General features: G+C 45.9%; 7 protein-coding genes, 1 long non-coding RNA gene and 1 pseudogene across 23 annotated transcripts; 4 read left to right on the plus strand and 5 right to left on the minus strand.

Annotated features, from left to right (window-relative positions):
* Positions 1-9026: 9026 nt before the first annotated feature.
* On the plus strand, positions 9027-61963 carry CCDC13 (coiled-coil domain containing 13). Of its 4 annotated transcripts, none has more exons than XM_045529849.1 (16): positions 9027-9116; positions 21250-21476; positions 23364-23512; positions 27686-27828; positions 28373-28462; positions 32387-32503; positions 34034-34138; positions 36279-36437; positions 39081-39257; positions 40700-40906; positions 42820-42959; positions 43494-43577; positions 45246-45368; positions 57782-57936; positions 60612-60723; positions 61263-61963. In XM_045529849.1, the coding sequence occupies exons 2-16, from the start codon at positions 21256-21258 to the stop codon at positions 61420-61422; spliced, it is 2142 nt and encodes a 713-aa protein (XP_045385805.1). In that variant the 5' UTR covers positions 9027-9116; positions 21250-21255; the 3' UTR covers positions 61423-61963. The 4 variants fall into 4 exon arrangements, with proteins under 4 accessions (XP_045385805.1, XP_045385806.1, XP_045385808.1 ...); XM_045529850.1 differs by having other exon boundaries at positions 9051-9116; positions 34133-34138; XM_045529852.1 differs by lacking the exons at positions 57782-57936; positions 60612-60723; positions 61263-61963 and adding an exon at positions 50774-50920 and having other exon boundaries at positions 9051-9116.
* Positions 61964-67502: 5539 nt separating this feature from the next.
* On the plus strand, positions 67503-76964 carry HHATL (hedgehog acyltransferase like). The gene is made up of 12 exons (XM_045529854.1): positions 67503-67751; positions 69438-69556; positions 69929-69996; positions 70500-70613; positions 70740-70934; positions 71280-71489; positions 71906-72077; positions 72543-72687; positions 72804-72839; positions 75803-76004; positions 76384-76525; positions 76728-76964. Exons 2-12 carry the CDS (start codon positions 69451-69453, stop codon positions 76850-76852), a joined length of 1515 nt encoding a protein of 504 aa, XP_045385810.1. The 5' UTR covers positions 67503-67751; positions 69438-69450; the 3' UTR covers positions 76853-76964.
* KLHL40 (kelch like family member 40) lies at positions 76467-84050 on the minus strand. Its single transcript, XM_045529853.1, has 6 exons — positions 82736-84050; positions 81243-81403; positions 80896-81003; positions 80568-80753; positions 78548-78694; positions 76467-77705 (listed from the first exon to the last, which is right to left on the minus strand). Exons 1-6 carry the CDS (start codon positions 83879-83881, stop codon positions 77594-77596), a joined length of 1860 nt encoding a protein of 619 aa, XP_045385809.1. The 5' UTR covers positions 83882-84050; the 3' UTR covers positions 76467-77593.
* A 14373-nt stretch (positions 84051-98423) lies between these two features.
* On the minus strand, positions 98424-110157 carry ZBTB47 (zinc finger and BTB domain containing 47). 6 transcript variants are annotated; one of them, XM_045529864.1, is made up of 6 exons: positions 109846-110157; positions 104041-105585; positions 102174-102321; positions 100683-100798; positions 100129-100273; positions 98424-99831 (listed from the first exon to the last, which is right to left on the minus strand). In XM_045529864.1, the coding sequence occupies exons 2-6, from the start codon at positions 105502-105504 to the stop codon at positions 99488-99490; spliced, it is 2217 nt and encodes a 738-aa protein (XP_045385820.1). In that variant the 5' UTR covers positions 105505-105585; positions 109846-110157; the 3' UTR covers positions 98424-99487. The 6 variants fall into 6 exon arrangements, with proteins under 6 accessions (XP_045385820.1, XP_045385818.1, XP_045385819.1 ...); XM_045529862.1 differs by lacking the exon at positions 109846-110157 and adding an exon at positions 109052-109162; XM_045529863.1 differs by lacking the exon at positions 109846-110157 and adding an exon at positions 105762-108363.
* Positions 109372-121256, plus strand: LOC123623115. The gene is made up of 4 exons (XR_006729797.1): positions 109372-109732; positions 114207-114396; positions 119376-119443; positions 119799-121256. It is a non-coding gene; the product is annotated as an uncharacterized LOC123623115 (long non-coding RNA).
* Positions 114491-171409, minus strand: NKTR (natural killer cell triggering receptor). 6 transcript variants are annotated; one of them, XR_006729796.1, is made up of 18 exons: positions 171294-171404; positions 171030-171110; positions 146007-146081; positions 145278-145385; positions 144403-144447; positions 142572-142659; positions 133222-133251; positions 132485-132630; positions 131257-131479; positions 130429-130584; positions 127741-127828; positions 127095-127240; positions 122943-125834; positions 120574-120669; positions 119824-119880; positions 119488-119518; positions 119208-119312; positions 117196-117356 (listed from the first exon to the last, which is right to left on the minus strand). XR_006729796.1 is itself a non-coding variant. In XM_045529858.1 (17 exons), the coding sequence occupies exons 2-17, from the start codon at positions 171085-171087 to the stop codon at positions 117269-117271; spliced, it is 4401 nt and encodes a 1466-aa protein (XP_045385814.1). In that variant the 5' UTR covers positions 171088-171110; positions 171294-171409; the 3' UTR covers positions 114491-117268. The 6 variants fall into 6 exon arrangements, 5 of the variants coding, with proteins under 5 accessions (XP_045385814.1, XP_045385812.1, XP_045385813.1 ...); XM_045529858.1 differs by lacking the exon at positions 119488-119518 and having other exon boundaries at positions 114491-117356; positions 171294-171409; XM_045529856.1 differs by lacking the exon at positions 119488-119518 and having other exon boundaries at positions 114491-117356; positions 119208-119309.
* Positions 171410-175522: 4113 nt separating this feature from the next.
* On the minus strand, positions 175523-183291 carry LOC123623116 (annotated as a pseudogene).
* Positions 177966-183700, minus strand: SS18L2 (SS18 like 2). The gene is made up of 3 exons (XM_045529868.1): positions 183523-183700; positions 183215-183291; positions 177966-180645 (listed from the first exon to the last, which is right to left on the minus strand). Exons 1-3 carry the CDS (start codon positions 183589-183591, stop codon positions 180558-180560), a joined length of 234 nt encoding a protein of 77 aa, XP_045385824.1. The 5' UTR covers positions 183592-183700; the 3' UTR covers positions 177966-180557.
* Positions 183701-189322: 5622 nt separating this feature from the next.
* On the plus strand, positions 189323-219069 carry SEC22C (SEC22 homolog C, vesicle trafficking protein). Of its 3 annotated transcripts, XR_006729798.1 has the most exons (8): positions 189323-189409; positions 202100-202308; positions 205727-205890; positions 208123-208302; positions 210675-210793; positions 212381-212446; positions 214389-214640; positions 217787-217869. XR_006729798.1 is itself a non-coding variant. In XM_045529870.1 (7 exons), exons 2-7 carry the CDS (start codon positions 202127-202129, stop codon positions 217859-217861), a joined length of 786 nt encoding a protein of 261 aa, XP_045385826.1. In that variant the 5' UTR covers positions 189323-189409; positions 202100-202126; the 3' UTR covers positions 217862-219069. The 3 variants fall into 3 exon arrangements, 2 of the variants coding, with proteins under 2 accessions (XP_045385826.1, XP_045385825.1); XM_045529870.1 differs by lacking the exon at positions 214389-214640 and having other exon boundaries at positions 217787-219069; XM_045529869.1 differs by lacking the exon at positions 217787-217869 and having other exon boundaries at positions 214389-214945.
* Positions 219070-219731: the final 662 nt, after the last annotated feature.

The raw sequence follows: 219731 nt of genomic DNA on the forward strand, positions 1-219731 counted from the left end.
GTGAACACATCAAATGTCTTGTATTTATTTCAGTTTGGAAAAATAAATCATTCCTCAAATTAGCACAAAAAGTAAGTTCCAAGAAAAAAGATAAAACGTTTTGTATCTTTGGTAGGAGCCACAATGTCATTTAAGCTTCCTAACAAGCGGTAGCAACTATGATCCTCATTTCACAGATGAGAAGACTGAGGCATGAACCACTTACGTAATTTTCCCAAGTTAACATAGATAGAGAAGGTTGTAGGTTTGGCACTGGAACCTAGGCTGTCTAGCTTAATAGCTTATATTCCATTATGCTGTCCTGCCTGTAGAACTGATTGCATGGTTATGCATTTTTCTGGTTTAGATCACATGAAATTGTCCTTTAAGGACAGCAATCTACTCTTTTGAAGTGGTAGATGCTAACAGGTGTTACAGTCTCAGAATGTTGACCTGTGTGAAATTAATGCTGGAGTGGCAGCAGTTAACATAATAAAATTAGACAAGAGGTTGTAATGTGGTCTTAACTGACCTACTGACTGTGTGACCTGGACCAAATCAGAATTTTCTCCATCTTTTCCTATCTTTGAAATGAGATAGAGCTTGGACTAGATAATTTCTATGGTCTTATCTAGCTGGTAAATCATCATATAGCACTATATGAAAGTGCTTTAAAAATATAAGGTATTAAGAACTATTTACTCAGCCTTAAATAGATAAGATATGCTTGTAGGCAGTCTTAATTATTTCATGAAGAATTTTCTGTAGAGGAATAAATTGGGGAACAAGTTTCAGAAAATTGGCTTTTGTTGTTGTTGTTCCCTACTTTAATCATGTTCTGCTTTGTGTTGTGATGATTTTAAGAATGTTTTACTATATGGTATGTTTTATATTCTTTGCTTTTTGTGGGTAATTTCTGGTCTGCTGGTTATTCATATAATTATAACACTCTTCTGTTTCTTTCCAGTCACTAATAATGCCTTATGAGCAATATTTAAACCTAGCATATTTCTTCCTCCCCTCTTCCACCATCCAGTACTAGTCAGTATGATTATACTTTATCATTTCTACACTGTGAGAACATATAATGCTTATATTCTGTCATCCTCACATTTCTTCATCCTAGTTCTACAATTTAAATATAGTCAGAACTCACAAACATTCCCAGCAATCTCTTGGCAGAAATTAGTGGTTTAATAGTTCCCTCAAGAAAGACTCATGGAACAATTCCCCTAAATTTTTATGTTTGAGTATGTTTATCTGTAGCCTTTACACAGTAAAAACAATTTGGCTAGATTTAAAATTTTTAGTTCACATTTTGCTTGAAACTATTGAAAATACTGCTGTAGAGAAGCCTAAGGTCATGTGACATTTTCCCTAAATAAGTGGTGTTGATTTTTTGCTTGGATGCTTAAAAAATTATGTCTTTATCAAGTCTAATAATTTTAATAATGTAAGGCTTGGTGTTGCCCTTTCTGGGTCAATTTTCACTACATTTTCAGAAAATTTTCATTCTAATAGATGAGTGTACTATTGATTTTGTTTAAATAAAAACTGATTTGAGAGCATGGATTTAGATAAATGGCAGAGAAGAGGGAGAGAACAGGAGTGAAGTGTTAGGATGGGAATGAGCATTATGTGTTGAAGAGAAAATGAGTGGAATTGCTTGCCTGAAGAAGAGAATGGCAAATTAGTTTGGATGGATAGGCTGGCATCAGATTATAGAAATAGTTAAAAGTGGCTCAAGCAGATATGGTGCTATTTTTTATGAATGAGACCTGCCATTCCTAGCCAAGTAGCCATGGTTTACTCATCTGTAAAACGAGGACAATGTCAGTGGCCTAGGGTTGCTGGGATTAAGCCCATTAGGGAATGTAAAGGGCTTACTTAGTGTAGCACCTGATACATTAGTAAGCTTGATGGATGGATGCTGTTGCCATTATTACTGGGTCAAGTGTAGGAATGCGGCAGCACAGGAGGCACTTGAGCCCAGCCCTCTCAGAATTTATTGTCTAGCTTGGAAGGCTGGCATCAATTAGGTGATTACAACTATAGGGGCCAAGGGAAAACTTTCCGTTTGCCCTTTGAAGGTTCATTGAAAAATCAACTGACAAAAGGCAGATTAATAAGAGAAAAGACATAAATTTATTTCAATGTACATAACATGTGGGAATCTCAGGAGAATGATTACCCAATAACCCAATGGGGTACAGATGTTTATATGCCCTTCTTTACAGGGAAGACGGAGATGGGGGAAATGAGGCAATTGGAGGGATAGTAAATGATTTTTAGGGGAAACCAATGGGCTTGGAGAACATGCAACAGCCTGGAACAAAGTCTGTTGGGTCTACAGAGCATAGTTTGTGACAAGTCTGTCCAAGTGTGTTGACAGACTTCAGTCTCTTCCTGCGATACAAGTTAAGTTAATGAAAACTCAGGGAAGGGACCAGAGGTAATTGTTTTTTTCTTTGGGGAGTTGGGACTTTAGGCAGGTAAGGGAACTTCAGGGAACATCTTCATAGAGACCAGGCAGGGAGTTGCGGGGCGGTGAGGAGTCAGTTGGTCAAAGAGACCTTGAGGCTGCTCCTTCAGTCCAGCATGTCAAAGCGCCATATTTGTGGGTATAGGATTCTGAGCCCCAACACAACAAACCATGATGAATATTAGGTAGAGGACGCAACAGGAACATCTGGCTGGGGGACCTAACCCAGAGTTGGGGTTGGAGAAAGTCTGCCAGAGAAAACAATATTCTACTTTAAGGAGGTGGTATGTTGATTTTTCATTGAGAATTAGATTCCTTGGCTTAATGTTGGACGTTATTGGAGCGTTGGTGTGTGCAATTCCTTCCATGCCTCTCTCCCCCAGTGTCATTTTGAGAGTACGATGGTCTTTTTCATCCAGATCACGTTTGTTAAATTCACTAGAATAAAAAGGTTTTGGTTTTGGGGTCAGGCATGGTGGCTCACACCTATTATCCTAGCACTTTGGGAAGCTGAGGTGGGAGGATCACTTGAGGCCAGGAGTTGGGGTTAGGTTAGGCAACATAGCAAGACCCTGTCTCTACAAAAAAAAATGTTTAAAATTAGCCGGGCATGGTGGCATGTGCCTGTCTGTAGTCTTAGCTAATCAGGTGGCTGAGCCAGTAGGATTTCTTGAGCCTAGGAGTTCGAGGTTACAATGAGCCATGATCGCCCTTGCACTCCAGCTTGGTGACAAAGCGAGACCCTGACTCTTAAAAAGAAAAAAAAAGTTTTTGTTTTTATTAATACATTCGAGATCTTACCCTGGAAAACAATTTACCTATTTCTAGTTAATGAGCAACAGTGACATCTGGTGGTGAGGGTTTGAATTTGATTCCACACTTACAAGTAAGTTCCTGTCAATCTGCTGCTGCTTTATCACAGAATCAGCATTTTGGAGTGGCTTAGGCCATTCCAAAAGAGGACTGGTCATGTAGGCCATGCCTCTTGTCTCACAGAGGAGGAACTATTGCTCAAAGAGTTTCAGGGTCTTGAAATTTAGGCTCTATCCCCATGTATATCTATAAGCCCATCACATCGTAGCTATTTAGGCCAGAACAGAGCTGAATGCACATAAAGTATTTTAAAGTTCTCATGGGCCAAATAGTAGAACTGCCAAATATTATGTATACACTTGGTCCTGCTTGAAAGCTCTTCAAATAGAATGGGGAAATTTGAGAGAGGAAACAGAACATGCCCCAGCCAGGCTGGACGGCAACTCTATCAGTGAATAATTTACTTTGTATAAATTCATGGAAGAACTAGTACTGCTCATGCAGCCTAGTTTCATTCTTAGATAAAGAGAGTCTGCTTTCCCCTTAGTCATTGAAATGAAGCAAAATAATTTGTTTTTTGCAAGACAAAAGTTAGGAAAATTTCCCTTTACATTCAGTAGTGATAAATGGGTCTAGAGTGGAGGTGAGTATCCAATTGGTCCCCTCAGAGGAACCTAGGAACAGGTCTATTAGCTCTAATTTAGTATTCTGAGCTTCTCATAATGTTGGTGCTAAGTCTTTTTCCTATCCCCAGTGTAACTCTGAAGTGTTACAGAGTGACTAAAATTTTGCCATCACACCTTTCAGTTACAGTCCTTACCTAATCTCACTTCATGGACAACCATGTCTACTGTCTTCCCCTCTGGTGCTCCTTCCCAGCTCACTCATGGGCTCAAACTCTTAAAAGTGTCCTTCCTTCCTCCTCTTCTTTTATCACTAGTAAATCAGTCACCAAGTCCTGTCAGTTTTTCACAAGCAGAGTCATCACTCAGATTTGTCCTTTTTGTTTCCCTGTTACCTCCACTACTTTAAACCTAGGCCCTTCACCTCCTGTTTCTGCTACCCAGCACTACCAGTATTTGGCCTTTATAAGAAGGGGGCTGAAATCTCCACATACCACTGTGGAGGTGGTGAATTAAATATTAGTAAGTGCACAAGGTGTTGGGGACCTAATCAGTAGGGGAGAAACTGGTAAGTTACAGAGATCAGGTGACTTTCATTCAAGTGTTTTGAAAGACTGTGATCTGAGCCAAGAATGGAGTTGAGAAATTTGGGTACAAAGTAAAAATATGTTGTTAACCTTGTGCCAAAGGCTTGGTGGAGAGCCAGGGTAGATCTCATCCATCAGAGAGGTCCCTTGGAACTAAGGGTTGATGAATCTTGGCAGAACATTGAGTTTTCTAATAAAGTCAACAATGATGAATGAGATCATGTTTGTACAAATACATCTTAGACAAAATAGCTCCATGGATAAAATAAGATTGACTGTAGCCAAAATGGTATTAAACTAAAACACAAAATGTGCTGGGGAGTCTATGGGAGGCCAGTAGCCAACAAAGAAAGTCCAAATCCGTGGCAAGTTGAAGAGGCAAAACTTCCAGCAAGAAGGGACTTGAACCTGGAGAAAGTTAACAATTTTTTTTATATATGGGCTTCCTGATTGTGAAGTGGAATAATTTAATAAGGCTTAACCCTGGGCCTAAAATATCTCAAGACAGTTTGCCTCTCTTTGCTCTGAATCTATGCTCACAATATCTTTCTGATGAGTCTTTTGGCTTCGTGGGAGTCTTGATTTTGGGAAGGGAGAGTCTCTGGATATGGGCCACAACCCTGAATATAAACTAGTGGCTTCATGTTCCTGGTTTACCTTTCACTTAACACATGACTGGTGGACGTCTGGCCCCAAGGGATATTCATGGTATAATGAACCCAAGGATTTGGGGCCTGCAAAGCCGAGATCTAGAGTGGAGAGCTCTGAAATGGAGACAGCCAGATGGGGCTGCAGCAAAACTTACTTCCACAAAACAGCTAAATCTGTAGTAATACAGATATTAATATGTACTACTACTAAAATAATAATATAGATAACTGAAGAGTACTTCACATTTTACAAAGCAATTTTATGACCTATTTGATTATCATGATAATAAGGGTACTATAGCTGTTTTATTTTTCATTTTATTTTATTTATATTTGCCAGCACCTCAATCTTGGACATATCTATTTTAAAAAGAAATTTGAAGTTTGTGACTTGAGTAATGTCAGAGAGTTAAAACTCAGACATTGCCAATTCTGACTTTTTAAAATTTAATTGTGCTTCTCACAGTAAGAGTAGAGTCACTGCATATGTTACATTTACTTATTTGTGGGAGAGAGAATTTCAGTATAGGAAAATCTAGTTGGTGACCCTATTATTAATAGGACCACTTTAAAGTTGGAACTGCATGGGACTGTGGGAAGAATCTAATTTAGGGATTAGAAAAAAAAATCAGACCCACACAGAAATATGCTCAACTGATTTAAAAATTTTTTATTGTGGTAAACACGCATATTAAATCTATCATTTTAACCATTTTTAAGTGTACAATTCAGTGGAACTAAGTATATACTCACAATGCTGTGCAACCATCACCACCATCCACCTCCAGAACCTTTTCATCATCCCAAACCAAAACTCCGAGCCCTTTAACAATAACTCTCTAATTCTCCCTACCCCAACCCCTAGTAACCTCTATTCTACTTTCTATCTCTATGAATTTGTCCATTCTGGCCGGGCGTGGTGGCTCACGCTTGTAATCCTAGCACTCTGGGAGACCAAGGCAGGTGAATGGTTTGAGCTCAGGAGTTCGAGACCAGCCTGAGCAAAAGTGAGACCCCATCTCTACTAAAAATAGAAGGAAATTAGCGGACAACTAAAAATATATAGGAAAAATGAGTCGGGCATGGTGGCGCATGCCTGTAGTCCCAGCTACTCGGGAGGCTGAGGCAATAGGGTTGCTTGAGCCCAGGAGTTTGAAGTTGCTGTGAGCTAGGCTGACGCCACAGCACTGTAGCCTGGGCGACAGAGACTCTGTCTCAAAAAAAAAAAAAAAAAAAAAGAATTTGTCCATTCTAAGTACCTAAGGTGGAATCATACAATATTTGCCCTTTTGTGTCTGGTTTATTTTGCTTAGCATAATGTTTTCAAGGTTTATCCATGTTATAGCATGTATCAGAATTTCATTCTTTTTTAAGGCTGAATAATATTCTACTGAGTGTATGTATGTACACCACATTTTGCTCACCTATTCATCTGTTGATGGACACTTGAGTTGTTTCCACTTTTTGGCAATGGTGAATAATGCTGCTGTGAACTTGGTGTACCAGTATCTGTTTGAGTCCCTGCATTTAATTCTTTTGGGTGGATACCTAGAAGTGGAATTGCGGGATCATATGGTAATTCTATGTTTAGCTTTTTGAAAAATCACCAAACTGTTGTCTACAGAGACTACACCATTTTACATTCCCACCAGCAATGCATAATGGTTCCAAATTCTCCACATCCTGGCCAACATTTGTTATTTTCCCTTTTTTGGATAATATCCATCCTAATGGGTGTGAAGTGGTATCTCATTGTGGTTTTGATTTACATTTCTCTAACGGCTAGCATCTTTTCCTGTGCTTATTGTCCATTTATGTATCTTTGTAGAAATGTATATTGAAGTCCTTTGCACATATTTCAATTGTTTTTTTGTTGTTGAGTTTGCTCAAGTGATTTTTGGAAAATATTCAAAAAACAATCCAATGGAAGAAGCATAGTCTTCCAACAAATGCTGTTGGAGCAATTAACATCGTAGGGAAAAAAGAAACTTGACCTAAACCTCACAACTCCTGGCCAATCCTAGCCAAGCTGGCTGCTCCCTTCCTTCTCCTTCTGTGCCTCAGGTGTTTACCATGACTTCTGTTGAACTCCAATGTTTTCTTCTAGATGTTCTATTTCAGGTGTGATTACCTATTTGCAATTTTGGTTATTCTTTCTGAAGAGGGCGAGTGTCCGATGTCTCTAGTCAGCCATCTTGAAAACCTGTGTTCAGTGTCTTGACTGGGGGTGTATACATGAACCTACACATTGTAAGATTGTATAGAACTACATACACAGAAAAAGATGAATATATTAAAATTGGGGAAATCTAAATAAGATCAGTGGATCGTATCAATGTCAATATCCTGGTTGTAATATTATACTATAGTTCTACAAAATGTTACCATTGGGGGAAACTGGTAAAGTGCATAAGGAGCTCTCTGTGTATTTCCTACAACTGTATGTGAATCTATAATAATCTGAATAAAATCTTCAAATGAAAAAGCAAACAAATGAAAAACAAAGAGCAGTGTCCTACAGGTACTTCTGGTTAGAGAAACAAAGTGGGCTAGAATTAACAAACATCTGTATAATCTACAAGAGGAAATACATGGTGACCCAAATTCTCCATCTTCCTGGACGGTAAAATATCAAGTTTATAAACTGCAGAAAATTCTTCAGAGACTGTACACATGGGCACAAAAAATGGCTGGAGAGCATCAGTGGTGGCAATGGAAAGGTAACAAATCTAGAGGAAAATCATCTCTGGTTTTCTAAGAATGGTTTATTGTAAGAATAATATCCTTGTCAAAAACAATCCTTGAATTGCTGGGGCAAAATGTTACCCCCCCTCTTCCCAAACTTTCTAATATGCGCCCTAGAATGTCTGTTTTGAAATTCTCCTGAATCCTTAACTTTGTCACGGCATGTTCTTCTCATCTGAATGGAAACCTGGCTTTCTGCTGGGAACAATGCTTTCCCAGGAGCCCTCTAAGCAGACGTGGCTGTTCATTACCCCATATCACTAGGATGAAAATAAACCATGTTCGTTACTTTTAAAATATTCTAAAGTACACAAGATTAAAAATCTCAAGCACATGATGCTCTCTTCCATCCATCCACTGCACCTATTTCCATAAGACCTCATGGTCTGGTGCTGCATCTTCTCATGCGTGTGTACGGGTATTCACCTTATGAAGAAAAAAAAACGGGAAAAAAGCACAACTGTTAGATAACAAGATTTCCAAATTGTAAAAGCCTAGATAAAGATTTGGAAAACTCCCTTGGATCATCTTTCCTAGAAATTTGCCTCCCATCCCGTGTAGCCCTGAAATATATTAGTGTCTTAAATTGGGAAGAGCCTTTAAAAAAAAAAAAACATATAAGTGTTTTCCTCTATGAAAATAAATCACGTTCATTATTTTTAAAATCTTCTAAAGTGCAAACATAAGAACACAGCACTGCAATTCTACCACCCGAATATAACCACTTTAAATATTTCTATTTCACTCTTGTTTTTGTGCCTAGTTTGAAAAAATACAACTTTCTTTATTTAGCATTGCTATCTTGCGTCCTGCTGTTGTCACTCACCATCGTAATATAACCATTCCTCACACTGTTTTACATTTTTCAACGTTATCTTAACGGCTACGTTAAATTTCACGGTGCGGTTGTTCACTTTTCAACTCCCCTGCAGGGTAGCGGAGTGTGCATGTCTGTGCAGAACGTTTGGTCCACAAAACTTTTTAAAACTATTCTCCACGAGATTTAAAACCTCACGCATCCGAGGCCCCCGCGCCCAGCCCACCCCGCCTCCTCCGGGCCAGCCGCGCCCCCCAGTCGGGAGTCGGGGCGCCCCGTCGGCCGGGGGGAGACGCGCAGGCGCCGCGAGAGCGGCGTGGCCGGTTTCCCTGGCGACCGTTGCCGGAGCAGCGCTCGCCGCCGGCCGGAGGCGGTGTCGGAGCCGCGGCCGTCCTGGAAGCGGAGAGCGGAGAGGCCGCCGTAAGTGCCGGGGAGGGCGCAGGGGCCCGGGCCGGAGCGGGGGGAGCCCGCAGGCCCCGGGGCGCGGACCGGACCCCGCGCGCACACGCTGCCCGGACGCCGCCTCGTGCCGGGCGCCCAGCCAGGCGGGGCTTCCCTTGGTCGGGCGAATCGTCACTCCCGCCGCTTCCAGGCAGACACCCCCTTTCCGTCAAGCGCAAGGGTTAGCGAGGCGCCCAGGGCGGGTCGCCTGCCCAGAGCCGGACAGGAGACGGCGCGGTGAGACCTCGGACTCGGGGCCGCGGGGCCCGCGCTCTCCGGGGCCTCGGACGCCGAGCCCTCTCGCACCGGCCGAGAGGCGGAACCAGAACTGCTCGACCGGCGGTGGTGCCACTCCCGTCCCCCGGGCCGCCTTCCAGGACTGGGCCCCGCGGGGCTGGGGACTCGGAAGAGGGAGTCTCGCTCAAAGCGGACTCCAGCCTGGCGCACCGCACATCGCCCCACTCGCGTCCCAAACCCACCCCTGCGTAGACGCTGGCCTGTCCGACCGGTGTTTAGGGCGCCAAGCTGGGTATTCGGGGCGTCTCCCCCACCTCCCGGACCCCAGGCTGTTGCTGGGAATACGCGAAGAGAGCATCGTAAAAAATAAATAAATAAATAAATGCAAGAAAGAGGGAGAGAGAAGGGAAAGGAAAGAAAGAAAGTGGCAGGCTGATGGGGCCAGGGAGGCGCATTCAGCAGGGGCCTCAGTCCTTCACTGGGCCCTGGCTTCTAGTCACTCGGCAGCCTGAGTGGTACCCACAGCACTCCTGAGTGGGTACCACTGTCCCCACCCCATGGCTCTACGTTCTACCTGAGCAGAGAGTTCTTTCCATGCAGCTTTAGCCTTAAACCAAAAAATATATATAATAATAATTAATTAATTAATAGAATCAAAGCAGTTTTAGATTTACAGAAGCATTGGACAGAAAATACAGAATTCTTTTATATATTCCCTATTCCCATTTCCTCTCTTATTAACGTCTTGCATTGGTGTGGTACATTTGTTATTGAAAAACCTACATTGATACGTTATTACTAACTCAAATCCATAGTTCACTTTAGGGTTCATTGTTTTATGTTTTACAGGTCTATGGGTTTTGCTAAATGCACAATGCCATGAATCCACCATTAAAGTATCATACAGAACAGTTTCATTGCCCTAAAAACCTCCTGTGCTGTCCTATTCATTCCTACCACCCCACCACCACTGATCTTTTTTACTTTTCTATTATTAATATTTTGCTTTTTCCATAATGTCATACAGTTGCAGTCATGCAGTAGGTAGCCTTTTCAGACTGGCTTCTTCTTTTAGCAATATGCAATTAAGATTCCTTCATGTCTTTTCACAGCTTGGTAGCTCATTTCTTTTTATTACTGATTAATATTCCCTATGTAAGTGTACCAGTTTATCTATTCACCTATTGCAGTACATCTTGGTAGTTTCTGAATTTTGGCAATTTTGAATAAAGCTGCTATGAACATTTCATGTGCAGGTTTTTTTTGTTGTTTTGTTTTGTTGAGACAGAGTCTCACTCTGTCGCCCTGGGTATAGTGCAGTTACCATCATCGTAGCTCACTGCAACCTGAACCACCTTGTATACCTAGAATAATTCCTACATGGTCATGACATATATTTCTTTTTACATATTGTTGGGTTCAATTTGCGAGCATTTTGTCTAGGATTTTTACATCTATGTTCATGAGAGATATTGGTCTGTAGTTCTTTTCTTATAATGTCTTTGTCTGTTTTGGGTGTTAGGGTAATGTGACCTCATCGAATGAGTTAGAAAGTCTTACCTCTGTTCTATTTTCTGGAACAGATTCTAGAGAATTGATATCCTTCGTTAAGTGTTGGGTGGAATTTACCAATGAAACCATCTAGGCCTGATGCTTTTTGTTTTGGAAAGTTATTAATTATTGATTCAATTTCTTTCATAGAGATAGGCCTATTCAGATTATCTATGTTTCTTTGTGTAAGTTTTGGCAGATTATGTCCTTCAAGAAATTGATCTATTTCATCTAGGTTAGCAAATTTGTGGCATGTAGTTGTTCTTTTATTATTATTTAAATGTCCATGGAATCAGTAGTGATGGTCCCTCTTTCATTTCTGATATTAGTGATTTGTGCTTTCTCTATATATATTCTTTATTTTTTGGTTAGCCTGGCTAGGGGTTTATCTGTTTTATTGATCTTTTCAAAGAACCAGCTTTTGATTTCGTTGGCTTTCTTTATTGTTTTCCTGTTTTCAATGTCATTGATTTCTGCTCTGATTTTTTTTCTTCTACTTACTTTGGATTCAATTTCCCCTTCTTTTTTAGTTTCCTAAGGTGGAAGCTTAGGTTATTGATTTAGATCTTGTTTCTTTTCTATTGGATGCATTCAATACGATAAATTTTCTTCTAATCACTACTTTCATGGCATTCTACAAATTTTGATAGATTGTTATTTTCATTTGATTCAAAATATTTTAAAATTTCTCTTGAGACTTCTTTGATATGTTATTTAAAAGTGAATTGTTTAATCTCCAAATATTTGGGGATTTCCATCTATTTTGCTGTTATTAATTTCAAGATAAATTCCATTTTTGTCTATGAACATACTTTGTATGATGTCTTTTTAAAAATCTTTGTTAAGATGTGTGTTATGTGTGTATCACAGAATGTGGTCTATTTTGGTGAATGTTCCATGTGAGCTTGAGAAAAATGTGTATTCTGCTGTTGCTGAATGAAGTATTCTATACATGTCAATTAGTTCCAGTTGGTTGATGGTGCTGTTCAATTCAACTGTATCTTTACTGATTTTTTGCCTGCTGCATATGTTACACATTTTAATATTGTTCCACAGTTCTTGGATATTCTCTGCTGGTTTTTTTTTGTTTGTTTGTTTTTGTTTTTCGTTCTTTTTGCCATTGCATTTCAGTTTGGGAGGTTTCTTTTGTCCTGTCTTCAAGCTCACTGATTCTTTCCTGACTGTATCCGGTCTACAGATGAGCCCATCAAAGGCATTCTTCATTTCTGTTACAGTGTTTCTGATTTCTTCCATTTCCCTTTGATTATTTCTTTCAGTTTCCATCTCTCTGCTTATATTACCCATCTGTTTTTGCATGTTTTCCACTTTTTACATTAGAGCTTTTAGCATGTTAATCATAGTTATTTTAAATTCTCAGTCTGAATAATTCCAAAATCTCTTTCATATGATTCTGGTTTTGATGCTTGCTTTGTCTTTTAAGACTGTGTTTTTTGCCTTTTATAATAGCATGCATTGTAATTTTTTTCTTTTTTGCTGAAATCCAGACATGATTTATCAGGTAATAGGACCTGAGGTACAGAGGCCTTTAGTGTGAGATTTTACTTATATCTGGCTAAGAGATAGGCTATGTTTACTATTTGCTGTAGCTCTGGTGTCAGAGGCTAAAATTTCCTATAGTGTCCTTGTTTTTTGTTTCCTCTCCTGTCTTTGGGTTTTCCTAGAGACTCCTTAAAAAGGGTCTGAGGCTTACAAGTTCTTTTAGCTGCAATCCTGCTATTATACAGGAACCCTATTGATGTGGTAGTAAAGTGTGGAGGGAGGAGAAATGCCATATGATTAGGTCTCTGTATTTTAGTGAGGCTGAGTTGGGTATTGTCTGTTAAGGTCTGTTAACTTTGGTACACCCCAGTCAGCTAGCCTCTGATAAAATAGCCTCCCTTGAGGGCAGGCCTTGTTAAAGAGTAGAGAACTTTGGGCATATTTCAAAAGGGTTACTTTTCTCCTTCCTCTGCCAGAAGCATGAGGAGATTTTTTTCCTCTGATCTTCACAGTGAGAACCTGGTAGGGCTCCTGGAAGTAAAAATTATGAAAGTGTGATGGCCCCCTAAGACTGGACGCCTTGGAGTTTTAAACTCCCAAGCTAGTCTACGCTGGAGCATCCAGCAATTCATCAATCACAGTTTAGTGTTCCTGCTGATTCTGGCTGTAGCCATAAACTGCATCATGTAAGCTGTGATTCCCCGGATTCACCTGTCTCTCTAGTTTTCAGGGCAGCAGTCTGCCCTGTATCTCAATTCTCTGATGGATCTAAGTTCCACTGATTTTCAGTTAACAATGTTCAGCTTGTTTAGCTTTTTTCTTGTCATGAGGTTGGAAGTAACAACTTCTAAACTCTTTACATGTCAGATCAGAAACCAAAAGTTCTGTTCAGCCTTAACTTCTCTGTGCCTCAGATTCTACTACTTAAGTCCAGAGGAAATAGCAAGACCTGGCCCTGCCCCAGAGCACCACAGGTAGAAGACACAAAATGTCATTAAGAATGATTTTAAAGGATTATGCTTTTTAAAGCATTTGTTACAATTACTTGTGGATAGCCTATTCACAGATATAGTAGCTGGTTACCAAGAATGGTTGACTAAAGGAAGGCCAAATTTATTCATTTATTCCAGAAATATTTATTGAGTACCTGGTATGTGCCAAGTACTGTTACAGGTGCTATAATACAACATGAAAAAAAATGATAACAATGTGTGTCCTCAGGTAGCTTACATGCCAGTGGGAGAAAACAGATAATAAATAGGTAAAATATGCTGTATGTCAGATGGCAAAAAGTGTGATGAAGAAAAATAAATCTGGGCAGGAAAGTTCAGAGGGTAGAAGCAGGGAAGGGGATGCAGCATTAAATAGGATGGCCAGGGAAGGTCTCCCAGAGAAGATGCCCTTTTAGTAGAGACCTGCCCGAGGTCAGGGAAGGAGCCATGTGAATACCTGGGGAAGAATGTTCCAGCAGAGGGAACATTCAGTGCAAAAGGCTGTCAGTTTGATGCATTCTTGAAAATGAGGGGTGGGTTGGGAGGGGAACCAGGTTACACTGGGCCCTCGTTTTGTGCTGAAGTGGGCATGGTCTGAGTTATGTGTTAGGAGATTAATGTGTAGAGAACAGACTATGGGATGAGGGCAAGGGCAGATGCAGGGACATGAATCAGGTGGTTATGGTAATGATCCAAGTAGATGATGGTTCTTGGTCCAGGGTGGTTTAGGTGGATAAGATGAGAAGTGTTCAGATTCTAGATATATTTTAAAGGTAGAATCAAGAGAATTTGCTGATGGATTGGATGTGCAAGAGGTGTAGGGGGACAGATCTTTAGTCACTGCTAGTCTTCATTTTTGCCATAGGACTGTTGTACAGCAGCTCACAAAAAGCAAGTGTAATCCTGTGTGCACCCTCTGGACTTCCCCAACACCTCAGGATAAAGTCTAGGGCTCCTTAGCTAGGCAGATCTGACCCCCCTTCCAGTGCCTCCCCAAATCTCCGCCTTGCCTTCTGGCTACCCTTAACCCTTCTCACCCACACTCATCACATTCTCTCTGCAAGTGCTCTTCTTCTGGCAGGAGAGCCCTCTGCCCTGACTCAGGCACCCTCCCTCCCCGACCCCAGGCTAATTTCTCCAGCACTCAGCTTCAAGTTGACTGAGGCACCTGCCTCTCCTGCAGCATCTGTCTCCCCAGCCAGCCTCTCAGAGCATTTACCTCCCCTTATTCTCAATCCCAGCTGAACATTAGACTCACTTGGGAAACTTTAAAAATAGATGCCCTGGCCGCAGCCCAGACCAATTAAATCCAAACCTCCACTGGCCTCAGGCGTAGCACAGAGCAGATGCTAATACGCTGGGAGCGGATGGACTACAGGTGTCCTCTTAGTGCAGGCATGATTGTCTCCGCGAGGCTTGACTGGGCCAAGGACACCACTTTCCATACAGTGAAAATGATAATCATTTCCATGTATTCTCTCACTTAATCCTCACAACCTCCCGGTGAAGTTCATAACTATCATCATCCCATTTTACCGATGAGGATACTGAAGCAAAGAGGTTAAGTAATGTTCCCAGGGTACAGTGTACATCCAAGAAGCATCAGTTCCCCAGTGACTTCAAGTGCAAGTCGAGAGTAGAAAAGGAAAAAAACTTTATGAGTTACTGTGTTCATTCATTCAATGACATTCCTACAAACATTAATTGAAGGCCTATTCTGAACAAGATGCTGAGAATTAATAAATGAATAAAACATAAGACCCCTGCCCTTAAGAGGTCTCTTTGTAAAGGGAAGGAATGTAATAAAATCATAGATCATTATAATACATTGAGATCAAGGGATGCCCTAGTGATTGTGGGGGTCCACAGACTACCCTGTGGGGAATCCTAAAGGCTAAGCGGGAGTTAGTGGGAAGGCAAAGGGCTGGGGTGGGGAGGCCTGGGGATGAAGGCATCCCAGGCTTGGAGTGGCTGAAGCCAGCCTCTGAGATACCTCCAGGTTTAATCCTTAGCCGGAGTCACAAACCCAAACATCTGCAGGGGTTTATAGGAAATGAAAGTGGGTGAATTCAGCAGGTATAAGAAAAAAAAAAAACAACACTTACATGCAATGGTAATGGGCAGCTGATGTGCCCACTGCAGCATCTGGAAGTGGCAGGGACAGGGGTTGAATGGAAAGAACGCACCCAGCCCAGAGGGGACTTCCTCTGCCCTGCAGCTGCTGTCCATGTGGGACAGTGGGCCCAGCATTGCCAGCTCTGTAAACTTTCATAAAACAGGCTGGAAATCTGTATTTAATTGAAATCTAAAAGTCTTTCAATGTTGGCAACAAATTCAAATCCTAACATAGCATTCCATGAGTCAAACAAAAATGCCTGTGGGGTGTGTTAAATTTAGCCTAAAGTTGCCTCCTTGTATATTTGAAGTTTGGCCTAACAGTTTCTCTGTACATAGTGAACTGTAGCCTAACTGGATGTGTAAACAGACTGTAACCTACTCTTGTACCGATCACAGGTGGCCAACTGTTCAAACCGTGTTCAAAGAAGGCAAGTGCTGAGTTGTAACCATCCCAGCTGTTTCTGTGCCTCACTTCAGTTTTCTGAACATCACTTTCCTTTTCCAGTCCATAAATGTTATGCGACCATGTGGCAGCCCTGGGGTCACTCTGAATCTATTCTGGTTCTGGGGGCTGCCCGATTTGCCAATCATTCTTTGCTCAATTAAACTCTGTTAAATTTAATTGGTCTAAAGTTTTTCTTCTGACAGATGGATACAGCCTTGGGCCAGCCAGAGTGCCCCCTGTGAATCCTGGCAGGGTCTTGCAGAGGCAGGAGCCACTTAGATCTGGTTTTAGAAAGGTCTCAGATGGTCACTGGGATTAGAGGGACAAAGGCGGGACCCAGGGTGCTAGGGTGGCTAGAGAGATGGAGAGGCACTGGGAGGACACCTCTGGAGCAGGCAGGGAATGGGATGCAGAGGAGGTGACCTTGTGATGTAAAGGCAGTAGGTGCAGAGGCGAGAGGCAGGTGTGTTGTGGGGCTTGGTCACTGTGGGCCCAGCAGCCAGGAAGGCTTTCTGCTGGTGTGTCACAAGCATCACTGTGAGGGACAGCAAGGAAGAGGGGGAAGGGAGTCCTCAAGGGAGACCAACAGGAAGAAAGAAAATAATTTTTGTTTCTATCAAACCATAGATGGCAAAGTATTTTCGTACTGCCCTTTGCATTTGGCATTCACAGCACATCCATGGCCTCCATGTCATCATCTCCTGCTTATTGAAGAAAGGACTGAGGCCCAGAGAGGTCTAGAAACTTTTTAGACACACACAGGTGGCAGAAAGCCAAGCCAACCCAGGTGCTATGTTGGCTCAGGCCAGGCCACCCATGCAGTAGCCCAGACCAGCAGTGCCCTACCAGTGCCGGGCTGTGCCCTACCAATGACATCAGGACCCCTGGGCATGCTGCTTGGGTGTCAGTATCTTTAGAGCTCCCCAGGTGATCCCAGTGTGACCCACTGGGACATCCAGTGAGAACTGCTTCTTTATGTGCTGGTCACAGCCTCCAGTTTGTTTTCCTGACTCGCTGTCGACCCAGAATGGTTATTAATAGCTCTTCCTTTCATTCTCCAAGGTAACCCAGTTTAGAAAGTGAAGAATATGTTTGTCCTTTTTATAATCTGCAAAAAGTAGGGAATCACAGGATAAATTTATTTTTAAACTGTATTAGTTACACTTTCAAATAATAGCCTCAATAGGGTTTTCTTCAATCTCTAGACAGCTTTTCAGGTGAAATTGCTCTAAATTGTGTTGGCACACTAATGGCCTACAGTCCAAATCCATCACATTGCCTGTTTTGGTAATAAAGTTTCATTTATTGGCTTATAAAAGTTATAAGCCAATAAATATATAACACTTATGTAAGTTATAAGTGTTAGACAGTAACAGCCACACTCATTCATGTACGTATGTCTCTGGCTACTGTCTGCTATAGCGGTAGAGTAGCAGTTATGACAGAATTCATATGGCCCAAAAGCCCAAATATCTACTGTCTGGCCCTCTACAGAAAAGGTTTGCTGACCCCTGCCTAAATTTAAAACACGGAGTCCGGTTAAGTCACATTATATCCTTGTGTATCCCGTCTTTTTGGAGACCCTGTGGTGGCTATGGCTGTTACACATTCAGCAGAAGAGTCCAGGAGTTCCTGTAGTTTGAGGGTCCCTGGGACCACTGTCAGTTTTAATGATTTGCTAGAACTCAGAAAAGCCATTGCACTCACAGTTACTGTTTATTACAATGAAATAATACAGATCAAAATTAGCGAAGAAGGGGCACACAGGGCAGGGTCCGGGAGACACCAGGCACAAGCTTCCCGTTGGCCTCTCCCCGTGGAGTCAAGCGGACAGTGCTTACTTCTCCCAGAAACAACGTGTGGCAGCACACACTGAGTGTCACCAGTGAGGGAAGCTCACCCGAGCCTTGGGGTCCAGGGCTTTTATTGGGAGATGGTCACATAGGCAGCCCCTCTAGAGGTCAAGTTGATACCACATATGGGGGTCCAAGGCCCCCAGATGTAAAAAGACAAACAGGAGGAGGAATAGTCCAAGGGCTTAGAGGTCATCGCTTAGGAACAGGTCAAGTGCCTAACCTTTCTTTGGAATGTTCAGGGTGTGGACAACCCGGACTTCCTGAGTTAATTCTTTACGGTAGAGAGAGCAGAGCTACCTGGTAAGGAGCTCCAACATAACACCAGCTGCTGCTTTTGCTTGACTTTTGTCTGACTCGTGGCTCAGTCCACAGCACATTAGAACCACCTGGGCAGCACTTAAACAGCCCCATGCCTGGTGTCCCTTTCAGACTAATTAAATTGGATTATCTAGGGGTGGGGCCTGGGCCATCAGTATTTTTAGATTGTATCCCTTGGGATTCAATATTGAGACAAGTTTTAGAGCCACTGGGTACAGGCTCTGGGACTGCCCCTGTGGTCAAGGTAGAGATAAGCACAGTGGGAAGGTCTAGATAGAGCAGTTGAGGGTGTTTGGGCCGGGACAGTATTCCTGCTGGGGGGGTCAGGAAAGGACCATGGTATTTGTGCTCGTGTGGGAGGACTGGCAAGATTTAAGTCTTGGGGGAGAGGGAGGTTTAGGGAAAGAGGAGCAAGTTGACAAAATTAGCTAGAACTCAGCATTGTGAAAGAGAAAACAGACTAGAAGGAGAGACTGAGGCCAAATCCCCCAAATCCTTTAATGCTGTTGGACTTGGTTTTGTGACTGATGGGCGTCTGCTGAACCTTTTGGCACAGGGGCCTAGCACCGTGCTTCAGAGAAACTATCCCTCAGTGAATGCAGGCTGGACCGCACATGGGGTAAGGAGGAGTGGGGGCAGCGAGGGCAGTAGGGCCCTATTTGATGAGATCTGGGGACAAAACCATCATTTGTTCACCAAGTAGTCATTTCATGTCTACAACATACCAGGCCCTGTGTTATAGGCACTGAGGATACAGCCATGAACAACACTCAGTGCCTGCCATTATGGAGCTGGTGGGGAGGGAGAGAGGCAATCGAGAAGTCAACAGATAAATATGTCACCTGTCAGGTGGCCTGCATGCTACAGAGGAAGACAAAAGAGGGAAAGGGTGTGGGGAGTGAAGGTAGGGATGCCTTTCTACAGTAGGGTGTGAGGGAGGCCTCTGATAAAGTGACATTGGAGAGGAAATGAGTGAGGTGGATGTCTGGGAGAAGACATTCCAGGGAGAGGCAACAGCAAGTGCAAATGCCCTGAGGTGGTTGTGAGCATGGTAATGAGAGCACTGTCAGTGGGAATGGAGGTATGGGGACAGATTTGAGGACAAGATTTACGATTAATCGGATGTTAGGTGGATGATGTGGCTTGAGGTTGGTTTAAGGCAGGGATGCCTAACACTGGCTACACTTTGAAATCTTGTGGGAGGCATTTAAAAATTCCAGTGTCTGTGCTCTATTATTCCATTTATGTGAAATTCAAACAGACAAAACATCAAGAATGTATAAGGGACTCTGACCACTCAGTAATAAGACAATACAATTAAAAATGGGCAAAAATGTGAATAGACACATCACAAAAGAAGATCTACAAATGGGCAGTAAGCACATGAAAAGATGCTCAACATAACTAGTCAGCAGAGAAATGCAAATTAAAACCACATTGAGGTGGGCTGTGGCGGTGAGTGCCTGTAATCCTAGCACTTTGGGAGGCTGAGGTGGTAGGACTGCTTGAGGCCAGGAGTTTGAGACCAGCCTCTACAAAGTGAGATAGTGAGACCCATCTCTACAAAAAATTAATAATTAGCCCGGCATGGTGATGTGTGCCTGTAGTCCCAGCTACTCAGGAGGCTGAGGCAGGAGGATCGCTTGAGCCCAGGAGTTTGAGGTTGCAGTGAGCTATGATTGCACCATTGTACTCTAGCTTGGACGACAGAGCAAGACCCTGTCTCAGGAAAAAAACAAAACCACATTGAGATACTATTATATACCAATGAGAGAGACTACGATTTAGACTGACCATACTAAGTGTTGGGAAGGATGGAGTAACTGAGACTCTTGGTGGGAATGTAAAATGGAACAGCCACTCTGGAAAACAGTTTAGCAATTTCTTACAAAGTTAAACGTAAATTTACATATAACTCAGCATTTTTGCTTCTAGGTATTCACGCAAGAGAAATAAGAACGTACATTTACACAAATACTTTCTTATGCATGCATGTTCATAATGACTTTATTCATAATAGCCCAAACTGGAAACAGCTCAGGTGTCCAATAGCAGGTGAATGTATAAGCAAACGGTAGTTTATCTATATGATGTAATATTCCCCAGCAATAAAAGGGAATGAACTAATGATACATGTAACAATATGGGTGAATCTCAAAAAGGAAGTGCTGAGCAAAAAAGCCAGACACAAAAGACTAACTACTGTATGATTCCAGTTATATGAAATTCTAGAAAAGGCAAAACTGTAGTGAGCAAAAACAGACCAGTTTGCCTAGCATTGGGACTGACAGGGAGACTGACTACAAAAGGTGCAAAAAGGAGCTTTTGGGGGTGATGAAAGTGTTATTTCATGATGTGGTGGTGGTTTACACAGGTGGAAATATTTATCAAAACTCATTTGTACACATAGAGAGTATTTTATTGTATATAAATTATACTTCAATAGAGCTGATTAAAAAGAAAGCAGACAAAACTCATCTTCAATGGCAGAGGTTGGAATAATGGTCACCTTGGGGGTAGTTTCCTGGAGGAGGTACAGAGTAGCCTGCTCGGGGACTGGAAGTGCCCTATGCCTTGATCTGGGAGGTCACCACAGGGCGTGTATCTGTGGGAATATTCATTGAGCTGTGTATGCCCAGGATTTGTGCACTCTACTGTATGTCAATTGTACCTCAATTTAAAAAGAAAAAGAAGTAATGATGAACAAGCTTCATTCCTAGAAAGTGGGATTTAGTTGGTCTGGGGGTGAACCCAGGCGTTACTATATTGTAGGAGTTCCTAGGGGGTTCTATGTTCAGCCACAGTTGAGAGCCACTGATGTAAGGACCAGGCAAGGCTCAGGTGTTGAGTCTGAGTGACGGAGAGTGTTCTGATGCCATATGCAGTTTAGTGGCCTGTTCAGGGCTGGGAGAGGATGCTCAGCTCAGCTTTGGCTTTCAAATGATTTGAAGTGAGGGTGGGGCTTCCGAGCCTCTGCATGGTCACAATGCAAAGCTAAGCAGTAAACTCCCGGGGTTGGGGGCTGCAGGCAGGACTGACTGTCGAGCACTCTGTGTGGAGTTTACTCTAGCTCAGGCTGCTTTTCTGACTCCTAGGGCAAGATGGCAGCTGACGAAGGCTCACAGGACACTTTGCGGCTCCAGTTCAAGGCGATGCAGGAGATGCAGCACAAAAGGTTGCAGAAGCAGATGGAGAGAAAAAAGGAAAAGGAACTGAGCCTCAAAAGCAAAGTTGATGACCAAAAAGAGCCTTTGGAGGTCTCAGATGGCCTCAGCCTTCTCCAGGCAGGGGAGCAAAACTCAATAACCAGCTTTGAGCAGAGGTAAATTCATGTTTGAACTCTTCCAGGAGCACCGCAGAAAGGTAGAGAAGCAGGGGGAGAAATGATTGGAGACATGGGTTGACTAGATGTGGGTTTATACATTGAGAGGAGTTTTGACACAAAAGTTATTGAAGACGACTCTTGCATCTTACAGATCTGTGCTCCTATAGACATAATTTGATACGTTTTTAAAAATTATTTAAAGTCAAATTGAAAAATTTAAACTCATCAAGGTATAGTTTATTTGCTTGAATTTTCTTTTGCCGTCTCTCTTTCATGAAAACTGTGTTTGGGTTTCCAAGCTGGTTGGCTCCAAATCAACAGATGATCATTAGATGATCATTGCTCCAAATCTCATGTGGGATCATTCTGCACCAATTTCCCTTTTCTGACATATAACAACACATAAACATACTCTGTCCTAAAGAAGCGCTTGGTGGATTTTTTACAGTTGGTGGAAAAATTGAAAGGAGTCCAAAATCTTCTCACTTTGTTCTAAATTCAACAATGTTACACAGATACATATGGATTTATGCTGGTTTTTAGAAGCAGGAGTCTGTATTGAAACAAAATCTTCTGCTAGTCATTTTGCTAAAAAAAAAAAAAAAAAAAAAATCACAGCATGTTTTGAACTGTCTCTTTGCTTTTGGTTTTGCCCAGAATCTATTTTCTCCATCTTCAAATTCTACTTTTTATGGTGTCTCAGTTTTCAACATGTTCTGCTTAAAATGCTAATTGGAAAAAAAGATTTCTCAATAATTGAAAAAATTTATACGACTCCTGAATATTAGCTCTAAGTTAACGCCAGACCTGTTTCCAAATGTCCTATCCCCAAATCAGAGAAACTGGAATTGGTAGAGACTTAGGCCATTGGTGAAATAATTATAACAACAATAATAATAATAACTGTTACCTAATAATTACTGTTACCTATAACTTATTTATTTCCCAAGCAGTTGTCTCCAGGGAGTCTGTTCTATGCCTAACATAGAAGTGATCACAGACCCATTGGTCATGGGTTCCTCATGTCTTAAATTTCTGAATATAGCCTCAGAAGACAACTTGTAATGTATAAAATCAACTACCTGTTCTAATGTTTTGTCAGATTTACCTACAACCTAGAGACCTAGCCTCAACTTAAGGCTTAGAAAATTCTTATTTTGTCTTTTAATACACGCACACCCCCCAGAAACTACAACAAAACTTGTAAAATGCAGCTAAAGTGATAGAAGGAAATTTATAGCCTTAATTACAGTTGCATTTCACAAGTTTTGTTATAACTTCTGTGGTCAATCAATTCTAAATGCTTTATAATGTGTATAATTTATTCCTAACCCATTAATAATTTAGGAGTGTGCGTTTTTTAGTTCCAAACATATAATGGGGGTTGAATTTTATTTCCAAACATATAATGGGGGTTGAGTTTTATTTATTTTTTGCTATTTTTAAATTACTGATTCCTAATATTAGTCAATTACCATTAGAAAATATGGTCTGTATAATATCATTATTTGCAATGTGCTAAGATTGTCTTTGTACCCTATAATAAATACATTTTTATGCATGTTCCACAGGTACTTGAAAGCAGTATGAATTCTCTGAGTGGGGGTTTTATGTAGCCCTCTGTTGAAGCCAGCTAATAAACAATGTTATTCAAACTTTCTTTCTCCTTTTATACTCACACGTTTGTGTGCTTAATCCCTCAGTTCTGAGAACAGTGTGTTAAAATCTGCATCTGTTCCCTTAACGTCTCTTTCCTTTTCTGTACAAACCAGTTCTTATCACCACCTAGTGCCCAACCCTGGTACAGCAAGGCTGGGCAGTGGCAGCTTGACCCCTGCCCGCCTGTCGCTGCGAAGGAGCAGTAATCCCGCCTTTGCCTTGTAGGGTGCTTGAAGACGAGATCGAGCAGCTTCGAGATGAGCTCAGGGAAACAGTCGATGAGAATGGGAGACTGTATAAGCTGCTGAAGGAAAGGGATTTTGAAATCAAACACCTCAAAAAGAAAATAGAAGAGGACAGATTTGCCTTCACAGGTAGCTCCACCATTGTTGAGACAGTCCTGGCCTTGCAGTCCAGGGACTTCAGGCAGGGCAGACAGCAGGTTCCAGAGGGCAGGTGCCCAGGAGAATGCCAAGGGTCAGTTGTGGTCAAGCTTGTCCAGGTGAATCCCGGCCGTGAGGGAGAAGGTAGAGGAAGCGAGCAGGCCCGGGGAGGCCAGCACACCAGGAAATGGGAGCACAGGGATCAGCAGGGACAGTAAAGGCAGCAGACAAGCATCGCAGGCAATGTTGGTGACCCAACTGGGACTCATGACAAGGGTTCTCCGTCATGCTTTCAGCACGCTCAGTGGGCTGGCAGGATCCATTTCCTTGTGGTGCTTTGGCTCAGATGTCATAGATATTAAAAAACCCCAGTAGAGGCAGATGTCAACTCTACAGCACCTGCTGTTGCTGCTCCAGAAGGGTAGAGGAAAACAGGGAAGTCACCTGTTCTAGGAGGATTTCCTGGGACCCAGCCACGCTCAGCAGGGCTTAGGTGGGACGTTGGCTCTGTTGGTGGAGACCTTGACCCCATGAGTCTGGTGAGGACTTTGGTTTTGTGAGCCTGGGGATGACCTTCGCCCTGTGGGTGTGAGCTGGACGATGACCTTAGCCCTGAGGGTGTGAGCTGGACACTGGCTCTGTGGTTATGAGTTTGACTTTGGCCCTGCGGGTCTGGTGGGGAGCGTGGCCCTGATTGTGCTCTGCTGCGTGTACCCCAGTGGAGCAGTTCCCAGGGGGCTAATAAACCGGCAAGTAGATGTCATCAACCACAGAGAGCAACAGGGCTGACCCAGCGTCTGCCAGAGTGTCCCTCCCTGAGAGCAAATGCTTTCGAGGGCAGGTACAGCCATAGGACCAAAGCTCCCACCAGTCAGTGCTGGGTTAAAACGCAAGGGGAATTTGGTATCCTAAAGGCTCTTGGTGGCCTAGTGCACCTCCGTCCATTCCTTGGCCTTTTCTAAAACAAAACCCACACTGAAGACAAGGCTTTGTGTCGTGAGCCTGGCTGAGGGTGCAGCTGTGGAAGCTGGGCAGCCTGCACGTTCGAAAGCTGCAGAGAAGCTGATGGGCTCCAGGGGGAGCCGGAGACACATCTCCGCCCCGCAGACCCGGAGCCCGACCTGGGGCTGCTCCCTCCTCCCAGCCTCGCCCCTTGTTCTCTGTCTCTTGCTGTCTCTGCTAATTTACAGACTCGTTCACGGCCTCATCTGACTGCCAGCCCTCACTCTCCCTGAAAACCGCTTAAACCCAGTCCTCGCTCTGAAGTCACCGTTTCTGATTTCCAACCTCACATTTGGAGAGAAAAGTCTGACTGGCCCATTTGTGTTTTTAAACCATGCCGCAAGTGACAGGCTACTCACACCGATGGATTGGTTTTCTTTGGCTGGATTTTTAGTGATTGCTTTAGTCTTTTATTTGTTTACCATATTTCTTTGTACAATTTTTTAGTGATTGCTCTAGTGATTACAAAATACAGACCTTTTCACAGTCTATGTGAAGTGGAATGTAGTCTGCTTCCAGTGGAACATAGAAACCTCACCACCCTTTACCTCCCCCTTATATTGCAGTTTTTATATGCATTACATCTATGTATTGAAAATCCCACCAGACAATGTTATAATTTTTGCTTTCCACCATTCTACATATTTTAAAATACTGAAAGAGACAAAAATCGTCCATTACAGTTATCCAGATATTTTGCATTTCTGTACCCGCCCCTTCACTGCTGCCTCCACTCAACACAGGGTTGCAGCTTCAAGAGTGGGGCTTGCCTGGAGACAGGGCTGGGAGGGAATAAGAAAAGAGAAAGAGGATGTCCCCCATTCTGTCTGGGACGCCCTTCCTGCTTTTTGGACCAGAGAGGCCTTCTCTTGGACCTCTTTCTGATGGCTAGTTCGAGAATCTGTGCTGTTTTTGAGTCCTGGGAGGAAATCCCAATCCAGGAAATGCACCACTGGCCCATTTGTACTTGTAGCTCTGGTTTCCTTCCCCGCTGTACTTGCTAACATTTACTTTCAGCACCCTCAGACGGCTGCTCCGCACATCCTGTCCAGGGTTTTAGGTTGCACTCAGTGAGGGAAACAGGGTGGAGTGTGTTTACTCCGCCTTAACCAGAACCAGAACCTCTGCTGAAATTGTTTCTTTAACTGCTAGCGTTGATGATTTTCCCAGTGATCCCTTAATAGCTTTCCTCCCGCGTAGCCTATTCAAGGAGCCAAGTGTGCCATCTTGGTGCTGAATGGTACCTGTCCTCTAGATGCTCCCAGTCTGTTCCGAGCCCTTTCTCTCAGGTGTCCTTGTCCTCTGCAGCAGACACGAAGCTCCCAGGGCTGCTATTCCTAGTTGCCCCACTCGCTGCCTCGCCCAGGCCAGCAGGAGCAAGCCTGGGTGGAGGTGATTGAGAAGCCATCTACTGCCTCTGTTTGCTTTCTACCAGACTAGTTGTCACCCTCCATCTTGTTCTGAGGCATGTCACAGTCATGTTAAAAAGTAGGGCTAGAGGCTGGGCATGGTGGCTCATGTCTGTAATCCTAGCACTTTGAGAGGCCAGGCAGGACGATTGCTTGAGGCCAGCAGTTCAGGACCAGCCTGAGCAAGAGCAAGACCCTATCTCTACAAAAAAATAGTCAAAATTAGCCAGACGTGGTGGCATGTGCCTGTAGTCCCAGCTACTTTGGAGGCTGAGGTAGGAGGATCCCTTAAGCCCAGGAGTTTGAGGTTGCAGTAAGCTGTGATGATGCCACTGCATTCTAACCAGGGTGACAGTGAGACTCTGTCGCAAAAAAAAAAAAAAAAGTAGGACTGCAGGTTATTCACTGCTGAAGTGTCAGAAGCATTCAGGGAACTTGCAGACCATCTTACCAAGTCTGCCATTGCACAGATGGGGGAACTCCACTCCAGAGAGGGCAGAGGACTGCCAAGGTTCCCCAGCTCGTCAGTGGCCACGCTGGGCTAGCTCCACTGCCTGCCTTGAGTACAGCCCCACCCCATGAGACTTCCCCGTTCCCAGCCCTCCAGCCACCCCTCCCACAACTGCCTTCCCTTGGTATTCCTCAGATACTCCAAGCACATTCCAACCTCTGCCTAGGACACCCTTCCTAATTCAGAACACTCTTGTTCATGGCTTGAGCCTTCACTTCATTCATTCAGGTTTCTGTTCGCACATTCCCTCCCCAGGGAAGCCTTTCCTGACCACTGCGTCTGTTATAAAGTAGCATCTGCCCCATCACTCTCATCCCCTTGCCCAGCTTCTGTTTATTTCCTGACACTTGTTCCTCCTCTAGTTCCTTGATTTTTTTTATCACCTCTCTCCACTACTAGAATGTAAACCCCAGGAGTCCTTTTTACTCCCCACTGCATCCCTGACACGGAGAGGTCCAGCACTTGGGAGAAACTCGGTAAATATTTGCTAAATGAATGTATGCATTAGTGTTGGTTCAGTGTTACCACAGAATTCTCTACAAGAAACAACCCCATAACCTCAGCAGCATTCAGCAGTAAGCATTTATTTAGCTTAAATATCTGGGGGTTGGTTGGGATTGGCTGCTCTGGGCCAGGCTTGGCTGGGGTGGTTCAGCTTTGTTCCACCCTTTAGCTCTTCTTCTTCTTCTTCTTCTTAAGAGCAGCCAGCTGACCTGGATGTGTTCTTCTTGTGGAAAGGGCATAAGCAAACACAACGAGTTGAACTGCACAGGTGCTTTTCAAGCCTCTACCTGTACCTTATCTCTCAGCATGCCATTGGCCAAAGCAAGTCACACGGCTGAGCCCAGAGTTAGGCAGGCATACAAGGATCGAGGGGACTACACCCCAGTCACTGGAGGACACAGCAAAATTGGAGGGAATAGGGCGTGGATGTGTAACCCTACCCCTGGGGATGGCGTAAAGCACTGGAGCATTAAACCTGCTTCCCACAAATCACAAGCCTGCTTTCTGGTTTTATAATTTTCTTAGAACATACTTAAACCTAGTGGCTGCATTTCCACTCATCAGAGTTGGGTCCCAGGGCTCCCAGGTGTATGGTGACCCTCCCGAGCCTCTGCCCCTTCGTGGGTGTCCACACGAAGCAGCTTTAGCTTGTAAAACCCCAGTGCTGTTGGTGGTGTGGCATGAGTTTGATGTGCAGGCCTGTGTTTTTAATTGACCTCACTGTTTCTTTCATTTTAGGGACAGCTGGTATGGCTGGCGATATCGTTGCCACCAAAATTGTCGAGCTGTCCAAAAAGAACCGGGTGCTGACGGCAGAGTCAGAGGGCGCGAAAACCAAAATGAAGCAGCTGACCAATCGCATCCAGCAGCTGGAGCGGGAAGTGAGGGCCTTGGTCATTCTTCCTGTGGAGGGGACTCCAGCACGTGGAGGAGGGAACCCGCCTAGCTTCCCCTTACATAGCTGCACGAGGAGGCCGGAAGGCTGAGGAGCTTTCTCAAGTCACACAGCATGTGGAGGTGCTGGATTTCAAATCCAGTTCTGTTGCTCTCCAATAGGCTCCAACAGTGTCTCAGACCCTGTCTCTTCATCTGTAACCTGAAATCTGTAATTCCTTTATTCTCCACCTCCTGGGCTGTCGTTGGAACTCCGGGAGACAGATGATGGCTGCAGCATTATTATTTATTAAGCTGTTAGTGAATCCTTGGGCTGCTCTCATAGTGCGATTGGGGAGTGGGGCAGACAATCACTTCAACCCTCTCCCATCCCAGAGCAGTTTATAAAGGAACATTCTTCCATTAATGATACTAAAGTACACTGAAAGGACAAACCACTGTGATAGGTAACCACACACCCAACAGCACTTCCCTTGCGCTGGTCAATTGCTGAGGAGAATTAAATATTAAGTGCAAGGTTTGCTTTTTCAGCTGCAGACATCCCTGGCCAGGCTGCCAGCCAAGGGGGCCACCGACACTGGAGCCAAGCCACCGAGGGCCCAGACGGGACACGGAGCCTTGGTATGAATTCTCTTCTGTGCTGGGAGGCAGGCACTGGCCTGGGCCTCCCCTCCGTAGTAGGAGTATAGGTACCTCCGCTCGGGGTCCACCCCACCCCATTGCTGAGTCGGGCCTGTTGTCTACTGTTGCAGCATCCTCAGAACAGGGAACAGTACCGAGTCTACGGCCTGAGCCCAGGAATGCCCTAGTGGAGGCCAGGAAGGGTCTGGCTCTGATTCAGTCCCCAGAGAGGTAAACTAGGGAAGAGCCTGAGAACCCCAGACCCTAGAACTGCAGGACCAGGAGGGAAGGCCTGGTCCAGCTGGCCTGCCCTCAGCCCAGCCGTCTCCTCCACAGCACCCTCACTGGGGAGACATCCAGCCTCCACCTTACCCCAGGGACAGGGAGCTCGCTGCTGCCCGGGCAGCACTGCCTTATGGGGCAGTTCATACTGTGAGGAGTCTTCCTTTTGTGGAGCTCCAAATCCACAGAGTAAAAGTGACTATTGGGCATGGAGACTTGTGGCCCAGATCCCATTTTACTAACGAGTGAGTAGTCCACGAAACCTGGGAGGCAGGACTGCAGCTCCATGAAAGGAAGGCAGTCTGACCCAGTGGGTTGGCTTGTCCCCAGGCCAGACAATAAACAGCATCAGAGTCTCCAGAACATTCCAGGAGGCATTGCCAGGGGTTTTCTTGTTAAGCCAAGCCAGTTGGTGACAGAAGGAGCCAAGCCCCGGGACTGCCAGTTCAGCGCTCCTTTTCCAGCCCCATCTCCCCCTTGCCTGCGCCTCAGGACCAGACCAGCCCTCGCCTGTCTTGGGGAGAACCCAGTTCTCGGTGTGCAGTGATGGGCCCCTGAGGCTCCAGAGGTGACTATGTCTCCTTAAGGCCAGTCTTGTGTGAACCTGTCTCATCGCAGGGGCTGGACCGAGTGTTCTTCAGGGCCTTTCTTGGCTCTGAGGGGCAATTGCTAAGCTGCCCCTGGTTTGTCCAGCGTGTTGAGCACCTCCATGGCCCTGACTGGAGCCACCTTGCGTGGGAAACTGCTTGTTTAGTCACTTGCTGAGCCTAAGGGGATTTTCTGAGACCTGTCACACGGGGAATCAAAAGAAGGGCTCTGTCCTTAGGGAGTCCAAGGCGGGGATGAGTAGCCATTTGAAGGAAGGATATGGACAGGGCCTTCAGAGACAGCCGCGGGGCTGAGTTCACAAAGGGAGCACACCCTCCACCCGGGGCAGCTGGTAAGTGGGTGCAGGAAGGGGTCCTCGCCGTGGGCCTTTCTGGAGCAGAAGCCGGGGAAGGGCCTTCCAGGAGGAGCAGCGCGAGCCCAGGCACAGAGGCCAGGAAGCACTAAACATCCCAATTCTGTTTGCTTAACGAGGTGGCAGCTGGGTAACATTTGGCAGCAGCCCAGAGCCCAGGGGGGAAAAAGGGAATATAAGCTGAAAGGAGTCGGGGTGGGGTCGCCCTCGGAGGGAGAGCTTAAATGGCAGCTGGGGCGGGAGTTTTGACTTTATTCTGTGGCCACAGGGAGCCTGGGAGGTTTCTGATGAGAGAGTGTGTGATGGGCTGCAAGTCTCGGTTCATCGGCACCACGTTTCCCGGGTGTCTTCTGATCAGAGCGAGAGCAAAAGCAGTGTTCCCCCTCATTAGACTGCTCAGGGTGGCCCACGCCCAAGCCACACTCCAGAGGCCTGCAGCCCCAACACCCATCCCCGCCCCAGACCTTTGAAGCACATTCCGGAGTCGAGCTGAAAGCCTCCCCTCTGCGTGGGGTTTCAGGAGGCTGTGGAATGAGTGGCATCGGCATTATCTGCTCCCCATGGGCTGCATTTCAGTTATTCCATCAAAGAAAATAGCCCGAGGGAGTGACAGGAGTGTGCCCACACCCAGGTCCTCCACAAAGCCTGTGGAACTTCACTCTGGGAAGAAAGAGCTCTGAAACAGCTGGGAGGTCTGTCTGGTGAGCCCCGCTGCCCAGGCCGGGAGGATGGGGCCTGGCCCAGGCCTCTCCAGAGCACCATCTGGCCGCAGCGCCTTTGCCACCTGTCCACCCAGGCAAGGCCCAGCCAGGGCATTGCCCTCTGCCGGAACCTGCCCCAGACAGCACGGTTTACATGCAATGTCCTGTCAACCCTCATAGGTACCCTGGAGGTTGGCATCATATACCCTCATTTTATGGATGAGAAAATGAGGCTTGGTGAGAACATCATTGCCTGGGTTCTAGATCCAGATCAAATCTGAACGCTTTTTCCATGCTCTAAGCAGACCAAAGAGATGCTGCAGGGTCACGGCAGCCACATGGGAAGCCCGTGTACTCCCACCTGAGGTGCCGACCGCTGCGGGAGTACATGAGCTGTTAGGGCCACTGGGGTTCATGGCACCAAAGGTCTGACAGGCTGGGGGGTGTTGCTCCCCGCCCCAGGGCAGATTCAAAGCCACACATTTAGCAGGAGACAAGACAGGAACCCAACAGGGAACAGGGATGGCAGACAAGAGGAAGAACACAGAAAAAAGTATGCTAATAAAAGGATGTACTTAATGCTTCATGTAAGTTCCCAGTTTGCAAATTTCGTTCACACTGGTTATTCTCTTTAGCCTGATGCCGGTGCCGTGAGGAAGCAGGACAGGGAAGTATTTTTGTACCCATTTCGTAGATGAGGGAACTAGATGAAGCCAGGGTTTTGGGACCATGTGTCCATGTCTGGTTTCTTTAACCAGTGGTTTTCAGCTGGGGTGCCCAGAGCCTCTGGGGTCCATGGAACTTCCCCCGGACCCAGTCTGCTTGGATCTCTCACCCTAGCATTCACAGGAGATTCTGTTTGTGCCTACTAGGGAAAGGTAAGAAAGCCACTGTGGTCCCAGCCCTGTGTCCTGGAAGTCCAGCCCACTTGGCCTGCTGGGCAGGAGCAGAGGGTCAGCATCATTTCCTGATGGGATGCCCAGCCCACCAGCCAGTGTTCCTGCGGCTTTGGTGCCCAGCGTAGCAGCACCTTAAATTGGGGAATCAGCCAGGGCAGGGGAGGGACCAGGGTTTAATCCCACCTATGTCACCCGCTGTGTGCCCTAAGGCAAATTACTTCCCCTCTCTGGACCTTATCTTCATCGCTGTGGGAGGGGTTTGAATGGGCTGACTTTGCAGGTCCCTTTACTGCCAGACTTCTGGGAGTCTTAGGAATGTCTGTGGAAGACAGGGAAGCAGTCAGCCCATTTAAGAAAAATTTGCATCCAGATACTTTAAATCAAAACATTATTTTTTAAAAAAGACATCGCTAAGAGTTTAAATAGGCAGTTTTCATGGTTGCTGCAATTCTTCAAGCCACAGAGACGGAGTATTTGGGGATTAAACTGGATCCTTATTTCTGTTCATCGAGCACTGGCAGGAAGGGGAACCCAAGGCCCCTCGGCTGTCAGAGACCAGGGTTCAGGCTGACAGTTCCGGCAGAGGGAGGCCCTGACTTAGGGTGGTCCTGTAGCCCTCCTGCCAAGCCAGGGCAGCCTTCCATGAATGATCTAGTTTCTTCTCTATTCTGAGTGAAGATGTATTCGCCATGATGCCGATCTCTGAGCGCAGCAGAGAGGGTCCACACCCGGGAAGTGTCTGGGGGGGGCTTCGCCCCCGTGGCCATGGCACGCATCCGCCAGTGCGTGCACAACACTCTGAGCAAAGGGCTCAGCCCCAAAGTTGAGCTGCTAGGATTCACATCCATCCTCCACCTTTACTAACCAGGTAGCCCAAGCCGAAGGGACTTACCTGCCACCAGCCTCCATTTGCATCTAGAAGGGACTGACAGTAGAACCCATGTCACAAAGGTTTGTGAGGGTTGAGTGAGTTACTCCACACCAAGCACTTAGCACAGTGCCTGGCGCATACTTGGATAAACGGGGGCTGTGATTACTATTTAGACAAGTGACCACTTTCTCTCCTGTCCTTCCCAACCAGTTGGAGACCCCGGAGGTGAAAGCCCTGCAGGACAGGCTGGCGGCCACCAACCTGAAGATGAGTGACCTCCGCAACCAGATCCAGTCTGTGAAGCAGGAGCTGCGGATGGCCCAGAAGGTCTTTCGGAGCCAGGGCTCAGGGCTTCTTGCGTGGCCGTGGCTGGGCCTGGGGAGAGCACAGCGGGCACAGTGGGTCCCATTCAGTGAGCAGAGCGAGCATGTGCTCAGCCCTGTGAACATCCTGCTGGCTCTGGGTCAGGCGCTAGATCTGGTAACTTCCTTCCACCAGCCTTTGGTACAGACCCATTTGGTGAGCAGGGTCGCTGGCTGCCTGAGGGTGCCTGCCCAGCTCTGGGCTGAGGGGACAGTGCTGTCCACCTAGGGAGTGTCCTTTAAGCCTTCCCTGCACCACCTGTGCCCCAGTAGATCCTGAGTGTCCCCCCCCCTTTTTTTTTTTGAGACAGAGTCTCACTCTGTTGCTCAGGCCAGAGTGCCGTGGCGTCAGCCTAACTCACAGCAACCTCAAACTCCTGGGCTCAAGCAATCCTCCTGCCTCAGCCTCCCAAATAGCTGGGACTACAGGCATGCACCACCATGCCCGGCTAATTTTTCTATATATTTTTAGCTGTCCAGATCATTTCTTTCTATGTTTTAGTAAAGACGGAGTCTTGCTCTTGCTCAGGCTGGTCTCGAACTCCTGACCTCGAGCGATCCTCCCACCTCATCCTCCCAGAGTGCTAGGATTACAGGCGTGAGCCACCACCCCCGGCCTGAGTGTCCCCTTAATATGCCACCTTGGACTGGGAAGCCTGCCAACACCTGTCTCCTGCCCTCTGCTATCCGTAACATTAGACAATGAATAGGTTGTGTGCTAAAGGCCCCTTTCAAAAGAAAATGCTCAGACTTGGGACACAGGCCCAGCTGGTATGTTATTTATTTTTATTTACATAGTGAATTCTCTGGCATTTGTCTTCCCTGCTGGAACCACTCAGACTGGCCAAGATTTCCAAAACAGTGTTCTATTGTGGAAACAAGCACCAGAGGCTTGGTATGCTGGATCAGGTTTCTGTGACAGGCTTCAGAGGGGCCCAAGTCACAAGCTGTCATATCTTGTTTCTGCCTCAAAGCCTTGGGGTGGGGCCTGAACATTGCACTGCCACAGCCACAAAGGTGGGCCCCTCTTGATCCACAGTGTCCCCAGTTGACATGCCACAGCTTCCTTCTTGCTGCACTCACATGGCCACTTGTTCCTGGCTTTTCACAGGGGCGTGGCCCTGTGGCAACATACTTCCTGTAGCCATCCAGAATTATGTTAGTTCCAGGTGTCCAGCGAACAGGTTAAGGAGGTGTTGGTCAGCGTAGGGGTTCACTCAGCCCAGAATATGTGAAGAGCAAGGGGCCCTACCTTGGCATTGCGGGCAGTTTCCTGGCTGCTCTAAGCATTGCCAAGGAATACCGGTGATGTGTTTGCTGCTTTCCCAGGGAGAGCTGCCCTTGGAACATGGTAAACTGATCTTTGAGGGCTGTGCCCTGAGGCAGGAGGGAGATTGTGTAGGGGAAGGCTGAGCCCTCAGGGGCCCCACGAGCAGCATTAGGAGTGGGGTGGAGCCCTCTCTCCTGGACGCACTGACGGCCCTGCCTTGTTCAGGTTTTGGCCAGTGAGGTTGGGGAAGACATCAATGTCCAGCAGCTCCTGTCTTCGCCAGGGACCTGGAGGGGTCGGGCTCAACAAATTCTCGTTTTGCAGAGCAAGGTGAGCACGTCATCAGACTTCTCCTGACCCTGAATAAAGTACTCACAATGGCCCAGAGAGACGTGCACTGCCCCACCTCAGAGACTTCAGCACACAGAACCCAAAAGAGACCATTTAGGTCCTGCAGAACACGCTTGCAGGGCTGTTGTTTTTACCTTCTCCCCAGCCAGCCTGATTTTAGTTTGTTATTTAATGAAGAAGCACTTATATAACACTTACCACATGCCAGGCTCTGCAGCTTAACAAATGCCAATGCCTTTGGTTTGATTTATTTTACTCCAGGCATATTTTTTCCCCTAGTTTCCGTAAATTTGCGTGACTGTTGTAATTGTAGGCTTTTTCCAGTTTTGTCCAGATGCTTGTAGTTTTTTGAAAGTTTCAACTACCCAACAAAAACTTAGCCTTGTCTCCGTCTTTATTTTTACGTATCTGGGAGCGGACCAAAAGAGGCTGAGAGCAGGGCCTCCAAGGCCTGGCTGCTTAGATTCAAATCCCAGCTCTCCACTCACCAGCTTGTGACCTCAGGCGAGTTCCTTCCTCTCTGTGCCTCAGACTCCTCATCTGTGTAAGGGGGATAATAACTGTACCCACCCCGCAGGCTGTGGGGAGAACTGCATGAGTCGGTATCTATAAAGCACGCAGTATGGTGTCTGGCCCGGAGGAAGCACTGGACAGAGGTTAGCTGCGATTATTTTCCCCTTTTGCCTCCAAACCGAGAAACACGTGAGGAGGTGTGTGCATATTCCACTATTCGCCAAACACATCACCTTCATCCCCAGAACTTCAAGGATCAGGGCTCCCGGGTGGCTTTTATCCTCAAGGTCTCCCGTGGGATCCTTGAAGCCAACATAAAGGGGGAAAAAAACTCCAAAAACCTGTAATTGATGATCAGTGTGTGGTCTTGGTGTTCAAGAGACCTGAGTTCGAATGTGACCACTGGTCTAGCTCTGTGGCCTCAGGCAAATCACTTCGTTTCTCTGTGCCTCCGTCTCTTCACCTGTAAAATGGAGTTAAATGAAATAACATTGGCAAAGCACCCAGAATAGTGCCTGGGCATAATAAGCACTCAACAAATCAGTTATTGCTGTAATTAAGTTGTATATTAAATGATTAAACGCAACACTGTGTTAACACTGAGATGGAATTACCACACTGTGGCACACGAGGGCGCTAAAAGTGCCTTCAAAGCAATGCTCCTGCCCTTGGCCCGTGATCCTGGTGAATTTTGCTTCCTTTCCGGCTCAGGTGTACCAACTTTGTTCTGGCACTTGGTCGAGTCAACACGGAAACCAGGGTAAGAAGGGCCCTAGCAGTTAACTGCTTAAGCCCCAGCGCGATGAAGGCATCGTTCTGTGGGATGACGTCCACCTGCCACTTACTGAGAGCCCTGTGGCCGGGCTGTGTTGGGGCTTCACGGGGACCATCTTGGGATTTCTCAAAGTTGCCTAATCCTAAAAATCATCTGTAGCGTTTGTGTAAAATTCATATTCCAAGGACCTTCCCCTGCAGCTTTGATTTGTTGGTCTGGAGTGAGCCCTAAGAGTTTTCATTCCAAGAAGAATCTTGGAAGATTCCCAGACTCAGGCAACTTCGGGACACTGAATCCTCGTAACATGATGCAGGGTGTGCTCTTAGGCCCATTTTACAGATGAGGGAACTGAGAAGTAACCTGTGTGCAGTCACACAGTCGGTGAGGCTTTGAGCCAGTCTCTCAGCTTCCAAACCCTGCCTTCCCTCGGCAGTATCCTGCAAGTGCCCGCCACCTCCTGAGGACCCACCTGGTCTTAGGTGGTCTGTCTGGTCGAGACGTCTTCCTGGTACCGAGACCTGCCGTCCTGTTCCTCTCAGGTTCCTCAGAGCACACATCCCCTTCTCGGCCTCAAATGGCCCCTCAGAGATGCACTGATTTTTTTCATTGGCCTTGGAGTGTCTTTTTTCTAAGCTAAACCTCTCTGGTGCTTCTGCTGTTTTGTTCAAGATGCCGGTTTAGATCTTCCCAGCCCAGTCCCCCGCGTATGGGGCTACCACGACCATCTGGAATGCGGGTTCAATCCTCAGTCCAGTGGGGTCTCCCACTGCACCTCCGAGTGGTAGAGCCTTTGCAGACCCATTATGGAACAACAAGTTTTACTGCCCTTAGGTGCGAGAGCTTGAGAGGCAGTTGGGCCAGACCCGGAGCCAGTCTGCAGGAACGGCCAGTGATGAGTCTGGCCATCCAGACCCAAGGAAGCTGTCAGCCCAGGAGAAAAACCTGCTGAGGATCCGCAGCCTGGAAAGGGAGAAGCAGGAAAGCTGGGAGGTAACGCGTGCCCAGTGAGGAGGGCCGCTGGGCGCGGGGGCCGAGAGAGCGTGGCTGCACCTGCAGGGCTCTGAGGCGCCTGTGGCCAGAAGTCTGAGCCATCCCTTCTAGGCAGGAGACACCTGGGGCCTTGGGTCACCTCTGTGCACATCCCTCACTTCCTTTCAGTCCAGCTTGAGCTGCCTGACTGGAGCCTCACCCTGAGCCCATGCAACGAACTTCGGGTGGCCCCTTCCTGGCTGTTGTGGAGATGCTGTACCTGAAACTGCCAGTGCGAAAGGGAGATGGGGAGGGTCACAGCCGGAGCCACGATGGGGTTGGATGGGCTGGAGGGAGGACAGCTCCTGGCTGATGGAGTGGGCAGGCTGGCCTGGGAGTGTCAGAACTCTGACGCCATCAGGTTTAGGCAACAAAGAGCACTCATTGGCCCATGTAAATGAACAGTCCAGAGGTGGCCCAGCTTCGGGTGCGGATGGATCCAGGGATTTGGGGGACTTGGTCTCAGCACCACTTTCTCTTGGGTTGGCTTTACTGTCTCCCACAGGGCCCCCCATCATCCCAGGTCTATCCTCCATCCCAGCCTCCACAGGCAAAGGCTTCTCTTTCCCAGTAGTTCCAACAAAGTCCCAGAATCGGGTGTCTTTGGTCTAGCTCGGGTCATGTGGCCATCCCTGAGCCAATCACTGTGGTGCTTTGATTGGCCAAGCTTCAGACACCTGCCCCAAGGTTTGGGGGATGAGTTAGCCTCCCCGAACTTGCACCGAGAGTGGGAGTGGGGACTACCTCCAAGGAAGCAGTGGAAGAAGCAGGAGGTGGCGCTGGCAAACCGAGCAACAGGCCAACTTCAGTGGCCCTGGCAGTGGGCTACTTAACAGTGGCCTTACCTTTTCACAGGGAGACTTCCATTTGTGAGTGCCACCTCCAGGTGAGGCCCCGTGCTGGGAATGCTGTGACCATCACCACATTGCAGCTCCCAGCATTCTAGACCATCAGGGGGACAGTGAGCCTGGAGAGGTGGGCAGGGCCAGGGCCTCCTAGACCTGTGTGCCAGCCAGGGCTGTGGGGCTGTATCTCGAAGGCTGTGGAGAACCACTGAAGGGTTTTGAGTTGTGGGGGGACACGGTCAGCTGTGCATTCTGGAAAGGTCACATGGCTGGCGGAAGAGGGGGAATGGGTTGGAAGAGGCATGGAGGCAGAACAGTAAAACAGACATGACAGGGACCTTCACCAAGACAGTAGGACTGTAGTGGGGGGCCGGACACCTGGGATGCTGAGGGCTCACTGGCTGATTGCACGTGGAAGGGAGAGGAGTAGGAAGAATCAGGAAGGACTTCTGGGGAGTATGGCGGGTGGGCAGGGGAGATAGGGAGTGGGCCCAAGGGGAGAAGGGGGCTGAGATTCGGAAGTGTTGGGTTGGAAACGCACCAAGCTTGGACTTACACATTTCCACAGAGCAGAATGTGTTGGAAGGGTTGGACTGACGTAAGCTGTAGTGGCAGGTCGAAGGAAACAATGTCCCGTGTGCATCTCCCTGCCAGGCGCCCGCTGAGCCTGGAGCGTGCGGGCAGGACAGCGGCAGGTGAACAACTGTCTCTGTGCAAAGGGCTTGTGCATTTTGCCTTTCCGTGATTCACTTCATCAAGGATCTGAAAACACTTTTCTAGCCATAACTGACCCTCAGGATCCAGTCAGATTATGTCACCCATGGCCCAGGACCCTCCTCAGTGTCTTCATCTTGGCTCTGAGGGTCTCCCTAATCTGCCCTCTGCCCCTCACTCTCTGAGCTCCAGCCGCGCTGTCCCAGCCCAGGGCCTTCGCGCTTCCGCTAGTCTCCTTCAGTCTCTGCTCAGGTGGGAGCTTTTCAGAGAGGCCTTCCCTGGCCATGCCCTGTCCCCCTGTCCCCTCCCCCCACTTTGCAGTTGGCGTTTGTCATGATTTGACGTTATCTGTCTCACCACTAGGATGGCAGCTCTTTGGGGACAAGGACTCTGTTTCGTTCTCTGCTGGATTCCCAGCGTCTGTAGTAAACTAAGCACATAGTAGGCCCTCAGGGACCATTTGGGAATGGAGGGATGAACGAATGAGAGACTCCAAAGAGGGGTGCTGCACGTGAGTTTCCGGTTTGTAGCTGGCAAAGCAAGGTGCAGTCTGGGGGTTGTGTCGGACGATTGTGGAGGATGTGAGAGGATGGAGTGGCGGGTGGGACGTCCCTTATTCTGGCCTGTGGTGGGATGAGGTGCTGCAGTTTGACCCCTAGACTCAGAACACTTCACTCAAGTATGGCTTTTCTCTTTTCCCCAGCTGGGGCCTGCCGTGCTCCCTGGAGGACACACCCAGAGCTGGCCACGTTGGGAACATGGGTTTTCTCTCATGTGTCTCGGGCTGAGGGGAGGAGTGCTGTCCCCCATTAGTGCCGTCTGTCATGTGCCAGGGCCAGGGCCAGGGCCAGAGGCTGTGGGCCTCATGACATCCCTGAGAGCCCTGGGCTGGGATTCAGGGCTGGCCCAGCTCTGCTGCCTGGCGCTGTGGCCTTCAACAAGTGCTCCCTTCCTCCCGGGCCTCACCAGTGAGCGGGAGCAGGGGACCAGATGTGGCCACGGTCCCACTCAGCACTGTTGCCACACCCTCACTTTCTAATTACAGAAGCTTGCCGGTGAGCGGGACACCCTCCAGCGGGAGCTTGAAGAACTGAAAAAGAAGTTCGAGGGCATGAAGTCTCGCAACAAGGTGCTGTCCAGTGAGGTGAAGACCCTCAGGAGTCAGCTGGGGACCCTGGTGGAGAAGGGCAGGCATGACGACGAGCTCATCGACGCCCTCATGGTACGGCCCCGCCACTCAGGCAGGGCAGCAGCCAGGCCCCTGCCCCCGAAGGACAGGCCCAACCCCAGCCGGAGTGAGCCCTCACTCACCCCACGATGCCACCTGCATAACCCGATGGGCCCAGCACCAAAGCCCCGCCCCCGCCCCAGGGACAGGACCGGCTCAGAGCCGTGGAGGGCTGTGATGTTGGCAGTGCTGGGCACGAGCCCCTGGGCCTCTGGACCCCAAAGGAGAAAGAGACATATAAGGGGGAGGACATGGGATTACACTCTGGGTTATTTTTGAGCAAGGAACGGGGGACAACTGAGGGAGTCAGTGCAAATTCTTGCCTCTGTGACGGCATGAGGCCTTCCCCTCTGGGCGCTTTATAATGGCTAGTCCCCAAGACAGCGCCTAGGGACGTATATTATAATCCCATTTCACAGATGAGGGAAGTAAGACTCAAATTGTTAGATAATTCATCTGAGATCACACAGCTGAGTTCAAATCAGGTTCATCTGACTATAAAACCTTCCTGGATTAGCCAGGCTGCTCTGCTTTCCTGACCCTATAGCCTGGGGTGTTCTCTCTGGGACCTGGGGCGGCCCAGAGTTTGGCCCCAGGGGTGACCATGCCTGGCTTGGCTGGAGCGTTTGGAGGGTGCTGGTTCAGGCAGGCACTTGCCTTAGTTCATAACCATTTCACACGGCAGGGTGGTGGGTGGGGCGCAGAAGACCTGCAGTCTAGGCCTGCCTCCCTCGGTACCTCGCTGTGTGACACTGGGCCAGGTGCATCCCCTCGCTGAGCCTCAGCAGCCAGTTTTCAAAATAAGGTGCAGGGCTGGATGTCCTCTGAGGTCCCAGCATGCCACCATCCTTTGTCAGAAGGTGGCATGATGAGAGCTGCCAACCAGCCCCGGCCCTGTGGTTCATCAGCAATATGCCCTTGGGCACTCTGGGCCTCAGTTTCCTCCGTGGGAGGTGAGGACATCAGCCCCACCTGTTCCACATCACTGACACTGTCATTTCTGCTGGCCCCAGGCAGGAGGCCTCTGCCCCGGGAGTCTCCCTGGGGGTATTTCCAGGGGATGGGGCCTTGGCCAGGTGCTCAAGGATCCCTGGTGAGGGGCCAGGTACTGTCTCCCAGCAAAGTGGGATCAGGCTTTCTTTTCCCCCTAATGTCTCCCCCACGGGCTAAGGAGCCACCATCTGAGCTGCTATATGTTGTCCCTGAGAGGCACCTGGGTGTCCTTCTCAGCCCCAAACTCAGAGAGAAGGAAGCTGAGGACAAGACAAGGGCATGGTTCCCACCTCCTGGTTTGACCTCCGCCCACGGCAGGCAAGGAAGGTGTTCCTGCTTCCCAAGGAAACAGTCACCAGTAGGTTCCTGTGTACTTTGGGGTGGGAGAGGCCATCTGCTCTTGTCCTTCCCTGCCCCACCTGCCCCCCTGCTTGGCCCCCCAGGACCAACTGAAGCAGCTGCAGGAGATTCTGGGCAGCCTGGGCCTGCAGGAGGAAAAGGCGCGGGCATCCCAGCACCGCCTGGACCAACAGCGCCACAGCGAGGCTCAGCAGAGCAGCAGCCTGGTTGCCCAGCTGCGGGCCATGGTGGCTGAGCGGGAGGCCAAGGTGCGGCAGCTGGAGTTGGAGATCGGGCAACTCGGTGTGCAGGTGAGTAGGGGGCTGGCACAGCCCCAGAATCCGTTTCCGAGGCTCAGCAAATCCATCCAGCATCCAGAGGAATCTCAGCTCCTGCCTCTTCTTTCCACCTGCCTTAGCTCAGGCCACACCACATCCTTCCTGTTTCCACTTTGGCTACCGGCTTCCATCTGGCTTCCCAACCCATTCTGTACACACCTTTCCTTTCTAAAACACAAACCTGATTGTGTCCTTGCTCTGCTTAAATCTGTCCATGGCTTCCTGTCACCCTTAACCTCACCTAGTCCTCAAGGATGTGAGCTCCCTCCAGCTCACCCTCTCCCATACTCAGCTGCAGCCCTCATCCTCATGAGCCAAGATGGTGGCTCCAGCTCCAGCCATTGCATTCAGATTCCAGGCAGTAGGATGGGAGAAGGAAAGCCACACTTCTTCACCCAGCTTCCAGGGTACCATGTGACTAGCTCTGCTGCCACCCCTCCTGCATCTTCTCTTCCCTCGTCCCTTTCCCCTCCCTCTGGTTGCACATGGCCCTGCTTGCTCCTCACTCCAGGGCTGTGCACATGCCTGAAGCACACTCCTTCCCCTTCCTCCCCCGCTGCCTCTGTCTGGCCAGCTGTCCCTTGGCCTCAGGTCTTACCTAGTCATGAGCTCCCCCCAGAAGCCCCTCCTGGGCACTCTCCTAACATCCTGTGCATCCCCAAGCCAAACTTTTCCCACCCTGGTTGGTTATTTGCCTGTTTTCTCCCCTCAAGGGGGTCAGACTATGGTGCCTCAGTGCCGGGCACTAGACCAAGCACACAGTAGATACTCAATAAATGCTTGTCTAATGAGTGAGCTCCTAAAGATACTTTGTCTTGGCAGGTGCTCTGAGGGCACAGCTTGGGGCTACCTGTGACCCCAGGTGCTGGTGCGGGGGGAGGAAGATGGTGGACTCCGGGGAGCAGGAATCCTTGACAGGCACACGGGTCTCTCCGTTGCGAAGGAGCCTCACAGCCTCTGGCACGCTGGGAGGTTGACTGGTCCAGCCAAAGGCATGTCACAGGGCAGCCCTGCCCTTTGTTTCCATGGATCCGTGATCCAGCAGAGGCATGAGCCCAGGAGCCCCTTGGCCCTAGCAGCCTCCATCCGCAGAGGCCAGGGCAGTCTGGGGCCACAGGGCTGGCTGGGGAGAGCCTGGGGGACGAGAAAGGCCTGGGAACAGAGTGTGCGTGGCAGTGAGTGGGACGCTGCTTTGCAGTCCTTGCCCTGCTCCCCACCCCAGCTCATGCAGTAGGGAAGTCTGAAGGGCCACAGTTGGCACACATTGCAAGTTTTCTCAGAATGGGTGGGGCTGGAGGACATGGCAGGTTGTTAGGGGCTCACACCTACTGTCCCCTCCTTGATGGTGGCCTGACCTCCTGCTGGAGGTCCTCTAATGCTCCTTCTTCAGCCCAGCCCACCAGGTGTCCAAAGGCAGCCTCCTCCCAAGGCTGCCAGCACTTGCTGAGGCCCTGCCAGCCTCTCTGGCTCCGGTGTCTGGAAGGTCCAGGTGTTCCAGCTGATGCAGGCAGCTGGCTTCAAGTCACACCTGGCATTCATCCACACGTGTGTGGGGCTGCCCAGAGAAGTGGGCCCACTCGGAGACGTCAGTCTCTGACCTGCCCCGCACACGCGGCCACGCACCTCCCTCTGGAACCCGAATGTAGAGCAGCTTCTGGCCCCATCACCGTCTTCTCGCCATGCAGCTCCCTTTCTGAAGAGAGGCATTATTAGATGTCATTATCATGCAAGTAGTGCCTTCCCCAAACAGGCCTCGCTTTTCACTCCTGAAAAGAAGCCTCTTTCACATCCTCTGAAAGCCCCGAAATCCAGCCAAGGCCCCTCCTGCCTTCTCCAGGCCCCTGAGCCAAAGCCCTGAGAACTGCACCGACATCTGTTCCCTACAGTATCTTCGGAATAAAGGCGTGGGTGAGGGGTCCAGTGGTCCCGAGGTCAACCCCGCCTCTACCAAGTTCCTGGAGGACCCGGGCCTGACCAAGTCCCCGGCCTCGGCAGGCAATCACGTCGGCAGGCTTGGATCTTCTCGGTAAGAAAAAAATGGGGTCGGGGGTTGGAAAGTGATTATTAATTATTCAGAAGGAAGGCTGTTTCCTGCTGCCTCTGATGGGAAAAGCCACGGGTGCAATTCCAAGATGACCGTGCCGCTCTTCTTCCACTTCGTGGGCCTCTCCGATTACACTGGCTCTGCATCTGCAGGAGCGAGCCAGTTAGGCCCAGGTTTTATCACTTCAGGAGCACGCGGGTTGCAGCTCCCTGTGACGGCCTCTCTGAGCTGGCCTCAAAACACATGTGCTCCTAGGACCCTCGAACTGACTGTACTGGATGGTTCCACACTCTGATGTCTCCTGTTTCTGTCTCGTCTTGAGCAAGCAAGAGTTCTGGAAAGACGGGCAGCAAATGCACAGGGCTGCCCAGCCAGGGCTGCCGCAAGGGCCAGTTCTGGCCACCCCTCAGGCTCACATATCCCTGCTGGCCTCCAGTCCACCTCACACACAGACGTGAGGCCCAGCGGGGCCCAGTCTGCCTTCCCGTGGTGATGGGCCCTTCTGCCTTCACACAGCTCCGTGACCAGCCTGGGCCACACGCTGGTGGAATCTGCTCTCACGAGGCCTTCCCTGCCCAGTCCCCACAGGACCTCTCCCAGGTATGAACCCAGGACCCCTGGACCCTCACAGTCCTTCTCGTTCTTGCTTGCTCAGCACTCCCATCCCATCAAACAGAGAGGAAGCTGAGGCCAGGCAAAGTCCAGGGACTCTTCTCGGGTTATATAAGGACATGGAGGCTCAGGGAAGTCAATGTCCTGTCCAGGGTGACAGGTAAGCAGCTCAGAACTAGAATCTCGGCTCCTGACTCCCAGTCCAGTGTTCCTTCCTGCGACCAGTTAACGTGAGGAATCTTGCTGGTCTGGCTTCCAGCACCTTCCCTCACCTTCCCTTGCTCGTTGAGAACCAGTCTCTAGGGGGAGAATTTCACATGATTTGGGTTCCCGCTTTAAACCACTGATATCTCCTCAGCCCTGTGGGCCCTCTTTGTTGATAGAATGAAGCCACAGGACTTAAATGGCCCCTTTGTTCTTACATCCAGCTCATAGACAAGGGTGGCTTTGTCCTGCCTCCAAGCCCTGTCCCGAACCCTGCCCACTGGAGCCATGCTCCTGCTGTCAGCACCCCCACCCCGACCCCTCAGGCAAATCAGCTCAGGTTCCAGCATGGCCTCTGAGTGGCCCCAGTGCCCCATCTGTGTGGCTCCAGGCAGATTAGTCTTCTCTCTGGGCTGCCATCTCCCCAGAAGTACCTGAGACACTTCAGCCTGACACTTGGCAGCACAGGGACCGTGGACCAAGGCCGGCTCCGCAGCTGCCCCACTCATCAGCTGGGGTCACAAGGGCACTTGGGGGACAGTGGGCTAACACTGAGCTGCAGGGCACATGCCACCCTCCTGAGGGAGGGAGGCCTTGTCCCAGCACAGGAGCACGGGCAGGCTGTCTCTCGAGGTTTTAGTCACAATGGTGGGAGCAGGCAGATGGGCAAGGTGAGCCCGCAAGGTCCCTACGCAGGGATGCAGGAGCTGATGTGCTCCTTGGCTGCCCAGACTGCTGGTTCTCAGGCTTGTTCCTTCCACAACACACAAATATTCCCTAAACCCAATCATGCGTAGGCCCTGCCCTCATGGAGCTTACAGTCCCTTCCTGCAGGTGACAAGATAGGGGTTGGAGTGGGGGCAGAGCTTACCTTCTATCCCGGCCCAGACCCAGGTAAGGGGTGGCGGGTGGGCCCGATGGTAAGGAAGGAATGAGTGATGGGTTTGTTCAGGGCTGGAGAAAACTGCCCAAGTCACAAAGCCAACTAGGCTCTAGGAAAGTGGGCTGGGCTTGGGGGCCAAGCCAGAAGATGCAGGAGGGCTGGGACAGGCTGGCAGGGACACAGAGCCTGGGCACACCTGACACTGGGCAGGGAAGCCAGGCCCCAGAGACCCCACAGGGCACCCCAGCCCCCCCAGAGCCAGCTTACGTAGCAGCCAGACTAATTTCAGGCCCCCGCAGGGACCGGGTGGACACAGGTACCAATGCAACTCTAGTCCTGGTAGGGTCCAGCTTTGGAGCCAGCTAAGTGAGAGCTGGAGACTTCAGCAGGGCCAGAAACCGGGGGCTGAGAAGAAGCCGGTGGGGAGGGTGAGGAAGGGCTGGGTTTGCTTCCCTCTCTCTGGCTGTCCCTGAGAACCCCTGAATGTCCTTTCAGCCCCGCCCACCATCACAGGGGTAAGTGTGTGTCTTCAGGCTTCAGGTGACCTCTGCCCTCTGCCCTGGTCATAGGTTCTCAGACTCCCCAGGACAAAAAGACTGGCAGGCACAAGTGACGGAGATCAAGGCCCTCTGGCAGGCTGCCGAGGTGGAACGTGACCGGCTCACCGAGTTTGTCACTGTCCTGCAGAAACGGTAACACATGGCGCCCAGGGATGCTCTCTCGTGGGCCCGCATCGGGTGGGGGCTGGGCCGGGCCTCTCCACGGCCGGTCCACCTCACCCGAGAGCTTGGCTCCCACGGTGCTGGGGTTTGTTCTGTGAAGTCTGGATTCAGTCAAAAGGCCGCACTCAAGGTTCCAGAAGGCCACATGTGGCCCTGAGGCTGCAGGTCCCCCACCCCCTCTGGGAGGCGGAGAGGGAGGCATGTGGCCCAGGGCGGTGAACCAGGAGGTATGCTTTTCTCCAGAGGGCTGTTGACAGACTTCCATTCAGATAAATCAGCGCTCCTCACTCAAGTGACTCTTCTGGCAAGAATTGCAGGCGCCCCTGCCAACACATGGCCCGACCATGTGACCTCCACACCGAAAAATATAAAGGACACCGCTGAGTTTCTGCCCCAACAGACCATATCACGTATCAGTCAGGGCCCTTTGATGACAGACAATAGAAACCAATTCTGGCTAAAGTGCAAGACACATTTTTGAAAAGTACCGGGAGACTCCGAGGCACAGAGCAGGAGAGGAGCCCAGGAAAGCGCAGGCGTCTTCCCAGTAGGGGCCCTTGGGCAGTCTCCGGGCCACCACAGTGACACAGCCAGTGGCTTTCAGTCGCTGGGCCCGCAGGTTCTGGGACAGAAGGTCTGGCTGGCCTGTGCTGGTCCCATGTCCACCCTACATGCGAGGGCGCTGCCTGGAAGTACCTCGAGGGGCTCACAGGATGCAGGAGTCCGCCCAAGGGAAAATGGGGTGCTGTTACCAAAAGAAGGAGTTAGGGGTGTGGCAAGCCCAGAGCAATGGATGCCCACTACCTAACTGGTGAGAAGTGGTCAACTTGAATTTTTTCTTTCCAAGTATACATAGAAAGGCTATGAATTTCAGACATACTCAGGTATAAGAGAAAAGGAACATAATAATTCTTTTCCTATTAATATAATTGAATTTAATGGATAGTACGAGTCCCTGGTCTATCACATGGCAGAAACATGCTCAGTTCAGGCTTTCTCCCACTTCCCTTGAGTTTCATTTGACTTTGGAGGGGTTTTGTGAATCAATGTGACTCAGCTGTCTACCGCCGTGTAACAAACCATCCCAGATTTCGTGGCGTCAAACACAATGGCTTGTGCTTTCTCGTGATTCTGTGGGCTGGCTGGTAATTCTGCTCCACAAAACCTTGGCTGGGGTCACGCATCTGGCCTCCTGCAGCCGGAAGCTCGGCACGGGGGCCTCAGTCCTGCTGCACTGGCCTCTCTCCGTGTGAGGTCGCCTCTCCGAGCCTCTCCACGCAGGGCTGGGGTTAGGCGAGGCAGGCAAGGCACCTAGGGCACAGCCACTGAGGCACTCACTCTCAGTCACATACAGCAACTCTCTGTCAGCTGATGTCCTTGCCCTCTTTGGGCCCCTGGGTTCATGCTGCTGCTCTGTGTCATTGTGGGGTGTTGGGGAGCTCGCTTAGGCTGTCCCAGGCCCGTCAGGCAAGACACACTGCCTTTTCCCCTCTGGATTATTGCTGTCTCCCTGGGCTCTAACAAGAAAAGGGGGCCCAGCCACCCTCTGCACTCAGACCCCCTCAAACCTACTTGGATTTCTCATCCCAAAGTGTAGGACCCTCCTTTCTCAGAGACCCTCAACACCTACTCCTTTCCTTATCTGCAGAGGCCGTCTCAGTCTTGCACAGGGGAGGTCTCCCTCTGCCTTTTTCTGCCCCACTCCCCGTACTCTGCCCTGCAAATTCCAGCTGCCTCAGCCCCTCTCCCCAACCCAGGCCCCCAATTTCCTGTCCTTACCCCAGCAAGACCACAGTGCTGTGCTTGGGCTCTCCCGTCCCCCATGCTGTCCCCCATGCTGCAGTCAGAAAGTGTCTCTGGCAGAAAGCGGGGGTGTTGGCAGAACTCATGTCCTTCCTTTTCCCTCTCTCAAGTCTGTGTCCGATGTCTGAAAACAAGTTATTTCTTATACTGTATCCATTTTCTAGTAATTTACAATAGGAGGGGATAGTCTGTTTGGTCTGCCATGGCAAAAGTCAGTAAACATGTCTCCTTTTAAAGAAGCATGTAGTTGGCTTTGTTTTTAGATTCAACCTGGGAATTTCTGTGTTTGAACAGTACAGTTTAGCCCATTTTCATTTTTGCAATATTTAATCACCTTACCTAATATTTTCTATTTGCCATGATTTTTCTTTGTTCCTTTTCCCGCTTTCTTCTCCCTTGTATGGGATCGATCAAGTTTTGTTTCCCTTTCTTCTATACAAGTTTGGAAGTTATACATTCTCTGTTATCTTAGTGGTTACCCTTAACTTTTAACATAAAACTCAGCAAATCTAAAGGCAATGGGTTTCATCACTTTGAGCAATAGAATTAAATTTAGGATGTTTTAACTCTGGTTTATTCACTGTGTTTTTCATGTTGCTGTTTTCTAATATTTCTCTTCCACATTCTGTTTTAAAACCTCCTGAAATTGAACTCTTCAAGTTAGTCTGGAACATTACATAGTCAGTATTCATTTCCTTTTGCCAACATGTTTATTTATATTTAGTTTATATATATTCACTTATTTATTTATTTAGAGACCGGATCTTGCTTTGTTGCCCCAGCTGGAGTGCAGTGCTGCCATCACAGCTCACTTCAACTTTGAATCCTGGGCTCAGGTGATCCTCCTGTCTCAGCCTCCCAAGTAGCTGAGACTGCAAGCATGAGCTACCATGCCCAGTTAATTGTTAAATTTTTTTATTTTAAAGATGGGGTCTCACTACGTTGCCCAGGCTAGTCTCGACCTCCTAGCCTAAAGCAATCCTCCCTCCTTAGCCTCCTAAAGTGCTGGGATTAGAGAGGTATGAGCCACTGCACTGGTCCAAACGTGTTTAAAAATATCTTCACTCATTGTTGCTTCTTGCATCTCATTCTTCCCTCTGGGTTCAGTTTCTCTCTTATTGAGGTCCATCCTTAGTTCAGTTCAGGGGGTACATCCATGTAATTAGTAAACCTGAGCCTTTATTTCCTTTTAAATATCTTTATTATGCCTTTCTCTTGAATAAGAATTGACGGGAAATTTGGGCATAGAATTCTAAACTGATGGGTATTTTTTCTCAGTACTTTGAGGCTATTCCATTGCCTTTTAGCATCTGCTGTTGCTAAGAAGAAATCTGCTATCAGTTTGATTGTCATTTGTCCTTTCTCTTTGGTTGCTTTTCAGATATTCTCTTTGTCTTTGATATTTTGAAGTTTTACTATAATATGTCTAGGGGTGTGTGTGTGTGTGTATACATATATAAATTTTTTTACTCAGGAATTAGTGTCCTTTTTCAATCCAAGGATTTTTTATTAATATATTGCCAAGGACTTCTCCCCATATGTTGCCTCTCCCCCATTCTCCCTATTCTTTTCATCTAAAATTCCTAGTCCACATATGTTAGACTTTATTATTCTTTTCTCTACAACCATTAACCCTTCTTGATATTTTAGGCTGAATTCTGGGTGGTTTCTTCAAATCTATCATCCAGCTCACTAAATCTCTTCACTGGACTTCATCTACCATGAATACAGTTATTTCAATAACTGTATTTTTGTGTGTAAAATCTCCTGTTCTCTTTCTGATAGCATTTGTTTTTTCATTAAGATTTCTTGCCATTCTCCTTTTAATTTTAAACTTAGTCCTTTAAAGTTGTTCTATCATCTTCATTGCTTAGAACCCTAAGTGATGTCTGGGGACTGTGTCCGCACGGTGAATTATTTCCTTGTGTGGTTTGCATTTTTGTTTTTGTGAGCTTATCTTCAGTGGGACTTTTTTTCTTGTGGGAGCTCTTAGGTTGTGAAAATGATCCTGTGGAGTGGTGCTGCATTTGTTTCTGTGGAGCTTTTGGGGTTTCAGCGGTCTCTGATAGGAAGTTTATGCTAATTTATTGGCTTAGGATTTCCTGAACACATGAATGCTGCCCTTGTGTTTCCATTTCTTCTGATTGGCACTTTGCCCCTTCCACTCCCCACCCACTTAAGGCCCTGATAGACTGCAAGCTTCCTTACCACTTCCCTGAACTTGGGGATGGATATTGTCGTAGTCCTCTTGTCACAAACAAGGCGCTCTTTTGAGGCTTCCAAAATTATGCAGCTCGCTGTGTTATAGAAGCCCAAGTTTATGTCTTCTGCCTTCATGTTGACATTAAAACCACCGCCTCATGCTATTATAGAATTTTGACTGCTTTCGTATCATAATGTATACTTACTCATAGCAAAAAGCTTCCTTTTCCAACCCCTAATCCCACATTCTTCATAGATAAGAACTGTTAAAGCTTCCAAAATTTTTTCTTTCCACATCCCATAATATACTTATATATGCATATATATGTGTGTATATGTATATACCTATACGTACATACATATTACATATAAAAAAGTAGACTCACACTAAACATATCCTTACATTTTTGTGGGAGTATATCTGTGTCACAAATTCCTAAAAGTGGAATGGCTGAATCAACGAATATACACATTTTAAGTGTTCACAAATTATGGCAAATTGCCCTTTTAAAATGAATTAATTTACATTCCTACCAATAATGTGAACTATTGATCCTTTCCCCATACCTTCACATTTACAAAAAGTTTGATCAATCTGTAACATTTTTGCCAAACTATAAAAGTAGTGCTAATGTCTCATTGTTGTTTTTATCTGCATTGCTATGACCGAAAGTGAGGGGGAGCATATTTTTCACACAGCTTTTACATGTTATTTTCTCTTAACTATTCATGCCATTGCACATGCTTTAGAGCTATTTATATTTTTACTTGATATTTAAGAGAGCATTTTACATATTATGTATACAGTATTATGTATATAATGTATAATATTTATGTCTTCATAAAGACCTTGTATCATTGTGAGAAATTAATTGTTGGGTGGGGGGAAGCTCCTGATCTGAATATTCTTATCAACATCCCCACAGTTACAGTCTCCATGAAAGCAACATTTTTAACATCAAAACACTCACTAATAATTTGACTACTTAATATTCTTCTCTTCACACTGGCATTGATTCCATTTGGTCAGACTCTTGGAATAGAATGAAAATCAATTATGAAGTAAAAAGGCAAGTCTTTTAAAATATTTGGAATTTCATGAGGTCAATGCACATGTTACTGGAGAACTGTTAGAAAAACGGCCAAAGCCATAGACAAAGGAGGTTCTAGCTGGGTTAGACCCAGCAGCAACTGAAGAAGAGAAAATCAGTGAGGCCAATGACTGGTCCAAAGAGAATGATCAGAAGACCAAAGGGTCTGAGAGGTCTTGAGGGCGAGCAGACACCTGTAGAGCCCAGGCAGGAGGAGCAGCCTCACACCAGGTGGGGGTGCAGGAGAGAGAAGGGAATGGCTTTGGTGTGTGTTTACAGGAACAGCTGTAGAGCCTGCTGATGGATTGGAAGCTGAAGGTGAGGAAGAAAAAGAAGGCAAGGGTGACTCCCAGGTATTTGGGCTGAGCAACTGCATGAGTAACGGTGGCATTTATCCAGATAGGAAAGGCCCATTTTGGGGGAGAAGGGGAGAAATCAAGAATTTGGTTATTCCTAGATTTTGTGGGAATTTATTATGTGCTTTACCGTCTTAGGTGGTTTTTGCTGTTGGTGTATTATTTCCCCTGTTATAAATGGAATATAAAGTTAAAACAAAATATAGACATTACTGAAATTTATAACAAAAAGTCTCTCCTTCACAGATGAGTCAATAACTACTGCATAGTCATTTATGTTTTCAGTTCATTGGCTGAATTACATTAGCCTTATATTGATTTGTTTTTAAATTTTTAATTTGTTATAAATTTTTAAATTAAATCATACATTATGCATACACTTCTGCTACCTATTTCACTTAGTAATTTATCGCAGACATTCTCTTCATGTCAATACATATTCCTTTTATGGTTACAGAATATTTTGTTGTATGAATCCACTAAAATTTATTCACCATTCCTCTATTGATGGGTTATTGGCTTCTAACTTTAAAATGTTGTGTTAAGATGTTTCCTTCTATTCTCATTTTATTAATACTTTGAGTTTTTAAAATCAGGACTACCTAATGATTTTTCCAGTGTTTCTTCAGCATCCATTGAAAGGATTACATGATTTTCTCCTTTAATCTAGTTCTGATGTTGAATCTTATAGCTCTAATGATCCTAGAACTATGCTGTGTTATTCTTGTACAATAGGATTGGATTTTGTTGTCTGTCTTTTTACCCCCCTTTTTTCCTTTTTTTTCTTTTCTTTTTTTTTTTTTTTTCTTTCTTTCCTTTTTGTTTTTTAGAAACACAGTCTCACTCTGTCACCCAGGATGGAGTGCAGTGGCACAATCATACTTCACTGCAGCCTCGAACTCCTGGGCTCAAGTGATCCTCTTGCCTCAGCCTCCCAAGTAGCAGGGACTATAGGCATACGCTACCACACCCAGCTAAGTTTTCTTATTTTTTACAAAAGGGTCTTGCTATATTGCCCAGGCTGTTCTTGAACTTCTGGGCTCAGGCAATCTTCCCGCCTAAGCCTCCCAAGTCACTAGGATTACAGGTGTGAGCCACCATACCCAGCTCTTCCTCTATTTTCACTGTGGTAGGCAGAATTCTAACATTCCTGCCCACTGGTATACATGCCTTATTTATTTCCCTCCCCTTGAGTGTGGGCAGAACCTGCAAATATGGTGGGATATCATTGTGACAATTATGTTAAGTTACATGGCAAAGGGGACTTTGCAGATAAAGTTAAGTTGCTAATTAGGTGACTTTGAGTTAATTAAAAGGGAGACCCTTTAGGTGGCTCAGACCTAATCACATGAGTGCTGTCAGTCAGAGTCTAGAGGTCAGAGGCAGAGGAAGCCAGAGAGTGGAAGCAGCAGAGACACTCTCCTTCCGGCCTGGAAGACATTTCCCTGCAACTACCAGGCTGCTGAGAAGACAGCATGGCAGGGAATTGTCGGTGGGCTCTAGGAGCTGACAACCAGCCCCAGTCAATAGCCGGCAAGAAAATGGGGACCACCGTCCTACAACAACAGGGAACTAAATCCTGCTAACAACCTGAATGAGTTTGAAAGGATCCCAAGCCTCAGATGAGATAGCAGCCTCTTCTGATACCTTGATTTCAGCCATGTAAGACCCCAAGTAGAGAAACTAGTTAAGCCAACCCTGGACTTCTGACCCACAGAAACTGTGAGATAATAAAATTGTGGCAAAGTATATACACCAAAAATTTGTCATTTTAAAGATTACAAGTGTACAATTCAGTGGCATTAATTACACTCACAATACTGTGCAACCGTTATCACTATATATTTCCAAGCTTTTTCATAACCCCATACAGAAACTCTGTAACCATTAGGTAATAAATCCCCGGGCCCCACCTCCCATACCCAGCCTCTAGTAACCTCTTTTCTACTTTCTTTCTCTATGAATTTGCCTATTCTAGATATTTTATATAAGTTTGGGTCTGGCTGATTTTACTTAGCACAATGTTTTTAAGGTTAATCCATGTTGTAGCACGTGTCAGAACTTCATTCCTCTTTCTGGCAGAATAATATTTCATTGCATGTATATACCACATTTTGTCCATCCATTCATCTCTTGATGGACACTGGGTTGTTTCCACCTTTGGGCTATTGTGAATAACGTTGCTATGAACACCGTTGTACATGTATCTGTTTGAGTCCTTGTTTTCAATTCTTTGGGATGGAATTGCTGGATCACATGGTAATTTTATGGGTAGCTTTTTGAGGAGCCAGCAAACTATTTTTCCACAGTAGCTACACCGTTTTTTAATCCCACTGGCTACTAGTATACAAGGGTTCCAATTTTTCCACATCCTCACCAACATTGATTTTCAATTGTAGCCATCTTAGTAGGTTTGAAGTGGTATTTATGGAGGTTTGGATTTGCATTTCCCTAATGACTAATGGTGTTGAACATCTTTTTGTGTTGTTATTGGCCATTATTGTATCTTCTTTGGAGATATACAAGTCTTTTGCCTACTTTTTAATTGGGTTGTTTATTTTTCTGTTGTTGAGTTGTAGGAATTCTTTATATTTTCTGGAAATTTTGTATTGTTTTAAGCCACTGTTTGTGGCAACTTGTTATGTAGCAGTAGAAAACTAATATATTTATCCTATCATTAACTGTGAAATCAAATTTTTAATAATCTTATGAGAAGCTGTTTGTTTTTTCTATATTGTGGAATAGTCAGAATAACAAGCACGATCAGTTCCTTGGAGGTTAGCTAGAACTTTCCTGGGAATCTGTCTTGGCCTGATATATTTTTTGAAGTTAGATCTTTGACAGCCTTTTTAAAAGTTTATATTTTCTGTGTCTTCTTGAAACAATATTAGTACACCCTCTTGGTTGCTGACAGAAATGAATGAAATAATGCTTATGCAGTACCTTAACATAGTACTTGGTCCATGGAAAGTACTCAAAAAAGGTGTTAGCTGTATTGTTGTTATAAGATTTTTCTCCTTATCCTGGAGTTCAGGTTATGATACTCAGCTGTGCCTAATGGTGTTTCTTAGTCCATTTTGTGTTGCTATGACAGAATACTACACTCTGAGTAATTTATAAAGAAAAGAAATTTATTTCTCACAGTTCTAGAGGTTGGGAAGTCCAATATCATGGTGCCAGCATCTGGCGAGGGCCTTCTTGCAGCATCATCCCATGGTGGAAAGTGGAAGGACAAGAGAGCATGTAAGAGAGAGAAAGAGAGAGGGGAAGTAGGTCAAACTCATGGAACGCACTCCCATGATAACTAACCCATTCCCGGGAAAATGGCATTAATGCATTCATGAGGGCAGAGCCCTCCTGACCTACCCACCTCTTAAGGGTCCCACCTCTGAACACTGTTGCATTGAGGATTAAGTTTCCAACACATGAACTTTGGGGACATTCAAACTATAACAGGGTGTGTATTTTTTGTAATTCTACCTGGTGCTCATTGAGCTCTGTTAATCTGAAAAACTCAGGTCTTTCCTTAGCTCAGGGAAATTTTATTTTCTCATTATTGCTTCTCTTCTTTCTCCTCTCTTTCTTGAATTTCTATTATTGGATATTAGATCCTCTGACCCTATTTTCCATATCTTTTACCTGTTCATTAATAGCTGCCATTTATTTAGGTTATTTTGACTCCATGTTCTGTGATAATTCCTATAGTTCACCATTAAGATCATTGTTTTGAGTTTCACCAAAGACCATTTTATTTTTCAGTGCTTCTGATGATTAAATTTGGAAATGCTCTTTTAAAAAAAATATTTCTAAGAGCTCTTCCTCACAGTTAGCTTTCTTACAGTATTTTTTTGAAATCTCTTTGGGAATTCACTAAAGTGTTTATAAGAGTTCTCTCTCCCGCCAAGTCTGTGTCAACGGGGTGACACTCTCTATGATTTTCAGCCTGGTCCCTCTATTAAGCTACTATCACCTGCTTGTCTACTCACTGCACTCCTGGATCTGCCAGTCCCAGTCACCGGTGTGGGTTCCCTATGCCCCTGGGGGTTCTGATTTCTGGAGTCATTGGTAGCAGCAGATGGCAGGTGGCAGTGACAGGCAATCTCCATTCAAAATAGCGTCACGCCCTGACTTTCCATCTCCTTCCTTTTCTGTATAGCACCTACCCCATCCTTGCATCATATACACATTTGTTTCTTGATTGTCTGTCTCTCCTGTAAGGCAGGAAGATCCATGAGGACAGGCATTAGAACAGTGCCTGGCACACGTGGGCAGTCAGTACATGTTTCATGAATGAGTGAGTGAGTGGATGAATGAATGAGGGAGTGGCGTGGCCTTCTCTCAGGATTGGAGCTCCCTGAGGAAGGGACACAGCCGAGAGGTCATTGTACACAAGAACTGTGGAGGAGGCCAGGAGTGTTTAAAGCAGGAGAGTTGTGGATAAGAAGGATTCATGCCTCCCTCCCCCAACCAGCCTCAGTAGGAAACAGGGCCAGGCAGTTGTGTAAGTCCCCCCATGTGGCAGATTTTCAGGGAGGCTGAGTGTTATAGGGCCCAGGACGTCAGCTGCAAGGGCTGTTACTGCTTAGTCACTTCGAATGGCTTCAGCCACCGTCTTCCAACAGGCCAGGCAGATCCACCTCTCACCACTCACTGGACTCCAATCGACAACTCCCAGATGGACCGTGCCTCAGTCTTATAAACTTCTGTTGATACAGACAGAGGACCAGACTTCCCTTGTTGCCACTACAAACAACAGATGGGGCTAAGTTGTGTGCCACTGCCAAGGCTGGCTCCTTACCCCCCTCCACCCTGTCACCTAGGTGCAGCCTCCTAGACCTTTGTTCGTGCATTTACAGACATGACTAGGTAGGCACGGAAATTTTATTTCATTCCTTTGTCACATAACCAGCACTGTATTGTATGTATTCTTGTGGCACTTGCTTCTTTTCACCAATCCTATGGCTTGGGGATTACCCATGTTCATACCTTCGGCTCTGCTTCATGCTTTCTCACTGCTAGAGAGGGGCCGTCCAGTAAACCTTGCTGTGACGACGGAGGTGTCCTGTATCTTTGCTGACTGATGCAGTAGCCATTAGCCACATGGGGCTTCTGAGCACTTGAAACTTGGCTAGTGGGACTGAGGAACTGAATTTTTAATGTTATTTAAGTTTCATGAACTTTAATTTTAATAGCCACGTATGGACATGAGGCTGGCAGCCACTGTGCTGGACAGCACAGCTCTGTCACACTCTATCATATTCCATAGCATGACTGTGTCACCACTTATTTGTCTTTCCCCTGTTGATGGGCCTTTAGGTTGTTTGGGGTTTTTGCTTTTGCAAATAAATTTTCAAGGAACATGCTTCAATCTGTTGTGTTAGTAGCTGCATACTATGTTAGTATGCAGTTTTGTGTTAGCAGTTGTATACTGTTCAAAATTGTTGCCATTGTGTTCCTTTTGACCCTTCACCAAGGTGGAAAGACCACTTCCTTAAACACCATCAATTTCAAGGCTGCCACTCTGATGTGCAGGTGTGCATGTGACCCTTTGTTTGTGTTAGGTCTCTGGGAGTTTCAGCCCTGCAGCTGAGCCGTTAGTATCACCCGAGTCTGGAATGCCATGCATAGCCACAGGAAGGACCTAAGCACAAGCCCCAGTGAGATTAAACAAATCCTTCATGTGAAATAACCACATAAAAAGGTCTTTAAGGCCCATGAATTTATGATGGGCATATACAAAACAAAACGATAAGCAGAAGGCAATCACTAACTCCAGGAAAAGCAAACAAATAAGAAAGGAACTGCGATCGTTAGTGTGCTGCGTGTTTTGGCTCTGAAGAATTGTCCTCATGCACTCCCTGTGGTAGACAGGATTTTGGTAGGCATGCCTTTTGCTCCCTGCTGTTATGCCTGTCAGTGCTTTATGCTACGTGGCAAAAGGGATTTTGCAGATGTAATTATTGTTATGGGCCCTGAAACAGGAAGATTATCCTGGATTATTGGATGGGCTCAACCTAATCACTTGAGCCCTTAAAAGCAGAGAAATTTCTCCACCTGGGGTGGTTCAGAGAGATGCTGTGGAGGAAGTCACAGAGGGCAGAGAGATTCAAAGCATTCTACGGGAATCGAGCTGGCTTGGAAGATGGAGGAGGCCTCTAGATGCTGAAATTGACCAACAGGCAGCAAGACACAGGGACCTCAGTCCTTCAACTATAGAACTGGATTCTGCCAACACCCTGGATGGGCCTGGAAGTGAATTCTCCCCCAGAACCTCCAGATGAGAGCCCAGGTCAGCCAGCACCTTGATTTCAGCTTGTGGAGCCTGAAGCAGAGAAACCAGCTGGGCCTGCTAGAGATCCGACTTACAGAGCTGCAAGATAATAGACTTGCATTAAGCTGCTAAATAAGAAAGGAAATGTAATTGTTAATGTGCTATGTGTTAGAGCACGCGATTTGTTACAGCTGTGACAGAAAACCGACACACTACTTAATATCAATTTGGCCAAAAACAAATGCAGAGGTGATTCTGTTTGGGAGGGCAGAGAGTACTAAAATTAACTAAATTCTCATCTTGCATGACAGGAAGTTAGAAGACTATATTTAAATCTTAAAAATAGCAGCATAAGCATCTATAGAAATATGGCAGTAAATATTAAAAGCAACAGCTAAAAGTGTTACAAGTGACTGCTTCTGGAGTGCAGGAATTAGAGTGATGGGGCTGGGAAGGGGTTGCCAGTTTTCTCATTTTAATCTTGGAGAGAACAATATGATTTTTAAATGCATGTTCCTGTCTTACTGCAATAAAAATAAAGAGGAACAAGCCCCATCACCACCAGTGTAAGTTGTGCCCACCTCCCTGAGAGCCAGAGCAGGTGGGGTGGGGGCTGCCCTGCCTGCCGGGGGTGTGGCATCCCTGCTGTCTCGTCGCCAGGGCGGAGGAGAGCAACAGCAAGCTGCTGGAGTCAGAGAGGAAGCTGCAGGAGGAGCGGCAGCGCACCGTGCTGCTGGAGCAACATCTGGAGAAGATGCGCCTGGAGCCCGGGAGGGCACCAGCCTTGCAGAGAGCGACTCCCAGGAGCAAAACAGGTAGGGGCCAGGGCAGGGGTCCCAGTGTGGGGCTGGGGGCAGCCCTGCCGAGAACGGAGGAGCCAGTCAGCTGCACTGCCCAGCACCCTCAGTGAGAGCGTGGGAGGCAGAGCCTCCATCAGGTGGGCTCTGCGTGTGCCTGCCGCTGGGTGGCCTCTTCCCCGCCAGAGCCCGGCCCCAGAGCTCCATCAGCCCACCGGCCTGCTCCGGCCACCTGTGAGCCCTTTCCGTGAAGTGGCCGTGCCTCTGCTGAATGCCCTCAGCCACCACCCCCTCTGCCTCCCCCACCCAGCCCTCCACCCTTGATCCTAAGCTGACTTGGTTCAAAGTTGGTCTGCTGGGGAGGCCATGGCGGCAGTGGCTGGAGCAGAAGAAGAGTCCTCCAGCGGCAGTCACGCTGGTGTAAGTAGGGCTGAAGCAGCCTCTCCACAGGTTCGGGACCCAAAACAAACTCCTTCTGTCTTGTGGCTCCACCACCCTCAACATGCAGCTTCCATCTCCTGGTCTGAGATGGCCCACTTGAGCTACCCACCAGCAGCAGCAAGAAGGGAAGAAGGGAAGGAGACAACTGGATGCTTACCTTTTTTTTTTTTTTGAGACAGGGTCTCGCTCTGTTGCCCAGGCTAGAGTGAGTGCCGTGGCGTCAGCCTAGCTCACAGCAACCTCAAACTCCTGGGCTCAAGCGATCCTCCTGCCTCAGCCTCCCGAGTAGCTGGGACCACAGGCATGCGCCACCATGCCCGGCTAATTTTTTCTATATATTTTTAGTTTTCCATATAATTTCTTTCTCTTTTTAGTAGAGACGGGGTCTCGCTCTTGCTCAGGCTGGTCTCGAACTCCTGACCTCGAGTGATCCACCCGCCTCGGCCTCCCAGAGTGCTAGGATTGCAGGCCCGGCTCCTTACCTTTTAAGGTTGCACACGTCACTTCTGCTCTCACCCCGCCGGGCAGGTCCTAGACACAGGAGCACACCCAGCTGCAGGGGGAAGCTGGGCAATGCTGTCCTTGACTAAAAGGTCTGTGGCTCTAACACAGTGGTTCTCAGGGTGTCGTCTCCAGACCAGCAGCGTCAGCATCCTGTGGGGCTGGGGAGAGCTGAGGGTGCAGAGTGCCATGGCCAGAAGCCGTCTCTGGGACGGCTACTCCAAGGAGGAGGAAGCTCCAGCGTGGAGGGGCCAGGCCTAGTATATCCGCCTCCCAGGCCCTCCCCGGTCAAGGGGCTGCTGCCGCTACTGCCCTGTCTCTCAGCACCCCGTACATCCCCCATCCTGCCCCGGCCAAGGATGCTCAGACCCTCCTTCTCAGTGCCCAGCCCACGTGACATCAGAATGATCCAGAAGGATGTGCCAGGACTAGGGCACACAGGGGGCGCTGGGGCCGCCTGCTCTCTCCTTTCCCACCAGCAAGGCCCAGGAGCTTCTGAGAGTCCAGGCCGAGAAGGGTCCCTGGGGAATGTGACATATTCCTTTCTGGGCCCCGAGGAACATGTCTGCTAGGAGTGTAGTGTCTCCAGGCCTTGTGCTCACCTCCTGCTGGGCAGCCAGACTTCCACCCAGTGACAGCTGAGCCACAGCAGGAAAACCACTTTGGTCCTGCTTGGACAGAGAGGGGCAACTGCCTGAGAGAAAGTGTCCATGGCCTCTGCCACCTGCTGGCCTGTGACATGGGCAAAGCACTGCCCCTCTGGGGAGCATAGCCCCACCACCTCCCACATCCCCCTGGCCAATCTGTAAAAGAAAGAGACTGGATTCTGCAGTGGCAGTTCCACTCCGTGGGGGACACAGACACCTGGGCAGAGATGCGGAAGCAGAGGGGTGTGGCACGCCGGAACCTGGAAGAAGAGCAAGTGCAAAGGCACCTTGGTGGAGGCTTAGCTGGAGGAGGAGGTGGTGAGGCGGGGGGAAGGGGCAGGGAGTGTGAGGTGAGGCGGGAGGAGCCACGGGGTGCTGAGGAAGTGGTCGGGTCACACAGGACCTTGAGGGCCAAATGTGAATTCATTGAGGCCTGACAAAGTTCTAGAGGCAAAAACTGTTATCCCCTTTTTTCAGGCGAGGAAACCAACTCAGAGAGGCCAGGGGTGAGGCCGGGTCTGCTGATGCCAGGCGATTTCCCGTGGGGCACACCACCCCCGAGGGCCTTTTCAGCACAGAGTTTTTCCCAGGCCGTGATTTTGCCCAGGTTCTCCACAAGTTGGGCTTTGTCCTCTTTTTCTGAGCATTCTGTCGCCCCTGACCCCAGCCACCACGATCCCCTGCTTCCTAGCATGGAGCTGCTGGCCTGGATGGGGACTGGCGGCGGGCCCAGTGGGGTGACAGCATCAGGTGCAGTTGTGGCCTGGACTCTGGCTTAGCCTGCAGGCCAGACCCCAGGCCCAGCTGGCTTCTCTTGTTGGAAGCAAATTACCAGAAGCTTGTAGAGTATGAAGATGGAGACGGTGAGATGAGGAACCAGCCTGGTACAAAGCAGGCCATCGGGGCTGGAGCAGAGGCCAGAACCAGGGTCGGGGAATGCAGAGCAGGCATCAGGGAGGGCTTCTGGTGGGAGGCAGCCCTTGTCCTGCACCCAGAGGAGGTGCACAAGTGGAAAAGCAGACATGGGCAACGAGGGGAGGAGAAGGAAGGTGTTAGCACGGGGCTGTGGCCTCATCACAGAAAGTGGCTGCTATTGCCCTGCAGGTCTGCCCGCCTCTAACACCAGGCACAACCCGACCGGGAGCGAGAAGGACCCATCCTTTGCCCAGCTCTCCGATGTGCCCATGGAATCCCAGATGGAGGAGCTGACTACCAGGTGCTCCCCTGCCCACCTTCCTGAAAGGGTAGAGTTGTCTGGGTAGAGGTGCCTCGATGAGAGAGGGACCATGTTCCTCCCTGGCAACTTTGACTTCTGTTTGCCCAAAAGGCTGGTCCTGCTTGGGCCTGGGTTCTAGGCCTGCAGTTCAGAGGGCAGAGGGCCCCAGCCATGACCCTGATGATCCATAGTTCCAAGAGAAATTTTATCAAGTTTGGGTTGCTGAACCCACTTTCCTTAACTCAGTTAAACCCTTCAAGATCAAATGCAGCAATGGGAAAGGAGAGAGGGTGGACCCCCACAAATTAGTACTCATCCTTGAGGCAGCTGACATTGCTGGGTGCCAGGCCCAGGGATGTGGGTGGACCCAGAGAGGAATCCCACATGGCGTCCCCCAAGGGTCTGTGGGAAGAGGGGATGGGTCGGAGAGAACCCTGAGCCTGAAGAGCAGCCATGCTGGCAGCCCTACTCCCAGGGCCTCCGTCCACGCACACATGTGCCAGCTCAGGCCACACTGAGCCCTGTCTCCTGTGGTCCAGGCTGGCCATCCAGGTGGAGGAGAATGAGATGCTAAAGGCTGCCCTGGACAGTGCCCTGCGGGGAAAGGAGGAGGACTTCCGGATGTACCACGAGACCCTGGGCCAGGTGAAAGGGGTCTTCCTGCAGGCCCTGCGGCAGCAGAAGGCAGACAAGCAATAGGATGGCAGCCCCGCGTCAGCCTGGCCAGGGAGGGCAGCCTCAGGTCTTGAGAGGATGAGGCTGTACCTGAGGACTCCATCCGCTCCAGGCAGCCAGCCCGGCCTCTTCCCCCAGAAGAGGCTCTTCAGGAGTGACCGAAGCCAACGTCTCAGGCCAGGAGGGCAAAGGAGAAGCCCCGGTGGGGGACTGCAGGGGCCCTGGGCAGGGTTGGCTATAGCAGGGGAAGAGGCCCAGCAGCCATCGGCAAGAGCTCTGGGACAGCAAGGCAGCTGTGAGCGGACAATTGGGGTCCCTTGGGCAGGTGCTCAATGCCCTTATCCTAGGGCCTAGCTGGGGGACCCTGCATGCCGGCATGGCACACGGGAGAGCCTTGGTGCTCCATGCTGGGCGCATTCCCCCGTGCCATGCAGCCCCACCCTGTGGCCACCCCCACCCTCCGCAGACTCGGGGCGCCATGCTTTCAGCCACTTTGTCAGCCCACTCCTCAGGGCTCTTCCTCAGATGCCGGCCCTCAGACTTGTAATAATAATTATTTTCATAATCACCGCAGCTCCCACTGAGTGAGCATCTACTGTGGAACCCTGACCCACCTAGTACCCTAATAACCCAGGATTGCACCCTGTTTTACAGATGAAGAAACTGAGGCTCCCAGAAAGAAGCCGAGCTAGTATTTAATGCTGACTCCAGAACCGGGGTCCTGCAGTTGAGCAGATGACTCAGGGCCAGTGTGCCCACCCACACTGGGCAGCTCTGCCCCTGGCCAGCTGCCCCAAGGGCCACCTCTGCCTGCTCCCCAGGCTGCAGCTGGCGGGTGCTGGTGGCAGAGGGCGGAGTGGGGCTCAGCCAGAGCTCTGAGCAGAAGGGTTTTGAGGCAGTGGGTCCAGGTGAAGGTACGGTGCCCCACCCTCGCCATGGTGAGCTGGGAAGGCTACTTTGGGTAGACCCCAGGACCCCCGTGCCTCTCTGTGATTGTCACAGTGTCACCCCCTCTCAGCTGCAGTTACAGCGATAGGGAAGGGTGGCCCCAAGGAGCGTCACCCGTAGCCACACACCCCAACCCAGACACCCTGGCTACACCCGTGCACCCAGGCCCACTCAGATGCAGGTGCACACGGACACCTAGCTTCAGGAGCGTGCAACTGCGTGCACACACTCACAGGCCCCTCCGTGTGTGCGCACGGGTAGACACGCACACTGGCACAGACGAGCATGCGTGTATGTGGACATGGACACACATCCCCACGTGTGAAGACACGGTCACTTGTGTGTTGCTTGTGCAGCCACACACAGATGCAGGTGCACATAGTTTGAGAACACCCCATCCCCCAGAAAGCCACCTGGGGCTTCTCAGGCCCTTCCTCAGGGACGGCCCCCACCGCAGCCCCCACTCAGGGAGCCCCCCCTCCCTGCCTGCATCAGGTAACACAGCAGGGGAAGCGAAGGTCGTCGGGATGAAGTCATGATTCTGATGGTGTCGCAAGGGTGTCTGGGAAGGAAGAGTTTTTCCCTGGCTGCCTGTCAGGGGAGATGGCCAGGCAGAGCGCCAGGAGTGAGAGGACCTGTGTTGGGAGGGGACATTGTGTGACAGCAGGAGCAGGCCAAACGCAGAGTCTGAATGCCGGACCGCGTAGTGGCACCTTCTGCGGGCAGCGGGGAGCCCCAGAGGGTGACCTGAGGGGGGGGTGCAGGCTCTGGTCCTCAGCGGAGTTCCTGCAAGAGAGAAGCAGGCACAGGACCAGCCATCCCTCCTCAAGGTCACCCAGGGCAGTGCAGGGTGGCGTGACCTACACCCTCACCTCTCCGAGTGGTTCTGCTGCCCCTCCCGGCTCAGGGACGGGGCTCAGAGAGGAGGGAGCGTCAGATCACAGACTCTGAACAGGTCGGGGTACCTGGGGCAGATTTCTTTCTCCACCTGCCAGTTGTGTGGCCCCGGGAAAGTTACTTAACCTTCCTGAGCCTCCACATTCTCAGCTATAAAATGGGGACAATAATAGAAACCTTCCTAAGGGAGCTATTCTAGGTGTCAAAGAATAACTCAAAGACATTAGGCTCATTATTAGCTTGCTGTGTATTTCTGTACAAGGAACAGGTATCCATAGATTGATTTCGTCCCACAATAATAAAAAGATTTACATAAGAGAGAGGGGACAGAAAAACAATGGCACGGTAAATCTCGTCTGGACATTTTTTAGTAAGCTGGTTAGCTGGCATCATGCTTCAGCTGACTTTGGGTATGAAGATGAGTGTTTCAGTTTACAGATTCTACAGGCAACCTTGGGAGCTTCGCTGTGGGGCCGTGGTGCTGTGTGCCAGGGGTCCCTGTCACGTCTGCCACCAGCACCCCCAGCTTGGGTAGACCGGGTCTGCTCCATTCCCTCATTAGAATCCTCTGCAGACTCACTGAGTTAGAAAGTGTCAAGTGCTTGGAGGAGGCGGCACACAGTAGGAGCTCAGCAAATGGTGGCTCTTGGTATTGCCTCCATGAGTTTGGCAGGTGCTGCTGAGCAGCTCCTCTGCCCTAGGCAGACAGTCCTCAGCTCCAGGAACTCCCAGGTCAGCTGGGGAGAGAGGCAGACTCGGCACAGGTGGGCACTCCGTGCGGCCAGTCAGTGAGTGCCAACTGCCCGCAGCCTCTCCAGGCCCAGGAGGGGCCTGGAGGTGAATCTGACTTGTTGCTTCTTTGGGCGCTCCGGGCCCAGTCAGAGGGGTGTGGGAAACAGAGCTCCATGCCAGCACTGCGGAGAGCGGGGGGGATACAGAGATGGCACCATGGGGCCTCCTGCCTGCCCCCGGCCCTGCCGTGGCTCCCAGGCTCCTTGACCAGATCTGGGTGTAGCGGGGGGCTGTCAGGGAGCTGTGTGTCCTTTACCTCTCCCTGGGGTGAAGGGACAGGGAGGGGAGAAGGCCCAGGAGACCTTGGGAGGGGTACTTTTAAGGGACGATGGGGATGCCAGTGGGGCCAAGGATTGGGGCCCTGAGGGATCTAAGCCAGGTGGGCCAGGTGGGGAGCAGCACAGCCAGGTTAGTGCCAGTGGCCCCTCCTGGGCAGCAGCACCTGTCCCTGGGACCCTGAGGATGACCACCCCATCCCTCAGGCAGGTGGGCAATGGGTGGGCCTGCTGAGAACACCAAGGTCCCTGCCCAGAGCCACAGGGTGACAGTTAAGGAGGGTGCAGGTGCCCTGGAGGGTTGAGGGGCAGGAGCAAGTACAGAGGCAGGTGGTGGAGTGACCTCGCAGGAGGACTCCCCCTGGCTGCACCCTAGGCAGGCACTACGGGTCTGGGTGCTCAGGTTCCAGCACTGACAAGTGAGACCTGGTTGGGCTGTGGATGGGGTTTGGCCACTGTCCCTGTGGGGGCATCTGGGGCAGCACAGCTGAGCTGGGCAAGATGGCAGCCTGGCTCAGGCTGACTCAAACACATTCCGCTGCCACTGGGCCCCTCTCCTGCTCCCAGGAGCCCAGGGCAGGGTGGCCTCCAGGGGGATGCTCCTCTGGGCCCCTGTATCCCGTTCCCAGAACCAGCCTCCCCTCCCTGCTCCCCACAGGCCCACAACCAGCCCTTTGCACAAGAAGTCTTTCCCCCTGCCCCCTCTGCACAGGTGTGCTTTTACCTGTGCTGTGTCTCCTACGGCCCTGAGCCGTACATACAGCACACACACACACACACACACACACACACACACAACAAACACGTCATAAACAACATACAACACAAAACAGGGCCGGGCGCAGTGGCTCGCACCTGCGATCCCAGCACTTTGGGAGGCTGAGGCAGGAGGATCGCTTGAGGCCAGGAGTCTGACGCTGCAATAAGCTCAGATCACACACACCACTGCACTTCATCCTGGGTGACAGAGACAGCCCCATCTCTAAGGGAAAAACAAAACAAACAAACAAACAAAAAACCCATAAAACATACACATGCTGACTCCACACACACACACACAGAACTGATACAAAACACAATTGCACACACAGATACAAACAAAAGCTACATTCCTACTTTCCTCACATTTTTACTTTGAGCAACAAACAACAACAAAAATGTTTGAAATTTGAAAGTGGAAAAGGGGCTCTAAGGTTTGAGAGAGTGAAGAGTAGGCCCTCTCCCCACCACATCTTTCCCAGTGGCCCTTGTGGCATTTGGGAAGCTGACCCTGGGCCCTGTGTTGGTCCTAGCCCAGTCAGCTTCCTGACCCTCGTTTGTGGGGCACACCAGGCGCCTCCCCTCCTGCCACCCTCATGCTGTCCAGCCCCAGATCCAGGGGGCTCCCTGGCACTCGACCCCACTTGCCAAACTCCCTGCAGACCTCACCTCGTGGGGTCACATGGGGAGCATCTCACTGCTGTGTGTGAGTCCTGCCTCTCTGGACCTCTGGAGTCTGGGGGTCCGTGGCTCTCTAACAGCCTCTCTTTATGGGTAATCAGTGAGCTAGACCCTTGTCCTGGAGGGAGTCACACGATCCCCCCAAGAACCCAGCGAGGCCGGGCTGCAGTGTACACACAGAGAAGTGGATCACCCCAGCTCAAGTCAGTTGGCTGAACCTGTTTTCTTAATCCTGGACCCAAACACTCTGCTTCCTGAGCCATTCTCTTTGAGTCTCTGAGGGCACCAGGAGGATGGCTGGCCTAGGCTGGTCTCAGCCACCCCCCCGGCGTGGGTGAGCAGGGTTCTCACCCCTGCAGGGCAATCAGTTCCAGAAACATATGGAGCTGACCCAAATATTTAAGCTCCTGTGCATCAGTTTCCTCTTCTGCCAACAGGGGATAATGGTAACACCTTTCCTGTGGGTTGTGGTGACATTAAAAAGTGAATCCACGTACATCCTGGCTACTGTGGTTAACTTTCTCCTAACAACTGCGTCCCCCACCAGAAAGCCCTCCTTAGCCCCTGCAGTCTGGCTCAGGAACCTTCCTTCCCTGACACCGGCCTCCTCCAGTGCCTGTTATCCAGACCCCAGCCCTCCCCCAGCCCCACACTGTGCAGTGGGCGCCTTCCTGCTTCGCGGGGTCGGGGACCACTGACCGGACCTGTGTGTGCCATCTATTGAGGTCTCCTCGCTGCCTCCTCTGGGAGGAAGCTCACTGCCCGGGCGCCTGAATGCAGCCGCTCTCCCTGCCCCAGGACTTACTCAGGCCCTAGAAGGGCCCCTGCTGGCGGGGGAGCAGCACTTCCTCTCCCACCCTTAGCTGAGCCCATGCTGGGGGCAGGGTGGGCAGGGGCTGCAGGAGCTGTCGGGTGACTGCAGTCACAAAGCTCCTTCCCCCCCAGGCCCTGCCTTGGAGCACATACATGCCGTGAACACATACAGCTCTTGCAGACTTGGTCTCATTCCAAAGAGGGATGATCAGAGGTTCCTAGCCTCTGGGGGGGGGGGGGCTTCAGGATACCCCTCCCCATCAGGTAGCCAGGGCTGAGGCCTTGGCTTCTGCTTTCCAGAGTGAGGGCCCTGCCCCCACAACGGACTCCCGTTGGTTAGGGACATTCCCATCTGCCCCCACTCCGCCATGGAGAGGACGCCGGCCATTCTTAAGTACCTACTCAAGCCTTGCCAAGTGACCCTGCTGGCACCCCTCCACCCAGACAACTCCCTGTGAGACAAGGCAGGAGTAGGGGGGCCCCTCTCAGCCCCACGTCCCATGGCAGCTCCAATCCCAGTAGGCAAGTCAGTCCTGCCTCAGGCACTGATGCCTGGCCAGCCGGGACTCTTGGCATAACGAAAAGGACCAGGGCAGGGGGCTACATGAGTCTGCCCCAGGACAGCCCTTCGGAGATCACATGCAAAGGTCGGGGCTGGAGTCCATGGAGCTGAGCCGTGACAACGTGTGCCTGTGTGTGAGTGTGTGTGGCTGTGTGGTGGGGGCAGGGCTAACAAGCCTGGAGGTGCTGGTGGGGCTGCCAGGAAGGCTTCCTGGAAGAGGAGGTTCTGGCTAGCAGTGAGAGGGAGGCTCAGGCTCTCTAGGGACCAGGGGAGGCAGGCTGCAGTGAGGCCCAGGTGTCCCCGTCGGAGCCTATGCTACTGGCCGCCCCTTTCCCCCCAACCCCCCCTAGGATCCTCCCTGCGGCTCCCTGTGGCCAGCAGCTCTGCAGCACTCGGCTCTGCTCCACTCCGCTCAGCTCCGCTCCAGGAAGGCCACCTCCTCCTCCCCCTCCTTCTCCCGCTGTCACCACTCACCACACATAGCCTCGAGGGGGTGGGGACCCCAGACCTGGACACACCCCACCGTGGCGCTGGAGCTCAGTTGGTCAGACGGATGCACGGTTGGACGCAGGACCCCGGAGCCCTGAGGTGGGCAGTGTGCCAGGGTCCCTCGCAGCCTCCTCAAGGTCAGTGCCAGCTGGGGATGCAGCTACTCTGGGGCCCATGAGACCTGCAGGGTCCACCCGGGCCCCTCCTCCCAGATCACAGGTCTCAAAGTGGGCTTTACCGCAGATGCACCTGAGGCAGGCAGGACCAGGGGCAAGGGGACACCCCTAGGTTCACAGGCCAGCCCAGGCCCGGGGGTCTATCAGGAGAGGCCCCAGGCTGGGGGCCAGCTCTTGACAGAGGTCTCGCTGGGGACACCCTGCATCGGCCATGGGGAGCTAAAATTGGAAAGTGGCGAGTGGGAGGCAGCTGACAAAGCTATTTCGCGGGCTCTGGTTTCAGGCTCCTGCTCCGGTTTCGGGCTCCTGCTCCATTAACCTGATCCCCAGGGCCTCCCTACCCCCACCCAGACGCTGAGGGGGGGCCTCAGCCCTCAGGCCGGCAGCGCAGCAGTCAGGCAGCCCCCGGCATGGGCAGGGGCAGCGAGGGTCCCCTCTGATCTGAGACTCCAGCGGGGCTCACTGAGAATACCCGGTCCTGGCGGGAGGCAGACAGAAGCCCGTCCCAGGTTCACCGTGTGACCTTGACAGGGCCCTGTGCCTTTCTGGCCCGTGACCTCCCCCCAACTGGACGATAAGGGGAGTGTCAACTGTGGAGGCCCCGGAGAGCTGGCTGCAGGGCTGGTGATGGGGATTTGGCGGCGGGGGCGGGGTCTAGGGTGGGAGCCAGGGCTACATCGGCCACCTCTTGGCCCAGCTCAGCCTGAGAAGTGCCTGGGCATGTTCCTCCCTTTAATTTGGGCCCCGAGTCTGTACTCATGGAGCCCTTGGGAAGCCCCTGGGCCAGGCTGCTGCAGTGTAGGAAGGGCACGGGTCCTAGCTGAAGCCCAGGGATGGCCCAGCAGGACTCCTGGGGACAAGCTGGGCCCCGGCAGGCTGGCCGAGTGGCTAGGCTCCTCTGGGCCTGATTCCGGGCAGCACCTTGGACAGCAGCCAGTGCCCTCCCCGGAGCCTGCCCGGCCCTGCCTGCTCCGCCAGGGCACCTCCTCAAACAGCACAGCCTCCGGCCACCACCCGGGACCTGAACATACAGAGCACTGGGAGAGTGGGGCAGTGTGGTCACGGACACAGGCAGGGGCCAGGAATGTGACAGGCTGGAGCGCACGGGCTTGGGGGCGTGGGGGTCAGTGAGAGGCTAGAGGCTGAATGAGAAGGATGGAGGCTTGGCAACAGGGGCAGGACCGGGAGGTCACGGGCTCTCAGGGAAGGAAGGACTGCGTGGGGAGGGAGGGAGTGGAGAAGGTGACTTGGAGGGGGCTGGGCCTTTGTCAGGAGCTGAGGGAAGCTCACTGAGGGACCGGGGGGCAGACACCTGATTGAGGTGACAGAGATAAGGTTTGTCCACATGGAAGGTCTGCACGGGGGGTAGGGACCGGCCCACACGCAGGCACGCAGCAGTCAGTGGAGGTGAGTAAGGCAGGCCGAGTGAGCCCCGAATGGGAGGGTGGGGACCGCAGCAGCAGCTAGGATAGGGCACCCGTGCTGGGTAGCCGGGCAGGGGGCAGGGAGAGGGATGGCCCAAGGTCCCCAGGGGGCAAGTGGGGCAGTCTCTGCAGAGTGGGTCCCCAGCACCCCAGTGGAGGACCATGAGGTGGGGCCAGGCAGGGCTGGCAGCTGCCTTTCCCTCACCCGCCCCGTGTCCCCCAGCCCTGTCCAGGCTATGGGCATCAAGACAGCGTTGCCTGCGGCTGAGCTGGGCCTCTACTCCCTGGTGCTGAGCGGGGCGCTGGCCTATGCTGGCCGGGGCCTCCTCGAGGCTTCGCAAGGTAACAGCTGGGCCCGGGGCAGGGCGTGGGGCCCTTCCTCCCCTGGGGGCCTCCGGGTTCCAACCTGCAAGGCCAGACACTCGTGGCCTCCAGACCTGGGGTACCCCCTAGGCCCTGGGGGTTGGGTGGAGCCAGGTGCCGTCGCAGGGTGGCAGAGATGCAGAGATACTGACAGAGACACTCAGACACTCAGGGACACAGTCGGACCTGGACCCAGATGCACAGCGAGGCGAGACCCAGAGAGAAGCAGAGGAAGAGCAAGAGAGACCCAGACCCACCCATGCCCCGGGGCGGGGAGCAGCCCTGTCCGTGGGGAAGCCAGGGGCAGGGACGTGAAGGGCCCTTCTCCCTGAGGCCACACTCTGTTCTCAGATGGAGCCCACAGGAAGTCCTTCCGGGAGTCCGTGCGACCCGGCTGGGAGTACATTGGCCGGAAGATGGTAGGTTCCCCACACCCTGGGGTCCCTCCTTGGGGTCCCTGCTTGGGGTCCCTGAGCCCTGCACATCTTTCCCATCCCGAGCCCTTCCCAGTCTCCACTGTTCAGATGTTCACATGCAACAGAGGGTACCTCACAGCACAAGGGTCTCCGTGCCTTCAGCTCTCCACGGGCCCCTCCCCATTAGGAAATGGGGCACATACATCTAGATGAGCTCTGGCAGGGACCTCCGGCTGTGCCCCTCCCAGCAACAAGGTGATAATGGTGGGCTGTCAGGCAACGTGCTCAGCAGAGGTGCACTTTGGGGGCAGGGCAGCCCACACAAGGCCCCCCATTCCTCTCTACCTATTCAGAGGGGAATGCAGGGACCTCAGCTGCTGCTCTCAGCGAACGCATAAGAACATGAGGGCCAGGAAGGTGCTGGGGCTCTGCCCAGCCAGGTGCCAGCCCATCCTGCCCCCTCTCCCACCCTAACCGCCCCACCTCCTCCTGCCCGGACTGCCCAGGATGTGGCTGACTTCGAGTGGGTGATGTGGTTCACCTCCTTCCGCAACATCATTGTCTTCGCCCTCTCGGGACATGTGCTGTTTGCTAAACTCTGCACGATGGTGGCCCCCCAGGTGAGCAGGACCTAGGCCACCCAGCCTCCCCCTGCCCGCTCCTCTGTAGCCACAAGGGTTGTGGGAACTCTATCCTGGGGTCACCCGCCCTTACGCAGTCAACCGAAGCCCTCTTTCTGTCCACAGCTCCGCTCCTGGGTGTATGCTGTGTACGGGGCTCTGGCCGTGGCCGGCACGATGGGCCCTTGGTACCTGCTGCTGCTGCTTGGTCACTGTGTGGGCCTCTATGTGGCCTCACTCTTGGGCCAGCCCTGGCTCTGTCTCGGCCTGGGCCTGGCCAGCCTGGCCTCCTTCAAGATGGACCCCCTCATCTCGTGGCAGGTGTGCACCAGAGTGGCGCAGGGGTGGAGGGTGCGGGGATCTGATCCCAGCCTCTCGCTCCATCCCAAGCCCTTGCCTGCCAAGTGCCCCAAGCATCTCCTTCACTTCCCCACCTGTCTTCAAGCCTCTGAGCGTGCCCTGTCCACAGGGCGATCACTTGCACCGAAGGAACACGTGCAGTTTGTCCTCTGCTCTGTCACATTACTGGGATAGAGCAGTGGCCATTGTCAACCGGCTCAGGAAGAGAGGGAGGGGTGGGACCAGGCTGGGCCCTGTGAGAAGCTGGGGGCTGTTCCCAGACGGGAGGCACCCTGGTGAGCTCATGGCCTGTTCTCTCCCCTCCAGAGCGGGTTTGTGACGGGCACTTTTGATCTACAAGAGGTGCTGTTTCAGGGGGGCAGTGGCTTCACAGTGCTGCGCTGCACCAGCTTTGCGCTGGAGAGCTGCACCCACCCCGATCGCCGCTACTCCCTAGCCGACCTGCTCAAGTACAACTTCTACCTGCCCTTCTTCTTCTTTGGGCCCATCATGACCTTTGACCGCTTCCACACCCAGGTGAGGGGACACGTGTGGGCTTCCAGAACAGGGCTGGATCTCCCTATTCAGACAGGGGCCCCCATCTCAGATAGAACCCCCCAGGCAGGATAGGCTGTCCCCATCCTCAGGCATGATTCCCGCACGAAGCCAAGTCTCCCCTCCCTCCTCAGACCCCAGGACGGGGCCACCTTTCCCCCTCCCACAGGGATCGCAGGGTGGAGACGTGCCTCCTCCCCTAGACAGGACTCGAGGCCGCGGATCTTCCCGCCCACTCAAACGGGGCTCCCAGGACAGAACCGGGTCTGCCCAGGGTGGGCTGTGTCTCCACCCTCAGGCAGGACCCCTGGATGAAGCCGTGTCTCCTCCCACGCCGCTCAGACAGGGCTCCTCCGGCAGGGCTCGCCTCTGCCCTCAGACACTTGGCATCCCCCCAGGTGAGCCACGCGGAGCCAGTGAGGCCCGAGGGCGAGCTGTGGCGCATCCGGGCCCAGGCGGGCCTCAGCGTGGTGGCCATCATGGCCGTGGACATCTTCTTTCACTTCTTCTACATCCTCACCATCCCCAGTGACCTCAAGTTCGTCAACCGCCTCCCAGACAGTGCCCTCGGTGGGTCCCCAGAGCAGGGACCAGGGCTGGGCTGCCACCCCAGGAAGACAGACCATCTGCATTCCCATAGAGTGTCACAGCTGGGGAAGCCGAGGCCCTGGGCCACAGCACCTAAGGGTGGGAGAGCAGGGACTTATCCTTTGAAACGCGTGGGACTTGGCGTTGGCTTTGTCCTGTGAGGTGGGAGCAGGGCCCCACAGAGCCTGCCCCGCTTCACTGGGCTGTGGCTGATTTCCACAGCTGTGATGGGGTCTCCGTGGGGCAGGCAGGGCCTGGTGTCTCCCCCAGGAAGTGATGGGATGGGGTCTCCGTGGGGATGGGCCCAGGAGCAAGGACCTCCCCTGGCACCTGGGAAGAGAAAGTGACCACGAGAGACGGGCGATTTCAGCACCTCCCCCAGTAATTGGGGGTCGGCAAAGGGGGGCCAACATAGGAGCCCAGGCAGTGATGGCACCCTGTCCCCAGCTGGCCTCGCCTATTCAAACCTGGTGTACGACTGGGTGAAGGCAGCCGTCCTCTTTGGCGTCGTCAACACCGTGGCACGCCTCGACCACCTGGACCCGCCCCAGCCTCCAAAGTGCATCACAGCACTCTACGTCTTTGGGGAAACGTGAGTGCCGACGGGGGAGGCAGTCCCTGGGGTCCCCACCGTCCCCCAGCCTCTTGCCCTTGCCCGGGGAGCTCTGCCCAACGGCTGAGTCACACCCATCTGCTCTCCCCGTACAGGCACTTTGACCGTGGCATCAACGACTGGCTTTGCAAGTGAGTTGGGAGTGGGGGATGCTCACAGCCATCCTGCCAGGTGTCTGGGCAGGGCAGTGCCAAGATCAGCCCATGTTTTTAAAGATCACCCCTGGGCTGGAGGAAGCGAGCAGGGCAGTGAGGAGGTCGTGGCAGAGGTCTAGGTGAAAGACACAGAGGTCTGGCCCTGGGGGAGGGCCCCGCAGGTGGAGACAGGGGTGAGAGTAGGGACACGCCACAGGGACCCTTGGCAGGACGGGGCCTGCAGTGCAGATACAGGGAAGGAGAGGGAGATGGCTCCCAAATTCCTGTCTGCAGCCTGGGAGGACGGAGGGCTGGTTTCCAGAGAGGATTCGGTGTGAGGAGTGTGTAGTCGGAACACGGGCAGCAGCCTTGTGGGGAGTCGGGGAGGTGGTGGGCCTGAGGGCCTGGGGTTCAGAGCAGCCCAGGGGCTGATGGGCTGTGAGCATCATGAGCGTGGACGCGTGGCCTTTCGGCCTTGGGAATGATCAGTCCCAAGGAGACAGAGTCGAGTGAGAAGAGGAGAGAGGGGGCGGCCAAGCCTGGGCCTGCGAGGAGGACTCTGGTTGGGGGAGGAGGAAGAGCCAGCAGAAGGGGAGGACAGGAGTGGTCAGAGGAGCAGGAGAATCAAGGCCAGGGACGCCCTGGAAGCCAAGGGAGGACCATCAGGCGTGGCGGGGCGGCTGGGGCAGGTGCTGCGCAGGCCCAAGGAAGCTGGGCACTGAGGATGAGTGTTGGTGACATGTAGCCTTGGGCTGGAGAGGCAAGGGCAGGTGGGAGTGGAGGGAAACTGAGGAACTACAGGGGTGTGCGGACGACTCCTGAAGAAGCCTGGGGCCGAAGGGGCAAGGCAGAGCAGCGGCTGGGGAGAGCGGGGTGTTTTAAAGACGGGAGATAATGGACGTGCCGAGGGGAATTACTCAACAGGGAAGACGCTGTGATGCAGGATGCGGGGGTCACTGAGGGAGCGAGGTCCCTGGGGAGGGAGGAGGCCACGGCATCCAGGTCCAGGCAGGGGCCTGGCTTTGGGAGGAGGGGGAGGAGCCAGTGTGGACACGAAGAATGGCAGGTCAGTGTAGAAAAGTAAGGGATTCCACGTGTCCTCCGTAGGCGGGGTAGAGGCGCAGAGGTAGGCGGGGCAGCCATCAGCCGAGAGCTGCGGGGCTGAGGGCAGGAAGGAGGCAGCACCTGGGCCTCCCCCGCCCCCCCGCCCCGCCCGGATCCCCCACACCCACTCCCACCTGCGGGAGGGATGAGGGCACAGCCACTGCAGGGCCCAGGAGAAGCAGCTGACTAGGGAAACTGTGGCATCGAGAGCCGGGTGCTGTCGCAGGTCGTGGGTTTACAGACTCCAGTGTGTGAAGATGCGTGATTTTCCCATCAGGGCTCACTGCGTGGGTGCAGGTGAGGAGAAAGTAGGCGACTGGGCTCTCCCGGATGAGTGAGGGCAGGAAGTGAGGGATACGGGTTTTTAGATTATTTATAATGACGACTCATTGGAGGAGCAGCTACCTGAGGTCAGCTCTTGTTAAGGAGGGTGGTGAAGACAGGAAGTCACAAGATCAGTGGGACTAAAGGACTGAAGCCGAGGGGCCAGAAGTTCAGGAGGGGCTGGGCAGAGTGGGAATTAGGAAGTAGTGAAATTTCAAGTGGTGACAGAGTTGGGGCGTGGCCATGGGCGTGGGTGGCTTGGAGGAGAAAAACACTGGAAATGAGGAGGTCAAGGAATGGAGAGGCTGGTTACTCAATGGATCTTCCACTGAATTTATTCAACAAATATTTACCGAGCACCTACTGTGTGCCAGGCACTGGGGATACAGCAGTGAACATGGCAAAGACCCTGAACTCATGGAGCTTACAGTCTAGTGGGGAGAAACAGACCATAAACAGGTAAACAAACATAAATAAGATAATTTTAGAGAGTGGTAAGTGTTATGAAGAAAACATAACGAACGTGTAAGGGGATAGAAGTTGGCAACAGGGTAGAAGCTTCTTTCGTTGGGTTCTGGGCGGGCTCCTCTGAGGAGGTGGTAAGTGAACTGAGTCCGGAGTGACACGGAGATCTGGGAAGAGAATTCCAGGCAGAGGGAACAACTGCAAAGGCCCTGAGGCACGAACCAACCGAGTGTGTCTGAAGCCAGTAAGGCCAGCGGGTAGACATAGACGGGGAGAATGCAGGCACGAGGTCAGGGAGGGGCAGAAACCGGGCTGCAGGGGCCCTCCCAGCCACAGCAAGGAGCTGGAGCTTATTCCAGTTGTGATAGGAGGCCACTGAGGGGGCTAATCATGGAGGTGACGGGACCCAAGCTACACTCTAAAGCTGCCTCTGGCTGCCGTGTGGCAAATGGGCCGTAGGGGTAAAGAGAGAAGCAGGAAGACTACCTAAGCGGCTCTTGCAATAATCAGTGTGAGAGATATGCACCCCGGCTGGTGAGTAGAGGAGCTGGTGAGCAGCGGGCAGGGCCGAGTGGAGAAACAGAACACGCTGGCTTGCTTGGAGGTGGGCCATGAGGGAAGCTGAGAGTCCAAGTGGGCGCCAGGCTTATAGCCTGAGCAATGAGCAGTGGCGCCAGTGACTGAGGGGGTGGGGAGCGGTTTGGGCAGGGAGGGGAATCATCGCCACGTGAGATGCCCATAGCGGCTGGATGCACGAGTCAGGAGAGACTGGGCTGAAGACACAGATTTGGGGTCATGAGCAAGCGTAGAGCCAGATGTGAAGTGTGGGTGTGGATGTGATCACCTGGGGAGGAAGACAGCAGAGCCCGAAAGGATTTGCTGTCCGAGGCTGAGTCCTCCACTGCGTGAAGTTGGGTAGAGGAGAAGGAGCAGCCACCTGAGATCAGGGACGTTGAATGTGCCCAGGGTGACAGTGCTGAGGAGGGCTGCCCTGTTGTGTCCTCTGCCCGTCTCATACCTGCTCTTTCCCACACCTCCCTCGGCCCCTTCTCCTGTCTCTCCTGCAGATATGTGTATGACCACATTGGTGGGGAGCACTCCCAGGTGATCCCAGAGCTAGGGGCCTCGGTGGCCACATTTGCCATCACCACTCTGTGGCTCGGGCCTTGTGACATTGTCTACCTGTGGTCATCCCTTAACTGCTTTGGCCTCAACTTTGAGCTCTGGGTGCAGAAGCTGGCAGAGTGGGGGCCCCTAGCACGAACTGAGGTGAGCAGGGAAGGTCTGGGCTGGGACTGGCTCGCTCATGGGGGAGGGTGGGGACCACTGCTTTCTGGGGTGGTCCAACCATTTGGTCTCCCAGTCCAGAACTTTCTCACCACCGGGACCCTCCTGTTGTCAGGACAATGGCTCACCTGTGGGAAACTGGCCCTCCCCACCTTCTATGGCGAACAGAGCACCCGGGCCTGGCTGTGTTGCTCAGCCCTCACCCTCTCTCTGGACCTCAGTTTCCCCATGTTTAACAATGAGGGAGACCCAAGCGTACCCCCAGGACCTGAGTAGCCATGTGGGCAAGGCCACTGACCAACCGTGTCCTCTTTCCTTTGGGCCTCTTGTCCTGCTTCCAATGCTGTCCTGGACTGGGCAGGCCTCTCTGTCGGAGCAGATGTCCCGCAGGGTCCGGGCCCTCTTTGGGGCCATGAACTTCTGGGCCATCATCATGTACAACCTTGTGAGCCTGAACAGCCTCGAGTTCACAGAGCTGGTTGCCCGGCGCCTGCTACTCACAGGTGAGGGGCAGGAGTGTGGGATACAGAACGTGCCAGGCATCAACCTCTAGGACTCTGACCTTCTGAAATGCCCCTACCCCGCCCAGCGCCCCAGGGACTCGGCAGGGAGGGCCAGTCGAGCAGCGAGAGGGATGGGAAGAGAAGAGTCACTGAGGAAGGTGTACTGCTCCGGGGCATCGACGACAGCTTCTTCCCTACACAGGGTTCCCACAGACCACGCTGGCCGTCCTGTCTGTCACCTACTGTGGTGTCCAGCTGGTGAAGGAGCGTGAGCGAACCCTGGCACTGGAGGAGGAGCAGAAGCAGGACAAAGAGAAGCCAGAGTAGGGGGGAGAGGGGGAGGGGGACAGGGACAGGCTCTGCTCAGCTATTCCTGGGCCCCAGGCCCCAGCCCGGCCAGATGCAGCCGACTGACACAATAAAAGACTTTTCTACCACAGTCTGCCATGCTCTGCCCCTTCTCCCAGCAGTCTCCTGCTCCTTGTCTGTGCTGGCTGAGGAGCGGGGGGCTCTAGGCCTCAGGGAGGGCCACACACAGAGTGTGGAGGAGACAGCACATGGAGGGCAGAGACTGCCGACCCTGGTGACCCAACTGCAGAACGCTGACGCCCCAGATCTCCAAACCACCAGGTCGCTGACTTGGCACCTGATTCCATACCTAAGCTGCTTGCTCAGAAGGCACTTTATTCTTCTCAGCAAAGGAAACTTATCCACGTTGCAAGGTCTGCTTGATGGGGACACTCCCATCTGTGGGGACTTACGTGGCACACACAGCCAGGCTGGGGCAGGGCCAGGGTGCACCTGGGATCCACCCCTGTGGTTCTGGCTCGTGGACCAAGAAGACCCGGCAGGATATGGCGACACGGGAGAAGCCTCTAGTTTCTTGGCCCTGCCCAAAAGCTAGGACGAGGCAGGCATTTCCCTTTCCTGGCTGAAGCAGCCCGGGCACCACAACTGGATCCAGGGGCGCTTCGGCCTCTCCCGGCCTCCTCCTTGGAGCCCCCAGGAGGCCAGGTCTGTGAGCACCGCAGGACGGGAGGGGCGCTTAGTTCGAGGCCTCTGAGCCGGTCACATCTTGGTCAGGCGCAGCACATTGAGCCGCACAGGTAGGAAGGAGGCACCTGCCGCGTAGGCGATCTCCCGCAGGACACCCTCCCACTTCTTCTCATCCTCGTTATACCTGGAGGTGGAGTGGGCAGCGTGGTCAGCTCAGCCTAGATGGAACTCAGCAGAGAGGGGTGGCTGAGTGCACTGGGCCAGTCTCTAGGTAAATCTGCTTCTGGAAGATTCCCCTCTTCTGGGAAAGGAGGCCCCCGCAAGACCCACCACAAAGAACACCCACCTCACACTCTAGGAAGGACCACCCTGTCGGGGAAAGGACACCTCCCAGGGATTCCCACCTTCCTCAGAGTGCACCTCCCTCCAGGAAGGTCTGCACCCACCACACACCGATTCCCTCCCCTTGAGCATTTCCATTCTCCACCTCCAAGTCCCCTCCCAGCAGCTCTGCTCCCCAGAGGCTGCCTGCAGCAGTGGGGATGACTGAAGTTCCGGGGGACACCCCAGGAGGATGAAATCCCTTTCTCCCACCCCAGGGAGGACCATCCATGGAAAGCAATGGTCCCCAGAAGCTGGGGTCCAGCTACTTCCCAGTCCTGGCCGCGGTTCTCCCTCCAGAACAAGCACCCAGAAGGCAGAGAGGGGAAAGGCCCGGATGCTCCCTGGGCCCTGTTTCCATGGGTCTGTGCCCTAAGCTTGGGGCCAGCTCCTGTCTGCAGCATTGCTGCTGCTCCACAGTGGGGCATGGTGCCCCATGTGCAAGCCCACACCTTCCCGAGCAACCTGGCGAGACCCTGAGGCCAAGCACGGTGCATCTGCTGTTCCGCCCCTACAGGGCTCCCTGGAGGACAGACCGGCTTGGCCCGCAGAGGGGCCTGCCAGGTGCCTTGGTGCGCTGCACCCTGCTATGAGGTGTCAGCCTTGCTCCTGGTTCCCCCCTCACCTTCCTGGGGCTGGGCTCACCTCCAGATGTCGTTGAGCTCTGTGGGGACCAGCTCTCCGGACTCGGTCTCCAGGGTGGCAAAGCCACCGATGGCATAGAGGGTGCCCGCCAGGCTGACCAGGCTGAGCGAGCTGCGCTCCTGCGAGAAGGCCTCAAAAGGCGCCCACCTGGGAGGGGAGTGAGGAGGTGCATCACTGGGGGCCTCGGCAAGCCGAGGGTGCTTCCTGCCACCAGCGCCCACAGTTTCTGCTGCACCCTCTGCAATCAAGTCCCAGGCTCCCGTGCTCCCAGCACAAGCTCCTGTTCTCCGACTCTGTCGGGGGCACCTACCTGGTGCCCCCGCCCCAGCCTCAGAGCGTCCCAACTGGGCTCCCCTTCCCTCTCCCTCTGATGGTCACTGCCTTCCCTAGTCTCTCGCTCCTTCCCCTTCCCTTGTCCCTTGCCCCCTTGTCATTCCATCCAAGCTGCCAAGTGAAGGCCACCATGGATCTCCCCACCGTCTCCCCTCCTCTCCTGGACTCTCACCAGCCAATTCACGACCCCAGCCCCCGGCAGGCCCCAGCCTTGCGCTAGACAAAGTCCTCTTGCTCCTGGGTGGCCGGTGACACCCATCCCCTGCCTCCTATCCACCCCTCTTCTCACATACAGCCTTCTCAAGGCATCTTCGCTCCCCTGGCTCCTGCCTTGCGCCTTCACCCCCACCCTCCAAAACTGCTCTCGCTGAGGTCTGTGGCCACCACAGGGCTTCAAAATCCAGGGCCCCCAGCACACGCCACTGCTGATGTGACTCTCACCTGCTACCTCTCCAAGCCAACCTTCTCAGACTCCTTCCTGGATAACGTACCTGTCCCCACCATCCCTCGGGGCGTGGGCCTCAGCCCCTCACCTACAGCCTCTCTCCTGGGGGAGCTCGGCCCCTCCATGTGCTGTTGACCCCAGATCTCTCCCTGCAGCTCAGCCGTCTCTCTGACCCAGTGGGCTTCTCCCGGACACCCCCAGGCACCTACCTCCCACCTGGACCCTCACTTTCCCTATCTCACCCCAATGGTTCTCCAGTAAATGGCTTCCCACCCTGGCTCAAAAGCATCTACTTCCTCCCTCACTTAACCCCACAATCCAATTGATTGCTAAGCCCTGTTCCACCCCTAAACTCTAATCAAAGTGTGGTGCATGGACCAGCTGCCTCAGCATCACCTGGGGGCTTTGTTAGAAATACAGACTCTCAGGCCCTCCCCATACCCGAGAATCTGCATTTTAATGTGATCCCTTGGGAGACTCAGGTGCACATCACAGGGTGAGAGGCCCTGGCCTAAGTCTTTCTCCAGTGCATCCACTCAGCCCCATCCCCGCTGTACCCCCAGCTCCAGGCCCCCATCACCTCTCCCTACAGCTGCACCCCTGACCTTCCTGCCCCTTGGGAAACCCCAGTCTCCTCTCTACATCAGCTGCCGTGAGGCGCTTTAGCAGAACACAGATGGGCCCTTAAAACCAGTGAAAGGCATTTCACTGCCCCTCTCCTGCTGTCCCTTCCAGCCCCAGCACCGCCATCCTACCTCCCTTCACCCCCTACCCACCATCCAGCCTGAGCCACGCCTTCCCTCCAGTGGGCCCTGCTTTCTTTCTCCTAACTGCCTTGGCACCAGGCTTCCTTTGCCCGGGGCATCCTTCGCCCACCCACCCTGGCCCCTTTTGCGGCTAAGTACAACCATCTGTCAGCTCAGTTTTCTCTTAATGTCCCAGGCAGGGGAGCGTCTGTCTTGTTCACTGCTATATGCCTTGCACCAGGCCACTGCCTGCTATGAGTCCCTGAATGAGGAAGCTGGCATCCCCTACGCCACCCTGGGAGCTCCCTCCTGCAGGCCAGGCTGGCCCTAACCCTTCCCCACTTCACTGCTGATCAGAGGAGAGGCGCTATTTCTGTGCCGCTTTCCAAACTCAACAGCGCAGACCCAACACCGGGGCTAGGACCCGGGGCCAGGGCCCACACAGGCCCAGAGCCACTCAGCTGTCCTTGCGGGGAGGAGGGAGCAAGCTGCTTACTTGTTGTCTGCGATGCTGTACACCTCGGCAGAGCTGGTCAGCCCTGTGTCGGTGACTCCAGCCGCCACAAAGATGCGGCCGTCATGGATCGTGGCACCAAAGAGTGAGCGGGCGGTCTTCATGGGTGCCAGCTCCTTCCACTCGAACTTCTTGGGGTCATAGACGCACATTTTGTTCAGGCACTTCCTGTGGGGCGGGGGACGGTGAGCGAGCGGAGAGTGGCGGGAGCAGGGCCACCCTTCCCTCCGGCTGCGTCTCCCAGGACAGCCAGGACAGACCCCTGACAGCATGCGGGAGACCCTGCTCCTGCTCGCAGCCCGGGCCTCACCTGTCGCTGCCTTTGCCGCCAATGACGTAGACAAGGTCCATGTGGGAGAGCACCGCGTGGCCATACACGGCATAAGGCAGCGGATCCGATTCGCCCCATTTGAACGACCTGGAGGGGACGGGAGTGGGGCGGGGCTCAGGTATATGCTCGGTCCTTGTCTCCGCATTCACCCGCCCTCCCAGCACACATTCGCTGTGCACCCCATTCTTTGCTGGGACTTCCCAGACCTCTCGGTCCCTCGCTCCCACGCCACTGTGCACCCGCCCCGCCGCCACCGAAGCCCACCCCCGCCCCCGGCCCCCGCCCCAGGCGCTCCCCTCCCCCACCGTCGACCCCCCCCCACTCACAGCCTGTCGTAGCACATGACCGAGTCCAGGCAGCGCTCGCCGTCCTTGACCTCTCGGCCGCCGACCACGTAGATGGAGTTGAGAGCCTCTCCCAGGCCGAAGAGGCAGCGTGGGGAGGGCAGCGGTGGCATCCCCAGCCACTCTGAGTCCAGGTGGTCGAACTGCGGGCCGGGTTTGTCAGGTTAGCTGCCGCCCCCGACTTCCCCAGCCCCAGCCCAGCCCAGCCCAGCCCAGCCCGATCACAGACGAGTCCAGGCCACCAGGTAGGACCACGCAGCCTGGAAGCAGGCCCCTCCTGCCATCAAGCTGAAAGCAGAGTGCCCCACGCCCCCACCCCCACCCCAGGTAGATGCCCAGAGACCACCTTGACAGCAGGGTGATGGGCACCACGGCACAGATGAGAGGAGGGAGCTCGGAGAAGGAGGTCCTGCTGTGGCCTTGGCGCCTCCCCAGTACAGCTGGGAACGGAGGCCTGCCTGCCCCTTGTGCTACACCCCATCCCACTGCTCACGAAACTTCCAGATATGGCTCTGCCATTCACCTCTTAAAATCTACAGCCTGCAGCCGTGTCCACCTCCACAGCCTTATAATAAAGATAATAGTGGCTCATCTTTTTGAAAAGTTTTCTAAGGGCTGAGCACTTTATAAGCATCACTTAACCTTGGAAGGACCTTACCAATCAGGAAGAACAATATTCCCACTTACAAAGGCCAGGAGAGAATCAACAGTGTACCCACCTGCTGAGCTGGTAACTGGTGGAGCTGCCGCCATACCCCCCTCCAACTGTAAGGCCTGTGAGCATAACCCTAGCACCTGCCCCTCACCCCTCTCGCTGGTCAGGCTTCACGGAGCACACCACTCACCAGGCCTGTTCCCGGTTCTGTCCTTTGCTCACCGCTCCGTGGCCAGAAACACTGCCACCCTCCCCTTCACATCTCCAAGCCCACCCAACTGACAAGGCTCAAACCTACACGGCCAATCTCCAGGAAGCTCTCTCTGCCCTTTGAGATTTCACAGCCACACCCCCAAGTTGGACTGGGCACTCCACTCTACTGATCCTGCCTGGGCCTCAGTTTCCTGATCTGAACAATGGGAGGATTAGGCAGGATGGTGCCTTTGTCTAGAGCACTCTCTGTTCTGAGCTCCAGTCCTGGCCCTCATGCAAAGGCCCTGCCCCAGATCTCTACACTGACCTTGTTTTCTCCCTCTCGCTGTGCCTGACCCCAACCACGTACAGGGCCAAGGGCCTCCAGTGTATGCCAACCTGGGGCTACCATCCCCGTTACTGAGACATCAAGGTACGCAGCTCTTTGGCAGCTGCCTGTGGCTGTTCAACCTTCAGGCAAGTGGCTGTCAGTCAACCTCCCAGTCTACATCTCACCCCAGACCCAGTGACATTCCCCTGCGTGAACACAGGCAACTCCTGGGCCCCAGGCTGCCCCCAGTGCCCAGAACCCAGCACTGGCTGGCTGCTCCCAAGATCGGCTAGGCACCTGAAGGAAGTAAGCGCTCATGGGGTCCTCTTTGTTGTCCTCGTTGTAGAAAAGGCCTCCAGCCACAAAGACCTGGTTCTCCTTGGTGACCAAGCTGACGTGATTCTTGGGGACCTGGTTGGAGAGGGAGGCACAATAGCATTCGTTGGCTGCTGGATCGTAGGCCACAGCGCCCTCCTCGCTGATCATGAAGATAAGGTCCTGCAAGAACATGCCAAAGCGCAGGGTGTCATTGAGGATCCCAGGTAAAACGCGTTCGGACTCCTCGTCCTCCTTGGCTTCGGATGTGCCTTTGGCGGCCTCCTCGGCCCCGGCGGCCTCTTTCCCCTTCTTCTTCTTGCGCAGCGTGGTGATGCGGCCCTCGTGCGCGTCCTTCACCATCTGCAGCTTGCGCAGCAACTCGGGCTGGGCACGCACGAGAGGGTGGCGCTCTACGCGGGTCTCCAGGAAGGAGCGCGGCAGCAGGCGGCAGCGCACGCTCTCGAAGACCGTGGGCAGCGCGCGCTGGCGCTCGGCCTGCGCCCCGGGGTCGCCGCCGCCCGCCCACCGCATCACCGCCTCGAACACCGCCTCCTCCTTCTCCACGTTGAGGCCGTCGCTGGAGATGACGGCGATGAGCTCGTCAGCCGAGAGTCCCAGGAAGTCGGCGTCGCGCGCCACTAGCGTGAAGTGCGCGCAGATGAAGTCGCGGGCAGCCACCGCGAGGCGCGCGCAGTCGAGCAGGAGGCCGAGGCGGAAGACGGCCAGGCAGTTGGAGAGGCACAGGCGCTTCTGCAGGAAGGACACGCAGATGGTGAAGATGGACGGGATCTGGAAGCGGTGCGCCGCGGCGAACAAATCCTGCACGCTCGCCTCGTCCAGCGAGATCTCCGACGTGTACAGGTAGTGCAGCACCTGGGCCACCACGTCCGGGGACACCTCCTCCAGGCGCAGCTCGCCCGCGCGCTCCGGCTCAGCCAGGAAGCGCGCCCGGAAGTAGGGGCTGCAGGCGGCCAGCACCAGGCGGTGGCACGGGAACTCGCGCCCGCCCGCCCGCACCACACAGTCGAGGAACTTGCCGTGGTCCAGCATGTCCTTGAGCCCGTCTTGCAGGAGCGTCTGCTGGTACAACCGCTGCTCCTCCGCCTGCTCCGAGCCCAGCGCCATGGTGGGGGCCCAGGGTGCAGCGACAGAGCCAAGGGGCTCCTCTCCACCCTTGCTTTCCTGCTGGGGTGCGCTGAAAGTGCGCAGCTGTCCTCGCCGGGCTATATATAGAGGTGGCCCCAGCCCTGTAAGGCGAGCCGCCTGGCCTCCTGCACATGACTCACAGGGGACAGCTGGGCAGAGGCCCCCCTCCCGGAGCAGCCTTGACTCAGCCCTGGGGGCTCATGGAACCTGTGTGTGTGTGTGTATCTAGGCCCTCCCCAAAAGATGAGGACCTTGCTACTTCATTTCTAAATGGAGCACAGCAAAGTTTTGACTCTGGAGTCCCTGGTCAGGAGGTGATCCTGAGAGGGCGGCCCAAGCTCTGACCGGCAGTCCAGGGAGGGGGAAGCACTGGACCCCCTCTTTCAGGGTCCCCCTTCATGCTTCCGGGCCTATCTGTCCTGTGCCTCCCTTCCTCCCATCTTCCTCACTCCAGCCACCCCTGGATACAAGTTGCTTGGGTTTCCTGCTCAGAACTTGGTCATGGCCTTCACTCTTTGGGGGCCTTCTTGCCCCATCTTTAAAATGGGAAGAGCCTTTCCTCTTCCTGCCCCAGCTCTGAGACCCTGCTTTTTGCAAGAAACCAGGAAGGTGCCTTAGTTAGGCAAACAAAGGCACCACTTTCCTGTGGGGCCTGGGGCAAGTCAGGTCTCTCTGTTAAGCCTCAGTTTCCCCTCCTACACAATGAGGAGGTGGAGAAGTTAGACTGTAACAGCCTCAGTTCAGGCGCACTGAGCTACTGTGTTGCTGAGAGTACACCATTAGAGGATTGTAACACTCTAAGGTGTCAGACGAGCTAGAAAATTAATTTCCTAGGATTCTGCTATTGTAGGTGTTTAAACTCTCAGGGTTTTAATATTCTAGGGGAGTGAATATTTTGAATTTTAGTGTTCAAAAGGTAACACTCTAAGAGTTAAAAATTCCAGGACTTTTGCTGTTTATACTCATTGCTCTTGGTCTATACTAGGCTGGGCCTAAGCGTGCCTGGCCTCAGGGCCCCTGCACCCTGTCTATGGTCTAAGGGGTCAGGGTCGTGGCCCAGGACAGCCAATCTCAATGCCCACCCTGCTTTGGGCTCCTGACCACCCTATCCCTCCCTCCCCCCACCCACACACACATCAGTTTCAGCCACCAAGATTAACTTGTTCCCAAAGTGCCAGAGGCTGCAGCTGTGGATTAAATTTAGCCCCAGGGACACGTGTATGAACTGTATGGGGCACTCCTCCATCATTCCTCTGAGTCACTTGTTTATAACCTCAGGCTTGGTGAGAGGGGGATAGGAGAGAAGACCTCAGGCTGGGCCAGGACTGAGTCACCTCCCCTTTTGTGGTTTCAGCAATGTCACTGACTGTCCCTCCTGAGCAGCGCATCTGACATCACTTGCTCACTCTACCAGCAGGTCCAGAGGGACACAGCACCTGGGCAGGCCATGGAGGTGGCTTGTCCGTCTTGCTGGAAGGCCAAGGGCTCACTCAGAGAGCCCTGGACTGCAGGCCATTTCTCACAGGCACGGCCAGCAAGGAGACAAGGCTCTGAGAGGCTCAGCAACTTGGCCGGGATTCGAAGCAGGTCTGCCCACCTCCGAAGACTGTGGAAATCCCTCCTTACCTTGCTGCTTCCCGGGAATTAGCAAAAATGTCCATTAATCGTAGTCTCATTTTCCAAAGACCAGGACAGAAAGTACTGACTGAACAATTAACTTATATTTATCAAATGACTTAATGAGATACTTTTAGACCATGATGGATCCCATAGTGCTCACTCCCTACCAGGCATTTGTGTGTGGCTCATTCATTCATCAAGAACCTACGGTGCACGGTTCTGATTGCTGAGGATGCAGCAGGGGCAAGTCAGGCAGGAATCCCTGTCTTTGTAGAGCTTATATTCATCGGGGCAAGGGCTGGCTGGGGGGAGACAGCAACAAATACATAGTCATCCAGGATGCCAGATGCTGGTGCTGGCTGTGGAGACGAGTAAGGCAGGGAGGGGACATGGGAAGTGGAGGTGGGGGTTGCAGTGATTTTAAATGGAGTAGTCCGGTGGGCTCACTGAGAGGGTCACACTTGAACAGGTTCAAACCATGGAGGATTCTGAGGAGGGGGCACAGCCCAAGCAAAGGCCCTGAGGCACCTGGCATGTTCAGGAGGAAACAAAAGAAATAATAGATGAATTGGACTACATCAAAATTAAAAACTTTCATGCATTAGAGGACACAATCCACAGAGTGAAAAGACATGAGTTTCAGGTCAGACACAAGTAAAAAAAAGGCAACCCATGGAATGGGAGAAATATTTGCAAATCATATATCTGATGAAAGTTTAATCTCCAGAATATATAAAGAACTCCTAAAACTCAAAAACAACAAAACAAACAACCCAGTGTAAAAATGAGCAAAGGACTTCACTAGACATTTTTCTGAAGAAAATATACAAATAGCCAATAAGCACATGAAAAGATGTTCAATGTCATTAATCATTAGGGAAATGCAAAACAAAATGACAATGAGATACCACCTCACTTCCATTAGAATGGCTACTATAAAAAAATTTTTTTAAAGAAAAAAGAAAAAAACAGAAAATAACAAGTGATGGGGGTGTGGAGATGTGGACCCCTGTGCACTGTTGGTGGGAATGTAAAATGGTGCAGTGGCTGTGGAAAACAGTATGGCGGATCCTCAAAAAGTTAAGAAGAATTACCATATGATCTAGCAATTCCACTTCTGGGTGTATACCCCCCAAAATTGAAAGTAGAGTCTCAAAGAGATATTTATACACCCACGTTCAAAGCAGCATTATTCACAAAGGCCAAAAGGTGGAAGCAACCCAAATGTTCATCAATGAATGAATGACTAAATAAAATGTGGTATCTACATACAAGGGCATACTATTGCACTTTAAAAAGGAAGGAAATTCTTACACATGCTACAACATTGATGAAGCTGAGGACTTTATGCTGAGTGAAAGAAGCCAGTCACAATATGACAAATACTGTATTATTTCACTTACGTGGAGTACCTAGATTCAGAGAGACAGAAAGTAGAATGGTGGTTGCTAAGTGCCAGGGGCTGGGGGAAGAAGGAATGGGGAGTTATTATTTAATAGGTACAGAGTTTCAGTTGGGAAGATGAAGAGTTCTATGAATGGATGGTAGGGATGGTTTCACAACAGTGTGAATATACTTAAGGCCACTGAACCATACACTTAAAAATGGTTGATAGCAAAATTTTATGTCATGTGTATTTTACCACGGTTTTTCAAAAAGGAACATATAAACCCTTGGCAGTCCCAGGACTGGACTTGACTCTTAGAGAGAATAAAGTAATTGAGCATCTTTTTAAAAAAAATTAGAACACAACTATACAATTTTTAGGAAAAACCCAGAAGAATATCTTCAGCAGTTAAAGCCAGGGAATGAGTTTTTATACTCAACATCAAAAGCATGATCCATAAAAGAAAAATTTGATAACCTAGACTTCATCAAAATAAAAAGTGTTTGTTCAACAAAAGTCCACAGGAAGAGGAAAAGGCAAGCTACAGACTTGGAGAAATAATCAGAATACATAGACACACAAAGAATTCTCAAAACTCTAAAAAAACAAACAATCCAATTAGAAAATAGGCAAATGTCATGAACCAATATTTCACCAAAGAGGATATACAGATGGCAAGCAATCGCATTAAAGGATGTTCAATATCATTATTTATCAGGGAAATACAAATTAAAACCCAAGTAAGATATGACTACCTACCTATCAGTGTAACTAAAATTTTAAGAAATCATGACAACACCAAAATGGTGGTGAGGATGCAGAGAAATTGGACCACTCATACGTTGCTACTGAGAATGTAAAATGGCACAGCAACTCTAGTAAATACTTTGGCAATTTCTTATAAAACTAACCATGCAACTACCATACAACCCAGCAATTGCTCTCTTGGAGATTTATCCCAGAGAAGTGAAAACTTGTGTTCACACAAAACCTGTAGCTGAATGTTCATAGCCGCTGTATTTGTAATAGCAAAAAATTGGAAACAGCCTGTTCTCCTTTCATGGGTGAATGGTTAAACCAACTGTGGTACATACCAGCCACAGAATACTATTCAGCAATAAAAAAATAATGAACTATTGATTGATATACACAATAATTTGGATCAATCTTCAGGGAATTAGACTGAGTGAAAAAAGTAAACCCCAAAATGTTACATACTGTGTGATTCCATTAATATGACATTTTCGAAATGACAGAGGTTTTAAAATGGAGAACAGATTGGTGGCTGCAGTAGTTAGGGATGCAGTACAGGTGGTGGCAGGAGGGACTGTGTATAGTTTTAAAAGGGCAACAGAGGGAGCCTTGTGGTGACAGAACTGTTCTGTATCTTGATTGTGGTTGTGAATACATGAACCTGCACATGTGATAAACTTGCATAGAACTAAACGCATGCACACACACATGAACACACACACAAATGATTGCAAGTAAAATTGGGTAAATCTGGATATCACTGGTGTATTTTGTCAACGTCAGTATTGTGGTTATGACACTGTACTAGAGTTTTGCAAGTTGTTACTACTACGGTTTGAATGTGTCCCCTCCAAAATTCAGGTGGTACAGTACAATAGTATTAGGAGGTGGGGCCTTTAAGAGGTCATTAGGTCATGAGGGCTCCTGCCCTTGTGAGTCGGATTGAGGTCCTTATAAAAGAGGCTTCACACAGGCTTCTGCTGCATAGGAACATGTCGGAAACTGGAGGAAAGGCTAGCCTTGGTAAAGAACTTGGCTGAATTATTTGTGTCCTGGTATTTTGGAAGAAGAGGAACCTTGGCAGCATCTGGGAGGTGCCATCTCCACCAGGACTCAGAGTGCATGAGATGTAAAGGCGTGGTTTCCTCCACCTGGATTTCAGAGGGTGCTCTGTAGAGACTCAGAGCCACCACGGAGGGCCCCCAGCAGGGCATTGCCCACTGAAGCTGTGGGATCTGGGGAGGGCCTTCTTGCTGTATCCTCACATGGCAGAAAGCAGAAGGGCAAGATTTCTTCTGCTAAATATCCTATTTCATTACTGCTAAGTGCCCCCTTTCATGAAACACCAACACAATTCAGCCAAGTCTTTGTCACTTTATAACAAGGATAGCTTTTCCTCCAGTTTCCAGTAACATGTTCCTCATTTCCCTCTGAGACCCCAGCAGAATGGCTTCACCATCCATATTTCTACACGTGTTCTGATCACGACCACTTAGGTAATCTCGAAGAAGACTGAGGCTTTCTTTACAGCTCTCCTCTTCTTCTGAGCCCTCACCAGATAGCCCCTTAGGGTCCCTCCATGGCAATATAGTTTTTTTTTCTAGCCTGTTCCTCCAAACTCTTTGAGCTGTGCCCATTACCCAGTTCCAAAGCTGCTTTCACATTTTTAGATATTTGTTTATAGCAACATCCCCACTTTTTGGTACCAATTTCTGTCTTAGTCTATTTGGGCTGCTATAACAAACTCCTTGGCTCCAGCGATCCTCCCACCTCAGACTCCTGAACAGTTAGGACTACAGGCGTGCACCACCACACCCAGCTAATTTATTTTTATTTTTATTTTTTGTATAGACAGGGTCCCACTATGTTGCCCAGCCTGGTCTCCAACTCCTGGACTCAAGCAATCCTCCTGCCTCAGCTTCCCAAATTGCTGGGATTACAGGTGTGAGCCACCACACCCAGCCAACAATAGAAATTTATTGCTCACAGTTCTGTAGGCTGAGGAGTCCAAGGTCAAGGTGCCAGGACATTCATTGTCTGGTGAGAGCTCTGTCAGCTGCTTCGATGGCACCTTCTATTGTCCTCACATGGCAGAAGGGGCATACACTGTGTCCTCACATGGAGGTAGGACAAGGCAGGACCCTTCAGCCTCTTTCATAAAAGGGCCACTGATCCCTCAGGACTTAATCACTTCACCAAAGGCCTCACTTCTTATTACTACTGCATTGGGTTTTAGGTTCCAACATGTGAATTCTGGGTGCACCCCAATATTCAGACCATAGCGTTAGATAAGAAAATTAGAGAAGTCCAATATCTAAATAACATGAGGTTAAGAGAAAACATAGAAAAACTTAGGAAAGGAACTGTTTACAGCCATAATTCAAGAATGTTTCCCAGACTGAAAGGGCTCACTAAGTATCCAGAACAATGGATGTGAAGAAATCTATTCCAAGTAAATCACTGTGAAGGTTTACAAAACTGGAAACAAAGACTCTGAAAGCTTCTAAGGAAAAAGAAAAAACAAAAAACCAAAAAAACAGGTCACACACCTAGGATCAAGAATCAAAATGGCATTTAGGCCTCTCAACAGAAACACTAACCTCTAAAATTCTAAGTGAAAATCATTTCCAATTAGAATTCTATACCCAGGTAAACTTACTTCTGTGCGAGGGTAGAATGAACAGTTCGGGTCTCCAGAAATTTAATTCCCTGAAGTGGTCTTGAGAAGAAGGACCACTTTAGGATCATTTTAGGCTTAGGAAAAATTAGTCCACTAAAACATAAACCTTCTAAAAGATTTCTGCAGTGAACTTAAAAGGTGCACAGTCTCAGCAAAGTGTAAGAGAGAGCGTCGGGCTAGGGGGTGTTGTTAACCAGTTTCTCAAGTCTCCAATTTTGTGCACACCAGGGTCATCTTGCCGCACTGTTCACAGGTTGTGATAATGATTACGCATCACACGTCTGGCCACTTTGTGGCCATGTGACGATGACCACTGGCTCTGCTGCCTGCTGCACCACTAGGCCTGGGAAGGACTGATCATCAGGACTGGATGTGACTTTCCTCATGGCCATAAACCCCTCCTCATGGAGAATGTTCCACCAAATCAAGGGAGCAAACCTAGATAAAGGAAGATAGAGGATTCAGAGAAACAGGAGATCCATCTAGGAAACAGACGAAGGGAACCCTCAGGAGGGTGGGCAAGGGATATCCCAGGATGAGAGCCAGAGAGATCAACCAGTTTGGACTCAAGTGAGGATGGTTCTGGAGAGGCGGTGCCAAGATGCAACTGGTGGAACGCTGCTGTTTGCACATACTGGAAAGAGAATTATATTTACAGCAGAGTTTGGGGATGCAGCAGTGATAAGCACACAGAAACCAAAGCCAGTGATGTTTAAAAAGAGACAAAGGTAAAAAGTTGTGCAAGAAAGGAAATGGAATCATATTCTAATACGTGGCTTCATTGAGAACAGAGTTTACATAGTCATAAAAATATATACAATGAATATTAATCTAACTCCAAATTATAGTACTAGGAGATAGAGGGAGGGGAAACCATGTGTGTAGTGTTTGTGTGTGTGGGACGTGAGTGCTGAAGAAATAAATTAATAGCTAATGCCTAAAACTGAAAAAGCCAGGAAGTAGTGGTGGAAGTGTGCTTTTCGTAGGCATGAACATACATACCAAAAATACCGACTGAATTGAAACTGATTGCCTATTGGGAGTTCAGAGGGAGGAGGGGTGGCAGGGAACTGCAGTTGTTTTTATTTTTATTTTTTTTAAGCTTTCTAGAAAAAATTGGCTTCTTAAACTATGTCTAAGTGAAACTTTAATTTAAAAAAAATAGATATTTTTCCAGAGATTCTGTAGAAAACAATGTTGTGGCTTTGGGCTGGAATTGAGGATGCACTGGTCTTAGCCATCACCCAGGAACAGCTGACGCTGTGGAAAGGTGGCATTGTCCATGGAAGCATCAAATATGGCACCACCCTGCAGTTTCTCTTAGGATGCCTGGGTCCCAGAACCAGGATGCAGGGTGGGGAGGGACTCTTCTCTCTCCTATAGCCTAAGGCCCACTCCAATGTTGCTTCTTGTGTTTGTGTCTTGGACTCTGCTGCCTGAGAGGTCATAGTATCCACGGAGGATTGTTTCACGGGAACTCAGTCAGGTTTCCATTAAGTTGGAAGCTGAGACTGCCACTTAACCATTTGATGTGTGACTCCATGCCCCTGGAAGAATAGGCAGAAGAGGGAGTCTTGTATAGCTTAGGGTGATTGGCCATGGCATTCAAGGAGAAATCTGGTTCCTACCATCCAGTGGAGATGGGAAGTAGCACATTTGGAACTGGGGGATCCTCTTGGATGATTTCTGTTGCCCCATATTGAGAAATAAAAGGCAATGAATGGAATATATTATTCAGCCACAAAAGGGAATGATCTTTTATTTGTCATGCTAGCTGCAGGCTTGCTGGGAGGTAGATCAGTTTGGTGAATGAGCTCCGCCATATTGGAACCTGATAGCTTATCTCTAATCCATAAGTGATCTCAGACCCTACTCTCATGATCCAACTGTCAGTCCACATAAAGCTATTTCTCCTGGGCAAAAAAAAGCAATGAAATACTAATACATGCTAAGTGAGAGAATCCAGAACAAAAGGCCACATATTACATGATGCCATTTAAATGAAATATCCAAAATGGGTAAATTCAGAGAAACAGAACATAGATTGGGAGCAACTGCTTAATGGAGATGAGGTTCCCTTTTGGAGTGATGAAAATGTTTTGGAAGTAGACAGAGGTGGTGGTTACGCGTAATGTTGTGGATGCACTAAATTTCACTGAATTGTTCACTTTAAGATGGTTAATTTTATGTGAATTTCACTTTAATAAAAAATTGAAAAAACACAAAAAAGATATGCAAGCCACTAGAGCAACCTCATGTGGAACCACCAGTGCCCATCCTTCCTGCCCCGCAAGAAAGCAGATTTGAGGTGCCCTTCCAGGTGAGTTCCCGTGGCCACCCAGGTGCTGGTGAAGGGCAGGGAACGCTAGTAGGGGAGAGTGGGAAGAAGCCGTCAGTGCCATCTTGACCTCAGACCAATGGCTGAGTAAGATTGGAGCGTCTTCCTGTCTTTTCTTCCTTGCTGGGTATGTTAGTCTGGGTTCTTCAGAGAAACAGAACCGATGGGATATAGAGAGAGATACAAGAGGCGGTTTATTGTAAGAATTGGCTCACATGATTATAGAGGACAAGAAGTCCCACAATCTGCTGTCTGCAAGTTGGAGGCCCAGGAAAGCTGGTGAGATGTTTCAGTCTGAGTCCGATGGCCTGAGAACCAGAGGAACTGATCGTGTTACTCGGAGTTCCAGGCCAAAGGCCAGGGAATCTGGAGCTCTGATGTCTGAGGGCAGGAGAAGACGGATGCCCCAGCTTCAGAAGACAGTGAGTTACCCTTCCTTTGCCTTTTTGTTCTGTCAGGGCTCTCGATAGATTGGATGGCATCCACTCATGTTGGGTGGGGGTGGATCTTCCTTACTCAGTCTATTTTTTTTAATTTTTAAATGTTTAAATTTTTTAATTTCTTTTCTCTTGACCCCTGGTTTACAATCTTTACTCAGTCTTTTGATTCAAATGCTAATCTCTTCCCAAAACACCCTCACAGATACACGCAGAAATAATGCTGTACTTGTTATCTGGGTATCCCTTAACTCAGTATAGTTGACGCCTACAATTAACCATCACGCTGAATAAGACGCATGTATGTATTTTGATTTTCTTTCCCCCTCCCATTTCATTTATCCTCCTTTATAAAGGGTCTGGTTGGCAATGGAGTCCATACATTTCACAACACCAAAACGCAACCACAGCTGAATTAGAAGAGGGGCAGCTGTCACCAGCAGATCCTGGATTGGGAGTGATATGAGAGATCACGGTGTCCCCTTTTGAGAAGAGGATGAATGTAATGTTATTTTTATGAGGAAGGTTGTTAATCAAGAGCATCTTGTTCCCACTGTGTGGAAGAGGGCAGATGCTGCTGTCGGGCTGTGAAGGACCAGATTATGGTTCTTGTGTGTTATACTCTGCGACCACCTAGCATGTTTGGACAGCCTTTTTCTGGCTGGGAATGAAGTGCCTGGTGAGTCCTACCTGCCCACAGTAGAAAACATAACTCACTTTCCCAGCCTGCCTTGCAGCTATTGCATAAACATGTAACTGGCTTCTGCCCATTAGACACACCGGTGCGAGACTGATCCAGATGAAAGGAAAGCAAGGAAGCAGGCACCACGCAGACTCCAGCGTTCTCTGAGCGTGGCAGAGGGCGTTTAGTTTTGGGGAGCAGCAGAAACAGAGTTTCTTATGTGCAGCCCTTAGTGTCATTAGTTCCCAGCTGAGGTGGCAGTCACACCTCCCCTGGGGCAAGTGGTGCAGGGTGGTTTGGGTTTGTTCTCAGCTGTGTCAGCCCAGAGCTTGAGTCTCTGGTTCTCTTGGAGATTTAATTAACAGCGTTTCATTAAATTGCTTCTGCTTAAGTTAGCTAGAGGGGCTCTGTCATTTGCAGCCAATAGCCCTGGCTCACCACCCACTGCTGTGCTCTCCTGAATGCCACTGTGCGCCCAGCTCTGTGCTGAGCAGAAGGGAAGTGGCCTTGTGCAGCGCTTAGAGAACATGGCTTTGGGATCAGATAGACCTGGGTTCACATCCTGGCTCCACCACGTTCTGGCTGCAGGCAGGTGGCTTTGCCTCTCTGAGCCTCGTTGCCTCAGGCCCTCAGCCACCTCAGTAGTTGTGGGTGAGCAGTGACGGTCAAGTGCCCACAGTACAGGAGAGCTGTGGTCTTAGGCCAAGCCTCCCAGGGTGCATGGGGACAGGTTTGGCCCCAGGGTTTTCCAGAGACCCTCTCTCCAGCGTGGGTGAGGCAGGGGTGAGGGGAAAAGAAGTTCCAGGTGGCGGCGGGAGGGGGGTTGGGGGGACTGCTGAGCTGCTTTTCCTTCCCTGGAGGTGTAGGAGGAGGATGGAGCCTGTCCTCTTCCCCACTCTCCATGGGTCCCAGTGCTGTCATCTGTGGAGATGGCGGAGGTTTGTGCTACCTCCAGCCAGGCAGAACCTTGGGAGATACTGTTCCTTTTGATCACTGACCCTGCAGAGACTTTAGAAACCAGCTCCGCAGGCTGGACATCTCGCAGCCTGGCCTGCCAAGACGCAGAGGCCCAAGTGTAGGAAAGGAAATTGCCACTCACCACTCTTTCCAGCCACATAGTAGGGCCGCATTTCCACACCCCCTTGAACATGGGCGCAGACATGGAACTTGCTTTGGATAATGAAATATAAACAGAAGTGATATGTCACTTCTGGATGGCAACACACCAAAGAGCCAAGGTGTCATTCTCCACTCCATCTCTTCCCTGGCTCTGGTCACTCTGGAGGCCCGTGTTGAAATGAAGGTGACACAGAGCCAAAGCAGCCTGGAATTCTGAGCCACCACATGGAGAATGACTGCCCTGGAGCCTCACCCAGAGCCATGGCGGTTAAGCCACCGAGGTTGGGAGGTGGCTTGTTCCTGCAGCAGAGCCCAGCCTAACCTGACTTATTTGCCAGTCCCGACTCTACAAAGCCACACAATCATGCGGAGGCCCAAGGGCACCCCGCCAAGCCAGAGGTGCCTCACTTCCTCACCTCATCGTCCCCTGCCGTGCTTTAGAAGGGAGGAAAGCCCAGCTTTCTCCAGCAGGGCAGTGCTGCTCTGGCCCGTGCTTCAGGACGTGTGGTGTTAGTAAGCAGCTTGGTCCCAAAGAACAAAACTGAGAGACAGTGAGTGCCAACCACGGCACCTGCTAGTCACAGCACGAGAGTGCCCAAGACTCTGCAGCGTCACGGTGGAAATACTGTGAGAACTTGGGGTGCAGGGCGGGGGGCTAAAGGAAAAAGAGGCATCATAAAACCTGATGGGGACCAAGAGGGAAGACAGCGGAAACAGAGAGAAGCAGAATCCACACACGGGGCAGGGGAGCAGCCAGGCCCCAGGGCTACCAGTGAGGCTTGTTTTTAGAGTGTCCTGAGTGAGCCCGTTCCCTTCAGTCAAAGTGGGACTAGGCAGAAAGGCAATGCCAACGTCCTAGAACCTGCACCTCCTCTCTGGCCAGTCAACGAGCCCGCCCAGCCCCTCCCCCAGTCCTGGGACATTCTGTCTGACCCCTCTCTGTGTATTCAGAGGTAAGTGCCACAAGAGTAGGGGCCTCAATCACCATGTGTCCCCAGGGCCTAGGATTCCACCCAGCACAAAACAAGTGTTCTGTACAATGAAATAATTCTGAGGTCCCCAGGAGAGCGCCCTGCTCCCTCCTAGGAGGCTACCACCTGTCTTCATCTGACCTTTTGTCTTCCCAGGTGCCGGTGTCAGCACCTCTGGTGTCCGGCCCCTTCAGCCACCACCGCCGAGGGAGGGACGAGTCCATCTTGCTCATCACAGCATCCCCCATGCTGAGCACATGAACGGGAGCGCCTGTGCCTACATTCTGGTGCCCACGGGAAGCCACCCCTGCACAGGCCCTGGCCTCCTGTGGGCACTGCCATCAGGGCCTCGTCCGCAGCAGCCCCAGGACCCCTCCCCTCTCAGGCTCCTGTGTCTGACCCAAGACCCAGCTCCAGTTCAGGGCCCTTCGCTGCCCTTGCCTCAGCTCCTGACTCTGGGTGTTCCCCAAAGCCCAGCCTACCCTCAGGGGAGGGAGATGGAGTCCACGGGTGCTCCAGGGCACGGACGTCCGTGGGGTCTGCATGCTGAGCTGTCGAGTTACGCACCAGCCTCGCTCTGGTTCAAGTCTTTGCAGCCAATAGTCAGGGCAGGCCAAGTGCAAAGAAGAGGCTGGGCCAAGGGACAGGAGTTGTACTGACTTTATTTCCCTTCACTCTTCTCACCCACACACCTGCTGTCCCCCACAAACTCTGGGGCTGTGGGGTGCCCATACATGACTAGACATCAAGGTCTGGGCACAGCCATTCTGCCACCACCAAGCCCCCTGTGAGGGGGCACTGTGGAGGCCATGGCAGCATGAGCCAGGGCTGGAGGCCCATGTCATCCCTTGGCCACTCACCCCAGCCAGCCAAGACCAGACAGCCGGGGGCTGCAGAGGGGGCAGGCCCAGGCTCCAGGCCTGAGTGCTGGCCAAATAGGCTGAGCAGCTCAGCTGGACAGAGGGACGTCAACAGATCTCCCGGGAGGTGATGATCCTGAGCCCGGGGCTGCAGCCTCGGGAAGTGGGTAAGATGCCCCAGTCCTCTCACTCCAACATCTGGGTGCTCATTAATTGGTTTTTCAAATAAAAAGGAGATGTAAAAGCTGGTAAAACAAGAACCCCTATCCGTACTGGCACGCTAAGGTGCCATTATTGCTTCTGGCCTTGTGGGCTGGCTGGAAAGGCGCTCCCACCAACACTGGCCCAAGGGGAAGAGAGTGTTTAGCACCAGGGACACAGGCTCCTGTCCCCAGAGGGACAGGGCCTCCCAAGAGAGAGGCTGGCTGTGCCCACCTACAGCTACAGTGACCATTTTGACCAGTACCCAGCCAGCTGTCTGGACCCCTCTCCTGCCCTGAGGGGAAGTGTGTGAGAACAGGAAACCCAAGTCCTGGGTCAGGGTTTCATACCAGTGCCCCACACCTGTCTTTGACCTCTGCTTGTCAAACTATGGCCTGCGAGAGCAGGGTCCCAGCCTGGCCAGGGCCCCAGGCCTACTCAGGCTGCAGTGGGGCCAGCAGGAAGCAAGGCCACCAGGCCCTATGGGAGACCCTGGTGCTAGTGATAAGGGCTGGAGAACCCGCAGAGGTCCCTGCCTGTGGCCCACTGGGCAAGATCAACTTTTTTGGGAAAATGTGAGCCAGCTCTGAAGAGCTGCCAGGCACTGGGACCAGAGGTTAGAAATAGCAAGGGGGAAAGAGGAGGGACCCTGAGGACATCATGGAAGCCCAGAGATCAGCGGTGCAGGGGAGGAAAAGAGCTGCAGCGACGCAGGAGCCTGGAAGCCCTGTCTTCGGGGTCGGGGAACTGCAGAGCCTGGAGCCCGGCATTCCTCCTCGGGGAAAGCAGGGGTGCCTGAGGGTGTGTCTGCGGGCTCTGGCTTGTACTGCCCCCCTGCAGCCCCAGACCCACCCGGGCCAGGGAACCTGCTGGCACTGTCCCCTCCAAGCCCAGAGAACGACCAGGGTGGTGCGGCTTGGATTATAAAACCTCACATCACTCGGGCACCTTGGGCCTGCCCACATCTGTACAGAATAAAGTGCTTCATTTATTGATGATTAAAATGTCCCCAGCCCCCTGTGCCCCAGCGCCATGGGCCTCACAAGGAGGTCAGAAGGGTTCAGCGCCCCCAACCATGCCCCTTGGGCCTGGGCCTCTTCCCACCCTGGCCATGCTGGGAAGGTGGTAGCGTGGGGGAGCAGTGGGAGTTTAAGGTGCAAAGAGTGTAACAAACAAAACTGTATAAACACAAGAGGAAAGAGCTTAACTAGGAAACATGTAGCTTATGGAACCTTCCGTGCCATCTTAAAGGCAGGAATGAAGACATTAAATGACAACAAAATAGAATTTCCTATTAGTGCCGGCCTCATGAGGGCAAGCACCGGCACAGGCTGGGGTCCCCTGTCCCCAGGGGTTCCTCTCACCAGCAGTGCTGTGAACGCCCCACCCACCTGTGCAGAGGCCCAGGAGGAGTCAGGATGCTGGAGCCAGCCAGGGACAGGTTGTGGCTGCCCTAGTGCGGGCCATAGGGGAGCAGAGACGGACACACACACACACGTCTCACGTCTCCTTCTGGTGTGAAACACATGCCAGGGTAGCTGGTGAGGGGCGGAGGTGCTCTGTGAGCGGCAGCCCTGCCCCCTGTCCCACCGATAGCACCTTGAAACCCCCAAACACTCGTCCAAGCCTCCTCCTTGGCCCCTGCCCCTGGGGTCTGGCCTGTCTGCAGGGGTTCCTTGACTCCAGCCCCTGGGAGCTGGTGCTGAGGGAGGCACCTGTCTGCCCACCTAGGGCCTGGCCCACAGCACCAAGGCCTAGCAGCTTCCGGGGACATCGCCAGGACTCAAGACCCACGGTGCAGCCTGGTGCAGGTTGGGGACCCCCGGGCCTGCCGGCAGGGATGTGGGTGGGGAAAGCAAGCCCCTGGGGTCCAGCCCCTGCCTCCCCCACACTACTTGGCGCACAGCCAGGTCTGCAGTTCCCGCTGCTCAACGCTCCCCACCCGCGCCCGCCAGCGTCCAGTCTCACGCCCTGGCGGGGTGTCCACAGCCCGCGGACTGGGTCCACAACTCTTCTACAGGGGCGGCACCCCAACTTCTCCCCAAACCCTCCAAGAAGAAGGAGCAAAGTAGGGGCACGAGCACATGGGGCTAAACCGCAGAGGCCGCTCCAGGCTGGGTCAGACCAACCCTCTCCGCCTCCGGCCTCAGCAGCGTCACCGGCCACTACACCTGTCCCCGGGCCCTCCCTCCCGCCGTACCTGCCGCCTCCAGCACCCCCCTCGCCTGGAGGGGTGCTGCAAACAGTTTCCTCTCTTTTCTTTTTCCTTCACTTGCAAAAAAAACCCCAAAACGTAAAGGCTTCAAGGAGTCGCAGAAAGGGGGGCACTTGCGAGTGAGGCGTCCTCCACCGGCTCTGGGGGCTGCCGGCCCGCGCCCCCCGGGTCGGGGTCTCAGGCGGAGCACATCCAGCCACCTCTGGAGGAGGGGGCGGCGGCCCAGGCCCGAGCTGCTGCCCCCCCAGCGAGGAGCGAGGGCAGCGGGTCCCCCCCCGGAGCGGGCCCTGGGCTCCAGGTCGCAGCAGGTGTAGCTGGGCAGCTAGTTGGTGGCGTTCATCCTGCCGCCAGCGCCGGCCGCGGTGGGGAAGAGGGGCGGCGGGGGCGGCAGGGTCGGCGGCGGCCCGGGGAGCAGGGCCAGCGCGTGCGCCTGCGGCGGGGCGGGGGGCAGGCCGGGGCCGGGGGCCGCGCCGTCGCCGGGCCCCGGGTGGCTGACGCGGAAGCATTTCTCCTTGTGGGCCTTGAGCATGTTGGAGAAGCGGAAGCGCTGGCCGCACACGTCGCAGGGGTACGGCTTCTCGCCGGTGTGCGTGCGCCGGTGCCGCTTCATGTTGGGCCGGCTGGTGAAGCTCTTGCCGCAGATCTCGCAGATGTACGGCTTCTCCCCTGGGGGACGCGGGCAGGGCGTCGCTGGAGGGTCACCGCGGCCCTGCCTCGGTGCCCCGCGGAACCACGGTAGGGTCCAGTCCTGGCACGCAGACCCCCTCCCCCGCCCCGGGCCACCTTGCGCCAGCGTGACCCAACCCTCGGAGGCAGGAAGGATGGCACCGCGCCTGAGACAAAAGGGTAAACTAAGGCCCGGAGTTGGGAAGGGGTGTGGGCAAGGCCATCCCAGGCCTCGTGAGCAGGGCCGAGAAGGGGTCCCAGGCCTGGCACGGAGCCCCTCCCACCAGGCAGCCGCACCTGTGTGGGTCTTCATGTGCTCATCAAAGTACTGCTTCATGTTGAAGTCCTTGCCACACCACTGGCACATGAACTGCTTGTGGCCAATGTGGATGCTCATGTGTGACCGCAGCTGGTACTTGTACTGGAAGCGCTCGTTGCAGTTCTGGGGGGTGGATGGGGGTGAGGCACAGGAGGCGAGGCCACCAGCACACAGGGCCCAGGCAGGGAATGGGGTCGGGAGATGGGAAGAGGCCACGCAGTGGAGGCCTGAAGACGCCTCCCCCCTTTCTCACTGGAAGCCCCCTCCCCATCGCCACCTGCAGCTCTGCTGTCTCGTCTCTGATCTCTCCCCTGAGGTACCCCCAATCCACCTCTCCAGAAAATCTGCCACGTGGCTCCAGCCCATGCAGACTTCCCACCTTGACTGTGTGGGGCCCGGGTTAGGGGTGTGGGAGGCAGAGGACCCTGCACTCCACTTCCCCACCCCTCTGGTTTTTAAGCAGCTGCTGTCCCTCATCCCTGCCCCTCCCAAGTGGCCCCTCAGACAGGCCAAAGAGGAGATGGGAGCTCACCTCACATCTGAATGGCTTCTCCCCGGAGTGCTGCAGTGAGTGCACCTTGAGGGACATGCTGCGCTTGAAGGACTTCCCGCAGGTTTCACAGGTGAAGGGCATGTCCTTGGTGTGGGCTACGGGTTGGGCACCATGGCCGTCATGTCTTGGAGTCCTGCCTGAGTACCCCTACATTGGGCCCAGACCCCACCTCCTTGAGCAGCCCTGTGCCACAACCCTCCTTGGGGACCACCTTGTACTCTGTCCCAGGACCTGGGCTGATTCCCAGGAGGGGCCGGACCCCTTCCCTCCAGGGCTGGGTCTTCCTGTCTGCACTGAAGGTCTGGCTCAGACAAGCACAGCGGCCCTTGTGGTTGGTTAGCCCCTGGCCAAGGGCAACAGCCAAGGCTTCCCTGCCCCCAAAGCTTCAAGGAGGATGGAAGGATCCTGGGGGGATGGGCCTCAGCTGGAATCCTGGCCCAACCACTGGCTTCCCGCTTCTCTGTGCCTCGCTTCCTCTTCTATAAAAATGGACTAATAGTGGCACTGAGCTCCAAGGGTGAGGGGCTTTGTAGGGGATGGCATGCATAAAGCCCCAGCTCAGTCCAGAGGAAGTTAGCAGTGCTCCCCCCAGAACCCATGGATAGGTGACAACAACAAACTCTTCAATGAATATCTGGGAGGAGGCAATTGGAGACAGAGAGAGTGCCCCTCTGAGCTCACAGACCAGTCCTGGGTTACCCAACACGCTCCTGGCCAAGTCCTAGACCCAGCGTCCCAGCTACCTGTCAGTTCACACTAGAGGGCGCCTGGCACTGTCCCACGGAGAAAGGGAGTAGGGCCTGGCCAGGGGCCCAATGTCCACCTTGACCACCCCTTCCTCGAGTCCCAGACCCAGAGTGGGCAAGGAAGGAATAGCCCTAGGGACACAAGACTTCCTGCCTGGCCCACGTAGAGGGGGTGGGCAGCCTTTTCTGAGGCAATGGGGTGGCCAACACACACTTGGGGGGGGGCTCCTTACTGTGTCCAGGCGTGACCCCTGGGGGGAGGTTGCATTCAGAGAAGTCTGAAGCCCTGTGAGGGCCAAAAGGTGAGAAAGAATCAGAGGTATAGCTGCCATCAAACTGAGACAGGGCCTGTGCCAGCCCATATGGCACTTTGTATAATTTAGGAAAAGGTACTCTTTTCCCTGGGTGGGCACAAGCTCATGCCAGGATGCACAGCCTGGTTAGCAGTGTGCCAGCTCAATTCGTTCCCACCTGCCATCTTGTTCAGGCACCCTTGTGCAGTGTGTAGCCTACCCAACCATACAAGGCAGCCCTGGCCCCAGAGCCTGCCCAGTCACACCTGCCACTGCAAACAGCCTCTCAGCTGAGAGGGGCCGTCTCACCCCTTCACATTGCCCTTGGATGTGAAGTCTTTTCTATTCACCTGGATAGAGTCCTGCCCAGTACAGCCAGCAGCTAGCCCGTCTCTGTCCTCAGGCTTCACCCCCCATTGACCCAGACTTACCAACCATGTGCTTCCGCACATGGGCCATGGTATAGAACTTCTTCTCACAGATCTCACATGAGAACTTCTTCTCTGCGTAACCATGCACAATCTTGTTGTGCTCATGGAGGGACCAGAGCTTCTTGAAAGCTTTGCCACACGTCACACACTGTAGGATGAGAAGACTTTAAGCCCTGGGCCCTGAGCCAGGATCTTGTGACCTTGGACAAGCTGCTGCCCCTCTCTGGCCTCAGCTGCAGAAGAACAGGAGGGGAGTATGGTCCCCAAGGTCCCTACCACCCTCTGTTGCCTGAAGTAGCAGGGGAAGGCGGCAGTGATAACGCCCCAACTCGGCCAGCCCCTGTTATCTTGATGTCCAAGGACCAGCTAGAACTGATGTTGTAGAGTTGGGGATGGTAACTCCCTACATACTTACCTGCCCACGTACCCAGGGCTGAGGCCTGGGGCCCTCCTTCATCCTTGGGCTTAATTAGAGTTGGGGGTCACCTCTTCCAGAAGTCCCCCCACTCTGGGCCCATTTCAACAAGGCCTTCCCAAGGCCTCACGCTCTCTCTACAGAGGGCTGTGGCTGAAGGGCCACATTGGGTGTGGACGCTATACACACAGTTCATGGAGAAGCCCCTCAGATGATCAGCAGGTTATCGCTGCAGCCTCCCCTGCGGGGACCCATGCCATGACACCATGGAGATGCCTAAGGGGATGGGCTCAAAGGGGTTGGCTGAGGAGAACTGCAGGAGGTACCAGGTCCCTTAAGGCAACGGAGGGTGGTGGGGACCTTGGGGCCTTAGACCCTTGTCCTGCCCACCTCTGCAGGACACCCCCAGAGAGCTGAAGACTAGGCCAGGGTCTGGGCAGAAATTGGGTCAGGGTGCCCAGGTCAGATGGGGCACAAGCTTCTCTGCCTTTCAGGAGGGAGGCTCAGGTATGCGGTAGGTGCAGAGTCAAAGGGCAGCCCCGCAGGCAGGCAAGTGGGAACAGGTACACCAGGGTGGAGCAGGTTACCAGGTAACTCCCAAGTAACACTTTCTCCACATGGTGATGCAATTAGCAATTAGCTCAGGCAATTAGCACCCGCCTACTCTCCACCTTTCCCCCCTTCTCCTGGGCCAGAAAAGGTACAAACCACCTGCGGGGAGCCTGGCTGGCTTTGTGCCGCCCCTACGCTGAGAAGCTAGGCTGGCACAAATGGACTCCGGCTGGCCCATGGCCTGGCAGCCAGCCTAGCTTCCTTCCTCAGCCCCAACAGCCCCTGCTCTTCCCAGAGTTCTCGTCCAGTCCCTTTCCCCCAGGGCCAGGCCAGCTGGCATCTCCCAAGAGCTGAATGCAGGGGCTGGCTCCTGCTGAGCTGCCCCCTACTCTATACAGAGCCTTTGTGGGAAGTGGAAAATAGCACCCTTCTGGGCAAACGCCTTCACCCTTCATGTGTATTTTTGTTGCAGTGCACAACCTGTGAAAGTGTACACAGTGGCCCTGCTGGCCTTCCTGCAGCTGGAGGGATTTGTTAAAACACTGTCTGACTCATCCCTCCCCAGAGCTGGCTATCCCTTGGCCTCATCTGCTCAGACAACTCAATGCTCTCATCTTCTCCGAGACCCCTTTGTTCCTTTTGCCAAGGGTACCATTTGTTCCAGTCCTCTTTGCACATCTGTCCACGTGCCAAAGCCCAGCTCTATCCACCTCTTCCAGGAAGTTCTCCTTGATGTTATCCCCTGAGCTCTCACCACCCTGATGACAGCCCGGGACTGGGCTGGCCTTACTGTCTGGGGGCTAGGTCTAGTCTCCCCAGACCGTCTGGGCAACGTGGTCAGCAAGACACTGGGTGACTGGAGCCCAGGTCGGGCCTGGCCCCGCACCCCCAAAGGCCCACCTGGATGTTGCGCTCGCAGTCCGTCTGCCGGTGCAGCAGCAGCTCACTCTCCAGCAGGAAGCGCTTGCCGCACTGGTCACAGATCTGCATGCGGCTGTGGGTCACATTCATGTGTTTCTCCAGGTACCAGCGGTTGTTGAAAACTCGTGGGCACTTCTGGCACGGGTGGTGCTGCTTCTCCTCCAGCTTCACCTTGGCCCCCAGCCCATCAGTGGCTGGAGGCCCTCGGGCTGGTGCAGAGGCCACTCTGGGGGACAGCTTGGGTCGCTTCCCACTACGTGGCCCAGCCTCCTCAGGCTCAGAGGTGCCTTGGCGCCGGGCATTCTCCCGGGACCGCGTGGCCATGCGACTGTGGGGAGGGGGGTCAGCACGGCTGCCCCGGCGCCCTGGTGGCCCCTGCATGCCGCCAGCTTCCCCCTCCTCCCCTTCCTCCTCCTCAGAGCTCTCTTGATCCTGCTCACTGGGCCCTTCCTCCTCCTCCTCTTCTTCCTCCTCCTCCTGCTCACTGTGCCCTTCCTCTTCCTCCTCTTCCTCTTCTCCCTGACTGCCACCCTCTTCCTCCTCCTCCTCCTCTCCTCCACTGCCACCACCCTCCTCTTCCTCATCCTCTTCTTCTTCCTCCTCCTCCTCCTCCTCTGAGTGTCTCTGCAGCCCATCCTCCCGGCCCAGCACCATGGTGGCCGGGCTGGTCCCAGGGCCTGGCTTCCCCTCGGGCCCCGTGGACACGTGCAGTGTCTGGTTGTTGAGGTTCACCTCCACAATGATCTGGGACTGCTCCTGGCGGCTGTAGGTGCCAGAACCCCCAAGCTCTTCCTCCAACTCCTCCCCACCCTCCAGCTTACACAAGCTGGCCGGGGGCCTGCCGGCTTCCTCCACAGCACCCTCCTTCTCCTCCTTGAAGAAGGGCTGGGCTGGCCCAATGGTGGCAGGCACTGTGCCGCCAGCGGTCCCTGCCCCGTCCTCAACGCGCACTGAGTAGGGGTCAGGGCCCTCGCGGGCATAGATCTTGGGCAGGCCTGGGGTGTCCGCCTCCTGCTTGATGTCACAGTAGTAGGGTGGTGCAGCTGGGGTGCAGCTGGCAGCCGGCTGGGCCAGGGCCACAGTGCCGGGACCCGGTGGGCCTAGGGAGCGGGCGTCCAGCAGTTCCTGGCAGGATGCGGCGATGTCGGCCATCTGCAGCAAGGAGGCGGCACTGAGCACTTCGTGGACGTTGGCTGCGTTGACCAGCAGCTTGGACGTGTAGATGAAGTTGAGGATCTGCTGCAGGCCACCAGGCGCCAGCGCCTCCAGGGACAGCTCCACACGCTGCAGCTGCTTGTTCTGGGTGAAGAGCGAGTGGAAGAACTGGCTGTAGGCAGCGAGCACGCCCTTGTGCGCCGGGAAGACGCTGCGCTGGGGCACCAGCACCAGGTCCACGTCGCACAGGTCGGGCTGGAAGAGGCGCTGCTCGTTCAGGCGGCCCATCAAGCAGGCGAAGTGCAGCGCCACGTCCTCCACCAGCGAGAACTCGGCCGCCGGTGAGTCAGTTGTCTTCTCAACCAGCAACTGTGGGGGCAGAGGGCACAGGAGGGGGTCAAGGCCGGTGGGCCCCCCTACACCCTGCAGCCCACCCGTGAGGCAGCCCCCCATCCCCCGCGCCGCTTCACAGGAAAGGAGCCGGAGCTCAGGCAAGGAAGCGGAGGGCCAGGCTCAGGTCCCAGCCAGGTGCCCGCGGGGCTCACACTCCACTCGTGAGCTTTTCAGGCTGAAGATCAGCTCCTGGGTCAGTCACTTAACTTTTCTGGGTCTCCAGCTCTTCCCCTGTAAAAAGGGAAGAGTCATCCTGGGAAGGGAAGGGGCAGGAAAAGGGACCATGGTGACCAACCATCTGGTTCACCAGGGGCCTGGGGGTTTTCAGGGTGCAGGACCAGGTGGTCACCCCAGCAGGGACACAGGCATCCCTTCAGCACTTCCTCAGCCCTAGAGATTGTCTCCCACATACTCACTCACACATACCAACAAAACAAACCTCTCTGCCCGGCCTCTGGCCACTGCAACTGGGGGGCGGGGGCAGCACCTGTGGGGACCCCTCACCTCACCAGCAGTGAGGCTGCTGCAGAAGTGGGAACTTGCGAAGAAATCCAGGCCCAGGGCCTGTAACTTCTCCCCAGCCCGGTCTGGCTGTGCCCGAGGAGGCTGGTGGGATCCAGGCAGCCCCCCATCACTTGGCTAGAGCTTGGTGGGCCAGGCTGCTCCCACCCCTGCCTGCAGCCTCAGGCTTGGCCCCCAGCCGCTCCCCCGACACAGGGCGCTGTGCGGGTGGAAGGACACAGCTGTGTTACCTGTCTACCATGCCTGCGGGCAGGAGACCCCCAGGGCCTGCCCCAGACTCTTTTTCCTCTAGACCTCCAGTCCCCAGGTCAGCAATAGTGCGGGCCCGGAGGCTCTGGGATGGCCCCGTCTTGGAGGCTATACCACCTGGGGTCCCTGGAGCCCTGGGGAGGCCCTCAAAGTCTGACAGATCAGCGTCCAGGCCTGTGGCCACATACAGCACCTGCGAATTACCCAGTTACCCAGATTAGGAGCCAACTCAGTCACCCCTGGTTCCACACAGTGGCCTCCCCAAAAGGCGGGCAGCACAGACAGGCAGCCTGCCCAGTCCCCTACATGGGGCCCAGCACACTGCACATGTGTAATTACTATCCACCGACCACCTTCCTGGCTGCACCAACCCTGCTGGTTCCAAGTTCTGGCTCTCCTCAGAGCCAGCCTGGCGGCGTCAGACTTCCTACGTTTGGGAGGTACCTTGTCTCATGGCCATAAAACCATCAGGTCCCCCGACGCCATGCTGGAGGCCCTGGGAGAACCTCGGCCCTGTCCATCACATCCTTCCATGGCCCGGGCAGCAGTGGGTGGGCCCAGACTGGGTGGCGTGGTGGTGTTTAGGCTCAACTCCGCAGTCACCTGAATGAGAACTTGCCCTGGGCCTTAGGATGAGCCTCACTGAGCCACCAGAACAACCTGCTTCTAGACCTGCCCTGGACCCTTCCCTCCACATCTCGTGGCCAGGGCAGCACACACCCTGTGCTCACCCAAATTCCCTTCCAGCCAGGTCCCTGGCCATGGATACCGTCTCCCTTGAGTCCTCCCACCACACTGCTTCCCCCAGCCAAGATGCCTCTCGTCTGTCCCTCTGTCCCGAAGCTGCTGGCCTGTCCAGGCCTGGCCAATCTAACTGGGACGTGGCACTAAGCCCCTCCCACCTCCCTCCTCTGACTCATTCTGATTCATCATTTGGGACCAACCTCTACTGCGCAGATGGAGAAACTGAGGCTCAGAATGGGAGGGTCCCCCAGTCCAGAGCCCCTGGACTCGCAGCTCTGCGAAGGCTACCCCTTCCTTGATGGACTGGACACCATTCCACATGGCTAGATTTCTTAGCCTTTAGTGACTTAACAAGGAGAAATTCTCCCACCCAGGGACCCCTGGGCTTCCGCAGGCCCCGACATTATTCCCTCTACCCGCTGCCTTCTCTCCAGAGCCACTGTACCTACAAATCAGTGAGGGGTCAGAGTACAACTTGGGTTGTAACAGGGATTCCTTAGGGCCTCCCGGGGCCACACGGTAGCAGGAGAAGTGTCCTGGATAAGGGCTTGCCAAAGCCAGGCCTTTTGGGAGCATCTACCCCAGGCCACAGGGTCTCAGACCTGTCTTCTCTCCCTTTATGGAACATGCTCCAGTGCCCACCTGTGCCCACCTGCCATGGGGAAGGGCAACCTTCTCATATGCGGTTCGGCCTGCAGGGCCTAAGTGAGGCCTCGCTTCGGCCCTCTGGCCTCAGCAGGGGAGGAAGGCAGAGCTGCCTCAGAGGCTCCGTTCCCAAGGCAGTACCCCCAAGCCACACCGGCACCATCCTTGGGCCCTCGAACCTCACGACCAGGTACCCTGACTGGACTCCCTTGACAGGGCACACAGATGCTGCCCGTGTCCATAGCTGGCAGCCCCTCAGCAGGGTACAGCTGTCCCCTTGCCCAGCCTGTCCCATGCAGTGCCCACCAGCTGTGCTGGCCTCCCCAGCCAGATGTGCCAGTTCCCTGAAGATGGGGATGACCCTCCCCATGTGGCTGTGCCAGCTGCAGCCACACACCCCATGCCCAATTCCAGGCCACCCCAGTCCCGCTAAGACGCAGGACCAGGGGGTGGTCAGGCACTCTTGTTGCCAGGGGGTTTCATGCCCTCAAACCCTGCCCTCAAGTCAGGCTGGGGACTGGCCAGGTGCCAGGCACACCTGCCAAGGTTGCTTACCCGTCAGAGCCTTCTACACCTGAGGGGTCCCTTGCCTGACTGCCACAAAGCCTCCCTGGAGGCCTCATGTTGAAACAGGGGAGGCCATCTGTGCCCCCGAGACTCCCACACCAATCTTTCCTCACTGGGCAGCAGTGGGTGGGCCGAGACTGAGCAAGGGTGCACGCGCTCATGACCTCTAGGCTCCTCCTTTTGGGGAGGGGTGTCTATGCCAGTCTCCTCTGCGCTTATAGCTCCCCTCCTTCCCTGGGGAATAGACCAAGAGACGGCAGGGGACCGGCCCAAGGTCACACAGGAGTTTGTACCGAGGCTGCAGGTGCCCCCCGGCCCTGGCCCGGGCCATCCCAAATCCCCAGGCAGGGCGGCTCCGGCGCCCACGTGGCCCAAGGCCCAGGCGGGAATTCGACCCCCCCTTCCCCCCCATCACCCAGCCCGAGGGCGGCGCCGTCCCGGGCGCAAGGGAGCGCCCCCCTCAGCCCGTGCCTAGCAAGACCTCAGCCTCTCGCGCCGGCACCCCCTCCCCAGGAATTCAACCCCCTCCCCACTGAGAGCCGCGCCGGGCGCCGCAGTCCCGGCCGGCCCCGGGGACCCCGCAGATGGGGTCGGAAGGCCGGGGGAGGGGGAAGATCCCTGCACCCCCTCCAGCCGAGCCCGTGGGCAGTGCGCTTGGAAGGGCAGAGCTGGCAGGTGGGCGGATAAGCGGGGGGACAGGCAGGGCCCCGCGTACCATGGTGCCGTGGCGCTGGGGGCTCACAGGGCCCCGCGGGATCGCGCTGCCCCCGGCGGCCGGGCCGGGGCCGCTCCATGAAGCGCCGCGCTGGGGGCCGCCCCCGCGCAGGGCCCCGCGACCATGGCCCCCGGGGGCGCGGCCGGGCGGGCGGAGGCGCAGGGCCGCGGCGAGTCCAGCGCCCAGCAGCTGCGGCCCCGGAGCCTCCGGCGCGGCGGGCGGGGGGCGCGGGGCGCCGATTGGAGCCCGCGCGTCAGCTGGGGCCGCCGTCTGGACGCTTAAAGGGCCAGGCCGCGCTGCGTGCCGGCGGGGGGCGCGGACGCGCGGGGCGTGCGCCGTCCCGGTGCGGCCCGCCCTGCCACGGCCTGCCGGGCCCCCCGGCCGGTCCTCACCGCTCCCACCCCAGCGATGGACCCCGGGCCCGGCCCCTGCGCTAAGCCGCCTTCTGCCGGGAAGTTCCTCCCGGAGTCAAACCCGGTGCCCGCCAGCTGCGCCACGGAGAGGGGGCCGGGGTAGGAGGCTGCCGGGAACTCAGGAAGCTGGGCGCGCTGGGCCCCCAACCCGATGCCGAAAAAGGCTTCCATCCGCTCCCCCGAGCAATGCCACGCTGAGGGACAGAACCCCGCACCCCAGCGACGCTCGCCAGCCCCATCCTTTGGCCTGGGCTGCTCTGACCTGGGGGTGAGTCTGGGGTCCTCAACTGGCCTGCCCCGCCCCCATCCCTACCCCAGGGCGGCTCAGGGCTCATTTTGCTGTGTGCCTCCGGGACTTGGCTCCCGTGGACTCATACCTACCTGGGGGCCTCAGGTTGCACAGGTCCGCCCAAGGCAGGAGATGTAAGACCCTGGACCACAGCTGCAGTGACCAAATCCTTTAAGGTGACTGGCCCAGGACCAGAGGAGTGGAGCCTGATGGCCCCGGCCCTGCTAGCCGTGTGCCCTGACCGCTGCTGAGTGGCCCCCTTGCTCAGCCTCTGCTGGGGAGAAGCAGCCAGGCTTGCGGAATGCTGCCCTGGCATGGACACCCGTGGGGGCAGGGGGCTGGCTGTGCTGGCAGGAGGCTGCAAAGGAACGCTGCCAGGCTAAGCAGGCAGCAGGGTGGGGACCATAGGGCACTGGGCCTGGCAGGGTCCACGCGGTGACTGGGCCACAGGAGGCCCCTGTAGGCCTCTCATGTGACCCATGTCATCATTCAGATGCCTTTTTGCGTCCCCCGCCCCTACCCCAACCTGACTGCTGCCCTATCCTGGGTCACTCTCACATTGTCCCCACCCTGATACGTCTCACACACGTGCACTTGTGTTTATCTACAAGCCCGTGCCCAGCTGCATCAGTATCACCTGGGTATGCCACCGTATTCATGAGTGGACAGGAACTCTGGGCCTTGCTCAGGGTGACTTGGTTGTGGGTTCCAGGAGAGGAAATGGAGTAAAGGCCAGTCTTAGGTACACGCCATGAAACAGCTTGATTGTCCTGTAACATTGCAAGGCCCCCTCAGAATGGGGAAGCCTTCAAGACAAGGCTATCCTAGAGCCAGGGAGAAAACATCTCAAGGCAGAGAGAGGGTGAACAGAGTGCCATGGGTACAGGGACGAATGCACATAGCCAGATGGAAAGAGAGAACCTGGTGGAAAAGAGATGGGATCAGGGAGCAAGGGGCACAGACTGGGACATGGCCCCACAGCTGGGGCACCTGGGAGGTTTCTGGCAGCTGCTGCAGACATCCTGCACCTGCGTGAGTACGTAGACAGTTGGCTCAGCTCCCAGAGGCCCCAGGCTGAGGCCATGCCAGAGCAGCTTAAGTGTCTCTGACCAGCCAGTCACCTCAGGGCTGCCTTCTGTCTTTCTCCCTCCCAACCCACTTCCTCATCTGACTCACAGAGGATCCCTGCACTGGCCTGGGAGGTTGTAAGGGAGGGGACTGCGTACCCATTGGTTGGATAGGAACGCCGAGGCCCAGCTTAACTGACTGATTTGTCCTGCACATCAACAAGGGGAGGCTGGGAGAGAGGGGCCTCGCCCATGGGCTGGAAGGAGCCTGGCAGACAGGCTGCATGGGACACGGCTGGGCCCGTTTCCAAGGCAAAGCTTCCAGAGGGTGTGGCCAGAGTGACTGAAGCAGTGATGCTGGCCCCTATGGGAATGGCCTTGGCTATGGTAGTCAAGCTGGAGGAGGGGCTGGTGGTTGGATGAAAAGGGAGGGGGTGTCGAGGGGTTCAGTCTCCTTGAAGGCCCCAGCTGCTCCCCTCTTGCTTCTCTGCTCTGGCCTGCAGCTTATATGCCTGGGAGCCCCAGGGCAGAGCCTGAGCTGTGTGAGAGGCTCTTGGCACCTGGTCGAACTGGACCTGGCAGGAAAGAGCTGTTTGAAGAGCTGAGTTTGGTGGGCCCAAACAGGCTGCTGGGAGCTGAGGCTTGAACGTTAGCATTAACCAACAGAGGGAGGAGAAGGGCTCTGCAGGCAGACCAGAGCACCTGCATGGCACTCGAGGGGATTTGTTGCAGCAGAGACAAGATGAGAGATTCTGGTGGGTGGAAGTGGCTGGATGGAGATTTGCAGAGGAAGAATTGGTCTCTTGGCCTTGGTGAGGGACATGCAGTGGGAGCGTCACCTGAGGGGAGGATTCTAGACCAGAGCTGCATGCCCCAGGGGTGAGTCAGGATTCTGTAGAGACAGCTCACTGGGCAAGGGCAGAGCTAAGTGATCCTTTAGACATTTGGGGCTGGGTGCTGGCAAGGTCAGCAAAGCCATGCCCCTGCCTCTAGAGGACAGCTCAGAGTTTTCTCACAACTTCCCTTAGTAGCTAGCCTCAAGTTTCTCATGGCAGAGAGGAGACACAGAGCAAACTGTGCTAGGGGTGTCTCCAGGCTTGGATGGGAAACCAGATTCAACCCCAAGGAACCTGGAAAAAACAGCCCAAGCCATGTGGGGTGGAGGGTGGGAAGGACAGGGGATGCAGTGCAGGGCTCAGCCTCCCTGGGGTGGGGCATGGAACCATGTGTAGCTGAGCTGGGGGAGAGCAGAGTAGGCAATGCCAGAAAACAGGGCAACTCAACTCGGGACAGCATGGGGTTGGTGGTGTAGCAGGGAAGTTCAAAGCTACACACTAGGTGCTCGCCCAGGGCTCTACAGGGTGGGGGAACACAGATCTGCGGGGTGTGGAGTTGCGCCCGAGTTCTGCCTCCACTGAGACAAGCACTAATAGGCTACAGCTGCCCAGGGGTGGGGGCCTAATGCAAACCGGCAGGTTGCCTGCGTCTCTCACAGCATAAACAACAGGGCCTTGGCGTTCCAGGATCCTCTCCTGTCCTGTTGGTTCAAGGGACTCTGGGCCTCCCGCTGGTGACGGAGCCTGACCCTCCACATGAACCCTGTGGGACCCCTGCTAGAGGCAAGGCCCAGGGCCTTGAGCCACTTTGACGTGTGCTTGGTTCTAAGCATTTAATCCACCACTGTCCTAGGAGGGAGGAGTCCCTAGATTCCCAGTTTTTCAGATGAGGAGCTGAGTTATACAGGGGTCAAGAAAATTGTGCTCCTGGTTACCCAACTGGGAAGTGGCAGAGAACTTGAACACAGGTGGTCTGGTTCTGGCCCATAGAGGTCCTCCTATTTCTTCAAAATCAAATTAGGCTGGAAGCATTGAGTTTAGGGGGGATCTTTCTCAGGCTTTCTCTGGGAAGCTGGACCGGTGGTAGATTTTAGCTGCTGGAGGCTCTGGGTGACCTGGGGCTGGTAAAGTGCCAGCCCAGCCCCCCGGTCTCTGTGGGCCAGGCCTTTTGGGAGACAGACTCTTCTGCAGCTGGTCTGGGAAGGGTTGAGTACCCTTGGTTGATTATCATGTCTGGCTGCACCAGTCATATGCACCCTCTTTCCAGGGCTTATGAGCTATCGGAGGCCAAGGGTCAGGGCTCAAAATGCAGAATGCAGGTGTTTGTCCTGAGACCTCAGGTCACTCTTTCTACCTATGTACTCATGGCTCTGGGCTGAAGAGATGCAACCCTGGTCCAGGCTAGCTTGGCTTCTGCTGCCTGTGAAGCTCAGCTCAATTAGTGGAGCTGGAGCTTGACAGGCTGATGGTGAGTGGCGGCTCTGGGGTCGCCAGGAGCAGTAGCCCCACCCAGGGCCTTCTGACTCACAGGGAAGGGGAGGCAGCAGCAAAGAACACTGCCTCTACCTTGTACTGAAACCTTGAGAGAAAGCAGACCGCTAAAGCCTCTTACCCTTGTATGTGCACAGGTGTGGCAGGCCCTCCTCGCACTGCACTCATCAGGCACTGACTGGAGCTTCTGTCTGTCCTGAGGTGAACAGGTGTTCTTTCCGGGTGCCCAGCTCCTCCCCGCAACACCTCTGGACTCTTGAGAGGCTGCAGACTTCCTTCTTCTAAAAGCCAGAGTCCTCTGGAAACGTGAACCCAGTCCCTTGCACCTTGTGAGGCCTGACTTGAGTCCCCCCACCTGGCCACACTAGTTTGCAACACTCCTTCAAGGCTGAACACTTGTTTCTGACACCAAGTAAAGCCTCCTTTCTCTTCCAGTGATAATCTAGCCAGTGTTCATGGGGGCATTTTCCTTGAGTTCTCTATCCTTCTACTGAATGCCCAGCTCACTCACAACAGTCAAGACCAAAGACCTTGACACATTTTTCCCCCAATACTGCCTAACTGATTAAGCTTACCGCTATCGAAATGTGAACAAAGATCCTGGAACTCACTAAAAAATAAGATCATGAAGTACCTCATTAGGGGGGTTTCCCCACAGCAATTTTCTTTAAATTTTAAAGCAGTACATCGAGATTTGACAGATTTTAGGAGCTGCCCAATTTAGGAGTACACTGTTAGTTAACTCAATTTAGAAAACAGTATCTGTAAGTGAGAAGTTACCTACAATGAGAAGTTACGTTGTATTCACTAAGAAAATACATTCCTTTGAGTTCTGAGGAGACAAAAGTTAATTGTACTTGCCCTGCAAATTCTCAAGTGTGTGCTAAAAATATCACCACGGATGTTTTCTCTGGGAGTGAGAGATTTGTGCAGTACTACCTGGTGAACTGCTGTCAAGGAGGGAAATGTGGAGGCTATAGGTAAATGGACTGTCCCTAGGTAGCAGCTCACAGATGGGATGGGACATATTTCTTCCTCAGCAAAAATATCTTTATGCAGGTCACTTCAGCTGGATGACAACAAAGCCTGGAGGAAATCTGGAGTTTCCAGCGGGAGGAAGACAAGCACCATTAATGCTTATCTGTGTAGGTTAACATCTCTGACATTCTGTCTACACCCACCACTAACACTCAGCTAGGAGAAGAAGAAAATGAGCTGCAAAGAGAGAGGAGGTCTCTCCACTGACTGGGTCAGTAAAGAAACTCTGTGTTTTCTTTTCCATTTCAAAAGATTATTTGAAGTCTGGGTGAGTAGAGAAAGATGAAACATGCACAGACTCAGACTTAGACTAAGTATATATTTTAATTTCTACAAGGTCCCCTTTCAAGTTTTAGGGAAACTTAATTGAAGTGTATACAAATTAGACATTGCTAATATGTACAAAAGTATTTTCTACAGTTTTTGAACAATACTAGCTATTTGCAATAAACAGGACGTTACAAAAACAGTCCAATAATGCATTTTCTATTAAGAAGCACAATACACAACTTAATTCAATTTTATTAAAAAATAACTTCAAAATACAGAACAATCCCCTTTAGGAAGAAAAGCTATTTCTGTAGTTCACTTCAGTAAACACACAAGTTGAACACTGCAGCAGAGGGCTGTCCTTTTCCACGGAGAAAAGAAATGAGGCTTCTAGGGCCTATCTTTTTAGGATAAAATTCTACCCACAGCTGAGATGGGCAAAGTTATTGCCTGTGGTAGGCAGAATTCGAAATGCCCTTCCCCCTTTCATAGGCTAATCCCCAGAACCCATGAATATGATGAGATGAGATACCACTCCTGAAATTATGTTAAGTTCTATGGCACAATTGACCTTAAAATAGATTATCTCTGTGGGCTTGATCTAATCATACGGACCCGTAAAACACAGGAAGAAGGCAGAGAGATCTGAAGCATGAGAAAGAGCAAGACTTGAAGGGTCATTGCTGGCTTGAATATGGAGGGGACCACACCAGGAGGAATGTGGGCAACCTGAAGGATCTGGGAGAGAGATAGGCCTCTGGCTGACAGCTAGCAAGGAACTGAATTCTGTCCACAACCTGAATAAACCTGGAGGCAGATTCTTCCCCAGAGCCTCCATCAAGGAATGCTGCCCTCCCAATCCTCGCTTCCAGCCTTGTGAGACCCTGAGCAGAGAATCCAGCTATACCATGCTGGACCCATGAGCTACAGAACTGTGAGCTAATAAATGGGTGTTGTTTTAAGCTGCTAAATTTGGGGTAATTTGTCACACCACAATAGAAAACTAATACACTGCCCAAGAGTAACTTTTCTTAACATAATTAGTTTTGGCAGTTTCTGTTTGGGTTCTGAATGCATTTTTTCCCCGCTGAGTAGTATTAATCTCCTTTGCAGGCAACTTTTGAAAACCCTAAATATGAATCACATATTGTTTTATGTTCACTATCAAGTACTGTTTGTTTAAGTCCCGTTTTCTAATGTACTTTTGTCTAATGACTTGGCAAACAACTGACCACCTAACCCTGTTTTCATACCTTCTATGGGTGATAGTTTTAATACATCCAAGGTCACCTCTCCATCCATTAAGGGTTGTCAGATCCCTCCAACTGAGGGCTCTTTCCCGCTTCCCAAATACACCAGGCGTGGCCTGGGGTAGGACGATGCAGAGTTCTACATCAAACATCCAATATGAATTTCCCCTGCATAACTGGATTAATCTGGCACTAAGGTGATTAAGTACACTTGGGGCAAAAACTCAAAGTAAAGATTAAAAAAATCAAACTAGTTTTTACAGGTCAAACTATTTTTGGAGGAACCACCCAAAGCCATGAAAATGTGTAATTTATGCAGTACCCTCGACCCCTCGTCCCCTGTCTCTTATCCTAGGTTTACTCAGGTCATGCAAGGCTTCATTCAATCAGTGTCGGTCACAGCAGAAACAGGAAAACATGCTGGCTAGAATCCTTCAGCTGCTGTTGTAGTCTATCCCCTTACTTGAGAGACTTAAAAGTAAAGCCCTGCAAGGCATCTCCAGGATGGTGGCAGTTAGATTTTGGTGTTACTTTTTAAGTCCATTCTTCAATTCACTCTTCCAGAGGCACACAAATACAGCAGGCATGGGTGGCCACACGCCTCCTGTTGCCAATCCTGCCTGCTGCAGGGGACTCCCCCCCAACCCCTATGTTTTCTTGAGAGAAGCCCCCTAAATATTCAAAGTGAAGACAGCTCAAAAGAAACCACTTTTGGTGCTAGTGATTTAAAAAAAATTCTTTCTTTTCTGGTATTCTAATGTATGGTGTATAAGAACAATGCTTAAAGAGGCACCAAGAAGTACCAAGCACCAAAGCATGAACTGGAATAGAATTGTTTTTTACAATTTAAACTTCCGATACTATTTATTAAAAAGAACATAAAATATTAAGTTCTTGTAGACACTGAAAGTATCTATAATTAAGGCTGATTTTTCTTCTTAACCTTGCCCACAATAATATAGACTCTGTGGGCTGTATGATGACCACTTTTCCTGATCCTCTGAAACAGCAAAGAAGGAATGAATAAAGAACTCCAGAGCCACTGCCTTATACTCCTGGCTACCAACAGTATCAGTTCTGGGTGGTTTGTTTTTCAAAGAGCACATATGTACAAGACTCTCCGTAATCGGTATATAAATATTTGGCCGCCTTTAACAGTTCTCCTTCACAGTTCTATGCTTGGCAGCATATATGCTAAAACCGGAAAGACAGGCAAAAGGAATCTGTATTCTAAGGAATACATGAAATGGAGAGAAATAGTCTTAAAATAATATTGCAAATTATACTTAGATAAATTTCACGATTTCTTGATTCAAGAAAATGAAATTCATTTCCATAGTTGCCTACTGTAAAATGTGGCATAAAATATTTTTAGGAGACATGTCTGTATTCTAAATTCTTCTGCGTACATGTAAATGAATGAGTGGTTATTAAGAAGTATCTATCTTTGAAAGTCATCTCTAATATTGAAATAGAACAACAGATTGCCATTAAGTTTCTTAAATTTTTAAGTTACCAGATATTTACAAACAAGATATAATTTGTTATCAAAAAAGAACGTTTTCAACTATATCTGCTGCTCTCACTGGGGCTCCGGTGATGAGAGTAACTTCGGTCACTTTCACTGTCAGAGCCATAAGATCTACAACTCCTGTATAACAAAACAGAACAAAATATACAAAAACCTTTTAACTATCAACCCTTTGAATTCTTCTTGTAGCTTCTTTTTTGATATAAGTTACTAGAAAACATGACTGATGCAGCATAGCACAGGGGGTGAACAAGTGGGGGATTGACTATGGCAACATTGTAGACTTTTCAAAGATGTTTTACAAACAGTAGTATCACGGTTAAGATAAAATAAACATTGTATCTTGGGAAATTTACTTAAAATCCATTCATGCAACAGAGAATAATTTTCCGTGCTACACAACATGAACATCAACATTTGATTAGATCATGTAAGGAAGTACTGAGAGAAAAGTACATGAATAGTTTCATTGAAGATATGGAAACCAAAAAGGGGGGCCATGAACAGGACCACTGGAACATTGAGTCAAGAGGATCTAGTTATGGTTACCATTTAGTTATTTTGAAAAATATTCACTGAGAGCCAGTAATTTTGCTAGATGCTAGGGCCTTCCTCAATAAAAGCAGACCAAGCATAGGTCTCTGGGGCTCCAGGCTAGTGTAGAATAACGGGTAAGACAAATAAGTTAGGGGCAATGAGAGCCCCAGGAGGAGCAAAGGCTGTCTCAGAGGCACCCTGGAGGGACTGTTTGTCAGGCTTACTAGTCAGGCAGGGCTGCCCATGGGCAGTGGGTTGCAGTGAAGACCCGAAGGGTAGGTGGGAACTGGCCATTTCAAGAAGCAAAAGGGGAGATGGTATAGAGGGTGTATGTGTTCCCAGGCAGAAGGAAAAGTTCCAGCACATCAAAGGAGGGAGGCCAGAAAGAGTCTGAGCTGGAGTTGGTAAGCAGAGGGACCTTGCATGCAATGCTAAGGAGGCTGGACCTGACTGAAGGGAATAGGGAGTCCTTGAAGAGTTTCAAGCTAGAGAGTATCCAGATTACACTGATATTTTACAAGAATCACTGTAGTTGCAATAGGTGGGGGAAGGTAAGACCAGAAGCCAGCAGAAAGTGACATTACAAAAGTCACCATGAAGACTTTTACAGTAGCCAGAATGTTATATAAAACACATGTATTACATGAAAAAAATATATCTTACTAAATAATTAACAAGATAGAAACCTCAATTCTGCTGAAGCAAATGATGACTTGTTATATATTTTTTTATTTAAAAAAAATGTCAAATTGGCTATTTATAGCAAGTAGTCTTATTTAAGCCAGTGGGCCCAGTTTGGCTGGACTACTCTCTCTCTTTATTCTTTCTAAAAGAAAGGTCTGTCCAAGTATACATGAAATTTAAAAACCCATTTTAGATTCAAACATGAGTAATAACCAACAAATAGTATCTGGCAACACTTAATATACAGGCCACTTTTAGTAGCTGCTTGTGGGTTGTTGACATTCAAGAAAAGAAAGTGGCCAGGTGTGGTGGCTCATGCCTTTAATCCTAGCACTCTGGGAGGCCGAGGCAGGCGGATCATTTGAGCTCAGGATTTCCAGACCAGCCTGAGCAAGAGCCAGACCCCGTCTCTACTAAAAATACAAAGAAATTAGCTAGACAACTAAAAATATATAGAAAAAATTAGCTGGGCATGGTGGCGCATGCCTGTAGTCCCAGCTAACTGGGAGGCTGAGGTAGAAGGATTGCTTGCGTCTAGGAGTCTGAGGTTGCTGTGAGCTAAGGTAACGCCACGGCACTCTAGCCTCGGCAACAGAGTGAGACTCTGTCTCAAAAAAAAAAGAAAAAAAAGAAAAGAAAGTATTTCTATCCTTGGAAAGTTACACTTTCTCTTCCACTAGCAGCCCATCACCTCACACACCTCACAAGTGCTCAAAGTAACCTGCAGTGCATTCAAGGAGAGAGACCCACCTGCTCCGCCGATTGTAACTTCTGCCTCGGTGGTAACTGTCACTCCTCTGGCTTCTACTTGGACTCCGACTCCTGCTATAATAGCTGTCGTAAGTGTAGGACCTGCTTTAACAGCAACAACACACATTAAATTTTCCCCAATACTCATATATTCTCATTTCTTTTTAGAATCTTAAGAAGAGTGTTCTAGTTTAGAACATGGGGACTACATGACAGTGTGAGGACACATTTCCATAGTAAGTACTGAAAACATTTAACAATTGTCCCAAATCAGACTTACCATATTAAAGAGAAAAATGCTAATTTCTTTTCTGCATTGAAAAATATCACAAAATTAATACCAAGTTAGTTTGATTGAATCTGGTGGATCTTATTAGGCAATTATATTCAATAAACACCTGTCATTACAATTTGACATTGTCATTTTTGACACTAGAATAAAATGGACTAACAGAAAAAAACTGTCAAAAAGACCTCATTTAGAAAGGATATGATTTCAGGAGACAAATATATGCATTTAAGTTATTCAATAAAATACAATGCTTTGAACTAAGAGTTTATAAAACAAGTCCTTTCGATTCTGCCCCACAGGTAGTTACCCAATCCCTGTTCGTACCTGGACCGACTGTGGGGATCATATGAGCTGCTCCTGGATCTGCTCCTGCTGGATGTCCTAATAGTAATCACACAAAGGACCATCATCCTATGGATCAGGACACGACAGGCCATACCAAAAATCTAGACATTTATTTGCCCATCAAGGTGAAAATACCGTGAAATCCTAAGCTATATTTATTTTGTTTTAATATCAAAAGTATATTGGATTTTTTAAAAGGCCTATTGGATTTCATAAGAAAGATGAAGTTTTATGCAGTTCTCTGAGATGCACATAAAGAAAGTCACTGGGAAGGCTCTAAATTAGGTGAGGAAGGGGAAAGGTCTGCTCAGGTAGGACACCTGTAAGTAAAGTAAAGCTGTAGTAGTGGAAAAAGAGGGAAAGCCGCTTAGGAGAACTAGAAATCTGCTGCCCCATCCCCATACTTCTTCTTTTTGGTGCCCTCTCTGCAATCCTATCCCAATTTCTAACCCACGTTAAGAGGTGATTACAGATGTGAACTTAGGTTAAGAAAATGTATGTGGGGGAGGGCCTTTTAAAAATATTTCTACTGTTTCTCTTGCCTCACTCTGATAAGATCCCATCCTAGGAATAGCCAGAAATAATTCCATAGCTCTTTGAAAGAAGTAGATAAGAAAATAGCCAGGCTGGTATTCAGCCATGACAAAATTCTTCTCAACAGCTGCCTATGCAGCTCTTAAAAAGTGAACACGATGGAGACCACATTGCAGGGTGAGATCACAAGCTTACCTGTGACTTTTGTAACTGCGGTAGGAACTGCTCCGGCTTCTACTTCGGCCTCTGCTGTACCAGCCTCTGCTCCGACTTCTAGAGTAGCTTCTTGAACTACAGTTAAAACAAGTGAAAAAACAAATAATTATATTAACTGCCTAGGGTGTTAAAATTAATTACTGGCAGGGCAGGAAGGGAAAACACAACAAGAGGAAAGTTCTCTCACAAAATCCTCACAGTAGCTATGACAGTGACAGCTAATGAGGCAATCCAGGAACAACAGTGGTTTAAATCAAAAAGAATAAAATAAAGAAAAACCAGAAAAGGGTGGTACAAATATGTTCATAGGAGCTCTATTTGTAGCATAAAAAAGGAAATAATCCACATCTCAATTAATGGCAAAATGGATTAAAAAGAATTAAGGCATAGACATACAATGAAACATTCTAAAGTAGGAAAATGAATGAACTACAGCTGCATGTGTATCTGCAGAACACAATGTTGAGTGAAAAAAGGCAAACACAGAACATCTATACACAGAAAAGGATTTTATTTATAAAAACATTTGTGGTAAAACTATAAAGAAAAACAACAAAATTATAACAAAAGTTTAGAATAATGGTTAACTCTAGGAGAGAGGAAAGAAAGTGGCATGGTATGTCAAAGCTCTATTTTTTTTAAGCTAGATGGCAGGTACCTGAGTATCCATTATATTTTTTTATACTTTAATTATTTATTTTTATATCTATTTAATATTTAGTAAAATAAATAAAAACTTAAGTATTACAATTTGCCCCTCTGCATTCACTTGCCCCTCCCCCCTTCTCCCTCTGCTTTAAACCTTTTACCAGGAACAGAACAATACTTCTGTGTATAGGCTACTTATGTAATACCATGACAGGTTTTATTCAGTATGCACTTATGTTTTGGAAGATATAACCTGCTTCTAGTTTATCTGCAAGAAGATGAATATATTATGTTCTAATGAGATTCTAGTCATTTATTCAACCAAAAATTATAAAGCCAGACCCTGTGAGGTGACTGACAGATGAGGAAAACACAGGCCCTGGATTCAAGGAGCTCCCAGCCTACTGAGGGGAATCAGGCCCAGGGAGGCAGGGCAGTGCCCAGGCTTATCCACCCTGTTAGCTACACAGCCCGAGAACGCATTCCTCAGCCTTTCTATGCCTCACTGTCTTCATGTATAAAATGAAACACTACCTACTCTAAAGCAGTAGTAGGAAGGTAAATGAGGAGAGAGGCCAGCATCACCAACAGCTCCGAGGTGTCTCAGGGTAAATGGTAGGCAGATCGTGAGCAGACAGCAAGCTGACGTAGCTCAATAGGCAACTGCATCTAGCAATAGGAACTCAGAGAAAAGGCCAAGAGGAGGAGGAAGAGGAGGATGGAATGGTCTGGAAGGGAGGAGCACAGGGCTTCCAGAACGGCTCAAAACATGCCCTGGCACTGGCCATGCACAAGTACCTGAAAGCCTTAGTCAATTTAGTGAGATGGGGGAGGGAGGGCATGAAAGACAGCAAGCATGCAACGGAAGGGTAAATGGGAGATAGTTATCACACATGGTAAGTGATGCCTCCTTTTTTAAGAAGTCTAGGTGAGCAAGGGAAGAAAAAGACTGATGAATAATTAGAAAGGAAAAAATACGCAAAGATTCTTAAGCTATTTTAAGTTCAAATGATGAAAGTCAAGCACAGTATAATAAGGGATATGAGCAATTAAAAGACAGCTAAAACCATAAAATATTTATAAGGAAAAAATGCAACAACTATTTATTAACTTCATACCACTATCACCAACTTTTTTTAGTTTTTAATTCTCATTCTCTGTAATATCTATTCTATGCTAATGACAAAAGTTAGATGCAACTTGAACAATAACAAATCTAATCTAAAGATGATCATTTTTACCCTTCCCCCCCCACCTAAATGAAGAGCAACTTGGGCAGGTAACTTTGCCCCTCTGCCCCTCACCTTCCACATGCGTAAAAATGGAAGGTTAGATTAATTAATCTGTAAATCTTACATATTCTAAAATTCAGGATTCCCTTCTAATGTATCACAGACTTAGCAAGGGAGCAGCCTCACACCTTTAAAGATGGAGAACTCGCCACCCATCATGGCAACTCATTTCTACTGCTAGAGAGCTTTAATTGATGGCAACAGTTTTTTACACTGAGCCCAATTTCTTCTCTGGAAATTCCCACTCCCTATGTCCTCAATCTGTTCTCCAGGTCACATGGAACAAGACCTCTTATTCCCTTCCAGATATTTGGAAACAGTGATCCTCTCCCTAATTTTGATGTTCTTCCAAGCTAAACAATAAAAGACTCTCCTTGGGAGAAAAAAAGGAAAGAAAGTATTGCTCACCGATAAGAAGATGTGGAACTTCTTGACCGACTTCTTGAGTGACTATAGGAGACAGACCTTGTTCTGTGTCTTGACTTGGTTTCCGACTGACTTCGAGATCTGCTTGGACTCCTGGACTGGCTATCACCATCCCGACTAGGCGTCTGCTCATCACTTGAACTCTCCTGATTTCTTGGTCTCCGGTTTAAGCGTGCTGTCTTTCTTACTTCATCAAAGAGAGACCCAGGCCGAACTTTATTCTTGCTTTTAATTTCTATTCTCAAGCCTTGTGGTTTTATTTCAGGCACAGTGGTCAACGCCTTAACTTCCGCAGCACTGGAGGTGATAGCAGTAGGTGCTGCTAGGTTCCCCACACCTTGGAGGGGCTTCCATTTCTTATCCGTGGGGTTGACCTGGCTCTTCTCAGCCACCTCCTTCTTCTCAGTACTTTCTCCGGCACTGGCAAAGCTGGCAGAGCTGCTCTCCTGTTTTTCTACTTCACCCAGTGCTTTGCTTTCAGACACGCTGCTTTCCTGTTTTACTACCTCTGTTTCAGGATTTTCCCTTTGCACATCCTGCTTCTGAACAACACTTCTATCCTGGGTGTCAGGCTGTGAATTTCCTAGAGGGGAAGCCCCCTCTACCTTTGGTGGGGAACTCCTATCAGGAGTGCAAATTTCCATGTTGTCATCTGTTTGAAGTACATCCTGCACTCCACTGGGGACACTTTCTTCGATATGCTGAATGCTCTGAGGAGAATTTGCTACATTTTCCTGAGTATTTAAAGCTGTGGGAGAAATGCTGAGTTTACTTTCATCTTTAGTAAGCTGATCAAGATCTGATGAAACAGTCACTGTATTATGTTTACCTGAAAGGTTGCCCTCTTCAGAGGATTTCTTGGTTTTTGGAATATTATCTTTTATGGTCTCACTGTTTTCAGAAACTTTTTTCTCTTTTGACTCCTGAGTAACTTGCTTTTCATCAATCTCCTCCTCTTCCTCTTCACCAAATTCTAGTGGAGGCTGCCAGTGAAATGCTTGTTTTCGTTTTGGAGCCTTGTGCTTTTTGTCTTTTTTCCCTTTCAATTTCTCTTTCACTTTCTTGGTGTGTTCCCTTTTAAGATTTTCCTTGGACCCATGTTTGTGCTTCTGTGGCTTTCCTCTATTGTTCTCTGAATTGGAATAGGACCCCTCGGAATCAGAAGTTGATGACCGCTGTTTGCTTGATTTCCAAGTGCCACTATCACCAGGCAGTGAAGTATTTGCTGACGATTTTGTTGTAGGTTTGGCTTTGATGTGAATTTCACTGACCTCTGATTCAGAATCTGATGTGGCCTCACCTTCCTCCTTATCAGAAGATGGCCGGGAATCATTTTTACTGTTTTTAGGTACATCTCGTTCTGAATTTGACTCAGAATCCCATTTACTCCCAGCATAATTCTTCCTTTTGGGCTTACTGCCATTTCGAAAGTGATCAGAAAGATTCTCTTTCAAAGTTCTTTTTCTTGAATGAGGGCATTCCCGTTCAGGCTTGGATTTCTCTTCATCTCTGTTTTTTTCTTGTTTATTAGTTGTTATTTCCATTTGGCCCTGCTTCTCTTTTTCCTGGGCTGACTGTGTAATCTGAACACTGGACTGTTCACTGTCTGAAGAATAATCTAAAGACGACCTGCTTTCACTATACTTTCTCTGATGGGAAGACCTGTCTCTGCCTTTGACGTATTTATTGCGAAGTGTCTTTTCAGAGCTGCTGCTGTGCCTTTTATTTGAAGTGCTATTTCTTTTCCCACTGGATCTAAGTTTCCTCTTGGCTCGTCTTCCATCATCACTGCTAACAGAAGTGTATGAAGATGATCTGCTACACTGTGAATGATCACTGTATTTATTTCGTGAATGAGATCTAGATGATGGAGACCTAGACCTTGAATGTGAACTAGCTAGACTACGTGACCTTGTGTATGATCTGGAGTAAGACCTACTCCTAGAAGACCTGCTCCTTGACCTTCCTGAACTTTCTGAACTTCTATCACTGTATCTTGAATAAGCACTCCGATCACTTTCTGAATTTTTTCCTCTTTTGTGGTAGGATGATGTACTATCAGTCTCTTTAACATTTGCTAAACTATAAGTGCTTTGGATGGGTAGCAAATGGGTTGTTTTAGCTTTCATTTCCTGAATTCGCTCATAAGAGGGCTTCCAGGGTTTCTGTCCAGGCTTCCATCTTGAAGGTGGGGGACTGTCGCTTAATGGTATTACAGGAATATTTTCCGCTACCACTGGTTGTACTACTACATTTTCATTTTGTGGCACTGTTGCTCTTAAAGGTTCTGTTTTAATTGGTTTACTTTCACTTAACTGAGAAGCTATTCTTCTTGGTGATTTTGATGTTGTCCTTTGGTGCTCGGACTTGGAACTAGATCTGGACTTCGATCTACTTCGAGAACGTGATGAGGATTTTGATGCAGTCCTTGATCTTGAGCTTCCTCTAGAATAAGACCGTGAGTGAGATTTCGATCTGTATGAGTATCTGCTGGAATGGGTTGAAGAGCTGTGAACATCTTTATCAGATTTAGACCAGTCCCTCTTTGATGAGTGATGAGATGATAATGAGGATGAACGAGATCTCCTTTCTCTATCACAAGAGGATTTCATTCGTCGAGTGGAAGATTTTGAGGATTCTATGTCAGAGGGTATAACAACCCTTCTCTTCTTAGTCTGTTTGTGTCGTCTGCAATGTTTCTGCTTTTTACCTTTCTTTTTATGCTTAACCTTTTTCTCTTTTCTGCGTTTCTTATGATGACTATCAGAGTGTCTTGCTGTACTAAGGTCTGAATAATATCCATTATAGGACCATGATCTGGATCTCTGGGACAAGCTTCTTTCATCCCATCGGCTTGAACAGGGGTCACTTAACCTACAGAAAAGGACATAATATGCATGCAGTTATTTATAAGCATGTTTTCTATGCCTTAAAACATATTTGTTTTGAATGCAAGAGCACTGACAAAGCTTTGTTAATAATAAAGTTCTTGACTCCATCCATACTTTAAGCACACGCAGGAAGCATGAATCGAAGAGTTACAGAGCTGGTCTTGACTTTATTAGAGACACACACTAACAATTACTGACAGATTCACTTGCAAAGGATTTTTTTTTTTTTAAGCTAAGCAAAGGATTTCAAATTTGATAGGACAATGTTTTTAGAAACCAAACCAACTAATCACAAGAGCACTGCTGAACTCAAAGCATAAGAGTTCTTGGCTGTAATCTGCTCACAGCCCTCACCTTTAGAAGAAATTTTTGAAGGAGAGTCAAACCAAGTTTCCAAACAATTTTGTTGATTCTCTGCAGATACAAGATAGCTACCCAATTTTTTTTTAAGAGAAGCCTCTTTTTCTTAAGAAGTTAGCATGACTGTTCTTTTCTCTCTGCCTCATGGAGGTAATCAAGACTTTTTGTAGTTAAACTACTTAAAACAGAAATCGAGGAAAAAGTACATGAAAATAGATGCAGGTTTTTCATTCTCAATGGTAATTTCAGGGTTTAAAACTGAACGTTCTCAGTACAACTATGTCTAAGCCACCTCCAAACAGTAGATGCACGCTTTTTCCTCCTCCCAATTTCAAACCTCTCTGCAGGATACCTGCAGAAAAAAAGAATTCTATCATAAAGAATTACACAAGGTCCCACTGTTGTACTTTTTACTAGCTACTGTGGGGAGAGCCCATTCCTACAACTGATCTCCACTGTGGGCTGTCACTGGGTAGGAGATGAGTACACTGCTAAAGAAGCAACAGTCCTTGAGGTCAGAAGTCATTGCACGCGCTAAGTACAAGTTTTCCTATCTACCAATCAATTCATCAGTGACTAAGAGACCTGGCTCGGAAAGATTCTACTATATAATTTTTAAGTCCTAATTATTTCTAAAATTGAAAAAGAGATCTTACAGCTTTTGTTAAGGAAAGCAGAATTTTGACTTAAAAGCCCCCCAAAGCCATTTATCCCATCTAGTTAATAGCACGACTTTCACCAAGTATTCCCAAATGTATTCCCTTTGGTCACAGTTTAATTCTGACTATGAATCTTTAATGAAAAGTCCAGAATAAAGTTTCTACCCTTTTAACATTCAAAATATAGCAATACACAGGATTGTGCTTATATTCAAAGCCCTTACTTATCTCCTTTACTCCATTTTTCTCCACTTGGTGGTCTGTATGCTCTTAATCTCTGCATTTCCTCTTTCCAGTGAGGAGGAGTTTCACTGCTGTCATCATCATCTGACTCAGAACAGGATCTTGATCTTGGAGGTGTATGATAGCGCTTTAAAAACAAAGAAGGGAATAACTATTTTAAACATGCCTATCGATGACAGTCTGCTCTAGGACAGAGTTAGGTAAAGCCCAATCTCAGATTCCATCAAAGGCAACTATTCAAATACCAAAAGAATGGTATGAAGTTATTTCAGACATAAGGCATTAAAGGAGATAGGAAAGGCTGAGATTCACCTGTAATCCAATATGAAATTTTCCTCTTCAAAGTCCTAATGGTTATACTCATTAGCCTAGATTATTCAACATACTAAGATTTCTTAGCATCGTCACTAATTGTTTCATGTGTTCATTTCATACTTAATTAAAGCCATTCAAACACAGCAGTAAACTTTGATCTAACAGCAGTACCTTCCCATAACTATGGAAAATACAACTAGTTTCTTGGACAGATTTTGTATTATACCTAAAATTATAGCTATGATTTTGCGTATAGGTAAAAAATTTTCACTCTTTAGGTAAGTAATTTGAAAAAAGTCTTAACACACATACAATTGTGCCTCTGCCTTTAATCTTCCGTCCAGACTTTGATACAGATGGTTTCTGATCACTTACGATGGGTGTAACATCAGGAATCTTCCTAGAAAAGAAGATTGTGATGAAAATTAAAAATAAGCAAATGCTAGGCATTTTTCTTGATTATGTTAAGGGCACAAATGTAAAATTTATGCCCTTATAATACTAAAATACTTCAATTATCCAATACTTTTGTAGAATGAGGTATTACACATAATCTAATTTTCTAAGGAAACCCTTATGACAAAACTTAAAAAAAAAGTAAACCCAATTGCTTAGAAACACCATACTAGTATCTATCTTTTAAAGCACAATACTACCTTTAAATAAAATCGTTTTTTTTTTTGTATGTTTCTTGTCAAAACAGTGGTGTTCTAAGGGAACACTGAAGTATTTCCTGACTCTGATGCTTAATTCGGCTTTGGTCATTTTTTAGAGTTTGTCTCTCTCACTCTACTGTAAGCTGCCTTTCCTTCAATGCTTTGAATCTGCTCCTTTATCCCATGGGTAATTCTAAGGGTATAGTTTTTGTGACACCTACAGTTCTCCTTGCATGAGAAGTCTTTTTACGCTCAGTTTATCTTGTGTCTATTACTATTAAGATAATGGCTAGCTTGTATTGGGCAATTACTATGTGTCAGGCATTATATTAATGAGTATTTTTAAAATACATGTTTAATTGTGGTGTTTCATATAAAACATAGAATTTGCCACTTTTAGCATTCTAAATGTACAGCCCAGTGGTATTAATTACATTTACAATGTTGTGCAACAATCACCACTGTCTTTCCAAAACTTTTTCATCACCCCAAATAGAAACTCTGTACTCATTAAACACTAATTCCCCATTCCTCACTCTCCCCAGCCCCTGATAACTTCTATTCTATAATACTTTCTGTATCTATGAGTTTGCCTATTCTAGGAAACTCATATAAATGGAACCATATAATGTCTTTTTGTGTCTGACCAATTTCAAAAAGAAAACAAATTTCCACAAATGCTCTGTTGACAAAATTTTAAATATAATAATAATCATCTTTTTTTGTAACACAGGTCTACTAATGCTTAATTAGGGTTCAAAGTTAGTGTTCCTTATTAAAACAGATAATGTTAATGCTGTTCATCTGGTAATGCTGATCTGTAATGAAATTTTATGTACTTCATCATTCATCTTTAAAAACATCTTTCCACACAGATGTCTGATATGTGCAGCACATGAAATATTGGCAAGCTGTAGCTATATCACTAATTTAGTGTACCTGATAGCAGTGTAAATGGATGAGAGCACCACATACAAACTCTGTAGCAATTACTCAGTTCTGCTATGGTAGCACAAAAACAGTCCAAGAAAATATGTGAACAAATGGGTGTGGTTGTGTTTTCAATAAAACATCATTTATAGATAATGAAATATACATTTCAAATAATTTTCAAGTCATGAAATATTACTATTTTTTTTATTCCCCCCCCAAACATTTAAACATATAAAACCATGTTTAGCTCATGGACCACATAAAAACAGGTAGTGGGCCAAATTTGGTCCATGAGCCATAGTTTACTGACTCCTAGCATGTAATACTGAAATTGATCTTTCATGTTTCCTACCTTCTGAAAACCAAATGGATTTATGAACTTGGTGTTTTGTATTATAAGAAACATTCTACCAAAATTTATTCACAAGCTCAATTTTTAATAATAAAAACATTATCATGTTAAGCTATTAATTCAAAGATACAAACCATTTTGTACTAGCTTTTTAAAATAAGACAATATCAGGTATAAAAATATTTAATGAACTAAATGATCACCTTATGTAGAGACCTGACTGCAAACAGGGACACAACTTCTCAGCTTTCAAGATAACTCTCCATAAGGAATTTCTCTATCACACCAGCCATTTTGGTATTTCTGTTCCTGCAACACTTTCTTTTAATAATTATGAACTTGAGTCTAATACCCAAAATACATTAAATACTATTTTTTGAGACCAAATCTACAGCCACACATTAGCTTTTGCAATACAGAGAAGTTATCTCTGACCAAGTTAACAACACTAACATATTTATGATACTAAAACTACATCTCCAATCACCATGCAATTAATTATGCACTATTCAAACTGGAACACAGTTCATCACTTGACTGGACCCAAAGGATTCAACTAACCCTCTGTACTGATAACCAAAACCTCATCCCTCTAATGATAAGCAAAGGCAGTAAGATCAGTAATGAAATCTTTCCAGACCTCCCCAATGAGAACTTTTCCCCTGACAAAAAAAAAAAGAAATGAAAGAAAGAAGAAAAGAAAGAAGAAAAGGAAAGAAAGAAGAAAAGAAAGAAGGAAAGGGAAGGAAAGGGAAGGAAAGGGAAGGAAGGAAGGAAGGAAGGAAGGAAAGAAGAAAAAAAGAACTTTTCCCCTGACCAACTCGCCCAACCTCCTTTCCCTACTAGTATAATGTGAATTCTGAGAGGTAGGGTACGTATCACTCATTAATCCGGTATCTCCCATATCTTACATATCATTCATTAATCTAATACTCCCACAGTATCTTTCAAAGTGTTTTGAACAGGGGTCTTATTCAATAAATCAGTGTGGAATTGCAATGAGCTGATGGAACTGTCTGTCAGAGAAATGAAAACATATAGCTTAGTCACCCTACTTACGGTTCAGGTTCCACAGTGACAACAGGCATATCTCTTCTCAGTAAAAATCGGTTCTCTGGCACTGGAGGAATTTCTTCTGGGCGCACCACAGGTTTTTCCCTTTTAGCATTTGAATCGGCCAACCTTTTTTCATTGGTATCACTTCTCTCAGAGTGACTAAAAAAGAACAAAGACACCAATTAAGGTGTGTAATGCTTACATTTCATAATAATAAAAGAACATAAAATTAACATATTAAAACAGCATAACTACTGACAGCTTACAAGTCTCACTCAAAAGGGTTATATAATTTTCACAGAAAATATATAAAACATCAACCCAGTGAAAAACTCAGAGTATTAAAATTTTGAAATGAAAACTGTCAAATTTTTTTCTTTTAAGAGTTTCTTGGGTTATTTTCACCTGAAAACAAACAAATCTTTGATATGAAATGCTTATGCTACCTATTCCTAGACTTGCCAGATTTCAATTTAGATGAAGTTCAAAAATGTTATTCCTTTTCAACAATAGGTAATAAAACTGAATTTATGGAATTACACATACTTTTTCCATTTCAGGGTATTTATTTGCTTTTTTTTTTTTAAAGAGACAGTGTCTCACTCTGTTGCCTGGGCTAGAGTGCAGTGGCACAATCATGGCTCACTGCAGCCTCGAACTCCTGGGCTCAAGCGATCCTCCTGCCTCAGCCTCCCGAGTAGCTGGGACTATGGGTGGGCACCACCACGCCCAGCTAATTTTTAAATTTTTTGTAGAGACGGGATCTCCCTTTGTTGACAAGGCTGGGTATTTGATTTTTTAGTTAAGACTACATTGGTGTTTTACACTCACCCTTTTGGGCTCATTACATGTTTATTCCTTGGCTCTTCTGAACTGCTTGCTTCCTTTCGTCTCTTTTTAGAACGTTTAACTTTTGGCCTCCTTTTGTGTTTCCTTCTTTTGCTTCTCTCATGTTCAATTTCACTTTCTGAAGATGATTCTGAAGAGGAAGAGGAATTGGAAGAGGAATCCGAGTCTTCTGAATGAGTTGGTTTCTTCCTTTTCTTCTCAAAAACTTTTAAGAAATATTTACAAAAAATATTAGTACTAGACTTCCATGCCTACCTTTCAGAGTAAAAAAAATGTAACTATGGAGTATCATAAAACATGCTTTATATATAGCAAACTAAAATGAAATCTAAATAAACTTTTTTTCAGTTGATAATATGATTACTGGCAAGACTTTAAGGTAACAAAGCCCTTGTCCTCATCAAGCCTATATGCCAGTCAGGTTAGGTAACAAGAAAATAAATAAATGCATAATATGACAAATAACAAATACTAAGAATTCAAAAAAAGCTGGGTAAAGGGAATAAATGGGGAGTGTGGGGAGTAGTTTATGATAACATCTGAGCAGGGACTTGAAGCAGGGGAGGGGGCCGTGCAGAAATCTTAATGAAGAGTGTTCCAGACAGAGAACAGCCAGCACAAAGTCCCTGAGTGATTGGCATGTCTAAATAAAGGTCAATGCGACTAGAAGGCAATGAATGAGGGGAAAGTGGTCAGAGAGACAGCAGAAAGCCAAACTTCTAGGACTTGATAGACCACTGTCAAGACTTTGAGAAGGGAGCCCTTGGAGGGTTCGGAGCAGGAGTGGCATGGATGCGAAGTATGGTTTGAAGGGATCACTCTGGTTGCCAGTCAGGACATACCACAGTGGGCCAAGGATATAAACAATAAGACCAGTTAGGAGGCTACTGTTGCTGAAAAAAGATTTTAGGACACAGACAAGGTAAACAGTTATGAAGCTATTGCAATAATCCAGACGCAAGATACCAGTGGTTTGGGTCAGGCTTGTAGTAAGGCAAAGTAATAAGAAGAGGTGACATTTGACAAAATTAAGATTTGCTGATGGATTAGATGTGAAGGGTGTGGTATAGAGGCATCAAGAGTTATTGCAATACCTATTAATAGAATGAATTTTTTCCACTACTGAAATCCAGGAGGTTATCTTTAAGTTATAGTCTTCAACAATGCTTTACCTGTGTCCTAGCTTCCTCCACATCAGAAAAGCTCTTACCATCTTTTGTCGATTTTGTGGCAAGTACCCCACAGTCAATAACTCGCACATCTGCATAAGGTCTGCTTGCAGCATCAGTTTTTAGATTTTCAATTTGTTCGATTACTTCAAAACCAGAAATAACCAGTCCAAAGACAACATGCACCCTGTCACAACACAAATTTTAAAAATGACTGGTTTGATAATTAAGCTATGAACAATAATCAAGACAAATGTAATAAATGACATGTCCACAGATCTGAAAATGAAACCAAAGTGTTTGATGTATGAAGCAACTAGAAGGGAATGAGAATTTGAAATCTGTTTCTTAAAAAGAAACAACAATTACTCAAACTAGGCCTCAGCTTTCTAACTTTAAAACAAAGGTTCCTTCCTAAGTCTGGACAGTAGAATTTAAACCAACCAACCAACCAACCAACCAACAATGCTCCTTAACCACTTTAGGGTAAACAGTCTGATAACAGCAGTCAGACTGCACTTGATATTCAGAAACTGTCCTCAAGATTGCACGGCTGAGAAGCCCATTCATGGGCACAGTTAAAGACCCCTTTGGTGATATAAGAGCCATGGGGTCTCAAAACTACTACACTCTGTGATCCTTAAGAAAGAGCTTAGCCATAGGAGATTAACCTAGACATCAAGAGTGCCCCCTTGAGGGCTCACCCATGGTCCAATAATCTGTTTTTATGCCTGGCCACCCAAACACCTCCCCGAGGTAATAAGAATGTAATTCTTACCCATCCAGGTGCGGAGCAGGTTTTGTGGTACTGTATAATAAACATCAACACAAAGATGATGTCAAAAAACGATGTGTTCAGGTGAAGAGAGCAGAGGGGTTTAAACACAGCATGTAGAGAACAAAGAAGTAAAGATAAAAAAAATAGGGGAAAAAGTTAAACATGATATACATCTAACCTTAAAACCCCCAAACAACAATAGTAGCCATTTTACTGATAAAAAAATTTCAAGATTATAATGAATTATAAAATCACCTCTATTAAAGTATATATATATATACATGATATATGAAATGTTTCATTTGACATATAGCCATAAATATGTAGCATAAATACACATTAAAATTAAAGTTACTCTCAAATCCAAAATGACAAAAAACAAAAACAAACATAAAAAAACCCAAATTTATCAGCATCATTAAATAAGAAAAAGCAGCTATTATTTGCTCTCTGGAAAAAAAACCTGTGATCAACACTTGCCCCACACACTTAAATGAGTTTTTCTATTTGTTATTTCTCATACTGAGTCAGTCTGCCTCTTTTAGTCAGGCAGACAGAGGTAGGCCTCGGGAGTCCTGTTTTCAGAACTTCCTGCCCCTCTTTCTTCACCCAAGGTGAAGCTCTGACACAGCAACTCTGAAAATGTGATAGGGAGAAAACCTTCAATCTGCCAACACTTCTGACAGCAAAGTAATGATGGATAACATTATACATTTTAAATTCCCATGGCCCAGAAAACATCCAACCAGCTTCTTCTACAGTGACAAACTGTCAGATAGTCGCTCTTGGGAAGCCTATGGGGTACATATGGTTAAGGTATTTTTAACCCAAGCTGGTTTTCCCATAGCATTTTCACAGATCTTTATACTACGTAGAAAAAAGTCAAAAGCAGATAATTAGACTCTGAATTATACACAAGCATCTTGGTTTATAAGAATGAGAAACGATATTTGAGAGACAGAAAAGGTCGCTGGATAACATGCCATGTTAAAGCTGTGAATTGTGTGAGAATCTCTCATATAAAGTTTTATATTCATTTTAAGGCAATTCTAAGACATGTAAGTTAAAAAAACACAAATTTAGCCATCACAACAATGCTAAAAATCTTTATTGTACAAGGAATTGTAATGCTTATACTTACATTAAGAATATTCAGTTCTGTAAGAGCACTACAGAATTTAATTTAAAAAATTAAAATGTCAACTTAAGAAGTTCCAGAATTTTAAAGAAAATACTAAGTTTTAAAATCATGAGTCTCAAATGTTCCTTAGAAGACTGAGAAGTGATAATTCAAGCCAACATAATCATAAAAACAAAAAACGTAGCAAAAAGAAATAAAGAAAACAAAATGAAAATCTAGCAAATTTGTGAGCCACTAATGCTTAAACCATTACATGAGCAACCAGAAACCATCTTGGCCAGTAACTTTAAGATAGAAATGTGCTTCCCATAATTATAAAACTTTACCAAAGCACACTAAAGAAATCAGTACAGGAGCTAGACAGTGAGTACATTATATGAAAGATGTAGAGAATGCTTTTAAAAAGGTGAAATTTTTCTAGAACGTAAGAGATCAGTCTCAAATATGCAGAAGTGAAAACAATGGTTAATGATTAGATACATTCCTCTTCCTCTCTCACAACTCTCAGATCTTGTGGTACAGGAAAGCTACAGATTTTTTAAAAACAAACAGAGGCCAATTTAATTTGCCATCTTGGCTAATAGGAATGCTGTAAAGACCACCTTATGGCAAACTTGTGGAGCAAATGGTGAGATAAAACATTCAAGCTAAATGTAATGATACACAGCAACATACTACCTGACGCTCACTTTGAGGATGGAATAGCTATCTTTTTATGACATTCAAGTTTTGTTTTTAATTCAAATGAAAACTGAAGAATAAACAAACGTGGTCCTTTATTGCAGTAGTGAAGGAAATAAATGATGACAGTAACAACTCTTTGTTTCAAGGACAACTCTCAGCCTGCCCATGGTACCTAAATTGATGTAAATAATTTAAGCCCATTAACTTGCATCTGCAACCAGGATGCAGACATATAAATTTGTACTTTAATTGGGTTTGACTATATGTTAAGAATACTGAAAGTATTTAACAAAAAGAAGCCCACTGGGGTTCTCAGCCTATATTCCAGGAGTAGAAATCCCAATGTAAAGCAGGCTTACTGGCGCTGGGCTAATACTAGACATGGATAAACAGACAACATTAGCCAAATGGGGTTACAAAAAAGGTAGGGGGAAACAATATGTTCAGTCCAGTCTAGTCAGTTCTACTAAGATGGGCAGAGGTCTCATCCCACTAATTCTGAATTATACTGATCTTTCAAAACTTTCAATTTTCAAAAAGTTATATTGATCTTTTAAAAAACTATTTTAACAACTGTGCAGTGATGACATACGCTCAGTAAGTTTAAGTTTACATATATGTATGAAAACATACCTAAAGGAGAAACAACCATGAAGAACATTTCAAATTATAAGACCTGTTAATATTTATATATTTCCATTTACTCTTATTGCTTAGAAACACTGATTTTCCAGTTTCCCCCAACCCCAAATCTACTTAAAAAATATATGTGCAAGAGTTCATTTAAACTTTATAAATCCTAGAAATTAAAGTGTCACTGTTACTCCAAAAACAATCTACAGTTTTATACTATTATCAGAGAAGCTTTTGACCTTATGCAGAAATGACTAGTTCCATACTGAAAAGAGATCTAAAACCAATATATAAAATATAACCCCACCCCCCCACGAGAAGATGTATAGGAATTTGGTGGAAACAAGCCACTGAAATTAAAATATACTTCCCAGGATTAACCATGAACAATAAAACACACTTGTTTTACATGTATTGTTGCTATACAGATCAAGCAGAAAGGTTTTTTTTTTTCTTAAAATATTTCAATGCACATAACAATAGGATTAAAGAGATAAAGGCAAAGAAAGAAAAAGAGAGAGCCTTAGAGTAATGGGACATTACCTTTGGAGCGCACGATGTAACACTCTTTCTGTAAATTTTACACAAAAATGGCAAGAAATAAATTGTAATACACTTTTAAGACAAGACTGAATCTATGTTTTAATATCAATATAACTTCAAAATTAAATATTTTTCAAGTTTTATGCAAAGCAAGAAAGCTTTTTAAAATGGAGGGCTCTAAATTTTCTTTCATATAGGATATTTATGTAGAGATGAGTCATGTTTAAGAAAAGCATTGTGGCTGAAGCGGGAATCTGTTCAGATCCTTAATATCTAACACCAGAGTGCCAGTAATAGCTACTAACAACACATTATATTTCCTTTCACGAATCCCAGAAGCTAGCTAAGACAACTAACATTTTTCTCAAAAAGAGAATAATGTATCTTGAGGACATACATAAATATAAAAATCTGAATGCCCAGAAGCAGTTACTACCAGTTGAAAGCAAAAATTTCGTTGGAAAAAACTGAGTTAAGAGAATCCAAAACAAACAAATTTCAACGAACTTTTTACTAATTCACTTCAAATAGTTAAAGAAACTTCCATGCATCTACATTTGAAACCCTTTTTCAATCACACATCACAACAGACCACTTTCAATAGTCAATGAGCAAATGTTTGGGCTGTAGATACTATTCATTGACATTACATACACTTTGAAGTTAAGGCACTGAAGATAATAAAGTAAAGCAGCGTAACTAGAATTTTAGGGATCTTCTTGGAAGATAAAAAGGAAAGAGAGATGAAAGCATAAGAGTGTGCTACCAAATCATGGCCAAATTATCTTCTTTTCTTGTCTAATCTTTGATTTTCTCCATTATAAAGAATTTCTTTTTTCAAAGCACACATACTGACCAATTTTAACTGTATTTAAACTTAAAACTATCTATTACTACTCAAACTGAAACCCTATTATACCATGGACAAAGTGCTTTATAGGAGTTCTGAACATATTAAATCTTAAAATATTTAAAAATAAGCTTTAACTTTTTGTAAAGACATAACATGAATTATTGTGAAAAATGAACATGTTTCAAATAATGTGTTTTCAATGAATGTTGTGAAAAATAAGATGCTGTAGGTGTAAAGTAGTATATAAGAGGGAAATAAAGATAACTTATTTCTGTCTAATTTAGCCATTACCATGCAATCTCTTTTTCCTTCAACTCCTGAAATTATCACACTGCCACGGAAGAGGCACCAAATTGTACAAAATGACAAAGCTTATGTAAGGGCAATGGAAACTAACCAAGTAAATTTTACAATGCTCTACCTATGTGTTTCCAAAGTCACCAAAATAGAAGCACTTTCTAAAATTGAGCGCCAATGTTACAGTAATATGCATCAAACATTACTAGACACAAAATTTCTTCCACATTGCTAATATATATGTCACATACACACTAAGTAATATTGAGCCTAAATGTTAGCAATGATATTTGCTATTAAGAGAACTTGGCCTATGGTTAAGTTTTATGAACATCTTTGCACATGAAAAAATTAGAAATTAAGCTATGAAGGTATTACCCCCAAAAAGGAAGGAAAAAGCTAGAATTCCTTATGTTACTAACACTTACTAGCATTTCTTCTCATATAAATTTATGAATACTTAGGTAGAAAAGGCATTTGCATCACAAATTTTGCTACCCAAAATGTCAACGTAGCTTTATAACTGTCAATGTAGCTTTATAAACCCCTTAAAACCAACCACTCCTCAACTCCCCATGCTCTACTACTCTGATCAGCGCTCCTCTCCCATTCGGGTTGAGTAGCCACTTGCAAGTCTAATTGTTAAATGATATAAAACATATTCTAGAACTTCTTATGTTCTCTGCCCCATTGCCCTATTTATAACTGTTAAAATAAAACAAACATATTTTGTTTAAAGTTCAAAGTATGACTTTTCTATATGATCTTGTTTTCCTATGTTTTTATAATTATTACACAGCTAACAGTGGCCAGTGACAGAGACTGTTCTCCCAAGCCTTACAGGTCTCTCTACTCCAAGGCTGTGATATAAGTCTTGCACAGACTAATGTTCTAACAGCGGCTGCTGAGGAGACTGCTGCTGCTCCTGATTTATGCTTCCTCGAGGCACCTTTCAGACTGATGAAAACTAGGCAATTATAACTATTTCCTTTATGCAAGACAATGTTTGCACATAAATCATTCTATACATATTCAGAAACTTAGGACCACCCTACAAAACACTTTCTTCTTTTTATGTCCAGAAATGTTTACTTTATCTTTGAAAGTAGGGATACTTTTATAAAAAAGGGAAGACAAGGCTGAGCGCAGTGGCTCACACCTGTAATCCTAGCACTCTGGGAGGCCGAGGCGGGTGGATCACTCGAGGTCAGGAGTTCGAGACCAGCCAGAGCAAGAGCAAAACCCCATCTCTACTAAAAATAGAAAGAAATTATATGGACAGCTAAAAAAATATATATGGAAAAAAATAAGCCCGGCATGGTGGCGCATGCCTGTAGTCCCAGCTACTTGGGAGGCTGAGGCAGGAGGATCGCTTGAGCCCAGGAGTTCGAGGTTGCTGTGAGGTAGGCTGACGTCATGGCACTCTAGCCCGGGCAACAAAGCGAGACTTTGTCTCAAAAAAAAAAAAAAAAAAAGGGAAGACAAAAATTCCCTTAAGGTACACAGGAACTAAAACCAAGGCTTCCTGACAGGTAGTTTAGTGTTCTATCCCAGAAGTTACTTAATACAAAGCTATAAACTATATACCAGACCTTTTCCATCATTATTTTATGCAACATCTTCTTTACCTTTTTGATAACTATACGAGGGCTGTCCACAAAGTATCCGGCCATGTAACTGCTCTTGTTATATTAACAATGGCTGGATACTTTCTGGACAGCCCTTGTATACAAAGACAATGAAAATTAGAGCCAGAATTAATAAACTACTACTAATAGCAAAAGGGGGAAAAATGTTTTCCTGAATGTCATTTTACTTTCCAACAAAATGATCAATGCTTCTAATATTTAACTAAAATAAATTCAGTGAAGAGTGGTTAATAAAATTATGTAGCTTATAGTGACCAGCATTCTTTTCCTAGCTATCAATTTCTTTCAGAGTGGTGGGGGCAGGGGAAGGGGGCAGATGATGGGAGGTTGCTTGGTAGGTACAACATGCATTGCTCCAGTGATGGATGTTCTCAAGGCCCTGAAAATTCACAATGTAATATATCAATGTAGTGAAATTGCACTTGTACCCCATGAAGATACACAAATAGAAAATTTTTTAAAAACCTTCCAGATTATGAGTAAAATTTCTACAACCTGGAATTTTACATGGTTTTCCTCCCTTATTTAGCATTATCTATACAACGAAAAGATTGGACTAGATCTTTAAATCCTTTCTACTCTAAGACCTTATAATTCTAGCTTTTATTGTAGTTTCTTCCGAGTTTTTGACCTAAAAAATAAATAATAAAAAGGACAAAATGAATAAGCACCAAGTTAACTTGGTAACTCTGCTCCCAAATCTCTGAATTCCTTCAAAAATGCCTCCATGTGAACAAATCGCTGTTTCCCTAGCCATATATCACTTCTTTCACATTACTTAAGCATTACTATATTCCAAAAAGAATCAGTTTTCTTCTATATAAGCCCTCAAAAGCAACATCATTATGACTAATACAGTAGTAGAAATAAGCAGTTATTGTAAAAATTACCAACAGCTTTATAGAAGAAAATCTGATTTTCATCATACACATAATTGGTCCAGCCAAATAAAGCAATATATGCACAATTATGTTTAAGAAAAATGATGCATGCCTAAGGAAGGGAGTTTTTAAATGTTTAAGTAATGGAGATAATAGCTAATGCATAAAGCACAAGAATCCTTGAGGGATATTTTGCAAATACCCACACTAACAGCACCAAATTTACTCCTTAGGAATTGCAGAGTAACAGATTTATAACATAAACTACAAAAACAATTTTGCCAAGATATATTAAAAATCCTTATTAAGCCTATTAAACAGGAACTAGAAAGATGATTTTATTTTACCATCCACCCTTACACTATCCTTTCTTTTTCAGTTGACAAAACTGCTACTCCAGGTGCTATATGAGGAGCTGTAGTAACAGGGTAAAAGGCAAGAGCCACCCTTGGGGAGCCATCTGCTAGCGGTGTGACCATCAGAGCTATTATCTGTGCTCATGTTCACAACTTAAAGATAGTACATTACACTTTTTTTTACTACTTTCCACTCCAAAAGGATTTGGGCTTGCAAGATACAGAATTTCAAAGATTTTGCTTTTATAAGCCACCATCTCCATTTTATCTATCCTTTCCATAAAAGCAAGGATACATTGTTTAGAAACATGACTGTTAGTTTGACTTTATCCTGCAACTCACAGAAACTGGTATTTTCAACCAGCCTAAAGAAAGTATATAGGCACAAAAACGTCTTTAAAAAATAAAAAGGACATGAGGATTTTTTTGTGTGTGCAAAAATGCCCAATTACTTCCAAGATTGTTTGTAGCTGCAAACTTCTTTCCAGGAGTAAATTCAAACCAAAATGAAAAAACTTTCCTTCAATCAGAAGTTCATAGTGATTTTTAGTGCCATCTATGGTTAGTTAATTATGAAAACAAGTTTAAAAAATGTAATCCTAACTTATTAATTTAAAATTTTTCATTTGCAATCCTCTTCAAACACAGCAGTCCAATAGAAAATTAGGCCATGAAGAAAAAACAATAATGGCCTTCATTAAATATTCCTAGGAAAGACTTAAGCAAATAATAAAATAAAAACAAGATACTTTATTTGAAGGTAATTTTTTGAATCTAATATACTGAATTTTAATTAACGTATGCAGGTGTACCAGTTTTAACTCCAACATTTTATAAACAAGCTAATCTGTATGTAACAATAGCAAGCAGCTGCTGCTACTCAATAAATCAAATTTTAAATATGCTGATACAAAAAAAAAAATCTAAAAGAAACTTTAGAGCCCTCAGATGATAGCTTCTTGACCAACGTATCATTAGTTTTTCATGTTTGCAGTTCAGATAAGCTTAAAAATGGAAATGGGAAACCTTAATCAAAGAGTAAACAGCTTCTACACTCAGCTTCTACAAAAAAATATTTCTTTCTACTTTGCATTGGCTCTTAAGAATGCTAAGAATAGAAAAACACTCTAGTAAAGAAGTACAATAACTAATAAACTATGGGATCAAAACGATATGGGAACAACTGTTGTAGATCTTTTTCCTGTATAATTCCCACAATAATCATCTTTTATCAGCTTTCCATTTTTAGGACATTCTTAGGAATAGAATGCTCCTTATCTGAACTTTATCAGATCATGTTGAAATCTATTTTTCAGACAAATTTAAAATGTGAGTTTTTTATATGAATAATATACTCCTTTAAAGACAGGGAAGCGCCATTCATACTCATCCATTCAGAAAGATGACAAAGAAAACTTTTTCTGATAAATCATAAATGAAAGATTTCTCCCACATACACAACTGAGATTTACTACCAAAAAAAAGCATTAAACTTCATGCTGGACAGTCACTTTTCACATTTTATATGATGGGATTACAATAAAGATGGGTTTTGGAATAGCTTTAGATCAGAATACAACTGAAAGTATGCCAAAGGTCTTATTTAGAATTTTCAGATGAGAAGTTTTTGGTTGTGCATGCATGTACATTTAAAGATGTTTGCTTTCTTAAAAGTAAATTCAACATTTTGAAGTTTCCTAAGTGATAATCTCATTATAAATTTTGGTAGAAATACAACAACATTGTGTTATTTCAATTATGCACAGAGACCTTGAAAAATTTGAGTTTTGAAAAATGCTGGCTCAACAGCAAGTCATCTTTCTCTATACAACATAAGAAAATAATAATACCTCTCTCAAAATTGCCTCAAAGAGCAACAGTAAGAGAAAAAAACAACCACAGAATGGTTTACTCAAACCAAATGCTTCCCATGGTAGGGGGATACATCTGGTGGTCCTATACTATGAAACATTTTTAAATGTTCATCAATAGTTTATGTTCCAATCTAGTTTTGGTAAACTGAGCACTGAAATTTGGTAGGGACCAAAGCCAATTTCTTTTCAAAAATAACAATATATTTTGAAAATAATGTGTATCTTCAAGTTACGTTTTTTAAGTTCCATTCTTCAAATCCAGGATATATGCTGAATGCTGAGGAAGCTGTTGGAGCTTATTAGTTACTATAACATTAGAAATTAATAAAACCCAAACTGACAGGATTTTAGCATTAAACTTGATTTAACTGTACCATCTTTCTCATGAACAGCGCTTCTCTGTTTAAGAAAAGCTCATCTCTGAATTATGCCTACTCACATGAAAAACTGGGAACCATTGGTATGTTTCCCCCGATTTGCCATTGACAAAAGGAACGCTCTGTCATGTTTGAGAATAAAGTTTTCATCTGTTTGAAGAAAACACAAATTCGTTAGTCTCCAATTATAAGCCACTTTTAAGGTAATGTTCAAGTAATAAATAGAAAGCAAAAGATGAAATTCCTCTTCTGGTCAGTATAGATACTTGACTATTTAGAAAAAAAAATTTTTAACTAATCAAATAACAAAAGCATAAAAAGGCCAAAAGATACTAATTAAAGCCTTGAGGAAAAGAACATATATTTAATACTTTATACAAACAGCCTTAGAACAGTCATATTTAGTAGTAACATAATTTGGTTAAATGATATTTAAACTATTAACTTTCAGGAAAAACTAGTAAAATTTTTGGAAAAATCTTCATAGTAAAGCTCATTTCCTCTAAATTTCCAATTAGCCTGCCTAATATACTATACATGGGAGAAATTTAATAATCCTCTTATGTGTTTAATTTTTATGTGGTACATTTATTATTTAACTGAACAGAAGCTAGACTAGGAGACCAAAAAAATTACATATATTAAGTTGTAGAGACATGTCTAAATTAAATTAGGTACATAAATAATCAATAGGATCACAAAATTATCTAAGAAAGAAGTCTTGTAAAAACAAAAGTTTAAATGGCAAAATACAATTTTTAGGTACAAAAGTATCTGCCACAGGGAACAACCACATTAAAGTGGTCTACAGCATTAGTTTTAAATTGCTACATGCTAAAAGAACCTGCTAGCAGCTGTTTCCTACCAGTTGAAAGGAAAAAAAATCTGTCATAAAGATTACTTAGAAATGATTTTAATTCCAGCAGAAATATCCTTGAAAACTAATTTAAATTTTCTTTTAACATTCATACAAACAAATCTTTCTTTAGAACCAAAAGAAATATAGAAAACTTTAAAAAATTATTACCTTGGGAACAGGCTTCTGAAAAAGAGTAGTGATCCATTTTCCCCAAAGGAAATATAAAAGACTATTATAATGCTGAAGCTATTATAGTGTTATAACCTAGTAATATTGGATCCCATTATGTATCTCTACAACTGACTTTTCTAAGGCTTTTTGGGGCAAATGCAATAGTTAGATTTACACAAATGCTACTACTGTGAGAATAAACAGTCATACAGTTCTAGTATACAAAAGAGAACATACAAACCTTTGAAAAAGGAGAAAATACCAACTTTTATTCAAAGAAATTGCTTGGTTTGGGGGAAAAAAAAACCCACAACTAGATTCTTTTCCCTGATGTGGAACTAATAACCCATTGGGAAAAGGAAAAAGATACAGATGCACGTATGAAATAATATACAGAATTTTCCAAGTCTTCATCAAGCAATATAGAAATCCAGCCACAACCTGACCCAGACTGTCCATAAATTTATTAGGAAGGGTGCAAGGGAACAGAATTGGAGTTTGTGTTATACTGAGCTTCGTTCTCTTACCTTTTCATTTTGCAAAAGACCACATTCTCTATAAACAAAAGAATATGTTGACAGTTTTAGGCAGGAAGATAGGAGTTTTCATGTATATAGTTGCCTAACCTCCATGCTGAAAGTCATGTTTAACCATAAAGTTAGCCTTAATTAATTTTGTCAATTAAGAGTTACATATTACAATATAATTTATCCCCAAATTCATGCAAATAAAGTATTTTCATGCAGCATTAGTTTCATGCAACAAGTGAACTATAGGTAAACCTCTTCTCATTAAAAATATATGATCAATCTTGCTTTAATAACAGAACTGAAAACAAAAGACCATAAAATATTAAGCCTTACCTTTAAAATATCCACCATAAATTGATTCTCCACCTTTTCCATTACCTGAAAATAATGAGCTATGTTAAGCCATAATGAAAATAAAAAATCCGCTAACACATATAAATTATTTTTGATGATTTCAATTTGCTGAAGGAAACTTTGAACTTATAACTGCTACAGATAACCAAATTCTAAGAGTCCTCAATTAACTTCATTTTTAAAATATAAGTCAAATCTTAGTACAATAAATACCATAAAAAATGATCTCCACAACCCACTTATTATTTCAAACAGTAACAACACCAACAAAATTCTAGAACAAAAGCAATCAGACAGTACTTTGGCATTCATTGCAAAGGAATTCACTATGTAATTATAATATTACTAAAATAAACTCTACAAAACCAAACGAAAGCCAGGCACAGTGGCTCACACCTATAATCCTAGCACTCTGTGAGGCCGAGGTGGGAGGATTGCTTGAGCACAGCAGTTCAAGACCAGTCTAAGCAAAAGCAAGACCCCCGTCTCTACTAAAAATAGAAAAATTAGCTGGGCGTCATGGTGCATATTTGTAGTCCCAGCTACTTGAGAGGCTGAGGCAAGAGGATCGCCTGAGCCCAGGAGTTTGAGGATGCAGTGAGCTACGATGATGACACCACTCTCTACCCAAGGCGACAGAGCAAGACTTTGTCCCAAAACAAACAAACAAACAAAATGTCTCAGTATTTTGCTTTTTCACACATTCTGGATCTATAATATTCATTCATCCAACAACTATTCATTGACCACATAATATTTATATCATACTGTAAGGGACATGATATTTATAATTAAAAGCACTAAGGAGATACTTTTAAAAACCAGAGTTATTAGAAAATAACTTTTAGCTCTACCTTCACTGAAGTCCCCACCCTGAATCATAAAGTTTTTAACCACACGATGGAATGTAGAACCTTTATAACATAGCTTTTTCCCAGTTGTTTTCCCAAGGCCTTTCTCTCCTGTAAAAAAAAGAAATGAAGTTTAGCTATGAACACATCCTTTCATGGAAAAAAATCAAACAAATTAAGAAGTTGGTTGCTAAAACTATGTGTGTATACCCAAGTATGAATTTTTAAAATTTAGATTATTTCTAATTTTAAAGTAACATTATAGATGTTTTTCCTATTTTCCCTACTTATTTAAAATATAAATCCAATTATACATAATAAAAAAAACTTCATTATGTTTTGCCTCTCTACTTTCTAACCCTAAATTTCTTGTGAAATCTGGAATGCTAAATTTATTCAAAGTACTGAAATTTGTAAAATTCTACCAAGACAAATCAGTTTTGAATATGAATATAAACTACATATATATGAATATAAAGTACAATATACAGAGAAAATTACATTACATAAAGTAGATTCTTACTTTCCTTTTCATTTTTGAGAGCATTTCTTTCTCCTCTCTTCCCTTAAGAAATGCTTCCCTGATTTCATATAGAAGTCAGTGTAGTAAATAGTTTTTTTATTTGCAAAACTCATTTCACAGCACATTATTTTTCTAGGAAAATATCTACTCTGTTAAGCAAGGTAAAACTGTAAGCCATGACTTCTCATTGGAAATAATAATTCACTTACCTGAGCATAGGCAAAGGAAGTTTTTGCATGTTTTTGGACATATGTCTGAGAAGAGCTGAAACATAATGCGACCAACTGAAATAAAATACATGGGGAAAAAAACAGTAAGCAAGTTGATTAAATATACCAAATTTTTATGAAAGAAAGAAAAATAAATAGAATTGACTGAGTGATACCACTTAACAAGAACTTCACTCTATTTATTATTAGTGTTAAAATTCACATGTAGGAAAAGTGGTTCTAACCCCAAAATTGTAGGATTTTAAGTTTCTTTTAAAGGGGCCTTATATTATTATAGCTCCCTTTTAGTACAGTTCCCTACCTGAACTATTAATCTTCTTTAAAAATACTCTCAATAGTTGCCTGATCTATGCTTGGACCCCTCCGGTGATGAGCACATCAATTCATAAGATACTCATTCTGGCCAGTATTATTAAAAAGAAAGTTCTCTGTCCTTTATTTTCAGCTTGCTTCCTTTAAGCAAGAACTATTTACAGCCAACTTCCTGAATTGCACCACTCACACTTAAAACTCACATTGTACTCCCTGATACAGCAGAAAGAACAGGTTATGGTTCCTAAAAAAAAAAAAAAAACCCCAATACTTCCTACAATAAACAGGAAATGAGAAGGAACAAGTCTCCAACTTCAATTTAACTACACCAGAGAGAAATGGTTTACGAACTTTAACCTCAGGACTCCTTCAAACCTTTAAAAATTATTGAGCTTTTTGTTTATGTGGGTTATACCTAGTGCTACTTACCATATAGAAATCAAAATTCAGAAATTTTTAAAACACAAGACTGTACAAGCACACATTCCATTAACTGTCAAAGCAGTGATATCATCACATATTGCATAATCGCTGGAAAACTTGACTGTATACTCATGAGAAAATGAAAGTACAAAAGGCAAATCATAATCTTAGAACTATTTTGTAAAAACAGTTGATTTTACAGACCTGCTGAAAAAATATCAATAAAATAAGAAATGGAGTTTTTATTTACAATCTCTCTTCTGAGTTCTTTTTACCCTTATTCTACAAAATCTTTATTGTTATGAACATTTTATTTATTCAAAGGGACTTACAGAATAAATCAAAATTAACTATGGACCGAGCATAAGTCATGTTCAGTACAAACACACAATGACTCTATGTATCACTATGATTTTAAGTCATTCCTGGCCATATCAGTCAGTTCCTTTAAGAACAAAACAAAGATACTGCATTATAAATATCCTTAATGGATAAAAAGTGAAACAGAAAAATTAGCTTGGTGTGGTGGCAACCCCCTGTAGTCCCAGCTACTCGGGAGGTTGAGGCAGGAGGATCACTGGAACCCAGTAGTTTGAGGCTGCAGTGAGCTATGATCGTGTCACTGTACTCCAGCCTGGGCAACAGAGCAAGACCTTGTCTCTAAAAAAATAAATAAAACAACACTCTAAGCCTATACCTTTAAAAGAGCCAAATTTTCAAGCAATTTCAAAACTTTGTAGCTGATCTTAATACCTAAGGGAATGAAGAAAAAGAGGAAAAGAAAGCAAAAAGGCAGACTTTTAAATAGTTAGCAATGTATCTAAAGTCATTTCAGAATTTTTCAAAATGCCTATAATATCAGTGAAATTAAGTATCACTCTTTGTATTCACAATGGAAACATTTTACCAGTACAATAAAAGTACTTTCATCAGTCCTCATAAATCCCTGGGAAATGGCATAGGTGGGTGTCAGGTTCAAAATCATTTAGATTTACAAACCAGAACAGACTTAGATCTTTGGTATCTCTGTAAGACAGCTGCTTTTCAGGATAAAAGACATAATCAAAACAAAATTTAGGACTTTTCTTAGGACCACAGTAATTTCAATATCAAATTTTTTCCAAAATCCACAATGCCTCAAAATGAAAGCTGGTGAAAGTTTCAAATGTTTTTAGTTTCTCCTTTAGAAGTTATATATCTTCCAGTAGTACAATACATTTGAAAACAGTTAAAATGTGATTACATTCGCAGAGAGGGATATTAGATATTTTTAATTACAAAAATTAAAAAAAAAAAAATCTTGGCCAGGCACAGTGGCTCACAACTGTAATCCTAGCACTCTGGGAGGCTGAGGTGAGAGGATTACTTGAGGCCAGGAGTTTGAGATCAGCCTCAGCAACAACACAGCAAGACCATATCTCTACAAAAAATAAATTTAAAAAAATTAGCCAGGCGTGGTGGCACATATCTGTAGTCCTAGCTACTCCAGAGGCTGAAGCAGGAGGATTGCTTGAACCTAGGTGTTTGTTGGAGGCTGCAGCAAGTTATGATGATGCCACTACACTCTAATGTGGTAGACAGAGCAAGACCCTGTCTCAAAAAAAAGAAAAAAGAAAGAAAGAAAAAAGAAAAGAAAAAACTCATCTCTTATATCTTATCCTGTAACTTGGTATAGAAAAAAAATTTCTACTGACCTATCAATCTTATGAGGCAAGGATAAGAGCAGAGGTTTTATCTTCTCTATGGCATTATACTGTTAAGAGCGAAAGAAAAAACTACAACAAAACTGAATCGTTTTGGCACCAAAATGATGGCACAAAATTAAAAACACTGCCACAACCAGAAAAATAATTTAAAAATCCTGGGAAGAACAGGCTGAATTGAATTATATTATAGAGAACATATTACTATTTGATACTATTTTTATTTTTGAAACTCAAAATAGAAAATACTCTGAAAGGTACAGTCTTTAAAGGAAAAAACCAGTCAATGTCGCTCAGTACTCTAGTAATTTTCAGTGATGGCAAGCATAAACTCTGATTATGAAACACACGAAAAAAATTAAACTGCAGTTACTGTAGTTACAATAAGGAAAACACTGGGAGTGAATATGCAGAAGAGAAGATTCTCTGGCTCCGCAACTAATAAGAAAAGTGAGTCTGCTAGTAATTCATCTCCAAATAGTAAATGCCAGAGGTTTATTATCTCCCATAATGAGTTAAGAACCACTGCTGATACCTCTTTGGAAACCAGTAGCTGGGTTTTGAATGAATAAATAAAATCTAAGAAAAATTCGTTACTCAACAAACAATAATTAATATAATTTAGTAACCTTTTAGAATCAGTCAATTCTATTGATAATATTCTTTTATATATATTAACATTTCTTCCATGGAATTACCACTGTGCCAATAAATACACAGCCCTATAATAAGACTAAAATCTGAAACTGGTTAGTGTAAGCATTAGCATGGTGTTTTTAGAGTAAAAAATACATGGCTAAGAACAAAATGACACAAAGCAAGACTGATTTCTAAACAATCAGAAAATGGCAACAAATAGATCCTTAAAAATAAGACAGGGGAACAATATTGAGATTAATGAGGTAATGTCAACACATTTTAAACTTTGGCTACAGAGAAGAAAAGCCAAGACACACCTACACTGTGTGCTAGATACTGATTTGGCCACCAAGTGACAGGAATGAAATCAACAAGCGCACAGACTTAATAAAACCAAACATCACCTTTCAGTACTGTTCTTGTTCTCAGAAATAGTTGTGCTGGAATTGTAGGTGCAGTGGTAAAAAGGAGACATTTATTACGAACATAAACGATATGGGACGTGGAAAAGTGAGCACTGATTAGAAAAATACTGTAAGAGCTAATGTACCACAGAAGACAAAGAACAGCCCATAGAACCATTAATTACAAGCAAGGGATGAGGATAAGTGCAAAGGTAAGAATAGTTAATACTTGGTAGGCAGAGAGCAAAATCTAGGAGGAAAATTAAGGAACAGGAGCAGCATTTCAATAGAATCAGGCCATTTACTCCAATATTATATGTACTGAGATCCTCAAGGAGCTCACACCTTGGCTGGAAATGACACACAGAAATGTAGTTGCTACGCAACGTGATGAGCCATCAGTGGCATGAACAAAGTGTACTTATATACAACCTATGTCTGACTAAAGCGTGTGAAGGGAGGGCGATAGTGCCCATGACCATTCTACCTACCACTGTAGCCCCACAGCACAGTGCCTGGTACAGAATAAGTGCTCAAGTGGAGCAACCCCAAGACACAGCTTAATAAAGCTATTTATTTTTGAAGACACTAGCATCCAGACAAAAGAATCATGTCACTCATGAAGAAATAAGGCCAGTGTCAGATACATTAGAAAGTGGTGACAACCAAGCACTATTTATCATTTTTAAAGGAGTACAATGCTGTAAACCAAGAATTCTACATCTAGTGAAGAAAATACACTAGTTAAATTTTGTCCTGAAAAATCTATTTGAATATGTATCCCTGAGATATGAGTTAAGGAATTAATGAATGAGAAGAAGATAGTAGGAAAAGAGTGGCCTGGGCACTGAATCCATTACAAATACAAAAGTAAACCTAAATAACTATGGTAATTACAGCTATGAAATAAAAGGTAAATGTGATAGGTATTAAGAAACAAAGTTATGTAACGGTAAATTTTTTTTGCTATTTCTATGCATCTAAAATCTTCTTTCTTTTGAATAGGTAATGTTCTCATGATTCAAAAATCAAACAGTGGAAAAAGGTATAGAATTTGAAGTTTTGTTCCCATCCTGTCAACAGATATTCACTTTCATTAATTTCCTGTGTATTTTTCCAGTTTCTTTTCATGTACAAGCAAATACTGATATATTCTTATTTTTCTTTCTTTTTTTAAAAAAGGTAGCATATTATGCACACTGTGCTGCACCTTGCTTTATTCACCTAAGGAAATATCATGAACTTCATGCCTGTAATATAAAAAGAATTTAAGTTGGAGGGAGCAATAGAGAATCATAGTATCAGTGAAAACTAACAAGAGAGGATTGAATTAGTGAGAGAAAATACATATTCTCATACTTCATAATGGGAGTCAATAGACAGACTTTGCTAAAGTAAATAAAGAGGAAATAAGGGTTTAGGCATAAACATGTAATCACCTGTAAAACTAAAAATAAATTAAACATCTTTCAAATCTCTTTGGTGGGAGGAGGAGCAACCACAGTAAGTAAAAGATATAAAATAAAGGAAATAGCAAGAAAACATAAACAAGATGTAAGGAGAGAGAAGACCAAAACAGCTCTATAATTAAACCACCTGAAGCTTTTTCTATGGTATGTCCACCAACACTAAGCTAAAGGTATCTTGCAGATAGCACAACAAAAAAACTCAAGAGAATTTATCTATTGGCTCATTTAGTTAACTGACAAGGATACTGGTGCAGATCAGAGAATCAAAGAACCAGGATGTCGGGGAATGAAGCCAGTTGTTAGAGGTGCCAGGTCTGACAAGGCAAGAAGTGTTAAACACCACTTGTTTGTCCCACTCAGTGCATATAGTTCTAAATATTTTCATGAGTGAATAAGATTAAAGATAAGTTAATCACTTAACTCAAAAAGATAAAAGGAGGAATACCAAAATTTAGGAAAAAGAATTATAAAAAATTATACAGAATGAAAAACAGACTCAGGAAAGAAACTCAAATGCTGTTAAGGAACTATCCAAAAGAGTGCTAAGTAACTCTTCAGATACAAGTGAATCACTTCTAATCTTCAAGTAACATTAAAGTTTAACACCATATCAGCTGTTTCAGAACATACCAGAAGATGAAAAGCTTAACAAATTTTATGAAACAAAATTGAAACCAAAGCTTGAGAAGGATGATATAAAACAAATTAAAAACCCTATATATCAATCTCATTTTAAAAGAGACACTATTCAATGGGACATATCCTAATGTAATTTATTGAAGTGAAGGAAAAATCCTATAAAAATTCCATGATAGAAACCAAAATAAGTGCTTGATGAAGTTCAACATTCACCCTTTACTATAACAGACACATTTTCCAATACCCTTCAAATCAACAACCAGCGTTAGGTTTAATGGTGAAATATTAGTATAGCAAGTCAAAAGTGCTTTTTAGCATCACTATTGTTTAATGCTGTTCTACAAATTCTAGCCAATGTAAGTAGAAAATAAGACAATATAAAAGGTATACAAATTAAAAAGAGCATATTTATTATTTGAAAGACATTTGCTATACACCTGGAAAACCACCTGAAATACTAATGGAGACATTGAAGTTGTTGATATTTATATTTTGACAAACAAGAACTAGTAGAAATAAAAATCACATTCTCAAAAGCAACAAAAAACATTCTAGCTACTTAAACATCAAGTGCAGGACCTATAAAAACAAAATTACAACTCTGAGAGGCAAAAAGGCAACCTGAATAAAAGAGAGAGATATCTTGTTCTTGGACAGGAAGACTCAAAATTGCAAATGTGCCAAATTTTCCCTAGAGTAACCTACACTAATTTAATTGCAATCTCCCAAAAATACTAATGAGATTTCTGAAGGAACCTGACAAAATGATCCTGAAGGGCATCTGAAAGAACAAACATGCAGTTTCCCCCTCAAACTATTTATTTTGAAATTTGTAAATCTACAAAGATGTTTTCTCATATTTACTTTATCCCTCCCTCTCTTTTTTTCTGGAACAAACTGAAAGTTAAAGACACTGTGATACTTTATCCTTAATTACTTCAACTTATACTTCTAAAGAATAAGGACATTCTCCTAGTTAACCTCAAACCATTATCACACCACAAAAATTTAACAGTGATTAACAATATTGTCTAACACATAGTTGTGGCATAATAAATTTGGTCTCTGTCCCCAGTTCCTGAAACAGTGCTCCTAAAACCCTTGTAACTTCCTGAATGACAGGGGTGAAAGGAACATCTTTTGTTCTAATATTTGGTCTGATTCCTGACACAGAGCAACTAAATCCCTTAGAATTTCCTGTATAATAGGAGCATCTATTGTTGCAAAGACGTGACTCTTGCCAGATCCTTAGACAGCTTCAGGATGGGGGCTGACTACCAGAAAGACCAAGCCTTGATCAGAGGCCTAGAACTTTCAGTTCTACTCTCCAATCTCCAGAAAGGGGGGAGGGGACAGAGACTCAGTTAATAATCAATCATACTTATGTGATGAAATCTCCATAAACACCCCTAAATGAGTGTTCAGGGAGGTTCAAGATTGATGAATACAATGAGGTGCTGGGAGAATGGCGAGGAGCTCGGAGAGAGGCCACAGAAAATCCACGCATCCCCCTCCCCCTCCAACAATACCTTGCCCCGTGTCTTCCATTTGGGTGTTCCTGAGTTGTATCCTTTATAGTATACCAGTAGTAGTAAGCAAAGTGGTTTCCTTAGTTCTGAGAGCTGCTGAAGCAAATTATTAAACCCAAGGAGGGGGTTACAGGAACGCTCAATTTATAGCTGGTTGATCAGAAGTACAGGTGGCCCAGGACTTGTGATTGGCATCTGAGGGGGGAGCAGTCTTGTGGGACTGAGTCCTTTAACTTGTGGGATCTGACACTAACTCTAGGTAGATGGTGTCAGAATCAAATTGAACTGCTGAACATGGTGCTTAAGAATTGGTGAATTAGCTATTATGGGAAAAAATGCCTTACTATATAGTCCATATTCGAATTTACCCAACTACCTCCACAACGCCCTTTACATTGCTTTTTTCCCCCCTTTCTCATTCTTTTTAATGGCCGAATTGAATTTTATTGTTTGGCTGTACCAAATTTATTCACCCAATCTTCAACTGATTAGGATTTGAAGTTCCACCTCGGTTTTTTTTTGTTGACAAATACACATCTACTTTTTAAATCCAGGAATCTAATCAAGCATTATATATTTAGTTTTCATGCTTTGTTCTCTTTTAAATCTAAAACAGCCCCTATCTCCATCTTTTTTTGCTTCCATTCCCCCATTTGGAAGCAGATGTCAGTTGTAAAGGTATGTTCCCCCATTTTAAATTAATAAACTGTGGGATGATACTTTGAAACTATGTGCATTATCATATTAATCAACTTTTTTTTTTGCCTGTTTGTTTAAGACAGAGTCTCACTCTGTCACCTTGGGTAGAGTGCAGTAGCATCATCATAACTCGCTGCAACTTCAAACTCCTGGGCTCAAACGATCCTCCTGCCTCAGCCTCCCCAAGTAGCTGGGACTACAGGCACGTGCCACCATGCTTGGCTAATTATTCTATTTTTAATAGAGACAGGGTCTTGCTCTTGCTCAGACTGGTCTCAAACTCCTGAGCTCAAGCAATCCTCCCGACTTGGCATCCTATGGTGCTAGGATCATAGGCGTGAGCCATCATGCCACGCCCTTCTACAACTTTCTACCCAATGGTTTGGCCACTGATGAACCTTTTCTGAAACAATCATTACATTGAGGATTGCAAAGTGATGATTCTCCTGATTCCATCATTTCTTCTATGTTTATCAAGCTTGAATTCATCTGTGAAGAACTTCATCTATCCACCCTAAATCAAGATTAACAGAGTAACAAGACAAGGAGCCTGGGGTGGGATGGAGCAAGATGGCCAAATAGAAAACTCCAGTGATCAATTGTCCCTCTGCACGAATACCTAATTCAATGACTATGTATGCAAGAAAGCACCTTCAGAAGAACCAAAACTAAAGTCAGCAGTCGTACTACTTGGTTTTAATGCTGTATCAAGGAAAGAGGCACTGAAACAGGCAGAAAAGACAGTCTTGCATTTGCCTACACCACCCCTCCCCTTCCCGCCCCAGCCTGTGTCACCCCCTCCCCTAACTATAGGCAGCACGGCTCAGAGAGTCTTCTTCAGCTTGAAGAAAGGAAAAGGAAGAGCTCAGAGGACTTTGTTTTGCAACTTGGGTATCAGCTCAGTCACAGTAAAATAAAGCACCAAGCAGACTCTTGAGGCCCCTGAGTCCAGCCCTTAGTTTCTGGAGGGCATTTCTGGACCCACCCCGGGCCAGAATGAAACATGCTGCCTTGAAGGGAAAGACCCAGTCCTGGCAGGGTTCACTACCTGCTAAAGGAGCCCTAGGGCTTTGAATAAAGATTAGAGGTAGACAGGCAATAGCCACCACTGGCTCTGGGTGAGACTGGGCTGGCTTCAGGTGTGACCTGGAACTGGGGCTGCCACGAGAATGCTCATGTCGCTACTCCCCCAACTCCAGCAGCCTAGCACAGAGAGTGAGAGATTTTGCATGGAAATCCAAGGGAATTCTCTTGTGTCTTACCCAAGCTCACCAAGGCAGTACCATCAGGCAACTCCAAGAGTCACAGCATTACTAGGCTTGGGGCACCCCCAATGCCAACATAGCTGCAGCGTCCAGAGACTTAGACCACAACACTCAATTCCATTTGAGTATCTGGAAAGCTTTCTCAAGAAGGACAGGCTTAAACATGCCCAGACTGTGAAGATTAAAATAAATACCTAACTCTTTAATGCCGAGACACTGACAAACACCCATAAGCATCAAGAACATCCAGGAGGGCAGAAGAAAAAAAAGAACATCCAGGAAGGCCTGGCTCGGTGGCTCATGCCCGTAATCCTAGCATTCTGGGAGGCCAAGGTGGGTGGATTGTTTGAGCTCAGGAGTTCAAAGAGTGATACCCTGTCTCTACTAAAAAAATAGAAAGAAACTAGCTGGACAACTAAAAATATATTAAAAAAATTAGCTGGGCATGGTGGTGCATGCCTGTAGTCCCAGATACTCAGGATGCTGAGGCAGAAGGATTGCTTGAGCCCAGGAGTTTGAGGTTGCTGTGAGCTAGGCTGATGCCATGGCACTCTAGCCAGGGCAACACAGTGAGACTCTGTCTCAAAAAAAAAAAAAAAAAAAAAAGAACATCCAGGAAGACATGATCTCACCAAACTAACCAAATAAGATACCAGTGACCAATCCTGGAGTGATGGAGATAAGTGACCTTTCTCACAAAGAATTCAAAATAGCTGTCCTGAAGAAGCTCAATGAACTTCAAGACAACACAGAAAAGGAATTCAGAAGCCCATTGGAGAAATTTAACAAAGAAACTGAAATAATTAAAAAAAAAACAAAAACAAGCAGAAATTCTAGAGCTTAAGAATTCAATTGACAAACTGAGAAATACATCAGAGTCTTTCAAAAGCAGAACTGGCCAAGCAAAATAAAGAATTAGTGAGCTTGAAGACAAGCTATTTGAAAATACACAGAAGAGAAAAAAGAAAAAGAATGAAACACACAAGATCTAGAAAGTAGCCTGGAAAGAGCAAATCTAAGAGCCTTAAAGAAGAGGTAGAGAACAGAGATTGGAGTAGAAAGTTTATTCAATAAATAAATACAGAAATAATAACAGAACTTTCCAAACCTAGGAAAGATATTAATATTCAGGTACAAGAATGTCACAGAACACCAAGCAGATTTAACCCAAACAAGGCTACCTCAAGGCATTTAATAATCAAGCTCCCAAAGGTTACAGATAAAGAAAGGGTCCTAAGGGAAGCAAGATAAAAGAAAAAAAATAACATATAAAGGAACTCCCACATGTCTGGCAGCAGACTTCTCAGTGGAAACCTTACAGGCCAGGAGAGAGTGGCATGACATACTCAATGTGCTGAAGGAAAAAAACCTTTATAGCCTGCAAAAATATCCTTCAGACATAAAGGAGAAATACTTTCCCAGACAAACAAAAGCTGAGGAATTTCATAAACACCAGACCTGTCCTACAAGAAATGCTAAAAGGAGTTCTTCAATCTGAAAGAAAAAGACATTAATGAACACTAAATCTTCTGAAGGTACACAACTCACTAGTAACAGTAAGGACACAAATACTGAATACTACATTGCTATAATCATGGTGTACAAACCATTTATAGCTTGAGTAGGAAGACTAAAAGACAAACCTATTAAAAATAACAACCTTTTGAAAGACAGATAGTATAAAAAGATATGGATGGAAACAACAAAAAGTTAAAAAGTAGGGGGAGTGGAGTTAAAGGATAGAATTTCTGTTAGATTTCTCTTTGCTTGATTCTTTGTAAGTAGTGTTGTCATTCATTTAAAATAATTGGTTATAAAAATAAAATAAAATAAAATAATTGGTTATAAAATGTTTTTATAAGCCTCATGTCAAAGAACCTACAACGAATACATAAAAAACAAGAAATTCAAACACACTACCAGAGAAAATCACTTTTAACAAAGGAAGATGGGAAGGAAGGAAGCAAGAAAGAGAGGACCACAAAACAACCAGAAACGAAATAACAACATGGAAGTAGTAAGTCCTTACCTATCAATAATAATATTGAATGTGAATGGACTAAACTATCCAATCAAAAGAGAGAGTGGTTGAATGAATAAAAAAACAGGAGCCAACTACGTTGTCTGCAAGAAACACACTTCCCCTACAAAGACACACGTAGACTGAAAATAAAGGGATAGAAATAGATATTCTATGCAAATCAAAACCAAAAAAGAACAGGAGTAGCTATACTTAGATAAAATAGATTTCAACACAAAAATGGCAAAAAGACACAAAGAAGGTTATTACATAATGATAAAGGGGTCAACTCAGCAACAGGACATAAAAATTACAAATATATATGCACCTAACACTTGAGCAACCAGGTATATAAAACAAATATTATCAGAACTAAAGAGAGAGATAGACCCCAATATGATAATTGTTGAAAACCTAAACATTCTACTTTCAGCATTGGACAGACAGATCATCTAGACAGAAAATCAACAATGAAACATTGGATTTAATCTGCATTACAGACTAAATGGACCTAATAGATACTTACAGAACATTTCATCCAACAGCTGTAGAATTCATTCTTCTCCTCAGTTCATGGATCATATGTTAGGTCACAAAACAAGTCTCAAAAAATTCAAAAAAATTTAAATATAATAATACCAAGTATTTTCTCTGACTACAATGGAATAAAACTAGAAATCAATAATAAGAGGAACACTGGAAAATACACAAACACATGGGAATTAAACAATATGCTCCTGAAAGACCAGTGGACCAATGAAGAGATTAAGAATGAAATTTTAAAATTTCTTGAAACAAATGAAAATACAACCTATCAAAACCTATGGGATATAGCAAAAGCAGTAAAAGAGAAAAGTTTATAACAGTAAGTGCCTTTATCAAAAAAGTACAAAAGCTTCAAATAGACAACCTAATAATACATCTTAAAGAACTAGAAAAAGAAGAGCAAACCAAACCCAAAATTAGAAAAGAAATAATAAAGATCAGAGCAGAAATCAATGAAATCGAAACAAAAAGAACTATGAAACAAAAAGTTGGTTTTTTGAAAAGATAAACAAAATAGACACACCTTTAGCCAGACTAACAAAGACAAAAAGAGAGAAGACCCAAATAAATAAAATCAGAGATGAAAAAGGAGACATTACAACTGATACTGCAGAAATCTTGGGGATTATCAGAGACTACTATGAACAATTATATGCCAACAAATTGGAAAATCTATAAGAAATGGATAAATTCCTAGACACATACAACCTACCAAGACTGAACCAGGAAGAAATCCAAAACCTGAATAAACCAGTAACAAGTAATGAGATAGAAGTGTAATAAAAAGTCTCCCATCAAAGAAAAGCCCAGGACCCCGACGGCTTTATTGCTAAATTCTACCAAGCATTCAAAGAAGAACCAATACCAATCCTATTGAAAGTATCCCAAAAAATCAAGGAGTAAGGGATACTTCCACCAAACTCATTCTATATCACTCTGATACCAAAACCAGACAAAGACACAACAAAAAAAAAAAGAAAACCATAGGACAATATCTCTGATGATGATAGATGCAAAAATCCTCAACAAAATAACTAGTAAATCAAATTCAACAATGCGTTAGAAAGATTATCCATCATCATCAAGTGGGATTCATCCCAGGGATGCAAGGATGGTTCAACACACTTAAATCAATATGATACGTCATATCAACAGAACAAAGGACAAAAATGATATGATTATTTCACTTGATGTTGAAAAAGTATTTGATAAAATTCAATGATAAAAATTCATGACAAAAACTGTCAAAAAACTGACCAGGCGTGGTGGCTCACACTTGTAATCCTAGCACTCTGGGAGGCTGAGCCAGGAGGATTGCTTGAGCTCAGGAGTTCAAAGCTAGCTTGAATAAAAGTGAGACCCCATCTCTACCAAAAAGAAATTTTAGAAAACCCCAGCTGGGCATCGCAGTGTGCGCCTGTAGTCCCAGCTACCCAGGAGGCTGAGGCAGAAGGATCACTTAGAGCCCAGGAGATGGAGGTTGCAATGAGCTACAATGACACCACTGCACTCTACTTAGGGCAGCAGAGTGAGACTCTTTCTCACAACAGCAACAACAAAAAAAAAACCTCTCAAAAAACTGAGTATAGAAGAAACTTACCTCTACATAATAAAGACCATATATGACAGATGCACAGCTAGTATCATACTGAATGAGGAAAAACTGAAAGCCTTGCCTTTAAGATCTGGAACAAGACAAGGATTCCCACTTTCACCACTGTTATTTAACATTTACTGGAAGTTCCAGCTAGAGCAATCAGACAAGAGAAAGAAATGAAGGATATCCAAATTAGAAAGAAAGAAGTCAAATTATCCTTGTTTGCAGATGATATGATCTTATCTCTAGAGAAACCTGAAAACTCCACCCCAAAGCTATTAGAACTGATAAACAAATTCAGTAATGTTGCAAGATACAAAATCAACATACAAAAATTGGTAGCATTTCTATATGCCAACAGTAAACAATGAAAAGGAAAAGGTTTGGTTTCCTGAAAAGGAAACCAAGAAAGTAATCCCATTTACAATAGCTACAAATAAAATAAAATACCTAAGAATAAACATAACCAAAGAAGTGAAAGATCTCTATAATGAAAACTATAAAACACTGATGAAAGAATTTAAAAAGGACATAAAAAAATGGAAAGATACTCCATACTCACAGATTGGAATAACCAATATTGTTAAAATGTCCATACTACCCAAAGCAATCTGCAGATTCAATACAGTCCCCATCAAAATGCCAATGACATTCTTCATAGAAATAGGAAAAATAATCCTAAAATTTATATGAAACCAAAAGACCCCTAATAAACAAAGCTGTTCTGAGCAAAAAGAACAAAACTGTAAAAATCACAGGACCTGACATCAAAGTATACTATAGAGCTATAGTAACCAAAACAGCATAGTACTCACATAAAAACAGAGGCCAATGGAACAGAACAGACAACCCTGAAATAAATCCACATATCTACAGTAAACTTATCTTCAACAAGGATGCCAAGAACATACAGTGGGGAAAGGACAGTCTCTTCAATAAATGTTGCTGGGAAAACTGGACATCCACATGCAGAAGAAGGAAATTAGACCTTTATCTCTCACTATATACAAAGATCAATTCAAAATGGAAGACTTAAATCTAAGACCTGAAACTATGAAACTACTAAAACACTGGGGAAACACTTTAGGACATTGGTCTGGGCAAGGACTTCTTGAGTGATACCCCAAAGCACAGGTAACCAAACCAAAATTGGACAAATGGGATCACATCAAGCTAAAAAGCTTTTGCACAGCAAAGTAAACAGTCAACAAAGTGAAGAGACAACCCACAGAATGGGAAAAAATATTTGCAAATTACCCATCTGACAAGGTATTAAGAACTAGAATATATAAGGAGCTCTAACTCAATAGGAAAAGAATCAAATAATCCAATTTAAACAATGGGCAAAGCAGCTACCCAGGAGGCTTAGGCAGAAGGATCGCTTAGAGCCCAGGAGTTGTAGGTTGCATTGAGCTACAGTAACACCACTGCACTCTACCCAGGGTGAAAGAGTAAGATTCTGTCTTAAGAAAAACAAAACAAGGCAACTGAACACCCCTCCTCACAGTCCCCAACCCCTTCAAAAAAAAAAAAAATGGGCAAAGGATCTGAAAAGATATTTCTCAAAAGAAGACATACAAATGACCAACAGGTATATGAAAAAATACTCAACATCATTAGTCATCAGAGAAATGCAATGCAAAACTACAGTGAGTTATCATCTCAGCCCAGTTAAAATGGCTTTTTATCAGAAAGACAGATAATAACGAATACTGGCAAGGATGTGGAGAAAGGTGAACACTCGTACACTGCTGGTAGGAATATAAATTAGTACAACTACTATGGAGAACTGCATGGATGTTCCTCAAAGCACTAAAAATAGAACTACCCATTGCTGGGTATATATCCAAAAGGGGCAGGGGGAGATTCAGTATATTGAAAAGATATCTGCACTCCTATGTTTACGGCAGCACTATTCACAATAGCCAAGATATGGAATCAACCTAAGTGTTCATCAACAGATAAATGGATAAAGAAATTGTGGTACTTATACACAATGGAATATTATATAGCCACAAAAAATAAAATCCTGCCATTTGAAACAACATAGATGGAACTAGAGAAAATTTTGTTAAGCAAAATAAGCCAAGCACCAAAAGACAAATCTCACATGTTCTCACTCATATGTGGGAGCTAAATATTACAAACAACTGATCTCATGGAGACAAAGAGTAAAATGATGGTTATCAGAGGATGGAAAGGCTGGCGGTGGAGGGGTGTAAAGTGGGCATGGTTAAAGGGTGCAAAAATATACTTAGATAGAATGAATAATATTTGATAGCACAACAAAGTGACTATAATCAACAATAAGTTAAGGTATACATTAAAATAACTAAAAGAGTGGAATTGGAATGTTCCTAACAAAGAAATGTTAAAAGCCTGAGGTGCTGGTTACCCCAGTTACCCTGACTTGATTCAGATTGTAGGCCTGTATCAAAAGATCACAAGTATGTTAAAAAGATATACAGCCATTATGTACCAAAAATAATTAAAATCTAAAAGTTAAAAATTAAATAAAAATAAATTTTAAAAAGATTAACAGAATAACAAGACAAAAAGCCGGGGTCCCTGACATTAACAATCCTGATCTGCTGACTCTCTGCGTGCTGTACGAGAGAATAATAAAACCTTTATCTTGTATATGTCACTATATTTAGCCTGTATTAGCAACCATCCCTGTCATATATCCTAACTAATACAGATAATGATGGTAAACTATAAAGTCACTAAAAGTGATTACTGAAAGGATGGCATTGTTAGTAAACCATATAACATTAAAAAAAAATCACTGCACACAACACTCCTTTGCTTAACCACTCATGGCTTAACTTGCTTTCTTTAAGAGTAGTTTGTTTCACAGCACTTGAAAAGTACTGTATAGTGGGGTGGGGGGCCACATAGCCCTCCTCCACATCTGCCAGACCATATTCTGAGAAGTCTGATAAAACCTGCCCATCAGAGAAAAGAAACACAACCGCTACCCCTTATCATTTTGCAACAATAACTATTCTACCCTCTATAACCCCAATAAAAGCCCAAGCCACTCATCCTGGGGGCTGGCATTTCTCCGTTCTTTCATGCCCTGCTCTTTCCTCCCTTGGTAAATAAAATAAACAACTTCCTTCAAAACCTATCCTAATCTTTATGAGTTGAGAATTCTTTCTAAGCCTGTGGTATGAGCTCCCCTCCCTAACAATTACAAAAAGCTTACTTTATGTTTAATAATAAACTTTGCCTAATTAAGAATCAGGCTTCAGTCCTCATGTGGTGGCTCATGCCTATAACCCCAGGACTTTGGGAGGCCAAGGTGGGAGGATCACTTGAGGCCAGGAGTTCAAGACCAGACTGGGTAACATAGCAAGACCCCATCACTACAAAAAATAAAAATAAATAAATAAATAAAAAGAATCAGGCTTCAATTGTTTGTGGAAGTGTACATACATAGCTAAAGAGTGGAAGCAGGAATTCAGGATTTCATTCTATGGCAGTAAGTTTCTTGGACTTTAAAAAGATAGTTTTTGGGAACAAAAAGGACTAAAATCAGAAACTATCTATAGCAAAGCTTACGTAGTAAGACATTGACAGCTAGGGGTTTTCAATGCAATTTTTGAAATAATCTTGGAAGAACTCCTCAGATCTAGATAACTTTGTTAGTCACCAGGGTCTTGCCTTCTCGAGCCTGATCTCTTTCTGCCTAAAGAAATCTTTTTAGTTCTATTCTGCCTTTGTTCCCAGTAAGATAAACACCTGACTGTGTAAGTACTATGTTCTACTAAGAATTCAGGCTGAACTATATACATTCTAGAAAGCTTTAAGACTCTCAAGAGGCAAAAGCTAATCTTGGTTTCCATTTTCCTCAAAATTCTAAGTAGCCACGCATAGTGGCTCATGCCTGCAGTTCAGTGACCAGGTAGGCTGAGGCATGAGGATCACCTGAGCCCAGGAGTTTGAGGTTACAGTGAGCTATGATCAGGCCACTGCACTCCAATCTAGGTGACAAAGCATGACCTTGTCTCAAAAACAAACAAAGAAAAACCTCTATGTAATGATGTACAAATCCTGCAAGGAACCATATTAAACAGTTCACACCACCAATGTCAGAATTCCCTTTGCAACAATCCTGACAGATGAATACCAACAAAGGTAGAAGAACAACAGAAAAGCACAAGGATGCAAACAAAATAGGGAACAGCTAGCCATCTTATGCTAAAGGTAGAAAAGGAGAAAAATTGACTATGCATTTCACTTGGAGTCTTGTGGCTGAAGAAGACTTCTGTTAGACTACTATTTGTTATATATTGTACAAATAATATATGTATATTATTTATTATATATAGTGCTCCTTAATAACAGAAAAAAAGGTGCTAAGAAGTGAACTTTTGCCTCTCAAAGTCCTCATAAAAATCTATACATCCCCATACACGTTTGCCTTCAAGACATCCAATGAAGTCGGGTGTTATTATTAGGATTCTCCAGGTCAAATTCCTAATCAAAGAAAAAAAATTCTCTCTTGCTTACAAGAAACCTGAAAAAAGCCTTTTTCCTCAAATGTGAACAAAAAAAAAGGTTTTATCTACAAAGGTCTGTCTGCATAATACTTTAATATGAAGGTCCCTTACTTGACTCAGTGTCCAGGCTCATGCACATACAATAATTACATGATGTTTCTAAAAATACATATCAGATACTGTGCTATGCACTTTTTTTTTTTTTTTTTTTTTGAGACAGAGTCTCGCTTTGTTGCCTGGCTAGAGTGAGTGCCGTGGCGTCAGCCTAGCTCACAGCAACCTCAAACTCCTGGGCTTAAGCGATCCTTCTGCCTCAGCCTCCCAAGTAGCTGGGACTACAGGCATGTACCACCATGCCCAGCTAATTTTTTCTATATATATTTTTAGTTGGCCAGATAATTTCTTTCTATTTTTAGTAGAGACTAGAGACGGGGTCTCGCTCTTGCTCAGGCTGGTCTCGAACTCCTGACCTTGAGCGATCCACCCGCCTCGGCCTCCCAGAGTGCTAGGATTACAGGCGTGAGCCGCCGCGCCCAGCCTGTGCTATGCACTTTTACAAATACACGCTGCTCTGGAAGAACATGATAATCAGAATTTTGAGAAATACTGCATTATTGAAAGTCACATATAAAAACAACTTTTTCCATGGGAAAGTCGGAGTTAGGTGGACAAAGGAATTTCAGGTAGAATAATTCAGGAATTTCAGTAAGAATAATTTTTTCTTTAGGAATAATGATAATAAAGGCATGTTTTTCGCTATAAAAGGATGTTATAAAACCTAAACATCACTGAAGAAATCCTACAATTGATCACACCTCACTTTTGCCTCACTGTCATTAGCATAATGGTCTTCAAATTACTGTTAAGACAGACAAGAATGATGCAGAGTAGCAGTGCTTTCCAACTGCTCTTCCCTCCTATGCTGCTAGTTCCCCACCTGGTTATCTTATTATAACAAACAGTAGTCTAATTAAAATTGTACTCCTTAATTAATCCATCCCATTAGAGTAAATTCATGTTACAAAAACATACTACATAAGAGAGGTGGTTGTATTATTTATTAAATAATTACTCTTCCCAACAATCTTATTATATAGGTACTATTACACTAGAATCCTATTTAACTTATGAACATAAAAGGTGGAAGTCATTTAAATTTAACCATGCAGGCCGCTGCATCCAGTCACTCTATTCATAAGCTTATGACCCAGGATGAGCTTGATATAGGAGATACATTTCTTGTATTTCCTCAGTACAAATCAGATCCGACATCCCTCTTTCAAAGTTGAACTACCTTGAGTGTGGGTCTAAAGTTTAAAGGGTAATTTTGAATATAAGCAAATTTTGCCATCCTGCTATCTTTGGAACCACATTAAGACAAACCTATATAGTACTTCCATTTTACAAAGATGTCAAATGGCTTGACCAAGGACACAAGTACTACTCAAACATTTGTCTGACACCTATGTTACCTCTTAAAACTAATTTCTTGGTATCTCTTTCAAATACTTTACAACGTTTACTAAGGAAATGTTTTTAACTCTGTTTCTGGAAATCTTAGTTAAGCAAAAACACTCATTTCAACTGCATCCCCATTTTAATCTATTTTGATAAATTGCCAGGGTTTTGTGATATTGTTTGTAGGTCCACATAAAGAAAAGAAATTCCAAAGTCAAAAAGTCCTTTAAAGAAATCACCTGGGTTATCACTTTTAAAAACGAAGTTCAAGGCTCAAACAAATACAAAATGAGCAATGTTCTGTTTCAAAAGGCTGGGGGAGGGGATATAGTCTTCTAAAATTGTCAGTATCATAAAAGACCAAAAAAGGCTGTAGAAATGGAGGATAAAGGGACACGACAGCTAAAGTAATATCTGATGTTAGACTGGATCCTGTAATGGAGAGGGAAGAATGTTATAGATGACTTTTTAGGTCAACTGACAAAAATGAATATAGATGGTAGATTAAAGTATTGTATCAACGTAAATTTACAAAGTTGATAACTGCATCATAGTTATATAAGAGAATATCTCTATTTTTAAGAAATACACACCAAAGTATTAAGGGATAAAGAGCCATGATAATGTAGGTAACTTAATGTCAAATGGTTCAGAAAAAATTATTTGCATACAGAGAGAAAAAGCAAGAGATTAATAAAGCAAATGCTATAAAATGTAAATAGGTAAATCTGGATAAAGGCTAGATGGGCACTTTTTTCATATTTTTATTTTTCAACTTCTTATAAATTTCAAATTACGTGCAGACAAAAGCTACAAAATTTGCAGATAAAGTCCAGCACTTGAGTTTTATAAAAGCATTTGTCCACAACAGCAGTTCTCACACTTTTGGTTTCAGGACTATTCTTTATGCTTAACAATTATTGAGGATTCAAAAAAGTTTTTCATAGGGGTTATATCTATTGATATTTACCATATTAATCTATTTTTAAATAACAGTAATAAACTCATTACATGTCAACATTTTTAATAATTTATATTTTAAAAAATGAACAAAAAATTTAGTGAGAAGAGTAGCACCATTTTAGTTTTGCAAAATCTCATTAATGTCTGACTTTACAGTTTCCTATCTGCTTGTACATTTGATCATAGAGAAGAGGGAACATAAGAAAACAACCCTATAAAGTTATATGTGAATTCCTGGGTTCATCCATAAACTATGCATGTGTGGAGGTGACTCTAAACAGCAGAAAGTGGGTAGGAGTTTGCAGGCTGAACTTAACCAGCATTACTGCCTGCTACAAAAAGATCAACAACAAAAATCGACATTTTCCACAGGATTTAAACTAGACCTGGGGTGATACAACATAATATTAAACATTCCATGACATTATCCAACATTTATCAAGATATAAATAACTAGGAAAATCTCATAAGGAAAAAGACAATAAAAGATGGCAACGTGAGATGACAGATGTTGAAATAATCAAAGACTTTAACGTAGCTATTATAATCATACTCCACAAAATAAGGGCAAACACTCTTGAAGTGCACGGAAAACCAGAAAGCTTCAAGAAGAACCAAAAGGAAATTTTAAAATGGAAAAATACATTAACTGAAATTTTAAGAATCACTGGGTGGGATCAATAGCAGAATGAAGATGACAGGAAAAAAATCAGCAAAGACCAGTTAACAGAAATTATCCTATCTAAAAAACAAAAAAAAGATTTAAAAAATAATAAACAGAGCCTCAAGGACCTGTAGGGCAATACCAAAAGGACTAATATTCATGTCACCAAAGTTCCAGAAGGACAAGAAAAAAAAAAATGGTATACAGAAAACATTTGAATAAATAATGGCTGAAAATGTTCTAAACCTAGCAAAAGACACACACAGATTCAAGGAAGTTAGCAAACCTCAGAGAAGAAACACAAAGAAATTTAAACCCAGACACATCACAATCAAACTGCTAAAAACTAAAGACAAAGTAAAAGTCTTGAAAGCAGACAGACAAGAACAACATATTACACATGGGGGATAACAATTCAAATGACTATGGATTTCTTATCAGAAATTATATAGACCAGAAGGCAGTGGAACATTTTTCAAGTGCTAAAAGAAAATAACTGTGAACCTAGAATTCTATATCTAGTGAAAATACCCTCCAAGAATAAAGGCAAAATAAAATTCTTAGTCGAAGAAAAACTAAAAGAACTTGTGACCAGAAGATCTTTCCTAAAAGAAATGCTAAAGCAAATTCTCCAGATGGAAGGGAGATGATAATGGGGGAATGTGGAACTTTGTGAATGAACAAATAGCAACAAAAATGGTAAATATGTAGGTAAATAATAATAGAGTATTTTTCTCCTCTTAAATTCTTTAAAGTATGTATGACGTTTGAAAGCAAGTTTTCAATGTTTGTAGATGTAATAAATATGACAAATACCATATAAGCTAAGGGGTAAAGGGATGGTGGGATGGTTTCTATGTTTCACCTGAAGTGGCAAAATATTAATTCTAAATACACTGTGAAGTATATAGATCATAATCTCTACAGCAACCAACCACTAAACAAAAACTTTACAGCCATCATCAAAAACATAACAGAAAAATTTTAAAGAATATTAAAACATATTCAAATAATCCCAAAGAGGGCAGGAAAGGGAAACAATAAAAAACAGAGCAAACAAAACCAAACAGTAGACAAATTCGAACATAAGAATAATTATATTAAATGTAAATAAATATACTGACTAAAAGATGGATTGTTAGGTGGGTTAAAAAAAGACTCATCTATTTGCTATCTATAATAACCCCACTTTAAATATGATATAGATAGGTTAAAAGTAAAAGGATTGAAAATGATATACCATTTAAGAACTAAGCTGGAATCGCTATATTCACATCAAAGTAAACTTCAGAGCACGGAAAATTACTAGGAATATAAAGGGTCATAACATAATGATAAAAGGGTCAATTCACTACAGAGACAACAATCCTAAATGTGTATGCACCCATCTAACGAAAGAGCTTCAAAATAAATAAAGAAAAAACTAATAGAACTTAAAGGAGAAACAGACAAATCCACATTATAGTTGGAGACTTCAATACTCCTCTCTTGGTAATCAATAAAGCAAGTATAAAATCAGCAAGGATATAGAGGAACTGGACAACACCAATAGCCAAGTGGATTTAACTGACATTTACAGAACATTCTACAAAAAACCAAGAGAATATATATTGTTTTCAAGTATACATGGGAAATACACCAAAACAGACCATATCAAATCTTAACAAATTTAAAAGAACTGAAATCATTCTAAGTATGTTCTCTCACCATATAGAATTAAATGAGAACTCATTTACAGAAAAATAACTGGAAAATATCCAAGTACTTAGGAATTAAAACACTTCAAAAGCATAGATCGTTAACTTGATACTTTACTTTTAGCATTTAATTCTATAAATATAGAGTGAAATTAAGATATATCCCATATACTTTGATATGTTGCTCAATTTCTTTAAGAAAACTAGAAAAACAGCAAAATCAAAACCAAAGCAATCATTATAAATGAAATAATAGCGGGCAGGTATGGTGGCTCACACCTATAATACTGGCACTTTGTGAGGCCAAGGCAGGAAGATTGCTTGAGGCCAGGAGTTCGAAATCTCCTACAGGGAACAAAAGGAGACACCATTTCTACAAAAAATAGAAAAATTAGCCAGGTGTGGTGCACTCCTATAGCCCCAGCTACTCAGGAGGTTGGGGCAGGAAGATCACTTGAGCCCAGGAATTTGAGGTTGCAGTGAGCTACGATGATGTCACTGCACCTCTACCTGGGGCGCTGTCTCAAAAAAAAAAAAAAAAAAATGAAAGAAAAAAGACCTTGTCTCTTAAAAAAAAATAAAATTAAAAAAAAGGTTGTGTAAAATTTCCAACTATCTACTACTTAGTTAACATACTAAAAAGTGCTAGGGAACAATTATATAGAAGATTAAATCATATGAAATTGCCAATTATCAACTGGTTCAATATATAACAATAAGCACTGCATTCCTTGTTTTTTATATTAAGATTCAGCATTCTCAAGACCACTAGTCACTTCTTTCAGAATGAATTATCCTGGATATTGAGGAGTGAAGTTCACTCAACATGATACTAAACATTCTGGAGATTTTTCACAACACAGGTTATGTGCAAACCTAGGATCTCAACACGTACTAGGAAAGGAATACTAAACATGACTGACTACAGAACCTGTTTTACTTCTACTTTTCAGGAGTCTCCTATTTTTAATTCTTAATAAAAAAAAAAACCCCTGTTATCCGAAGCATGGATTCACTATAGATAAGGATTAAGATCCATCAAGTTTGAAAACATTAAAGAGAGAGAAGGAAAGAAAATTTCTTGAGTTCATCTCATTCCTTCACTCAAAACCCCTTAATATCTTCCTGTCTCACTGAGTCAAAGTCTTACTGGTCATTCCCTACTGCTTTTTTCTCTCCTCTACTCCAGCCACACCGGGCTCCTTGCTATTCCTCAAACATGAAAGAACAGTCCTCTATCACTTAACAATGGAAATATGCTCTGAGAAGTGCATTATTGCATAGCCTATTGCTCGCAGGCTACAAACCTGTACAGCATGTTACTGTACTGAATACTGTAGGCAATTCTAACACAATAATAAGTGTGTATTGAAATATAAAAAAGGTACAGAAAAAATACGGTTTTTATAATCTTACGAGACCAAGTACTAGACCCAGACATCATTACTCCTCAGGGCCTCTGTCAACTGTTTCCTTCTATAAAGAATGCTCTTCTCAAGTAAGGCTCACCTCAACATCTCCTTCAGATTTCTGCTTAAATGACATTTTCTCAAAATGGCCTTGTCTGACCAGCTTATTAAAATAGTACCCTCCTACAAGCCACTGTATTTTTTTCCTTACTTTATCGTCTGTCTTCTCCCAATAGAATATAAACTATAAAACGAAGAAAGGGCTTTGTTGTATTCATTGCCGTTATCTCCAGAGCCTAGAACAGTAGCAGGCTCTCATAAGAATCTGCAGAACAAGATGTTGCACAAAGACAGTGTACATGCCTCCAATTAAAACTTCTGTCACAGATACCAAAAAAAGCTAATAAAACAGTTGGAACCTTGTACGTTCTGCTACTTAGAACGAAACAACTACCCTTTAGAGTAAAATATTTTATTTTCAAAAAAATACACCAATGAATGGTTGGATACCCTAAAGACAAAACAGTAATGCTAAGCGCATGCATGCTGCAATTCTGCTGGTACAGGATGCTTTTTGGTTTATCACACAAGGCTAAGCCATTTTCCCAGGAACCTAGAAATTCTGGCTAAAGATTCTTAAGGGAAAACAGAGGCGGAATTAACTGTTAATGATATATAATTATTAGGAAATACACAATAGATGAGTCTGAACTTCATAGTGCAGAGCAAGATACCAGAAATCGTAAATGGGAATATTGGCACCCTAAAGACACCGGGAGAGAAAAAAAAACTCCTAAAATAATTGCACCCCTTTTTCTTGGCGCCAGTCTGGATATGAGGGCTGAGGCTGGAAGCGCACGGGGGCGTGTGGGGTTTGGGAGGAAGAGGCCCAGACTCCGAGCAGAGTGGGGGTTGCCCTCCTCTACACTGATTTTCTCCCAGGAGGAAAGCGAAAGTTGACTGCGCCCACCAGCTCCCAGAAAGACCTGGGGGAAGGCTGACGAGAGCAGACCCCTCCTCTTCGCCAAGGCAAGCCCAGGCCCCAGTCTCCAGCTCACCCGGCTCTCGGTTGATCTCGATGTCGAAGTGGCACTGCGGCCGGTCCTGCGCCCCCATCGCGACGGAGGTGGCGGCAAGAGCTGGGAGAGAGGGGGAGGAAAGCAGTCACGGAGGGGGCCAAGGCAGGGCTGGGGCGAAGTGCGCGCCACGGCCGCCCGGTGCTGGCCTGTCGCGACAGCGCAGGAGGCCGAGACAGGAGCCCCCTCCCTCCCACGGCCTCCAGGTTCCCATGCAGCGCGCACATATGCGGGCGAGCTCTTCACCTGGCTGGCCTCCAGCCTGAGCGGCCGCCCGTGAGCAAAAGAGAAAGCACCGCCACCGCCGCCAGAGCCCAAAGTCACTAACGGAACGCCACCTCCTCCCCTGGGCACGGCCTCCCAGTGCCACGCTAAACCCCGCGAGAGTCGGGACAAATACCGCGAGAGCACAGTCTAGAATGGGGGGTGGTTAATCGCAGGCGCCGGCGGCGGCGGGGGCGCGCGCACGTGGGCGTGTCTGGGAGCGCTCCACGAGCCTCCGGCCGGCGCTCCGGTGCCCGCGCGGGTCCTCTTTGCCCTGCCCTTCGGAGTCAGTCGCCCAATGTGGGAGCCCTGAATGCGTCTGCGCTCTCTACTCCATCTCATCCTGCCGAGCTGTGAGCGAACGCGCGTCTCCGGGCATCGCGAGACTTCCCTGTTTCTTAGCGCTGTGGACGAATCCTATTGCGTGAGTATTGGAGGTTTAGTAAGCCGGAGTGGCCGTTTGGCTTGTCTGCTTTCTCGCGGGAAGCAGCGGTGATCCTATCCTGCTATGCGACAGTTTGCCTCACTTGAAAGGCCTTTCAGGTCCGGGAGTGCGTTCGTTCCCGCTTTGGTGCGGCGTCGCTGGCTCCGTTCCTGCTCGTGTTCTTACTGGCCGTTCTACGTCTCTTGTGAAGTTTTAGTTCAAGTATCTTGTCCGCTTTTTGAAAGGGTTCTTCACGTGTGAGAGTTCTGAATACAGATGTTTTGTTAAATATATGATAACGAATGTTTTAATCTGGGCCTTGTCTTTCCATTGTTTTCACGTGTTTTCTCCGAAGCAGTTTTTGATTTTGGTGGAGTCAGTTGATCGGTTTTTTTGTTTTATCGTTTGTGCTTTTTCTGTGCTGAAAAGTCTGTGCCTACCTCAAGTTCGTGAAGATTTTCTCCTATGTTCTCATATATAAGTTATAAAACCACAAAGTTTTACCTTTGACATGTAAGTCTGTGGTGTATTAGAATTGATATTTGCTTATGATGTCAGGTAAGGGTTGAAGTTCACATTTTTCCATAGGGGTATACGGTAGTTCCATCACCATGTGTTGGAAAAACTCTTGTATCCATTGCTTTACTTTGACTTTGTGACCATTATATGTGTGGGTCTATTTCTGGAATCTTGTTCCATTGATCTGTGTATCTTTATGTCAGTGCCATGCCTTTGAAAATTTTTTGAATTGTAAAATATACATTACATGGAATTTACCATTTTAATCATTTTTAAGTGTACACTTTAGTGGTATTAAGTACATTCACATTATTGTGCAACCATCGCTACCATCTGTCTACAGAACATTTTTCATCTTGCAAAATTGAAACTCTGCACTCATTAAATAGTAACTCCCAATTCCTCTCTATCCCCAGTTATTGGCAACCATGCTTCTACTGTCTGTCTATATTAATTTGACTACTCTAAGTACCTCATATAACTGGAATCATATGGCATTTGTCTTTTGTGACTGGCTGATTTCACATAGCATAATGTCTTCAAATTTCATGCATGTTGTAGCATGTCAGACTTTAGTTCCCTTTTTGAGGCTGTATAATAGTCCATTAATCTGTCAATCGACATTCGGATTCCTTCTACCTTTTAGCTATTGTGAATAGTACTGTTAGGAATATGGGTATACAATATCTCTGAGACCCCACTTCTGATTCTTTTGGATATATACCCAGAAGTGATCATAAGCTAATTACATTTTTAATTTTTTCAGGAACCGCCATACTGTTTTCCATAGTGGCTGCACTATTTTACATTTCCATCAGCAGTGCACAAAGGTTCTAATTTCTCCACATCGTCACCAACAATTGTTATTTTCTTTTTTTTTTTTAATAATTACCATGCTAATGGATGTGAAGTGGCACACTGTTTTGATTACAGTAGTTTTATATTAAAGTAAATTTAAAAATCAAGTTAACTTAGATAATTTCTCACTTATTTCTGCACCTGAGCCACCTGTATAAAGTGCAGTCAAACCTTTCCATATCATCACATTAGTGCCATCCCTGTCAGAGCTTCTTCATCCCTGAGAGTCCAGTGTCTCTTTCAGAGGAACTGTCTTTGGATTTAACATTTGTAACCTAGGCTGAATTGAGACGCTAGTAGTCCTGGGTCTGATTTTGCTTACAGCTACCAGTTCGCAAAATATGAAATGTACATACCTTTCTGGAGATGAATTGGTAAAGCTAATTTTCATACATAGAGTGGTGAAAGGAAAGGATGGGGAGTGTTGCCCAGAGAACTCAGGAATGAAATACTTAATTTGGGGTACACTTAAGTACTTTAAATGTCCTGGAATTCATTCTTATTTTGACACTCCAATATAGTCTTCCTGCCACTGATTATGTGACCTGGGACAAATCACTTTGATCTCTGAAGTTCAGTTTCTTCACCTGTAAAATAAATAGGATGAAATAACTTCTGTCTGAGGTCCTGCCTTGCTCAGAGATTCTTTTATTGTGTCTTGTGAGTTGAAATTATATTTTAGATGATTTTAAGATTAAGTATTTAATTTGGTCTGTGAGTAAGGTGAAGAAACTGCTAGGACAAGGCAAGTCTAGGACTATTATCTACCAAAATGACTGACATCTCCTTTATTTTCAAGAGTGGTAGAAAATTGATATCCATAGAGTTTACAAACTTGTACTTAATGGCCATGATTACCATGAAGGAGAACCCTTGGTAGTAGGAATTTTCAGGAAATTATTCTGGATGTTTAGTCTTTTAGAGTGGGATCACACCAGAAGTTGGAATTTCAGGGGATAGAACTCTGGCAAACTATTTAATAATCAGGAATGCTAGTGGGTAAACAGATGAAATAGATAATTTTTAGAAAATAGAAATGACCAAAATTGACTTGAAAGAAATAGAAGGCCTGAGTAAACCAATAACCACGGAAGAAAGTGAATTAGTAATCCCAGATCTCCCTCCAAACAACTGTGGAAGACATTTTCAGACAACCAAATGGGAAATTTGATTATAGCCTAGATATTAGATGAGACCAGGAAAATATATTTAATTTTCTTAGCTGTGATAATAAAATTTGGTTATGTAAGAAAATGTCCTTGGTTTTTTAGAGATGCATACTGAAATATGAAAACACATAATATCTTGGATTTATGAAGCTTTAAAATGCTTCATAAAAGAAAAATAAATTTTAAAATGAATATTGAGCAAAATAAACGTAGCATAACTTGTTAATTGTTGCTTCTAGGTGATAGGTATATGGGGATTTATTGAACTATGTTCTCTACTTTTGTGTATCTTTGAAATTTTTTATAATAAAACTTTTAAGAACAAACATGGTCTTCCTTTCCAAAAGACACAAGGTCCAGATTGTTTTGTAGGCAAATTTTATCAGACCCTCAAGGAACAATAATCGGTTTCTCAATCAACATATTTCAGAAAATAGAAAAAGAAAGAGCTACCTAACATACTTTATGACATCAAGACCAGACAAAAACAGTGCAAGAAGAGACCAATTTCATTATAAACATGAATTTAAAATTCAAATAAAAGATTAGAAAATACAGTTTAGCAGTATTTAAGTGTTCATGATCTAATTGGTTTTATTTATTTCTCAAAGGGTCTTCATTTTCCTGACATTTCTAACAAAACGCCAGGCAGACGGAGTTAAAAGAATCCACGACTGGAAAGGTAAACAGAGCCTCAGAAACTCGCAGGCAAGAATTTCCCCCCTCCCAAAACTAGCCCAGTGTCACCAGTAACTGGTCCCAGCTTAACCTTACAGTGCTTTGAACACCCCCTCCACATTTTCGGGATTCAGACCAAGAACGTCTGGGTTAATTGTGTGCGTGTGTCTGAGGGAGGATCACGCTTGAGACTGGAACATACTCGCCACCTCTAACGCACCAGATGAGAAAACTTTGAACCCAAAACCCTGCTGCTCCCGCCCGAAGGCTCAGGGGCGCGTGGCACTAACCAGTAGCATCCACGGACGAAGTGACTCAGGCCACTTTCCTCCCACTCCCCAGGGCAGGTCCACACCCCAGACCTTCCTCCCAGGCCCCACAAGAACCAAGCCTCCCTTCTCCCAGTCAAGAAGGAAAGGTTCATGTCCCAGTCCGTTAGGACAGCACCTGTGTGGCGGAAGGCGCCCGCGCCCCCGGCTCAGGCTTCTCGGTGCCGTCGCTGCACACGGAAGGCGACGGCTCCCGGGGGCAGAGTCCCTCCCCGGCGACGGCTCCCGGGCAGCCCGGGCGGTGGCTTCTCATGGTTTCCGCGGGCGCCCCCCGGGGGTGGGCCTCGCCTGCGGTCTGTGCACTAGGGCCAGAGCTTGGACCCGTGCTCTGGGCTCCGGTAGCGCCGCTCGGGGTCTTCGGAAGGCCACCCCGGCCCGCACGAGCACGTTCAGCATGCTGTCGGCCGGGCGGCGCCGGCGCGGGGCGCGGGGCTGCGGCTCCGGAGGCCGGAGAAGCGCCTGTGCAGGACGCGGGGCAGGCTGGGGAAGGCGCCCTCCGCTTGCGGCTGACTTTGGCGGGGCGGGCCACCACGGGCAGGGGCATCCTCGGCTCTGGGCGCCTCCTGCGTGTCCATGGGCTCGGGGAGGGCTGCTCACCGTCGAGGGGCGCTGCCTAGGCTTCGGCTTCCGCTTCCCGCGGCGGGTGCAGGCGAGGGGCAGGGGAGTGGGCGGGCTTCAAGGACACCTCGGGCTCGTGGGCCTCCACTTTGGCCGAGAGGTAGAGCTCCCAGGCGCTGCGTGTGACCAGTGACAGCTGCGGACTCCGGTGCAGCCACAAGCCACCGCGCTGCATGCGCGAGTGGTGCATCTTCCAAACAGACGGGGTCATGATGTGTTCTGCCTCCTTTTGCTCCTCCATAGCGGCTCGATAGGGAGGGTGACGGGGACTCCCGGGTTGGACAAGAGGGGCGGCAGGGGCACTCCGGACAACTGGCTGGCTCACGCCTCTATCCACGCGCCGACCCACGCAGTAACACTGCTAGGACGCTATCCTAATGGGTTTTAACTCGAGTGCAAAGATGATTCAACATCAGGAAATTTATTTGTATAATTCACCAGATTAACATATTAAAGAAAAGGTAGGTACACAGTTGTCCCAGTACATAGTGTATCAGTCATCAATTTATTGCTTCCTCAGCTCCCAATGTACCCTTCAACATCTCCTCTGTAATACACAATTCAGACTCAAGCGGGGGTCTCTCTACCCCATGACTCTTTCCCCCACAAAGTAACTTTTATATTTTTATAACTTGAAGGGAAAAGCAGGTGAATACAAGGAGAGAAAATGAATATAATGAGAAGATATATATATATATATAATATCTACCTTATTTGCTTATACTGTATTTTAAATAAAAGGATATCTTAAATCCTAGGAAATTGTACGGAAAAGGCCTATTAATACTCTTGGCACAAGACTGCTCTCTTTAGAAAGGCTTGATTATAGGTTGGCCCTTGACTGGAGTCTAGGAACTTGAATGGCAAATAATCCCCTACACTTATAAAACACTTCCCCTAAATGATAATAGCAGTTCCCTATGCCTAAACTGTTTGTACAAACAACGTGGTTTAAGGTGAACACCTGCTTTCCCTCTGGGAGTCGAATTTTGTGATGTGCTATAGGCAGAGAATGCATATGTGACCAGCCCCCAGTAAAAACCTTGGTATTGAGGTTCTAATGATAGACATTTCACATGTGTTGTCACAATTCATTGTTGGAGGAATTAAGCATATTCCATGTGACTCCACTGGGAGAGGATTCTTAGAAGCTTGTGCCTGATTTCCTCTGGGTGTTACCCGATGTGCCTTTTCCCTTTGCTGTTTTTATTTTGTATCCCTTTATTGTAATAAATCATAGCTGTGATAATATACTGAGTGAAGAGGAGGGAGATTGGACCCATCAAATTCATTTGAAAACACCACTGCAACAAACACCTCTTGTCAGATAGGGTCCTTACTCATTTTATGTTGACCCTACTTGGCTACTGATTTCATCCTTTAAATTCTCCTTGGCTCTTACACTTTTTCTGGATACTAGCCTTTGCAAGTAGATTTGGTTTGGCTAAAAATTTTTCAAATGCCCCAGTGCTGATGGAAGCCATATTGGCTAAGCCAGTCCATCTGTGTCTACCCACCAAGGGTGAAGCATTAGACAACTGGCATCTTGGTTTGGTTTCCCTCAGCAGACCCTGAGACAATGATTTGAATGTAAACTGTTCATTTGGGAAGTACTATAGTCTGAATGTTTATGTCTCTCCAAATTCACACATATGTTGAAACCCTAACCCTCAAGGTGACAGGAGGTAGAGCCTTTGGAGGGTGATTAGGTCATGAAGGCAGAGCCCTCATGAATGAGATTAGTGCTCTTATAAAAAAGACCCAAAAGAGGCCCCTTACTCTTTCTGACATGTGAGGTTACAGTGAAAAGATGGCTGTCTGTGAGCCAGGAAGTGGGCTCTCCCCAGACACCAAATTTGCTGGGGACTTGATCTTTGACTTCTCAGCCTCCGGAACTGTGAGAAATAAATTTCTGTTGTTTATAAGCCACCCAGTTTATGTATTTTGTTATAGAAGCTCAAACAGACTAAGACAGGAAGTGATCCTAGGAAACCACATTCAGGGGGGAGTGGGGAAGGAAAACAAGGAAGGTTATCAACGGGAAAGAAGCCAAACTCTGTAAAATAATTTAAAGGGGTTTATTCTGAGCTAAATTTGAGGACCATGGCTGGGAGTCAGGCCCAAGAAGACTTGAGCAAGTGGACTCACAGTGGTTGGGTTACAATTTGGTTTTACACATTTCAGGGAGACAGGAATTACAGGTACAGTCATAAATCAGTACATGGAAGGCATACGTCAGTTTGGCCTAAAAAGGTAAGACATCTCAAGTGCGGGAGGGTGGAGGAGGGGGGCTTACAGGTTATAGGTGGGTTTAAAGACTCTTTGATTTGTTGTTGGTTAAAGAATGAAGGCTTGGAATTTTTCAAGATAAGAAAGTCTTGATCAGAGACATGCCACCTGCCAAGTACCCAGGCTCAAGTGATTTGTTATGTAAATTGAGGACCTGGAGGTTTGTCTTGAATAGCCTTAGGCCTGTTAATGAGTTACAAGAAATCCTCTTATTTTTAAAGGTTAGCAGCTAATTAAAAACAATTGAACAGCCCCAATCAATACTCTGCTGACCAGATCAGGCCATGAGCAGCCCACTCTTGCCCACTGGTATAGAGTATAGGCACCAACCCCAATAACAGTGGAAGAGGAAGACTACAAATGGGCTAAGGCCATAAGGATGGCAGATTGGGTGAAGGAGCAAGGGAATGGGTTCTCTCCCAGATTTGAGAAGACCTGGAAAGGGCCACAGCCCTTAGATAACACGTCAGAGCTGAAAGGATGGCATTGGTAATAAACTATCTAACAGGAAAAAAAAAGAAAGATCATAGCACACAACGGCCCTTCATTTGATTAACCACCTGTAGCTTAACTCATTGTCTTTAAGAGTCTGTTTTTACAGCACTTGAAAAGAACTAAGTAAATAGAAGAGGAGTGACCCTCCTCTCTCTACATCCACCAAAACACATTCCAAGGAGACTAATAAAGACAGCCTGGCAGAAAAGAAAAATAAACACAGTTGCCTTCTGTTTTCATTTTGCAGCAATAACTTATTTATTTATTTATTTTACCCTTTATCACCCCCCAATAAAAAGCCTAAACACTTCAGCCTCACCACAGACACTTCTTTCTTTCATGCCATGCCCTTTCCTCCCTTGGAAAGTAAAAGAAATTTTTTCTTTAAAACCTGTCTTAATCTTTGAGTTGAGAATTCTTTCTCAACCTGTGTTAGGAGTTCCCACCCTAATAAGAGCTAACACACATTGACTGTTTACCATGTGCCCAGCTCGCAGCCACAGTATCTCAATCTCACAACCTCAGGAGGCAAACACTATTTTCATTATCCCCATTTTAGAGGTGAGGAAATGGAGCTCACAGATGTTAAGGTATAGAGCTGGGATTCAAAATGAATTCTCTCTTCACTATTTACATATTATCATCACCCTGGGGTGCAAGCCCTGACTCCAACAAAAGGAGCAGGGATCTGGGCTTCTAATTTTGGGTTAGCTTACAAGAATCTCTTTGCCTCATCTTACAGATAAGTCTCAAAGAGTGAAAGTTTTTTACAGAATCCAGCTAATAAATGCAGAAAGAATGATAAAATTAGAAAACCACCATTAGGCAACCCCTAGTGAATTACAAGATCAAAGCTGGGTAGATCATAATTTAAGTGAAGGCCTGTTGGGAACTTGAAAATAAATCAGGTCACTTCCTAATGTGATGCAAAAGCAAGCATTCTTGCTAAAAATATTAGAATCTGTGTTTGAATGAGCATCTAAATCCACCAGTTTACAGGAAAAGTGGGTGATAGGGGAACATACTTAATGACACTACAGGGATACAACTGGATGAATCCAGAACATGAGAAATTCTAGAACAAATGACCTAGTTCTTTCAACAAATAAAGAAAAAAAGAGGGGGGACTATTAAATATTTTTTAAGTGACTTAAAGGGACATCAGCAAAATACATGTGACTCTTGTTTGGATCCTGATTCACACAAATAAACAAAGACATTTTGTGATAATGGCAGAAAATTGAACATCTACTATAAGATGATATTAGGTTATAATTAAGAGTCACTATTAGTTTTGTTGGCAATGATAATGGTATCATTGTTACATACCTTACAGTTAAGTCCTTACAGTTTTTCTGGAAAACCAAATGGATCATATTACATGAAAACTTCTATACCTCCTTATCAGTCTTTCGTGGAAAAGCACGCTTTATTTCAAAGCAATCTGAAAAGGGCAGTTGGGGGACCACATTTACAAACTGGTAGGAGAAAGCACACAGTCACATGCCCATTTAGCAAGGTCTCATTCAGGAATCTCATCAATTCCTGCCCAATGCCTACTTAGTTTCCTCTTCAGGTAGAAACTAAAAAGTAGGCTTGAAGATGCTAATGATGTCAGTTATCCAGATACGCTCCAAGTTCAGGAAAGAGGACACCTGGGGTCAAATTCTTGAGGGATCTACTTAATTACTAAAATAAATATTCACATTGAGAATACAGTTAGTAGCTTTCTTCACATTTTCACATTTTTAAAAGAGCCACAGAAATTTCATTCATGATTCAGACAGTTGAGTTGGTAAAGACCCTGTCTCCATTTCCTAAAAGAAGGATTACATTCAATTACTCTTCACAACAGCCAACTGGAAGATTATTCCATTGCTTTTGAACTACTGGTTGGGCTGGCATCTGCAATGGTAGCCAAATAAATGAGATTTCTATGTAACACATGTTGGTACCTACGGGTAAAAAACAGGCAAAAATTAAAGGCTTGTTTTTACTGACCATAAACAAACACTGAAAACCAATGTACTTACTCTAGTGGAATGGCTCATCCACTGATTGGATGGTGCAGTGTTATCAACTTTCTTGCTTAACATATTCAAGAAAAATATATCCAGAATCTCACCTACTCTCACAGGTCACTTCTACAGTTACCTCTCTAGGACAAGCCACCATAATTTGTTGCTTGGACTATTGCAATAATCTCCTAACCAGTTTCCCTGATCTACCTTTGCACACCTACTTTAATTCTCCACACAGCAGCCTAAGTGATCATTGTATAATCTAAGTCAAGATCATGTCGTATCTCTGTTTAAAACCTTCCAAAGGCTCCCATCTCAGAGTAAAGCTGAGCCTTTCTCATGCCCTATAAGGGGTCTGCAGTTACTCCTCTGATTTCATCCTCTACAGCTTTCTCTTTGTTCACTGGGTTCTGGCCACAGTGGCCTCCTTGCTGTGATTTGATGATGTTCAGCACACTCCTGCCAGGGGGCCTTTCCACCTGATGCCCTCTCTGCCTTACCGTCTCACTATGCCTCACTGCTGCATAGCTGGCTCCCTGACCTTAGCTCGCTACTCAAATGCTGCCTTATTAGAGATATCCTGTATAAAATAGCACCCTCCCCCCACTTATTCTGCTTTATTCTTATTCAAAACACTTATTATGTGCCTAATTATATATTTTTTTCCCTCTAGATTCTAGAATGTCAGCTCCATGAGTGTAGAGCTGGTGTCTGTTTTGCTACTGATTTCCTAGTGTGTGAAATAGTGCCTGGTACTAGTAGTACAGGTGCCCCCTGGTATCTGCAGGGGATTGGTTCCAGGATCCCCTATTCCCGCTCCCCCACAGAAATAACAAAATCCAAGGAGGTGCAAGTCCCTTATATAAAATATTATAGTATTTGCATATAACCTATGTATGTCCTCCACATCTTACCATATACTTTAAATCATCTCTAGATTACTTATAATACCTAACACAATGTAAATGCTATGTAAATAGTTGTTATACTGTCTTGTGTTTCACATGTATTACCTTTTATTGTAATACTGTTACTTTTTATTGTTCTTTTCCCCCAAATATTTTTTATTTGTGGTTTATTAAATCCATGGATGCAGAACCTGCAGAAACAGAGGGCCAACTATACTTATAAAATAGCTTTTGAACAAACTTTAAAGAAGGGACAAGATATTTCCATGATCAATGTGAGCTTACTACAGCAGCAATTCTCAATCAGGAGGTGGAGCTCCCCACCCATGAAGACAAATCAGATGAGTGGCCAGGAACCATGGCACGTGCAATGTGAAAAAGCCCAGTAGGAGCTCTTGATAACTTTCTTACCCCTGGGTTGAGAATCATTACATCAAACTGAACATTTTGCCACCATTTTCCATATAGAAAAATGAGAAAGTGCTTACTGTAAAAACAAACAAACAAAAAACTGTAAAAAAGCAAATTACCAAATGCCAGAGTCAAATGTTAATACTTATACCAAAATAGGCTGGGCATAGTGGCTCATGCCTGTAATCCTAGCATTCTGGGAGGCTGAGGCGGGAGGAATGCTGGAGATCAGGAGTTTGACACCAGCCTGAGCAAAAGTGAGATCCTGTCTCTACTAAAAATAGAAAGAAATTAGCCAGACAACTAAATTAGCTGGGAACGGTGAGGCATGCCTGTAGTCCCAGCTACTTGGGAGGCTGAGGCAGAAGGATTGCTTGAGCCCAGGAGTGTGAGGTTGCTGTGAGCTAGGCTGATGCCACGGCACTCTAGCCTGGGCAACAGAGCAAGACTCTGTCAAAAAAAAAAAAGAGAGACTTATACCAAAATGGATTATTGCTACTATTCCACTGAGATACTCAGTGAGGGATTGTAGGTGATTTTTCTAGGGCATAATGGTTCTTAAACATTTCTTCAGTAACAATGAAATATTTTTCTATAAGAAGTGGGGCATAATTCTTGGACTAGATTTGTAAAATAAACTCAGACTCTATTTTCTCTCATTTTGGTATATGATTAGAGAGCACATTAAATTATGCAGAATTTACCTTTGGGTGAACTTGGAAATCCTTTGTTCATCTGTGTGTGTGTCACTCACAAACTGACAGCAAGTTAGAAATGGGAGGAAGCTCAGCAAATGGTCTGACCCCCTCACTTAACAGACAAAGGAGGAGGTAGGGACCCACAATGAGAAAGGGGCCGTGCTTCTGATCTCCTGAGCATAGTTTTCTGTGTGGTCCCCTCCCTATTCCTGTTGTTATCAGCTAGCATGGCTCCACACAAATAAGGTTTTGCAATGAGAATAATTCAAGTTTTGAAGAGGGACACACGTCTGACTCCAGGCTCCACAATATACTAGCTGTATGATCTTGAGCAAGTAAGTAATCTCTCTGAGCCCCTCTTTCCTCGACTGTAAATCAAGTTTCAACTGCAATCCATCACCCAAGATTCCTAGTTCAGGATAACTGCTGCATCATCCACTGGCTTCCCCTCCACTCAAGGGTCAGAGGCAAAAGGGGGGCACTTACTGGACACACTCGTTCGCCCGGCCCTTGTTCTGATACTCCACGATACAGCGGATCAGCTGGTCATTCTCCTCCAGGAGCTGAAAGATCAAAGAAAGGGTCAGTGCAGTGAGACATCAGGGCGGCGGGGCGGACTGCACCCCCTATGCCGGACTGTCCTGCCCCGGCGCCTTTGCTGACTTCGTTCCCATCTCACTCCACACCCGCCGGTCAACACCCTTCGCAGACTACCAGTCTCAGCGGGGATGCTGCTCTGGGAAGCTTCCCGCACTCGGCAGCTCCTCAAGATCTCTGCCCGCGTTGACGCTCACCCGTTGGATAGTCTCTTGATTGACTTCCGCCTTGCCCCGCAGCCAGTCCGGTACGAAGGCCACAGACATCTTGGGGAGCCCAGTCGAAAATCTGCCTCAGAGAGCGCGCACGCCACTTGCGTAGATCGGAGCCAACCACGGGACCCAGGCGCAACGCAACCACAACAGGCTCCCACAATACACGGGGGCCTACGCTTTGTACGTTGATTGGATGGGGAAAGGGAGAGACGTCACTTGTGATTGGACGCGCAGGAACGGCGCTCCGCGGCCTCCTCGGGCCCCGCCCCTAGGGCGCCGGGGAAGTTTGCGTACCCTTTGCGCTTGCGCAGTCTGGAAAGCTAAGCTTCAGGGAGCGGGGTCCGGCCTGCTGCTGACGTTATGCCGCATCAGCTCCTCGAATTGTAAGCTGTGTGTACTAAATCTGTCTGCAGGGGCAGCTTGCCCAGGGTCAAATAGAAATCATGCCTGGAACCCAGATATATGGCTTCAAGTCCACTGCCCTTTTCATATGACTCTAGTGCCTCCAGGCCTGTGTCTGGAGCTTGAACCCTGGGCATTGCCTCCGGCAGGGCTAGGCGAACACTGCAATTTGCTTTACTCTGCTGAGGGAGAAACTTGTGTATGTGCTTAGATTTCCTATGGGCAATAATAATGCTTATTAGAGTTACAATCCTAAAAATCACGAGTATTTTCTCCATTTTACAGATGAGAAAACAAGTAACTTGCCCAAGGTCCCAGAGCTACCAAGAGCAAAGTCAGTATCTCAACACAGGCAGTCTAGCTTTAGAACCTTCACTCTTAACCACTACCCCATACTGCCTGTGCATCATACTGCAAAGGTGGTTTTCTACAAGATGCAAGGAGGAAGCTGGGCATATCCTCCTGGGTCACATAGTTACTACTGGTGACCACTAAAACTCTTAAGTGGTTGTAGCCTTCTAGTCCATCTGTGGTGGATGTGGTAATAAAGTTGGTTTTCCCTAAGACACAGAGTGCGCAGCAACCACTTAATTTAGGAGGGAGATTTGGGGAGCCTGTACTCCTCAAAAGGGGAGCTTCATAGAGCTTCATTTTCCCCAGCAGTGGCCCTGATCCAGAGCAGGCTTGTCTGCTTTGGTGGGCTCTCCCGCCACAATCCCTTTATTCAAGCCTGTGAATAGGCACTTTTCATCCCATTGCACAGAAGGGTAAACCTGCTGAGAGAAGTGGGGTAATATGCCTAAGTTGGGGCAGGTCTTGGGGTTTCCTGGTTCCCAAGCCTGCACTGTTAACCTTACATCAGGCTCCTTCCCCAGGAAAATTCCATAGAAAACAGAGTGGGCAGAGAAGGAAACATCAGGAGCAGGAGCAGGGCTTGCTTAGTTCTACCTAGCCCTATTCCTGTTTAGACAAGTGAAGGAGGGCAATAACATGAGATGGTGTTAAGGTGAGACAGGTGCAGGGGACCAACCTGGTCCAGCATACAGGGAAAGCCCTCCAGGAGAAGAGATGTCTACATATAAAGAACAAGCGGAGGTTAAGCAGGTGACAGGTGTCCAGATGCTGGACTCACTCCTAGGAGCAATGGGAGCCATGGATGATTTTAGGCAGAAGAGTGATGAAGTCAGAGATGCATTTTAGAGTTTTCCTGGCTGTAATATGGTGAAAGGGAAGGCAGCGAGATGAGAAGCAAAAACAGTGAGAAGGCTGCGATAAGCATGCGGGCCAGAGATAGTGGGAGCAGAGAAAAAAGAAGTGTGTGTATTTGAAAGACATTAGAAGTAGACTTGACAGGCATTAGCAATTGAATGGGGAGGGAAAGGAAAGGAGAAATTAGGGATGACTCCTGGGGTTCTGGCTTGGGCAACTGAGAGACTGGAGTTGCCACTTATGGAGGTAGGGAACAGTGGGGGAGAAGCTGGACTTGACCTGAGGGTGATACATTCAGTTGTGGAAATGCACGGTTTGAGGTGCTGTCAAATGGAAATATTGAAATTCATGGATGGTTATTTGGGTCTGAAACTCAGGGACAAGGGCTAGAGCTACTGCTTTGAGAAACATCACTTTTGGTAACTTATGGGAACCATGTAGTAGATAAGTCTGCCTAAGGAGAGTGTGATGATTTCTCTCATGGTGGAGGAAAAGAAGCTGCAAAGGAGACAGAGGGGGAGAAAGAGACTAGAGATATAGGAAGAGGAAAACCAGGAAAGTGGAAGTCATAGAATTTTTTTTTAAGTGACTGAGAAAGAGGACAGCACTGACAAATGCTGTTGAAAGGTCAAGAAAGATAAAGACTGGGTCTTTGATGTCCTTGATGAGGGCAGTTTCAGTGATGTGGTGAGGAAGAAATCAGAATTGTAGGGGGCTGAGAAATGATGGGAAAGATGAAGCAATGGAGTGTTCAAACACAGACCACTTTTTCCATGAGGTCTGGTTGTAAAGGGGAAAGGGAAAGAAGGTGAATGCTGGAGGGAGAGGAAGGAGAGGAGTTGTCAGGAGCTGAGGGCATCACTTTGATGGTTGCTCTTTCTTCAGTGAAGGAGGCACCTGGGCAAGGGGGTTGAAGAGTGGGAAATCTGGGGAGCACACAGGAGATTTGGAAGTTGATTTGGGGGAGAACTGGAGACAGCTGACTTGGCAAACAGAACTGTTGAACAGTGTTGAGGACCTATCGAGGTTGACAGTGTACATAGCACTGATCTGTGTGGTTGTGAGATTTTATCCAGCACCATTTACATCCCAGAGCAGATTTAGAGAAGACAGAGGGTTAGATTCTTCCAGGATTGGAATGCTGCCAGGCACGTGACAGAAGGATAACTGTGCATGGGATGTAAGCATATTGGGAAGAATGTGATGGACCCTGGACTCTCAGTTGATGGGGAAGGAAGTGAAGACTGGAAGAATCTGATAAATAGAATAAAGTATAGGGACAACTGAACTGGAAGTTTCCACAGGACAGAGAACAGTGAAAGGACTTCAGAGAATAGCGGAAGGACAGGTGAGAGATCAGGTGTCTATATTTATGACGTCAGAGGTGGAGCTCTTCTGTGGTCCAGGGTGTTAGCCTGGGAGTGGAGGGCTGAAAATGGTTGGAAGGCAAGGAGTCTGGAGTTGACTGTGAAACTGGAGCCAGAATGACCAATGATTGGAGATGACAGCTAGGTCTTCAGGTACTACATCTCACCCCTGTTGTCCCATCCACTGTGGTGCCTGAGCCACACCAACTGCACCAGTCAGAGGGTATAAGGCCCTATTCTAAAGCACTTATATCACAAGTTTTGAGAGCCCAAGATTCTAACCTTTTCCCTAGCACATACGCTACAGGGTTTCCAATCTTCCGTACGAACCCTGAATCTTCTGGTTTTTCTTCTTCTTTGTGCCTGTTATGACCTAGCCTTATTATCACCTGTCACACAGGCCAGCCATGACTCAGTGTGGGAGGAGACCGTACAAGGGTGTGAATACAAGGAGGTGGTGACTCTATCTTAGATTCTATCACAACTCTCTTCTGTTTTCATTTTGTAATTTTTCTCTGGTTATGTAAGCCCTACTTCAATTTCCACCCATGTGATGATGACTTTCAAAAGCCTATGTCCAGCCCAGACCTCTACATTGAACTGCAGCCCATATATCCAACTGCTAGGTTGACATATGTATTAGTCGAGGTTCTTCAGAGAGAATCAGTAGGGTATCTACATAGATATATAGATATGTATCTATAGATAATCTATATAGATATAGATATATGGGAGGGGATTTATTAGAGGAATTGGCTCACATGGGTATAGAAGCTGAGAAGTCCCACAATAGGCTGTCTGCAAACTGGAAACTAGGGAAGCTGGTAGTGTGGCTCAGTCCAAGTCTACTCTGACTTGAACTTGGCCTCACAGCCAGGGAAGCTGAAGGTGTAACTCTCAGTCTGAGAGCAAAAGCCAGAGAACCTGGGGGGCTGTTGGTACAAGTCCCAGAGTCCAAAAGCTGGAGAATCTGGAGTTCAGATGCCAAGGGCAGGAGAAGAAGGGTATCTTAGCTCCAGGGTAAGGGTGGGGGAGGGGAGAGAGAGAGAGAGAGAGAGACAGACAGAGACAGAGAGAGAATATTGACCTATTCTCTGCCTTTTTTGTTCTATCTATTGGATGGTGCCTGCCCACATTGGGTAAGGATGGATCTTCTTTATTCAGTCCACCTACTCAGCCAACCTCTTCCAGAGACACCCTCACAGACGTACCCAGGAATAATGCTTTACCAGCCATCTGAGCACCCCTTAGTCCACTCAATTTGACACCTAAAAGTAATCATCACAACATCCTAACCAGAAGTCGAAAAGGTGCCTCAAATTCAATTTTTCTAAGATGGAACTAGTGATCAATCTTCTCTCCCAAACCAGAACCTCTTCCAGTGTTCTCCCTATCTGTGGATTCCTCCACCATCCATCCATTCATCCAAGGCTGAACAGTAGCATCCCTGAAGCTTCTTCATCACCCCTTCCCATCTAATTCATCACCAAGTCATGTTGATTTTGCTGCTACATTTCTCTGCAGCCTGCTCAGTTCTCTTCCTCTTCACCTTCATCCTAGTTCATGCTGCAGTGTCATTCTCTCTTGCCCAGATGACTGCATTGACTTTCCAGCCAGTCCCACCATAGCTTCTTTGAGCCTTATCCATTTTGATCTTAACTTTAGCAGACTGAGTGATTTTTACAAAATGCAAATTTGATCAGTTTTGCACTGTCCTAAACTTCCCACTATGGCCCATAAGATCCTATATGGTTTGGCCCTTTCTATTCTCTCTGGCGGTTCTCACTCCACTCTTTTACTCTCTAAACTCTGGGTTTCTTTTCTTTTTGTGGTAAAACGAACATAAGGTAAAATTAATCATTTTAATCACTTTAAAATGTACGGTTCTGTGGTATTCGGTACATTCACATTGTTGTGCAATAATCACTACCATCTATTCCCAGAACCTTTTCATCTTCACAACTGACATTCTGTACCCATTGAACATTAACTCCACATTCCCCCCTTTCTACGTTTCTTTTCATCCCTCAAAAACCCTGCTCCTCTCTGAAGAGCAGTTTGTATTTATACACGTGTTTAATTGTTTGATGGGTTCTCTCACCCTGCCCTCCTTTCTTAACAGTTATTAGTGTCAGGAATTACTCACTTTATCCACGATTCCTGGCATACAGCTGGTGCACAGTGCTCAATACTTGCTGAATGAATAAACAGACAACTCTGCTACCTAATCTCCCTCCAGCTAGCCATCCATCTGCGGGTGCCTCTGTCCCCAGCCTGGGGTGTGTCCCGCCGGGGTCGGACTTTGGCACCCCATCCAGGCTGGCAGTAGGCCATGCTCTTTGGTTTGTCTATCTCGGGCCTCCAGCCGGGCCGCGTGGACCGGGGAACCCACGCCCCGGGCGTGTCGCTCTGTCACGCGGAGCCTCCCCGCCTCCAGACATCAGTCCTGTTGCTACCCTGGGAGGACTCGAGCTTAGACCGCAAAGCTTCCTCGCACCTCCGGACGTTAAGAGTTGCAGGCTTGGACCTCAAACCCACGCGGGGAGAGCAGAGAGGTGGTAAGAAAGTTGGAAGGAGCGCGCCCCAGCCACGCCCCCCGTACCTTTGGGTCTCCGTCCTTTAAGAACCACTCCTTTAGGGACTCGGTCGGGCCGGGCTGCAGAGGCGCGCCAGGATTGGTCGGTTTGGGTGCGGGTGTCGCTTGGCAGCAGCGAATGGGGTCTTAAGGCTTGCGCACGCGCACCACCGCCTACCTGCTCCCGGGCCGCCGGTGACCTGGGCCGGGTCTGCCCGGCGCGCCGAGGTGGCTGGGGGGGCGGCAGGTGGCACAGCGGTGTGGCGGAGCGGCGGGCGGGCGGGTGCCGACTCCCGAAGGCCGCCGTCGGGGCAAGGTGAGGGCTGGCGGGCGGAGGCGGGGGCCGCGGCCCGTTAGCAGAGAGCAGGCGGGGTCGGGCGTGGCGCGGGGCGGGCCCTGTCGTAGGGGCGGCCCGGGGCCCGGGGCCCGCCCCACCCTGCCCTCGGCTGGCCCGAACCCTCTGGGCTTCCGGGGCTGCGGCCCGGACCCCGGGGCTACCCCAGGCGCGCCTGCAGGGACCCTCTGCTGAGGGATGCGCCGAGGGCTACCCCCAGTGGGAAGAGACGGGGAGTGTCCAGGATGAGAGAGGGGGCGGTAGTTTCCTTAACTATCCGTGAAGCTCACGGCAGAATATTGTTTAATTTTAAGAGCAAACTTCCCTCAGCGTGCCAATAGCGTAAGACTTCAAATACCAACGTTTCTGAACACCAGGTGTGATATGTTCCATTACAGGTGTTGTGTCTGTTACAGGTTTACACATAGACCTCTAGAACCAGAAGGATAAAGCCCTTGGGGAAAAATTAGATTTGTGGAAATCAAAGCCAGGAAGGAATATTCCCATTGGTGGAAAGTAAATGGTGAAATTTGTGACATGGTCAGAAAAAAAAAAAATACAGCTCAGAACCTATGGTAGCGTAAATCTTCATTAAATTTTACAGAGAAAATAGTTGATCTAGATAAAGACAATTTTAGTAAAATGAAAATGGAAATAATTGCAAGTGGTTTAACGTTGCTAAATAGAATTAAATTGACAATAGAGTTTTCTTTTGAAAATGCATTTGAAACAATGTTGTTACAGCTCTGATTTAAGTGTATTTACAACACAGAGGACATCTTGGGATCCCAGTGTTTTTTATTCTTAGAATAAATTTAGAAATTAACTATTCTAAAGGTGACTGATGGTCAGAGAGGAAAACTGACTTCATGGTAATAAAGTGGGTTAGGGCAGTTGTAACTAGTGTAACGTTAGGCTCCATCCTCAACCAACAGGTCTCTAATTAGTTTTTAGTATTAGTGTTCTAGGAGAAGGAATTATCTTAGAGACAGAGCAGCTGTAATCCCAAAGGTTGGATTTAGAGAAGCAGGATGGGGTGGAAAGATCATAGCTTTAGAATATTTCAAGTAAGGAAGTCTGGGTTTAAATCCTGGTTTTACCTCTTGAGCCTTGGAGCTGCAGTTTTTCATACCAGTCCAGTGTAGATTATGCCTACCTTGTGGATAGTTATGAGCATTTAATAATATTATCAATGTAAAAGTTCCTAGCACAGTGCCTGATATATAATATTAGTTCCTATCAAGTTCATTTCCCTACCCTTCTCAGTTCCTAACAAATGCCATAATGGACCCTCCTGTCCACTCCATCCCCAAGCAACTGAGAGCCTACAGGGTCTACAACTTAGGCAACCAGTTCTTAAGTCCTGTTGCTGAAGGTAAATTCAGTAAGGGTGATACAACTCAGTTTTGTCTTCTGTATTTTGTGTTTGAGGAGTGGGCAATATGCCTTATGGTGAACACTAGTGATTGAATATTTGTGTGCCAAATGAAACTTGTTTTGCTTGTTTAAATGCCTCTTTTTTGAGGCCTGGTCATATCTCTCTCTCTCTCTCTCTCTCTCTCTCTCTCTCTCATTCTCTCTGTCTCTTTCTCATTGCATGTGGTAGGGATTTGTGGGAGGGTTAAGAATAAATGGGGGAGAAAAAAATGATGGAAACAAGGGTAGCCTCCAGCATAGGCACAAAGTCTTTTCTGGTAGAATAGGGATAATCTATAACATGAGCAGTTTATAAACAGATGCTGGGAAGAGGATGTAGGAAATGGGGGAGGCAGATTAAAATATATTTTTATGAAACCTAGGAACATGGATGCTGTGTATTTGATTACTACTTCACATTCTACTTTTAAAAATTTCATATATATCAGAATTATGATAAGGAATCTGCAAACCTACATTTCTTATTTCCAGCAAACAAAAATAAGACAGCCCTCAGGTCATTCATTCATTTACTTGCAGTTTTTATTGAGTACCTCCTAATAGTGCCAGGTAAGGTGGCAGGTTACAAAGTCCCCTGGCGTGTAGAAGGAGCTGGTAAGACGTGGAAGACAGACCGGTGTCTCCTCGTGTGAGCACTCTGAGGCTGCCTTTGTCCTTGTGGAATCGATAAATATTTTTTCCTATGATTGTGGCATGGTTTTCCAGATACGTACCACTGCTTTTCTGTTTTAAATTAAATACAAGTTATCTTTGAGCAGTTTTATTTTAGTGAACCCTGAGATTATAGTACCTTTCACTTTGGAAATGCCATGTAATTATGGAGCTATTCACTATAAAGCATGCCTTTCAATATTTATGCATAAATCATCAGAACTACAATTAGTTAGCAGATAAGATTGTTGTTCTACTGGTGGAGATATTTTAAAATGACATTTAAACAAAAAAGAAGTATGAGTGTAATTTAAGTAAGTAGTACAAGAGGACCTTAAGTTAAATTTTTATTTTTTCAACCTTCATTTTAAAATAATTATAGTCATAGGAAGTTGCAAAGATAATACAGAGAGGTCACATGTACCTTTCACCTAGTTTCCACCCTTGGTTACATCTTATATAACTATGGTACAATATCAACTCCAGGAAATGGACATTGGTATAAAAGGTATAGAAACAGGTACTATGCCATTTATCACATGTGTACACTTCTGTGACCACCACCACAATCAAGATACAGACTTATTCCATCACCACAAAGCTCTCCCTTTTGCTAGTCCTTCATAGTCACACCCATTCCCCTCCTCCCCAGCATCCTAACCTCTGACAACTGTTTATCAGTTCTCCATCTCTATAATTTTGTCATTTTGAGACTGTTACATAAAAGGATTCATACAGTATGTAACTATTTGATATTGGCTTTTTACAATTAGGATAATGCTTTTGAGATCCATCCAAGTTGTTCTGTGTGTCAATACAGTAGTTTATTCCTCTTTATTGCTGAGTAGTGTTTCGTGGGATGAATGTATTATGGTTTGTTTATTCATCATTTGTAGGACATTTTGGTGGTTTCCAGTTTTTGGTTGCTATAAATAAAGCTGTAATGAGCAATTTTAGACAGATTTTTGTGTGGACATCAGTTTTTATTTCCCTGGGATAAATGCCAGGAGTGTGACTGATACATTGTACAGTAATTATATGTTTAATTTAAAAAGAAACTGCCAGACTGTTTTCTAGAGTGTGCCATTTTACAATCCTACCAGTAATGCATAAGAGATCCGGTTTCTCTGCATGCTTGCCAGCATTTGATATTGTTAGTGTTTCTTCATTTTAGCTGCTCTGATAGCTGTGTAGTATCATTGTGGCCTTAAGTTGCATTTTCCTAATAGCTAGTGAAGTTGAACATCTTTTCATGTGTTTATTTGCCATATTTCCTCTGTGGTGAAATGTCTGTGTATTTTGCCCATTTTCTATGGATTGTTTGGTTTTTCTTATTGTTGGGTTTTGAGAGTTCTTTATAAATTCTAGATATCAGTCACTTATCAGATATATGGTTTACAAATATTTTCTCCTAAACTCTAGTTTATCTTTTCTTCTTCTTCAAATGGGCTTTTCCAGAGAAAAGTGTTCAACTTTGATGAAGTCCAATTTACAGAATTATCTTTGTGGGTTGTGCTTTTGATGTCATGTCTAAGAACTCTTCACTAAGCCATAGGTCCTAAAGATTTTTTCCTACATTTTCTTCCAGTTACTTTTATAGTTACTTTTTACATTTAAATCTTTGCTATATTTTGAGTTAATTTTTATGTAAGATGTGAGATTTAGGTCAAGATTCTTTTTTTTTTTTTTCACCCCCGTGGTGCTGTGTAGTACCATTTTTGAAAAGACTATTCCATTGAATTGCTTCTACACTTTGTCAAAAATCAGTTGGGTGTACTTGTGTTGCTGTATTTTGGAACTGTCTATGTTGTTCTATTGATCAATGTCTATTCCTCTGACAATACCACACAATCTTGATTACTATAGTTATGTAATGTCTTGAAATAGGATAGTGTGGTTTTTCTACTTTATTCTTTTTCAAAATTGGTTTAGCTATTTTTGTTTTTTTGCCTTTCCATATAAATTTTAGAACAATCTGTATCTACAAACTATCTTGCTGATATTTTTATAGGAATTTCACTAAATCTATATATCAATTTGGAGGAGGATTAACATCTTTACTGCTTGAATCTCACAATCTATAAACATGGTATATCTCCTCATTTGTTTAGGACTTTGATTTCTTACAGGAGTGTTTTATAGTTTTCAGCATACAAGTCCTATACATGTTTTGTTAGATAAACTCCTAAGTATTTCATTTTTAAAAATTATAGGTTTATTGAGATCATTTTTTGGAGTGACTGTAAATGATACTATATTTTTAGTTTTTAAAATTTATTTTTATTTTTATTTTTCCAAATGTGCCAGAGTCACTGGCTTGCTCTTAATTAGTTTTATCCTTTAAGCTTTTACAAAAATAATCAACCAGGTGAGGGTGGTAGGGATGCTTCCAACACTTATTGTGTAAATGCAAGTTTTAGATTCTTCTTTGGAGTAAAACAGGTTCTTTGTTATTTACAAGGTTATTCCTGAGTTGTGAAGATTCTCCATCCCCCCCCCCATTCCTCTATTCAATCTTGGCTGCTACCATCAGAGACAGAAAGTGCGAGAACAACTTTTTTTCTTGTATCTGTAACAGAAACCTTTGTATTCTTAGTTTTGATATCCATGTGTTCATTGCTAGTATATAGAAATACAATTCATTTTTGTATGTTGATAATGTAACCTGTGGCCTTAGCCTTGTTGAACTCACTTATTAGTTGTAGGAGGTTTTGTTGTAGGCTACTTGTGACTTTCCATAGAGACAATTTATATCATCTGCAAATAGGAACAGTTTTATTTCTTTCTTTCCTATCAGGATGCCTTTTTATTTCTGTTTCTTGCCTTACTGCAGTGGGTAGAACTTTCAGTTCTGTGTTGAATAGCTGTTGTGAGAGTGGGCATCCTTACCTTTTTTTAGAGGGAAAGCATTCCGTTTTTCACCATTAAGTATGATGTTAGCTGTAGGCTTTGTGTAGATGCTCTTTATCAAGTTGAGGAAGTTCCTTCTATTCCTGTTTTACTGGGAGTTTTATTGTGAATGGATGTTGAATTTCATCGAATGCTTTTTCTGCATCAATTAATGGGATTGTGTGAGTTTTCTTTTTCAGCCTGTTAATATGATGGGTTATATTGATTGATTTAAGAATATTAAGCCAACCTTGCATCCTGAAGTAAATCCCACTTGGTCGAGGGGATTCTAATATCTAATTCTTTGTATTGTATTACTGAATTCTACTTGCTAATATTTTGTTAAGGATTTTTGCATATAAGTTCATGAGGATTATGAGTCTATAGTTTTCTTTTTTTTTACTGGTCTTTGATTTTAGTATCAGGGTAATTTTAGTGTCATAAAATGAATCAGGTATTGTTTCCTCCTCTTCTATTTTTTGGAAGGGATTGTGCAGAATTGCTGCTAATTCTTTTTTAAATGTATGGTGGAATTCTTCAGTAAAACCATCTGGGCCTGGAGATTTCCTTTTCAGGAGTTTTTAAGTTAATAAATTTAATTTTCATAATAGGAAATTAATTATAGGATTGTTTAAATTTCATATTGTGTGAATGGTGGTAGTTTGTGCTTTCTGAGAAATTGGTCCATTTCATTTATGTTGTCAGGTTTATGTCTGTAGGGTTCTTTGTGGTATTTCATTATTCTTTTGTTGTCTTCAGTGGCATCCTGTTTTATTCCTCACATTGATAATTTGTGTCTTTCTCGTTTTTTTCTTTGTCAGTTTTGGCAGAGGCTTGCCAATTTTATTAATCTTTCCAAAGGACCAGGTTTTTGTTTCATTGATTTTCTGTATTTTTTTTAACTCTAATCCTGTGACAAATTATCTATTTTTTGTTTGTTTTCAGTTTCATTGATTTCTACTCTCTTTCCTTTCTTCTGCCTGCTTTGAGTTTATTTTGTTCTTCTTTTTTTAGTTCCTCGACATATGAGTTTAAATTATTCTGTCACTTTTTTTCTTTCTGATGTAAGCATTTAATGCTACATATTTCCCTCTCAGTACTGCTTTCACTGTGTGCCACAGATTTTGATGTATTTTCATTTTCATCTAGTTCAATGTATTTTTTTATTTCCTTGATACTTCGATTTTGACTTATGGATTATTTAAAGGTATATGTTTAATTTTCAAGTGTTTGGACGTTTTCATTACCTTTCTGCTATTAATTTCTAGTTTGATTATATTGTTATAGAACACATTCTGAATTTTTAAAAATTTGTTGAGGTTTTTTTTTTTTTTTTTTAGTAGCCCAGGATATGGTCTATCTTGGCATATGTTCTGTGGGTACTTGACAGGATTTCTGCTGTTGAACAGAGTATTTTAATAAATGTTGATTATATCCTTTAATTGATAGTGTTGTTGAGTTCTCCTATATCTTTGCTGATTCTCTATTTAGTTGGCGTATCGATTTTTGAGAAAAGGATGTGGAAGTCTTCAACTATAACTGGATTTGTTTATGTCTCCTTTTACTTTATTAATTTTTGCTTCACCTATTTGCATCTCTGATGTTTGGTGCATACACATTTAGGATTATTATGTCTTCTTGGTGGACTTTTTTTTCTTTTTCTTGTTTTTATTTTTGAACTAGGGTCTTGCTATGTTGCCCAGGGAAGTCTCAAACTCCTGGGCTTAAGGGATCCTTTCACCTCAGCCTCTCGAGTACCTGGGCTTACAGGTGCACAACACTGTGCCTGGCTTTATTCTTTTGTTATTCTGTAGTATCATACTCTATTCCTGGGGATTTTCATTGCTCTGAAGTCTACTTTATTTGATATTATTATAATTCTTGCTTTCTTTTGATTAATATTTGATGCTGTTTTTTTTGTCCATTTACTTTCAACCTACCCATATTGTTATATTGAAAGTGAATTTCATGTAGATGGTATATAATTGGGTCATGTCTTTTATCCACTGTCAATCTCTGTCTTTAATTGTGTATTTAGACTATTTACATTTAATGTAATTATTGACATATATTAGGGCATACGTCTGCCCTGTTACTTTTTGTTTTATGTTTCTTCTGTTTTTGTATCTCTCGTTTCCTTTTTTCCTGCCTTCCTATGGGTAATTTGAACATTTTTTTAGAATTCTGTTTTTTTAATCTACAATGTTTTTGAATGTATCTCTTTGCATAGCTTTTTCAGTGGTTGATATATATATATATATATGACTTACCACAGTCTCCTGGTGTCAGCATTTTACTATTTCAAGTGAAATGTAGAAACTTTACATCCTTTGACATATTCATGCCCTCTCCCATTTAATAATTGTCTTAAATAATTCCTTTACATACATTGAGAACCACATTAGACATGTTATAATTATTGCTTCAATTGTCAAACATTATTTAGAAAGTCATGAGGAGAAAAATAATCTCTGTATTTTTCAATTTTTTTACTTTCTATTGTTCTTTCTTCCTGATGTTCTAAGATTTCTTCTTTTATCATTTCCTTTCTGTTTAGAAAACTTACAACAAATTCTTTTACTGTTCCTTTATGCATAAAGGAACACTTTCTTTCTTTCTTTCTTTTTTTTTTTTTTTTTAGAGACAACATCTTGCTGTGTTGCTCAGGCTGTACTTGAACTCCTGGGCTCAAGCAGTCCTTCCACTTCAGCCTTCTGAGTAGCTTGGACTACAGGTACCTGCCACCATGCTCAGCTTCTTGAAGAATATTTTTGCTAAATATGAATTCTGGGTTGGCAGTTCTTTTCTTTCAGCACTTTGAAAAATGAACTACTTCCTTTTGGCCTCCATGGTTTCTATGAGAAATTTGCTGTCATTTGAATTGTTTTCCCCCTATAGGTAAGGTATTATTTTTCTCTCGCCACTTTCAAGATTTTTTCCTTGTCTTTAGTTTTCTTAAGTTTGGCTATTATGTGTGCTAGTACGGCTTTCTTTGGATTTATCCTTTCTGGGATTTGTTCAGTTTCTTGAATCTGTAGGCTTATGTTTTTTGCACAATTTGGGAAGTATTCATATGTTATGTCTTTGAATATTTTTCAGTCCTGCCCTCTTTCTCTTGTCCTCCAGGACTCCAGTAACATGAATGTTAAATCATTTATTATAGTTCCACAGGTCCCTGAGGCTCTGTGCAATATTTTTCAATCTAGTTCCTCTCACATTGTTCAGATTGGGTAATTTCTATGTTCTGTCTTCATGTTTACTGATTCATACTTCTCTCCCCTCCATTTTGCTGTTGAGTCCATCTATCAAGTTTTTTACTTCGGTTATTTTTTAATTCTAAAATTTCTGTTTTTTAAAATATCTTCTGTTTCTTTGCTGCGACTTTATTTTCATTTTTTTAAAGTGTGTTTATAATTGGTCTTTGAAACATTTTTATGATGGCTGCTTTAAAGTCTTTGTCAGGTAATTCTAACATCTCTGTCATCTTGGTGTTGGCATCAGTTAATGTATCTTCTCATTCAAGTTGAGATTTTACTGGTTCTTACGCAGTGATTTTCTGTTGAAACTTAGACATTTGGATATTATGTTATAAAATCAGGGTCTTGTTTAAATCTTCTGTTTTAGCTGGCCTCTGTTGACACCATTTTGGCAGGGGACGTGGGGGTATTGTCTCATTACTGCCAGATGGAAATAAAAGTCCACGTTCCCCATATGGCCTTTGTTGGTACCCTGGGTGAAAGGAGCTGCTCATTATTGCTGGGTAGAGATGGGAATTCTGTCTCCCCAATGACACAGTGGGAGAGGGTGGCTCTTTTTACTGCCCTGTATCTCCCTAGTTGGCCTTCTCTACCCTAGCAGGAGGGAGGTGGAGGATGGGACACCTCATTACTGCAGGGCAAGGGTAGAACTCTAGGCTCTTCACTGGTCTTTGCTGGTGGATGTGTGATGGCTACAGTTTTTTCTGTGGTGTTTGGCTGGGGTAGAGCAGTTTTTATTTAAAAGTTTTCTGTTTTTCTGTGCTGTACCTTTCCCAGTTCTTTGACTAGAGAGAGAAGGTTTCTTATTGTTGTGGCTTTTTTTTTTTTTTTTTTGGTCTGTGCCCATTGGCATTTCTTGCTATCTTTTCTAACACCAAGTCTAGGATATATGAGGCAAAAAGAAAACTCAGTGAACTCAGAGCTGTGTCGTTCCTCAGGTCCCAAGATCCCTAGCCAATCTGCCTTCTTCTCTCACCTTTCAGAATCTTTTTATGTTTATTTTATATATTATATCTAGAGTTTTTAGTTGTATTTAGTGGGAAGAGTAGAGAAAAGTATTTCTGCACCATCTTTCCAGAAGCAGAAGTTCATTCCTTTTTTGAGCAGTGGTCAGATCTCTTGTTTGAGTCTTATAATAGCTCATAACCTGAATTCACCAACATCAAATTCCCATAAAGGTGAGCCCCTCCCTTTTTGTATTAAATTGTTTTTTGTTTTTTTTTTAATTTTTTGGAATACAAGGTGCATTTTCACAAAGGAAAAAAAGTGTTAAGGATGTTGTCTCCATTCTTAGATTCTTCCATGAGCAGTGTAAACTCTCTCAACCCCTCAGGCATTCCCACACATGAACACATACACACGAACACAAGTAACAGTTAATATCACAGTGTCACCTTCATTTAAACATAGCATATATTTTTACTTTGTCTATTTATTTTTCTTTTTGGTAGAGACAGGGTCCCACTCTTGCTCAGGCTGGTCTGGAACTCCTGAGCTCAAGCAATCCTCCCACCTCAGCCCCCGGAGTGCTAGGATTACAGGCATGAGACACCATGCCCAGCCATAGCAAATATTTTTAAAGATTTTAAAAAATGCATTGTCTAGGTTGCAGTACCAGTAACTTGGCAGAATTGAAAAAAAGTAAGAGTTTTTATTTATCTTGAATGCTTATGTTTGAGGAAAAGCAGGTTTGATCTCCAAAGGGTAAGATGGGAGAAGTAGAGAGCCTGGAGGGGACTTTGGGGTCTTTTAGAGCAAGGGTCCCCAACCTATGGTGAGTTGTATAATTATTTCATTATATATTACAATGTAATAATAATATAAATAAAGTGCACAATAAATGTAACACGCTTGAATCATCTTGGAACCATCCCCCATCTCCCCGGTCTGTGGAAACATTGTCTTCCATGAAAACAGTCCCTGGTGCCAAAAAGGTTGGGGACCTCTGCTTTAGAGAGTGGTAGAACTGGTTCTGCTTATTACGTCACTTGGCATTGTCACCATTTTCCTTTTTATCAGTTTAGCACAACACCTGGTACACAGTAGCTGCTTCATAAAGGCAGCATGAACGAGGGTGTTTTGGGGTTGACAGTTGGAATAAATGCTTACTGCTTTCCTTTAGAAGAGCATATCATTTACTCAACCCCTCAAAAAATACCTTTACTATTTTGCTTTTGGGCGTTTTTTTTCCTGTCTCTGACTCTTAGTATCTCATTGATTCATTGTCTTTTTTTTTTTTTTTTTTTTTTTTGCCTCCGTGTCTTCATATCTTGGCTTAAGAGTCTTGTTAGAGTTATTGTTTAGACCCTAAACCCTGGTGTCAAATTAATCTTGTAGTCTCCCCCACATCTGTCAGGGCTTTGTGCCCTGTAACTCTTTTTTTATAAAAGTTTTAAAATTAAATATTTCAAACATTAATGAAAATATAGAAGATAGTGCGATCAACCTCCCTGATTCCCTTTCTGGTGCTAGAGGTCTCAGCATTGGCCAAGTGGCTGGTGTAGAGCCCACAGTGCCTTCTGGCAGTTGGCCTGGCCCTGACATTGATCCTGGGAACTTAGTAGTTTTTGTGTATTGATATATTTTTCCTGGGGCTTATCGCATTTTTAATCCCCAATAGCAGGTGTAGGGAGACAGGTCAAATGGATTGTATAGAGTCTGTTGGCTGGTAGCCTAATTTTTCTTTTTACTTTCTCTGTGTTTTTATATCACTGCAATTTCTACATGCATACAATGGGAATAATTATTCATTCATGCATCCATTCCAGACATGGTCTTTATTCTTAGAACTTAAACTTAGGTAGAGGAAATGCTAAATCAGTGAAATAGAGAACAAAGAAGTAGGTTTCCTAGGAATTATTATTATTATTGTTTTTTTTTCCGAGGCAGGGTCTCACTCTGTTGCCTGTGCTAGAGTGCAGTGGCATCATCATAGCTCACTGCAACCTCAAACTGCTGGGCTCAAGTGATCCTCTTGACTCAGCCTCCTGAGTGCTGGGACCACAGGCAAGCACCACCACGCCTGGCTAATTTTTAAATTTTTTTGTAGAGACAGGGTCTTGCTATGTTGCTCAGTCTGGTCTCAAACTCCTGGGCTGCTCAAGCAGTCCTCCCACCTTGGCTTCCCAAAGTGCTAGGCTTACAGGGATGAGCCACTGTGCGCATCCAGTTTCCTACGAATTTGAAAGAGGGAGAAAGTACTTCCAGCTGGGCAAGTCTGGGACAGTTTCATGTAATGGGCAGATTTGAGACAGGTTTTGATTTGGATTTGGATATGGGGAGATCAGAGGAGTGGCATTGAGACACAGGCGAAGAATGCACAGAGGCACAGTGGTAAAGACTAGTGTGCATCCTGGGGACTCCTGTTTTTGAAATGAAGAAGAATTGAGATACTGAATAAAGTTGCATCCCTAGAGGTCTTGGGAAGAAAGGTCCATTGGTATGCCTGTTAACATCCTGTCAACAGGATCTGTGAAACAGGATGTGCAGACACATGGAAAGACCCACTCAAGCTGTAGTGGCCACCTCACTAATCCCTAGTCGCAGGGCTGCCACTCACAGATGTGCAGGATATGCCCTGGACAAGCGCCCTGGGAAGTTAATAGATGGAGCTAAAACCCAGCCAGGCTCTGCCGGCAGCACTGGTACAGGCCAGCTTTTACCCTGAGAGGCACCTTTTTTCTAATTGGCCAAAGGCACCAAGAGGGCTCTGATCTGTTTCTTTTTGTTTCTTAATGGTGCTCACATATTATGGCCAAATATTTAGTATCTTGCTGTAATATAATTTGCTAAATGATTTCCTTTAGCCATCCGTAGGAACTCTCATCACTTTGAAGACTGGCTCTGTCTCAGACATTAGCAGAAATCCAGGAGGACATGCTAAGTTCCATTTTTGCCTTCTGTTCTCCTTTTCACCAGCGTTAGGTTATATGCTCAGAATCCATCTACCCTCTTCCATTTCCCTGCAAGTGAGGATATGGCAACTGAACTGCTTAGCGCCTGCCCTCCTGGGTAACCTGAAATGCATGAGTCTCTGGACCCCAATCCTTGCTGCTTGGGTGTGTCAGGTGCTTCGTATCCCTTTAGGTCTGTCTTGTTCTGTGTCCTGCTACCTGCTGTTACTGAGGCTTTTTGGTCCTGCTTCCTTACTTCTCTATTCCTGTTTCCCTCATCCTAGTTGGCTTAATTCTGGAAAGGGAGAGATTAATTAGAGAGAAAGAAAAAGAGGATTACAAATTCAGAAAAGACAGGGAGGATAATGAAGGAAGGAAAATTTGGAATAATGTAGCTATGGAGGGGGGGAAATAATAATAAAAGCAACACTTGCAATGATAGTAGGGGTGAGGGTGAAACAACCTGGAGTGAACATTTCGAGGGAAGGGATGTCTCTAGCACTGTCATCTGGCCCTCAGTGACAAGGTGACCTTGCTTTCCACAGGTGTCCTCATGACTTCTCTTGTGGACCATGTCCATGATCTTTTTTGCCTGTGTGGTACGGGTGAGGGATGGACTGCCTCTCTCAGCCTCCACTGACTTTTACCACACCCAAGATTTTCTGGAATGTAGAAGACGGCTCAAGACTTTAGGCTTGCGACTGGCCCAGTATCCAGGTCGAGGTTCTGCAGAAGGCCGTGACTTCAGTATACAGTAAGTGAGCATATTCACTCTTTTAGAACATCAGCAAAATTTGGGTTACTTTTAACCACAAGTTGAGGTAACATTATGCTGATCACACTGTGTGAGAAAAGTAGATCTGGCATCTGACAGTGGCCTGAGGTTGTGTGTGTTTATAGCAATAGGATCATGGACGCAGTGGGTTTCCTTAGAGCCTCAAGCATTGCTGCTCCAACTCCTAAGTTCTGTTAGTGGAGTGCTCATGAGCTCCAGGAGACATGGGTTCAATCAGTTTTTATGCCTTTAGTTTCATAGTTTTTTTTTGCACTTAGAAGCAGAGGAGAAAAATGGGCGAGGGAAGGAGGAGCTACTAGATTAAAATGTTGGGGTAGGAAAAGGATGAGAGTAGGAAAGCCAAGAAAATAAGAAAACAGACTTCATTTATGGCCCTTCAGCTTTTATTTTTTAACGTTTTCACTTTTTAAATTTTTCACTTTTAAATTTTTATTACATGACAGGAGTAGGGAAATGAAAAATGAATGAAAGTAGGTCTCTCTTCTCAAGGAACTTAAAGTCTGATGAGGGAACAAGGGAAATATATAACTGAGTATAATACAGTGGGGAAAATGCCCCAATGGAAGTAGGAATCAAGCTATTATAATCATAGTTATAATAGCTGACATTATTGGGTGCTTTCTATATGCCAGACAGTATTCTATGGGTTATGTGGCTTATGAGGTAGGTAATAGTATTACACCTGTTTCACAGAGGAGGAAACTGAGGTTAAGCAACTTAACTAAGTTTATATTGTTAGTAAGTGGTAGTAGACCCAGGATTTGAATGCAGGCAGTTAAGGTACCAAGTCTGCTTCTTATGTGTAAAATCATTTCCTATTCTAGGACTTAGAGTAAGAAGCTTATCATTCTATGGATGAATCAGGGGCCAGGCAGATTTTAAAATATCAAAATGGCTTGTCATATATTTTACATCTTTGTTTTCTAGTATTTAGATCTTCACTTATCAAGTCCCTTTTGTTCTCTTAGAATAGTAAATTTTTAGTTGACCCCATAAGTTGAGGTCCTTTTAGGGGAGTCTAGTCTCAGAATTATAAAAACAAAAGGAAAAGTCCAAGCCTGACATCCTGCTAGGTGGTGTCAGGCAGAGAAGGGCCGTGTCCTGCAGGGCGTGCCAGATGGTGGGCACACAGAGCTGTCACCCTGTGGTGTGGGCTCTGGGTGTTCAGGAGCAAAAGCTGAGTTGCATCTGCCCACATTTGCACCTGCTCTCTCGGAGTGCCTGAACCCAGCCCCCTCGATGGCCTCTTCTTCACTGTGCTGTGACTAATTTGTGCTGTACCTCAAATAGGAAACCTTTTCTTGTTAAAGGCTATTTTTCACAGAAAAAAGAAGTCTACGACTTCAGCATTAAATCTTGGATATTCAGTAGTTTTTTTAAAAAGAAATGTGAAGTGTTCTACTCATTTGTAATTTGAATGAAATATTTACCATTATTTTCACAGAGGAGACTGAGACTTTCTTTTCTTACTGGTGAGCGGTACCATAGCTCTTTATAGTTAAGGACCTGTGTGAATTTCCTAGGGCTTCTATAACAAATTACCACAAACTGGCTCCAACAACAGAAATTTATTCTTTCATAGTTCTGAAGGCCAGAAGTCTGAAATCTAGGCAGGGCCATGCTCCCTCTGCAAGCTTTGAGGAAGACTCCTTCCTGTACCTCTACTACCTCCTGGTGGTCATTGGTTTGCAGACACATTACTCCAACTTCTGCCTCCATGGTCACATAGCCACCTTCTCTCTATGTCTGTCCAAATTTCCCTCTTCTTATAAGGATGGCAGTCGTTAGGTGAGGGCCCGCCCTAATCCAGTGTTTCCTCATCTTACCTTGGTTATGTCTGCACTCTATTTCCAAATAAGGTCACATTTATAGGTACTGGGAGTTAGGACTTCAACAAAACTTTTTTGAGGTACATGTTCAACCCACAGCAGGGGTCCTTTTTCATATAGAAACACTTGCATCCTACAGTGGCCTAGGCCCTTCTGAAGGCTGCTTTTCATAAGGAGGAGAGTCATCCTTTTTTTAAATTGAAAAAGTTTTTATATAGAGAGTTCCAGCTACAAGAAGGTGGTAGAACAATATAACCTAAAAACCCTGCTGCCTGAAACACCCAGAAATGAGGGTAAATATATACAAAAAATTATTTTAAATGTATAGTTGAGCTTGAAAGAAAGAAATCCCAAGCTTCCAGAAATGAAGAGGGAGCAGAATATTAAGGTGGTAAGTGTGTGAGCTGACACCAAGGCTCCTAGGTCACAGTAAACCTGGGGCTCGGTTTGGGCTTACATAGGGTGGGGTATCAGACTGAGATCCTTGCGTAAAGGAAAGATTCTTGTCAGGCTACAATCCTAATGAAATAATGATAGGTGAGAAGTAGTCTGTCCACAGATACAAGTAGAGACTTGGCTTTGGATAGGAATGAAAAATAAAATTTCACCTAAGAAATTGAGACACTGTTCTGGTGCCTCGTAAAAGGCTGGAGTTTTGGGTTTATATTCCCCAAGGTCTAGGAATTCCTAAGTCAAGGTTCAAACATCAATATTGGTCCCAGACTCATGACACTGCTGGGGTAGCTGGCCAATGCAAATACAGAACCACTCTGGAAGAAATGTGCCACAACTCTGGCTCAGGGGATTCTTAAAGTAAAAGTCCCACCATGATGAGCTCAGCAAAAAATGCCAAAACATGAGAGGAGATATTCCACAGGGAGTGAATCAGTAGGCGCCACAGATAGGTAAACTAGAGCCCCTCCACCCTGAACTTGAAATGATAGTGTGACAGTCCAAAAGGGAGTAGAAAAAGAAAGAAGAGCCCTGCATTTATTTTATGAGACCAGAATAACCTTAATAGCATAACTAGGTGAAGACAGTATAGGAAAAGAAAATTACAGGCCAGTCTTATTTTGCATAGACACAAAAGTCCTAAATAAAACATAAGCAAACTAAATCTAGCAGTTGTTTGTGTATGAATGTATCCAACAGGGGTTATATGCAACAAGGTTTATTTTAGGATGCCAGGATGACTTAACATTAGAAAATCTATTGATGTGGATTAAAGAAGAAAACATTTTTCTCAATAGATGCAGAGAAGTCTGAGGCTAATTTCCCTTAATAGAACATGCATCCCTCATGCATAAATAAATAAGAGTGATCACATACCGTCAGTGACTAATACTACTAGACATTTTAAAGGAAGTGTAAGAAAGACACAGTCTCAGGAATAGGTTTAGCTCAAGAGACAATATATATGCAACAAACAGCTACAGGACTGTTTAAGGCCAACCAAGCACAGAATTGAGGCAAGGTTGTGTGTGGGTGTGGGATGCGAATCCATGGTTCTGTTTCCTGGTAATGCGGATGTCACCTTTTTGTTTCAGTTTTTCTTCTTCGGGGGATGTGGCCTGCATGGCTATCTGCTCCCGCCAGTGCCCAGCAGCCATGGCCTTCTGCTTCCTGGAGACCCTGTGGTGGGAATTCACAGCTTCTTATGACACCACCTGCATTGGCCTGGCCTCCAGGCCATATGCCTTTCTCGAGTTTGGTTTGTAACCTTTTGTATTTATTGTTCTCTCTATGGTGTTGTATGTGTAGAACTTACAGTTTAGGTTTGGCTTTGACCATCAGGAGAATTGTTGGAGTTGCAACAACTTATCAGTGAAGAACATGCTTGTACCATGAGATTCACAGCAGCTGAAGTGGCCTGAAAGCTTTGAGGTTTCACACTCGGGCTTTTCATCTCTCCAAAGCCTGGGGGCAGGCTGGAAGAAGGGTGAAACCTGGGTAGGGTATTTCCCACAGCCTTCTGAAGCTGGGGCCAGCAAACTGTGGCCCATAGGCTAGCTACCTGTTTTTGTAAATAAAGTGGAACACGGCCATGCCCATTGTTTTACATGTTGTCTGTGGCTGCTTTTGCTCTATGACAGCCGAATTGAGTTGTTCTAACAGAGACCATGTAGCCCACCAGCCTAAAATATTTGCTATCTGGCTGGCACTTTAAGAAAATTTTGCTGACCCTTGCTCTAGAGCAGTACTACTCAAAGGATGTTCTTCCATCATGAGGTAAGTACAGAAAATGAGAAACAGTGCTTAGAAGTTCTTATTATAATTTGACATTCCTGCAATTATTTTTAATTGTATTTTATCAAAGTATAGGTCTGTAGTGGTTTGGAAATAAGAAAAAACTGGTCCTTCACTCAGAGGTTTGTTCTGGAAAAGGATACATGTTTTCTAGGTTCTGCCAGAAAGGCCTTGTGGAGGCTCAGGGGCATTGGAATACAGCATGAAATCATAGTGTCTGCTCTGTTTTTGTTCATTTTGAGCTCTTGGGAGAATTGGAGTTAGAGGTGGGAGTTGGGGGACATTCTGCGGCCTCTGCATAAACAGCTGCTGTCTCTATGATGTTCTTGAAGAAGGGTCTGGCAGCATTTGGTACAAATGGTTAGGTGTAGGACCAGCACCTAAAAGTGTTGCCACTTAGACTTTCTGGCTACTTCTGCCATAGCCCTCACATTCCCCCATATGGTCTACTGTCTGGCCCATCAGGAATGGGGCTCTCTCTTTTGGTGTCACTTGAAGGTGCTGGGGAGCTCCCTGGTATGCAGGCCCCAGCCTGGTAGACCTGTGATAGACTGAGAGTTCTGCCCCTGGATCTCCCTGTGAGGCCTTGGTCAAACTGGTACTCTCATCCCCACTTCTTCCTATGGAGAGAGCATGCTAGCCCAAAACAGACCACAGCTGCAGCATCCCTTGGCTGCCAGTCACTTTGGGGCTGCGTGGATCTGTGTTCTTCTCTCCTCTCATCTCTGCGTGTATTCCTTCTGAAGCAATGCACTTGATCTGACAGGAGACCCTCCCTGAGCATCATGTTTGCTCATTACTGAGTGGGAGTAGAATGAGTCAAAGTACCCTGATACTAGAATTATGTATCATTTTGCTTTGCCAATATGTGTGAAACATCAGTTCAAATGCTTAAGATTTAATAATGGATTAATACTAACATAAATGAAAGAATTAAAACCAGTACCTTTCAAATATATAATCCTAGTTTGTACTGCATATTTGTATTCATTTGTAATTTTTTTCAAAAAAGCCTTTTTGAGATAATCAGGTCAGTAATAACTGTCCCCATTTTTCAAGCTTAGAAATATTCTATGAATTGCCTAAGATTATACTATCAGAAGTGACTGAGCTGAGACTCAAGCCCTTTTCCCCCGACTTGCTCATTACTGGGGTCTGTGTTGCGTTATTGCCTTCTCTGCAGGCAATCACATTTTAATCACTCTTCTTTGAAGAGATTGATCAGACTGGTATTCATATGTGGTAATCATTTGACCTTTATGTATAACTTGACACTCTTCAGAATTTGGCCAACTTACTAACTTTCTTAGAAATGTGAAGTTGGGCGGGGTGTGGTGACTCAGGCCTGTAATCTCAGCACTTTGGGAGGCTAAGGTGGGAGGATCACTTGAGATCTGGAGTTCAAGACCAGCCTGGGCAACATACGAGAGAGCCCATCTTTACAAAAAATAAAATTAGTCTGGTGTGGTGGTGCACGCCTGTAATCCCAGCTACTCTAGAGGCTGAGGCAGGAGGATCACTTCAGCCCAGGAGTTTGAGGCTACAGTGAGCTGTGATTGTGTCACTGCACTCCAGCCTGGGCGACAGTGCAAGACTCTGTCTCTTAAAAAAAAAATGTGAACTTCATTTTGTACATATTGTCTTATACCATCCATTCTGATGAAAATGCTCAACTTGGGTTGCTTTCTTTTTGCAGACAGCATCATTCAGAAGATAAAGTGGCATTTTAACTGTGTAAGTTCCTCTCAGATGAAGAACAGCATGGAAAAAATTCAGGAGGAGCTTGAATTCCAGCCTCCAGTGGTTCTCACTGTGGAGGACACAGATGTGGCAAATGGAATGATGAACGGTCACCTACCAAGGCACTTGGAACCTGGTAAGTGGCTTGTTCTCTGATGTTGATGCATATGGAGTGATGTAATGTATTTCGAATGGAAGTTTATTTTTTACTAGAAAGGTATTTTGGGGAGGGTATAAAATATATTGGGGAAAATACGGACTGATCCTGTTTCCAGGTGGCTATTGTAAAAAAGCTGGACTATTATGACAGTGAGTTGGTTTGAGGGGAGGCTATTTTTTTTTTTTTTTTTGAGACAGAGTCTCACTCTGTTGCCCGGGCTAGAGTGCTGTGGCGTCAGCCTAGCTCACAGCAACCTCAAACTCCTGCGCTCAAGCAAGCCTCCTGCCTCAGCCTCCCAGAGTACTAGAATTACAGGCGTGAACCACCACACCCGGCCAAGGGGAGGCTATTCTTATGATGAAATTCAGGAATTGAAGAGTGACTTGGCAAGTTGTTTTCATAACCAGAGTGAAGTTTATAAGTTTATTGAAAAGGAGATTCATTCTCTTTTGTTGGAAGTCATGTATTGAACTGTACATACTTGTATATTTTATAGATATTTTTGACAACGAATCCTTATCGTCTAACTTAGTGAAACATTGCACATCTCCACTGAGAAATCCCTGCCCTCCTTGTTGGAGGGAGAGCTGTGGGGATGAGGGTGTTTGGGCAGGGTCCAGAGCCAGGGCTAGTACTCTCATTATCTGGCTGTTCATGAGACCTGGGAGCTCCCTCTGTCCCTGTGTATTTCAGAGTCCTCATCTGAAGAATGAGGTGTTAATGAAGGTGATCACAGTGTCCTGACATTCCATGACTTTGTCTGACATTAACACTATTAGCCACTCAATGCTGTAGCATATGATGAAGCATGATTTTTTGCATTCCTTGTTTACAAATACCTACAGTTAAACTAATATTTAATTTAAGGGGATATTTACATTCTAGGAATTCTGTAGTGGCATAAGAGCTGAATCCTCTGAAATATAGAGCTGTCTGCACTATAACGGTCTAATTGTTTTGTTTTTAACTGTTTTTGTACTAAACTCTTTACTTGAATTTTAAAAGTGGTGTTTTAAAAATGTTCCTGTTTTTGGCTTAATTTGTGTTTTGGTTTAATTTGTTTCAACCAATAAATTCCTGGTTTGGCTCTTGTGCCAATCAGTAAGTTTTAATTTATATTGAGAGTAAACAATTTTGTCAAAGGAAGACTGGGTAATTGAACTCCAAGCTTATCCCTTGCCATATATGAATACAGGCATAACTTTGTAATATATGTTTTGTTTTTTAAACACTTAGACAAGAGGAACAAATCCACAAAGTGTCAACTTGCCCATCTTTCTAGAACATTTTACTGTGGTTTGACCCACCCTATTGTCCTGAGGCTAGAATCTTTACAGGTAGAATATTCTGTTCTAACAGAACTTTGAATTGCTCAGTGGAAGCTCTAATGCACTAACAGTAGGCTTCAGTTGGATTGTGGCTAGGTATTTGTGTGTGTGCATGTGCGTGTGTGTTTGTGTGTGAAATGTAAGGGCAAGAAAGGATGATTTGAAAAGAGTATAGCAAGAGAATGGGTGGGACACCATTTAATTTTGTGAACCAGAATCAATTTCAGCAGTTATCTTTAAAGAGGGAATGAACATTTGTTTTAATTGTAGTTTTAGAAACAGCCTGTAGCCTAAATAACCAGTGTTTTCCTCCTCTTCCCAATTATTTCAGAATTTAAAAAATTACATTTGCTGTGAATAGCTCTAGAAGCACATATGATACTGCATATTGTCCTTATTAGAAAAAGAGTGGATTGTTTTACAAGCTGAGGGTTGAGGAGTATAATAGAAATGCTTTCAGAATTTGACAGTCAATTCACAAATAAAGCCACAGTCCTCTCTGGTGGCATAAGAAATTATTTTAAATCAGGATTTCTGAACCTAAACCCTATTGACATTTTTGCACTGGATGGTTCTTTATTGTGGGGGGCTATCCTGTGCATTTTAGGATGTTGAGAAGCATTCCTGGCCTCTGCCCACTAGATGCCAGTAGCACCCTGTCTTTAGTTCTGACTACCAAAACTGTTTCCAGACGTTGCCAAATACCATTTGGTGGGGTGGGCTTGACTGAGAACAACTGCTTTAGATAGAATGGAAATTAAACACTTGAAGAAGCTTTGCTTGCTCAGAGAAGGGCCTCTTTCTGGAAGAAACTCACCTCAGATTCCCAGATCCATTCTGTCCTTCATTTCTTGCATTTTTTCCCCTCTAACTTCTGCTGCTTTTAAAATTAATATGTTTGTAATTCTGTGTTTAACATAATGAACGTATTGTTAGTGGAGGTCTAGTTAATGTCTTTGTTTATTTTTCTTTCATATAGAAATTATTTTCACTAGACACTTATTTTTTTTAATTGTGAAGCTCCCAATTTCCGAATGGAACCAGTGACAGCCCTAGGTATCCTCTCCCTCATTCTCAACATCATGTGTGCTGCTCTGAATCTCATTCGTGGAGTTCACCTTGCAGAACATTCTTTACAGGTAACTTTTTTTTTCTTTTTACAGTTTAAATTGAAGGACATATGATGGAAGAAATTGATGAGGATACATTTTATTTATAAGGTTATGTACTGAGGTTTTAAATTCTTTTTTTTTTTTTTTTTTTTGAGACAGAGTCTCGCTCTGTTGCCTGGGCTAGAGTGAGTGCCGTGGCATCAGCCTAGCTCACAGCAACCTCAAACTCCTGGGCTTAAGCGATCCTACTGCCTCAGCCTCCCCAGTAGCTGGGACTACAGGCATGCGCCACCATGCCCGGCTAATTTTTTCTATATATATATTTTAGTTGGCCAGATAATTTCTTTCTATTTTTAGTAGAGATGGGGTCTCGCTCTTGCTGAGGCTGGTCTTGAACTCCTGACCTTGAGCAATCCACCCGCCTCGGCCTCCCAGAGTGCTAGGATTACAGGCATGAGCCACTGCGCCCGGCCTTAAATTTTTTTAAATTCAAATAAAACTTTATCTAGAATTTTATTCTTTGTAGTAAATTGAACAAATATGAAAGTTGCTCTTTTGTGTCTGTTGTCCTAAGAAGCCTAGGGGCCTGCTGGGATATTGGTAAGAAATGGACAGCTTGCTACAAGGACGTTAGGCTACCCTGTGACCCTTGGGACCCCAGGAGTCACTCCAGGGCCTGGATTATTTACCCCAGGGCAAAAGTTTGATTCTCAGACTTTAAAGTTCAGGCTCTTTTTCCCTGGGAAAAGGTTGTCCCATAGTCCAGTTTGTATAATGCAGATGCCACCTTCCTTGTGTCTTTGTCAAAGAAATATTTCACTAGGAAATTCCTTGTTTGGTTGGCTCATCTCGAAGCAACTTTCTATTTCAATGCTTTTTTTAAAAATAGTTTTTTAATTTTGAAGTATTTCAAATACTTTAAAAAGGTATAGAACCATTATTAGCATAAACAGATAGTCATTACTCATGCTCATACCCATGCATGTGGTGGCTAAAGTCTGAAAACTTGGCTGATGTTGAACCTCAGGAAACTGATAGACTGACCTGTTTGGAGAATGGCAGCAGACCTGTGTTATAGGAGTGGTAATTGCCTCTTACCACACATCCTGTCTTTGACCAATGTATGGTATGGTTTCCACTCTTATTGCTTATGATTACTCATAACCTGATACTTACCAGCTATCTGTGTATACTAGAATAGGTGCCTGGCCAACAAGATGGTTAAGGCATAGTCCCTGCCTTGGGGACTCTTGTGGCATAAAGCAGAGTGTTGTGGCAGCACTAAGGAGGTAGCAGTATGTGGGGGTACGAGGAATTAGAGAAAACTTGGTGTTCGCAGATGAACAGGATTTTGAGAGGTAAAGGGATTGGGGGCTCATTCCAGGTGAAAATTTAGCATAGATGCATGGGGATAGGCGGGCACATGGTGTGTCCAGGCCATTGAAAATGGTTGCATGCTAACCCTTATCTGATACATAAGCAGGGACTTGTGTTTCACCCAGCCAGAAATTTGTATTGTCAACCATACCAAAGTGAAGGAGTAAAGTACTTCATGTTATAGTGTTTCCTTTTATCTAAATATTCCTTTTCTTGTGTTCTTTCTGTTTGTTTTAGGTTGCCCATGAAGAGATTGGAAACATTCTGGCTTTTCTTATTCCTTTTGTAGCCTGCATTTTCCAGGTGGGTGAAACACTGATATTTTAGTAAGTAGGTTAAACCCATGGCCTTATTTTGTTCCCCTGTTGGAACTATTAGCAAATTTTTGTTCCACCAAAGTCTTGATTCAAATCATGGACAGTACCAAGCCCTTCTGTGACCTGTTAGGGACCAGGCCACAGAGCTCCACCGCTCCCCCACCATCTGTGGAAAAATCGTTTACATGAAACTTAGGAATGGGGAGGGGGAGGGAAGGGGCTACACAGCAGTGGGAGAGCTTCGTCTGTATTTACAACTGCTCCCCATCACTCGCATCGCTGCCTGAGCTCCGCCCCCACGCCCACCCTGTCCATGGAAAAATTATCTAATTGTCTTCCACGAAACTGTTCCCTGGTGCTAAAGGGTTGGGGACTGCTGCCTTGGTGGAAAGACCTTATTCCCATCCTGTCCAATCCTCTCATTTTACAGAGGAAGAACTTTGGGCTCAGAGAGGGAAAGCCACAGGGCCATTGACAGCAGCAGAACAGAAACCATGAGTCTGGATTTTACTCTCCGGAAAGGAAGGATGAGATTGCAGTGGGGATTGAATTGGGCCTGAGGAGTGTGAGGCAGGGTGTTGCCCTGTGTTTATTATTAGGACAGTCCAAGTGTAGAAGTGTCCTGTGGAAGTAACATCTGTGTGTTTGTGTTTTTTTATGTATAGAACTAGGTCAAAAAACTGCTGGGTTTTTTTATAGTAATGCCGCCTGACTCAAATCCATCTCTTAGGAATTAAAATAACCATTAGAACATTAATTAGAAGACTTTGATTATTATTTAGTTATTTTCAAATAAGCTATGTACTAAGGGGTGGCATAAAGAGGAGCTTTTGAGTCCCTCATAGGTACAGTTAATTTTAGTAAGAACCTGACTCTAATTCTCCTTCCTTGTCTTCCACATGGGCTAGGATTTTAGTACTTTCTCTGCATGCATAAGCTTTTTTCTCCTTTTTTTAAAATTAAAATTTCTGTTCTCAGGGCACTTCTCCTTTCTTCCACATACTACCTAGAATGGTTTCTTTTTAAGAATTACCTGATTATGCAAAAAGAAATTTTCAACCCAAGATTGAAAATGCACTCATGTTTTAGAAAACAAGTCCCTAAAACTTTGATTGTAGCCAGTGGCAGTTTCCTAGAGCTGTGTATCAGGGCTGCAGGGACCCTACAGTTCCACCTCCTTCCCTCAAGTGTGTTCCTGCCTGGATAGTTCCCTCCCGCTGTAGCTCGAGCCTTTGTTGCGTTGCTCTGTGTTCTGAGATTGGGCTGTTTTGTTTTGGTTTTTTTCCCCAAACATTGAACCCAAATGCTGTTGCCACCTTTTTCAGAACAAGAATGGCCCCTTTTCTATGTGATAGCCCTACACAAAATACCAGTCACTGTACCTGCTGTAGAGAGACCTTTCCCTGACTCAGAGATGCTTTCAAAGACATGATAAGGAGAGTACCCAAGGGAACAGTGGTACCCAGTGTAGTTGTGACTCAGGAGAAACCAAAACAGTAAAAGCACAGCTTTCTCTCAACAGCTTGCTTTCCTGTCATGGCTCCCTGAAGGAAAATTTCACTGGGAAGCCAGTCTTGTTAGGGTCTCCTGGCCTGGCTGTCTGCCCCATACCCCGTGTCCCTTCTTTCTCTATAGCCCACAGCCTGGGCATTTCTGTCTATATTTCTTAAACTTCTTTCAAACTTGCCATGCACTGATTCCTCCTGTGACACCTATTTCACTTTCTTTCTCTCTTCCAAATCCTCATTTTCAGCCAGTGATTAACAGCCTGACCAGTGGGTCCAAGCTTCCTTGAAATGAATTCAATTTAATAAGCTAATGTGAGGGAGATGATGCTGTTCATGGCAGCTCTGGAGGCAAATCTTGCACCTGACCTTGTGACCATTTTGTTATCTCTGATTGGACTTCCTCTTGTGGTCTCATTTCAGTGTTATTTGTACCTGTTCTACAGTCCAGCCAGGACTATGAAGGTGGTGCTGATGCTGCTGTTTATTTGCCTGGGCAATGTGTACCTACATGGGCTGCGGAACCTCTGGCAAATCCTTTTCCACATAGGAGTGGCTTTTCTGTCTTCATATCAGATACTGACAAGGCAGCTTCAGGAGAAGCAGTCTGACTGTGGAGTATGAGGGTTACAGCGTGTGATGAATGGATTCTTTGATTTTCTTTTGAGGATCAATGTAGGTTTCCCTTTCTGCTTCTCAACTTCACCTCAAGTTTTCATCCTTGAAATTTCTTTCAACAAAACTGGACTGACAAACCAAGAATTGGGAATTTTCAACAGTTGCAGTGGAAGTCGTGAGGTCCCTTGATACCAAGTCTTGGTTTTGTGTCAAGCATTACAGCAGAATCTGTGGTTCAGCTGGTTCACATAGGATAGCAGACTCTAAGGGATCATTCAGAAAGAGCTTTATTAAAAGATCAGAATGGAAATATTTTGGTCTTTTATACTGAATGATGCAATAAGCCACTAGATTCAATAACAGTAGTTTTAGTAATTGGCAGTTGTCTTTGAGGAACCACTTTAAAATCCAAATCAGCTTTTCAGTCTAAATATGACTATTTTTTTAGAAGGTCAGTACAGGGTGAGTTAAAAACTTAATATAGTTCATAAATATAAGCTAGATAAATTTTGTTTATCTTTTTTTAAATATACTTTTGGAATATTTAAATATATTTTGGATATAAAGTAAACTTCATTTAGGTGAGGGCAAACTTAAGCTGAGAAAGTGGTTAAGAAATTTGAGTTTAATTTATATATAACCTTTATGGTAGTAGGACTGTGTAGGTACAGAAATCTTTTATATTTATTTGGAGGGTATGTCTGAACTTTTAAAGAATTAACTGAATAACCACTACTACTGGATCATAAGCTTATAAGCATGAGCAGAAATGAGATTTCAGGATTCCTTACAGCTGGCCACAAACTGGAGTAGGTGGATGACATGGATTCAGTGGCACTTCACTGGCCCGCTTGGGAGAGGTGCCATCAGCCTTTTCAGCCCAGCTGAGTGCCTATCATTGTAAGGATGATGAGTACTTTGCCCCGTGTACTGTTCCCAGAGGCCTCCCAACTTAATTACTCCTGCACATCTTTTCCAGTAATTGTAATTAGCTTGAGGGACTCATTTTTTATGAACAAGAGTTAAGTAGATGTTAATTTTTTAAAGCTTTATAAAGATTAATATGTGCTCTGGAAAGTTACTTTCTTTCATGGTCAAAAAATTGATCATAGTTTTCCAAAATATGGTTCTGAATAAGATCCCTTAGGCCTCCAGGATTTTTTTTGTTTTTGAGACAGAGTCTTACTCTGTCACCCTGGGTAGAGTGCAGGGGCATCATCATAGCTCACAGCAACCTCAAACTCCTGGGCTCAAACAGTCCTCCTGCTGCAGCCTCCTGAGTAGCTGGGACTACAGGCATGCGCCATGATGCCTGGCTGATTTTTCTATTGCTATTTCTAGTAGAGACAGGGTCTCGCTCCTGCTCAGGCTGGTCTTGAACTCCTGAACTCAAGCAGTCCTCCTGCCTTGGCCTCCCAGTGTGCTAGGATTACAGATGTGAGCCACCACACCTGGCCATGCCTCCAACCATGCCTGGTTGTCTCATACCTTTCAGGAGGCCATTTGGGGAGTTTGCCCTTTGGAGTGTCCTTGGTAGAAGTCTGGAATCTGATTAGTGCAACCACAATTGCATGGAGTACTTTGGGTTGAGTTATATGGTCTTGGTAAATTAAAAAATCCTATTGTGGTAGTTTTTGAAAGTGGAAAACCATCGCAAGAGTTATTGAATAGGTGGGGAAAGCAAGAATGTAGTTTTAGAGAATTCAGTTATATTTGGTTACCACTGGTATTGTATTGTTATTGAGCTACCTTGGTGTCATTTTAAGGAAAACTGGGAACTATGTAGGGAAGATGTTGCCATAGTAACTTTATTTTCTTATAATAGAATTTTCTATTTTTAACCAAACACAAAGTATCTGGACATGAAAATTATATTGGCAATATCCTCAGATGGAAACTCCAAAGTTGTCTCTCCATTGATTACTCATTTGCATAATTTTCTGCACACCTGGCAGGTGAATTTTCAGTCTTTCTGGGAGACAATTTTGAAGAGATGGTAGAATAGAATGGGAACCCAAGGAGAGGAGAAAAATTCTTTTAAATTAGAAGCACAAAAAAGCTCTAAAATTTGATAAGAACAGCTTAAAAATGTATTGTTTTCTTTTTAAGCCTGTGTTGTATTGGTGTTGCCCTGTTCCCCCCATGCTTTGGGGGTCTGAGCCTGTGATCCACATTCAGCAAGTAGTAAAGTAAAGACTTGAAGATGAGTCCTTCGTGGTGAATGCTTCTTGCCCACTGAAGCCCTAGTGGAGATATCCAAGCTTGATTGAATGTGGTCTTAATCAGTTAACATTTACATGGGGTTTGAGATTTACTTTTGCAAACAAAAGGAAAAAGATACATTAGAAAAGCAGTACAAGTAATAACCACAAAAGCATTGTTTAAGTAAAATCTAGCTAAAAGAAGCCTCAACTTACTAGAGGAAGAGATTAATGATAGGAAAGGAGTTCTTGTGATTTCATCCAAGGGAAATCCCAGGCTTAGGGTTAATGTGGCTTAGGATTGGAGATTTGTAGCCCAATGTGTGATCCTTAATGCCAGAAAGCTGGTTCCAAATCCCAGGAGTCATCTTTACTCCACCATGGACTCACTGTAGTTCTAGCACCTTTGTTTTCCTGGTGGTTAAATGCTTTCTGCCCAACTGACCTCACAGTGCTAGATCTGGAAATAGATGAAATCATGTTGAAAACAAAACTTTAAAGGTAAGGTGCCTACTGGTATCAGATACTGCAAGATCTTGAGCGTGCTAAGTCCCATCTGCTATATTAGGGTGAGAGTGTAGCTTAGTTCGCTTAGACAGGGTTTCCCAACCAAGGGAGCCAAGCCCAAAGGGTTTCTCCTTCCCCGGGTATTTTAATGAAGGAAACATGTAAATTCTGGTTTTCTTTTCCCTAGGCTAGCCTTATTGTGATGAAGACTATACCTGGCTTTCCCTTCCTGGGTGAAGGCAGCTGGGGCACACTTGGGGCAGCATTTCCTCTCGGTGCCAGAGGCTCCACTGCCCACAGCAGGAGGAATGTTACATAGGCTCCCAGTTTTGCATCCCCGTTTTCTGTGAACTCTGTTGAAATGCATTGTGAACCAAGGCCCAACATTTTAAAGTTCTTCAAGGGGTGCTGAAAAGGGTATCGGGAGAAATGCTGAAATTAAAACATTTGGTCATTTTGATCAGCCTCACCTTGAGCTCCTCTCTTCTTTCATAGGTGCTCCCGTTCTCCAGCTCTCCTGCCTCTTTCCATCACAGCCCTACACGTTCCAGCCCTGGGGACAGAGGCTGAAACTGGAGTCTCTGGAGGGGTGGGAAAGCTACCTTTAGTTGTAATTGATAGGGTGGGTAGAGGAGCTTCAGAGTGGGAGCAGATTGCATTGAGGCCCAACCCCACCCAGGAATTAGGCGTTGGAGAGGAGGAGCACTTTGGTGTCAGCGCTGTTCAGAGTCAAAGATGACAGCCAGAAGGCCAGCAGCAAGGCCAGCTGTTTGGGGTGCCGGAAGCAGAGACTAGGCAGGGAACAGAGCTGGAGGCTCTCTCTGCTGGAAGATAGCAGCTGCTCCTTAGCATGTAGGGGCTGCACGTTGCACCTTCATCCAGGGCTGCCGTTTGCTGTTCCTTAAAGGAGTTGGCCACTTACTATAACATGCAGGACAGTAGCCTTCGGACAACCTGCTGCCTGCTTGCACAGTGCTTTGCAAGTGAGGACAGGCAGGGATGGGAGTGCTTATGGTGATCAAATGTGCTTGGCAAACCCTTGTTCAGACATTGCCCACATTCCAAATGTTCTTGCGTGAGTCCTACACGGGTCTGGGGAAGCGCTACCTGTGTACTGGGGTTAATGGTGGAGGAAGAGAAAGTAGATGTGGCCCTGGGAGAGGAGGTAGGGGAAGGAGTGCACTGGTCAGCTGACCAGGTGGCCTGGAGATTGGCTTGGCCCTTCTGTTCAGTCTTGTGTCACAGTGTTAGGAAGGGACCAAATCTGCAGGAGCAGACACATGCCAGGAGGGCAGTTCCCGGGGACAGAGAAGCGGAGGAAGGGACGTCAGGGAAACGTAGCTAACAACCACGAAGAGCAAGAGCTTGAGGTTTTGAGGCACACACACCTGTGGAGTCGCAGCTTTTTTTAACTTATAAAATCATTTTATTGTAAAATAAAACATGTATATATTGAAAGACACACAAAAATAAAGACCATTATGACTCAGTAAAATTTTTTATAAGGTAGACACCACACAGATCAAGAAAGAGACCTTGCCAGCCATCACAGAAACGCCTTCCATGTAACTTTGTTATAAGAACACTTGTCAATCATATAAATCAATCATCTGGTAACATCCCGTAAGCCCTCCCCTGGACCAGGCCAGTAAAAGGAAACCACCTGGGAGTCCTTAACATCTTTCTCCACTCATGGAGACTGACCTGTTCCTCTTTGGAACGTACTCCCGCTTTGTATAGCTCTCTTATTTCCTGCAATAAAATCTGTGTGTGTAGAATTGCTTCTTGTCTGTGGTCACTCCGTCACACTGGCCTTTCTTGTGAATTTTTCAAGCAAGGAACCAAAGAACCAGGACAACAGTCTGCTAAGAGGCTGGACCTGACAACAGTGGGTAAGTCAATGCCCATCTGGCCTCAGTGTCCTCATTGGGAAATGGTGACATCAATCTGCTTCCCTGGCATGCTGTTATAGGAATCAAAAGTGGTAATGGAGGGGAATACTGGATGAATCCACTGTTTGTGTGCAGGAGAAAGGCTTTGAGTTCACTTGGTACACACAGGTTCTTTTGTATCCTTCAGGCACCATAGCACAGCCACGTCTTCTGGGCTTTACAAAAAGGTGTTTTATGATACTGCAGTGTAAACAGCCTCATTCTTTCACCCTAGAAAGGTAGTGTGGCCTCTCTTCTTCCTCCTGGACCTGCCTCCCACTTCCTGGGCACAGAGCCCGCGGTACCATTGGTGTTCGGTCTACTCCAGGGTCCAAGGAGGCCGGTTCTTCTGGTTGGACCAAACGTCAAGGTCCATCCTCGACCCAAATGAGGAGCACTCTGATTCTCCCATTCTGGGAGCAGTGATGTCAAACTTCTGTTGCTGGGGAAACCTCGTCAGCAGGGAACCTGTGGAAAGGGCTTGTCAGTAAAATCTGGGAATGCTGGAT

The sequence above is a fragment of the Lemur catta genome, chromosome 18 (genome assembly GCF_020740605.2).
Source record: "Lemur catta isolate mLemCat1 chromosome 18, mLemCat1.pri, whole genome shotgun sequence".
In the NCBI taxonomy this organism is placed as follows: domain Eukaryota; kingdom Metazoa; phylum Chordata; class Mammalia; order Primates; family Lemuridae; genus Lemur; species Lemur catta.

Coding starts and splice junctions, on each gene's coding strand:
- CCDC13 (XM_045529849.1), top strand. CDS start 21,256: ATGGCAGCTGACGAAGGCTCACAGGACACTTTGCGGCTCCAGTTCAAG. Junction 39,258..40,699: donor AGCTCATCGACGCCCTCATG/GTACGGCCCCGC, acceptor TTGGCCCCCCAG/GACCAACTGAAGCAGCTGCA. Junction 42,960..43,493: donor GGCAGGCTTGGATCTTCTCG/GTAAGAAAAAAA, acceptor GCCTTCACACAG/CTCCGTGACCAGCCTGGGCC.
- HHATL (XM_045529854.1), top strand. CDS start 69,451: ATGGGCATCAAGACAGCGTTGCCTGCGGCTGAGCTGGGCCTCTACTCC. Junction 70,935..71,279: donor ACCCCCTCATCTCGTGGCAG/GTGTGCACCAGA, acceptor TCTCCCCTCCAG/AGCGGGTTTGTGACGGGCAC. Junction 72,688..72,803: donor CTCTACGTCTTTGGGGAAAC/GTGAGTGCCGAC, acceptor CTCCCCGTACAG/GCACTTTGACCGTGGCATCA.
- KLHL40 (XM_045529853.1), bottom strand. CDS start 83,881: ATGGCGCTGGGCTCGGAGCAGGCGGAGGAGCAGCGGTTGTACCAGCAG. Junction 81,404..82,735: donor TGAGCGCTTACTTCCTTCAG/GTGCCTAGCCGA, acceptor CCCGGCCCGCAG/TTCGACCACCTGGACTCAGA. Junction 80,754..80,895: donor GGCGGCAAAGGCAGCGACAG/GTGAGGCCCGGG, acceptor CCCGCCCCACAG/GAAGTGCCTGAACAAAATGT.
- ZBTB47 (XM_045529861.1), bottom strand. CDS start 105,669: ATGGGGGGCTGCCTCACGGGTGGGCTGCAGGGTGTAGGGGGGCCCACC. Junction 100,799..102,173: donor TGTGCGGAAGCACATGGTTG/GTAAGTCTGGGT, acceptor CCCAACCCGTAG/CCCACACCAAGGACATGCCC. Junction 100,274..100,682: donor AGAAGCCATTCAGATGTGAG/GTGAGCTCCCAT, acceptor TCCACCCCCCAG/AACTGCAACGAGCGCTTCCA.
- NKTR (XM_045529858.1), bottom strand. CDS start 171,087: ATGGGGGCGCAGGACCGGCCGCAGTGCCACTTCGACATCGAGATCAAC. Junction 146,082..171,029: donor CGAGATCAACCGAGAGCCGG/GTGAGCTGGAGA, acceptor ATTTTATTTCAG/TTGGTCGCATTATGTTTCAG. Junction 131,480..132,484: donor CACAAAATCGACAAAAGATG/GTAAGAGCTTTT, acceptor ATTTCTTAAAAG/TTTTTGAGAAGAAAAGGAAG.
- SS18L2 (XM_045529868.1), bottom strand. CDS start 183,591: ATGTCTGTGGCCTTCGTACCGGACTGGCTGCGGGGCAAGGCGGAAGTC. Junction 183,292..183,522: donor ATCAAGAGACTATCCAACGG/GTGAGCGTCAAC, acceptor TTGATCTTTCAG/CTCCTGGAGGAGAATGACCA. Junction 180,646..183,214: donor CGGGCGAACGAGTGTGTCCA/GTAAGTGCCCCC, acceptor TTTTACCCGTAG/GTACCAACATGTGTTACATA.
- SEC22C (XM_045529869.1), top strand. CDS start 202,127: ATGTCCATGATCTTTTTTGCCTGTGTGGTACGGGTGAGGGATGGACTG. Junction 202,309..205,726: donor GGCCGTGACTTCAGTATACA/GTAAGTGAGCAT, acceptor TTTTTGTTTCAG/TTTTTCTTCTTCGGGGGATG. Junction 208,303..210,674: donor ACCAAGGCACTTGGAACCTG/GTAAGTGGCTTG, acceptor TTAATTGTGAAG/CTCCCAATTTCCGAATGGAA.